The sequence below is a fragment of the Peromyscus maniculatus genome, chromosome 16, assembly GCF_049852395.1.
Source record: "Peromyscus maniculatus bairdii isolate BWxNUB_F1_BW_parent chromosome 16, HU_Pman_BW_mat_3.1, whole genome shotgun sequence".
Taxonomy (NCBI): Eukaryota; Metazoa; Chordata; class Mammalia; order Rodentia; family Cricetidae; genus Peromyscus; species Peromyscus maniculatus.
In genome coordinates, this window is record NC_134867.1 from 38481521 (window position 1) to 38764931 (window position 283411).

General features: G+C 40.6%; 2 protein-coding genes and 2 long non-coding RNA genes across 13 annotated transcripts in view; 2 read left to right on the forward strand and 2 right to left on the reverse strand.

Annotated features, from left to right (window-relative positions):
• Myb (MYB proto-oncogene, transcription factor) overlaps positions 1-30446 on the forward strand; it is a 38882-nt gene extending 8436 nt beyond the window's left edge. Inside the window, exons 5-16 of one of the 2 annotated variants that reach the window (XM_042262215.2) lie at positions 1-201; positions 1975-2209; positions 3610-3690; positions 4059-4163; positions 6083-6340; positions 7235-7600; positions 9566-9702; positions 10455-10569; positions 10660-10785; positions 12204-12314; positions 13537-13644; positions 29140-30446. The exon at positions 1-201 is cut by the window's left edge and continues 20 nt beyond it. In XM_042262215.2, the coding sequence (XP_042118149.2) occupies positions 1-201; positions 1975-2209; positions 3610-3690; positions 4059-4163; positions 6083-6340; positions 7235-7600; positions 9566-9702; positions 10455-10569; positions 10660-10785; positions 12204-12314; positions 13537-13644; positions 29140-29259 (1963 nt within the window). In that variant the 3' untranslated portion in view covers positions 29260-30446. The remainder of the gene's footprint in view (positions 202-1974; positions 2210-3609; positions 3691-4058; positions 4164-6082; positions 6341-7234; positions 7601-9565; positions 9703-10454; positions 10570-10659; positions 10786-12203; positions 12315-13536; positions 13645-29139) is intronic. The other variant, XM_042262217.2, reaches the window with a different exon arrangement.
• A 27770-nt stretch (positions 30447-58216) lies between these two features.
• LOC143268887 (uncharacterized) lies at positions 58217-60575 on the reverse strand. Of its 2 annotated transcripts, XR_013045052.1 has the most exons (3): positions 59953-60575; positions 59709-59824; positions 58217-58899 (listed from the first exon to the last, which is right to left on the reverse strand). It is a non-coding gene; the product is annotated as an uncharacterized LOC143268887 (long non-coding RNA). The 2 variants fall into 2 exon arrangements; XR_013045051.1 differs by lacking the exon at positions 58217-58899 and having other exon boundaries at positions 59699-59824.
• A 24832-nt stretch (positions 60576-85407) lies between these two features.
• On the reverse strand, positions 85408-234391 carry Ahi1 (Abelson helper integration site 1). 4 transcript variants are annotated; one of them, XM_015998668.3, is made up of 24 exons: positions 234098-234343; positions 213725-214213; positions 210735-210916; positions 210236-210455; positions 208803-208995; positions 206826-206921; positions 203459-203644; positions 201728-201880; positions 200464-200596; positions 197487-197610; positions 191238-191467; positions 189903-190009; positions 187180-187298; positions 186579-186709; positions 184928-185068; positions 174699-174895; positions 167469-167495; positions 156386-156506; positions 134646-134704; positions 115736-115898; positions 112637-112734; positions 98554-98612; positions 91311-91413; positions 85408-86771 (listed from the first exon to the last, which is right to left on the reverse strand). In XM_015998668.3, the coding sequence occupies exons 2-24, from the start codon at positions 214063-214065 to the stop codon at positions 86769-86771; spliced, it is 3186 nt and encodes a 1061-aa protein (XP_015854154.1). In that variant the 5' UTR covers positions 214066-214213; positions 234098-234343; the 3' UTR covers positions 85408-86768. The 4 variants fall into 4 exon arrangements, with proteins under 4 accessions (XP_015854154.1, XP_006980169.1, XP_042118152.1 ...); XM_006980107.4 differs by having other exon boundaries at positions 174699-174898; positions 234098-234339; XM_042262218.2 differs by lacking the exon at positions 167469-167495 and having other exon boundaries at positions 174699-174898; positions 234098-234391.
• On the forward strand, positions 141657-189459 carry LOC121823186 (uncharacterized). 5 transcript variants are annotated; one of them, XR_013045055.1, is made up of 7 exons: positions 142507-142686; positions 143283-143465; positions 144083-144227; positions 178712-181119; positions 185246-185330; positions 187397-187498; positions 189320-189459. It is a non-coding gene; the product is annotated as an uncharacterized LOC121823186 (long non-coding RNA). The 5 variants fall into 5 exon arrangements; XR_013045056.1 differs by lacking the exons at positions 142507-142686; positions 185246-185330; positions 187397-187498; positions 189320-189459 and adding an exon at positions 141657-141887 and having other exon boundaries at positions 144083-144266; XR_013045053.1 differs by lacking the exons at positions 142507-142686; positions 178712-181119; positions 185246-185330; positions 187397-187498; positions 189320-189459 and adding exons at positions 141741-141887; positions 159835-160094 and having other exon boundaries at positions 143283-143488.
• Positions 234392-283411: the final 49020 nt, after the last annotated feature.

Genomic DNA, 283411 nt, shown 5'->3' on the forward strand with positions numbered 1-283411 from the left:
ATACGGCCCGAAGCGTTGGTCCGTGATTGCCAAGCACTTAAAAGGGAGGATTGGAAAACAGTGTCGGGAGAGGTGGCACAACCACTTGAACCCAGAAGTTAAGAAAACCTCCTGGACAGAAGAGGAAGACAGGATTATCTACCAGGCACACAAGAGACTGGGGAACAGATGGGCCGAAATCGCAAAGCTACTGCCTGGACGGTAATTCTTGGTCAAAAACATATATTGATTGGGAAGAGCAAGGGGGTGGCCATCGAACATTTGGAGTGTGTGGATGAATTACATTCTATCAATCATAAGCGTGTTGTTAGGTAAACCAGAGTCGTCGGGAGTTTTAGAAGTGGAGGAGATCTTGGAATTAATATTTATGAGCCTCGGGCCAAGCCTTGTATCCTCAACCTCCACATCTCCATTTGCAAAATAACTAATGATCTATCTCATGAGCTAATGTTAGGGTCAAGGAACACGAACGTCAAAGCATTGTGTAAGCGGAAGAACTCCAGGTACCCAGAGGGAAACCCAAAACACAGAAAATTGGTGGTAGTCCGAGTTCATCCAACCAATTGAGTGATCAGCAATCATTTTGGTCATTCCTCTGCTATAGCAATATAGTAATATAACATACAGAATATAGACAATTCTGTATAGAATTACCATACCTGTTTCAGGTTTTTAACTAAATTCGGTGTCATGTCTTCTTTTTACTGAGCAAGACAGGGAAATGACCCCTTTGTGAAGGATAACTGTGAAAGCTCACCTTTGACCCCTTGTCTGTATTTAAATATTATGTATATAATTGATTTTTATCTGTTTTCAAGAAATACTTTCACTATAAATTTTTGAATGAAAAGATTTTAAGTATTTTTATTCTTGAGCGTCTTAACCCTGAAGGGGACAAAAGACCATTTCAGAGGTGGCTTATTTAGGATGTCCCGGGATAGCCAGCACCAAAGCATTCTCCCCCTGCTTCTCCGGGCTTGAGAGCTTCAGGAAGTCATGGATCTGGTCAAAGGAGGTCTTTCCTCCCATGTGGCCTCAGGACATGCTGTCGACTTTTCTAAAAATTAAAGGGGCATCTGAACTTCCTCTTTTGAAACACACATTTCCCCACCCCCATGGAAATAGCAAAAAGGCGTCTTGAATGTTTTTTTTTTCTTCTTCTTTTTTTGAGCTGAGAAACTTTTCCCAAGAGTGGAAAGAGTTTCTAGTAAACACTTGGCAGTTTGAAACTATACGAAGTAGTCAAGGGTGGTAGGCAGCACCTGCCTGTAATCATGCCCAGCGCTCGGGAGGTAGAGGCCAAAAGATCTGGAATTCAAGGCCAGCCTAGACTACTATTTCAGGAAAACAACACCCACCCCTCCCAAAAGGCAGAAACTATGTTGGGGCTAGCATCTTTCATTTGGGATCCTGTTGAGGGTGGTAGAGAATGCCATTACTGCATCACCCTCTTTGTCTAGTTATAAGAATGATGGGGGTGGTTTCCAAAAGGTGATGGAGACTTTTTTATTCAAACTTTGTAGATAGAGTTATAAGTAAAGAGTGGGCACTGGGGCTTTATCACTGTTGTTCTCAAGCTTAGCTAAGTCCCTGTTGTAGTGTCTCAACCCTGCTCAAAGCCACAACACAAGGGCTTTATAACAGCTGGGACTTCAAGTTGTATTAAAGCCCAGTAGCACATGAACAGTCAGAGCCTAGGGAAGGGTTATTATATTGAGCATACGCCTTTATCAAGGCGTCGGAATGCTAAAAAGGAAGCAAAATTTGCAGAAAACTCCATACATCCCAGCTTGCAGTAGTAAGAGAAACCTATGGGTTGTCAACTAGGCAACAGAATAGAAAAGACCAAAACAACTAAAAAGGGAAAATAGCAGTTAGTCAGTGAAACCATGAAGAAGATTTCTTGTAGAAACAGTTTTTTCGTCAATGAATTAAAATTTTGGTGGAGTTTGTATGTGGTATATTTCTGCACAGGACTGATAATGCTATCAAGAATCACTGGAATTCCACCATGCGCCGCAAGGTAGAACAGGAAGGTTACCTGCAGGAGCCTTCCAAAGCCAGCCAGCCGCCGGTGGCCGCCAGCTTCCCGAAGAACAATCATCTGATGGGCTTTGCTCATGCCTCGCCTTCATCTCAGCTCTCTCCAAATGGCCAGCCGTCGGTCAACAGCGACTACCCTTACTACCACATTTCCGAAGCACAAAATGTAAGCCATTCCTGAGGACTGAGAGGGAGGAGGGAGATGACTATGGCGGTTCCAGGTCACAACAATACTCTAGGGTCGTGTGCTTTCATAGAAACTGCATGAGCATGGTCCCAGATGGTCCTCAGCTAGACCCACTGAAGGAGGCAGGGGAGGATACACTTGAGCCTGACTTAAATTTCTGGAAACAAGAGTGGGAAGTAGTTTGTCCTGAATGGAAGCAGTGCTCGAAAGAATCTAAGTCATTTGATTCTAACTTGCTTTTCCAAACCTATTTCAAGTTAGCCTTTGAATGTAAATAGCCTTAAAATATTGCCAAGTCTTCCCAAGGGGTGAATGCAGGTAGATTTATAGTGCAACATTTTTCTTTTCCAAAATGAAAAATGGATGTAATATTACATTTAAATCGCAAAGAAGCGATAGCTAAACTCAGGAATACAAAGGGAGACTATAAATCCGGTTCTGGCAGTGATGTAAAGGAATCGTATTCATTTACACATTCAGTAAGTGTTTGCTTTCTTACTCTGAGTCAAGGGCATTGTGACATCGATTCTGTGCATCTCCCTTTATCCTCACTTGAACTGGTATCCTTCCTTCTAGACATTCATAGCTAGGGAAAGAAATCCTTTGTAATATGTGGGAGAGAAGGCTAAAAAGCAGAATATCAAGAAATGCTTATCGTAGAACTGATGATAAAAAAAAATGACAAAATTTGCCACCAGGTAGTGGTGGCACACACCTTTAATCCCAGAACTTGGGAGGCAGTGGCAGGCAGATAGATCTCTGTGAGTTCGAGGCCATCCTGGTCTACTGAGTGAGTTCCAGGACAGCCAGGGCTACACAGAGAAACCCTGTGTCAAAAAAAAAAAAAAAAAAAAAAAAAAAAAAGGACAAGAATTACAAAGATCATATGCAAATGTTATGTAAAACATATTCATGAATAGTTGTTACTTGGCTCTATCCATTTCTTAGATTTGACTACAGAATTTCCAGAAAGGTCTCCGGTGAATGAATTATCATAAAAGCTTCTGTGCTTTTTATTAAAACTCAACATTATTCTAAGAAAAATATCCCTGGTGACAAACAGCCAGTGGTATGGAGGTCTCTCAAAACTTCTTTCACATATCCATGAATACTTTTTTTCCATTGTTCCTTTCTCTGATTGAGGAATGCTTTCTGTTGGGATAGAAAGACCCTTGGGGCTTCTTTCCCTGTTTCTTGAACTACTCAGCCATTTATAAATGGCTAAATTTCAAGTTAGAGAAGTTTTGTTTGGGTTATTTAATCATTCAGCGACCTTTATCAACCAAGTCCTTTTCCCCCCTCGGTCCCAGAACACATGAGTCCCCCTGAAGCACCTGTAAGTGTGAATGACTTGGTCTTTGTCTTGCTTTTTGGTCTAGGTCTCCAGTCACGTTCCATATCCTGTAGCGTTGCATGTAAATATAGTCAATGTCCCTCAGCCAGCTGCAGCAGCCATACAGGTGAGATTGTCTGACGGGCAAACCCGTTAGCTGAGCAAGACACTGCTTTTAAAGAATATTTTACTTCTTCCACATAAGCACATATTTTACAATCTGTAATAGAAAAGATTGTAAGTAGAAAAGAAAAGCTAATAGCATTGAGGACCTACTTTGGGACAGCCATTTACCAATGGTGGCTTCTGGAATTTTCTGATGCATCTGTGAGCATGTGCTCTGGCCTCTCCTTTCTCCTGGTTGCCTTAAGTCCCATATTACTTTGAGCAAGTGATGGTGAATTGTGTGGGGGGTGGTTCCACATGCAAGCTCTCTGGGCTGTGTAAGGTACCTCACTCAGACCTTGTCTTTCCCTGCTTCGCTTGTAACTCCAGAGACACTATAATGATGAAGACCCCGAGAAAGAAAAGCGAATAAAGGAATTAGAATTGCTCCTGATGTCAACGGAAAATGAGCTCAAAGGACAGCAGACGTTACCAGTAAGAGCATTAGCATGTGATGGGAAGCTTTATCTCAGCAACTCTTCTCTATCCTGTTTCTCCTCTTGCAAAGACTGTGCCAGCCAAGTTCTGTGTATCCACTAACAATGCTCACACCAGAATTTGCGACTAATAAAAGTCCACTAGTCTCAGAATGTGCATGAACCGAATCAGAAGTAGCCTAGCCATTTGTTTTATAACAGGACCACAGTACCCACTTGTGACCATCAGCATCCCATTGTTTCCTTCAAAAGGATGTTCATAAATTTGAAGACTAAGAAAGATAAAATGATCTGAACAATCTTCATTTTATGCATTTTAGCAAAGCTCTATATACATGCAGTGCTCATTTGCTTGAGTCTTTTTCTTTTATTGTTATTTTCTTAGCCCGTATTTACATAGTTTACAATCTCAAAATCAATTTGATGCATATTTCATATATACATGTAAAAAAAGGAATATATACATAAGCCACTTCTTCAAATATCTTTCATTTGCATGTATGAAAGCTGTGAGGCCCATTCCTATTGGTAGTGATAGTGTGTTTCTGTATACACACACATGTTCCCATAGGTGTGTGCACATGTGCATGCAGGTGTATGTGCACACATGTGTCCAGGCCATAGGTTGACATTAAGTGTCTTCCTTGATATACCTCTAGATTTAAATTTTTATTATAATTGTGTCTGTGTGTACACACATGCTCACATGCACTTTTGGAGGTAAGAGGACAACTTTCCAGAATCAATTCTTTCCTTCTACCACGGGCTCTTTTTTTTTTTTTTTTTTTTTTTAAACTGCCTAGCCATCTTGCCGGCCATCCACCTTATATTTTGAGACCCGGTCTCAAAATTTAATTTTTTTCAATTTTTTTTTTCATGTTTTGAAACCTGAGTTTTGCCCATTTGGCTAGGCTTGCTGGCCAATGAGCTCAAGATTCTGCTCATCTCTACCCCCAGCACTGGGGTTACAGACTTGAACTGCTGTGTGTGCTTGTGGATTAGACTCAGATTCTTCTGTTTGCATAGCAATCACCGTTCAGGCTGAGACGTCTCCCCGATACCCCCACCCCTTCCTTTTTTGTACTGACAATTGCACATAGGGCCTCTCACATGCTAGGTAGCACTCTTCCCCTGAGCCACAGCACTAACCCTCATGTGGGCCATGTCTGAATCCGTGATTGGGCAGCAAAATGGAAAAGCAGCTTGCACTTTGGAGCATATGTAGTCTACCCAAAAAGTGGGTTTGGGAGAAGCGATACCCGGCAGGGATTCTTCCGGTGGAATTTCTTTTCTGTTGTTGTTGTTGTTGTTGTTAAATAATAAAATAGCATGCATATGGGAGTTCAACCACTTTTGAACTGTAATTAATATTTTGCAGTTTCTCCTCTTGCATGGTCCTAAGGGGATTTCTGTTAACTTGATCTACTTTCCTAACCACATACACTCTGCAGCCCCACCTTGCGTCAGTGCAACCTGTAGCCTTAAAAAAAAAAAAAAAGAATAGAAGCAACAGGATATGTACAGATAAAAGCAGCTCTCACCATCGAATCCTCTCAATGGCTTTGAATGCAAATAGGATCATTGTTAAGTCACAGCAAACCTGGGCAGTTTGCAAATTAAACTCAAATGGATTTCTCAAACACTCCAAGACTTGTGCATTTTCTAGCAGTCCCCAGGTTTTACATTGGACTAACACCACGGCAGCTGAAGCAATCCTGTAGTTATAAACTAGAGGGCTATTGCAAAGAGGTCAGAAAGGAAACATCTTGACAACTGTCTGGCGGGCCTGAGTTTGGATGAAGCAACTACTTTTTTTTATCTTGCCTCCAACAGCATCTAATACCTTGTGCAACATCGTTGCTAAGTTTCTTCTTCCTTTCTTCTCCCATCCTTATTTCTACACACCCCCTTCCTCAGACACAGAACCACACTTGCAGCTACCCTGGGTGGCACAGCACCTCCATTGTGGACCAGACCAGACCTCATGGAGACAGTGCACCTGTTTCCTGTTTGGGAGACCACCACTCCTCCACTCCTTCTCTGCCTGCAGATCCTGGCTCTCTACCTGAAGAAAGCGCCTCGCCAGCCAGGTGCATGATCGTCCACCAGGGCACCATTCTGGATAATGTTAAGAACCTCTTAGAATTTGCAGAAACACTCCAGTTTATAGATTCTGTAAGTAGAATTTCTAAGGCGCGTTACTGTCTCTGGAAGAGGAATTGAGAACTGATTAACATAAGTCATTGCCATTTTTGAGAGCAAGTATGCTTTGGGCCTACGTTCACGTAAAGTGAAAGGACCGTAGTTTTGATGATCCCATTTCGCTCAGCAGCCTGACGTCCTATGCTATCCACACAAGAGGCAGCTTTCCATATTTTGCCTTCCAAATGTGAATTCCTTTAAAAAAAAAAAATAATGAATTTCTGACTTACCAAGAAGGGCTATTTTTAAACAGAATTTCTTGTATTTTGCTTACTTCTTTGTGATTCTCTAGAAATTTTTCTTTGCTGGTTTTTTTGTTTTTGTTTTGTTTTGCTTTTGTTGTTTTGGTTTGTTTTTTGTTTGTTTGTTTGTTTGTTTTTAGACAGCACATTTGGAATTATGTTTCCCTGGAGCTTAAGACAGCCTTTCAGCTCAAGGGTGGGACATGGCTTTCTCTTTCAGAGTACTGAACGTTGATTAACCATCTCATTGGTTCATGGAAATAAACCATCTTCAATGAAACAACTTTAAGTTCAACCAACAGTTCATTTTCCCGGTCACCTAGTTAGTTAAAAAGCATTTTTTGCCTACACATGGTTAAAAAGATATATTGCCACAATGTGTCATCTCGAAAGGTTTTCTGCTTGCTTTAAATTGCATGCAAAAGAGAGTGGGTGAGCTCCCCACAGGAGATGTGCAAGGTCACCTCCGGACCGCTGTGACCCGTGAGCTGGACATCCAGCAGACAGGCCCAGTGTTTTCTTGCATTGCGGCATCCCCCACTCAGTGCTGTGTTGCGGGTGATGGTGACTCTCCTCGCCCGCACACATCTTGTCTCAAAGCTCTGTGCCTCCCACATTGTTTCAGGAGTCTTCATGGTGTGATCTCAGCAGTTTTGCATTCTCTGAAGAAGAAGCAGCTTTTTCTCGTAGCCAACAGCACACAGGCAAAGCCTTCCAGCTTCAGCAAAGAGAGGGCCGTGGGACTAGACCTTCAGGAGAGCCTGGCCTGAGGGTGAACAGCCCAGGGCTGAGCCAGGAGGCGTCCCCTGGCCCAGCCAAAGCCTTACCTCTTGCGAGGCACAGCATTGTTCCACTGGTCATCCTTCGAAAAAAGCGGGGCCAGGCCAGCCCCTTAGCCACGGGAGACTCTAGCTCCTTCCTCTCTGCTGACATCAGCACCTCAACTCCCAAGCGTTCCCCTGTGAAAGGCTTACCCTTCTCTCCCACTCAGGTAGACCACAGTTTCTGCACAGCTGTTACTAATTTTCAGCGGACACCTGAGCCTTGATAATTAGAGACTAATCTCTTGAACAAATCACTAACGACCGCTGTCCTGGCCGATTTAACTCTGCATCGGATCTAGCTGGGGTGACTGCAGATGGCCTCCCTGAGTTCAGGCTGGCTGCAGGCTGACGGATGGATCTGTCACATCTCTCTCTCTCTCTCTCTCTCTCTCTCTGACTCTTGGTGGTTTGGAAGATAGATAGTTGCATGAGATGTACTTTCATTTCCTTCTCCGCTAGAACGGGACATTTCCGTCCCCTCCTCGTCCCCCATGTTGTCCCTCCCTCCTTAAATTTTAACATGTTTTCTGCCTCTTTGTTCATTTATTACTAAGTGATTTACTGACCCCGGGGAGGAGGGAACCAAATTATGGTTACATAACATTTGGATTACAATGAGAAAACGAAACCATCATAACCTATCTGGAAGTGGAAATATTTAGGGAGACAATAAGAAACAGATGCTTATGCAAAATAATTTAACATTTTCAACATTGGTTCTTTCAAAATTTGCCAGGGCATTTTACTAGGGCATGTTTGCCAAAGAATATTCTTATTTTCATATAGCGCTCTTAAGGTATGAACATTATAATGCTTAGCAGAGCCACGTGTTCCCAAATTATAATTAAGAGACAATTTGGCACTGTAGGACATTTTTCCCCAGTTATATCTGTTGAGGGTTTTGTATTTTGTTTTACTTTATTTTATTTTTTGTGGTTCTCGAAATTGAACCTGGGGCCTTGTGCATATTAGGAAAGTGCTCTACCACTGAGCTATATATACTCCTGGACATGTTTTAAAAAGACTTTAAGTATAGACAAATGATCTTCCCATCCACCAAAATACAGATTTAGGTTTTTTGTTTTGTTTTGTTTTCTCCCATATTTTCCTAAATGGTGCTCTGTGAAATTCGTTCTGCAAGACCTAAAGGATCTCTCAGGGGAGAAAAATCTAAATAGATATAAAAGTTTGGAACGCTAACTCAATGTTTTGAAAGGCTTCTTTACTGGAGTACCCCTCAGACTTTGTTTTTGTTTGGATTTTTTTAATTTTTCAAATTGCAGACAGAGCCTTTATGCTGCCCAGGCTTGCCTCATACCCCTGTGCTCTAGAAACCTTCGTGCCTCTGAGTGACCATGACTACAGGGAGCAGCCACCATGCCTGGCTTCCCTGAGAGTTTTAAGTGTGCTGATGTGTATCGGGTCTTCCCAGGAGTTAAGATCCATTACTCTTCCCAAACCTATTTTTCTTGGGAACATCAGGATTCTGAGAGATATAGGTTCTTACTCTGTGATTTCCCACATAATGCAAACCTTGTGTAATATTACTCTAAGTTACTAGATCATTAAAATGAGAAAACTAAATATGAAGGAGAAGTAAAATAATCATCTTTTTAATGTAGTCAAGAGCACATCCCATTCTCTTTAGTGGCAAGTGTCATTTATGGAGAAGATTTTCTTTGAATCTTGCAAGGTTTTAACTTTGACCCTAGACTTTTGTTGCTTATAAATAACCCTTCGAGAGCCGGGCGGTGGTGGCGCACGCCTTTAATCCCAGCACTCGGGAGGCAGAGCCAGGCGGATCTCTGTGAGTTCAAGGCCAGCCTGGGCTACCAAGTGAGTTCCAGGAAAGGCGCAAAGCTACACAGAGAAACCCTGTCTCGAAAAAAAAAATAAAAAAATAAAAATAAATAAATAAATAAATAAATAAATAACCCTTCGAATTTTGGCTGCTCAGTTGAAGGGAATCAGTATCCTCATCAACACAGCAGGATTCTTAGGGTTGTCAGTGTTTGGGGTCCTGAGTCACTAGAGTATCCTTGCTTGCTCTCTGGGTTTGGCTTCAAGTTGGGGTGAGCACAGACTCGTTATTTCATCTACGTTATTTTTTTCTCTCTTCCTTCCGTATCCAGTTCTTGAACACTTCCAGCAACCACGAAAACTCGGGCTTAGATGGGCCTTCTTTATCCCCCACTCCTCTCAGCGGTCACAAACTAACAACGCCGTGTCACAGAGACCAGACTGTGAAACCCCAGAAGGAAAATTCCATGTAAGTCCTCAGCTCAATAAGAAAAAAAAAAGTGTTTATCTTATTTATTTACATTAATGAAAATACAGTCCCAGAAGTCCGAGCCCCTGGCATACACGTCATTCATTCACTGTGTGTATCCTGTGCATTCCCACAGTGACTATATCCGGGGCACGATACGACTAACTAACCAGGGAAGAAAGAAAGCATTCGGAGTAGAATTGAGAATGCTTCATAGTTTATATTTTTTTAACCTTATTTTTTTCTTTTTTATTTCATATATATATGTATATATGGATCTCTTTAGATAATCACAGGAATGAATGTGTGTGTGTGTGTGTGTGTGTGTATCTTTCAAAGCCTGAGTGATTGAGTAATTGAAACAAAATATATTCTTTGAAAGAAAAGCCTTCTTATTACTTCCAAATAAAAACAAAGTTTTAGACATTGCCATGTTTTCTAGTTTTGGCCTCATTTAAGGGAGTCTGTAAGACTGATTTGCAAGTGATACCAGATATTCCCAGTGCTTTTGGTCATTACACAGATCCAGGGCCATTACCTGTGTCTCCAAGACCATTCTCAAGAGAGGAGAACTCAGTGCTCTTAGTCTTAGGACATAGTATTTTGAAATATTTGCAGATCTGCAATGTAACTTAATGTAGATCCACTATCCCTTAGCGAATGTCACGACCAGCTGTTGGTTATGTGCTCAGGGTGATGTAAGCAAGCAGCGCGTGTCTTTTTGTTGAGCCTTTGACTATTCTCTTCTTTAGCTTTAGAACTCCAGCTATCAAAAGATCAATCCTTGAAAGCTCCCCGAGAACACCCACACCATTCAAACACGCACTCGCCGCTCAAGAAATCAAATACGGTCCCCTGAAGATGCTAGTAAGTTCGAGAGAGGTCCTTGGGTTGGGTGGATGTGTTCGGGTAGACATTAAGTTTCCTCTGATCCAGAAACATGCGCTCTGCCCTCAGCCTCAGACGCCCTCTCACTTAGTGGAAGACCTGCAGGATGTGATCAAGCAGGAATCTGACGAATCGGGAGTCGTTGCTGAGTTTCAAGAGAATGGACCCCCACTACTGAAGAAAATCAAGCAGGAGGTAAGGCTGACATCGGTTCTTAGTGATGAAAAAAAAAAGACGTTCATGAAAAAAAAAAAAAAAAGAAAGAAAAAAGAAAGTTGAAAGGCCCTGCTGTGCTGTGGACTCCAGTCTTCCATTTGGAAATTCACCTCCATTAACTCCTTTAGAGTGAAAAGATGGTAGAGAGGGTCAAGGAAGAAGGGGCAGCAGGTCTATGCTCTACCTTCAGAAATTACTGATGATGGATAGACCGTGTTGATCACATAGATGTAAGTAGAGAGACCACCTGATGGGTATACGGCGCTGGTTACTGGCGGAAAAGTCATGGGCATGACTACCAGAGTTATAAAGAGCTTTATGAGAAAGAAGAGGGGATTGGATGGAGGAGCCAGGCTGGCGGGGGGAGGGAAGCCGGGAGCAGAGCAGAGAGCAGAGAGGAAACAGAAAGAAGGGGGGTAGAGGTCGGCGTCCAGCTTTTTAAGGCGGGGATTGCATGACTGCACTGCAGGTACGTAGTCGCCCGTGCCCGCGATGACATAAGACGCCAGACCCCGAGCTGCGCATGTGCCGGAGTGCAGCCAGAGAGAGCAGGATCCTAACACCACCAACCCAAATCATGGCCAAATTAATTAAAACAAGATTTTTTTCTCCCTGTACATGGGCTGTCTCTCCCTAAGACAGGGCTCAAGAGGTCAACACTGGACAAGGGGAAAATAAGGGTTTTTATAGCTCAGGAGGAGGGGGTTTCCAAGTGGGTGATCTGGCAGGCTGTGTTACAGAAGCGGAACAAAAGCATAGCATAACAAGCGTAAGTCATAACAACCTCCTGAAACAAAGACATATTTGCAAGGTGGTCATAACAACTTTTGAACCAAAGGCATGGTTGTCCTTTCCTGAAACAGAACCATTTGTAGTTAAGGTCACAGGTGGGACAGAGCCCAATCCTTGAGAAACAGAGATGTAAGCATAGCAGGAATGACCTAGTTTGTCTTTACTATAAGCTATCTTTCAAGCCCAAGATGGAGGCAGGCTGGTTTATCAGTAGAGGGGGATGGAAGGGTGGATGGATAGACAGACAGACTGACAGAGATAGACAGACAGGAGATAGATGACGGATTCATTCCTATCGTCCGTTTTAATGACTAAGGAATAGTTTATTCTAAGATAGAATGACCAGGGCCAAAGAATATAGATTCAAGTTGCCTTGAGTGGCATGTGTCCTTAGAGAACAGGAGTTTCCAAGCACAACAGAAAGAAATTTTAACCATCAGGAATCAAAGCGTTAGCTTATGGGGAAGAGCCATTTCCAACACGCCAAATTCCCTTTCCTTCCGTGCCAGGCTTTGTGTGCGGAAGACTGGATAGAAACTTACACCCGAGAGCAAATGTTTCCCGGAAGTCTCTTCCATAACAAAGTATTTCCTGTTTGCTTTCAGGTGGAGTCACCAACTGATAAAGCGGGAAATTTCTTCTGCTCAAACCACTGGGAAGGGAACAGTCTGAGCGCCCAGCTGTTCGCCCAGGCATCTCCTGTGGCAGATACCCCGGTAAGTCTCAGGTTGGGCATTGACTCTTCTGTGATCGTGTGACCCGTGGAGTCCTGTGTGTGGCCTGTGGGACCACAGTGCCTTCAGCACTCACTCGTCAGTGTCACCCGGTTTCTAAATATTCACAGCCACACGATTCTTTGGCATTTGCTTTGTCTTCTCAATGTTGTGTATTTCCTCCTACTTAAGCAATCTGTTTTTGGTTCCATGGGGTATGTAGGGTGGTGTCAGTCATGGTGTGTAGCAAATACTTGGCATTCTAGGCCCTACCATAGGGGTTCTTCCGTAGCCACAGGAGAATGGCCCCATACCAGATGTTCCCGTTCTTTAATTAAAATGGCACGGTATTTGCATGTAGCCCATGCGATCCTCTTATATACTTTAAATCGCTTGTGGATTCACTCCTATCTCATGTGGTGTGCAAATGCTGTGTGAAGAGCACTTTTCTGTCTGAGTGGTTTGGTTGGTGAACCCATGGATGCAAAGCAGAAGCTCGTCACCTTGCTCTGGTTATTATTGCATTCTGACACTGAACCTGTCTCCTACATCTTATGGACAATCAGAGCCAAGGAAAATGGTTCATGTTTACTCAGTGTGTGCTAACCGGTAAGTACAAGTTCAAGGGCTTTAGCTGAATTAATTCCTGTAATCCTCAAAATGTTAGTAACATTTTCCCTTTCATTATACCAACTGTGCCGCTGGGTAACTTAGCGATTTAGTTGCTCAATATTAGAAACTTAACTGGGTGGTGCTTCACGAGGACTGTGAAAGTGTGTTTGTTAAGGCCACACTTTCACCATTGTACTGGACTACTGTGATTTATAGATCTCAAACACTTCTGTGCCAATATCTAACATAAAGAGTTCTCATTAGTACACCTCTTATTTTTAGAAGCATGGATTAATAAGTTCATTTAGTAAATAGGTTTTGTGTACATGCCATATGCCTAGATTTAGGTGGGACCTCCTAAATCTGGGCATATGGCATGTACACAAAACCTCCCGCCTTTTTATTGTTTTGGTGACATTTGCAACAATGGGGTGAGAGGCCAGTGTAGAGTTGGCTCCCTTTAGCTCAGAGGGCAAGGAATTTCTGGCAGACGCTTGCATTTCTTCATGCTGATGTATATCATCTCTTAGTAATCGACTCTCTAGACTTAGGTTTAGTTCGCTCCTGGATTATCCCACCCCATTGAAATTTCAAATGATTCCTTTCCCTTTAGAATATTCTTACAAGCTCTGTTTTAATGACGTCGGTGTCAGAAGATGAAGACAATGTCCTCAAAGCATTCACAGCACCTAAAAACAGGCCCTTGGTGGGTCCCTTGCAGGTAATGACTATTCTAACATTTGGTGTCTTAAAACTCACTGCCCGAAAATCTGTTCCCTAGATTGTTTTTAATGTTTAAGATGTAAAGAAATGATGCTTTAAAACAACTTCTTAGTGTCTGGAAGTCACCCAGTGGTGTTTTTGTTACTGATCATGTGAGACACTGGAAAGTCTTGTCAAATCAGGGCCCCCAAGCATGATGAAGTGAAACGTTCTTTTTTAACTGTAACTGAGACTAAAACCATGTGTTACCCTAGACTGTGCTAGTATCTCCTTCTGCTTTTAAACAATCTTAAAAACATGTATCTCTATAGTTATTTTTTGTCTCAGAATTTTATTATGCATGCTCTGTCGTCAAGCAAGCAAGAACTCAGAGACTAGATTTCTAACGAAATACAAAATTAGTTAGAAAATAATTGCAATGCATTTGACTATGAGAACAAAAAGGCAGCCGTCAGTGTTGCATAGATGATCTGTGGTGGGCCATCTGCCATCAAGTTTTCATATCAAAAGAGATTTCCCTTGTAACTCTGAAGTAGGGTGCATTGATGAAATACAACCAATTCCAAATTAATCCTGAGCCAAGTGTACATAAGAATGCAAATTTGTTCCCTCAGATTATTTAAAGCCGCTCCCACCATTAAAGAGCCTAGCACCCAGCCAGCTGCAGCTCTCCCCCGCTCGATTCCCCCAGTGTTACTTAGAGGGAAACTCTACCTGAGCAAGGAGATAGCCTGGTTAGAAGGAAGAAGTCATATTTGATGCTGTAAGTTCAAAGGCAGTGTAAAAGGATGGTAGACTTTGAGAGCTGATCTCTGTTTATGGGACCTTACCACCATTGTGGCATGCCTGCTCACTCCAAGTCCTGAGAATCTTTCCCCCACTCTGTGTAGCTCTGGCTGTCCTGGAACTCACTCTGTAGACCAGGATGACCTTGAACTCACAGAGTTGTGAGAACCTTCCCCCCCCACACACACACACCAGACAGAGTTTCTCTGTATAGTTTTGGTGCCTGTCCTGGATTTTGCTCTGTAGACCAGGCTGTCCTCGAACTCACAGAGATCTGCCTGCCTCTGCCTCCCGAGTGCTGGGATTAAAGGCATGTGCCACCACCACCCAGCTAAATTGTGAGACTCTTAAAACCCATTTTTTTGGTATTTGTGATATTTGCTATCATCTAAATATATTTTTATTATTTCTTTGAGGATTTTATGCAATATATTTTGATCATTGCCATCCCCAATTCCTCCCCTTAACTCCTCTAAGATCCGCTCCCACCTTCCTGGTTCCCAACTTCCTGTCTTCTTTGTTGTTGTTTTAGTGAACAACCTATTGACTCTCCTTTGTGCTACCCATAATCCTTCTGGGTATGGAACCATCCACTGCAGCATGGCCAACCTGCCAGGAGCCTCACACCCTTAAAGAAAACTGACTCTCCCTCCCCAAGAAGCCCCCAACTGTCCATAGCTCCACAGTTAAGGGTGATGGTTCATGAACCCCTTCCCACTCAGTCCTAGAATGTGGCCTGGCTTGGTCTTGTGCGGTCATCTGCAGCTGATGTGAGTTCTTGAGTGCCATGGGTCTGTCTTTCCCAGAAGATGCCATTTTGCTTCAGATCCCCCCAATCTCTGGCTCTTACAGTCTTTTACCCCCTCATCTGTGGTGGTTCCTGAGTCTTGGAGAGAGTTGTGACACAGGTATTCCATTTGTTGCTGAGCCTTTCTCAGTCAATTACTCTTTATAGTCAATAACCTATTGACTCTGAGTTAACCTCTTATGAGTTTCTGCGTTAACCACCATCCAACACAAAAACTTATCTGATGAGTTCTGAGAGCTTCCCTAATATATTTGTAGAGAGATACGAATTTAGAGGGCAGTTTAATACTATGCCCATTTATCAGAATAATAGTAGTAGATTTAAATGTGGGGCCTGTGAACTTCCCAACCATGGGTTCTTGACCAAATTTGTAGTACCAGGCATATGCTTACTCCTATGAAGCAGGCCTTAAATTTAATAAGAAAACAGTTGATTACCCCCATGACATCTGTACCACTGTTGCGGCCATGGGTATATCCTGTCATGTGGGCCATTATTGTAGTTCACAGTGCTCACAGCTGGGTAAAACTGATGCTAACTCTCTGTCCTCTCGGCAGTCTGCATAGCGTCTTCCAGTACTGTGACAACTAGCCAGTATGCAGGAAGCTTCCTGGTTAGTGCTGACCTGGAAAGACAAACATCTCATGTGGATTTTATTGTTGACTCTTTATAGTTGTGTGTTTAATTTGGATTGCCTGTATAATCTAGGAATCTAGAAATGGTTCACTGGTGGGGATGGGGAAAGAAAGATCTTATGGAGGAGACTAACAGAACAAAAGTGGTATGAAGGGGGAAAGGGGGGATGGTGGGAGGGAGGTTGAAGTGGGGAGAGGGATGGGAGGATACAATAGAGGGTGGGGTTAAGAGAAAGACAACCAACACTAAGGATGTTTGAAAAAGCCATGTGGAATCTTACTAGTTTATATACCATATAATGATTTATATATATACCATATAATTGTGTGTGTGTGTATGTGTGTGTGTGTTATTAAGTTATTAAGGTATTAAGTTACCCTACAAAGAGGATTATGCTCATTTCAGAAGCACAGGTTGCTAAATAAAATGCCCTGTCCTCGGCATGGCATAACTCCCCTCTATATGTTGATCAAAGATAGTATAGAGACCCCAAAACAATACAGGTTATTGCCATTGCTCATGGTTGATGTTAAGACTCAGCTGGTGAAGACACCACACCCTTTGGTCACAAGACATGGAGAAATCAAGTTGGTGCTTTCTATCACTTTTTTAGGTGATACAGACAACTGGATGAGTTATAGATAGGTCCAATTATGTATTCATTCATTTGGATCACTTCCCTATAGCTTTCCTCAGACACTCACTGCTTTGATGAAAGATGGGTGTGGCCAGAAGTATGAGGGAGGGGAAGCCAATACTCATGCAAAGTCAGTTCCTGAGGCAGTCACGCTTGAGTTGGCTCTGTGTAGTACAGACACAGTACCACAGAGGTAGGGGAGAAAAGAAAAGAGATCACTTTTCTCTTTTTGTTTGTTTGTTCACCTTCCATATTGTTTGAGCTTCATCCAGGCCTAGTGGGACACAGGAAAGGGATTAAAAGGATGTCAGAGCAAGGAGCAGCCATTTTATCTAGAGCTGGTCATCGGTGCCGAGGGAAACCCTCGCTTTGTTTCTTGGCCCTTGGTTTCCAAAGCATAGAGCTTAACTAATGCTCTTCGTACTTCAAGCTGCATTAAGTTTCACGGATATTTTATAACCATAGCCCAAGATTCAGCCTGTGTTTACTGAAGTGTAGAAAAATATAACCTGGCATGAGATGGCAGTCCTTAATCTCAGCATTCTGGAAGCAGAGGCAGGCAGAGCTCTCTCTGGGTTTGAGGTCAGCCTGGTCTACGTAGAGCGTTTCATACCAGCAAAGCTACATAGAACATGTCCAAAAAAGAAAAAGAAAGAAGGAAGGAATGAAGGAAGAAAGGAAGGAAGGAAAGAAAGGAAAGAGAGAGAAAGAAAGGAAGAAAGAAGGAAGGAAGGAAGGAAAGAAGGAAAGAGAGAGAGAGAAAGGAAGAAAGAAAGAAAGAAAGAAAGAAAGAAAGAAAGAAGGAAGGAAGGAAGGAAGGAAGGAAGGAAGGAAGGAAGGAAGGAAGGAAGGAAGATTTTGAACTTCAGAGCAAATGTTTGAGAATATTTGGTGACAGTAATTATTTCATATATTGAAAACTCATGATTATGCTCCTAAAATTGAGTCCTATTGGTTTTTGACTTAACCAAACAGTGGTTAGGCCAAACTATTCAGAGCTGAACATGAGGTAGATATAAAACTAATAAAAGCAGGGCAGTGGTGGCGCACGCCTTTAATCTCAGCACTCGGGAAGCAGAGGCAGATGGATCTCTGTGGGCTCGAGGCCAGCTTGGGCTACAGAGTGAGTTCCAGGACAGGTGCCAAAGCTACACAGAAACCCTGTCTCGAAAAACAAACAAACAAAAACTAATAAAAACTAGACTGTGTGACTGAAAGTCAGTCCTTACCCTTCCATATTGTTTGAGGTAGGGACTCTTCACCACTGTGTAAGCCAGGCGATGGCCCATGATCTTCAGGGGGATTCACCAATCTCCACCTTAGTGTCTCCACACAGGGATTATTACATATGCATGCCTCTGACTTTCACACGGGTTCTGGGAATGCAAACCCGGGTCACCAGGCTTCTGCAACGAGTACTTTTACCCCCTGAGCCAGCTCTCCGGCTCCCTCCTACAGAAATTTTAATGCTATTAACATTTTGCGAGCCAGTATGAGTCTGTCAACATGGGCATCTAGCCTCTGAGACTCTAGATACACACATGTGATTTCTAAAATGTTTTAGACTTTCATGATAAATACTGAAGGGTGCATGAAGTGACCCTGAATATCTAAACACATCCCTAATGTTCTTTATTATCTCAATCCAACAATATTTAAGCAATATCATTCCTCACCTTTGAGGGTGTGTTTTTCTCCTCCTCCACCCCAAGAGGTGCCTGAATCATAGCTGATCTTAAACATTACATACACTGTTTGTTTTTTTTTTACATACCTATTGTAAAGTCTAATTTATAAATTAGGCAGTGAGAATAACAGCAACTAACAGTGAAATATAACAGGTATAATGATATACCGTAAATAGATGGTATTTTAAACCCATGAATGTTTATTTCTGTGTTCTCTAATATCATCTGACCGCCGTTGCCCCCAGATAACTGAAACTAAACAAACAAACAAACAAAAACTAAGGATGGGGCATAGGGAGATTCACTGTTTGCTCATCCAATGGTAATTTCATTTGTTTGAACATACTACCATTTCCTGCCTTTCCGCTGGTAATTCGGTTGGATCTCGTGAGGCAGATCTCTCACACGGGGGCCATTGATGAAGATACTGTGCACTTATTAAATGGACTGCCTTAGACACTTTCCTTGTTGCTGTGAAATAAGTAACCAGACACAAGCAGATTAGGGAAGGAGGCGCTTGCGTTGGCTCACAGTTCGAGGGCGCCATCCATCATGGCAGCAGGGGCTGGTCACATCCGGTCCGGAAGCTGAGATCAGTCAACGCTGGCGTTCAGCTTGCTTTCTCCTTTGTATGTAATCCAGGACCCCCGCCCAGGGAACAGTGCTGCCCTTGTTAGTGTGTCTTCCCTGTTCAATGAACCAATCAAGATAATTCCTCACAGAGACTCCCAAAGGCTAACCCTAATTAGATTGCCCCTCCCGGCCACGCCCAAAGGCTTGCCGCTTGACTGATTCTATCCACCATCTCATTGAACAAAGAGCATTGTCTAAAACCTATAACTTTTCTAATGTGTACGCTTAAAAAAATTATTAAATCATTCTTGAGACCAACCGTCTTAATGTTTTTGTCAAAGCAGAGTTTTTCATTGTTTTGCTTTACTTTTATTTTTTTTTTTGAAATGGGGTCTTAATAGATACTGTGTAGCCCAGGCTAACCCCAAATTTGTGCTGATCCTCCCGCCTCAGCCTCCTGAGTGTTGGGACTGCAAGTTGTAATTCACTGTGCCCAGCTTTCAACTGAAACAACAAATTCCTCAAATATTTTCAGTTTAAATGTTTTATAAAATGTAAAACATTTGCCACTTATGCAGTGTAATTAATTATACGATGTAAAATATTTGCCATATATAGTATAATTAATTATAAAATGTAAAATATTTGTAATTATTTGTAAATGTAATTCAACCTAGTTTTAGTAATCCTAGGCTTGATCGTGACAACAAATTTTTAGACAGAGCAGTTATTATCACAGTGGGGTCCACATACTGAGTGCTTTATGCCTTTGTTTCTTATATATACACTATTATTGAATAAACATGCCTAGGTGCAAAACATTTGACATTTCAAAATTAGAAATAACAGGAAGCTGGGATGGGGTATAGCTAATGGTAGAGCACTTACTGAGCATGTGCAAGGCCCCGGGTTCCGTCCCCAGAACCACTGAAGGAGGGAGAGAAAGTGAAATGCAAGAAACTAGAAGTGTTAAATTTTATTAGGATAAATTTCAAACACACATAGATACGGAAACTATAGCGTTCTCAGCAGTTGTTAACAGTGTGCCGCGTTTGTCTATTTTTGAGAAGCATTGAATGCAAGCCCAGCTATAACATCGCATTCGAAAAAGGGACATTTCCCTATATGACACCACACCATCACCATACATTTTTAACAATCATTCCTTACTATTCTGATTGCCAGGGCATAGTTAACTTGATCAGTCAGAAGAAAGCTGTCTATTTTGCTTCTTTGATTCAAACTGAAATAGCCTCACTCACTGAGGTGCATTTTCTCGTCGCCCCAAATCTCCTTGGACAACACCATCCTGAGGACCAGCTGCAGCGGTGGTGATGTCTGCTGGGTTGTCCTGTGGGGTTCCCGGAAAGTTGCGCGGCTCGGAACTGACTTTTCAGTTTTGTTTATTGGTGACTTGCCCTGTTTCCTTATTCTCCTTTGGATCCACTACTTCCCCCGGAGTGCTCCGAATCCTGTGCTGGGAAACGGAATGTAGAGCTGAAAACCCGGGTGCTGGGTGTGCATTTTGTTATGTGGGTTCTTACTGAGACACAGCGGAGTGTAAGCTACACAGTACTTGCCATATGTCTTCTATAGTTTAGGTTGTGAGCTGAGCCTTTAACAGCTGAGCCAGCTCACCAGCCTGACTATTATTTATCTCCTAATCTGTATGTCTAATAAATTTATTTAAGTAAACAGAGGCATAAAAATTTTGTGAGCTGCTGCACACAGCCATGTGATAATTGTTTCTTTTCTTTCTTTCTTTCTTTTTTCCTTTGGAGACAGGGTTTCTCTATATAACATCCTCGGCTGTCCTGGAGCTCTCTTAGTAGACCAAGCTGACCTCAAACTCACAGAGATCCGCCTGCCTCTGCTTTCTGAGTGCTGGGATTAAAGGCGTGCGCCACCATGCCCGGCAGATATTTGTTTCTTAAATATAGTTTCTTACCCTGTTTTCAGAAGGAATTTGTTAAAACTGCATAGGCATAATTGCTGGATTTCTTTCTCTATTAAGACATTTTTCTTTTACTTTAAAACTGTAAAAGTGAACGCACCCTTATAACTAGTTTGAGACATTTTTTGTATCTGTGTCTTTCATGTGGCTCAGTAGGTATGAAACTTTCTCGTTTTCTTTATCAGTACTTAGCCTATCCCCCAAGTTATGGAGGGGAGCCGGCTGGGGTCTAGATGTGTATACAGTGATCACAAGTGGAGAAGCAGAGAGAATATTCATTCATCTTAGAAAACTCGAAGTTTGGAGCAGGAAAGTCAGACTTTCTGTGAGAGGCCACCATGTCCTACCGCTTAGAGTTTAACTGGACAGAGCTGAGGTAGACGCCCAGAGAAGGCTCCTCTGTGGGGGAAGAGTTGCCTGCTTTTCTGTGTGCTTTCAATTTCCTTTACTGGTTGAAAAAAATACCCTGTGCTAATAAACATCGCTGAAGGTAGGCATTCATATCGCCAGACTCAAAACCATACTCAGGCTATAAGCTCCCTGAGCTTCTGGATTTTTCTCTTCAATTATAATTTCCTTTTCTTCCTATTTAAAACTCACGTGTAAAAGCTGTGTTTATATGCTTTTTTACTTACTCACTTTCCTCTTTTTTTTTGTAACCACAAAATGACAGCCTTAAATTTTAATTTCCTGACTTGGTTTGTCAGGGTCTTACTCTTTTTTTTTTTTTTTTTTAACATACAATGAGTTTAAATAAATTTCTCAAGTCTTTATTACTTAAACACATTCTCAGGAGATCATATAATTTTATAGGACTGTTAACTGGTGATTGAGACTCACTTTTCTTTTCTTTTCTTTTTTTTGGTTCTGTGTATTTCAGCTGGTACTCTCTTTGTATGACTTGTTTATGAATCTGTGTATTTTTTAAACAACAAGTCCGGCCCTTTCCTTGTGACAGACACTGCACAGAAGTGTCATGAATTCTCATGTGGCTCACAGCCTGGGCTCTGCTGTGGGCTCCATCACTTCCTATTTGGATGGCTTCATAAATTAAATGAAGTCCATTGTTCTTGTCTATAAATTGAGGGCCATAGTGCACCCTCCACTGATCTCATAAGGTCGCTGTGAACATCAACTGGATATGATGCTGTTTGCAAGATGGCAGCCCCTGGGCCCGTGTGTCCCCATGATATTCATTGTGAGAGAATAACTGCACACAGTCTCTGCCCTTTAAAAGGGACTTAGCTCCGTCTGTAGAGTGCTTGCCTAGCATGTGGGAAGCCCTGGGTTTGATCCAACACCACATAAACCAGATATGGTAATGTCTGTCTGTAATCCCAGCACTCTGGAGGATCAGGAGTTCAAGGTCAACTGTGATTACATCGTAAGTTTCAACATAGCCTTTGCTATATGAGACCTCATCTAAAAAATATATCATAATAAATTAACTAAAAGTCAGGTAAAGAGGTCTCACTCACTCTTGCCAGATTTTCTCAATTACCGCCATGAATTACTTCCTCCTAGCATACTATTCCCTGCCTCACCTTGCAAGAGCCTTGTTAGTGGGTCTCTAAAAGAAAGAGGTTGATGCCGGGCGGTGGTGGCGCACGCCTTTAATCCCAGCACTCGGGAGGCAGAGGCAGGCGGATCTCTGTGAGTTCGAGGCCAGCCTGGGCTACCAAGTGAGCTCCAGGAAAGGCGCAAAGCTACACAGAGAAACCCTGTCTCGAAAAACCAAAAAAAAAAAAAAAGAAAGAAAGAGGCTGATCAACCATTCAGAAACCCAGGGAGTCAGGCCTCTTGGTACTGTGGAGACAAAAGGGATGAGGGACTGGATTTCTTTTCTTTCCTGCTGTTGTGTTGGTAGCAGGAAGACAGATGTGGACAGTGTACACTCAGAGCATTTGTTTGTCTACAGTGCTGTTGTGTTGGTAGCAGGAAGACAGATGTGGACAGTGTACACTCAGAGCATCTGTTTGTCTACAGTGTTGTTGTGTTGGTAGCAGGAAGACAGATGTGGACAGTGTACACTCAGAACATCTGTTTGTCTGCGGTGCTGCTGTGTTCCTCCCCAGGCTGTCTTCACAATCACCGGTACTCCATCTGGTCACTGTCTTTCCCCTTACATTGGCAGAAAGTCATGTCACTGTCCGATGTATTTTGGTGACCTGCTTTCAATCGGTGATATAAATCAAGTGAGCTTTCTGTGTGCATCTCTGGAATGGCACTGAGAGAGGCCAACCAAATGTGACTCTCTGACGAGCCGAGTCGGTCTGCCATGCCCCAGTCATTCCAAGATGCGGACTCTTCATATGCATTGTTTGATGACACCTAGAATAAACATGAGATGGAATCTGCCTTAGGGAGGCCAGGAAAGAGAAATTGCTTTGGAGTAATTTGGTAATTATCTAGATATTAATAATCAGATACTAGGAGGTGTCCAAGAAGAGTCATTCTTCTAAACACTTGGAGTATCCCATGTTACAGGAGGCTATAAGTTATTGGAACATCTATAAAAATGTAGGAATGAAAACCTCTAGAGACATCTAGGTCAAAGAAGCCCATGACTACAAAGGATCCCTCTGCACTGGCACTTGTCAGTCTAGCCTGGGAAGTGGAGGCATGGGTGGATAGGGAGCTTCCAGTCATCAGCTGCATAGTTCATCCCCTCACTTAGGAACTCTCAAGTTGTAAGCACGTAATTGTGCATTGATCGTACCGTAGCAACGTCTTGACTTAAGATACAATTCAGATTTTTCTATGCGATCCTTCATGTATGACATTGTAAACAGATGTCCCTCTGGTAAGGAATTCTGACTTTCAGGATTTCATTCAGGATAAGATAAGTAGTATTTCATTTGGGTGAATCAAACAGAATCAGAGAATTCTTACTTCTGCTTATTAGGTTAAAAATATTAAAGACATAATGTCATCTCACAAGTTGCTTTAATTTGAATATATATATATATATGTATATACACATTAGATGCTTTTAGATGCCTTTATTAACTCTTTACATTATATAACAGTTTCCCAGGCACCTTGACCTCAGCAGATATTGTATGAGATTGCTGTATGAATGTAATAATGCTAGCAGTTGTTCAGCATGATGGGAAAAAAAAACTATCTGGAGTCTAAGTGAAAATGCTAAGATAATCTAATTCTGGCAGAAAACCACCTGTGGATGTGGTCTTGTCTCCTTTCATTTGCTTCTGCAAAGGGTCTGGGTATTTTTTTTTTTTCTCCAAAGTGCCTTAACAGGATATCCCAGTTAAAGTTTTGACAGACTGTTTATAGTTCACTTCTGCCCAGCGGCAATGGAAGATGCATTACAGGATAAGCAAGGTGACTCTCGGGTAGGATTATTAACATTGAAATGAATTCACACAGGCTGACAGCTGCCGAACGCCGTGGCTTAGGCACAGAGCGAGAACCCATGTGCAGAAGTTCGCAGCGCCTAGCAGCTTCCTTAAAATAAATGAAACAAAAATTGAGGGGGTGAAAACCAGAACACGCAGACCTGGACGGCAGTATCGAAAAACAGTCCTTAACACTAAGGCACCTCATCCTTTGTCAGAGCTCTCGTCTGCTGGAGAGGTTGCTGCGGGGCCCTGGGTTCAAGATCATCAGACAAAAGAGAAGCTGTTCTCTCTCTCTCTCTCTCTCTCTCTCTCTCTCTCTCTCTCTCTCTCTCTCTCTCTCTCTCTGTGTGTGTGTGTGTGTGTTTGGGAGAAGCACACGTGTGTATGTGGCAGCTAGAGGACAACCTTAGGTGCCGTTCATCCTATCTAGCCCCACCCCCATCCCCTTTTAAGACCTTGACCTGGAACTCATCAAGTGAGCTAGTCTGGCTGCCAGGGAGCCCCAGGGCTCCACCTGCCTTTGCCTTCTTAGTGCTAGGATTTCAAGTGCACACTACCATGCCCAGCCTCTTCGTTTGTTTGTTTGTTTGAAACACGGTGTCTGGACATCAGACTCTGGTTCGTCCTCATTGCAGAGCAAATACTTCGCACAGGCGGCGATCTCTGCAGCCTGAAGAGTTCTTCTCCTTTCCACCGTGGTGTCCCACTATCTGACCTTGCTTCCCTTCCACACCGTTGCCGCCCGTCTGTCCTCAAAGACAGTGTGTTACGTTCACTGTGGGGTGTGCCTACTGTGTGCTCTCTCCCAGTGCAGAGAGAGCTGCTGCATATGTGCTCCGGGCCTTTCTCTCTGCCGTGATTCTCCCACACAGTAGCTTACTGGACACTGTTGTGTACACACCAGGACCCACGTGACCACCAGCCCCAGGCTCTGAGCCTTACTTAGGACATGTGCTGAAGGATTTGGATTTTTAAATTGAGCTTTATCTTCATAAATTCTCTTTTGTTGTAGGAGAAGCTGGTTATTTGAAAAGTTCCCACAAAGTACTCATGAAAAATACATGGCCCCTTCTTTATGTATTGATTCCATCTCAGCTATCTAGTCCTGGAGGAAGAACAAAGTGTGAATCTAGGGATAATCATGTAGGGGATTTGTCAAAATCACGATCATCTTCAACTCGAGAATCTAAGTCAATAAGAATTCCTGAGCAGACTTGGATAGTCTGAGTCACCCACAGTACCATTCTACGAAGGATCAGACAACAGCCATCACCAGAAAGCATAAATAAAAGCAAACATAACTGATTTCGTGGTGGAATTTTAAGATACTTAACCTGCATGTTTAGAAATTGTGTTCCACGTTAATTGAAGCCCAGTAGAAAAATTCATTTTTTAAATAGAAAATCAGAGAAATAATCTGTTTTTGCTTCTATTTGTTTTCTCCCTTCTTTCCTTTTTCTCCTCCATTTGTTGAAGACACATGTTTCTGTGACTGTGTATCTTAAATCTACGTATATGGCATCATTAGGTTAAGGTACTGCATTAGGCTTCCTCATTGCTCATTTGATTTTCAGGATCCCCTCTCCTTGTTCTCTGAGTACTTGTGTAGTCTTTGATTCTAAGCACTGCATACTGCTTTCTTTCTTTTTTTTTTTTTTTTTTTGTTTGTTTTGTTTTGTTTTTTGAGACAGGGTTTCTCTGTGTAGCTTTGCACCTTTCCTGGAACTCACTTGGTAGCCCAGGCTGGCCTCGAACTCACAGAGATCCGCCTGGCTCTGCCTCCCGAGTGCTGGGATTAAAGGTGTGCGCGACCACCGCCCGGCGCATACTGCTTTCTGTGTAGAGGATTCACCATATTGAATTACTGCTTCTCAACCACTAATTATTGTAGATCGTATTTTGCTACCAGGACTACAAGCACTAACTCAGTAGGTGGACATGGGACAATAAATTTTGTTACTTTAGGTGATTTCATGTGTCCATCTGTATTTCTGGGCTGCACTGGAAGACCAGTTCCAGCAAGTAAACAGTTGCTAAAACTCAAGTAGGGCCTTTGGGTGAACGGAAGCACTGTGCAGAGATGTGTATGTTTGGTCTGCATGTTTGAGTCCAAGGAAACATTCATCTTACAGTGGTTCTCACCCTTCCTAATGCTGTGACCCTTTAATACAGTTCCTCGTGTTGTGGTGACCCTGTCCATAAAATTATTTCAGTGCTACATTAAAACTGTAATTTTGCTACTGTTATGAATCATAATATAAATATTTGTGTTTTCTGTGGTCTTAGGGGACCCCTGTGAAAAGGTTGTTCAATCCCCCAAAGGGATCACGACTCACATGTTGACAACCACTGGTTTAGAACCATTTCAAAGAATGTCGTAACTAAATTGATCGTTTCGGGAAATATTAAATGTGACTTTGTGTTAGAAGCCAACCTGGAATGCAGGCCGTCTTTGTTGCATCCTGTCTGTGATACGCCGTCCTTGAAAGTCTGTAGGATGACCCATTTGCTTTAGGGATGTCAAGTTGAATGTTGCCTCTGTACACACAGAGTACACTTGTGCACCTGACTGCCATTTACGTAATGGGGAGGGAGAGGAGGGGACTGAATGACTGTGGCTCAGGGAAGTCAGAACAGAGCTTGCAGACCTCGATTCACTAGAACCGGGAAACCTCAGCACCAGGCCAGCAGCGTCCATTCAGAGTTGTCGTAGCTATTTGCCAGCAAGCGTTGACACTTCTCACTCCACACCCCCACGGTTCTGTGTGCATTGGAAGGTCCCGGGGATTGAACCCCTGAAATCCCTATCAACTTCCCCACCATGTTCTTGGCAAGAGGTCTGCTGGGAGCAGCATCACACCCGGCTTAGGGCTGTGGGCTATCCTGTTCCACCCCAGTTCAGATCCTTGCTCCTTAGTTTCATGGCGGTGTGATCTGGAACACGTTGCTCAGGTGCTCTCTTCCGTGTGAACTTCCTGGTATGTGAACTAGGTGGGGATACTACAGGGTAGCTACGCCCTGGGTATTTTGTGTGAGGGTTAAAAATGTGACGGGAGCATGGGCAGTACATGGCAAGGGTCTGTGTAACCACTGGATCCTTGGTCTCTCTGTATCGTTTCACACCAACACTGTCCAAATCACTAACACCCCACTGCCATTTCTCTGGATATGGTGTTCTCAGTGCCCCGTGCCCTGTTCGGTTGCTTGCGGCACCACAAACCTCCACTCTACAGACTGTTATTATGTGTTATAAAACCACTCGTGCATTTCATCTCTCCAAAGAAACGCGAGAAGAGAGAACAAAGCCCTGGTTGTTGGAGACGAGGTGTAGCTATGCAGTCCATTGCTGGCCTTGAGCTCACTGTGTAGCTCAGACTGGCCAGGAAATCTTGATGTTCCTACCTCTGCCTCTCAAATGCTGGAGTAACTATGGTTCACTGCTGGGCCTGCAGATGGTCTTTCTTCCTTTTCTTTTGGCCCGTGGGAAACAATTCCCGTTAAATGTCAACACCAGGAATTGTACTTTTCCTACACTCTTGGGCCTTATGTTTGTCTTCCTCTTTGGCTGCCGAGTAGCTCAGAGTCTGAGTGGTAGTTTACCTACGTCTAGGCACTGTGCTGCTGTGGATATCGCTCTGTATAAATAAAATGCTGATTGGCCAGTAGCCAGGCAGGAAGTATAGGCGGGACAAGCAGAGAAGAGAATTCTGGGAACAGGGAGGCTGAGTCAGGAGATGCCAGCCTGCTGTCCAGGGAGCAGCCTGTAAAGGCAACAGGCAAAGCCACAGAACACATGGCGACATATAGATTAGCAGAAATGGGCTGAGTTTAAGTGTAAGAGTTAGCCAGTAGTAGGTCAAGCAGTTTAATTAATATAAGCTTCTGAGTGATTATTTTATCAGCTACACTGTACTGTTGAAGACATATTTTGTGTGCAAACCTTTCCCAGTCTTCATACTGATTGCTTTTCCTGTGATCTTGCTTGTTTTACCTTTTGAAACACTGTTATGTCTATGCTATGAACACTGTAATCTGTCCTGAGAATTAAGTGGGACATAAATTGTACATAAGTCTGAGTCAACATGGGAAAATAGCAGGAGTCAGGAGGTGCAGCGGGGAGACCAGTGCTCAAGCCACTGTATGCACACCATGGCATGGGCTTGGGCAAGCTATCTCCAGACCCCACCGGTTCATTTTCCAGGCCAACTAAAGCTTGTCTGGACCTGCCTCATGCGGTGGCTGTATGATGTACATGTATGACTGTGTATACACAGGCCCCAGTACTGTGTCTGGACCTTGTTTCTTGTTAGTTCTATCCTGTGACTTCCAGTACATCCTTAAAAGTTAAGCCAAAGTAGGGCTGGAGGTGTGGCACAGTAGGTAGACTACTTCTCTGCAGTACATGAAGGCCTGACCCAGAGCTTGGGAGGTTGAGGCAGGAATATTAGAAGTTCATGGTCAGCTCAACTACATAGTGAGTTCAAGACCAGCCTGAGATACATAAGACTCTGCTAAAAAGAAAGGAGAAAATTAAGTTAATCTAGGAGTTGGGGTTGTAGTTCAGTGGTAGAGCATTTGCCTAGCAAGAATGCGAGGCTCTGGGTTTGACCTTCAATACAGGAAGAGAGAAAAAAGCTGTACTGATATAGATATTAAAAAGTTAATTTTTAAATATACACATACATATGAATATGTGTAGGTTTTATCAGTATTTGATGCATTACAGAAATTAAGTAAGGCTTAATTGGCTTAAGTAATTGGCTCAAGCACCCACCAGTTTATGGAGTGAGTAAAGGCCTGGAACTCTGGAGAAGGATGTCCAATCCTGTCTCCCACCTTGTAAAACTGTCTAAGAGGCCGAAAGCATTCCAATAACAAGATGTTGCAGAATATGAAAGTGTTGGTTTTTTGGGTCAGACCTTCCCTGACCGTGGCTTCCCGGCAGGGACAGCGTCCCACCTAGCTGCCCTGCTGGGGTGGGGATGCCCCTGTGGACAGCAGCCTGTGCTTCCTGCTCTGACCCTGCTCTCTCCCTCTCTCTCGCATTAGCCCTGCAGTGGTGGTGCCTGGGAACCAGCATCCTGCGGGAAGACAGAGGATCAGATGACGGTCTCCGGTCAGGCTCGAAAATATGTGAGCACATTCTCGGCTCGGACTCTGGTCATGTGAGACATTTCCAGAAAAGCATTATGGTTTTCAGAACACTCCAAGTTAACTTGTGATATATCATTCCTCAACGTGGAACGCTTCATGATTGAGAGAAGAACCTATTTTTTGTTGTTGTTACAACAGTTGAGAGAAGCACCAAGTGCGTTTTAGTTGCATGAAATCTTATTGGATTTCACCCAACTAAAAAGGATTTTTTTTAAAAAAAAATTAATGAATTGCAGTCTTACCTAAATTATTAGGTAATGAATTGTAACCATTTGTTAATATCGTAATCAGATTTTTAAAAAAAAAAATAAAATGATTTATTTGTATTTTAGAGGATCTAACAGATCAGTATTTTTTGACTGTGGTAAATTTTTAAAAAATTTTTATACAAAGAAATACCCCAGTATCTCACATTTCTCAATCACTAAGCATACCCACAAATATTTTTAAAAACCAGTAAAAGCATTATCATGAATGTTGGCTAAATACCAAGTGATAGTTCATGGAGCCTCTAAGAGCTCATTTGTAGTTAATAATATTGGAAATACGTTTATTGGACTAAACCAACTCATGAGGATTTTTTTGTTAGCTTGCTTTAAAAATTATTACTGTATGAAATAGTTTTATAAAAAAAATTATATTTTTATTCAGTAATTTAATTTTGTAAATGCCAAATAAAAAAAAATGTGTTTCGCTGCTATGGTCTTAGCCTGTAGACAATGCTGCTAGTATCAGAGGTGCAGTAGAGCTTGGATGAAAGAAAAGAAACTCTGTGTTAGATAACAAACTATGCACTAGAACTTAAGACTTTTTTATTTTTATATATATACTTTTTCCTTTTGTAATTGGAAAACTTATTTGGGAGATTTTTGCATTTGTTGTATGTTTTCGTTTATTTTTTTTTAGGAAAGTTTTTTTGTTATTGTTGGTTTATAAAAGCATGCATTGCACTTCTTTTTTTTGGGAAATTTATGTTGTTCATGTCATATGTTTTGTTTTGAGTTGACCGTTCATTTATTCAGGCATTCTGAGTCTGACAGAACTGCCTCATGGTTCTTGTGTTTGTGGAGGACAAACGTAGAGGTCACTAGCCGGTTTCTGCCTTGAGAACACTGGGTGCAAGATGGCCGGTCCTCAACTTCGGAAATGACAGTGTACTTACTGCCTTGTAGCAAAATAAAGCTGTGCCCTTATTTTACATACTTCCTGACTTCTCTTGTTTTTGTGATTTGGGGTAATAATAACACATCTAAGAAAATGAAACAAACTCAAAATACCATTTTCTTTCCAAAACGTGCATGCCATCTAAAATTTGTGTGACACGTCTTTGCCACAGGGAAAGTAACGACAAAGCAAGTTAAGTAGTTCACAGAATAATCGCAATGACAATTGGGAAGACTCTTCCGGAGTGTGTCAAGCAAGGTTCAAAAACTCTTGAACTGCAAACAAAATATACATATAGAAGTACTGACATCTGGCTGGGGAGATGGCTAGCATGTAAAGTACTTATTACATAGCATAAGGACCTGAGTTCCAATTCACAGAACCCACACAAAGCCAGACAAGACATCTATGTGTGCAGTCCCAGATTTCCTATGGCAAGATGGGAGATGGAAGCAGGGGAATCTCAGGAAGTTTGTGTCCAGTAAACAGACGGACCCTGTCTCCACAAAAGGTGGAAGTTGAGAACTGAGAACCAAGGTTGTCGTCCAACCTCCACAGATGTACTGTGGCATGCATGTACCCATGCCCCCATCACACACAGACATATAGGTGTTCATGGATACACAGAGTTTGCTTGTTTGTTTGTTTAAGTGATATTTAAACAGATATAGGCAGGGTGTGGGTATATGGAGGGTCAAGTTTTATAGAAGGAGAGAGTCATGAAAATAATGAGAGACACAGAGATGCAATCAATAACCCCTGGTAAGGTGCAGGCTTTCTTTCTGTTGCTCTCCCATCATAATGGGCTGACATCTCTGAATCTGTGAACCCAAATAAATCTACCTGTCCTCAAGTTGCTTCTAGATTTTATCACAGTGATGAAAAGTAAACACAAACATTCCAGTGTAGTCCCTTCAGCCAAGCTCCCCCGTTTTACAGATGAATCCCCCTTCAATGTTCAGTATCCTTAAACTGACACTACCTTTCATCCACATCACTCAGATCCAAACTCCAGCTTGATGAGTTTTCATATGCATAACATAATCTGTGGCTCAATACGGCAAGGATGTGTTAGACGTAAAGACTAGTCTTTAGGGCCATTTTACAGTCTTTGGTTGTCCTGATGAATAACACATTTCTGAGTGCTGGGAAGCTCTGTAGATCAGGCACCTAGCAGCTGAGGTCAGAAAATGGAGCCTTGATGACTACTTGGTTCTCTCAGTGTTTCAAGTTAACCACTACGGGGGATAAATATGAGGCTAACAATGGGTTTCATCTATGAGAGGGTTAGGGGTGTGGCTCAATAGTAGGGCAAGAGCTGAGCATGTGAAGCCTAGGTTTGACTCTCTATAACCTCTTACCTATATGGAAGCCATAGTTTCTTGGAAGGCAATTGTGAATGGCTGGTCTACTACCCAGATTTTTCTAGTGGCTTCTGGAAGGCAGTGGTCAGAGATTTCCAATCCATTCCTTTCAAGTATATTGTTCTATAGTTCTGGGTCCTAGAAAGCTCCAGACCACTGTCTTGTGAGTGGATTTAGTCTGGCTGGAGCATACTTCCTGTTTCTCAGAAGGCACCATTTTGTTGTGTTTTCTGTTTTCACATGACAGAAGGGCCTGATTTATTTTGTTGGTTGGTCGCTCACTTGGTTGGTTGGTTGATTGGTTGGTTGGTTGGTTGGTTGGTTGGTTGGTTGGTTGGTTTGCTTATTAAAACAGGATCACCTGTAACCCAGGCTGGTCTTGAATTTGTTCCTTAGCTTCAGATGACCTTGAATTCCTGAACTTATTGCCTCCAATTCCCAAGTGATGGGATTACAGGATTGGTTCCTTACACCCAGTTCTGGCTAGCTTGTTTTTGTTGATTGTTTTGTTTCTTGTTTTAGTGAGCCTCTGCTCTGTGACATAAATTCAGGTAGCAAACTACATGGAAGTAGTGTATTTACTAACTAAACAAAAAGCTGCTCTTAAGTGACTGTATAGCTACTGTTAAATGGCATCTGACGAACAGGAAAGATACTGAGAAGACAAATCTGTCCTCTGTCCTCAGATGAGACTGGTAGATGCAAGAGATGTCCAGGAATGAAGGTCCTGGAGGGGCATCAGCATCACTGGGGTCTTCTGTTAGGGCCCCTGCATTGCCTCATTTGTTCTGGAGTCTGAGAAGATTTGGTTGTAGTTCAGACGTTGCCTTTTTGCCATCTTTGTGACTTGACACAGGTTTCCTTTCACCTCTCTAACTCAGTTTTACTTACATCGGGTATCAAAGTCCACCTCAAGGCCGCTGGGCATCGTGAAGATGATGTCAAACAGGAAATCCATCCCTGGATCTCTGTAGGACTGTGTGGTGCCTGTCCTTAAGCTGCATCACTATGACACCTGAGCAGTCAAGAACTATGTTGACTGGCCAGCAATGGGGAAGGAAAGATTTCTGAGGCTCATCCCTGGTTGCAAATTAAATATATTCAAATATAAATATTTTTCCCAAATAGTCTCAGTCATTCTACTGTAGATCAATCCTTCTTCCATAATATATACATATACAAGTGATAGGGCAATTTTCCTTCAACTTCTTGGTTTCTTACTCTACAGTGTATCTTACATGTGCTCATTCTCCTGCATTGCTAGGAATGATACGCGCAATGGTATGGTGTTGGCTGAGTGCTTCTTACATGCTGCCGAGGAGGGCAGGAGGGGAGGTTTCCAGCAATGCAAAGCCTAACAGTGAAAGCTGAGGGGTCAGAGTGTTAAGAAACAGAAAGGGAAATTGGCAAAAAGGGGAAAGATAGGCTGCGAATTAAGGTTTGAACTTCGTCCTTTATGATATGGGGAGTTATTAAAGGCTTCTAGGTAGATAAATACAATGATTAATTTATATCTGACTTATATAAACCATCCTGTTCAAACCCTTTATTCGTCTATAGTAGAAAATTAATCCTCGGGTTAGTAAAAGATGGTCAAAGTCCAAATTCCATGACAGTTAATTTCTTTTTCCCAGCATATTTCCTGCTGCTGAATTTCAAAAGGATGTGTGTGCTTTAATCCTAGAAAACGTAACTATATATAATATAATAATATAACAAAAGTACATTTGATCTGCATTTCATAATTTTATAATCTGTAAAATAATAATTGATTTGGGAAGAAGTGATTGCATGGGGCACTTTTCTCCTCTAGAAGCAGGGTATTTTCAACCAGGAACTTCTCCAAGACCTTCCCTGTCAAGCCTTCCACCAAATCTTTATATGGTTTAAATCCTTGATTATTTTTTGGTATTTTGATGTATTTTTTATTCGTCAATTAGGGAATCCTGCCAACAATTTGTTCTTGAAGAAATTTCATATTGCATTCTGTCCTAAAGTATAGGACACATTCTGATACTCAGTGGTTCTCGAGTTTTATTGGATGTCAGAGACTTAGCACTCTGTTAGAATGGAAATTCTCCATCTCACCCTCAGGAATTTAAGTCAGGGATGAGTGATATGCCGGCTCTAAGTCACCAGTGTTTAACAGTCACTAAATAATTCCAACACAAGTGGAAACCCTGCCTTGTGAACAAATTTACAACCTGTGCTTTCTCTCTGAGCATTCTTCAAGACTTTCAATTTGTAATGAAAATATCCACTAACCTACAGAACATTAGAACACTAGCCCACAGCTCTAGGATTTAGTATGTTACCAGTGTTGGTAATTAGACCTTGGCTTTCAGGTCTGTCTTTGTCTGGGCTTGCAATTGCAGGAAGGATAGTTTTATTCACAGTAATTTTGAATCTCTTTTATCATATGGTTCTATTGCCCATGTTCTCTCAAGAGGGAATCTATATAATGGTGAATTTAACATGGAAACAGCAAAGCTATCATACCCAAGCCCTTGTTTCTAAACGAGGCTGTAATGATCTTATGGTCTACCATGTGTGTCTAAACCTCTGTGCTTTGGGGTTCTGTTTGAATGGAGGAGATATTTAATCCTGTGCACAGTTACAATGCATACAGAAGTCCTCAGATCGGAGATAAACAAAACTCAAAGAATGCTGCAGTAGCCCAAAGACATTGGAACACACAGGGCAGATTGTGAGGTTTTTAGGTCAAGAGCATCCTCAGAGATGAACCTGCAAGCTGAGGAGTCATCCTTAAACTGTTTGGGGAAGCCAAGAACAGAGAGCTTGTTTTCATTTAACTCATCTCTTTAAAAAAAAATAAATTAGTCTATCCACCTACTTTTAAATAGCACTAAATATCTCAGTATAGCCTAAACTAACTTATCCGGCTATTCAGGTTAGAACCTAACACTCTTTCAGCAATTTTTTATTGAACATTTCCAATGCAAGGCACAGTTCAGTTGAGTATATATCTCACATATACACTAAGTACATACAAGTGTATTGTGTATAGCATTTATGATTACAGACAGGAGTATTTTCTTGTATATCCCCAAACATACTAAGCAAAAAATAGACTTATACTTTGGTAACTATATTTCTTTACATTTAAGATGTCCCTTTTCTCAAGGCCCACTCCATGAGACGGAACCCAACCCATTGCTTGGGTGACCAAGAACAAGAGACTAGATAGCCCAGAGACCTAGAATAAATCCAAATACTACTGGTCTTAAAAAATAAAGTAGTGATAATAATGACTCCTAGTGATAATCTGCTATACTCATAGATCAATGCCTTATTCAGCTGTTAGCAGACAAGCCTCCCACACCAGATGGGAACAAAAACACAGACCCACAACCAGATATTATGCAGAGAGAGAGAGTCCTTGGAATACACAGCTTTAAATGGGATGTCTCCATCAAATCCCTCCCCTCGGAGCTCAGGGAACCCCATGGAGAAGGAGGCCGAACAAGTGCAAGAGCCAGAGGGGATGGAGGACACCAGGAGAACAAGGCCCTCTAAATGAATGTGATCAAAGCTCATGAACTCACAGAGACTGAAGCAGCAATCACAGGGCCTGCCTGGAGTCTGCACCAGATTCTCTGTACATATAATAGCTTTCCAGTTTAGTATTTTTATAGGATTCCTGAGTGTGTGAACAAGTGGGTCTCTAATTCTTGTGACTTCTCTTGGGACTCTTTTCCTTCTGTTTGTTTGTCTTGTCCAATTTTGATGTGTTTTATCTTATTATATTGTATTTTGTCATGTTTGGTTGTTATCTCTTAGAAGCCTGTTCTTTACTTTTCTTTTCTTTTTTTTTTTTTTTGTGGAGGAGGAAAGGGTTTATTTCTGCCATAGTTCCATATAACAGTTCATCATCAAAAGCAGTTCAGACAGGAACTCACAAAAGGCAAGAACCTGGAGAGAGGAGCTGATGCAGAGGCCATGGAGGAGTGCTGCTTACTGGCTTGCTCAGACTGCTCTTTTATTTATTTATTTATTTATTTATTTATTTATTTATTTATTTATTTATTTATCCATTTATTTATTTATCCATTTATTTATTTATCCATTTATTTATTTATCCATTTATTTATTTATTATGTACATTGGTGTTTTGCCATGGATGTCAGGTCCCCTTGACTGGAGCTACAGATAGTTGTGAGCTGCCATGTGGGTGCTGGGAATTGAACCCTCCAGTCCTCTGGAAGGGCAGTCAGTGCTCTTAACCACTGAGCCATCTCTCCAGTCCCAAGACTGCTCTCTTATAGAACCCAGAACCATCTGCCCTGGGATGGCCCCACCACAATGGACTGGACCCTCCCACATCAATCACTAATTAAGAAAATACTCTACAGGTTTGACTCCAGTGCAATTTTTTTAAAGTGTCACTGGTTTTTTTCCAACATGCTATTTTTATTGATTATTTGAAAATTTCATGCAATGTACCCCTATTGCACCTGCTTCCCATTCCTCCCACGTCTACCCTCTCACCCTTGTGCCCCCCCCCCAATACACCATGTCCAATTTCTGTTGCCTTTATACTCTTTGGAGTATGATCAAACTCCCAATGGCCAGTCAGCACCTTAAAGATAATCCTTTTCCACCCTCACCCCCACTCCCACCCTCCCATCCCTGCCAGAGGCCATCAACCATGAAGAGCTACACTTTAGCATCTTTATCACAACTTTTAAGGTCTCTCTTCAATAGCTTCCTGTCTGGACTGTTTTCTTTTTTCCCAGGGCGGGGGTTGGCTGTCACAGAAGCCTTCAATGTTTCTTATTCTCAATTATGAGTCTACAGTCATTGGTACCACTGCAAAAGAAGCTTCCTTGCCCCTCACAGCCAGCAGCAGCATGGATCAAGGACTCCCACATGGTTTCTGGCAGGAGTGTGGACCACGGACATCCACACAGCCTCCAGCAGCACCACAGAATTTGGACCTCCATATGTCTCATGAGTGACAAAAAGGAAGTGGGTCCTGATGGGAGGGAAGGTGGGGAGGAACCAGGAGAAGCAGGGGAAAAGGAAACTCTTATCAGTATATCTTGTGTGAGAAAAAAACCTGTTTGCAATAGAAGGGGGGAAAATAAATCTAAAATGTCCCTTTCAACATTCTAAAAGTTGTGGCAGCCGGGCAGTGGTGGTGCACGCCTTTAATCCCAGCACTCGAGAGGCAGAGCCAGGCGGATCTTCGTGAGTTCGAGGCCAGTCTGGTCTACAGAGTAAGATCCAGGGCAGGCACCAAAACTACACAGAGAAACTCTGTCTCAAAACAAACAAACAAACAAACAAACAAAAGTTTTGGCATCAGGCTCTGTCAGTAGCTCAGTCTGGGTTTTCTGCCATTGAAACTCTTATAGACTCATAGTCATGCAATTGATGATACCGTAAAATAATGAAGACCCTGGAATGTTGAGCAGAAACTCTAGATAAAAATCTCCTTTCTCTTCATTCATATTGAAACTAAGAAAAATCCCTAGGAAGACTACCCTGGCATAACTGAGCCACAAGCCTAACTATGACTCATGAGTTAGATGTCAGAAATATTCCAGGTGGGGGACCCACTTATGTCTCCAGTGTTGGACCCAAGCCAAGGTAGGTGCTCAGTAATACTTGAAAAAATCCATAGACAAATGTTGGCTAGCATTCTTACATTTAAAAAAAAAATTGAGCTAGCATCATCTCTGCCTTACTGTGTATCTGTAGACAAGCACCTCATTTCTCGGCATCTATTTTTGCTCATCTATAAATAAGTTTGCCTGAGTGTGCTGGTTAGTTTTTTTGTCAACTTGACACAAGCTAGAGTCATCCAGGAAGAGATAACGTCAACGGAGAAATTGCCTCTGGGAGATTGGACTGCAGACAAGCCTGTGGTGCGTTTTCTCAATTAGTGATTAATGTGGGAGGGGCCAGCCCACTGTGGGCGGTGCCCGCCCTGACCCCAGTGGTCTTGGGTTGTATAAACAGGCAGATTCCGTAAGCCAAGCCGCCAGGAGTAAACTAGCAAGCAGTGTTCCTCCAAGGCCTCGGCTTTACTTCCTGCCTTCAGGCTCCTGTTTGGCGTTCCTGCCCTGACTTCCCCAGGCTCCTGCCCTGATGGAAAGAATACAAGGTGAAATAGACTCCGCAAAGCTGTCTTTAGCTGCAGTGTCTTCACTGTGGCCATAGGAAGCAAAATAAGACAACTAGCTTAGCCACAGTCCTGATTTTTATCGTCTCTAAGTAAACATCATTTGAGAATGGGAAACGACACTGGTTTTAGAATATTTAGCATGTGCATTGCTTATGATGGTAATACCTTTAATAACACTTGCTAAATACCGTGTACATGAAGGAAGAGGGAGTTTCCATACATTGAGGCTCCTCCCTTACTGATTCCCCAGGCTTTGCATGGCTGCTTAAATGGATTCGAAAGGAACCAGCAACATTCGCTGTTCCAACAAGGCTGCTCAGCACATGGAGGTTCTGGGTGTCCAATCACTAGTGGGTATAATAATAATATATTAATAATATTAATAATTAATTAATAATAATGTAATAATAACAATAACTAGTGGGTATCCCTATTCACCCAGCCAGCTTTTTCATCATAGAACAGTTAAAATCAGCTACGTCTGCTTCTTACCATTCACGAAAAATCAGCAACCTAGAATAAGGGTCGGCAAACTACAGCCCCAGGCCAGATCGGGCCGGTGCCTGTTGAAGTAAGTACATTCTACTGGAACATAGCCCTACTCTTTCATTGTCTATGACTGATTTCAACTGCTACAGTGGCCGATTGAGTAGTTGGGGAATAATGTGTCCCGCAAAACTTTAATGATTAAAAATCTAGAAAAGTCTGCAATCCCAGCCCTAAAAGAAAAATAATTAAAAACCAAAATAGCAATTTCAGTGACGATGATGGCTTCGACCTCGATTAAGAGCTCTCCATTTCCCAGGTCTTTTTTATTTATTTTATTTTATTTTATTTTATTTTATTTTTTGTCTATAGATCATGGCTGCCTCTGCTTGGCAGTTGAGAACATCAGGTGTGTTAAATCTATGAAATTTCCTATATTTGATAGATCTGACATACAAACACAGCAACTTTGTATGATTCCACTGAACTTTGGTCTTCTGCAGGGAGTTCAGTTTTGACTCAATAGCCTCTTTGGTTTTTGTCTGTTTGGTTGTATGTGTGAGTATTTTGCCTGCATGTATGTATGTGTACCATATACATGCATGGTGTCCAAAGAAGTCAGAAAAGGGCGTCAGATCCCCTGGACCTGGAGTTACTGATGGTTGTGAGCCACCATGTGAGTGTTGGGGATGAATCTGGGTCCCCTTTAAGTACAGGTAATCTTGACTACCGAGCCGTTTCTCCAGCCCTATTCCAGGCCCTTTATAATCCCTCTATTAGCTCAGCTGTTACCAAGTTTACCTACACATTTCAGTCACCAAAAGCATGTATTTTTTAAAAAAATGAACACCTGAGCCACACCTAGGATCAACTGAAGTAGACTCCCAGGAAGGAACAAGCCCTGAATTTCATTCTTTTGGAAAATCTCTCATGTGATTCTAAGATGTAGTCTATGGGTTGGGACCTCAACATCTCAAAAATCAAAGCAGAGTCAGGCTTGAGAGCCACCTAGCTACTGAGAGGGTGCTGTCTATTATGGATCTGCTATCCTTGAACAAAAGAACACGAACAATGGAAATAGATAACTATGGTGACCAAGGTGGCCCTTAAATGTTACCATGCATCATGTCCCCGCAGAACTGTGAACTCAAAGAGCTTCTGAGCGCCCAGGCCTGAGCTGATTGCTTAAGATGTTCTATTTCTAGCATGTTTCCAGCAGTGCCGATACTGCTGTTCCAGGATCCATGTTGTTCCCAAGTCCTTGGGCACAGGGCCGCGCTCTTAGTAAGTCCTTCATAAATGTTGATCACACAGTAGGAGGATCGTGGCGGGCAGTAAAGTCAGTGAGTATTTTATGTTAGGGATGTAGGCAGGGAAGAGACAAATGGTTTGTGTCCTCATGGAATTTGTTCTCTAAAGAAAGTTGTATCATTTCAACAGTACTGTGAGTACAGTATAAGGGAAGCATGGACTACTATAGCAGACAGAGGAATCACCTGACCCACTGGTTCCAAGTCTTCTGATGCCTGACCTTCAGACAGTCCTTGATATAAGGAAGTGTGGATTGAGAAGTAATAGATATGAAAAATAGAGATGTAGACGTAAAAAAAAAAAAAGACAGAGACGCAGAATAGGTTCGGGAGGGCTCTGAGTCAATATCCCAGTCACCCCAAGTTTATTCCTCATGAGCTTTTTATACACCAGCAAGGGGAGAGGCAAAAGGCCTCCCCGTCTTGAGGACACCGTGGTTCAGAGTACAAAGTACTGGCAAATGTAAACACTTCCTTAATCCTCAAAACATCTAGTACCCACGCCTTATGGCAAAACACCTTGCAATTAGGCCTTGAAGTATAAGACACCTGGTAAGCATGCCTCTGGCCAAAGCATCTTACTATGCAGCCTTTCAGGACAAACCAAGCTCGGACTCTCTGACCTTGAGTCAAGATGGAATAAGGCCACACTATGGAGTCTCTGTGGGCCCCCTCATTCTGAAAACCCTTTTAGAAATGGTGTAACCAGGATTTATCACCAGGCTAACTGGAATCCAAGAAAAGAATGATCTCTTGAGAAATAGAAGGCAGGAGAAGGAGGGGAAGCAGATTTCAAGAAAAGCAAGAAGTATGCCGGGCGGTGGTGGTGCACACCTTTAATCCCAGCACTCGGGAGGCAGAGGCAGGTGGATCTCTGTGAGTTCGAGGCCAGCCTGGTCTCCAAAGTGAGTTCCAGGAAAGGCACAAAGCTACACAGAGAAATCCTGTCTCGAAAAACCAAAAAGAAAAAAAGAAAAGAAAAAAGAAAAAGATAAGCCTGTCAGGACTCGGATCTCGTCTCTTCTGGTTTGTTATTTTAATTATACACGTAGCCCTACTTAGTCAGGTAAAAATTAGATGATCTCTAGCCTCTAGCATGTCTATTAACCTAACAGTTACCAGGAAGAAGGACTTGGAGATATGACGGAAGATTATGTAGCTTCTTCTTTGTCTTTTCTCAGACTTATGGCTTCCATGATGATGCCGATACACACATCTCCATTTCCAGTTACTTGAACCACAGAATGCTAAGAGCCAGGTGTGGTGGTACATGCTTAAAACTCAGTACTCAGAAGGCTGAGGCAGGAGAATCATCAGTTCCAAGCCAGCTTGGCTTCATAGTGAGTTAGAGGCCAGGGCCATAGAGCAAGTCCATTCTTCAAGATTGCTAAGGTCAAAGCCAAGTTCAGACCCTGTCTTAATTAAGGTTTCTATTGCTTTGAAGAGAAACCATGGCCATGGCACCTTCTCTAAAGGAAAACATTTCATTGGGTGGCTTACAGTCTAGAGATTCAGTCCATTATCATCACAGTGTGGCATGGTGATGTGTAGGCGGACATGGTGCTGGAGAGGTAGCTGAGAGTTCTACATCTTGTGCAGGCAACAGGAAGTGAACTGAGACATTGGATGTGGCTTGAACATATATGAGACCTCAAAGCCCACCTTCACAGTGACACACTTCCTCCAATAAGTCCATCCCCACTCCAACAAAGCCAAACTTCCTAATAGTGCCACTTCCTATGAGCTTACAGGTGCCAACCACATTTAAGCTACCACAGATCCACATGCCCTCAGCTGATGGGCATTTTTGTAAAGACACCAAGGGAGGTGTATAAGAAACAAATAAGGCTCCAGCAGCAATCCCCAGGTGTTGTAAGAGCTAGGTTATCTTAGGTATCATGACTCTTCCATTGGTCAAGTAACTACCAGGTATTCTTCTAGTTCCAGGGCTCAACCATAGTTCCTTTCCAGCCACTCCGGCTCTACTGCCTTTCTCACAATGAGCTCTCCCTCCAAGTTCTCATCTATCATTTTGCTATGGTTATTATCTTGACAGTAATTAGGATGCTGTGACTATTTTTACCCTGGGTTTAATGCTTCAATTTTTTTCTCACAATTATCAGAGGCACTAACATTTTGGGCCAAGATTCAAGTAATCATTTTTTTTTTGTTGTTTTTTTTTTTTTTTTTTGGTTTTTCGAGACAGGGTTTCTCTGTGTAGCTTTGTGCCTTTCCTGGAACTCACTCTGTAGCCCAGGCTGGCCTTGAACTCACAAAGATCCACCTGGCTCTGCCTCCCGAGTTCTGAGATTAAAGGTGTGCGCCACCACCACCCAGCTGATTCAAGTAATCTTATCCATAAGAAAATCCATGAAAAATATGCTATGCGAGTAATAGACATTTCTTCCCTAGAGTAAACAACCTACAAGACATTTCCCTGCATAATTTTCTCCTTCCACACCTCTAACCAGCAGTATTCAACCTGTGGGTCATGACACTTGGGGGCCGGTTGTCACATATCAGGTATCCTGAACATCAGTTATTTACACTACGATTCATAACAGTAGTAAAATTAAAGTTATGAAGTAGCAACAAAATAACTTTATGGTTGTGGGTCACCACAGCATGAGGAACTGTATTAAAGAGTCACAGCCTGGCGGTGGTGGTGCACACCTTTAATCCCAGCACTTGGGAGGCAGAGCCAGGCAGATCTCTGTGAGTTCAAGGCCAGCCTGGTCTAAAGAACAAGTTCCAGGACAGGCTCCAAAGCTACACAGAGAAACCCTGTCTTGAAAAAACAAAACAAAACCAAGAGTCACAGCATTAGGAAGGGTGAGAGTTACCGTTCTGTGCACTCTTCTGATGAATGCTAACAACCTCAACACATCTGTCTATCCTCGGGCAGGAGGACAGTCAGTGGACCACAGCTCCTGAAGATGCACTGACAGAGGAAAATGAACAGGAACCTGTCTCACTCTTGTAGCCAGTGTACACTAGAATTTGTGGGATTCCTAAGCCATACATCTCAAACACATTTATAACGCTAGTTATGGATTTCCATTCCCTGGATAGACTGAGGCACAAGGTAACAGGTGCTTGGGACCCATCATCCATTGATTGAAGGACTTGGAGGCCTCTTATTACAGTTTCCAAACAGTAATGGAACATTTCCAAGGCTCTATTTCCAAACCTCTGTAGCCAGCCGCTCCTCCTCCTCCATCTCCCTGGATGGCACTGCCTGCCTTTTCTCAGTTTTCAGTGCTCAGTGTATTTCTCCTCTTATCCTGGACATCTACCCAACTGGGAAAGCCACGGGGCTGGTCTCTGTCATCCTACATCCCGTAAGTCCTTGATCGCTCTCCTTGATTATATCTGATTTTATCACAAGTGAGAAGGAAGTCCCAGAAGGCTTTTTCTCTTCTTCTTCTTCTTCTTCTTCTTAATAAAAAGGGGTGCTCAAACTATGACTCAGAGTTGGACCATCAATAAAGGAACTTTTTCTAGGCCAGCAGGCAGGAGTTGCATTCTTGCCAATCCTTTCTAAGAGCAGGTGGGCAATGCCTCCATTCATCCTGCCTAAGTCATCTTGAAACTGAGGGCAGTCGATGCTTTTATTGACATCCTTCCTTTGAAGTTGACTTTTCAGAGTATCAGTGGTTTTTGTCTGCAGACCCTGGTGATGGGGCAAAGAGGCAAAACTTTGCTCACCGTGCACCGTTCTTAGCCTGCATTTGTTCCTGGTTCATGAGCAAACTGACCACAGATGGATACAAGACAGGTTGATGAACAGATATGGACGGTAGACGGAGGAGATGACAGAGTAATTACAGGCCAGTGTTAATTCTAGAACCCAGACAAGGAGTGTAGTGGTGTCGATTTTTTTTTCTGAGTATTTAAAATACCCAAAGTGTAGAGCTTGGATGTGGTGACCGCTCACTTCTGATCCTAGCACTCAGGAGGCAGAGGTGGGTGGATCACTACTTGAGTTCTAGCCCAGCCTGGTCTACAGAGTGAGTTCCAGGACAGCCAGGACTACACAGACAAACTCTGCCTTGAAAAAAACAAAAACAAAAACAAACAAACAAAAAAAACCCTCAAAGTGTGGAGAGGAAATCCCAATACATCAGTGGTGAAAAGTCAGTAGCAGATTAGAAACACATAAAAGTTGATCATGCAGCCGACTACAAAGGTGATTATTTTAAATTAAGTGACTTATTGTGGTTTTGTCATTCAATGTTTTCCAGATGAAAGACAGATGTTATACAAGAAATGAATAGCATTTTGAAGGCCTTTGATGAAGCATACTATCAAATTCCAAACCGGTGCTCATTTATTCAGATTTGGAAAAAGCATGGTTTTCAATGTTGGGTGACTGAAAATCTGAAGAGTTAGACACTAAGAGACTCAGTGAAATTCCCTCTGGTCTGGAGGCCCTGAAACTCACCATACAATTAAATGTTGTTTGCTTTTCATTTCACACTTAGGTGTGTTCCTATGATCATCCAACATTTAAACTCATGCTTTTACCAAACCCAATAAATCCGTGGTTTGGAATTTGGTGGAAACTGTAATTTTCCTATTATGGTAAGATAATATGCATGTTACTGGATCACATGGATTATGCTACTCTTGTAAAGTTCCTGCGAGAATATTGTCTCAAGTTACTATTTAATGTACTAGAAGTGGGTCAGATTAACCTTTTAAACTCCCATTTAAGAGGACTAGAGAGCTACAGTAACAACAGAGTATCCCACAATTGGGCATCTGTTAGGTCTGAATAAAAATGGCCCCGAAGGCCCATGGGGAGTGGCACTATTAGGAGGTGTGGCCAAGTTGGAGTAGGTGTGGCTTTTCTGGAGGAGGTGTGTAATTAGGGGGTGGGCTTTGAGGCCTCAGAAGCTCAAGCCTGGCCAGGGTGTCACTTCCTGTCTCCATGGATCCAGATAGGGAACTCTCAGCTACCTCTCCAGCACCACGTCTACCTGCATGCCACCATGCTTCCTGCCAAGATGATAATGGACTAAACCTCTGAAACTGTAAGCCAGCCTCAATTAAATGTTTCCTTTATAAGAGTTTCTGTGGTCATGATGTCTCTTCACAGCAAATAAAAACCTAACTAAGACAGCATCTTCCTTTCTTTCTTTCTTTTCTTTCTTTCTTTCTTTCTTTCTTTCTTTCTTTCTTTCTTTCTTTCTTTCTTTCTTTCTTTCTTTCTTTCTTTCTTTCTTTCTTCAGAGACAGAGCCCTGGCTGGCCCTAAACGTGCATGCAGCCACCTTCCAGCCTCAGCCTCCTGAGTATATTTGATTATAGACGTGAGCTACCAGACCCAGCTCAGGTTGTTACAATAACAGCCAATAGTAGTCTCTTGTGAGTCCATAGCCCTGCTGACCTTAGCTGGGCTCTTTCCGCTCTCTGTATCTTGCCCAGTTTCTTCTCCTGGTTGTGGGCTTGGTGAGAGTTATCAGAGCCTCCCCGGGGGCAGGCAGAGCTACAGCCTCTACTGACAGAGCTCAGAGCAGCTCAGCATCGCAAGATAGCTGAGCATCACAGAGAGGGCCCTGGATTCTATCTCCTAATGGCAGGCAGTAGACTCACATTGCAGAGGAACCAGAAAGGCAGCAGCCGATTCTGGACTCTCAATTCAACCACCGCCTCAGCAATTCACCTTTAAAACTATCATTAAAGGGACTGGAGAAATGGTTCAGCTGACGTGGGACGTTAGTTATGGAGGAAGCGTTTGCATTTAACAGACACCCATCACAATGAGAAAGATGTGATACAGTTATCAAATTCAATGCCTCCCTCCTTTCCCGCCTCCCTTGAGATGTATAAATAGACCTTTGCATTTATAAAGATACAATAATCTCCCTTCTTATCTTTGCCTTTGTGAGGCTGAAGGTTACCTGAAGTCAACCCCAGGCCAAAAATATTAAAAGGAAAATTCTAGGAATAAACAATTCATTCATTTTAAATCGCTTTCATTACAGGATATTGTAACAATTACTATATGTTGTTGTTGATATCATTGTATCTAATTTATACCTTAAACTTTACCTAGGTTTGTAGGTACTGCAAAAACATATACATTATATATAGGATTTGCTTCTGTGTGAGCACCCATTGTGGGTCTCAGAACATATCACTTATGGATAAGTAAAGGCTAAAGTTATGAAAAGCACATGTTTTCTGTTATCCATGTAGCAAAAGATAACACATTCGGATGCAGATAAAGCTTCCTTAGAACCCCACAGTTACCCAAAGGGCTATGCAGCTGTTACTACCTATTACTACCCTGTTAGTTAGGGTAAAGATCACCGAGCATGAGAGCCTTGACTCTGCCCGGCCAGCTCGATTCTGATAGAAACCCTGCCTTCCTGCCTGCTCACTGCGGTGAGCGCTACAGGATCCCGCTTCTCCAGAGCATCTGCTCCCGCGGAAGGGAGATGAAGGCAAGTGGGCCTGGGGCTCTTCCCATCCTTGAGCCGACCCTCCCACGGGCTCCTCGATGTTACTGGGAGGTGAGTGATGTGCAGCTAAGCCCTGGGTCAGAACAAATGAAAAAGGTGGGAATCGTGTGTGAGACGCTACCACCATGGCCTTCCGGTGTTCATCCAGCCTGTCCTACACTAAATGCCTGGTGGGGAACAGACCACTAAGAGCACATGATGCCGGGAGGACAGGCACACTCCAATCGCCTGGAGACAAATGGTGCTTCTCCTTTTGGCCATATGAACGACTGGCATATATAAAATCAGGTGGGTGGGACATATGTCATAGTTCTATGAACCTTTTAATGCTGCAAGGAGTTCTTTCCTTGAGAAGGGGAAGCAACAAGCAGCCTGGTGTTGCTTATATAACCGGTGCCCAAGGATGTCAACTCTTTCTCATCTGCCCACATTTCCATGAACTTTCTGTTCATAGACATTTTCCACAGTCGTGTGCATGTTCTCAACTTGGCAGTGAATTTTTTAAAAACTTATTTATTTACCTGACTTGATTTTGGGCAATTGTTTATTTGAAGGGGGATGAGATTCCAAAGTTGGTTTGCTTTTTTTTTTTTTTTGAAAATTTTCTGAGATGACCCAGCTAGGTTAGCTCTTATTGCCAGGAGGAGTAACGAGCCACCCCCAAAAAGTTTAATTCTCATCTAAGCGTCAGTATGCTCCCCAAGAGAGGAAAAGTTCCTTTTTGTGCCTGCTTTCAGAGTTTTCAATCCAGAGTTGGCTGGCTCTGTTGCTTTGGGCCTAGGCCAAGTGGAATACTCTTATGCAGGAGTGTGTGGTGGAGGCCAATCATCTTGTAGGAGCCAGGTGCAAGACCAACAGCCAAGAACAACTGGAAGAAGTGGGGGACAAGGTGTGACTTCCCAGGATATGCCCGCAGGACCTATGTCCTGTGACTAGTACCCCCACACACCCTCCCCCACCCATCCTCCCCCACCCCCACTGTTGCTGCCTTCTAGCATTCTGACATTCACATCATCTCCCAATAGTCTGGTCAAATTATGAACCCATCAGTAGATTGTTCCTTTGATGAGCTCAGCGCCCTCAGGAGCCAACCCACCCAACTGGTAACCAAGCCTTGAACATGTAAGTCTTGAGGGGGCATTTTATATCTAAACCATAACTCGGACTGTGGGTTTGTGTTTTGTTCTATTTTCCCATGAGATGGTCTTCGGCATTTGGGAGCTTTAGTCTTAACTATCTTAGGATTTTCTGGGATGCATCTGACTGAAATCTAACTATCTTTTTTTTTCTTTCATTTTTCTTTATTAAGAAATTTTCTACTCATTTCGCATACTGTCCACAAATCCTCCCTCCTCCCTCCTCCCATCCCCAGCCCTCTTTCCCAAGCCACCCCGCATCCCCACATTCCCCAAATCGAGGTCTCCCATGGGGAGTCAGCAGAGCCCAGCACACTGAGCCTAGGCAGGTCCAAGCCCCTTCCCACTGCACCAAGGCTGTGCAAGGTGTCACACCACAGGCACCAGGTTCCAGAAGCCTGCCCATAGACCAGGGACAGATCCCAATCCCCCCTGCCTGGGTGCCCCCCAAACAGGTCGAGCCAAACAACCATCTTCCATATCCAGAGGGCCTAGTCCAGTCCCATGGGGGCTCCACAGCCACCAGTCCACAGTTCATGGGCTTCCACTAGTGTGGCCGGTCATCTCTGCACGTCCTCCCATCATGATCTTGATGTCCCCCGCCTGCAGTATTTCTCCTCTCTCTCATCAATTGGATTCCCGGAGCTCAGCCTGGTGCCTGACCGTGGATCTCTGTATCCACCTCCATCAGTCACTGGACAAAGGCTCTATGATGACAGCTAGGATGTTTGCTAGGCTGGTCACCAGAGTAGACTGGTCCAGGCACCCTCTGGACCACCGCCAGTAGACCAAGGTGGGGTCAACCTTGTGGATTCCTCAGAGCCTCCCCAGCACCCACCTCTTCCTATTCCCATGATGTCCTCATCTATCATGGTATCTCCGTCCCTGCCCTCCAACTCTGTCCCTGTTCCAGCTTGACCCTCCCATTTCCCTATGTTCTCATCCCCCACTCCTCGCCCTCTGCCACACCCACACCCACATACCCAGTCCACTCATGTAGATCTCATCCACTTCTACTTCACAGGGTCATCCATGTGTCCCTCCTAGGGTCTTTCCCTGTTAGCTAGCCTCTCTGGAGTTGTGGGTTGCGGTCTGACCATCCCTTCCCTCACATCTAGTATCCACTTATGAGTGAGTACATACTATGTTTGTCCTTCTGAGTCTGAGTTACCTCACTCAAGATGATATTTTCTAGTTCCATCCATTTGCCTGCAAATTTCATGATATCATTGTTTTTACTGATGAGTAGTGCTCCATTGTGTCTAGGTGCCACATTTTCTTTATCCATCCTTCAGTTGAGGGACATCTCTAACTATCTTAACTACATCTTCAGAAGAGTAAGAGAGGAGCCAGTCTCAAGAACAGCTGGAGGCAGAGCCATCGATGTTGTCTGTGCTTCTGACTGTAGGTCCATCCACCTTAGGCTTCCAGATTAGCAGCAGCTGCAGACGTCCATCTTGATAAGATTCTATCTCTTAGCTCCAGGCAATCATCTCAGTGGCCCAGGCTGAGCCACTACTGGCTTGGGTCACATTCCCTCGAAACAAAGCCTGTGATGAGTGAGGCTGTGTGTGCAAATGTGATCTATAATGAAAGGTGGACAGGAAGAAGAAAATCGGGGCGGGGGGGGGGGAAGAGGGAAGGGGAATAAGGAAGGGTAGTGCTAAGTAGGGTAGGACTATAGGTAATATCCGTCTTTGGCCTGATTCTGTAAGAAATATCTACAGTGTAAATAGTGTGCTGAATTTCCCCAGACACAAGGCAACCTTGGTGGGCTTCTGAACTCCTAGATCAACCGTTGGCTAAGGATCACACTCAGAAGCAGAGGTAACTGGTGCTTTTGACTCTCTGCACTTGGTTTCAGGTAACCCATGAAGGGAAATGTCTCAAGTAGCCTAAAACAGACTCAGGCAAGTCACGGGTGCGAGCTCTCAGCTGCAGTGAGTGCTCCAAGGCTGAAGACGCAGGTAGGCAGACACAATACCCCTAGAGGATTAAAGAACCGAGAATGTCTCTAGCATCATTTGCAGGATCAAACGCTATAATCAGTATCCACAAAACCTGGGATTCTACGTACCTCTGGTTGATTACTCTTGCCTAGTCGATTGTGGCCAAAGTGGCAGGATTGCTTGTGTAAATGACGGCAGTTACTACCAACTAGATCAGTGACAGAGGGGAAGAGAAGTCCCCACAAAGGGGTGCGATGGGCAGCGGACCTATAATCGTGCATTTTAACTGTTCCCTTCAAAAGCCATGAAGCATTTTCAAAGCATAATTCAGCACGCGGCATTGACATCATCCGAGAAGCCTGGCGTGAAGGGCGAACACTGAGATCCAGGATTAGAAAGGACCCAGTTCTCTACGGTGCTCGTTCTTTTGAATGTTTACTCATGGAGATGTCCTGTATAGAAAGCCTTTATAATGGAAACAAACGCTAGCCATTTTCAGAAAATGTTGACAAAGTGTATTTGAACACCAAGCAATGTTTGAGCACAAGGAACTTGTCTGATGTGTTATTCTGCTCATCTGGAGCTGGATTTCGGAAAAGAGAATACACCTGCATATTTTTGTGGGAAATTCTTGATTCCCCGTGCTTACAGCCAAGAGAGGGGCATGTGCCTTTCTGATTTCTTTTCAAGTTGGAAAAAAAAAACTGGTAATGGCAAGCATTATTATTACTCCACAGTTGGTTCCAAAGGAAGGCATGCTTCCGAACAAAATCTTGCAGAACATTTCTTCTTCAGCTCACTCAAAAACGATGTGCTTGGCCGGGCGGTGGTGGCGCACGCCTTTAATCCCAGCACTTGGGAGGCAGAGCCAGGTGGATCTCTGTGAGTTCGAGGCCAGCCTGGGCTACCAAGTTAGCTCCAGGAAAGGCGCAAAGCTACACAGAGAAACCCTGTCTCGAAAAACCAAAAAAAAATAAATAAATAAATAAAAAAACCATGTGCTGAAGCACCACCAGGACAAGCATCCCTGAGAATTGCTGTGGGGTTCGTACACAACCCGCTGGACACTAGCTGTAGGAGAGATGCTGGGGTTCGAGGATGCAGACCATTTGCACAGAATCATTAAAGCTGGCTGCTTGCAGACAGAATGTGCAGCCAGGCCCACAGCGCTGCAGCCACTACCAGGAGGAAGCAGCGTCTGGGGGTGTCCCCAAGACCACCACAGTCCTTTTCCTGAGTTGTTCTTGGCTTCTGATTTTCCTGACACTTTTCCTACTTTAAAGCGTAACGCATTCCCCTTGGACCTGGATCTTGACATTTCCCTTGGATGTGGAGTGAGTCTTCCCCTTGGCAATAACTTGTGTCAGCCTTGGAGTTCAGGCTCCAGGCTGTTCTGAGCAAAAATCCCTTAGTCCAGCATGACTCAGAGTATCTGGTGCTAATCATTTGCCACCTGTCCCAGGCAACTCAGGAGCCTCTCAAATGAGAGCAATGCCATCAACCCCATTGTTTTCAACCCTGATGATATCCTTTAAATTTTACTTAAAAGAAAGAAGAGGCACCGGGTGGTGGTGATGGTGGTGGCGGCGGCGGCGGCGGCGGCGGCGGCGGCGGCAGCAGCAGCAGCAGCAGCAGCAGCGGCGCATGCCTTTAATCCCAGCACTCAGGAGGCAGAGCCAGGCTGATCTCTGTGAGTTCGAGGCTAGCCTGGTCTATAGCACGAGATCCAGGACAGGCACCAAAACTGCACAGAGAAACCTTGTCGAAAAACCAAACCAAACAAACAAAGAAAGGGGGAGGGGAGGAGAAGAAGAAAGAAGAGGCAAAGATATCAAAGAATCAAATAATATTCTAGAAAAGAAAAAAAACTAAAAAGAAAGCTAGCACTGTGCTGTATTTTAGCGCATTCCAAAGCAACGATACATGATAAATACATATGGAACACTGGGTTGGGACAGGTGATGGCGTTGTCAGCAGAATCTAAAACCAGGTAGGGGAGAGGCCTTTGTGGGAGCCTGTGGTGAATTGTCCAGATTTGTTATTAATCGAGGGGGGCAGACCCACCCCTGGGAGTGGTAGCATTTCCTGCATGGGATCCTGGATTGTGGAAGTGTCAAGTGGGATAAGCAGCAGCCAGCATGCATTCTCTGCTCTGTGCTTCTGGCTTGTGAATGCAGTGGGGCCAGCTGCTCCAAGTCACCTTGTACCCCCTCAATGATGCACTCTTGAACTGTGAGCCAATCCAAACCTCTTCTCCTGCAGGTTGCTCTTGTCAGAGCGTTTTATCCCAGCAACAGGAAAAGAATTTAAGACCGGAGAGTTTTCATGGTTCTAAGAATTTAATATATTATAGAAGAGGCTTCATAAAATGACCAGTTAGTAATGGCACGTGGGAACAGAGAATCTACAGTATATCCCATCACAATAGAGCAAAAAGCAAAATATAATTTTATAAAAAAAATAATTGAAAATTTATCAAATATTTAATACTAGGATACTGTTAATGTTTTAGCAAGACTAATCCAAAATTGCTAGACAGTCAGTATATTTGCTAGAATAGCCTCAAAACCCTTTTCATCTCTTAAAAAGTCTTATTTAACCAAAGCAGAAAATTATACAAAAAGTTATGAAATCTAACCCTAGACAGCAAACTCTTCACTATTCACAGAATATTTACACAAATTGGAAAGAAAAGCAAAGCCCTAGTAGATGAGTACTTTGTATAATAGGGAATATAATTAGTAAATAAAAAGACTTATGATATGAACCACACTAAAAATATGTTCATATGAATGATGAAGATAATTGTTTGGCAATTCAAATTGCGGGAGGCATGTGGAATTTGGGACATGATTTGTCTACTGTATTTGTCTGGGTGTGTGTGTGTGGGGGGGATGTTCAGTAGGATTCTCTGTGGTCCAGGCTAACCTAGAGCCTAGCTGAGGGTGACTCCTGATCCTCCCGCCTCCACCCCTTAAGAATACCACCAAGCCTGACTGCTACAAAAGTTTGGGGAAATTACTTTTAGCAATATAAGTAAAAAACAATAAAGCATTGCATTTGCCTTGACTCCAGTGTCCCACTTCAGGGAAACAGGAAAAGCAGCAGGCAAAATAAAGAAGAAACGTTAGAATTCAATATGGAAAGAAACCAGGGTCAGAAGTTACGGTTCCCAGACAAGCAATGCTCCCCGTTCGACAGCAGCCCCCGAGTGAAATGGTGGCCAGTGCAGCCTTTTGAAATCCTCTGGAGCCCACAGACAACAAGGAGAATGTTTCCACTGGAACTGGAAAAGAGAGCCGGCTACATCCTTACACATGCACTCAGTAAGCTGCAGAAAGTGAGCGTGCCCATTAGCGAACTAACAGGGAGAAGACGCCTCAAGGGAGGGCAGCTGCTGTTCACCCAGTCTGTCTTTCAAACGTGTTTGCCTCTTGCTTTTCTGGTCGTGCTCAGGACAGAGACAATGCCAACATCTGCTCATTTCCAGGTGACCCACAGCCTCTTCCCCGAGATTCACGGAGATAGGAACATCTTTGAACTACCCCTGGATATTGCTTGGGTCGGGATAACAAAGACAATCGTGGGAAGCATAAAAGAAATAAAGGGCTCTGCTTATTTACGTATTTATTTCTTGACGTACATAACCACAGCCACTGTCTACACGCCAGGGAGGTTTACTTGTATGAGTCCGCTGCATTTCCATGTGGGCTGCGAAAAGGCACCTGGTGAAACCCGAATCAACACTGGGCGTTGAGTCGTGAGTCATGATGGGCTCTTTGCTATGGTAATCATCTCCTTCAAGTAATACCCTGCTGCCCCTCAGGTCTACAGGCTGCTGCGCCGTCTGTCCTTCGTCTGGTAGCGATGTTCTCCACCCTCGGTGTAGAGATACTTTTTTTTTCTGAGAAAATAGAGAAATTTGACTTTAGGAAGAGCTTTGTGCTCCCTTTTAGCCCCCATCCACTTGGTCTGACAGCGTAGGTAGGTGGTGGGAGGGAGCCGAAAAGACTGAGCCCCGCCCCGCCCCCACCCGCTCCACGCTGCAAGGAGTTCACCGCTAACACGAGAGAGCATACTTCCCTATTTTCATGATTAATAACTGCACGGTGGGATTTTCCCATTGTTCGGCTGTCATTTCTGAGCTCCGCATCGCTCTCACCCTGGCAGCTGAGATTTCCACTCCCCTCTGACAGCCCCCGGTGTCGCTGCTCTGGCTGGGGACCCATCAGAGAGCAGCCCTGTCGCAAGCTGACAGCCGGCCAGGGAAGAGATGCCAGGAGGAGAGCTGGACCTGCTCTCACCTCCTCATCTGCGGAAAGCTGCGAGGGAGGGCCTGTTTCCCTTCAGGACCTCAGCCCCGGCGGCGTCTACACCCCAAGAAAAGGAGTTTCCACTTCCCGCCTCCTGTTTCTGAAGCGGCTAAATAAACTATCTTTGTGATGGGTTATTAAAGTCTTCAAAGTGAATACAGGGATTTGGCTTTTCTTTTCTCTTTTTAAAAAAGAGCTCATCGGGAGAGTTGCTAAACATTTTTCTTTTAAAACTTGTTTATTTATTGGTTGGTTTGTTTATTTATTGGGGGGGGGCGCAGGCTTTGAGATGAAAACCTCCAGCTACTTCTAGTGCACTCCGTTTGCTTCATGCTTGCTGTTAAAGGTGCGAGGATCTCTCAGCTTCCTGTTCCTGCCACCAAACCTGCGGCTAGCGGCCGTGCCTCCCTCCCGCCGTGGACTCTAATGCCTGTAGAACCGTAAGCCCAAATAGACCTTCCCCTTATGTTGTATCACAGCAGCAGAGAGGAAACCAACCCGCACCGTCATATAGCCAATAGGATTCTGTTCTTAGTAGTGGGTTTACCCTCTGCCCAGCGTGCTGCTGAATCGCTGTAGTTACAGCTACTTGGGAAGCTAAGGTGGGGCGTTCACTTGCGCCCAAGGGTTTGAGAACAGCCTGGGTAGCACTGTGCTACCTTTTCTCAAGAAAACGTACGAACAAAACCAGCAACAAGCAACCAAAAACATGAATCTCTTCCTTCTGAGAAACTGGTATGAACAATCAACTAAAACAGGACAGACTCATGAATACGTATATGTACTGAGGCCATGGATGGGTTAAAATCCATCCACAATGACGGGATTTGGGCCATCGTACCTGATACGGCAATGAGGAAATGGTGGAGGCAGGAGGTCTCCCTGGGATTCTCCTGACTCTTCCCTACAGCATCTTATTAGACTCTACCCCAGGAACGCTTTCCCTCCACCCGGAAGAAAGGGACATCCTTCCAAAAGAAGAGGTCCTGTGGATATGTGAACAAGCTTTGTGCAGTCCTCCAGCTAACTGCATTAGGCCTCACCTCCTTCCTTGTCCACTCAAGCCTCTTCATAACTGCTTACACCAGTGGTTCTCAACCTGTGGGTCATGACCCCTTGGGGGGAAGGTTGAAAAACCCTTTCACAGGGGTCAGCCAAGAGCATTGGAAAACACAGATATTTACAATGTATAACTAGAGAAATTATAGTTATAAAGTAGCAATGAAAATAACTTGATGGTTGGGGTCACCACAACATGAGGGACTGTATTTAAATGGTCACAGCATTAGGAAGGTTGAGAACCACTGAGCTACATCATCAGACTGGACACAGACATAGGAAACCCTAGTTTCTCTGTCTCTTAGGATCAACCTTTCTGAGGAGTCTCCTATTATAAAAACTAAATGAAATAAATTCACAGGACATTTTCTTGTTTACCTGTCTTTTCTTATAGGACCACAGGTTTAAATGAAAGCTGGGAAGAAAAAGTGAATAAGTTTGCCTCCCCTAAAGTTTCTGGTGCCCAGTGTGGGACCTAAGATGCTCCACCTTCTCTGGAGATTGCTGATGTGTCCCTGGGGTGAGTCATACAAAGCCGGGGAAGGTTAGGAATTCTCTCCGGGATCAGTATCTGAAGTGCTTGGTCAAAGGAAAAGTTAAAATTCCTCTTTTAGTCCTTACTGCCTTCCTTTACTAGCTCATTTTTTAAAGGAGTAAATTTTTAATGATCTATTTATTTTATGTGCATTGGTGTTTTGCCTGCATGTATGTCTGTTTGAAGGTGCCAGATCCCCTGGGACTGGAATTGCAGGCAGGTGTGAGCTGCCATGTGGGTGCTGGGAATTGAACCTGGGTCCTCTGGACGAGCAGCAAGCGCTCTTAACTACTGAGCCATCTCTCTCCAGCCCTGTCCATTTTCTTTTAAAAATCACATTGTATTTTTTACCTATGTGTGTAAGTATGTAGAACACCCTGTGCATGTGGGGGTCAGAAGACAACTTGTAGGAACCAGTTTTCTCCTTCTACCACGTGGGTTCTGGGGATGGAACTCAGGCAGTCAAGCTTGGTAGCAAGTGACTTTGACAAGCCAGCTCACTGGCCTCTTCTTAATCCATTGTCTGTTGCTAATAGCACACTTCCACAAACGGGTGAATTACCAAATAATGAGTTTTATTTTGGCTCAAGATTCTGGATCAGGGTCAAGGAATTGCCTTTGGTAGTGCTTTTCTTGTTCATGAAATCCTCAGGCATGGGCCTACTGAACGAGCTAAATCAGCACGTATAGCAAATCTATTGTCAAATGATCCATTCACTCTTCGTAGTGGTTTGAATGAGAATGGCTCCCATAGGCTCATAGGTTTGTATGCTTGGTCCCCATTCGGTGGAATTATCTGGGAAGGATTAGGAGGTGTGGTCTTGCTGAAGGAGGCATGTCACTGGGGGTGGCCTCAAGGTTTCAAAAGCCCATGCCATTCCCAGGTAGCTCTCTGCCTCCTGCTTGTGAACCAAGAGGTGAGCCAGCTCTCAGCTGCTGCTCCAGTGCTACCTGCCGCTATGACAGCCATGAACTCTAACCCTCTGGAACCCCCACATTAAATGCTTTCTTTTATAAGCTGCTTTGCTCAGGGTGTTTTGTCACAGCAACCGAAAAAGCGACTCAGACACCTTTTAGTGCGTTAGTTGGATTAATCTACCCATGGGGCAAATCCCTAGTCACCTCTTAAGACTCCCTCTATTTGTTTTTTAATAACTCAGAGCAAGGGTCACATGTCCACAAGTTTTTGGAAGAGGCATACCTACATGGATCAATAAGTGGCGTTTTCCAAACTCAGGAGCAAACATTCATTTGGAATGTGATTTTAAATCTGTGTGCTTTTATTTTGTTAATCTGTCTGTGGCTACAGTAGAGGTAGATGAGAAAAAAATGATCTTTCTTTTTCTCCCTATACTATCCGTCAAAAGGGTTACAAACTTGTATTTTGTATGTAGATTATCAAATATAATTCCCTACCATCCTCAACCAAGGCACTCTTTCCTTTTTAACTCTTGAAAGTACTTTTTCAATTACTTTAAAATTGCTCTCTTACCCCACAGTGCAAATATTTTAATAAGATACTAGATATTTCTAAGAGATAAAAAAATTGCAAATAGAATCATGTTCCTAAAAAGAAAAGTGGATTTAAGAAATCCAATTACAATTTTAGACCAATGTTCAGGTTCCCAGGCATGACTACAGGACAGGGCCTGTGACTCTTCACATCTTTATCAGGGACCCTGGCAATCCCAGACTTTCCCAGCTCCCTGATCCTGTGTACCGACTCCTTCAGTCTGTCCCTCTAGAGGGGAGGCTCATCGTGGAGGCCAGGAAAGGCTGGTAACAACAGGACTCATGCCACTTTGAGGTGAGAGAGAGCTAGGTCGAGCTTCTTTCTTCTTCCTGGGTGTAGACAGAAGGCTTCAGTTTCACACACACATCATGTGATCTTTTCGAGGAATAAAGTAGCAAGTGTCTGATCCACAAGACACCTAAACCCTCAGGGACGTGTTCTGAGAAAGCAATCTGTACAGCTAAGGGGTTTTTCTTCATTCCTCAATTTGTTTGTTATTTGTTAATTTGTTACAAACTAGGGTCATTTAGGAAGAGGGAACTCAATGGAGAAAACGCTTCCATCAGATTGACCTATACACAAGTCTGTGGGGCCATTTTGTTGATTAATGATTGATGCAGAAGAGCCCAGGTCACAGTGGGTGGTGCCTGGGTTGTATAAGAAAGCAAGTTGAGCAAGCCATGCCAAACAAACCAGCAAGCAGTATTCCTCCAAGGCCCCTGCTTTGTTTGGTTCCTGTCTCCAGGTTTCTGCGTGAATTTCTGCCTTGGTTTCCCTCCACGATGGACTGTGATGTAGAAGTATAAGCCAAATAAACCCTTTCCTCCCCAAGCTGCTTTTGATCCTAGTGTTTATCACAGCAATGGAAAGCAAACTGGGATGGCGTTCGTTAGGTGAGGCCACTGTTGTGCTCACACACAAACCTGGAAGGTGTCGGTCACTCGATCAGCGTGGCTGCTTGACGCCCGAGACACAGTCAGCATGTGATGCAGGAGGCTGCTTGCCAGGGTAGTGAAGCATGCTGTTCTAAAGCATGCTTTTGTTTTCTTAAGCAGTACTGTCTGAGATGATGACCAACATTAGTAACAAAACAAAACAAAAACCAAGTAGCCAAGCCATTTGTTATCATTATCAAATACTATGTACTGTACATAATTGTATATAGCAGGACAGTGGGTGAGATTATACCAGCAGCCCCCAAACACATAAGCAAATGCTCAGGCCTATCATGATAAGACCACTATACCATTAGGCAGCAGCAATTTTTCTGCTCCATTATAATCTTATGGGACCACTTGGCTAACATGTAATAATGTGTGTGGCAGAAGCTTGCATTAAGAACATTGAAAACCCCCAAGGTGGTGCCACATGCTTTGAATCCTAGTACTTGGGAGGCAGAGGCAAGTGGATCTCTGAGTCCGAGGCCAGTCTGGTCGACATAATGAGTTCTAGGACAGCCAGGGCTACACAAAGAAACCCTGTCTCAAAAAACACAACACAACACAACAACCCAAGTCATACACACATGACTCAACAATTTAGAGAAATTTCCTACATGTCATAAGCAACCTTTAACCAATTTTGAATATAGTTGCAGTAGATTATGGTTCATAAATTCATTCTTATTTTGTACATCTATACTTAATGTTCCTTGAACTACTGTGGTAGATTACCCAAAATTTTATCTTGCTGCCAGAACCCACAATCTTTCTTATTACATAAACCCCACCACCACCAGCATGCTTTCCTATTTCTTTGGTTCCATCTCACCAAAGTGACAGTTTTTGTGTGAATAAAGGAACAAGCAAACATCCTCAGGCCCTGAGATTTCAACCTTGGACTAGGCGAGTTCTTGCCCAGTTAGCTTGATGTTTTTCTTCTCTCTCTGCTATCCATGCCCCCTCTGACATGTTAAAAGCACTGTGGCACCTTCTAGATCTAAAACAACCCATCCTTCGAGGATCCGCTTGACGTTAAGGCTGAGTTCTACTTAAATGAATCTGTGATTTGTAGCTTTGTGTTTTGAAAGTTCTTTTGGATATTTTATTTTCATCCAAAAAGTATTATTTGGTTCATTGCCATTATCGTATACTTCCTATTCAACCTTTTCTGGTCATTTAGGCGGTGGCTAGGGAAGAATGAAGTTGACAGAATGCTGAGGGATGGAGGATGATTCATAAGCATCGTTTAGTCCAAATGGGCAGTTCTGTGAAGTAAATAAAGATTAAAGAGTGGCCTTACAGTTACATATTTATTAAGCATTTAGGCAGAGTTCTATTTCAGTGACTCTGGGAAATAACCAAAAATATGGAAAAAATGACCCCAGCACACAGTGACTCATTTAAATCAAAGGAGGTGGGGACTTTCACGAGATTTTTGTCCAGGTTCCTTATTTCTAATTATGTCTATAGTTGTCAATAAATAAGCAGTGTACCTCAGTCTTCCCACGTCTGTGGATGGGGGCCAAAGCAGTCACAGTGGGATAACCACATAGGGTTGTTATGGTATAGGTGAAGAGTAATTCTCTCTTTCTCTCTTTGTCTGTCTGTCTGTCTGTTTCTCTCTCTGTGTGTGTATATATAAAACATGTGATCCTGAATCTACACCACTTTCATAGTCTTCAATAAATGTCAATAAATGTGCCTCATCCATCCCTCTTTGTGTAACACCTGACCCCAGAGACAACTTGTGTCCTGGCCTGCCTTCTGTTAAGGGTAGAGATGCCTTAGGGGATGAAAGGGAATCCGTTTCAGTGCCTGGCATCCAGTGCAGACAGGCCTCCGCTGTGGAGGTCTGTCCATGGAGGTCCTGAGTGGGCCTGATAGGCCTTCCAGGGGCAGGGCCAGCAGCAGGATGGGGGATCAGGTCCGAGAATGTGGGGAGGACACTCCCAGAAAACAAGTGAGACTTGGGTAAGTCCTAATTCGATGTGACAGTGTGCCCAGGGCAGGGCAGCCTGGGGAGAGGGCCAGGAGTGGTTGGTAGTTAGGAGAGGATTTGCATAATTACATTCACCTGAGGGACTCCATTTATTCAACAATGAAGCTCATTGTGGAAAAGCCAGCAGCTGGCCATACTGGTGGAACAATGTGAGCCTTTGGCCTTATTCTTCCAAACCAAATGCTTGGACTCTGGAAAAGAAGAAAGAAAGAAAGACAATTAGCATGTCAAATAGAATAGAGTTAGGGATAGAGGGATAGAACAAATGTTACCATGAGGTGTAGCACCCCATTGTGAGACATGCATTTATATGTAGTACCTCTATGCAAGTCAGCAGGTCAGATGCTATTCATGTGGCTATGCTTGTATGCGCAGTGTGAACACTGCATATTTTCATATCACACACTTGAGATTTCTACAAAAAAAAAGCCAATGAACAAAAGTGATGATGTCTGAAGCACACGTTTTTCCCTTGGGTGTTTGGTGGCCAGTCACCAGTTAAAGGCTTTGTCTGCATAAGCCTCTTGCTGTTTGAAGTTGGAGTAAGTTCTTTGGTTTTCTGTCTGTAGATGATGATGGGCTGGGGCGATGCTGATCAGGGTGAAGAGAGGAGGTGCTTTGCGGAAGAGGCCTGGTGTGCTGTGTCCTGCTCTGAAGCTGGGGATATGTTTACCCAAGACTCTGGAAAGATACGGTGGAAGCTCTCCTGCACACATTGCTCATTTCCTGGTATTGCCCTCATTTACATTAAAAAGGGAGGTTCCGGGAGTGGAGGCTGGGCCGCCTCGGAGCGGATGCCTTTTCCTTGCTCAGAAATTGTTACATCTTGTTTCTCAAAATCAGAACACGGGATGCATTTCCAAGGGAGAAAACCCCTTAGTGTTTGCTTATTTGCAACTTTAATTAAGTACATTTTCTAAATATGACTTTGGTCTGCTAGTGGCACTCCCTCCCTCCCTCCCTCCCTCCCTCCCTCCCTCCCTCCCTCCCTCCCTCCCTCCCTCCCTCCTTCCCTCCCACCCTTCCTTCCTCCCTCCCTTCCCCCTTCCTTTCCTTCCTCCCTCCCTGCTTTCATCTTTCCTCCCTCCCTCCCTCCCTCCCTCCCTCCCTCCCTCCCTCCTTTCTTTCTTTCTTTCTTTCTTTCTCTCTTTCTCTTTTTCTTTCTTCTTCATCTGAGCATTTCAGCTGGGGAAGGTGACTGGGGAGGCCCTTCCTTTGAATCTTTTGCTTCCCTTTAGCCAATGGAACGAGGGGAGGCCATGCACTTTAGCTGCTTCTGGACAGGATGAAAAGCTAGAAGCAAGCAGGTTCCAGGGCTGGATGTCAGGAAGAGGTCTGCATGTCCTTGACTCTGTCGCTGTCTTCCAGAGAGGCCATCCTGATGAAAAACAACCTCAGTTGGTTTCTATTTTCCTCCAAGGAATGACAGGTGAGAGGCACCTCGCTGCCAGGGAGAACACTCTGCCAAAGACAGAGCGAGGTAGTCACACCCCAACCCCTCCCAGGAGGGGTGGCAGGGCCTGCCACACCTGGCACACACACAGGAAGCCTCAGCAGACCCATATCTAAGGCCCCATCAGTTCTCATGACCCAGCCTTCCACTCCAATCTCTGCCCCATCAACCCACCACCCCCTGGCCCGCAAATGAGCTCTTGCAAACAAAAGGAAGTCTTTCCTAGAACTCCTCCTTCTCCTCCCCCTGGTGAATGGCAGTGGTCCCTAAGCCACACAAAACCATCTGCACACAGCCCCATCCTACACTGTGAGAAACAGACATATCAGGAGCAGACAGAGCAGAAGCTGGAAGGCTGCATCACACAGCATCCTTCATCTCCGGGACAGCAGAAGTCCTAAGGTCCCCAAGGGGATACCTGAAACAAAGTAGTGTCAAATTCCTTATACATTTCTTTTTTTCTGTACACACACACACACACACACACACACACACACACACACACACACACACCTGTGATAATATTCAATATTTAGGCACAGTAAGGGACTAGCAACCACCAATAAAATAGAACAATTATAACAATGAAATAAAAGCTGTGTGAATGTAGTCTCGCTCTGAAAGTATCTTGTACTACAGTTCTTGGCATTCTCAGTTTACAGATTCTTCTCATTCTTTACTTAAATGATAACTTATATCTTTTCCTTAAAAAAAAAAAAAAAGCACTTTGAAACACAAGTGATCGTTCTTGCACCTTGGGGCTATTAACAGGTAAAATGAGGGTTACCTGGACGCAAATGTTGTGATCCCCCAATGTGATAACTAAGATGGCTGCTAAGTGAAGAACGGTGTGTGTGTGTGGGGGGGGGGTCGTAGCATATAAAGCATGGATAGATACGCTGGACAATGTGACGATTTGTGTCATGGGCACAACAGAGGATGGTGGTGTGAGAATTCATCACAATGCTCAGGATGGCACACAATTTACAGCAAGATGAGTTATTTCTGGAATTTTCCATTCTGCACTTTGGATGACAGTTGATTGTAGGTCACTGAGGCAGCAGAATTTGGATGATACAGATTACTTTGCAAGTCCTCCAGGGCTCCCCTCCTCCAGAGAAGTAACTCTCGTCACAGGATTCATATTCCCAAAGGAACTTAATTTCCTTCCTAAGTCACCCCAGAGTTCTTAGCTTGTAGGAGAGAAGATACCCTCGGGTTTCCCTTCACTGTTATCCCTTTTCCCTTGCTCCCAGTCTTAATATTACATTTATATTCTCCCCCTGGTCATTGTCACCATCAGGATGACATTGTGTAGTGGTTAATTAAGCTCACCCTGTAACTTGGGGGGCAGACTAAAGGCATCTCGAACAGGAAGTGACATGATATCACCAGACATGATATCATGCTCCTGAAGACTTAGCCTTTCACACAGTTAGACAGCTTAGTGGATAGTCAGTACTGGGGCCGTATCTACCCTCTACTCCAGAACGCCTGCGCTATCGAATCTCCTTATTCTACCCCATTTCGCATTCTTCGTGCCCTCTGTTTTCCTCTCTTACTCTCATCCTCTTTGGGGGCTTCTTTTAGGAACAACCCGGAAGGTGCCCAAGTTGGAGGTATCTCCTCCAGCTTCTAAAAGCAGCCTTACCTTTGACAGAACAACGTTGCCCTATATTCCCCATCAAAATCTCACCCTCCAGCCAAGACTCTCTGGGCTATTTCAAAGACAATAGTAGCCGACATGGGTTCCCAAAAGGAAGATGATGTTCTTCGAGGACAAATTCTGGCGTTTTCCTTATATAGACTGAATTTTAAAATTGTAATCATAAAATGATCCTTGTTGGGATTCCAATAAGCTGTCTTGATTGATTCCTGTGCAGCTGTCCCTGGTCTGGGAACAACACTCCTTTCTAAGTGAAGGCCTTCTAGGGACCTTCTGTGGAGGTATTCCCGCTTACCTTTGCTCACCTCCCGGTGCTGACAGCCTAAGGGTTTCCTTTGTCACGCTCCCCACCCAGCCTCTGCACTTGTGTGGAAGCAGCCACGCTGCTGCTTTCGAAGTTTGTCGTTCTCAGACTTCTCCGGCTCTGAGAGCACTTTGAAGGCAGATCTTGTTCCAGTAGTTAGAAGTGTGTGTCCTTGGCACAGGCTGGACTGAGTGACTCATGACATTTACTGGATGCAGGCAGATGTGGGATGATAACCACCGGATGGATGAGGGACCTAGAGGTCATGAGCGTGGCCGCTCCAGGAGGAGCGTTCACCCGGAACAGTCTTCCTTCAGAGCTGCCTGTGACTGGCTGGGTTAGGAGGTGTTGTTCATAGAGCTTCGTTGATGAGGGGTAGGATAGAATCCTGCCCACCCACCCATTTTCAGCTGCCTGAGCTCCCGGAGGAGGGCATGTATTTACAGTTTCTCAGCCAGCAACAGAGCATTTGAGAAGAGAGTCCCTCCCTGGTTGGGGCCCCTAATGAGTCATTTCATTCCTTTTTCTCTGTCAGTGCAGAGAAGCTCTCATTCAGTTCAAGGAAGGTACTCGAGGCAGACCATCATCACTTCAGAAAATGTTCATGGAGCACAGACTTTATATGAACATGTCCGTCGTGTGTAAAAGAAGTCACCAGTCCTCTTGAGTGGGCCTCCTGCTTCTCCCCTGACAGATATTCCTGGCTGTCCGAGCTAGAAGGCCATGCGAACCACCAATCCTATAACCTGCCCCAACCTCATTCGGCTTGATCACCTCGGAAGGCTAAGTCTGATCATTTTCCCTCCAGTCTCTGCCATCAGCCTCCCACAGCTCATCTCCTTTTTAGACTAGACTATACCAACTGCCTGCCCTTCAGGCGTACTCTTCCTGGACACAGAGTTTAGTCCCCTGTTGGCCTCCTTGCATCTTGCTGCTTTATTCTCACCCTCCTCCCCCCATGAAGCCAGCCTCTACGGCTTGGTGTACAAGTCTGTGTGGTTCGATGCTCATGGGCCACTCTGCCTCCTCAGCTGGCTGACTGCACAGTCATGGTGTGTTAGCTGGGAAATGACAGGCTCCTTGACACTTCCCTGGGTATGTACCTGCGCCCCCCCCCCCACCCTGCCCCTCCAGGCCTATACTTTTCCACCTTGTCTGTGGGACTCACCTGTAGGTGAACGTGAGTCCCTCCCAAGCTTCCCCTCTCCTTCCCTGCACATATGTGCCCACCTCATAGTCAGGCACGTAGTCTTTTATTTCCTCATGACCTTGTTGTTACCAGGGGTATATTTGTCTCTGTTTGTCCTTCCTCCAAGCAGTGAACTTTCTATGAACTGAAAATTTTTCTAAATTGAAGATTGTATCAACAGGGACAGTAGCAGCTGGCTCTGGAATAATGTGCAATTTACTAAGAAAAATGAATTAGATCCGTGCATATTCATTGTAGTTTATGAGTGATATATATGGTGTGGTGGCTGGGGGATGTCGTTCTGTTTGCTGAGAATGTGTGTTGCTCTGACTGGTTGATAAATGAAGCTGTTTGGCCAATGGTAAGGCAGAATAAGTTTAGGCAGGATATTCCAACTAGAGAGAGAGGAGAGAGAGAGAGAGAGAGAGAGAGAGAGAGAGAGAGAGAGAGAGAGAGAGAGAGGAGAAAGACAGAGCAGAGGAGACGCTGCCAGCTGCTGCCAGGAGAAGCAAGATGTAAAGTACTAGTAAGCCACAAGCCATGTGACAAAGTATGGATTTATAGAAATGGGTTAATTTAAGATATAAGAGCTAGCTAGCAAAAAGCCTAAGCCATTAGGCCATATAGTTTAAAAATAATGTAAACCTCTGTGTGTTTATTTGGGTCTAAGCCGCTGCATATCGGGCAGGACACAGGAAAACTTACAGCTACATTTGGCACCCAATGAATGTGGCAAGAATTCATTAGAAAAGCCACTTGTGGACTTACAGGCCCCTGGCTCAGGCCTGGCTGCATGGCTCAGGCTGGCGCACATGGCTGGATTCTCTTTGGCTTTTTTTCCCCTGGTGGGTGGTGGGCTCTTTCTGGATTCCCATCTTGGACTGCCACCACACTAGGTAGCTGCTTTGAAATTCTCTTGGACCTCTACTGTTGTACACAGTCAACAGATTTGGCAAGTCAATTAAGATATCTTAAAGGGTGAAATTAGTTAAAAGAGAATTATTCCCCCACATTAAAAAATAGGAAACATTTTTACAATGGAAGGAATTTGGTCTCTGTGATAATACATTAGGCAGTCTGAAAATGGAACAATTAAATGAAAAGATAATTAATGTTGATGGGCTGTACGTAACATCAATTATGAATATTTTTTCTATAATCATTTTTATTTTAGCATTAAAAAGTTTGGTTAATTTAAGTGCTAAGATAAAAACTTTAGAAAAACCTATTAAAATGAATCAGAGGAAAATTCAGACCCACACAGGACAATTTAAAGGTGAACCTAACTCAGGATTGACTTTAGAAAAACCTGTTAAAATGAATTATAGAGAAATTTAGACCCAGACAGAATAATTTAAAGGTGAAATTATCTCAGGATTGAATTATATGGTTACAGAGAGACAGCCTGTTTTCAAACAACCAAATTCAATCTATCTAGTAACCTTACAGGAACTGCCAAATGCTCGTGTACAAGATAATTTGACTCCAGTGGAAATGCTAGATTTAAGGAGATTTGAAGAAGCTATAGTATTATATGGTATGCATTCTCCATTTGTAAAGCAGATGTTAAACTCATGATCAACTTACAATAGAATTATCCCTCAGGACTAGAAAAAATTAATTACAGCTGTCCTAGAGGCCAATCCACAGTTATAGTGGAGAATGTGGTTTAAAGAGGAGGCTAAAATGATAGGTCAACAGTGTAGTACTAGAGGTGTGGAAATTTCCCAGGAGCAGCTTCTTGGAGAGAGCAAATCAGATGGCAGAACAGCAAGGCATATAGATGTGGGTAGACAGGAAGTAACTCACATTTGGAAGCTGCAGAGTTGGTGAGGTGAAGTTAGCTGTGGCTTTCCCTATTTTCCTGATCTCTCCCAGGCTTTCACTCATATATCTGACTCCATGTTTTTTATTTAATAAGACCATTTAGAAATTTGTCTACATGTCATTTTATAAAAGTCACATACAGTTGTGTGTTTAGATCAATCTGAATACAAAGAAAAGTGTGGATGGGACCTCAGTGTCATCTTTGACTCTTCTACAAGTGAGCTAGGAGGAAGGAGGGAAGGGTGACTTTCTGTGTAAATCCATTGTTTGACTTGTCACAAAGCTTTTACAGCTTATACTGCTTTTGCAAAATCAATTAAGAAAAAGAAATGGTTGCTCAATGAGTAAACAATCTTCCAGGAAGACTTTTCCTAAAAAGAAGAGCACTGCTACTTTGGGCATGGCTAGAACAACCAGAGGATGACATTCTGAGTCCCCAGAAGCTGTCACCCAGGTGTCAATGCTTGCTTTGCAAAGGATTTGTATCTCCCCTAGAGGAAGAATCACCACAGTTTTCTTCTATAAAAGGCAGCTTTATCAAAACTACTATGCACTAGTCCACAGGTCATTAAATCCAGCTCTTGATACAGGGTCAGGGCTGAAAGTTAGAAAAGTAGAGACCAGTTGAAGATAACTCTGAAATGAATATAAACACAACTGATATTATACTGAAACCATAGGGGAAATTGTGGCATTGACCAAAGTCCAAGCTCACCCTGCTTTTCTGGAGAAAAGGAAAGGAAAAATGTAGGAAGGCCTCTGGACAATGACCAAATGGACAGTTGCTGTGTCTACACCCTACATCTTACGGAGGAAGTGTATCTTCTTTATGTGCCTTCCATTTATGAGAGAAGAATGGCAAGAAGTGGTGGCAAAGAACAAAAATTGCTTTTTTGAGATAAGGATTCATGTAACCTAGGATAGCCACAAACTTGCTATGTAGCTGAGGATGCCTTTGAACTTCTGAGCCTCCTGCCTTGACATCTCAAGAGTTTGGATTACAGACTTGTACCACCACGCCCAGATGTGAAGAAACATTTTAAAAGTAAAGGAATAGGAAAGGTAAGATGGTTCAGTGGGTAGAGGTGCTTTCACAGGCCTAACGACTCAAGTTCGATTCCCAGATCTCACAAAATAGAAGAAAACTAACTCCTGACCTCTACACATGTACTATGGCACATGTGTACACATATATACACACATGCACACACACATATACACATGCACACATGCACATGAACACACACACATACACACATGCACACATGAACATACTTGCATACACACATACACACAAGCATGAACACACACAATCATACACATAACATAAACACAAACACACATATGCACACTCTCATACACCATGACACACACACTAAATAAAAAAAAAACCTAAAATTACAAAAGAAATAGAACACTGTATCACTAGAATGAGTGGAGATCTAATGAACTTTCAGTAATGAAAGCTGGAGACCGAGCTACCAACACAATTTTGGTACAACATGGAAGAAAAAAAAAATAACCAGACTTGTCTTACTGACTTGGCAATGTTCTGCCACTAAAAATCATTAAAAAAAAGTTTCCTGACAAAAGAATAAAACCAATCTACAGTACTCTTGGGCTCCTATCTACAATTTTTATGTGAGAAACCAAGTTTTAAAAAGTGTCCATCTGAGGAGAAGAGAAAGAAGTCATGGCATGGCAGACATTGGGCTCATCTTGACAACACAGAACTAGGTTACTCGTTTGTTTTTGTTTTTGTTTTTTTTGGGTAAAAGGCTAAATAGTAAGTATTTCAGATTTGGGGAGCAAACTGACACAATCAGGTAGATATATAACTAGGGCAAAAGTTTGTCCCCTTACAATTTTTTTAAATTAATGAACTTTAAAAAGACGTCATGGCAATTCCATTCAACTTTGTAACATTTTTTCATAAGTCACAAAATACTATTTTTTTTAAAACAAAATTTCATCAATCATTTAAAGTTGTGAAAAGATTTCTTAGCTCACATAAAAACGGGCTATAGCCTGGATCTAGCCTGTGGGCCATGGTTTGCTGACCTGTACCACAGAACATGTCTGGATCATCTTAGGATTCCTGAGTCCTGAAGGACTCAAGACCCGGCTGATCTGGCTTGTTGACTCCTGAACACACGGTAAAATTTGGTCCCCGTGGTTGTCCTGCTGAGAAGTGGTCTGATGTTTAAAAGGTGATGACGTCTTGGTGTACCACTGCCATGAATGAATGAATGCTTTTCTCAAGGGGCAGGGGTCCCATTTTCCAGAGACGAGGCTAGCTACTGTGAGAGTGGGTGGTAAAATGGGGCTACCTCTCGTGTTTCATGTCTCTCACGTGTACCTGCTGTCCTTCCTCGTTCCTGCTGTGCTCTGATGCAGCAGGAGGTCCTAACTGAAAACTAGAATTTTCAATTTACAAATAATAGATTTTTATTGCTAATCATTCTGGGGGCTGAGAAGTTGAACAGCAAGGTGCTTGGCCCCGGGAGATCCTGTCCATATACCAGTTGCTGAATTAGGGTAGTGGTTCTCAGTCTTCCTAATGCCGCCACCCTTTCACACTTTCGGCTGTTGAGTATGTCTCCAGGAGCGGTAAACCACTGACTCTCCTCCTGCCTGAGGATATGTTAAAGTTAAATATGTTAGAGTTGTCAGCACTTATCAGAAGAACCCACAGACAGCTGACCTGAGCTCATGGAAGCAGATGGACTCTGGACCAACAGTTAGGGAGCCTCCATGGGACTGACCCAGGCCCTCTACATGTGTGTGACAGTTGTGTAGCTTGGTCTGTTTGTAAGGGTCCTAGACAGTGAGATCAGGACCTGTCCCTGGAGCTTAGCTGGCTTTTGGGAACCTGTTCCCCATGCTGGATTACCTTACCCAGACTTTATTCAGGGGGAGGAGCTAGGTCCTACCTCAATTTGATATGCCATGCTTTGTTCAAACCCATGGGAGGCCTGTCCCTTTCTGAATGGACATGGAGGAGGAGTGGGTGGATGGGAAGGGGGGTAGATGGGAGGAGTGGGTTGGGGAAAAGGAACAGGAAGAAAGGAGGGAGGGGAAAATGTGGTCAATATGTAAAATAAAGGAAAAATGTTAATAACAAAATCTTAAAATGTAAATGTAGCAAAAAAAAAAAAAAAAAAAGAGCACTTCCTAAGGCTGTGATCCTTTAATATGGTTCCTCACATTGTGGTGATCCCTAACCATACAATTATTTCATTACTACCACATAATGCTGTGGGATGGTCTGTATGTCAAACTGCTCTGATTGGTCAATAAATAAAACACTGATTGGCCAGTGGCTAGGCAGGAAGTGTAGGTGAGACTAACAGAGAGGAGAAAAGAAAGAACAGGAAGGCAGAAGGAGTCACTGCCAGGCGCCACCATGACAAGCAGCATGTGAAGATGCCAGTAAGCCACAAGCCACGTGGCAAGGTATAGATTTATGGAAATGGATTAATTTAAGCTATAAGAACAGTTAGCAAGAAGCCTGCCACAGCCATACAGTTTGTAAGCAATATAAGTCTCCGTGTTTACTTGGTTGGGTCTGAGCGGCTGTGGGACTGGCGGGTGACAGAGATTTGTCCTGACTGTGGGCCAGGCAGGAAAACTCTAGCTACAACATAACTGTAATTTTGCTACTGTTATGAATCCTAATGTGAATATCTGACGTGCAGAATATCTAGTGTGTGACCTCTATGAAAGGGTCGTGACCCGCAGGTGTTGAGAACCACTTGAATTAGGGACTGCTTTGGCTGAAGGGGGGGTTCCCTGGCTGCAGCATCATCTGGAGCATTTGAGTTTATGATAGTTTGGCACATTTGCTCTCCAGAAGAGAAATTCTGGAACTTCCCATCGCAGAAGGGGTAGTTGGTCTCCTTGATTTCAACACTTGCTCTTCCAGACTCTGGCTTCCTTCTAACGCGCTCCCTTTTCATGAGGTTTGTCAGCCTGGCCCAGAAGACAGCCTGGGATCTCTGGAAAGGTCGTTAACTGCACAGGCAGGAGGAGACACCAGCAAGCCAATGGCACGCCAAGTTTGTACTGTGTGATTATCTGGTCTTGCTATAACCTGCTGACTTTGAAACCACATACCACACAGAAGGATCGCTCAGATCCAACCCTGAAAGACGGGGACAGTTTCCCGGGAAACATGACTCAGTTCTCGGCCCAGCTCCATCAACATGGAGCCAACTCTGCTCTCTTTTCCCATTGAAACCGCTGTTTGCCACTCAGATAGTCATTGCCAGGTTTGGCAAATAAAAACTCAGGGCAGCCATTCAAGTTTGAATTTTGTTACAGTTTTTTTTAATTTGTTTTTTTGTTTTTTTGGTTTTTTTTTACAGCCTCTTATTATCTAGCTTTGACTGGCCTGGAATGTGCTATGTAGACCAGGCTGGCCTCAAACTCCCGGAGACTGGCCTACCTTTGACCCCTTTGTCTAGGACCAAAGGCATCCACTACCATTCCCTACCTTATCACAGATTGTTTTTACTGTAGGTGTGTGACAAATATATATTCCCAGGGTTGCATGGGGCGTACTTACGCTGAACACAGTTTTCTGTTTCTGTGAAGTTCAGATTCGATTGGAAATCTTATACTTTAGTTGGCAGTCTTACCAGGAGACCAAGTCTACCACCTCCATAAGGTCTTTCTATGTAATGTTCCTCATCTGGGTTCCAGCCTAAGGTCTGCACGGGAGAGGCTGAAGCTTCTAGACTGGTCTCCACACATGCCTTCATCTCCATTTCTGTACACACAGGCCTCCTTGCCTTTCTGGGTGGAAACATGCTCTCTGAACCATACAGTGAGGGAAGGCACCCACACTGTGTCATAGTTTTATTTGGCTGACATACGAAAGTCTTGTATATATTTTTAGTTGTTTAAGACATGGTCTCTTTGCGCCCAGGCTAGTCTCCAGCCTGTATTCTCCTAGGCTGACTTTACACTTTGCTTCGTCTCCCCGGTGCTGGGATTCCACACCACCACACCTGGCCTCTTGGACATTTCTTGGACAGACAAGGCTCAGTTGCCCCCCAGTGACCATGTTGAAAAATCCCAAGGACAATAAAGGTTCCATGAGAGATGGAAAAGAAAAAGAGACCAGAGCCCTTCAGTGTCTTCTACAGATCAGAGGATTAAGTCGTCAGCCAACATACGACATGCCTAGAAGCTATTCCTAGCTCTGCGTTAACCTGTTGAACTCCACGCAGCAGCCTCTCTATTGTCTCATGTTTCCTTGGAGGCAGTCAGTTTCTAGGGCAGCCAGCTTAAAAAGAAATAGCCAACATCTTTCAAGAAAACAACCCGTGGAGCAAGTATAAAAACACAGCTGTCCTTTGCTTCCCTTGTTAATAAAGCCCACACCTTTTCTGTATGCCTGCACAGGATGTTCATGTATGTAGCATACGGTTCTTTGTCTTTTCACCTTGCAGGTCAGATCTGCTAGATCCCGTCCCTTCTTGGCCACATCGTCAGTTCTGGATTTCCTGTTCTCTCCTGTGAAGGCGAAGTGTCCCACTGTGCAAGCCGCGATAATGGCCACAGTGCTGTGGTGAAACATCCCAAGATGAGCTGGTCTTTGACAGACTCTCACGGTATACGCAAGGTCAAAGGTTACCACTGGTCACCTCTCTTTCTCCTCTGCCCATGTGTGTTGTTTTATCTTCGGCACAGTGGCTGTGCCTTAATCTACTGCTATTTCAGCCCGCTATGGCGGGAATTCTGTTCCCGCAGGCACTGGCTCTGTCGCTTCTGCTAAAGGAGTTTTTTAACGAAATCTCTATTGTTCTACTTTGTTTTGTTTTTTTGTTTTTAAGACAGGGTTTCTCTGTGCAGCTTTGGTTGGCCTGGAACTGGCTTCTGTAGCCCAGGCTGGCCTTGAACTCACAGAGATCCACCTGTCTCTGCCTCCCAAGTGCTGGCATTAAAGGTGTGTGCCACCACTGCCGGGCTGATTTTCAAAGGCTGGGGTGAAAACCTGCTAGTTCAGAGAGGCTGAGTAGCAACTAGCTAACCTTCTCTCTTTTTGGTGTCTCCCCAAGAGAGCGTCCTTCCGTGCCACTCAAAATTCCTCCCTACCACTTCCTGGGTCTCTCTATCTCTCTAGGATGCTCTCTGATGTTCTATGATTACTTTCTGTCAACTCGTTGCTAACTCAGCCTCTTGACCCAAGGTTAATTTTATTTAATTAACATGAATGAAAACTCGGGATTCACAGTGTGATCAAATATCCCAACACAGCACGTGGGCGTGAAATTTTGAGTTCTTCAATAAGCTTCCTATTCCCCCAGCTCCAGGCCCTTGTCTGGCTCACTGCTTATTGGTCTACTTGGGCTGCCACATAAGATACTATGATCTGAGTGCCCTAAGCAGTAGATAAATATTCGTTTTCTTGCTGTCCTGGGAGCTAGAAGTTTAAGAGCAAGGTGTTGGTGGTGTTGTCCTGAGGCCTCTCTAACTGGCTTGCAGGCCTCTGCTGGCTGGCTGCGTCTTCATGTGGCTTTTTCTCTGTGCATGATTGCTTGGTGTGCCAGTATTTCCTCTTCATAAAAGCATACTAGATACAAGGGTTCAGGCCCACTCTCATAGCCCGATTGCTCTCCGCCTCGTAAGTCCTCTCTTAAACACAGTCCCACCATGAAATTCTAGGGGCTAGGGCTTCACCAAATGAACACCAGGGCTCCCCCACTCATCCTGTAATGGCCACTGTATATCCAAGAGCTGATGTAGTACCAGCATATGGTAGACAATACATGTTTGTCGAATTAACACAAGATCTTTGAGAATGTCATTGGCAAGGCACATGCAGGGGGCTACTAGGCTAATTTACCATCCACCTATTGCACTGGCCAGTGATTGCGTGGAAAGTCCTACGGCCAGAGAGAAAAGTCGTGATGCTGCCTCCCAGTGATGCAAGGGCACACTGTGAGCACGCACCTCGTAATGGAAGCCACGGAGCCTATCTCTCTCCTGTTGGAGTGTGGCTGGCAAGGTTCTCCAGGCTGTCATCCTCCAGGCCTCCTGTCAGCAGAACTCTGATCTCTTTCAAGCCATGTGTCACCACTTTCTTTTCTTGGTCATGATTCCCTTCTTTCCTTCAAGCTGGGAACTAAAAAAAAAGAGCACCCACCAAAGGTCATCTGCTTCTTGGGGGTGACGGGAGGGGGGGGGGAGGGGGGAAGGACCATGGAAGACTCAACCACTTACACATTCTTTTTTTTTTTTTTTTCAGAGCTTTGCTCTATCAGTCTTTCAGGAAAGGGAAGAAAAAGAAAGAAAGCCAAAAACTTTGATCCCCCGGGGAGGCGAAGCGGAAGTTGAGCTTCACCATTAAGTTTTTTTATAGACAGCAAAGTCCATGCTTCCACCTGCACCCAGAGCACACAGGCAGCTGGCAGAACAAAGAACCAGGGAAGAGGAGCTGCCCAGAACCTCTTAAATTGCCGGGGTACAGGTGCAGCTTGTTTTTCATCTCGCTGGCAGCCACTGGTGATTGACAATGTTTCACCCGGCAGACTTAACCCTTTCTTTTCCTCCATGCACCACAGCAAAGGCCCGGGCTTCAGAAAGAGTTCCTTCCCTCCATGGATCTCCAAAAGACTCTTTCCAGGTGGAGGGGAGCAGGGCTTCACCCACAGCGCTACCTGACACAGATAAAGATGATGTTGAAGAAGGATTTTAAGGTTTGGAAGGAGAGGTCGAAGGGAAGTACTTCTTTTTAATGAAGAGACACCTAGATGAAGTTGGAATGTGGGCCATGACCCAGTGCTTGATGTGCTTGACACTGCTTGACCTAGAAATCCAATTCCTCTGGCCCACAGCTGCTTCTCATCACCACCAAACACGCTACCGTGCAGACTAAGCCATGACAGAGCAGAGACACAACCATAAAGCCAGGTTTAGAACTGTCCCAGAGCATGCTGGGATTTTGTCCCACTGGCTCTGTTGTTTGCTTGTGATCCCCAAAAGGCTCGAGATAGCCTCAACTGGGATTATGTTTCACAGTTGTGTGCAAAGATATGCGTTATTGGGAGTGTCCTGCATAAGGGCAAATTTGTGAGGAGTCCAGATAGACAGACTGTCTGCAGACTACTGTCCTTGACAGCCTGAAGGGATACCTAAAGTGGTCAGGGTGGGAGTGAACTGAGGGATCAAATAAACTCAAAAGCAAAAGCTGTGAACTCTCCAATGCCTCAACAGTTAACCATTGGAAAGAGGCCAAGTGCATAGGAGGAATTACTTCCTAAACACTGAGCTCTCCTAGTGAGAGAAGTGGTGTGTAGCTGTGGATGCATGCTGACACTCCAGGGGAAGGCCCTGGAGCTTGGCAGGGCTTTGTAGCCATCCCAGACTTTCTGGGCATCCTCAGCAGGGTTGTGAGCTCAGGAAAGTGGCTGGTTAATGAGCTGTTAGTATCGTGGATGTTTTTTCATTTGGGTAGGTACATCATGAATCTTCTTTTAGCACAAAATGAACGCCCTTGATGGTTTTAATTCTTGGAATATATCATAGCCAGCACAGACCATGACCCTGATTGCTCCCTCTCAGGGCCACTCAGTGAGAATCTGGCTTCTGAATGGGAGGCAGGCCACTCTGACCCTTCCTTTGAGTCTTAGTACACTTCCAATGATCACATACGTTGGAGGAGCCACACTCTGTGTCTTTGCTCTTGTCTTTGAAAAGAGTCTTTGTGAGCCAGGTAGAAGATATTTGTCCAGATGTTCAGGTCTCCACCTTCGAAACAGATAGTGTAGAGTAAAACAATCAAGGGAAATTTGTGGCCGAGAAAGCAATCTACGCCATTCATAAATCAAACCTTTGGAAATGAGACTTAATGTAGTTCTGTGGCCCAAAGTTACTGAATTAAAAAAAAAAAAAGGTCTGAATTTTCATTAATCATTTTGATCTTAGACGTAGATAAGAGCTGCTAGGGATGGCGAATGAAATAAAACACCACGATTGTGGGGTGCCACGGTGCTCTAATGAGGCAATGCTTGGTTGTACCACGCGGGGCCCCAGCACAATAGGTGCTGGTTAGCGGTCTGTGGGCAGTGATGCACCCCAGCTCTGTTGGGCAAACCTCCTCCTCTCCATCAGGGCAGCAGACACCCCCAGATGAGGCTTCTGCTTTCACAGACTCTCCAGTGACTTGTGTGAGACCTCACTGGTCAATCCTACACCTATTTTCGTCTATGCTGATGTTGCCTCTGCAGTGTGGAAGCTTCGCCATTGACCGCATAGAGGCCCATGGAGAAAGAGAGAGCTGGTGATTATATATATACATATATATATATATATATATATATATATATATATATATAATATGTATATATATAACACCCCCCCACCCCCCCACCCCCGCTTGACTAGTCCAAGAGGGAGAGACTTTTTAAAATCCCCACCCACATTCTAAGAGATTTGCACACAAAGGGTGATAGCATGCTTTAGACTTTGGATATTCTTGACCTTGGGAAATTTTTTTTTTTAAAGTTTGTAAAGGTAATTACCATTATTTACAGTACCGGAGGCAAAGCCCCACCCTGGGCTTCAGGCCAGGGGATCTTAAAGTAAGAGTGTACTGGGGTGAGCCAAGTCCAAGACAAAAGCACAATTATGCTCACCTCAGAGCTCACTCTGTTGGGGGGGGGTTAACGAAACACCCACACTGGGGGGGATGTGTGCGGGGAGGGGGGCTACCTTTGAAGTTCTGCATGCATCTTGAATGGGGTCCCCCTACGGTGTTGGGAATAAAGACGCATGCTCTCCACCCTGGCTCTCTTATTTGTGTTGTGCCATAAGGAAATGGACTTCTTTCTTAACTTGATTGGCCAATGTAAAAGAACTGAACTTCGGATCAAAGAATTTTGGAAGAATTAAGAAAACGGGAAATGCTTAGGAAAAGTGGTACGAAGTTTTCTTGATTTCCCCACAGAAAGGAATGCCAAGTAAAACCTTCAACTCTCCTTTTATTTTTTTAATGCCCATGTCACTTTGCAATTTCATTTTCTTTTTGATTCAGGCCAGAGAGGTTTGGGGAAAGATCTAAAAGCCGTGCTTGTGGATGGACTCAGCGATGCCATGGTGAATCTAGTTCTACAAGACAAAAATCCATGAGCTAATAATATACGGCTACTTGTATAGAATGTCTTCATGTTTACTCTGCTATCTTTTTGCTTCTTCCTGCCCGCTTAAGGCCAGAGGGAATTTGGGTCAATGTTGTGAATCACTAACAAGCTTGTGAGGTAGTTTCCCATTCCTTCACACTCATGGTACCACAAGGGGACAAATGAGAGTACTCAGTGACGAGGGTAACAGCAACAGCAGCCTTGGGGTGCAGGGACAGGGTGTGGGTTCCCCAAGGGCTATCTCCAGAGATGTTCTTGGGCACTGGCTTCCAAACCACCATAGAAGATGAGGTTCACCCTTTACTTGTGTGATGAAATGCTTAGAAGACAGGATGTAGAAGTCTGAGCTCATGGCAGCCCCAGGAAAGCCGAGGGCTAAACAAGTTTTGGGGTAGTCACCTCATCTGGTTGCTTCTCACCCCAGATGCGGCCGTCTGTCTGAACGCTTGTAAGTTCGGTGCACAGCTTTCAGCTGCCTGCCACATGAGGAAAGGTGAATCGTAGCAGGCTGGACTAGAAAGAGCACTGCCCCCACCTGAATCCCAGGGCCCTGGGGAGTCCTTCCAACCACCCGGAACTGAGGCTGAGTCAAGAGACGGGTCCAGGATTTGTTTGTCTTGCTTCTGTTTGTGCCTCTTACCAGTTGGGGTGCAGGAGAGCCTTGCAAACCATGTTGAGTGTATAGGATGCAGGGGATGTGAGAGTGTAATTGGTGGGCTGCTGCAGCTGAGTTCCAGAGGTGGCGAGCATACAGGTGAAGGACAGCGGAGGCCGGAGAGGGAGGGAAAGAGGGGGAGGTGCAGAGACAGATTTCCATAGGAAACTGAGAACCACACCGACCTTGTTATCTTTGCGTCAGGATGTGAATCTATTGCGTGTTTTCCATGTCTCACGGTCTCGACACACAATGCATCCTCGGACAGTTTGCTCTCATTTAGGAAGCCAGGGACTGGGCCTGAATCTGCCACTCTTCAGTATTTATTAACCATGGCTGCTGTGTGTAGTACAGAGGAAACACTGGGATTAAGGGATGCAAATGTGTCACCACCGAACAGCGAAGCAGCAGGTAAATACAATGAGACTATTTATTGCCCATGGCGGAAGCAGACCTAGGGGGTGACTATAAAGGGGCTGCAGCCTCAGGATCCAGTAATGGGGGTGTGCCAGGGAGGAAGGTTACCCCCAAACCTTGTCTTTCACCTCCATCAACCCCAGCAGACATCAGTTTCCACAGGGCATGGCCTTGTACGACACATCTCTTTGCGCCCAGATACGTTTCCTACAACAGGAGAATTGAGGGATACTCGACTCCCACGTTAAAGGCTGATGTCAATGTCTCCAGAGCAAGATGCAGTTTCAAGATGCGTTTTGATCAGCCTGCTTTGTTTTTGGAGATGGCTGGTTCTGCAGGTGGTATCGGAAATTTGGGAAATATTAAATGTTTTGATTTCTTACTCAGTGTTCAATAGCAGAATGTCATGCCTTGTCAACTGTGATTAGAACGAGCATTTTGTTTGAGGAAAATACAGTATGCAGTCAGTTTGGCAAACGCCTGGGCAGTAATCAAATGGTAAAAAAAAAAAAAAAAAGGGAATTTTTGAATTTGACAAACAGGAAATCCGATCCTGCCACTCTAGCTTAAAAGTCACCCCTTCTCAGACACACTTCTAACCTTGATGAACAGAAGGAGTGTTGCTTTGAAGTGGGAATAATACTTACCTTACAAAGTTATTTTGAAAATTGAGATAATATGTGTAAAGTCCTTGGCAATGAGCTTTTTTTTTAAAACCAACCTGTGCTCAGTGAATGCTAGCTTTTTTTTAAAAAATCAGAATTAGTACATAATTATGGATAATTATAATAATAAATACCTTTCCCTTCCCAGCTCAAATGTGACTGTACAGAAAACGGTGAGCTTGAATAATGGTGATTGTTTTGTGCATTTAATGGTATACCTGCTAAAGTAGTTAATGATGCACCCATACCTGCCCACATATACCAAATACACAAGAATTCAGAAATTGAGGTTATAAAGGGTTCACTGGATGATACGAAAATGAAACATAAACTCACAAAGCCCTGAATTTTTGTAGTGAGATCTCAGATCCAGCGACAGTGGTGCTGTTATGGATCCAGGGTCTTTTCCCTGAGAAAACTACCAAAGCTGCAAAGAAAAGAATAGCCAGGGTGTCAGGTTCACAAGAAGCAATGTACACATTTCAGCAGCTTTAAAAGGCTTTGACCCTGGATGAAAGGGAATGCAAAATGCCATGCAAATTAGACTTAACTTTCTGGCTCATTTGCCTCAATAAAAAAAGCAAAAGACCTAAAAGATTATATCCATATTTGAAGATCATGTTTTTATGTAAATAAGGAGTTGTTCAGAATGCACGAGGTGTGTGAGGAATGACATCCAAGGTCCCTGGGTGGGTCCTCTGAGGTGGAGTCCCAGTTTCAGGGGCATACTGAGATGGCCGACTGTTCACTGTGTTGATGCCACTGGCTGATGCCAGGCAGAAGAGAAGAAGAAAGGGACCTGAAAGCCAGAAAAGGGAAGAGTGTGCAGAACAGAGCAGAGAACAGAAACACCCAACAGGTGCAGTTGAAACATTGACACTGTTCTTTTGGAGTTCTTCTAGCCTGTGAACTGGGCACGGTGGCACACACCTCACAAGGCAGAGGTGGTTGGATCTCTGCAAGTTCAAGGCCAGCCTGGTCTACCCAGTGAGAACCTGTCTAAAAGAAAAAAGAAAGAAAAAATGAAATAAATAAACAATATCCTGCAATACTGGACACATAGGTAGGTATCTAAGGACCATAACAGGTACCTAAGAAATGGGTGCTAATGTAGTTAGAGTCTTGGTTTGGTGTTACATTTCACTTGATTAATTGGCTGGTTAATTGGTGTGCTGGTCTTTGAACCTGGGCCCTCACACATGCTAGGAAAATGCTGTTCCAGTGAGCTACATTGGGATTGGCATCCAGGTTAGTCAGCATATTATTATTTTTTTTTTAACCTCCTCTTATCTTTTGAAATCAGTGGTGAGTTCTGGGCAAACAATGACATTTATGACACCATTCTATTTTCAAGTTCCCCATTAGTGTCAGTATCATGTGTAAGGTGTCCCGATAGGCATAAAACACAGGACACTCAGAAAACAATGAGAGAGAGAAGGCCACTTTCCATGTCTGAATTAGGAATCTTACCACATTCGCTATTAAACTGGAATACCCCTTTCCCCACAGAGGTATTGGGGAGGTCTTCCCCAGACTAGAATAACTCAATGGCTTGAAAAGGTTGTGTCTTTGGAGGCCTTCCTATGGCAAGGACAGTGGGGTTGAGACTGGAGATGCCTTGTTACAGAACACTGAGGTCTTACCTGCTCTGTGGACCTACTCCAGGTAGCCTTTACTTCAGAGACCAACCAATTCTCTTTTCTGCTGTCACCTCCAAGACTGGATTTCATTTCAGTGTCCTGTGATTCCAGAGACTATTAGAGTAGAGCTACAGGAATCTCTAAGTCGGCAGGAAAAGTCCAATGCTATTAGGAATAGTTAATGATCATGGATATGGGTGTGTCTGGGAAGTTTTAAGACAGGATTTCATTTAATGAATGTACCATGGTCCTTCCAAGTTGGTGAGTTGATCTGATGAAATTGTAGGTCAAATGAGAATTGGCTGTCCATGAAGAGATCAACAGAAAGTATAATTTATTTGCATTTGGACAAATCCCCCATGGCTTAAATATATAATGCATGGAAGCATTATATATTTGACTTTTTAAAAATGTTTTTTGTTTATTTTTGAGATTGTAATTGAATTAGGTTTCTTCTTTCCCTTTTCTCCCTCTGGACTCCCACATATACCTTCCCACTCTCCTTCAAAATTCATGGCTGCTTTTTTTCAGTGTTACTGCATGCAAAAGAAAGTTTTGGAAAAGCGACTTGAATTTTCTATGTACCCCCTTCCTGCTTTGTCTAGAAAACATAAATTAAACATTTATCAACACCCTTATTTGACCTCTGTTACAAGTTCATATTTTAAGTTCTTGTATGCTAAAATATATTTGACTTAAAGACTTCAATAAGGCCACAAACACCTTTTCATAACTGATGAGCTAAAGGGACTACCAATTGACTCTAAAGGACACGTGTAAGTGTGTCTTGCTGCCCTTTAAACGGGGGACACCGATCGGCTCTTCTGATAATTTACTTCCATATTTTTCAGATGTCGGTAAAAAGTTTTCCTGTTTGGAAAAAAAAAAATGCAGCGTGTGGGGAGGCCCCCCATTCTGGTTAGTAGTTGTTGAGTAAGTCACAAAACCTATGACTGGCTTGAAAACATTGGGGGGTAAAGACTGTTAAGGGGTTCAAGTTTGGTAATGTAAGGGAAAGTTCTCTAAAAACCACTCTGTGGCGGCAATGGCAGTGAACACATGGGCATTTCAAGATCAATCTCCTGGCTCAACTGCACCTGGCATCCAGGAATCAGTTGTTGAATAAATAAATGCAGAATCGCACACAAGTATGTATGCATATCTAAAAGCAGATAAATATGTGAAAATTATGAAAGGTGCTACTTTCTTTTTTTTTTATGTTTTCAGCTCTGGGGACTGAACCCTAGGCTTTGTGTATGCCAAACAAGCGCTTCATTGATGAACTCCATCCCCAGCCAGAGTGCCCTAAATTAGCAATGTATTTAGCAGATTGAGATCTCCCTCAATCATCTATCCACCTTGTATTTTGAGACGTGCTATCTCACTGCACCTGGAGCTAACCATTTTGGCTACACTAGCTAGCCAGCCCTGGGCTCCACCTGTCTCGGCTTCCATGTACTGGATTGCCGGTGGGTGGGTGCCACCTGTCATGGCTCTTAGATGGGTGCTGGGGATCTACATTCATGTTTGTGCAGCAAGCACTTTACGCTGAGGCACCTCGGCCCTTGGACTCATTCTTAACATCAATAGCGACAGCACCCTGTAGCCACGCAGGCAGCGATCATTCTATAATCCCGGCAGGAAATGGCAAGGATCTCATTGTTAGGATCCACTTTCACAATAACAGAATTATACTTCTCTGTGCTTTTCACATTTCAGAAGAGGATGTTACACAAACAGAGGCGGTTTTATGTGAGCCTTATTCATATGAAAAGGAGTTTTCTAAGGGACTTCCAAAACTGATTCAAATCTCCCATAAGACAATCCCATTCTGTCCGGTGCCAAGCACATCCTGTGGGGAGGGCTGAGCAGGCTCTATCGTTCCCCTGCTAGGTGACTCAGGAAAATGACATGCACAGCGGAGGGCAAACCAGGTTCACTCCTGGAGCCCAGATCATTTCTACATTCAGGAGAGTTTCGGGATTGAAGGAGGACAAATTGCTCCTGGGGACAGGGCACCCTGAAGAGTCATGTTTGGGAAGAAAAACTACCTTCCCTTGGCATGCTTGTGGGTCAGCAACCACTGTAGGCTAACAGTCTGTTGCAAGCTCAGTGAATGTTTCAGTTTGCCAGAGCTGTCACGATAAATTAATTACAGGATGTTGCAGAAATGGCAAGGCTCCAACAGCATCTTGCATGGTTTAATATAGACCCATTTCCCCATTTCAATGTATTTGTGGTTAGATAAATCCTCAGAAATTTACAGCTGCTATAGACTAGTTTATTATGTAGTCTGCCTGCACACACGATAAGTATAGTCAGAATTGTTCTTAAAGTGTGAGATTTGACTGACATTCCTTTACCACCATGGAGGCACTTCCTTATTGAAAGGAGGATCGGCCAAGACCTCTGAACGTTAACTTCTGCGCAGCGCTCAGGGCTGGTTACAAGCATGGCTGCCTAGCCACCTTACACTGACTACTAGTTCAGAAAAATTATGTGAGACATTTATATCTGTTCACATCCCTGTGAACAAATTTAGCTCACAAAAAAGCCAACTGATTCTCTGCTAAAAACACCAAAAACTGAACTGAATCTACCAAACTTTTCTCCAGGGAACCCTTCTTCCTTCACTCTTCTTTTTTTTTAAGCTTCAGTTTTTTTTTTTGCTCTTTCAACAAGTTATCTTCCTAGATGTCTTGCTGTTTACCCTTCCCACTCTTATGTTCATTAAGCAAACCACCTCCATGCCAAGAACATCTAAGACTCATCCTTTGATTGGCAGTTTTGAGTTTAAGTCTTTAAGAACATCGCTCCTAAATTTTCATGTATTATATGCTCTCTCCATTCTGGAGAAAAATTAAATGATGAATTAGGAAATAAGTTAGAGTACACTAACACGAGCTTGTTCAGTACTGTGAGAGTCGACAATGATGTATGCCAGCCGTTAGGCATTTTGACTTAAGCAATGAGAACTGGAAAAGGAATTATGAATTATGACATCTATACCTCCCTTTTTAGATTGGAGAAATACAATTGTAGGTTCTTGTTAGTAACCACCTCAACTTTTTGAGACAAAACTAACCCATGCAAAAACAATGTGAACTTTGAGGTATTGAAGAACAAGATTAGAAAAGGGTGCTCACAGCCTACCCTTAGATGTGAGGGGGATCCAAAGATGGCATCCTTTGCGTTTACAAAACAATTTTTTTTTATGTTATCCAGTTCCCGCCTTAAAGTATTCCCTATTCAGCTTAATAATTAGAGCAGAAGGAGCCGATGAATGAAGTGCCTCATTACCAACTTTACTTCCTGGGTCTCTGCAGAGAGGAGCTGTCTGCCTTTGCCTCCTTAGCCCATTGTTAACCCTAAGTGATGCTGACACACTCAATTCTCCTGCGGATAATTGGATCCATCCATAGACTGAGCTCTTCAGTCAACACAATCTAGTGATTGACAGTCTGCTTGATGTTTTTATTATGTTCTATATGACTGAAAAGGCGCCTCTTCTGTTTCCTGAATAAAATGTTACTGTCCACGTAATTAGTTTGGTTCTACAGAACCTAGTTCCTCAGGAGATGTAAGAACTACGGTACGGTAAGGAGTTACTAAGAATGATTACAGGACACACAAATGACCAGTTTTAGAAATGATTTTCCCTTAGGTATGCACACATTTCTAGACCTGGGTGGAATGTGGTTTTAGTCACTTCCACATGTACAGGAGGCTCCAACTTTATTTTTTTTTTTATTTTTTTTTTTTTTTTGGTTTTTCGAGACAGGGTTTCTCTGCGTAGCTTTGCGCCTTTCCTGGAGCTCACTTGGTAGCCCAGGCTGGCCTCGAACTCACGGAGATCCGCCTGGCTCTGCCTCCCGAGTGCTGGGATTAAAGGCGTGCGCCGCCACCACCGCCCGGCAAGGCTCCAACTTTAAATGCTGACTCCATTTGTCCTGTCCAGCACTTGAGGACCTGCCATGGAGTCTACTCCTTCTATTTACAGCTAGCATGGGCATTTACAGACTCTGCACACATGGGCAAGCGACGTAACTTTCAGGGCCTTGTGTTGCTTATTTGCAGAGTACGGAAGCTTTGTGTACCTCGAAGATCTGATGGAAAGAAAAATGGAGATTATGTGTAATAAAAAAAATGCAGATCTGGGAAATACTTCCTGTAGGTAAGTTCAACTGGGTAAAAACTGATACCATAATGTTGATTTAAAAATGTTTCCACTATTTAATCAACACACAGGGACCTCAGATGGAAATTAGTTGAAATCATAAAGATATCATCACTAATTTTTTTGTTATCGTTTTTATATTGTTCTTACCATCTTAAAAATACTTAATGTGGGACAAAAGCACCATGTCCGACTAAGCTATAGCATGGTGACTTCCTGATCCAGCTGTGCTGAAATTCCTAAAGAGAAAATGTCATGAAGAACCAAATTTTACAAGTTATACGTAAAATTAGAGTCATGAACATGCTTTTATGGGCCATAAACCATACACAGAATCTCGTATGTAGCAAGTGTTAGCCTTTTAAAATATTAATTTCAGTTAAAATGTACATTTTATGCCCAAAATTTGCATTTTTGTTGTGAAGATTCCATGATATAAATTTTTTAAAAACTTGACTTTTTTAGGTGGCTGGGGAGATGGCTTGGGGGAGAAACACTTGCCATGTAAACATAGAGACTAGAGTCTGGATGCCCGGCACCCATGTAGATGTCCCTGGGTGGGTGTGCCAGCCTGTGTACAGGTGCACGGCCACATGTGAAAGCATGTATACATACATGCCTCCCACACACCTATGAGAAACCTATCTTGAGTTTTTATTGTGTTATTAAAGTTTTGCAAATCTTATTCACAGTCGAGTTTTGATACTGCAGACTCTGTGAGACAAAGAATGCGCCAAACTGTCGGTCTGCACAAGCAAGCAGTATGCGAACATCCAATAATTTCATAGTTACAATAAAAAATGATCGCTAAAAAAAAAAGGTGCTATAAATCAAGTGGATGTGGTATCTTAGTTCATGAAGCAGTAGAATCAGAACCTATTACTTGAGGGCACTGTTAGAGTGCATCCCCAGTTCTTAGAGGGTCTGCTGAAGGCACTACTCAGTATCTTCATGAATGTAACCTTAGACTAACAATGGCAACCAGGCAGCCTACGGAAGGACTGGGCTCCATCCGAGTAGAGGCAATGTTTCCTGGCACAGGACCCATGTGTTCCTGTTGTCTTCAGTAGGTACAATGTCAAATAACCCTTCAACTTTTCGTGTGAACACAAAGATCTTAGCAAATGCTCAGCTCCTCCAGTATGTCTTTTCATTAGTCTTGACTTGACTTGTTGAAATGCTTTATGCTGAATTTAAGGCCCAACTCAGAGAACTGACATGCATCTCAAAATCACGAACTGACCCGTATGAATGCTGGATGACCAAAGAGGGTTACCTGGAATTACAGTCTCAGGGGCGGAGATGGGGGATCCTTATTGGTGAGCTGGGTTTATCAAGAGACCCTGCCTTGAAGAGAAGGTAGAAGAAAGATGGAGGAAGATTCCTGACATCAACCCAGGGCCTTGACACTTAGGCACAAATGCACACCTGCATGCCTACACCTATGCACCCCCACATGAACACACACACACACACACACACACACACACACACACACACACACACACGCGCGCGCACACACACACACACACACACACACAGGCGCGCGCACACACACACACACACATGGCACACACACACACACACACACACATGGCACACACTCATAAAAAAAACCCCACGAGCTGAAATAGTAGGGACACATATCTTTATTGTTTTACTGTTTTAAACAACACACTCACAAGACAGAAAGCAAAGCATGTACATACAGAGTGACTCAGCTGCCTGGCCCGGGTGCACCCGGAGCATGGACACACACAGCCAGAACAATGCCAGCCTGGCACCGGCAGAAGAGCCTGGGTGCTGAGGGCTGTGGGCTTTGGCAGTTTTCAGTGCCACTCCATGCTGTGGAAAACGCCTTTTAATAACAACAGCGCTACAGAGAGGCCACAGCAAGCTCGTGTTTACCACTCCTAAGCTTCTACAACAGCATGTGCAGGGGGAGAGCCTCGTCTATTTGTACTAGAAGCTGTTTCACTCTGGTACATCTGGACACGTTTACACCTCAGTGCTCGACACGGTTTTTCTCACTTCTTATTTCAAGGGAATCAATTGTCGACTTTGGTAAATAAGTTTTTCTAACTTTACCACAGGCTTTGACCTTGTTGAGGTTAACTGTTTTACTGACAGACTTCTCACGTGATTGAAGACAGGAAAGAGTCAAGGAAAAACAAAAAAGGATGAATTTCCCTGTTACATCCAACTTCAAATCATATGGCCATATGGTATGGCATTGTTATTCTGGAAATAAAGACATAAATAATGTTGTGTAATAATTTAAAAATAAATATCCAGGCTAAAATAAATACTGAACAATTTAGATCTGTAAATTACTTATATGCTTAAATATGAACTGCCTTTAAAAACGGAAATAAATTTGGTTTACTATATCACTAAATCCAAAATCACTTTAGTTTAAGTGTGTTGAGTTACACATATAATTCACTCAAAAGCAAAGTAAACATTTAGTTCTTATAAGCAAATTGTTTCTCTGACTGCCTTTGTTACTGGGGCAGTGTGAATACACAATATTCAGAAGCTGCTTGTCTTTTACACACAGTTAGCTTCAAAGCAGATGCTCTGCATTCTGAGCAGGGCTTCACACCTACAGCCACGTCACAGACACAGTAACACTGGATGACAACTTAGGGAACAGGTGAACAACGCGCACACTTGTATTCACGTTTGCTGAGTAGCAAGCAGTTCTGTGGTTTCTTTATTGGTTTTTCCAATAGCAGCAAAATGCAGTTACTAATAGCACAGATACAATACTTTGACCAATAACACTCACAATGGTTGATAACAATTAAGCCCAGAGGGCCACATTGATTTTTTTTTTTTTTAACAGCCAAACTTCAGTTCAGGTTTCTCATAAGGTTGGTCAATAAATAGTGGATACTTCTTTTCTTCCAGAATCTAAAGAGAAACCCATTTGGCTTGGCTTTTCATTTCATTTCTGCTCATCGGGTTGCTTCTTGGTTCTTTTCCGACTTTTTACTAGGGAGAAAAGTACACAAAGATAGGAACAGAGTCTTCCGGTTATAACCTGTGCAACATTGCCAGTAAGAAACCCGCCAAGAGCCCCCATGCTAAACCCAAGTTCTATATCAATTTAGCTTTCTTACAGTTTGCCCCTCAAGGGCGCTGTTCCCATCTCTGCACCGTCAGCAACCATATTGACTGTTCCTGCATTGACAAGCTAACAAGAGCGAAAATGAAAACCGTCTCAAGAGCAGATGAGACAGCTCTGAAGAGATCTCGCAGGGTGCTGGGAGTAGGTAGTCTGTGCGGGTAAAGTTCTTCCTTTCATGGGGGAAGATTCTTGTGGGGGACATCTCAGTTTGATGATTAGAAAGAGACAGACCATCTTCACCAGGAGTCTTTCCTTTACTCCACTAGTGTGTCTAATTTTCAAACTGGGCTAACTATAGTTTCCAAACTCCATGAACAGAATGAGACAATGTTCATTTCATCTTTGATTGGCCATGAGAGTGATTGCTAAGCTAACCATGGGCCTAGATACAATTTGGGGATAAAACAAATTAAATTATTACTAAAAATCAAGAGCCGACATACAGATGTTGCTTTCTTAGAGACCACAGCGGGCATCGACAGCTCGTGTGTGATGAACCGTGGGGCTCATCCTGGACTGCTGTCGTGAGTGGACATCCTGTGTCACTCATGACTCATGTAGCACTGCCGAATCTCTGGACTTAAACATGTCTGACTTCCTGCTAACTAGAGAGGCTGCAACACTGGATTGTCCTTAGAAACAAGCTGTAGCCTTGGAACAATGGCGATAGGTTAGGTCAACTCTGCGGATCACCTCTGAGAAAAGTGATGACTGACACACTGTGGCAGGCCGGGGCAGAGGCTAGCGATTCCCTACTGGCTCTCCTGGGAGCCCAGGAGGAAGGCAAACACTTGTGTTTGTGTTCAAAACACAAGTACGTGGTTATGTGGTTACGTTATTTATTTATTTTTTCCAAATAAGAAAAAATTATATACAAGGTTTGGAAAAATCCTGTTATCGGCTCAGGTTTCCTGATTTTCAATTTGTTAAATGCAATTACACAGATAAACTCCTGTTGCATGTAGAAACTCAGGAAGAGAGTCAAGTGCAGCTCATGCAAACACTGGAGTTAAGTGTGAAATGGAACAGCTGCACCATGCCGGGATTCCACAGTAACAGGAAGAGTCAGAGAAGTCATTTCTCTTACCACACGTCATCAAGGGGAGAATGGAAAACTGTCCTCCGATTAGAGGCTGATGAAAATGGGGAGGAGCAGAGCAGAGGTTCAAAGAAAGGCAGGGTCCGAGTCACACAGAGACCCCCCACCCTGCGAAGCGCAGCGAGGAGGAGACTGGTCTCGGAGGACTAAGACAACGGAACAACCCAGAGGAGCGGTTCCTGGAGACAGCAGGACACGAGGAAAGACAGAAGGGGCGGTGACAAGGGGACACACAGCTGGACATCAGCGAGATGGCTTCTGCAGGTGCAGGAGATGTAGGGCAAGCTGGCGGAGTCAGGGGAGGGCACTGTGAGAAGTAAACAGACCCGGGAGAAACCCCAGAGAGGGAACCCTGAGAGAAGTCTAGAAAAAACTGAAGCAGTGGCGAAGAACGTCTTTAAGGGAAGTGATTCAGAGCATGAGGAGGAAGGAACAGGGCAAAATGTGCAGACCGCCCATGCGCGGGACACAGGGTCAGGAGGAAGGGACAGAAGAACAGTCAGGTGTGCACCACCAGCTGCTCAGAGGACAGCAGGGCACTCAGAGGACAGCCGGACACTCGGCTGCTGACAGACAGACCAGGGTCGGCAAAGCTGAGACCCGGTCCAGCTTTGCTGAACGCAGGGAAGAGGTCTCATCCCATCTAAGAACACAAGCCTGAGTCCGAGCCCACTCCTCTGAGGCATCTTCATACACAGTATGCCCACAGCTAACACAGAAAGAGAGGCAAACTGAAGGCTTGAAAGAGCCACTTCAGACAAAAAGAGAAAGGAAAATGTGTACAGCAAGATTATGAAAATGAATATGAAACTGGGCTAACGTTTGTGTAAAACAGTGAGATTCAGCAGCAGGCTGGGCCTCATGGCATTAAGAAACTGAACGTGGTACCCACTTCCCAGGTTTGCCTCTGTGCTGAGACCCATGCTAAGTGGTGGGGAGCAAAAATGCCCTGGAGGCAGAGAACCTGCACTGTAAACAGCCCTCCACTTGAAGGCCGAAAAACACACCCCACTTAGGGATTTCTACTACGAGACCGTGGGCCTTGTGTAGAAAGGAGAGATCATATTAGAAATTTCTGAAATTGTGTTCATTTTGGAAGGAATGTTAAAGGAGTATGAAAGTGTTGAGTAGAAAAAAATCAGAAAATCCATGGATAAAAATGAAAACAATCAGCACAACTTCAACACTTAGATAACGTTTGTTGATATCACTATTCAACACACACGGCAGCTATTTACAGCTGTGTTCTAAATTTATCAATCACTTCCTTCCACTCACAATTTTGTCCTATGAATAATGAGAACCTGACAATCCATAATACAAGCATTTCACAATTTATCAAATTCCCTTTAGAAGAGCAAAGTCTCCTGGAACAACTTTGAATGTTATCTCCTATTGTCCCTGTCCCCAGGTGGGCTCAAACCACCAGCCTCCAAATTGACTGTGCCAGCAAACTGAGCCAGAGATATTTTAACCAACGCTTTGCTCATAAAGATTGAGTTGAATTTTTAAAGCATCTACTTAAAATTCAGCCTTTTAGCTGAATCTCTCCACTGTCTTCAAAACCTTTCCTCCTGTCAGGTCAAAGGACATTAGTATTTTGAGAAGTGGTTTCACTCATTTGTCCAGAATGGCTTTCAACTCCTGGGCTCAAGTGAATCTTCCACCTTAGAACACCAGTCTCTGGGACGACAGACAAACTCCATCACATCTGGCTACATAAGAATTTTACAAACCATACACTTTCACATGTTCCCTGTTACGGAAATAAAAACAAGCTTCCTACTAAAATATCATCCATGAAGAATGAATGGATTGCACACAGGGACATACATTTAAGAGGTTAACCTACTTCCTTCTATTGTCATAAAAATTATAGTTCCTAAATTTTGAGACTGGCTGTCATTTTGTGATGAAAATATTACCTAATTTAGTTGTGTTACTTTTCAATTCAGATCATGAATCTGATCACTACTAAAGTAAACACTCACCATTTTTATTACTGAATACATTTATTGTTTTACTAACATTCCCTATGTCTTTCACCAGTTTTCTTAGTGATATATTTCTTTTTTTGATGATTTCTTGGAGCTTTCTATATGTAGCAGGTACAAATCAGTTAGGTAAAATTCTTCTCCAACCCAGCTATTATTGAAAAACTTCACTGGTCCATATTTCCATTTTCTAAAATAGCAGTGGGCACCACTTTTTTCATTGCTGACATGTGTGATCTTGAAGTTCCCATCACATAAATCGAAACATCTGTTTCAAAATGATTCCTAGCTGGACACAGGGGCAGGTGGCTGGACTCTCAGGTTCTTAGAAGTTAAGGCAGAAGAACAGCTTGAGCCCAAGAGTCTGAGGCCAGTCTAGGAAACAGAAATGTCCTTCCCCTACAACACAAAACACCACCACCACCTCCACCTCCACCTCCTCCTCCACCACCACCACCACCACCACCACCAAACAAAAATCCTCGAGCAAAACCAAAAATGGTTTCTAATTCCCACATCATACTTATATAAAATCCGTTCCCAGGGTTAATTAATTATTCAATCTAGGTTTTCTGTACAAGTAGATTTACTTATTTTTTTTCAAATGAAAAAGTTATGCTAACTCTGAATCTGATTCTAGAAGATAACAAATGTATGCTTGTGGGTGTAGTTAGGGCTGTAACACCGAAACATTTTTATTTCCACAGACAAACTACTTCTGCCTAAGGAGAAAATAACCCCCTGACAGGTTCCCTCCATTTCTTATGTTTACCCACCCACTACCATCTTCCCAAGGGCCTTTCTCTGAGGTAAACGTGGTGCAGTTGTCCAGTTTAAAACATAAGTCGGGCTTGTCTCCTCAGGGCCCCAGCTCCTCCCATGCCTGGAAGGGCTCTCATCTCTCGGTTTGCAGAGATTCTTGTCATCTCCTGTACCAAGACCTCCACAGCCTGAGTTTTCTATCAACTGCTAAACAACTGATTTTTCTGTTTACAGCCCAGAATTTGGGAGAGAAAGAAAGACTACTCTGGTCGTCTCTTCCTTTCAGGCTGAAGACAGTCTAAGCTATGTTTCTCGGACTCCATCAGCACGTCCTCCAAGGCCACTAACAGCCTCTCGGCCACCATTGACACCTGTCAGTGCTCACTCCAGCAGCTCTCTCTTCTCTGGCCTCGGTCACTGCTGACCAGGGCGTCTCAAGTCATGAAGTAACTTTCTCCCGATTTCCCCTCACTTCCGACTTCTCCTGTTTTCCCTCCCCTGACTTCTGTTGTCCCTCACTTCTGACTCTGCGGCGGATTGTCCCTTACCTCTATCAGGGTGACTTTTCGGGCCGTTGGCTCACTTTTCTTCGCCTGCGGATCTGCTTTGTGTCCTCGGTCCTCCCGGGTGTGCTCTTTGCCCTTCTCGGTCCTACAGGAAGGAGAGATTGTAACCGAGATGCCAGTGAGACAGCTGCTCCGGGGTTAGGTAAGGCGGGATGCAGGGGAGGGACAGAGATGATGAGTGGGGAACCTGAGAAAAACCCCTGCGGGAACCACAAGAGGGACATCCAAAGGAGTATGACAGACAGTGTTCTATCTCAGCCACGAAGGGACGAGAACGAAACAAATTCTGTTTCTGAAGAAAATGTAGATGCCTCGGGAAAACTGGAAAATATTATCAACGTAGATGGAAAAACAAACCTATATTTTTGTAGGGTATGTCTTAGTGAGAAAGGAAGGAATGGAAGATGTTCCTGTATGAGTTTAACACACCAAACTGCAGAAGGCCATGAAGAACTTCATGGTAATTGCAAAGCATACACCATGGTTTGCTGCAGCACAGATTATGTTAGGAAAAAGAGTGTACAAAATGAAAGGAGAGATACTGAGGAACTGGGAGACTAGTCTTTTCTCTAAGTATGTACTGTACGGAAGGAAGGTGGGAATATCCTAAACAGAGCTTTAAAAAGAGAGAGGGCCGGGCGGTGGTGGCGCACGCCTTTAATCCCAGCACTCGGGAGGCAGAGGCAGGCGAATCTCTGTGAGTTCGAGGCCAGCCTGGGCTACCAAGTGAGTCCCAGGAAAGGCGCAAAGCTACACAGAGAAACCCTGTCTCGAAAAACCAAAAAAAAAAAAAAAAAAAAAAAGAGAGAGGAATTTAAAAATCGAGTCATTAGCAGGAATGACAGTGTGTGCGCAAAGCTGCATGTACATAGCTCACGGTCAGGCTCTGGCTCTCAATGTGACTGTGTTTGGAGATAAGGAAGGTGAGTAAGTTCACATGGTTTTATCCAGTTAGGACAAGACCAGTGTCTTCAAAGAGAGAGACACTAGAATGTGCTTGCATGTGAGAGGCAGCCATGGGAAAGTCAGGAAGAGAGGCCATATTTAGAAGCTGTGATGCGCTCCTGAAACTTAGTCCTAAGAGGTCTGGAGAGAGCTCAGAGGGTACCACACTCGCTGCCAAGTCTGACAGCCTGAATTTGACTCCCAGAATCCACCTGGAGAGGAAATAACTTACTCCTTCAAGTTAATCTCTGAATTCCACATATACCATGGTATGCAGAGGCCTCCTCCAAAAATAGAGGAATAAGTGTAGAAAAAAAAAAGTTTTTCAAGTATTAGAAAGGTAAAACATTATTTAAATTGATACTTATTTCACCTAAGAAATCATAAACACACACACATACACACACACACACACACACACACACACACACACACACACTCATGCTTGACACCATAAGTCATTAGGGATAAGGATATACAAATTCAAAGCACACGAGATACTTCTTGTATTGGAATGGCTGAAACTACAGCATAACTCTCTTGCATGCAGGTAAGACTATAAATATGAGATGACATAGAAAATGTATGGAAAACAATCCCAGCCACCCAATTCTAGATATTTCACCCAATAAACATGAATGCAAATATCTATACGACGACTTACACAAATACTGGTATTTGCAGTAGCTCCAAACTAGACAACTCAAGGGTATATTAACAGGTAATGAATAAACAAATTATGGTACTTGAAACTCTGGGAGGAGAGAGAGGTCACTGGTTGTCAAGGGATAATAGTTATAGAGAGGAAGAAATGAAAGAATTGTAAAAAGAATGAGAAATTCTTTAATTGTGGTGATGGCTCATGAATGTCTATGTATATCTGAACTGTAAGTAAGTTATTTATTATATATCAAGTACATTTCACTAAAAGTGTTACAAATACATTTGTAAATACAAAGCCAGACCTATAAAAATACATGTGTGAGTGTTTACTTGTATGGGTGTGTGTGTTGACATGTATGTTGCTGTGTTAGCACTCGTGGGCACATATGAAAGTCAGGGTACAACCTTAGGTGGTGTGCTGGTTAGTTTTATGTCAATTTGATACAAGCTAAAATCATCTGGGTGGAGGGAACCTCAATTTAAAAAGAAAAATGCTTCCCTGAGATGGGGCTGAACATAAGCCTATGGACCATTATCTTAATTAGTGACTGATGGACGGCAGCACTGTGGGTGATGCCATCCCTGGGCTGGTGGTCCTGGGTTCTATAGAGAGTAGGTCGAGCAAGCCATGAGGAGCAAACCAGCAAGCGGCACCCCCCAAGTCCTCTGCACCAGCTCCAGCCTCCAGGTTCCTACCCTGTGTGGTGATGAACGGTGCCGTGGAAGTGTAAGCCAAATACACCCTTTTGTTTGTTTGCTTCAGTTTTATCACAGCGACAGTAACCTGGCCTAGGACAGGTGTCATCCTCAGGAACACTGTCCATCTGCGTAGAGACAGTCTTTCATTGACCTGGTGCCCACCAACCAGGCTGGACTGGCTGGCAGCAAGCCCCAAGGACTTTCTCTCTCCACCTCACCAGCGTTGGGATTACAGGCATGTGCTACCATGTCTATCATTCTTTACATGGGTCCTGGGGGTCAATCTCGGGCTTTGGGGTAAGTACTTAACTGACTGAGGTATTGTCCCAGGCCCAGTTCCGACCCTTTCTCACGAACTCTATTGCTACCGCACTTTCTCCAGGTGTGGCCAAATCTCTTCTGGATACTCTCAATATTATCTTAACAGTCTCTCTGGTTTCATCCTTACCTGCTACCACAGGTCTCTCTCTTCACTCCCTCTTTCCTATCTTCTCTTCGTATCTCTATGATAATAAACCATTTCTGTGCGGATGCAGCATCTGGGTTCTGAATGTCCACCTGCCGCCCCGCTGCCATGGAGGTTTCTCCTGTGTCAGGACACTGGGTGGCCCCAAGGGGCAGGTCAGAATATTAACTAACACTAACCTGTGCATAATTCATAACATTGGCGCCCAACTTCGCCAGGCAATCCCACTGCCTTCTCCTGCCCGCTGGCAGTCTGACCGGCTCTGGGACCTTGTACCACCTGCCGTTTTTTCTGCTGGGGCACCGCCGCCGGGGACTCTTCACCCTACTGGGTTGGTAAGATTCCTCCTTTCCTTCTGGCCATTTCCCCACAAGGGAGGATTCGACTTGTTTGCTTGCTGGTACACGTGTCTTTCGGGCTCTAAGCCCCTTGGCCGGTCCCTATGCAACAGCATATGGAGACGGCCTGGGCCCCCTCAACTCCACGGCCCCCAGCCTTGTTATGACGGTCCGCGGGCTATCTTGCACTGGTTATCATTGGCCCTCACTGACCCTCTGGGACGCTGGAGGTCAGTCTGCTGTGAAAAATGTGGAAAAATGTGCCTACCCCATCCCAGCTACAGCCTCATCACCATGCTGCGCATGCCGCAGCCCGGGGAGGGGTGCCCCTCTCCTGCCCGGCTGCACTGTTACTGTTTCCTGTTCCCCTCCACAGCACCGCCTCTGAGCTCCAAAACATTAACCGTAAAACTTTCCCCCAAAAAACTTTCCTCCATCTTTCTTTCACAAAGTCTATTTCCTATGTGCAAATGGAAATGTAGGATTGATATGGCCATCTATATTTCTTTCTGACTGACTTTTAAATACTTCACTTTATATGTTTCTTATCTGTTCAGTTTATTTTGGAAAAAAAAACATGAACATATGGTCAGGCACCATGTTTGAAAGGGGTGATCATGTGGTCAGGTGGCACTGGCATAAATAAGGGCAATCACGTGGTCAAGCTGCCATCTTAAATAAGGTCAAAATGGACAGGTCATATGACCTCACTGCCATCTTTACTAAGGGCACCAGGAAGTCACTTCCTGATTCAAATTATAGGTGGTGCACCTGGCACATCAGTCATCTGGCCAGGGTAGAGGTCCAGTTGTGGCCTGGCATTCATTCCTTCTTGGCCACTCGTGTGGGCGTGGCTGGAGACGTAAGTACTTCCCTTCAGCAGAACCACATGCAGGTGGTATTGTTATATTATGATTTTAAATTTCAGCTTTTAACATTAATTCAATTCTGATACACTTGTGCCCGGTTTCAGCTTGAAGCAGCTATGGAGAACAAAGTTGTCCTGTGCTCCCTGTTCCGAGGACAAGCTAGAGGGCTAGGTTAAGGATGGAAACCCCGCATAGGGGACAAATTGGCAATCTAATGCCCATTGACATACCAGGAAACTAGACCCAATACTGTCAATTGATATTTATTAATTAAAATGGTTCTGCAATAAGATAAGACACTTGACCTTCTTCATGCATAACAGAAGAGGTATTATATAACATTATGAAATTATTATTTTGCTGGGCAGCCTTTAATCCCAGCACTTGGGATGCAAAGATAGGTGGATCTTTGTGTTGGGGCCAGCCTGGTCTACAGAGCGAGATCCAGAACAGGCACCAAAACTACGCAGAGAAACCCTGTCTCAAAAAACCAAAAAAGAAAAAAAAAAGACAAGAAATTATTATTATTTCTACATAAATGACAGGCCCCTTTTCTCCTGTACCCATTCAGCCTTGGAATCTTTCCCCTGTTACTCTTCTTTGCCTTCTCAGGAGACAGCTTAATAAATTATTATTTCTATATAAGTCATTCAGGATTATCATCTGGCTGTACTCAAAGATCAGCCCCCCGCCGCCTCCCCCCCCCCCCCCCCGTTCTTGCTAACTTCATTAATCAGCTGGGAAACCTGTATATTCAGATTTAAGTCATATATATGCTCTCAAAGTTATAAATACATCTAACAAAGTTTGTTCCCTCAGACTTCAAACAGCTGTAGAGATCTGAGAATATGGCATTTAATATAAAAGCTTTTTATGTGGAGAGACCTGTCAGTTCCTGGCAGTATCCTGTATCTCCTTCAAGAAGATGGATGGCTGAAGAAGAACTTCCATCCGGAAGCTCGTGGCAAGGCTGGCCACGCAGCAAGAAGCTGAGATCCTGTCCAGACTGTGAATAAATGGAACAATGGAGGACCGAGTGCCCCATACTGCAAAGTCAAGGTGGGTCAGTCTCCCCAAATTTCTACACCATAGAAAAAATAAAAATCTATCAGATCTTCTGGGCCTATCAGCTGAACAAGGGCTGCCTTGGGGCTTCTGTCCCCCAACGACCATGGAGAGATTTGGGATTGCTGCCTAGGTAACTAGAAAGTTGTCTCATTTCTTCTCAAATTTATCCTTCTCAGATCTGACTGTGTTTGATGACTAGGGTATCAGTTTAACAGCCCCAATCCCAAGAGTATATATATGCTCTCCAATTACAGACAGGTATTGCCTCATTCACAGACTTCATTGTACAGGACAGACTGATTTCAGACATAACTCCAGAGGTTCAAAGTTTTAATACTGATAAATGCAGCTTTGACAAACTGATAGAACATTGACTACAAAGAGTTCCTAAGAGTCCTTAAATGGATTTTTAACCCTTTTGCCATGATGTAAATCCATTCCAGCTGTCTTACATATACCTACAGGATCCTGGGGAAAAAGTTTTGCTACTGCATCAAGAAATCTGGTCTGATGAAAACTAGTCTTCAGAGCCCATTTCTGAGCCCACCTATTTTTCGAGCGTATTTTGCAGATTCAGTTTTCCCACCTGACCTGCAGAGAAACAGCAGATGCCATGGCGTCTACACTCCTGATTTGGTGTGCCATTTCCCCCCAAGCTCCTGGGACACCGCTGCTGCAACCTGCCTCCTCGGCTTCCTGAAGGAACGTTCCTGAGATCTCCCACCGTGAGTGACCCCCAGGTCCTCCCTACCCGCTCCGCCCTTGGTCAGCCTGAAGCAGTCTCGGGAACTCAGTGCCCCTGTTCCCTGACTTGCTTCCATAACTCACCTCTTTTTATAATAATCAAAATGGACCTGCCCCTTGAAATCTTGCCCCTTGGGGGCCACCCTGCATCCTAACATAAAGAAAAAACTCTCTCTCTCTCTCTCTCTCTCTCTCTCTCTCTCTCTCTCTCTCTCTCTCTCTCTCTCTCACCACTTCCAAGAGTTGTGCATCCCTCAACCCCCCGCCCCCATTTCTCTTTCTCTTCTCTCTTTCTTATCTTCTTCGTCTCTCTAGTATAACAAATCATTTCTGCGTAGATGTGTGTCTAGGTTGTGAATGCCCACCTGCCGCTCTGCCCCTGCATGGAGTGGGTTGCCCGCTAGTCTGCTGCTGCATCTGCCCAGCATGCCAGCATGTTTCTATGCACACTCGGGATACCCTTGGGGTTCCCCGTGCATAGTTCATAACACTAAGGACTCCAAGAAGGGACCCTGATTTCTCCTTATCATTTGGTGATCACTAAGAGACAGATGCCCAAATTCCAGTAACGATACCTTCGCATAGCACTAGTTGAGAAAGAGACAAGCCCGGTGGTGAAGGGCTGGAGACTGAGGTCTTAGTTTAGTAGTGACAGCGATGCTTTATAACATTAGCACCTGGCTTTCCCCCTTGGATCTGTCAGCTATTAAAACAGAGGGGATGGGGAAAGAATTATAAGGTATCTTCCAGATTATTATTCCATGACTCTTTTAAAGTCTCCTTAAAAATGACACATCTCTCATCTGCAGAGTTAAAATACTATCTTGTAGCACACTGCATGGTTTTATCTGGTAATTCCTGTCATTTGAATTTTGAAGTGGAAGATGCGAATTATTCTTCAAATTGTGAAAGCATGTAGCACATTCTAACTTGAAATAGTATGTGTCTGAAGGGAGCCCAGCAGGCATGGTCTGTGTGCACATGTGTGCAGGACACGGGGAGGTACCAGCAGATGCTGTGCTGTGCATGGACGCTGTACCCAGGCTTTCCTGCGACACAGAGCACGTTCACACTGATGACATCCTGGGAACTGACCTCAGAGGAGGTATTTCAAAATTTAGTTTACCTAACCATTCACGCGTATTCAGTTAATGTTATTTCAAAACATCACTCAAAGTAAATGAAAAAGAAAAATAAGCCCTCTGCTGTTTAGTGTGTTGCTATTTTATATAGCATGATTTCTCTGGCTCCAAGACATTTTAAAAGTCTTTTAAAAATCAACTATTTGAAATTTAACTTGTGTGATCACTGTGTTATGAAAAGGGGATATGGATAGATGATCCTTAACAACAACAACAACAACAACAACAACAACAACATTATCTCCCACTGCTTTTTCTCACTGCCAACTCTCTGGAAGGAGAAGTACTTACTGTGCCATGGACTGAGAGCCCAGTCTGGAATCCGGGGACCTGTCCTTACTGAGGGACTGCTGTGAAGAAGGAGAGAAAAACAAACAGTAAGTCAACAGGAGAGAACAGCCCGGTCAGCATCCACACCCCGAGTCCTTTCTGCAAGAAGACAGAACAACACGTCTATGCCCGGCTTGAACGTGGAAGTCTAGCCCAGTAACATCCTCATGCCTACCGAAAACCAAGAGCTAGTCTACCACTCAGTTTCAACCTTCTTTACAAGCAAGGTTAGTTTTCAGATGTTGACCCCCCCAAGAAACAAACCAAAACAAACAAAATCAACAACAACAAACCCCACACAGAAGAACAAAAGGGAGAGGTTGTTTATTAGCTTAAGTTAACACAATACTGTGGTATGTTACTTAAGCTTCATACATCTTTCATCACAGCATCTGTCTGTTCTTGTCAGCGTATCCAGATGTTTTACATTGAGGCTCAACCGCACTGAACGCAGAGATTCCGAATTTGAACACTCTCCATCTTTTATAGTTTTCAGTTAATCTTACTTTATTAACGGCACCCTTGAGGAAAAGATTGAATACACACTTTAGAGGTACCAGCTTAAATTCCGAGTGTTAGATACTTCCTCTGGGATTGAAGCTTTAGCTCCAACCCAAGTTCACTGAGGAAACGGTGTTTAACGTCACAGTACTTTATAATCAACCCAGTGCTGCCATGAAACAGACGGAAAGCGGTTTTTAGAGAGAATTAGATGTTACAAAGAAGATCCATCTGACATTCAAAATAAGACAATAGACTGCTGAATCATGTGCGGATGAAAGATATCTACACAATTATTTCTATTAAAGCCATTCTGAAAACAAAACCGAAAACCAGAATGAAAGAAAAGGAGGGCAGCTTTTCTTTCCACCCTGTTTGAGGATGCCTGCCTTCCCACCTTCCCTCACTCCAGCTCACTTCGCCTCTCCACTTCCCCTTCCCCCTTCATAGTCCGATTCTCAGGACTGTGCCTTGGCCAGCTTCGGCACCAAGTATCTTTCAACAAGCGTTACTGTGCATACTAGAATATTGTAAAGATTTTAAGACAATTGCTTTTCTTGACCATGGTCATGTGTTTACTATCAGGTGGCTTTAAATCAAACATTTAAGACGACATTTAAAGAATGACGAGACGGGGTAAAAGGTGGGTGCGGTAGCAAGTGACCCCAACAACACAAGAACTAATGGCATATTGATTTTTCTTGACTGCTAAAATTGATGAGACTCAGTTAAAATGTACTGAGAAAAAATATAAATATATCCACGGTCAATTTCAAAGTCTAGTCCAGATTCCTGAAAACCCTACCTGCTCTCACCCAATAGCACACACCACAAGCAACAACAAAAAGCATCAACACCAAACTCAGAGAACATTAATCCTCACAGAACTTCCTCTGCCTCTTTATGAGCATGTAAGTTCCAAACACATTAATCAAATTAAATGGGAGGTTTAAATTTTTACCATTCTTTACAAGGGCTAAGTATTATTTCTACCTCTTTGCCCAAGGGAAGTCAGCGCTTTACCAAAAACCATTTGTGTGTTTATAAAACTTGGTCAATGACTGGATTTAATGAGAGAACCAAACATACAGCTCTCATCAGGAATGCTCACCAACCTGTACCCAGTTGGAACTGAGGAGAGGAATCAAGTCAAATCTCCATGTTAAGTCAGTGCTACCCTATATGGGTCTTAGTCTCACTTCTAACAGAGTCTGCTCATGTGAAGGGGATGCTGGGATGCCCTCAGAAAGGTGGTCAGAAATACACTGACGAGTGAGAGAGATAGTAATCAGCATGCACTGTGTGTGTGTATGAAAGTCACAAACAAACTTCCTAAAAGATAAACAACAGATTAAATACTGTCCATGCTGTGTTTCCTGTTGTATTCTTACCATTGGTACACCTGATTCTTTTTTTCTGTGACTCAGAGTAGCTTGGGCTATGTTCAAATCCTATAAATCTTAAGTCAGTAGGGAACCCAGATTTCAGCGCTTTTACACTTATTTTTAAAGGACACTTACTTAATTACTTACTTAGGACTATACTTCCCTCTAAACACCTTTACTCACTCATTCCTTGGTCTCGGCAGCAGCACGCCATATGGGTAGTGAGTCATGGAGGCAGTAGGAGGGGGAGAAGGAGTCTCTGTGAGCGGGTTCACTTTATCTTTCAACAGAAAGCCCCCAAGGCTGGAGTGCAATCAGCCCATAAATGCCCCCCACCACAACAAGGCCCAGGAGCATGGCTGCCCTTCTCTCCCTCCTTTCCACACACACCTCAGTTCTTTTGTGACTTCGTTTCCTCTTCATGGGCACCCTTGATTTGGAGAGGAGGGATGAAGAGAGGAAGATGAGCAAAGCGAAGATGAGGGACGGCAGGACCAGAATCTAGAGACTCCTGCTTCCCAAACCCCCAGCTTCTCTGGGATGATTTTCAACTTAGAATGCAATGAGGCTTAAATATGAAAGGAATGATAAATGGAGTGATTTGAAATGATGTCACTGATTATGTGGAGATTTACCAAAAAGTAAACAACGTACAAACAGTTTTAGAAAAGAGAAACGGGCCATGCAAACAACTCACCGGAATGGATACCTCTATACTTGAAGAATGAACGGAAAATCATATGAATGTTCAATCAACGCACATTGTTGCTGGCATACCAGCATCAGAAAAAGGCAGATTTATGATATAGTAGAGCTTTATTTTACATGCTGTTACACACCCACTGATACATTTACCTTTCCAAATGTTTCATCTCTACTTTGTGGGAATTGTTTTTTTTTTTTTTTCCTTCTCTCTTTTAGAACATAGATTCAAGAGAAGAAGGTTGCCAATGAGGGTTTGGAGGTTAAATTCTAGTCTTGGTTCTGTTAGAAACTTTGTGTGGCCCTAGAAAGCCACTTAACCTCTCTTGGGAATTCTCGTCACTGGAAAAGGAAGAGGGACTCAGAATCCAAGTACGGCTCTCACAGCACCACACTCTTTATTTCTACAGATGAGGAAATGGAGGCCCAGAGTTACCAAGGTTACAGAAGCAGATGGAGGGGTACACCAAGCTTTCTAAAACCGAGTTAACAGTAAAACTAATTTTCAGCACAATTTTGTTTGCAGCCTCAAGTGCAAACACGTAGACATAGGAACATTCTGGTAAAAACTAGGTGTGTATGGCTTGGCACACTCTGCCGCTGGAGCAGGAGATTCAGTGCTTTCAACTGTGGGTCACGGCCCTCGAACTAAAGGGAGGGGCTGTATCACGTTCCTCCACCAAGCAGCCTTGGTGCTAAACCCACCACATCCACACTTTGCACTGTGTTTGCCATTATGCCACAAAGTGCCAGCAAGGGCTGCCGGGACACAACCAGGATCCGAAATGGTTTGTTATGAACGTCAGCGTGTTTACTATAGATACACCTCTAGAACCAAAACAATTTCATTATGGAATGAAAAGAAACCAACACAGCATTTTCTTGGTGTCATTCATTAGCATGTGACAAATCAATGTATCTGTGGAGTGTTGTATTAAAATGTTGGATTTTAAAAGTTGCTGCTCTAGTTTCATTTAAAAGATGTTAAATGAAGTTTGTCTGGGATTAGGATAGACTTTCCAACTATGTCTGATATGGCTTCAATGGTTCCTTTGACATACTGTATGAAGCATTTAGGCAAAGCCCCAGTGGAAGGGGATAGAGCCTAAAGGAGAGATACTCCCTCACTCTCCTTTGCTCTCAAACCATCACCCTTTGTACTTGCAAATTAGAATGTCTAACAGGTATGTAGGAGTCAAGTTGGAAGCTAACATCCATACAAAGAGCTCTCACTCCGTATCTATCACATAGACCTAAGAACAAGGAACTCTACTAGGCCAGGGTAGGGCTCTTACACCCTCCTTCCTATTCTTTTCTCGAAAACAAAACAAAATGAACAAAACCAAACAACAAAATCCAGGGGACCTTTAAGATGCTTTTTCTGTCTGTGGACTTGCATCAAAAGCTGTAAACCACAACAGAGACGATGGAGGTAACCTGGGCTAACTTGTCCCACAGCTCCATTTACATACTTTCTGGTCTTTGTTTCTTGGCTTTCTATATATACTGTGAGATGGCCATAGGCATGGCAGAGAGGAATTGAGATGTCTTTCTCCTTTCTGCTTTGGCCAACATTAAATAAACTCATTTTCCTCTACCAATTTCTGTTTGCTGATTTCTTTGGAATATGGTAAGCTGAGGCAGTGGGTTTATGGACCTAAGTACTCTGCACACAGACAGCCCTTTCCAGTCTTATCAGAGATTCTAATGTGAACTGTTGTTGGTAGCGTTTGTTACAGTTAGGTACAAAATGCTTCCCATCGGTGGACTAATATGCTGATCGATGCAAAATTTAATAGCATTACTGGGCTGTGTGTGCTAAGGCCTTGGTGGAGGAAGTAGGTCACAGGGGACACTCCCTGGAAGCGTATATCTTGACTTTAGTTCTTTTCAAGTTCCCTCTTTGCTTCCACGACTGCCATCATGGCTTCCCTGCAAGAATGCTTCACTTCACCACATGCCTGAAAACAAGGGAACCAGCAGACTGCTGGCTAACTTCGGAAACTGTGAGCCAGGATAAACCTTGCATTCTTTTAACTAGTTTCGTGGGGAATGTTGACCCAGCAGCAGAAGCGAACTCCCCATGAGGTTGGGGATATGAACTGATGGCGAAAGGCTGAGTGCTTTTTCTACTACTCCAGTATCTCTCCTCTTTCTTCGAGTGAGATTCCTTTCTTTTTTCTGGTGGTAGTGTTGGCGACCAAACTGGAGTCTCAAGCTAAGCAAATGCTTCCCTACTGAGTTACAACCCCAAAGAATGAGCTTCTGAAATAGAAAGGTGATCACATCACCTCCCTGTTTACACGCTTTGATGGCTCCCAGCACACTTGAGATAAACTCCAACTCCTTAATGTGTCGTGAAGGCTTCCAAGATCCTGTCTATTTATTTGAGGTCAGTCTTTTATCTCAAACTCCTACCACGATGCTACACTGGGTCATCTCAGGTTCTTCGCAGGCTGTTTCTAATGTCCCGGAGGTACTCCCCAGTGATAACTTCCAGTTTCCCGTCACTGTCCTTTACTGTTTATGTTTAATTTTGTGACCTTATGACTAATGTCACTTTCATCCTTTAGGCTCTAATGCAGGGACTATTGCTGATTCATTGACTGTTATTTTTACCAGACTTCGTTTTACCACAGTGTCTGACAACAAAACAGGCATTCTGATGAGGGGTAAACAAAGAGGAAGATGCCCACACAGGTGAAGGAGTGGGAATGGGATCCTGAGGCAAGGGCCGAGGACCAGAAAAATGAACGTAGAAAATGATCCTAGTTTGAGGACGGGTTTTCCACACAAGGAAGTGCTGATCTCTCCAAACAGCTGCAGAAACAGGGTGAGGTTACAGAAATACAGAGAAAACCAGGATGAAAACTTGAGGGATTCATGTTAGGTGGTAACTCCTGTGAGAGGCAGGAGCCAAAGCCGACTTGGAGCACAGAGGAGTGCTTGAGGAATGTGGGTATCGTTTTCTTTGACAGGGTGTCAGGGAGTGTGTCAGGGAGTCAAACAAAGCAAACAGAAAGGTGACAAGACAGTGTGCCTCACTGAGGCAGGTGATCACAGCCAGCATGGTGTGCCTCACTGAGGCAGGTGATCACAGCCAGCATGGTGTGCCTCACTGAGGCAGGTGATCACAGCCAGCATGGTGTGCCTCACTGAGGCAGGTGATCACAGCCAGCATGGTGGTGAGTTTTAAAAAAAGCAACAAATTAACACAGAATACAAGTGGCAGAAAGGGGCAGTGGTTTGCTCTAGGCTTGGAGACGGAGGAGACAAATTCCAGAGTCTCAGAGCTGCTTATGCACCTGGCATCAGACTGCTCAACAATGGTGCTGGAATGAACTGACTTCCTGTGGTCCAAGTGGCCTGGTTTGGGAAGAACAGAAATGGACTGCAGGTAAGCAAGAAGGTAGAAAACACCAGAGTAGACCTCCATTAAAGAAAAAGTGTACCAATTAACTAATTATATGTGCAAGTGTGCATGCATTTGTGAGGCTGTATGAGGTCGGGTGACAAGTTACAGGAGTCAGGTCCTCCCTTCGACTCTGTGGGTCTCCCACTGAGCTCAGGTCATCAGGCTTGGCGGAAACTGCCTCTAACAGCTGAGCCATCTTGCCCAGCTGACACTCCCCCCCGCCTTTATTTTACAATTCCTACAAACAGAAGAATTATTTGGGTCTTCTACTTCCCCTTGAATTATTTTCCAATCTCCATCGTGAGGGAAGAATTCTTCCCAAATCAGGTCATACAGACTACAGGGAAATTCTCTGCATTAAGATACAGTAGCACGTAGGTGACGGCTGCTTAGACACACCCACAGTAACAGGGAGACAGCACGGGTGGAACGGAGAAGGCTCATTCAGTGCTGAAATGTTCAAGTCCAAGAGGGATTAAAGCACATTTGTTCCAATATGTCGAGAAAGATGTTTTATTTCATGGTTCATCTGAATTAAAAAAAAAAAAAAGGACCCCGGAATAAGAAAAGGTCCATTCCCTTTTATGATCCTAAAAAGGAAAACCTTGAAATTAGCACCATCACTGATCACCTCCCTGTGACTGCTAAGTAATAACTAGAACACTGTCATATAGTTAAGTTTCATGGGTTTTGCAAAGACTAGCATCAAGTTCCTCAAACACTGGAAACAAGCAGTATCAGCAGGTACCCACATCTGATTGAGAGACATTTTATAACTCCAGGTCTAGTGGCTTAGGGGTTAGGAGGGTTGTTTGGTTCAAGGTCGGATAGTAAGACTTTTGTTGTTGTTGTTCACAAAATTTAAACAACAAAACCAATCTCCTGATCCCTGACAATGCACAACATATTCCTAAAAACAGTGCATTATTGTCCTGAAATGCCGATAGTGCTGAGGTTGAGAATCTTTTAAGAAGAAGGGCTTCCAAAATGACAGTAGAGTTAGGGTGTCGGAGAACTTCGAAGGAAAGGTCATGCTGCTTGTCAAGTCAGAAGACAGAGTGGCTGATTCTAATCAATCCTGCCACTATCTAAAGCCCAGTTCTGACAGAATGACTGGTGGGGAGTCCTCACAATCACATCTTTCACATTTTAGATCTCTAACAGATTTTCAGAGAAATGTTATTGATGTTTAGATTACCCTTGGAGACATCATCAGGAAAAGCACACTGTGGTACTCTGCCAAACAACCCTTGGTCTTCTCAGAGAGTCCTAGGCCATGTGGGACACTGGGAACAGCAGAGCGGAGTGGAGTGCCATTTTTATACTTCCACAGAGTTATTATTCAAGGCTACTTACCTCAGAGAGCCAATGAAGTTTACAGAAGCAAAAATGGTCCACAGCCCATGATACATTCTGAGAACTGTGTTAAATGTCCTAAAAATACTTATTTGTGTGTCTTAAAAAAAAATCACAGAATTTTCACTGAGAATCTATGTTAGTCTATAAATTGAATTTTAATGAAAGACCAGCATAACAAAATGGAATGTGATAAAGGCTGAGTTCAGGCTCAAATTAGGAGTGAGTTGCTAAATGGGAAAATAGTTCACATGCATGTTGTTGTTGTTGTTGTTGTTTTTCAAATAAATTTATTTAATGGAATTAAGAAGACATCACAGATATTCTCTAAACCCACTACTGGGGTCACACTATGGAGGGACAGCCCCACAGACTCCATATTTCAGAGCTCCTGACAATATTCTAGACCTCACCCTAGGCTAGATAAACAAGCTGCAGTATGTGGGGCCTCATCCTGGGGGGCAGAGGACCCTGGGACTGAGGCAAACAGGCCAATACAATGGTGGGGCACAGGTGCAGGCCTGGAAGGCAAAGCAGCTGCAGATCCAGCCCCAGCTCTTCAGAGACTGAGGACCTCATGGCCCCTTTTGTCGGCTGGGCTGAGTCTGAGGGCTGCGGGTGTTCCTCGTACTGGGGTCTTAATGTGGAGGGCGGACGGGCGGACTTTGATTGGCATGGGGTCTACTCTGGCTTTACTGTCACATCTTTGGGGTTCCATGTATTTGCCCTGCGGAAGTGCTGTTTACAGACTAGCAGGTAATTTTCTAATATGCAAGTGATACGCTTTTGTTACAACAATTGTTTAAATTACTACTACAAGTCACGAGGATGTTAAGAAAAGTTATCAGTCCTGGATGCATTGAAAGTCTTCACGGAATTTACTAACTAGATACTTTATTTCTTACACTATCTATAAAGTAAGGTTTTAGCTCATGGATTCCCTATTATATATTAAGTTAGTTCTTTCCAGATAAAGGATAAAACATTCCTGAAACTTTAAAGCAAATTCTATAAATTAGATACACCACTATGTTTTCTCTCTCAGAATTACAAAAGTTAAAAAAATGATACTATTTTTAGCATTAGGAAGGAGGCAATAATTATAACTGCATTTCCAACAATTTAGTGTTCCTGAATTCTATATATTTGGATACCATATCAAAAATTACCACTGCAAAAATTATCTTTGTTGGGTACTTGACATAAAAATAAAATCATATTATTCTTATGGTTAAGAATACTTCAAATTCACCTCTGGTGTAGAACCATTTTTTTTTTTTTGCTATATAAAGTGATTTTTGAAAATAATGTCATCTAGCACAATTATAAGATTCTCTGAAGACTAAGAGATGCAAATGACAATTGAAGGCATCCTGCTGTTTAAGTACCCAATGTTTTCATGAGAGGCTGACAGGAATCACCAGTGTAAAATTGTGTGTGTGTGTGTGTGTGTGTTGGAAGAGGAACTACCATGGAATTATCTGATGCTTTGGGGTTCTCTGTTCTTACTTTGGAATATACAAAAAAACAAAACAAAAAAACCCAAAAAAACCAAACTAGATGTTACTGATTATAACCAGCTTGCTCTTAACTGACTCTACATGCCAGGAAAACACTGAAAATGATTAAAACACATTCTTTCTACATGAAGATGAGCTACAATGTGTAGTTTTAAAATTATCTTGGAAAAGCAAAACTAATGATTAGTATTTGTCTAATGAATTTTTACAAATACTACCCCAAGCATCACAGTGACTGTGCTGTATTTCCAGGAGTAATCTAGCATTCTTGTGTCTAAGCTTCACTAAATCTGGCAGCCATTGAAATTATACGTGGAAACTATCTATGACACATAGAGCTGTGTCAATGCCCAAGTGCTTACAGAAGATAAATAATGCCTTTCAATTTTAAGCACTGTTTTTAAAATTCCAAAAAGAAAAGAAAACTGAGCGTTTATCAGTAACAACAACAAACGCCTACAGCATTTTATGAATTAAGAATATTCTGGGTGTTTTAGTAATCCAAAATGGTTTAAAAATGGAATTTTCTGTGTCAATTAAAAAATGTGTCCAAGATGTATTAGTAAGAGAAAAAAAGAACATTAAATATAATCCTAATTTTATTAAGATAAATCCACATGACTGAAGTCATGCTTGCTCACATGCAGAGAACAGTTTAGAAGGCCATGAAAAACTTAGAATTGACAGGATTATAAGTGTACAAGACTTGTTTTTAATCCTACATTATTTCTATTCACTAAATTTTATAAAATCAAGGATACATGTTTTATAGTAAAACTAATTAAAATGTCTAAAATACAAATAAAAAAAATAAGACCAAGTTGCTAGAATGACTTTTTTTTTCCCTATTAGATGCAAATTGGCAGCACATCCTGGTACAGAAGTCCTAGAAGAGCCTGGAGGAAAACATCCATTTCCACCCAGGCAACACAGGCAGCTGCCAGCCACCACCTTTTCAGTGTGCCAGGTGATACACACCCGGAGCAACAGAGCAGGTGTGTCCACTGGGGAGAACTTGGAGGAGCTGGCAGCTGCCAAGCCACTGAAGGGCATCATTTTACTTCTTATTGTATAGTTTGAACAGAAGTAAATTTAAAAAGGACAGTTATTGAGGTTTCTTTCCTTTTTCCCCTTAAAAGTTTAGAGACTAAAGCTGAGCATATTGGCACAAGCCTGAAGTCCCGGCCACTTGGGAGGTTGAGGCGGGAGAATCCTTCAACTCAGCAGTTCACGGCCAGTCTGGGCAATAGAGTGAGACCCCCCCCCCCCCATCTCAAAAACAGAAACAAATACATTTGTTTATATATGAGAATATATAGAATATAATTCTCAGAAGTTCCACGGGAAGAAGGCACACTGAAACAAACATGAGACAGGCATGTATAAAGCCAGAGTGACACCAAGTCTGGCTGTGGAGGTTAACGACTGGCTATTACAATAAGATGGAACAGAGGAGAGAGGACATGGCCGAGACTACGGAGGCCACACCCCTTATTAGCGGTGTCATCCGAATGAATAGCTTCTTACTTATGGATCTCAATTGCACAAGGAAGTAGCTGAGCTAGAATCGGAGCTTCAGTGCTGGCACCAGCTCCATTATAATATGAACTCAGACCTCCCACAAACCCCAGTCACTTTTCATGTTCTTTAAAAAACTTATCTATGATAATAAGAAAGGGCTTGCATTCAAAGTTAAATCTCTGATGCACTTTTATGGTGTGCTTATATGACAGAATCTTGATAAAATCAAGCCATACCCATTTTGATAAAGAACTAATTAAGAAATACAACTAACCAGGTGCTAGGGAGGCTCGGTTCACATTTCCCAAGATTGGCTGTTAGCTTCATGACTCAGGGTATTCAAGGCATTTGAGTGCCTGGAGCCACATTCTGTTTATCAGGGACTTCTCTTTACATTAGCTTAGATCTTTCCACACACTCTCTCCCTCCAGGAATGATCACACTGTCTAATACACAGTCAACAAATTCCTCAGAGGATGGATAGATACATATATAATTAGGAACACACACACACACACACACACACACACACACACACACACACACACACACACACACACACGTTCCTACCTGTTTAAAGTGCTGGAGACTGAACCAGTGTCTTGTATTGCTAGACAAGTATCTATCACTGAATTAATACCCACTGCTCTCTTGTATGATTCTAGTCTAATATATGGATTCATATATGACAGATCAAATTATATTCTTCAAGTAAATCAATTCACTCAACTTAACTTTAAACCCTGATCTGAACTTCAACTTTTCTGTGGGGATGTCCTATTTCCTGGCCCAAATGGATTCTTAACCTGTATGACACTTCCTTTAGGCATTAGTGTTGTCAATCATTCTTCCTTCTACAGGGACTCCAGCCAAGGCTCTCTGCATGCTAGGCAAGTGTTCTACAACTGAGCTTCATCTTCGGCCTGTTTCATTTTAAAAACGATTTTAATTTGCATACTGTATATTTTCTTGAGATCTTTTAGAATTAGGGTTTGGACCATAAGTGCCAGGCTTGCCACTTGAAGAACTAGTATGTTGGGAGATGAATGTAAAGGTCTGTTTGCAGCATGGAGATCAAAACTGGAAACTCAACTACAGTCTAAACTAAGACCATGACACAGCAAAAGAGCAGTCCAGGCAGTGAGAGTTCTCTGAAGTAAGTGGTCCTTAGGAGCACTGGCACATCAGGATGAGGGAGGCCAAGACCAATTTCACAGGAGCAGTTAAATACAGAAAACTCCTACTCTCCCCTCTGGCTGACAGACTCAATGGAGAGGAACACACTTAGAGTCAATGGTCTGCATTTCAATGGTCAGCATGGTGCAAGTCGGGGACACCAGTAAGGCTTGATCTTTCATTGCAATTCACACTAAACCAAAAGCCTTGTTCCTGCCCCCATGCTAATGTTATATTTCCATCACACTGATTTATCTAGGTTGTAAATTGAGTATAGAATTGTTACCAGTGGATGATGTGTATCTTCTCAAAATTCCATCAAGCCTCACCATGATGGTTTGGGGGTGATAATGAGGTGGTAAGGATAGAATTTTCACAAGTGGGATTTGTGCTTTTGCAAAACAGGAAACAAGAGAGATCCTTCTCTGTCTATCTGTCCTGTGAGGTTGCAATGGAGCTGCAAACCAGTCTACCTTCAACAGACACCAGATCTTCTAGCACCTCGACCTTGGACTTGCCCGTCTCCATACGGCGGGAATTATCCGTTATGTAAGCCATTACAAACTATTGCATATTTGTCCCAAGAGCCCTGAACTAAGAAAAGCGTCTGCCTCTTTTTTAAATCTGCTGTTGATTAGTAGAATGGACAGCTTCCTGTAATCTAGTGGCAAACCTAGCTTTCTAAGTCCACCAGCCTTCTCTTGCTTCTCTGAATTCTCCAATCTGGTGTAGCATGCAGGAAATATCTCACTCTATTTCTAGACTTTGACTTTACCCAACTTATCTCCCCCTCCATTTGAAAGGGAGGCAGCTCTAAGCTTGACTCTCTTGCCATATTTCCCTAGTCAATTCTCTTTTGAGTTGTAGAAGGATGAGTGATGACCTCTAAATACTGCAGAGATGCCAGTGGTACCCTACCTGCTCCTTATAGCTGACATAACAACAAAAATCTCTGGGCATTGCCAAATGTCTCCTGGGAGGCAAAATCACTACCAGTTGAGAAGCACTGGTCTATGCCAAGACTCATCTATCATTTTGTTCTTCTATAATACAACAAACTCCTGTGTCTTTTACAATCCATCATGTCCTGATTTTGCCTCCATGGCATATCAGTCTGTGCCTCTTCAATACTGGACATCTTATCTTCCTCCAACAACTACTCATGCTCCCCGCCTCACTTCTTCCAAGTGAAACCCTGAGAATGGCTTCCACTGGCTTGCCATGTTGATTCCAGTGCAAAGCTATTAGGGTCCTCTTGACTACTAAATGCTCAGATATTCCAACCACTTGATTGGTAGGTGTGTCCAACCTGCAGCCTGTATCGCACATGTTCAAGGATCATTTCTAGAAGAGGTATCTCATGTAGGCTTTGGAGGAGAATAGAGGACAATTAGGAATTAATGAGGCAAAGTGTGTAGGCATGCACCTCAGCCAGATTTTACAGTATGTTTGTGTTCAGTTAAGAAGAACCCCCAAATAGTTTGTATAACTTCATATAACATTACTTTTAAGTCCTCGAAGCTTTAGACTATAATTTTTTTTCCCTTGGGAGCTCTTCCTGGCCTTCCCAGAACAGAATGGAAGGCTTTCTTCCCATGTGTTCCCAATGAAACATGCATATGATCTTCATTCTAATTCCAAGAGTCTGTTGAAACTACCTGCTTAGGTGGCTTACTAGCAGCCCGTCAAAACCATAAGGTAAGTGCCTTGTCCACTTATACCAGCTTCATTTGGGCTAAAAGAATAGTCAGCATGAAAGAACTAAGTAACTACATGTTGAATGGCTTATACAGGATGGGGTCAATTGCCAAAACCACAAGATACACATATTGGTGTGTGTGTGTGTGTGTGTGTGTGTGTGTGTTCATAATAAAAAACTGACATGGCTTCTCAGCCTAAGGCAAGAACTAATGTCACAAATGGAACAGGTCTAATACATCTTATGAATAGAAATATTATTCACACCAGAAAGACACTGCTCTTTCTGATGGCACAGACCTTAAAAGGCAATGGCATTTCTCTGGCTGATGACAGTTGAAAGTGTCTTCAGTTACTAGCAAGTGACATGAACTGTCTGAAGGGATAGAGCATCTCTAATCTGTGGACTCCTGCGACCTTCACTGTGTGCCTTCTAGGTGAGGGATGCAGGGTTAGTGTGAGAACTGAAGATACAAGTACAGAGTGGAGAGCAGCATGCTGGAAGTCACAAGCTCTACTTCTGGGCTGTGGACCAGCACAGGCTGTGACTTGGGGGTTTAGGACTTTGTCCTCTCTGAGCCTCCTCAGTTTCCTTATCTGGAAAACAGCTATAACATTCACTTCATATAGTTCATGTTGGTGCCCAGATCAAAAGGAGTAACAATGTAAACAATGGAAGATCATAAGCATGAAAAATAAAGGAACATTTTATACAGATTGAAAAACATCAGAGCATCCTAGATACAACACACATTTTGGACAATGCATACCTTTTGAGAAGCTGCGAACTTTTCTGCTCTGATTTTCTCCTTGGGTGTTAAAGGAGGAGACCGCAACTTTACCTCTGGAGGGGATTCTCGATACAGTGCTGGAATTAAAACAAGAATTCATACCATTAAATCCAGAGTACTGTACTGTTCCACCAGAGAGCAACTACGATGGGGGACAGATATCTAAACTGAGAGAAATTGATATTCAATTCTCTGTTGAATAACTAGTAATGTGGGATGTATTTGTTAAGGTAGTGCGCAGTCTGACCCATTAGCTGTGACTGCAAGGCTTCAATCATGAAGATTTAGAAATGCAGAAGGAATCAACTTACTAACTACATGGTCACATAGATGCTTTTTTCATTTTTTCTCAATACACAGTTACCAGGAGCCTGCTGGATGTAAGGTTATCTGCTAGGTAGCAGCATGGTCTCTGCTCTCAAGGAGCTCCTGTGTGCTTGGAGGCCATCAGTCACGTCCACAAATACAGCATCATTTGAAAGGCAGCTAACAACAAAGACAATGTGGTATGGGGGATGGAAAAATCCTGAATGGAGGAAGTGGAAGGTGTGTCTAGCTCTGAAGAGCAGGTGAAACTGTGTCCTGAGGGATAATTTGGGCACAAAGAATGAATAAACACAGATTTAGGATTACGCTTAAGATTTAAACTTAAAACCCCTTTAATTTAAGATCATAATCTACAAAATCTATTGAGTCTACATGAAATATATGCATTTTATTGTCAAAAGCCATATGTGAACTTAAAGGGCTAAAATGAAAATCTATTTCAATTAAGAATAATTCAGAATTGAGAAATTCCAAGGATGTATTTAATTGAAAGTGCACAATTAAGATTATGAGCTATTAGCCGGATGTGAGTATGGACTGGTATTACTCCTGGGTTTCTTTGTAGGTTGAGAAAAGTGTGTTAGATGGATTGGGAGGAACTGCCTGTTTTCTTCCAGTGGCTTCGACACAGAATCAGACTGGTTAATGATGGAGTGTATCTTCTTTCCTCCTGCTGTTCTCAGTGGACAGAGGGTAGAGATTCTGTTCATATGTAAACTCACTTACATGCTCTGCACCTGTGGCTTCAGATAGAGGTCAGGGACAACCCTCCCACTAGCTCTAGAATGGAGAACATTGCTGAGAACCATTCTCCCTGCAACGCTAAGACTGGCGGGTGAGATGATGTTAAATGTAGGCAACAGCTAGGCTAGAAGGGAAGGGAAAGAGCCTGCTGAAGTGTGAGATTCAGTTCTCAGACCTCGTGTATTCGGATTTTTCTCCTGCTCGCACCCACACAAGGCTCTTAAAGACACAGTGACTAGAGGAAGCATCAATTACCCAGGGCACAGTAAGAAATGATGGGTGGCCATGGTGGAGGCAAGGAATCAATTCTGTACAGAGCCATTAACCACCACTGCAGGAGCTTTCCAAGTTACTATGTAAGGAGAATGAAATTTATTAGATTTTAACTAACTGTCGATCACATATCTGTAGCCTGTCAAGAGGCAAGCCTTGGGGCCCATTTCTGCAGAATATGCTGCTGGGAGACACATGATCTCTTTATACTGTCAAGTCAAAACAGTATCTGTAAATGTTTTCAGTGGTGTCCAACAGGAACAGGCTGATGTGTGGTCAGTGTCACAGACACACTCTAGTGAGAATGCTACACAACGGCTCTGGTTAGCAGCAAGTCACTGGCCCTGAAGCTCAGCCGCGACCCTGCTCCAGAGCTGGCCCAGGGAAAGGGTGGGGAGGAGTGTGGATGTTTATGGTGGGAGAGGACATAACACTGTCTTAAGTCTACCTGGGAGCCACTTTGTCCCACGGCAGCTTCCTTCCCTCTCCCCTAAGCTTTCTCCATTGTGCATCATCTTTAAGCCATGGGATGCACCCTGAGGAGAGTTTACATGCTATCAGTCATTCCTTAGAGAATCTAAGAATTATGCTGTAGGAGACAGAAGTGGGTAATTTTTGCAATTCCTGGCACTTTTAGGGAGGAGTTTGTTGAGGCAACGGACAAGCTGAGGAGGAGAGCCGCAGTACTGAACGAGGCTCTGGGAGGATGAGGGGGCAGCAGGGGGCGGGCATTAAAGAGAAGCCACTTCATCTAGATGTAGCCTAGCTCAGTAATCAACTAAGACATTCTTCTTCCTCCTTTAATTTTTTTTTAAAAAATATATGTTTACTTTCATATTTCTCAACTTAAACAGGAATTAGTAGTACTTTTGTTCAGTCATAATTTGGTTTAAATGGGGTTTCGAAGATTAGCATGAAAGTCAACTATTAGGAATAACTAATTCTTGCAGAAACACAAGACAATAACTATTCCAAACAGTGTTTCCTATTGCCCTTTAGATCAGAAGCACACGAGTGTCTGTGCAGGAGAGCTTAGCCGATGGAACTCAACATCTTCCTTTCAAAGGTGGGATCATACAGGTCACCATCAACTGCTGGACATGCGCTCCAAGGTGCCTTTCTTGACTATGATCTGGGCTTTCCCTAGTATTCCACCAGGCCAGCTGCTGTCAGGACACTGTTCTGAAGAAGTTCTACTGCATGCTGCTCTCTCATGACAGTTCACCTCATTGCCAGGCTTCCTCTGGCAGCCCTGTTTTCACCTTTCAAAGCCTCACAGCAACAACTATAGCTTTTAGAAGGCCTCATTAGGAATCTTCTCGTGTTCACTTTTCTTTTCACAGGTGGCTGCTTAATGAACTTGAGAATGAAACAGCCCCCTTCACTCCTGTCTTGGCAGGTACCTGGCCAGAGCTGAGGGATACAACCAGGAAGAGTGAGAGCTGAGGGATTTGGTGTGCTGGTCAACAGAGGAGTCACTGTGGGGAGAGAGGAGCTGATGGAGTAGCTGCTGGAGGCTCCCCAGGGGTGACCTCCATCCCACAGCTTATAACCCTATGGTATACTAGCGCCTCCTCTCTTCAGGTTCTCCATCAGGAGAATGGAAAACGTTTCACACTGGTAAACACATGCAACGATTATGTGGACAATACATTAAAGGGTAGAAAGTGGTCAAATCTTGGGTGCAGTTTTACCATCTTAATATTACCAGGAAGAGAGAGAGCATGCACTTACTTTCACTAGACACATGATTAGCTGGAAAGAAGCCTTCCTGCCCCTTCCCTAAGCTGCCATACCACCAGTCTTCATTATCTTTGAAAAACACTCGGATAATGTCTCCGCGATGGATGGTTAGTTCATCTGATCGGCTCGCTGTGTAGTCATAAAGAGCCACGACCTAGGAGGGAGATAAGACCACCACAGCTTTATCACAACTGTGCCACAGAAAAAGCCCCAACACTCACTTCCTCTTGCAGAAGAGCAGCTGAAACCAAAGCAGGACTTTGGTAAGGCTGAGGCTGCATCAGGGGTTGCTAATAGGACCGGGCCGGTGGGAACACAGCAGGAGAAGAGAGATAAAAAGACTGTGGGATTGAGAAATGGTTAAGAGCATTCAACACACAAAGATTAGCTTCAAAAGACCAGATGTTAAAGTTTTGAAGCCAATTACTTTGAAACAAATTAAAAAAAAAAAAAAAAGACAAACCCATCACACACCATTCTCTTTCTTAGAACTGCTTTATAGTACACCTTGAGGTCCCATTCTCTGTGCTAAGCAGATGCGTCTGAAAGAAAAAAGCTCCAGGTTATCAGTTTTACAAAAAAGGAGAAGCTCAATGGGACAACTTGATTATATAATTCTATTATCATCACTGGGTTACTGCTGAAGTCTCCTTTTGAGGAAAACTTCTCTTGAAAAACAGCTTTTGATATTTTTACACCAACCCCTAATCCCTCTGACTTTCCTTTATCAGCTGATCTTTGTTAGGCACAAGCAAAGCGCAAGGACTTTCTATGAGAATCCTCTTCTTTGTTTGCTAACAGTATTTATTCTATTTGGTATGTTTTTCTCAAAAAAATAAAAAAAAAACACCACACACAAGTCAAAATGATGCTGTAGAGCTGCACAGGGGTTTAAAAGTCCTTGATAGCGTCTGAAAGGAGAGCCCAGTCCATCTCAGATCTGGTGCACCAGGTAAAGTGGGGTAAATAATACGCATGCACATGAACACGCTTACTCTACTGTTTCTTCACTGAGCAGGGCTTCAAAATGTGTGTTACATAACTGTGTAATGAACACACACCATTAGAGCCCTCTGAAACTAGGTTGCTGGCTTCTTTCATCCTAACGTGCCTGATGCTGCACCAGCAGTGGTAAAGCAACCAGAAGTAGGATCATTTCTAGAAGAGGTACCTCAGGTAGGCTTTGGAGGAGAATAGAGGATAATCAGGAATTAGCTAGGCAAAGTGTGTGGGTGTGCATCTTAGTCAGATTTTACAGCGTGTTTGAGTTCAGTTAAGAGAAGCCCCAAATAGTTCAGCATGGTGAATCCTGCATTATGAGTGTCAGTCAAAGGCCGGGGAAGTTAAAGCTTGGGTAGTTAGTGGAGGTCTGATGACCCATGTCAAAGGAATACAGTGGCTGGATGAGGCCAGCATGCTTATCTGTATACTTCCACTTCTTCTGAAGGAGAGCAGGAGGATTCAGCTCAGGTGTACATGACATTTAGGAAGTCTTGCATTGGGTTTATTGTCATTGTGTGGACCAATCATAATTTAGAGTTCATAAAACTGATATATTAGAGTTTCCACTAAATTTTCCACAAGGGTCTATTGATGAAAGAATCTCTTGAGAGAGAGGCTCTACAAGGGCCTCGCATGAGATCGCCCACCATACTTCTATGGTAGTATCCATTGAATTGGATATGTTCTTAAGATCCAAATGTAGCACACCATATTACATGCCACTAGTTGCGATTACCTATGAACTTGTTAAAACACATTTTGTTATGGACCATGCTGTACTCTTTTAAATGTAAAGGTTGAAGTTCCTAGTCCCTAATGTGACTATATCTGGAGATAGAGCCTTTAAGGAGGCAATTAAAATTAAACGATGCCATCCTAAGTCATCCTGATCAATAAGATCACTATGCTTGGAAAAGGAAGAGATACCAGAAACACATATGCACACAGAGAAAAAGGCTGTGAGGACACAGTGCAAAGGTGACCCCCTGCCAGGAAAAAAGGCCTCAGGGGATACCAACATTGCTAATATCTTGATCTTGGACCGCTAGCCTCTGAGACCGTGAGAAAGTAAATTCCTATTGTTTAAACCACACAATCTGTGGTATTCTGGTATGCAGCTCTAGCAGACCACTGCAGTTCCATAACTTGATGGCTTGAGATAAAGCCCTTGTCACTATCCTGTCTTGGAAGCACACATGAGTAATGCTTCCCATGTATCTATTTCCAGCCCTGGGGAGCTTAAGCTTTGTCTCTACACCGTGAGAGTGCTATCTCCTAAGACAGAGGCAATGCCCTTCTCATCAAATTTCACAATGAGCATCCTCTGGAAGCTGATGGTTGATGAAGCATCAGCCTCTAAATCAGTGATTCTCAACCCTTTGAAGGTCAAAGGACCCTTTCACAGGTGTTACCTAAGACTATCTGAAAACAGTTATTTATATTATGATTCATAACAGTAGCAAATTTCAGTTATGAAGTGGCAACAAAAATACTTGTATGGTTGGGGGTCACCACACCATGAGAAACTGTATTAAAGGGCTGCAGCATTAGGAAGGTTGAGAATCACTGCTTTAAAGCAATGGAACAGTCTTTGGAGCATGTCATGATATTATTATGGACATTTGCCACAGATGTCTATGTGCTTTTCAACAAGGACTGGTGTGCCTGTCATGCTGACAGTCTACATTCTGGCAGTAGAGTCTGATCTTTGGCTAGGACTCTTTTCTTATACTGAAAGTCCATGACAGAAACCATGTGGCTCAGGAGGAGCTGGTGGTATGGTTTTCAAGTGTGTGTCCCTATCTAAAATGCTATTACCTTCTCATTTGAAAACACGTATTTCCTTCTGATAATTACAGTGCAATGGTAATCTTCCTTGTTTGAATTTGGAAGCAAATTATGACTAAATCCTGGCCTTTCTATCTACAAGATTTTATTGTTTGAGTGTTCAAGCAAAACTGTAAAAAAGCCAGCAGGCAAAAAGCCAGCAAGAGGTTTGTCTCCAGTGAACAGTATCTGGATCATCCTCTTGTTCCAGCAGGCCTCGTTATTAACAGTCTGTTTGGAAGGTCTCAATGAGTGTCTTCTGTGACATACCCCTTGGTGCCCCACAATGGCCTGCATGTATGTAGCACAGAACTGTTTTCTGCAATATGATCCAATTCTTAAGCTGAAAGAGTAGTTACAAAATCTTTTTATAACAAATGCTAAAAGATATGTGCTAGTGTGCACATATCTTATTATCATGTTGGTAATAAAAGGTCTGGGAAACAAATGGTTCATAAAATCCACTTTGTTTATATACAGATGGTTTTTGACTTTTGATCGTGTTAGTTCATAACAGAACTATAAGCTGAAGTATCATTAATTAGCAAATGCATTTAATATACCTAATCACAGCTTATCCTGGCATACCTTAAATGTGCGCTAAGAATTTATATTAAGCCTACACTTGAAACAAATCAACTAATAGTAGTCAATTCACAAGAAATTGTTGAATATTGTATACAATTAATTGAAAATATATTGAAAAACAGTACAATATTCCTATGCCACCCTGAGTGAGGACCATGAATATTTGAAACAGAATCTTTTTCTCAAAGCCAAGTAGACTGGACAAAATCTTGAGTGAAGTGCCATGAACAAATTTTGTTTCTATTTGTTTGTTTTTTGAGGTCAGGTCTTACTATGTTACCCAGGCTGGTCTCAAATTTTTGGGTTCAAGTGATCCTCCTACCTCAGCCTCTCTAATGGTGAAACTATAGGTACACACAACCACACTGAGTTAGGTGGTCATTTGCTCTAACTCTCTCCTCTTTCCTCTTTCCTTCTTTTTTTGGGAGGAGTGGGTACTGCGAATCAAACATAGGGCCTTATATGTGCTTGGCAAGTGCTCTACCAATAAGCTACATCTCTAGTCATAGGTTTTTTGTTTTTTTGTTTTGAGACAGGGTTTTACTATGTATCTTATGTTGGCCTTAACTCATGATCTCGCAGCCTCAACCCACCCCCCCAACTTGGATTATAGGTGTGTACTACCCAAATGGAGCTTAAACTTTGGTTACCGATGCATACATTTTTCAATCATAATAGAAATACCTACTGGACACTATTTTGCATTTTTAAAAAATTAGCCTGGTTATTAAAAGATGCTAGGCAGACTTTTCTTTGTAATATCTTTCAGGAAATTAAACATTATTAGAACTGTCTCTGAAGGGTTCTCAATGACCCTTGCAGGGACAATGAGCAGTCAATTCAGCAGTCTAGTTGTTCCTTGTACTTTTATCTAGAACAAAATCCAATAGTCAATATTCATAATATCCTCAGGCAATTTACCAAGCCAAATTATGTTGAATAAACGCATACACTTGAGCACATTCTCCTGAAACAGGGCTGCAGCTGGCTTCATGCTCATTGGAGAACTTTGCTCTGCCAGGCTAAAACCAGGGGGACACCTGGACTCTACTACCTTCTCTATGCTTCCTCCTTAATTTAGTTAACCTCAGGCTTTTGGTCTTCAGAACTTCGAGATAATACATTTTGCTTGTCTTAGTTATCAGCTCTGCAGTAGTTTGCTACAACTACCCCAGGGAACTACAAAAGGTGCATTCTGCTTTGCAAATGAGCTGGTTTTTCCTGTATTCCCTTAATATGAGCTGGACCATGTTGTGCCATGCAGCGACCTAAGGTCATCTTTGACCCTTCCCAGGATTACTTTTAAGTTTTGTCAGAATAATTTAAGAGACAACTTTAGGGCTAAATTGGCCTCACTGCCAAGGTGCAACACTGCTAATAATCCCACTCATGCTTTTTTACTCTGGCTATCAAAAATGTGAATTTTCCCAATGAGCAGATGGGTATTCATCTAAATACTTAAGGGTAAGTATAATGGTTACTGGTAGGTTCTCACCAATTAATTAATATAAGATGAAATTTTAAAGTACTTTTAGTATTTATCTTAAAATTATATAAACTTTGAGAAAGTTATTTCTAATACTAATTAAGAAATATTGTCTTTACTATTAAAACAGAAATAAAATAAAATATATTGAAAGCAAATTTAATGATAAATCCTAAATTGTATAGAAACTCATCATTAAATGTTATATGATGCCTTTCCACATAGTGACACTGGATTCTATTTTACTTCATAAGAAGAATAAAGAAAAGCTACCCTATTTCTAGGATAGTATAGCAAAGCCAGCCTTCTACTAATTACTTATATGAATACCACATGAGAGAACCTGAGAGTATTTGTACAAAGTAATCAAGATCCTGTTACTTTTAACTAGTCTTATCTAGATAATAACAGATAAGGAATCAGAGATAAAGAAAGCAAATAATTGCACAAAACATATTGCCTTGTACGAGACAAAAGCTTTGTTGCTATCACGCTTTACAATGCTGGTATATGCAAAATCAGAAACATTTTATCAAAGAAGTATTTGAAAGCATTTGATTTAAATTATGTTCAGATAAAACAAAAACAGCCATGAGTAAATCAAAAGAATATAAAACTAAGACTCAAGAAAGTGAATTTCCAGTCTTTCCCTGTCTCCAAGGTAAAGTACACCACAAAACACCAGGTTTGTATGACTTTAAAATAAGAGGTTTTTGGAAGACAGCATGTGGTACACCCATCTTTTGACCTCAGAATTTTACTACATGTGTTGAAAAAAAATTATTCCTAAAGAACAGCATTCATAGACTTAAAAGTAAATTGAAACTATTAATATACTGGATAATGATGTGCTTTATTTGTGGTCATACATAAATTGTAAAATCTTCTGTCTGATTGCTGCAATTTTACAGCAGAAAGGTCCTTGGTAATAATTAAATAACAATGAGAAAGCCCTCAATAGTTCTCCATTTGGGGAATTCTCTAACAAACAAATGAAAGTGGAAGTTAATAAATTTTACTTTAGGCTTAAAAAATAAAGCACTTTATATGAGAAGGTTTATTTTTATATGATGACTAATGCTATCCTATGAATTTCTGTGTTCCTCTAAATCAATGTTTTGAAACCTAATTACCAATGTGATGGTTATCAGGATGTAGGGTCTGTGGAAGGTAATTAGAGCATGGGGACAAATACATCTTCAATTTGTGATACTACTGGAAGATGCTGGAACTTTTAACAAGTGAGACCCAGTGGAGTTTTTCCTCAAAAGGAATTGTGGAGGACTGGTCTCTTTTTTCATCTCTTTGCTTCCTGGCTACAGTGAGATGAGCTGTACTTCATTTCCTAGATGTCCTTTCTCCATGTTGTATTAGCCTGTCACAGCCCCCAAAAGCAGCAAGGGCAAATATTAAGAGATAAGTTCATGTACATACATGCACATGCATATTTGATGTGCTAGGGAAGCAGATAAAGATATTGTAGCAGAAAAGGGTGGATAAGTTTATAGAATTTTTGCATATAATTCTTACCTTGACACTCAGGGAGATAGACACTACAGAGCAAAGGACTCAAACTGACCAGAAAGCATTCTAAAGGGCATGATAGAAAACAACAAAGAGGATCTGAGACATGGGAGACTCTCATCTCCAGAGTAAAGGAGTAGTGATAGCTTCTGGCATAATGGAATAATAAAAATGAGTCACTCTTGTAAGAAAGCAGGAGCACTGTCCAAACAGTTGACAGTAACTTAACAAAAATTCTGAAAACCAAACAATAGCTTGTAACAATGTGAGGATTATATTTGATAAAAATTGTTAAAGCTTGGTAATAAAAATAACAGGAACCTGCCTAAAGCTTTAACTTGCCTTACTCACACACAACACTTCCTGGCCAGCTCCAAGGGGGCCTCGAAGCCAGCATGCTCAGAGATAGAACGGCTGTGGGAAGTAGCGCTTCAGCAGCCAGCAGAGAGGCAGGGGGGTCGGAGCGTCTAAGAGCTCCTTTCCCACAGAGAAGCACTCTGTGTGCAGCGTCTCCCTGAAAGCATCCGTTCCGAGGGATGCCGGAATTGCTATGACTCAGAGAATGCCATGCATATAAGGTAGTTATAACCCAGGGGATCCCTCAAAAACTACAGTCGATTGCTAGGATGCAGTGCTGTAGGTAGTAATACAAGTGAGGACTATATAGTTTCTAGGTTTGATGCATTACATTGTTTCAGAGGTGTAATTAATAACAAAAGCTATGAAACATGTAAAGAAATAGGAAAACATGACCACAAAGAAAGCAAAATGCAGACACTGCTCCTGAAAATGTCTGGATGTTAAATTTCCTAGACAAAGATTTCCAGTCAGGATTTTAAAATGTTGAAAGGCATAAAGGAAATTTGTTTAAATAATTAAGAGAAAGGATGAGAATAATAGCTCACAGGAATAGAAAACACCAATAAAATAATGTCAAAATCCATAAAATTCTGGCATTGCAGAGAAGACAGCCTAGGCATCTTGGTGAGATCCTGTTTCTAAACAAAGAAAACTCAAGAAGGGCTAGGAATATAGCTCAGTGTTGGAGAACTTTCCTTACATTAAACTGAAGAAGACCTTCAATTTAATGCCCAATAAGGAAAAAACAAACCAAGCCAAACCAAGCAATAACAACAAACTCACATTATTTATAACTTTTTATACCCCCCAAGTTGAAAAAGAAACTCGATATAGGAATAGTTATAAACACATGTTGATAGGCTTACAACAAATAAAGACAGAACATGCATGACAATAACAGCATAGATATTAAAGGTGAGAAAGAGGATATTAAAACTGCTCCTAATCCAAATGAAATTATATTAAGATGTTAACTGAAATTCGAAGGGCAATTACTAGAAAAACAGCTCAATAAAACTACCAAAAGAAAAAAGAAAAAGGGAGAGCAAAAGAGAGACATGAATTTACCTTCTTCCAAAGGAACAGTGGAAGTATTACAGAACAACAAACAAAAACATAAATACCCAAAGGCTAAACCAAATTTAGCTTTTGATTCACTCAGATTTTATCAGTAACTGAGTTAAATGTAAGTCGATTAACATTTCAAAATGAAAAAATTACAGAAATGAATAAAACTCTTGATTCGACAACAAACTGTGCAAGAGGAACACTTCCGATTTTATGGCAGAAGAGTTGGAAGGGACATCAATCAAATGGGTAGAAGTAGCTATGTTTGTATCAGGCAAACATTCAAGACAAAACCCGTCACTATAGGCAAAGAATGATGCTTTATAACAATAAAATGACCAGCTAGTCAGGTAGATAAAAGTAAGGACAGCATGCATGTACCATACACAGCTTCAGAACACTGGAGACAGAACTGTTTGAGTGAAAAAAGATGCAATAGACAGATCACCAGTCATAGTTAGAAGCCTTCACTAGAGTCCATATGGATAGAATCTAGAAGGTCAACTTGGAACCAGAAGACCAAGTCAGCATTACAAACTAACTAAATGTCATGATTTTTATAACATACTCTACCTCATATCAAAGCGGTATACATGTTTCGCAAGTGAACATGGGACACTCTCTAGAATAGACAATATGCTAGACCATCATCGACATAAAATTTAAAAACTCAAATTCACAGAAACTATATTCTACAACTACAATGAAGTGAAAATGGAAACCAGTTACATGGTGAAATTAGGAAAATTCACAAATATGTGGAAATTAAATAAAGCATTCCAAATAACCACTGGACCAAAGAAGAGAACACAAGGATGATAGAAACAAACAAACAAACAATAGCAACAAGTGAGGCTTCAGAGAGACTCAACCCCTATTCATGTCTGGTAGAATTCAACAACAATTACAACACTTTGGAAATCATTTTGGAAGTTTCTGAAAACAATACACATAGATTTGCCATATTATGGTACAGTTAATCTCCTAATTTCACTTTCCTTTTTAGAGGGGGGCGGATACAAATGCATGTGTACACGAAAATTTGTGTATTTTGGACACATGAGTTTCTCTGTGTGAGAGCATGCATGTGTAGGCCAGAGGTTGATGTCACCTGTCTTTCTTGATGGCTCTGTAGCTAATAAATTGAGGCAGGGTCTCTTACTTGAACCATACCTCAAGGATTTGGCTAGGCTAGTTGGCCCGTTTTCTCTGGGGGTCCTGTTTCTGCCTCCTGAGTGCTAGGATTACAGATGGGCCAGCACACTTGTCGGGCATTTACACAGGTGCTGGGGGATTGAACTCGGATCCTCATGATTGCATAGCAAATACTTTACCAACCTACAGAGCCATGTCTCATCTCCTACTCTTAAATTTCCAAAGAATTGAAGACTATGTTTGAATTCACACACCCCTGTATGTGAATGTACAGTATTACTAGTCATAGCTTAAAAACAGTAACTCAATACCAACCAGTGGATTAGTGGATAAAATATAACATACCCAAATAACACAATGCTCTTTGGCCATGGGAAGGAATGCATTGTGATACACTGTACAGGGTTGAATCTTGAAAACATTTAGTAAGCCAGACACAAGGGGCTAAATAATATACACACACAATTGAATGAACGCACGCGCGCGCACACACACACACACACACACACACACACACACACAATAAGAGGCTAAATTTTATGCGATGGGAACCATATTAAAATGAAGTTGTTATGAGAAATTATAGTTACAACTGGAACAACTGTTATGGGAGGTAAAGTTGCTCATAAGCAAAGCAACAGTACAGGTGATAGATAGTACAAATATAAAGACCCAGCTTTCCATGCCAGAGAGGAGACCCTTGACTCTGGCCATGATAGTCAATGTAAGAGCTTAGAGTGTAGAAATACAACAGACAGAGAAAGCAACATGTGGGACACCAGGAAACGACATGAGCCTAACAGGGGTTTACATGGAGGAACCAACAGGCTTGTAGTATTGTCATAGAAAATTAGAGCAAATGGGAAGGCCCTGGAGAAGACAGGAATACTGGGCAATACTTACGTTAGCTTTGTTTTTTTTAGGTTCTCAAATGGCAACACCCTAAATATTGATGATAAAGATTTATTTTCTGGAGTAGAATGGAAAAAATAGGTAAGATTAGAATAACAGCTGGAGAATCATTCACACTTAGGTGTCAGATGCAAGTGTTTCAGTAAGCTTTCAAAATAGGTCTCAAGGAAGAGTGCAAGAAGGCTCATCTCCTCTCATTGGTGACACTCATAACTACCTTCTCAGTCCTCCACTCCTGTCTTTCAAACAGCTGTCTGTGGCATGTGGGTAGCAGAGTTGCAAGGCAGCAGGTGTCTGTCGTTTCCTTTCTCAAGGTCACAGGTGACCCTGCCTATGCACTAGAAAAACCACAGCTTCTGGGCCTCATTCTTCCCACCAACCCCAAGATCCCTTCTCACATCCAGGTTGCCCTGCCTTACATATCTCCCAGCCCTCAGCTACTGAAAAACTTCAGGCCACTTTTCCTCGGAAATCACCTAGATTCTATCCACTAACCTCAAATCATCATCTGCTTGAGGCTTCTTCGTGGGCTAATAGAATGCCTTACAAGAAGTATTTCAGAAAACAGCTCTCTTAGGAAGCTCCCCTGGAAGGCGTTTGTCCTGGGCTATGCCCCAAATCACGGTCTTGCCAACCTCTCTCCTGTGTGGTTCTGGCCAGCCTTTGCAATGGTGCTCAGTGCTCTGCAGGCTGTCACCCAGCTCTCTACCCACCTTCTAAGTGTTGCATGTTACAGTAATGGTAGGCAGAAGCGACAACAGCCACTATGGAGCAGATGTCTACAAATATCAACTATGTTACAGGACTAACTGCTCTTGTTACCTGAACAACTTGTCATGTCCACAAAATCTGCCTCATGCTATGGAGTAACATAGGAATTTAATGATTTATTAATGTAGATTAATTATATATTTAGAAATAATGTTATTGGTCCATCTTCCATAATGGACTAACACATTAAGTATTTTTAGATGATGTTAAAAGATTAATTGCCCCAGTTTCTCCTTTGGCACATAATGACGTTAATGAGTATACCCTTGTCTTACAGAATTATGATAGAAAATGAAATCAGTTATAAGAAACACTTTACACAGTACCAGGTATACAGAAAGTGCCCAGAATGTTGAAGGTAATTATTTTTGTTCAACTTTTCAAAAACTCTTCAAATCATAGAGGAATATTGTTTTCAGTAAAACATTTCTGTAGAACATCTATGGGTGTAAAGATGACCTTATATTCTAGTATAGGTCTGTGAACTCCAACTACATATCTGACAGTAATCATTTTTATTCCCACATTTGATAAAATATGCTCTCAATCTCTAGAGTATCCCTAGTGAAGCCTGCCTAGGTTGTACTAGGCTATCAGTAGTCTGAGGAGACTTGGTGATCAGAAAACTCTTTTTTTTTTGGTTTTGTTTTGGTTTTTTGAGACAGTGTTTCTCTGTGTAGCTTTGGAGCCTTTCCTGGAACTCACTCTGTAGCCCAGGCTGGCCTTGAACTCACAGAAATCCACCTCCCTCTGCCTCCCAAGTGCTGGGATTAAAGGTGTACGCCACCACTGCTCGGCTCAGAAAACTTTCTAACGTTTCAATACAATCACAGAATACGCTTTATTCCTTTTAGGAACTCAGCACGATCTTAACGCATAGAGCTAACCCCTGACTCAATTATGTGGTTATCCCGAGGGGTGTCTGGGTTAAGTTACAGCAGTGTTGCCATCTCTGGCCGAGACACAGCTTGCTGTTGGCTGATGGTGCCAGAATAAACAGCACCCCGAAAGACAGAATTCAGTCAGTTCGTATTTGTCAGAAAGAAACCTACTGTTTGAATATTAGTTGTGGAGACGATGGATGCCCAACTAAGCACTAAGCATGAAAACCAGTACTAGTTTGATAGTCTTTTTCTTCCTTCCTTCCTTCCTTCCTTCCTTCCTTCCTTCCTTCCTTCCTTCCTTCCTTCCTTCCTTCCTTCCTTCCTTCCTTCCTTCCTCCCTCCCTCCCTCCCTCCCTCCCTCCCTCCCTCCCTCCCTCCCTCCCTTTCTTCCTTCCTTCCTTCATGTATGTATGTATGTATGTATGTATGTATGTATGTATGTATGTATGTATTTCAAGGCTAGGGATCAAACTCAGGGTCTTAAGAATGCTAGGTCCTATCATTAAGGCTGGGTCCTTGTCTCTAGCTTGCTACCCTTCGATTAAATTTATCCTAAGATAAGAAATATTTCATGGTAATTGTTTCCTTTTCTGAAAGAAAGTTTTCTTCACTTTAACAACATGATCTACTCATGTTTGGTTTCTTGTGTAGAATATTTTGATACTTCTTTAAAATGATCCAATTTAATTTTGCTTTTTACAGATGGTAAATTTTAAGTAATCACTAAACCCTGTTTTAAAAGATATGCAGTTACGACTTTGTCAAACACAAAATAAAACTGAAGAGACAAATAATAATCCTTAAACAAAACACTGAAAAATTATAAGTTGCCTAAAACTAAAGCAGTATCTGCCATTTAATTGTTTTGTATTTTCCTAATGTTTTGATCAGAGAATTCATAAAGGGACACTGTAAAACGTGACAATTCCATAGAGAATGGAGAAAGCTACTGTGGTGGTTTGAAAGAAAATGGTCCCCATAGAGAGTGGCATTATTAGGGGGTGTGGTCTTGTCAGAGTAGGTGTGGCCTTGGTGGAGGAAGTGTGGGCTTTGAGGTCTCCTTTGCTCAAGCTATGCTCAGTGTGACACAGTTGCTTCTGCGGTCTGTGGATCAAGATGTAGAACTCTCAGCTCCTTCTCCAGTACCATGTCTGCCTGCATGCCACCCAGCATGACAATAATGGACTAAACCTCCGAAACTGTAAACTATCCCCAATTAAATGTTTTCCTTTATATGAGCTGCCAAAGTCAGAGCAATAGAAACCCTAACTAGGGCAGAAGTTGGCACCAGGGACTGGGGTATTGCTGTGATAGACCTGACCACGTTTTTGGGACTCTGTGTTAGTGAAGCACTAGATTGCTTCAAAGGCTGCTTATGGGCCATCCTAGAAGAAGCATGGAAGAGACCTACCTGTGCTGAGGGTGGTCTGCACAGGGGGGCTGGCTCAAGAGGTTTCAGAGGAGAATAATTACAGTACGTTGCCTAGAGATTGTTCTTGTGATATTTTGGTGAAGAATGTGGCTGCTTTTTGCCCTTGTCTGAAGAGTTTGCCTGAGGCTAAAGTGAAGAGATCTGGATTAATTCTGTTGGCAGAAGAAATCTCAAAACAGCCTAGTATAGACTCGGTCGTGTAGTTGTTAGTGTTAACTCTAATGAAGATTTATAATGAAAAGGAACAAGGTGAGAAAGTAAAAATACAAAATGTACAATTTGAGGCAAAAAGGAACAGCAGGAAGTGGAATGGAGCTAAGTCCTGTGTTCAAGAAGATAAACAGATTAAGAAATGGAATAAAGGCATGGTGACCTCAGGGCAAGATCCCACCCAACCAAGTTTCCAATTTGTGAAGAGGAATTAAAGAAAAGCTTAGAGCTAGGTATGGTAATGCACGCCTTTAATCCCAGCACTGAGAAGGCAGAAGCTGGCAGATCTCTGAGATGAGGCAAACCTGGTCTACAGATCTAGATTCAGTAGAGCCAAGCTTAGGCAGTGAAGGAAACCATCAAAAATAGTAGGCTGGTGAAGACATAACTGAACGAGAGGCGGGCACATGGTCCAGCCCTAGCAAGCAGCAGAACTTGTTAGCTTCAGTCACATGGTTCTAGCTTTAGAGTCAAGGAGAGATGAAAGAGATAATGGAATCTTTCTCTGTGACTAAGGACAGCTGCTGAGGCCAGATGTGTGGCAGAGGTGTCTACCAGTCTATAAACCATGTGTAATTTCTCCTATGATCTTTGGTTACACTGCTACTTTGGTCTAGAATGTCCTATTACTTTTAAAATTTTGTCCCCCTTTTAAGATCCAGTTTAGTACATACTTACCCTAACTAGCATTCACAAATGACTCCAGTCCTGGAAATCCTTACAGCATTCAGGCCTATTCTGTATTCCTATACTGTGTACACATTGCCATAGTGACATGAAATCCCTTCCATAATTGCTCTGATCCTAGTTGGTCATTTTATACTTTAGGATTTGGCTGTGTACAGGTTACATTTCTTATGAATGCAAGAACTAGTTAAAGATATGTTTCCTAGTTTATAAAGACATGTATTATATATATATGTTTTTGCTTTTTTGTTTTGGTATTTAATAGTGCCTGCCATACTATTTTCCCATGTACACTGTATATCAGCTGATACTTTAGAATTCAGTTCATGCCACTGTTACTTTATAGTGTGCCAGAGATAGGATTATTTTAGAATAAGTTTGATAAATTAAAAAAATTTAGTAAAGCAAAAACAGAATTGGAAGAAATCTATGAAGAACATAAATGTCAGTGGAGTGGCAATGGGAAAAAATTAACACAGGCTTTATAATTTCCAATGTTCAGAGGAGAAAAGGATGTGAAAATACATAATAAAATATTTATTATGAACAGCCATAAATAGTTTTAAAAGAGCACCTATTTTACATTTGTATCTGAATTTCAATAGAAATTTTAGCAGAACTGCTTTGAATTGCTACTTCATTGATAAATGAAAACAGGCTCTTTTATGACAAGTTGTAAAAGCTTATAGTTTAAGGTTCCCTCTCCACCCTGCAATTAGCTGCAGGAAGAGATCAACCATAGGTTTTGTTTTATGAGTTTTATAGGGGCATAGCCACCTCAGTTTACATGCTGTGAATTCCTGGAAAATGCTCTACATTGGAGAAGATAAAGTGTGCCCTTTGAATCAAGGTATTTCATTTAAATCCACACTTTTATCTACAAGTGTGATATTACAAATAATATAATAAATGTGACATGTTACATAAGTATATGTATAAAAACTATTTCACAGAGTGTAGCAATACAATATATAGGAATCTTGTCAACATCAAGGGCTAAACAAGGGTAACAATATAGCAATAATGACTCAAAATGTTGCAAAATAAGAGATCTCATAAAATTCCAGAGACACAATAAAACTTACTTTGTATGACTCAATCAGTGAATTTATGAACAAATTTAGTGTTGATGCCAAGCAATACTATGGACATCTCAAATATTTTCAAAGTAACAAAATAGCCTAAGACTTTAAGGTTTACTACTAGTAAGTTATGTGACAAAAATCTATCAGTTAACCTTTAAAAAATTCATTGTTAAGCTAAAGAATGAAAGAACAACTATTGAGTTAACATTTAAATTTCAAGTTAAGTTTGGGTATTTTAAATCCTAATGCTGAAAGGGCTACTTTGACAAATAGTAGGCATTTCACAACAGGCATAAACCTAATGAGACAGACTGTGTTTTATCTGAACCTGTTGTGGGTCAGATGTGTAAATATTAACTTCTTACAAAATATTAGCTGGAATTTTATAAACGACTCCAAATCCACTTGTTAAAAGAAAATGTGTGCTCAGTCACAGGATCACTGAACAAACTAAGAGCAATGCATATTGGTAACTGTGACAGAGTTGAAAGGCAGGAACTTTGCAAAACTTCAAGTCATTAATCCGAATAGGTCATACTGATATTGCTTGCATTTTGCTTTATCATTTTATTGAGGAGATTTAGAAACAAAACTAAAATCACCAAGAAACGTGTACATTTTGGCATGGCTTACTATGTTTTGATGTCTTCTGCAAGTATAATAATCTGCCACAAAATATAAAAGAACATGCTATGCCTACGATATATATTAAAAGGCAGGTATGATTTAACTGTGTTCCCGAGGAACATTTACTCACAGTGGTTGGTGTTTTCTTTTTGATTTGCAAATAAGTCCTTCATTTAAAGCAAATAAAGGACTCACACCTATGCTGACTTAACTATTAACTAACTTTTACACCTGCCTTTCAGGGTTCAGACAAGGACCTCGGAAAGCTCTGAGGCTGATAATTTATCCTTAACTTGCCACAGGCTATCAGCAGGTGCAGAGGCTTGTCTTTAAAGGACATAATCTAATTATTTTCGTATAATCTACTAATGTGATCATCTAATTTTCATATAATCTACTAATATGCCTTGTGTGCTTTTTAGTACAGTGTTCAAGTGAATACTGCTCAGCAAAAAAGTCAACAAGAAAGTTACAGTTTTAATAATCAAATCAGAACTGGGTATTAGATACATATAAAATAAAGTCTATAATATACAAGCAAGCTGAACAGGTTAGTTATACAAAAGAATATTAGGCTAATGTCCAATAATTTGCCCAAGACTCTGCCAGAAGGCAGAGATGGTCAACGTCTATCACATTGTGAAAATGAAAATGTTATACTACCAAATCGAAATGGGACTGCACAGAGACAACTGAGAGAGAGTTTAGATAAGTCCTCTTAAGTAATTCATCTCTTTTTTTGTTTCTTGAGAAAATAACTTGGAAATGTACTCAGGTATAGACAAACTCAGGAACTCAGCGTGTGGAGGGCTGGGAGTGTAGCTCAGCACGAGAGCACTTGCCTATCGTGTAGGGCCGCAGATTGAATCCTCACTTCCAAAACAAGAGAAAAACGAAACAGCAGCTCAGCACACAAAATAACAAGGGAGGTTTGGTTCATTTTGATGCAGGACTTCAATCCATCCAGGCACAGCCGTCAACTTGTAAAGGTAGTGCAAAACCAGGGTATTACATATGCCAAAGATAAACAACAAGCCTCCCGCCCCAACTCCCAACAAAGTTCATGTAACAAATGAAAATAAAAAAATCAAACGAGTAAATTGAAGAGAGGGCTAGGCAATGTCGAACAGAGGCACAGAGGTGGTTTTGTTTTCAGGCTAATCTGTATTTACTTACGTGACACAACAGTACTGTGTTTAAGAAGCAAAATCGCCCCATAACCATATATTTACCTGAAAACTTTTCAGAATTCCACCTGGGACTATGAAAAAGCACATCATTCCCTGTTACAGAGGCTTGAGAAATCTGTTACTCACTGACCTCACTTGCTAAATAGTTACACTAAATAGCACTCTACAAGGCATGGGCTGTTTGCAGGGGCACTAGGAGGAAGAGGGAAGACAGAACGGTAATGGGTAGGAATGATGGGCACTGAGGTTTCCAGACAAGACGGCATTGCGGGCCCAGCACCAGCCATCCACAAATCTTGGGCGATTCCCTTTCTATTTGGTTTTTGGGCACAAAAGAGCAGCTTAATGCATGGGCTCTCTTCTGGACAAAGAAATACAAAGTTTGGATTGACAAATGTCTTGATAATTTTTAAGGACTGATTCCCTTCTTTTTTCAATAAACATGTTGGTTTCTTAAACAATTAAAGAGCTCAAGGACAAAAGCTACATAGAACTATATACTTCTGCGAAAATCAGACTTAATCTGTCCTGAAAATCCCGGGGTACCAGATAGTGAACAGACGTGTGATTCTGTGGGGAAGGGCCAAGACTGTCGGCAGGCTAAGGACTGCAGAGGCGGGCAAAGGAACACCAGAGCAGCCAGTCCTACCTCAGAAGAACCTTTAAGAAGAGAGCTGGGTGATAAATACGAGGTTGGTAAAAATGGAATGATCACTTCATGATCCAGCCAGGAGAGCAGACTCCTAAAACAACACTTGAGCACTATCCACCGGAGACTCAGCTCCTAACTCAGGGTTCTTCTGGGGTCATTACCGTGTTCTCAAAGGTAGTAATAACATCCCTGCTCTTGATTCCATGTGGATTAGGTTCCAATACTCTGTCAGTTAATAACAGAGATTCATCTACCACCATTCCAGAAACTAGATAACAAGAAAGCTGATGGGTTGTACTTTTCAGGGTCCTAGAATCTATAAATTAACCAGAACTGTGACTAAGGTGCCATAGGAATGCCTGTAAGATTAAAACAAATTTCAAAAGTACATTACTCAAATACATTAAAAATAAGAAATTTCCTTAATTAAGCTTCTAATTCTGGTAATGAATAAAACTTACAAAATGGTGTGGCTACTCTCTTAGTGTACTTACTAAGGGAAGCTGGACAACCCTACAGCTGAATGTTTTTAGGGTTATGTTGCTGACTAACATGTCACACATGCCATACCTTCAATGATAGAACACATTCAACTAATCAAATAGAAAATGAAGCTCATTTTCTAGGGAGGCAACTATTACAAGAAAATATCCAAATGCACTTCAATATTGTTTTTATTTCATTTAAATTTATGAAATATTTCTCGCAATATAAACTAGTAAGGTATTTGAAGAGCTTGGAAGACTTATATAAAGGATGAGAAGATTATGTTGAAGGGGAAGTAGATGTATTCTAGATTACATCATCTTATGAAAATTTCAGCTGGAAGCTAGTTACTTAGGCATATTTCATACAAGCATGTTCAGAAACTAAAAGAAAATGCCATTCTATGTATATTACTATAATAAATAGTATAATTAAATGCCTTTTTGTCTAGTACTAACAGAAAAGGGATAAAAGGCAAAACTTTACTCCTACAATAGTAAGTAAAATAACTTTTAAGAGAAACGAAGCATTAGGGAATCCTTTTACTATTATAAAACATCCACTCTAAAATCATACTATTCCAGAAAATAATTCATTTAAAATGCAAATATCATATTTATATATTTACATTATTAAAAGTATATATTACTTCAGTTTAAAATATGAACAAGTGGCTGTAAAAGATTGTATCTTATTTTCCTATATTTTGGCAAAAATTAGGTTTTCTTTAATTGGAAACATGAAGTTAATTTTCTTGTAAGGCTATAACTTTGGAAAAGAGGAGTTAAAAGAGTTTTCAGCAATGGAGTCATCAATCAGCACCATTTTGTGATTTCTTACCAGCTTTAACAATTGAGAGAGAGAGAGAGAGAGAGAGAGAGAGAGAGAGAGAGAGAGACAGAGAGAGAGAGAGAGACAGAGAGAGAGACAGAGAGACAGAGAGACACTCCCTTACCGTTGGCGGTGCATCTACTTGTTGGTGGATGCAAGGCCTTCTTTCTATGCTGATGTATGCTGTGGAGAGGAAAGAATCGCATTTGGTTATTTGAAAACATCACGGAGTTTATAAAAAAAAAAAAAGAAGAAAAAGAAAAAAGACATGCTCCTCAGAAGGCAGGATCCGTCCAAGTTGTCACAGATTCTTTGGTCAGGAACAGCTGGGGAGGTTAGCTAACTAAGACACACAATTTAAGGTCAGCTAAGCCATTTTTTCCCATTCAGGTGGCATCTAGCTACAGTTGACGATGTATTCCTATCCTGCTCTAAGCACAAAAATTCCACCATTATCTGTCTCGGCTGCAATTCTTCCGGAAAAGTTTTATTTCTGACTTGAGGTCATGAGATTTATAATGTAACACCATAAAAGCTGTGAAAGAATCAGTGCTTCCTTATTTTCTCAAAAGAATAAATAAATCCATTTGAATTTCTCTTTGATGTGACTTCCTGCCGTGATATATTCTGTTATTTATTAAATCACCATAGGATGTCAGAAAGTTCTGCTTTCTCTCTCTACAATGGTAACAATACCGGCTAATCTTGAGAAATACCCTTTTATCACACGTGGATTGATCTTTTTGTTCTCAGTGTCCTTTGTTACATTTCTTTGTCGTAAGTATCCTGTAAAGCAGATAACATCCTGCATCTGATCCGTGAGACACTAGTCCACAAGTCAGACAGGAGCTAAGATGAACACAGGTGTGGGTCTAATTTACTGTGTAGGATCTGTTCAGCAGCAAACATGTGAGTTAATATTGTAACACTTGACTAGAATAGTTTTGTTCAAATAATGCTAATGGCCACACACAATGTCGCAGGCAAGAACTGTAATGTCTACTAAGAGCAATCAGCAAAATCCCAGCTGAAGCAAAATGTTAAGTTCCTCTCTTTTGAATGTACTTACCTGATTTTTCTTAAAGTAAAAAGGGTGAAGTGATCAAGACAGAACTATAGCTTTATATCACTTTAAAATAATAGCTTTAAAATAAAGCACAATATATTTAAGAATACAGCTTTGCTTCATTTAAATATTTTTTTTTAAGAGCTGAGTATGATGATACTTGTAATCTCAGCACCGAGGAAGCTGCAGGTGTCTGTCACAGCCCTCAGAGACAGGAGAATTACAAATGTGATGCAGTCCTAACAATTCAGTAAATCCTAGTCACAAAACCAAACAAAGCCTTCAAGCAATACAAAAACAATCCCTCCCACATCTTCAGTACCCATTGTTTGCCAATAGCATATGGAGTACTTTTGAGCCTTGGTCCAACCAACTGATATTTACTGAGTGGCTCTCTGGTACTCAGAGATAAAAGATGAAATAGTGTAATTAAACAGAACTGCTCTGTACTGAAAAAAAAATGTAAAGCAAATGAAGCAGGGTTTATCCTTATGCGTAAACTCTTTAAGGTAATTCTGAGGAAAGACTTTTTCATTTACAGATTAATCTTATCTTTGAATTAAAAAAAGGACAAATAAAAATTTGGAAATATTTAAACAATTTTGATTCTTGTCAATTTGGGCAATTTCTGTTGTCTCTGACATCTTCTAACTTTCCTACAGCAATCAGTAAGAGTGTGGTATGGCTCATTTGCTTTCAAATGAGAGTGGTCTTGTTTAGTTAGAAATTAAAAGGATAAGAACAAAATAAAACATTCCCCTTATTTATATTCAATTACAGTTACCAGAAACTTTCTACAATTGATAAACACATCCAACAATGTATCAGAAAACAAAATTAACACAGAAAAATCCGTAGTTTTCATATATACAAATGACAAATACACCAAGAAAGAAGTCAAGGAAACAATATCATTCACAATAGCCTCAACAACAATAAACAAACAAATACAAAAAAAAAACCCAAAGCAAAACAAAACCCAACAACAAAAAACAAAGTGAACAAAAGCTTGAAATAAATTTAACCAAATAAGTGAAAGATATGTATAGTGAGAATTATAAGACACTGAAGAAAGAAACTGAAGAAGATACCAGAAGATGGAAAGACCTCCCATGCCCATGGATTTATAGGATTACTATTGTGAAAATGGCCATCCTACCAAAAGCAATCTACAGATTCAGTGCCATCCTCATCAAAATTCTTCACATAAATTGAAAAAAATCTTTCATATGGAACTACAAAAGACCTAATATTCTGACTCTGATAGAGGAGAAAGAAGGAAATATGCTTAAACTCATTGGCGTAAGAGTTTTCTGAACAGGAAGGGCCCTGATAGCTTAGGCATTACAATCAACAATTAATAAATGGAACCTCAGGAAATTAAAATTTCTATGTGGAAAAGAATACCATAATTCAGGAAGAGAGGCAGATTTCAGAATGGGAAAAAAACTTTATCAGCAACACAGAAGGTTAATATTTAGAATATATACAGAATTGGGGGAAAAAAAAAACAAGAACAAGAAAACAACCCAATTAAAAATAGGGCACAGAGCTAAACAGTTTTCAAAAAATGAAATACAAATGACCAAGAAACAGTTAAAAATGTTCAACATCCTCAGGTATCAAGGAATTGTAAATTCAAACTTCTTTGAGATTTCATCTCACCCTAGTCAGATTGGCGAAGGAGGAGGAGGAGAAGGAGGAGGTGGAGGAAAGAAAAACAATCGGTGGTATGGCTGTTATGGATGACGGATGTGGGAAGGGGAGAATACTGATTTGCTGCTGTTGGGAGTGTAAACTGGCACATTCATGACAGAAATCAGTGTGGAGGGTTCTTAAAAACGCAAAAACAAGTCTACCTTATGGTCTAGTTAGAGCACTCTTGAGAATATACTCCAAGTACTCCATACCCTGCTCTAGAGTTACTGCTCATCCATGTTCATTGCTGCTTTATTCACAAGAACAAGGAATGGAAACAGCCTAATCATGTAGTATACTATGGATTACACATAATTACACACATGTAATACTACTCAGCTATTAAGAAAAATGAAATTTTCAAGTAAGTGGACGGAGCTTGAAACAATCCTTCTGAGTGAGGTGCCACAGAAAGACAAACTTCACATTTTTTCTCATATGTAGATGTTAGCTTTGAAGCATCAGGTAGGTGTGTGCCATTTGGAATACCCATAGAGACCAGAAAATTAAGGAGCCATGAGGGAGGGGCTTTAAAGAAAAAGGAGACAGAACAGACTATTACAAAGAGGTAAAAGAGATGAATGGAACAGGAAGAGTTATACTGGGGTTTGGGAGTACAGGGTAGGGTAGAGGAGGGAGTATGGGAAGGGGCAAACCAATGACTTAAAAAATATACATGGATACCTACACACACACACACACACACACACACACACACACACACACACACGCACGCACACACACTGCAAAGATCACTGTAGAAGAGAGGAGAGGAAAAAGTCTAAAAATTAGAGGTGGTGGATAACTACTACAAGGAAATATTAACTTCTGCACATACCAGGGCAGCTTCACACACAAACTCAAAAGGAAAAAAAAAAGGAACCAATATATTTCATCAAAGAATACAAACCAATGAAGTAGGAGGGAATGGTCACTTTGGAAAAGCAGTATGTTGTATCCCTCACCAGGACAATTAATTGAGAATGGATGCCGAAACTACTAGGAAGTCTATTGGGAAGAGGGCATTCACATGACCTCTAGAACACACAGTAATTGAAACAGGGCCATTTTATTTTCATAATGGAGAGATCTGGTGTCCACCTCCTTAATCAAAGGCTAAACTTAGCAACGCCTGCAGTGGGACATCCTGACAACACATGACACTTGATAAGATGTAAAAAAGTGATTATCATTCATAGTATTGACACAGGTTTTGCCCGAATAAAACCACAATGAAATAGATAAATTTAAAACACTGATATTTCATAAGACAATTAGCCTAGGCAGTTGATTGAAACTGATACTAATATAACTGATGTTCAAATAACATAACCATCAATGAAAATATGAATCTTGATTGAGTGCTGGAGATACAGAGATTGATCAAGGCATTTTGGCATAATTAGAGCTACCTGAATGCGAGCATTTATTAGATGGTTTTATATAACCAGTATTACTTTTCATGTATGATAATGGTCCTGTGGTTACACAGTAAAGTCCTTAGTTTCATCAATAGTTTCCAGAGAGAAGAGCAGATATCATAAATTTATAGTACTATTTTAGTTTTTTTCTCCACATTTATCAACCCCATGCCTACAATGGCAAACATGTCAAATATGCATGAATGAATAGTCATTATACTACATATTATATTTATATGTTGACTGACTTGCTCAAATGTAATATTTGGTGATGAAGATATGGCTCAGGGGTTAAGATCCCTGACTACTCTTCCAGATAACACTGGTTCAATTTCAAGAACCCACAAAAACACTCCAAACTGTCTGTAACTCTAGTTCCAGGAGATTTAATGCCCCCTTCTGGCCTCCATGGGCACTGCACACACATGGTGCACAGACACATATACATGCAGGTAAAATACTCATACACATAAAATACAAAATAAAATGAAAAAATATTCACATTATATTTATTGAAATGTAGTAATTTTCACCAAACCAGAGGGACAAATTATTTATAATCCTCTCATCAGTTTTTGTTGCTTTATAATTAGTGAAAACCATGTTTGTTGGGTCAGTGGTTGAGAACATTGGCTGCTCTTCCAGAGGACCTGAGTTTGATTCTCAGCACCCACATCATGGCTCACAACCATCTGTAACTCCACTTCCAGGGAATCCAACACCCTTCTTTGGTCTCTGAAGGAATTAGCCACACATGTGGTGCAGATATGTACATTCAGGCAGAGCATTCATACACACAAAATAAAACCAAAATGAAGTAAGTTCTATTTTAGGGATAAATTATTCATATTTCAATCAATTAATCCATAACCTGATTTTGGAGATGAACTGTTTCTATCTGAAGACTGATAGGAATTTATAAGACATGTGAACTCAGTAGTTTGTCCACTCACAGCTCTCACAAGAGTCCACAATCGATACCACTCTTAAACAATCTGTTCTACTTTTTCTCAAATACTAGTAAAAAATTAAATTTGTACCAGAGGTGGTCACATATGCTTCTAACCCTAGCACTCAGAAAGTTGAGGCAGAAGGATTGCTGAGTCTAAGGACAGCCTGTTATGCAGCAAGACTGTCTCAAACACACACACATACACACACACACACACACACAGACACACACACACACACACACACACACACACACACACACACAAATGAGAAAGGCAGGCATCCCCCTCAGGACAGGCATTTCCCACTAATCCTATGAATATATAGAATTAGCGGGTATTTAACTGTTTTTTAGAACTACTGCCCAAATAATTTAATTATGCTAACCAATAGTTAATTACACATTGAACTCATTTCTGTGAAGTAAAAGAACAAATAAACACAGGCACTATAACTTCCAACATTGCTAAATCTCCTCCATAGATGAGATTCAAGTTTGCTTATGCTACCACATCCTATGAAAGGCTATAAATATCCATCTAGGGCTGTGAAGTACAAGTTTAATAAATTATGCCACATGTATATTACAAGGCCAAAAACTTTGTGTTAAACTATTAAAATATACTTTAGTACCTTTGTTTAGTACTAGCGCGCGCGCACACACGCGCGCGTGCGCGCGCGCACACACACACACACACACACACACACACACACACACACACACACAATACTCCTGTCTTGGTTCTTGCTCAGAGACACTATTTTCTAGATAACACAATCTTTCTTCTGTACAACTCTGTTCAAATGTCAGCTCTTTTAATGGAGTGTTCTTTGACTAATCTATTTAAATAGCAACTACTGGGCCAGTGAGAACTTACTGGGTAACGGTACTGCATAAACCAAGTGACCTGAATTCAATCGCTGGAGCCCATGTAGAGGTGGAACGAGGGAAGTGACCCTACAAAGCTGTCCTTGGACCCCCACACATGCACCACCCCACAAACCCACATAATAATAAAGTTAAAAATAAATAGTGACCATCCTTACTCTGTGTGTGATTTTATCCCTCCTTCTACAGTCTGGATCTTCCATTTCCCCTACACACCACATACTGAGAGCCTGAGCAATGGATTAGAGGGAGGGTCCAGTGGAAACAAGTCAGGTTGTTAATGCTGTGCCTTGGAAGGAGACAATAGGGTTGACGGTCCTTCTGCTTCCTGCCTACCACCAAGTGAGCAGCTGTGCTCTGTCATCCACTCCCCGCCATGTTACTGTGTTTTGTCACGGGCTCTAAAGGTAATGGGGCCAACGGGTCACAGCCTCTGAAAACTGAGTCAAACTCAATCTTTCCTCTTGATTTGACTATCTAAAGCACTTTGTCATTTTCACAATCAGCTAATACATCTTCTCCACATTATTTGTCATTTCTTCTATGTTTATTTATTTATTTATTTATTCATTGTATTTTTCACTAGAGATACACAGAACATGTATCTATATAGGATTAGCTAGAATATCAATGAAACATTTTTTAATTTAGACTTTTAATAGATCTAATGCCTCAGACAGAAACACTACTGGGGCCTTACTTAATATATGGTTTTGCATTTCAGATTCTGAATGTATAGGAATAAAGTATCTCTATAATTAAAAACAAAATAACTAAAAAAAGCAGTTTAGGCAAGCAAAGAGCTAGTGAAGAAATACTTCATTTACTAGATTGATAAGATACTGACAATGTTGGAAGGTGGGAATACAATTACATTATTTACAAATAATGATAATAATAAAATTCAATTTCTAAAGAGAAATTATAAGTTTTAAGCATAACCATGGTTTAGAAATTTCCTATACCTTTAATTAAAGAGAAGTCAGCTTTAAAAACTATCCTATTCATTTTCCCCATAAAAGATCATTGAGACCTGGCTGGGATTCAGCTCTGTGTCTCACTCAGCCCTCATCAGAGAAGCTGCCTCCCGCAGGAGACAGGAACTAAGACAGAGACCCACAGCTGGACGGTGTGCAGAGAGAACACTCAATTCTAAACGGGCCGTTTCCTCAAGCCCCTCCCCCTTCAGGGATCGGGAAAGTATGGGAAAGAGAGGCAGGAAGACTGTAAGAGCCAGCGGGGATGAGGACACCAAGGAAACGGGGCCTTCCTGACACAACAGTACTGGTGCACATAGGAACTCAGAGACTGTGACCCAGCTCCAAGCCAGATGGACTCCCTGTAAGAATGATAAACCACTGTTTAGAGATGCTGGTTACCAAGCAGAAAGGTCACGGCCATGACAGAACCCAGTATCAGTATCAGGGCTTTATTAGGAGGAAGATGGGGGTGGGGTAGGGGACGGGTAGGGATCAGAAGAACCAAGCCTGGGGAGACACAGAGAGAAAGATGGTGGGGGGAGAGAGAGAACAGAACACAGAGAGAGGGTGGGGTCTGCGTCAGTTTTTTTTTTTTTGTTTTTTGTTTTTTGTTTTTTTTTTTTTTGTTTTTTTGAGACAGGGTTTCTCTGTGTAGCTTTGCACCTTTCCTGGAACTCACTTGGTAGCCCAGGCTGGCCTCGAACTCACAGAGATCCACCTGTCTCTGCCTCCTGAGTGCTGGGATTAAAGGCGTGCGCCACCACCGCCCGGCTCCGTCAGGCTTTTTAAGGGTTCCCGTGGACATGCGCAGGCAGGCTTACAGAGCTATACCATGTGTGCGCTGATTGCGTGACCACAGTCCGTGTACACATGTAGTCACCAGTGCACACTGATGATGTAAGACACAAGAGCCTTTGTTAATTCCTGAACTGCGCATGTGCGATCATGCCGCTAGAGAGCGGCAGAATCCTAACACCCCCACTACTGAGAGGGGAAGTGGACACAACCCCCATCCCTAATACAGAAGCTATCTTCAACTGATCACTGCTTGCTCAAAAAAAATTTATTTTCTCCAATGGAGTCTCACTGGGTATAGGAACCACACTTGAGGGCAGGCCCCCTGCCCAGCAGTAGATGGCCAACACAAAAGGAGCACAATGGTATTTTTGGGATATTTTGCGTCATAATGCTTTATTTGGGATTTTTTAAATAATTTATTTGTCTTTTGCTTTTCTATTACAGTTCTGATTTGATGTTCTTAAGGGTTTTTTTTTTTTTGTGTATGTGTGTGTCTGTGTGTCTCGTATTTCTTTCCTTTCTTTTTTCTCTGTTGGCCTGTTTGTTTTGTTTTATTCTTTTTTTTTTTTTTTAAATTGGCCTGTTTGTTTTCTAAAGAAAAAGAGAAAAAAAAAAACATGGAGCTGGATGGGTGGAAAGGTGGAGAGGACCAGGGAGGAGATGAAGGAGGGGAGACCGGGATCAAAATAGACATTTGAAAAAAATTATTTTCAATAAAAAAGTTCATTTGTAATTCTTAGAACTGCCTTTTCTATTACTTTTTAATTGTTTTACTTTCAAGTCTTAAATACTTCAGAATACCTACGAAAAGACTAAGATGATATTAAACTTCATAATGTTACTACCAAAGGCAGGGGAAGAAAATAAGGTCCCCCCCCCCAAGAGAAATAGGCTCAGGGATTATTAATTAGCAAAAATAAGAAACCCGATGAGTTCCTATTTTTCTCAAATTTAACAGCCATACATATGGAGAACTCATCTCCTCTACAGAGAGGCTAACACACAGAACAAGCACCTGCCCATCTCTCATCTTTACAGCAACATGGAGTGCAAGTATTTACTGGCTCACTCTCAGAAGGCCGCAGCACTGTTAGCAGCTCCACTTTTGAAGAGGACAGCAATTAAAAGCCCCACGGAACTTGTGAGTTGTTAGCTTTGTGAAAGGTCAGTGACAAAATTCAGAGTCTCAGGTCTGAGCTACCATTCAGAAAAATCCCTTGAAAAGACGATATTGCTTTATATTATATACACAACACGGATTTCTAAACAGGATGATGAAGCTAAGAGCATTTATTTTATTTTTTTATTATTAATTTTTTAAAAATTCATTTTACATACCAGCCACAGTTTCCCCTCCCGCCTCTCCTCCTGTTCCCTCCCCCACCTCCTTTCTACCTGCCCCCATTCACTCCTGAGAAAGGGTAAGGCCTCCCATGGGCTAAGCTGAGGCAGGACCGAGCTCCTCCCCTCAGCATTAAGGCTTGAGGGAGGCATCTCACCATAGGGAGTAGGTTCCAAAAAGCCAGCTCATGGGCCAGGGACAGATCCTGGTCCCACTGCTAGGAGCACCACAAACAGGCCAAGCTACATAACTGAAACACAATGCAGAGGGCCTAGGTCGGTCCCGTGTAGGCTCCCTAGCTGTTGGGCTAGCGTTGGTGAGCTCCCTCAAGCTTGGGTCAGCTGTCTCTGTGGGTTTCCTCGCCAGGATAAAGTTATACACTTAATCAGATTCATTCTCTTCTTGTGTCCCCACAGTGTTGAATGCCTGTTCCTGTTAAACTCGCTGCTGTCACAGCACTGTGACTTCTTGGCCTGCTGGATTCTCAGACTGGGAGAACATGAGGACATGCTTTCATGTTCAACTATGTGTCGAGCTGAGGCCCTGCACAGAACAGACCCCGTAAGCACTGCCCGATGAATTGCATGGACTAGTTTTTAGGTATAAGTATTTCTTTTTTTTAGCCAAGGAACAGCTTTCCTTAGAGTCTTTCTGCCAAAAATGCAGTGTTTCTGATTCTACTTTTAAAAAGTACAAGAACTGTGCAAAAGTCATTTTTAAATTGACTCTTTATGAAAATATATTAAGCACTTTTCAGAGAAAAGCTAAGAGAGAAATGCCATCACAATGAGCACACAGTCTCCTTATGAAGCGTCTGTGGCACAAACCTTCCACTTTATTTAAAACACTGACCAGTCACTCGATGTAGTCATTTGTAAGTTTCGCTCTTTCTCACCAGCCTGGCTCTCAGACTGCTAGGCAAGCTGCTGACTAAGAACACCCCGAAGGGCCATTCTTTACATTTCATTCATTTTTTTTTTTCATTCAAGGAAACAGCTTCCTGAAAACGTCTACTTCAAATTCTGGAAAATACAGATCAACATTGCCTTGACCTTGAGGTCTCTATCCTTACCAGAAGGTCTGGCTCCTAACCCAATTTCCATTGTTAGTTGATTACTTTCAATATTGATGGATATTCACTTCCAGAAAACATTACCAGTAACTTTTATGATATCATTGATACTCACTACTCAACCCGAACTGACTAAACCACAAAATGCAAAAGCATGCACTTAAGTTCTTCAGGGAAGCCTTGGGACTATTTTAGTACAGATTTAGTGGATGGTAACCTGAGTAAGAGTAAATGAAACCTTAATGTAGATAGTTCTTTTCCTACCAGAGCTTGTAGCAGATACATCTTCAGATGCTTAAAAATCACACTTTATTCTGCCATAGCTCTAATTAAGAATTACCTTGAGTCATAGTAACTTACAAAAACTATTATTTATGTCATAGATTATATTTTATTTTCTCCCTTGTTAAGGGGGAAGCATGAAGAGCTGTTTACTTGGTTACAGAAATGCCTACTCTAATTAGTAAATAAACTACTATTAAATTGTTATTTAAAAATTGTAGAATCATAGAATGGTTGCAACAAACACCAGTATGAAACGCGTGATGGCACTAGAGGTTTATAACTAGAAGGGGTGAGGTATCCAGGCACTGGTTATAACAGAAGATGAATCACCTAGTGCCGAGCAATTCAAGAGTGGCCGAACAATGATGGTATATTCATTTTCTTTAAAAACATGCATTTTTCTCAGAAAAAAAATTAAAGAAAATTTGCCTGAAAATTTGAGCACTTTGAAATAAATTCAAATATCACTTTATTTGCCTTATGAAATGAAAAATCTTAAAAGTTGTCAATTTCTGTTTAAAACTATAAAAATAGTAAAATGCAATGAGTGGTCGACAGTAACCTATATTAAGACAGTAAATGGTTTTCTTCTCCAGGTATGGAAACAAGGGTGAAATTACACCTGGTCAAAATAATTCGGTCATTTTATAAGCAACCCCCCCCCCCTTTCCTTTAGTCCTCAAGCTGAGTAAACTGATTGATTGCCTACATCTTTCTCTCCCTGCGGGCATTGTGCCAACTTACAAAGATACAGCACTTGGCAATGGCATGAATTATCCAGTCTTCTACTCTGGAATGATAGAACAGAACATGCTTTTGCCGTGAAATGATTCAGTCAGTACTCCTAAAAAAGCTCATTTGGAAATAATACATATGTACCAGAGGAATAAGAATTTTAACAAAGGAGATTCACTAAAGTTTAAGTCTTTGAATATAGTGATTTCCCTTTTGAAAATTTAGTGGTAAGTTAGAAAACTTTAAAAGGAGGTTCACTCATTAGAGTAATTCTGAATGTAGTCATACACCATACTTTTGTAACTTCTACTATACTGGAAGTCACATATATTTTGGTATTTAACTCTTTCTATCTGCAATAAACACTCTAGGTAAACACTAGTTTTTCATAACAAGATGAAGAAGGTCACTCAGGCATAAATAATGGAATATGTATCTGAATCCTCTTGGTTTAGTGCTACTAGAATCTCATGCATTGACTTAGATGAGAAAAGTCAAAAATACATAGAATCTCTATGCAAGTCATTCAGCATGCTTTTTGTTATTTTTGAAACAAGGTCCTGGACACAGACCAGGCTGGCTTCAAACTCTGTATGTATCCAAGGCTAACCCTCAATCTTTTTGTCTCAGCCTCCTGAGGACAGAATTTACAAACACATGTCACCATGCCTGGCAGCAAAATTTCTTTTAAAAAACCTTGTCAAAATCATGTTAATATAGGATTCTAAACCACCAACTAAGGAAGTTTGTTATTAAAAGCATTACTCATATTCAATTGAAAACCAATAATTCTTAAACAAATGATTTAGTTGGGGTCAGAAAATGAAGACTTAATAGAAGTAGATTAATAGAACTGAATTCTGTATGATATCTACAGGTCACATATAGTTTTAAATTAAAGTTTGAGTTCCTAAGTCATGCTACCTACATTTCATGTAAACAGTCACACAAGTCTCAGGGGCTACTATAAAGGACTATGCACATTTGGAGTTTAGGAAAGATGTCTAGGCTGAATATAAAACATTAGACAGTCAGCCGGGCAGCGGTGGCACATGCCTTTAGTCCCAGAACTCAGGAGGCAGAGCCGGGCAGATCTCTGTGAGTTCGAGGCCAGCCTGGTCTATAGAGCAAGATCCAGGACAGGCACCAAAACACAGAGAAATCCTGTCTGGAAAACAAAAACATTAGGCAGTCATTGGTATCCGACTTTGATTTAAAGTCATGCAGCTCCCAAGGATGCCAGCATATTCAGGGAACGAAACAGAGCTGAACTATGGAGGAATGGTCTATTGAGACCTGTCAGGAACCAGGAAGCATCTAGCATAAGGAAATAAAGAGGACAGGCGTACAAGATAAGAGAAAACCAAGAGAGTGTGGTGTCCGGGACACCATGCATTAAGAAGTAACCAAATGTATCAAACGCTGATGATCGGTCAAGTAAGATAAGGGGGTGGAACTGGCCCTGGGAAGAGCAGTGCCAGGGCTGCTGTTGAGCTTGAAAAGAACAGTTAGAAAAACCAAACTTTTAACAATGCAAAATGACTGGAAAGCTCTGCCTACAAACTTTCTGTGTGCTGCAGTTGGTATGAACGCTATCCTGGCTACGATAAAACCAATGAACATGTAACCAGCATATCTGGTGGAAGTCAAACTAAGTAAAACCAGGAACAATAAATACAGATTCAAAGGTCAAATGTTTTTAAGCCAAACAGGCTGCCAGCACCAAATAACAGGGCTGTTGCCCAGCATTAACCACAGGCCAGGAGAGGAATCAGTCTCCCAAAGTAACAGCGAAGGCTTCTAGAGACGAGACCCTGTCCCAGGTGTTCTCATTCGCAGTAATCCTGACATTCTTTCCCTGTTTAGCTTAAATATAAATTGCACATTATTTGTCCTACAAATAGAAAATTTTAATAGATGTGCATGGGCAAACGAACTAGTGAAGTTACAGTTCTTCACACAGTGGAAGAGGTAAGTCATATTTATTACTACTCCCTCATCTGAAGATACAAACAACAAATAAAAGCCAGTGGCAATGAAGTAAAACACAGAACACACAATACACCAATACAGATGAAAACAAGACCAGAACTTTGAAAGACTTAGGGGGATGGAGTGATACCCACAACACATGACGAATGGAGAGGTCATCACAGAGAGAAAAGGGGGCAACCCATCAACTGAGAGAGTTAGAACAAGGCAATGAGAGAACTCTGGGGGAGACTAACTATACAAAGGGTGGAATATGTCAAAGGTGAGCCCCAAGTTTTCACCAGGAAGAATGGCACCATGGGGTGAACCACAGACGCCTCTCTGAACACTCAAGGCGACATGACGCTCTGTCACATTCATGGAAACCAATTAGCATACATATCTTGCTACACATATGTGAGGATGAACATTTTCTGTCAGATTAGATTTTATATTTATTTCAGTCACACACATAATAGCTCTGCTCAACTTTTCCTAATCTTTACAATTTTACACTCGAACTTTCTATAAAAAGATGTTATAGGCAGATAACTTCACAAATCTTCAGAATATAAATAGCACAAATTAAGAAATAATTAACACATCAACTAGAAAGCTTTGGAAAAGGTAAATATCAGAGTATCATTAAAATATGAATTCACACTTTGGTTATGTTAGAGTTACATAGTTTTTATACTCAACAGAAAATTAGACCTTATTTAAAATTTTCCTACAGTTTAAAATTTCCAGGTGCATGATTTTATTTTTCATTGGCAATCAATATACCAACTGGACAAATACTGCAATATACTATGAATGCTTCTGAACAGAAAAAAACGTGTCAGCACAAAGGAAGTGACCGAAAAGTCAGAGCTTAGAGCAAATTTCCTATTTTGAACAGATGGGGGCAAGGTTGAAAGTTGTAAGGCTGAAACCATAGGTACCCCATAAAGATCGAATAAAATGATTTTTCTTAGAACATAGACGGCTAAGAAACAATGGGCAGCTACAAGCTCATCTGAATCTGCTTACTTAATGAGGAAAAGTCGGTAATCATAGTCTCCCTCCTAAGTTAGGAGGGATTTAGTGCTCCATGGTGATAGTCATGATACATGCATATCCCTGTGCATGATAATCATTCATGAGTGTTGACAGAAATGTTCTTAAAAGTAAGAAATTCCATGTAGAATATACTTTATCAACAGGGTTAGAAACAATTCAATTATAATAGCACTTATCACTATTATAAATGGAGGCTGAATCTGAATACTTACCTAGTAGATTAACACCAACCACTGGACACTTAAGAGCAATGCTCTTCGGGGGAGTGCAATAGGAACTCACATCTTTATTGTACAGATCAAGCACAAGTTTCACAGATTCCAAATACAGAGACAAAAAGTTAATAAATGGAGTCTCAGTTTGTGGATGGGAATCTAAATAATGATGTGTTAAAGGACAGATCCAAGCAATTAAGATCTGCTCAGTGATTAGGAAAATCCAAATATAAAATTCATCCCATCCTAGGACATTTTGTGTTGATTGGTGATTAGAGAAAGGATAAAGAATGACATGAACTATTAGCTTTGGAAGTAATTCTTGATCTCTAGTAGATTTGAGGGATAATTAAGAAGTCATGACCAACTGTCTGTCATATTCATATTCATCCTGGCTTTTTAAAATAACTTTAAAAATTATGCTAGTTACTGAATAAGCTACTATGGAATTAATGCTAGAAAATTAAAATGGTATCCTCTACATTTGACTACTTAATCATTTTAAAAGTGATTTCACACTGCATGCTACTATATTAGATTTCTAAAATCTTCATTAAAAACCAAGAAAATTAGGCATGATAACCTCCACTTCATATATGAAAATCTTTACAGGTTGTTCCCACTCCTCAGCTTTGAAGCTCCTCTCTTTTTAATATGTACTAATTTTTTTTTTAAGACTCAGTTCAGAAATCACTGGATATTTAAATTCTTTCTTAACTTGACCTGGGCCTCTGAGTCTGACTTAGACGTCCTTTACTGAACTACACTCATCTGCATTTTTTAAAATGTTTCTAACAACAACAGCAACAAGAAACTGCTGATTCTTTGAAAGCAAGGCCTTAAAAATAATTTATTTTAAGGTGTGGGGAATCAAATCCAGGGCCTCAAGCAGGCTAGCCACATACTGTCAACCACTGGGTTGTCCCAGCTTTTTAAGTTTTACTCTCACCAATCAGCACCAGCATACTGTCTGGCCAACTGCATGCTGTTTAGAAGAAGGTAAAATCCTTACGTGATTTGCTGAGCAACAAAGGCAGAACTGGAAAAGTCGTGGAAGTCCTAATTGGAAACTGGCTGCTCTACACATTACTGCATCCGTTTGCCAGTAAAAGTAACAAAATATTTTCATAGTAACAAACACCTTTCCTTCTGTTTTCATGACACCTACTATAGAAGGACACTTGCTTGAGGGCCATCAAACAGGGTTGTGCACAGCACCTCACATTCTTCATTCTTCCTGATGGTGTTTGGGAAGGCAGTAAACTCAACGCATGTTAGCAGATGGAGTGGTCGGTTTGGTGCTATTTCATCATCTGTGGGGCACAGTGTGGTCTTGCAAACCCATGTACCCTTAACACAGATTATGACATTTTGCTTTGGTTTTTAAGTATTTTATGGTCTTAATGCCACATTCCTAAGATGACCTAAAGCTGGCACTTAGGCAGAAAGCTGAAGTTTTAAAAATTGAGGTCTTGTGGATTAGTCCCCCTGAGGGCCTTGTCTGCAGACTTTCCTCTCTGCCTACCTCACTGCAATGTCCTCTGGAGTGCTTCTAAATATCCTGTATTCATCACTTGCCCTTCAGACACATTTTATCTCCCATAACCATCACTTTAAACAGTTTATCAGGCCAGGTCTTAAATAAGATTTCCTCCATTACTTTAGCCAGAATGCAAATTACATGATTTCAAAATGAGGATGGGGAAACCTTGGATAACCTCTTGTTATTTAATCTCTAAACATTTTGTGTATTTCAAAATCAAAAACATATTTACGACTCTAACAATACTCTGAAGTAGGAAATATAGGTGCATCTAGCTAGAGAGGAATGTACATTGAATTCTGAAAAGTGATTTTTTAAAAAAATAAAGTCTTTCAACAACTACACAGTAAAAAAAACATTTTGACTCTTAAAAACAGTGAAAAACTGTTAAAGATATCTGCTTACAGAAAAAAATCAGTTAATTCTGTAGATTATCTTTAATCTATGAGAATTAATTAATTCTTTCCATTTATCTCACCACTGAATGGAAATTCTGGAATTTTGAAAAGTTTGAAATAAGAATTCAATAGACACTCTTTTTCAATTAACAGTTTAAAGTTCATTAAGTAACACTGACAGAAAGCTCTGCCAACTCTGATGGGCTGAGAAAATTCTTTGAAGCTTAATTTACTTTCCTTAAAATGGAAAGTCCCTTTTAACATCAGCTGTGTTTATTGAGTCATTCTATTTCCTAATTTTTGCCAAAATGTATTTTTTCCTTTGAAATGCAAGAATCATCATGTTTCCAGCTTAGATGTAATCCAAACCCAAGTTCATAATTAAAAAGATAGGAAGATTAAATGAATAAAGTTACTTTATCTTGCTTATCTATTTAATCTGAATTACATTTAATTTAAAGAAATGATATGAAAAATATACTCAATACATAAAATATTCTCTTTGAACAATAACTTGTAGAGATGATACAAACACTGCAGTGCCAGCAACAAAAATGTTTGATGGTTTTTCTCCCCTATCTACTCACAACAGTGACCGAGTCTCTTATTAAATAATCCACACTTAGGATCTTGGTATGTGGTCCAGACTGGTCTTGAAGTTGTAGGCTCGTGTATTCTTCCCTCCTCTGCCTTTTGAGTGAGTGGGACGACAGGGATGGACCCCCCAGGTCTACTGTCATGTTTTAAAACCTAGCTCTACAGTAAAGACTTACCAAAGTGGCTAAATGGGACCTAGGTTTAGACAAAACAACGCAGAATAAAATTCTCTCCAGAGAGCTGCTGATTTCACCAGAGATCAAATACCACATTACACAAAAAACCCTAATAAATGGCAAGCACAATTCTATCTAAAGGTCAAAAATGTGAGTTCATTAATAATCAAGAACTAAGATTTCCTGCTTGACACCTCAGTCTCAAAAACCATACTTTCCCCAAAAGTGAAGTTACTATTTTTCTGGAAAACCTGGCAAAGGAAAGAGACCACACGCTACTGGCAGAGAAGCAGCCAGAAGCACAACCTCCCCCAGGCCCCTGAACAAGGAGACTACTGGACCTCCCACATGTGTGCCCTCCTTAGGGACTGGCAGTCTGCATGGTGCGGGTGATGCACTGAGTTAGAAGATGTACGTGGCTGCCAGTGGCTGCATGACTCATGGCAAACCAGCACCCTGCTTCTCAGATTCACTGTAAGTTCAGGGAATGGTAGCTTTAAGCTCCTGGAAGATTTAAATGATTGTACTCAGCATGATTCATGTTTAACTTCTACAGAATTTTGTTGTGGAGTAAATGAAGACACACATAAACCACTTTACATGCTTATGTAAATACAAGGTACTATTATTTGGTATTTCTTCATTATAGTAAAGAAGTATGGAAGCAATTTTGATTTTCCAACTTAGTGGCATATGGGTTTTATAAGAATGTCCTATGATTCTCTGGATTTCCTCAGTGTCTGGTATGTTCCCCCTTTCAACTCCAATTCTGTTCATTTGGACCATCTCTCTTCATTTTATTTAAGTTGCTAAGGGTTTCTCAATCTTAATGATTTTCTCAAAGACCAATTCTTTATTTCATTGATTATTTATATTATTTTTGATGATTTTGTTGTTGTGCCTATTTTACTGATTCCAGCCCTGAATCTGAGCATTTCTCATCATCTACTTTGGGGCATTATTTCTTCTTTTTGTTCTAGAGCTTTCAGTTGCACTGTTAACTTACTAATTTGAGATCTCTCCAAATCTTGAAAACAATTTTCAAGATATAGTATAGCTTGCTCACTATATCACAAAGCATTTATATAAGCTATAATTTATAATTTCACCTCAAGTATTAAAATTAGAATTCCACTAAAAATTCATTAATAAAAGATATAGTTTAAATTTTAAAAAGGGGATTTGGAGAAATATCTAAATGAGTAATACCTAAACTAAGTATTTCATGGGAGCTCGTTCCCACTTTAGCTTGTCTCTCACATAGATATCAGTAATGCTTTTTAAAAACCTATTTTATCTCAAAACATATGCTATACTTTCCATAGTCAGGCTTTGGTAACTTTATCCTCTATGGACAATTGAAAGTGAATTCCTTGGTTTGGTGTAGTCCCCATCTGTCTTGGGGACAGGCACCTGGGCAGTGGTGGAAGTGCAGGGGCATGCTGCTCAGCAGTGGGCATGGGGCGAGGCAGCAGAGCTCTGTCTGGATGTGCAGCCCGGGAGCCCCTAACTGCTCTGTGCTACTGCTGTCCTGCAGCATTGTCTTGAAACCTGCGCTTCCAGAATTTACGACACTAACTGCATTTTCTACAAACTCAATGTCTCCCTAAGCTCAGCATATGTTTCTTGAAGGCAGGGACTGTAATACTTACTACATGACCTTGACAGGCTACAGCAAAGAGTCATTTACAATGATTTCAGAATAAATAAGGAAATATTTTACAAGGTTTAGGATTATAAACCATGTGAGAAAGAAATGCTTACTTTTCTAGCAGTCCCAATTTCCTAGAACTTGCTTTGAATAACTAAGGTTAACATAAACTCACTTCAGAGTACAGACTCTAGCATGCAAACACTTTTATACATAGTCTAAAATAGAAAGTCTCTCTCCGTGAGTGCTAGTGGGCCTGTCCATTACAGCTCTGGACAAATAGTTTTTCCTTATACTAAAGATTGCAGGGTCTGCATATTTCATCTGAATTTTCAGTTAAGATTTCTATTTGTGTGTATGTGTGTGTAATATGTATATATACATATAAATATATGTTAAGATTTATTATATTTTTAGTCATGTGTGACTGTGTATGTGTATATATGAGTATGTGCACTTTTGAGTACAGGGACATGTGGAGTCCAGAAGAGGGCACTGGAACCCTGGAGTGGATACTGGCTGCCTGGCATGGGTACTGGAAATTGAACTCGGGTCCTTTGCAAAAGTAGTATTCACTTTTAAGCACTAAGTCTTCTCTCCAGCCCCCAAGATGTCTATTTTTAAATATTATATGTATATTATTTGTTTTGGTGTTCCTATATTTCATATCCTAACAGATTTGTATAATTAAGAACACTTATTTATCCACATTAAAACTTATTTGAACATCAGATAAGAAGTACATTTTTTCTAAAATATTTTCATCGATTCTTTAAGAATGACAGACAGTGCATTTGATCCTATTCACTGCAACTCCTCCTCTGTCCCCTCCTACACAAACCCTAGAATTACAGAATTTTCAGACAGAAGCCAAATGCCTCAGCTGTCTCTAGGGTTGAGAAAACTGAAGCCTGAAGACACTGCTCAGGACTCTACAGTCACCCGCAGCTGGGGCTGGCTAGGTCTGACCATCAGGCAACCCGGCTGTGAGAGAGGATTTCCTCCAGGAATCTTGTCTGTTTTTTGAGACAAGGTCTCTCTGTGTGGCCCTGAATGTCCTGGAACTCACTCGATAATCCAGGCTGGCCTTGAATTGAAGAGATCTGTGTGCCACTGCCTCCTGAGTGCTGGGATTAAAGGTGTGTCCCATCAATGCCCAGCTAGTGGTCATTTTATCACTGATCACATATTTTTGTTTTATTATATATAATATGTATTATATAAGAACTTCCTAGGAAGGATATGACTTAAAATGAGGTCAGACATATTAGTGACCAAAACAAAAGTCAGATGTAGCCACGTTACCTATACCCTATGGCTCTCTGGTAATGTCTCTGAGATAGTATGCCTATGAATAGATATTCATGACACAAATATACAAATTCATAGAATCCACTGCTATGAAAGTTTAAGGTAAACAGAACGACCCCCATCTAAGTTTCTAACGTTTGCAAGTGTCACTTTATCAGACCCAGTTGTGTCTCTGTGCTGAGTCTTGATTGTTATCTGTTTCTGTGATAATCACTATTCAACTGCAAGAACCTTCCCACCTATCCTTTCTAGTCTTTCCCTCCACAGAACATGGACGTGTTTATATTAGCTATCCCGCATTGGCTCACAGACATAAAAAGCTTCTCAAATTGATTTAAGATAATATAGTATTGCAACCAGACACTCAACATCTATGCCCTTGAGACAAAGTTTCTTCCCAGAAAAAAAAATTGACCTCAGCAGAAAAACAGTAAGAACTGATGGACAAGAGAGGTCCCTTCCTTTCTCGCCATTAAAAGGATAACCTCTAAACTCAGGCCAAATATTTCTGTGAGGCATAAAGAATAAAAGTCTGATGAGTACTACATGGTACACTTTCCATAATATATAACAGCGATTGATATTACTGCTATAAATTCTAGTGGACATCTGGAACATTAGAAATTTAAAGCTTCTAAGATGTGGGACAACTTAGCTATTACAGTGATTTGAAATTAGGATTTCAAGTGTTTTTAAACTTGGCACACAAGCATGTTTATGATGTAGATGTCAAATTTGTAGAGCACCTTACAGTTACAAAATGTTTTCATGTCACCTCAACGGAAAAGTTACCTCACCAAATACCATTTCCAGTTTGTAAGACAGGCATAATAAAAGCAAGGATTATATGTAAGATTCCTAAATCTAAGTATTTTCCCATTAAGGTATATAATTTATATAGAGATTAACAGAACTTCTATAATGATAAATTCCAAATATTTTCACAGAAAAGTGTTATGGTCCCCAAATTTCTGAGTAAATTATATTCAGCTATTGAAACTAAAAATTTGTGTGTTTGTCTCTTCATCACAGATAAGTACTTTGTGATTTTTTTTCAGTTCTTGATTAAATAACTTGGTAGTAGGTAGAATATTGTAAAAAAGTAGCTAATGAGCAGAAAGTCATCCTTCAATTCAATGATTATCATTTCTCATAGATATTTTTCTTTGATATTCTTTGAAGACCTTACTCATGTGCATTTAAAACAGTCTAAAATTTGCAATTTTACAATTCATTTCAATTCAGTAATTAATGTAGATATTTCAAGTAGATTTTTTTGTATATTCTATTAACTTGAAACTTGAAGGTCTGTGATATCCCACGAAAAGGCACATTATTTTGGCTTTATATAAAATTTACAAACAGTTAAAAATAAAATTATCCATAAGCCATTATTCCCTTTTTCAACTGAAAAGCTCAATCAGATTCAATACTGTACATGTTTAAAACTTCTGGTTTTTCAAGTTTTAAATGATCTCTTTAACAGCATATAAGTTCAAAGTAGTTAATGGTCAAGTTACCAATTCCGAACTTTAAAATCATTTCTATGACTTTAGGAAAAAAAGAGAGAGAACATTTCTTTGTCAAGTGTGAAAACTGACCATTAGATTGCCAGGAGTGTTTTTTCTGAATAGAAATAAGTACATTCATAAAAAATAGCATTGAACACTTAAAAGAATATGCAAAGCAAGAAAGCTGCTCACCGGTCTGCTGGAATCCAAACTGATGGATAATATCATCAGTGGTCAGCACAAATGACTGCTTCACCCTCGGCTTTTTTGGAGGGCCTGGTGGTGGTGAAGTCACTGAGAGATTTTTGTTGACCTGCAACAGGAAAGGCAAATCAGAAAGCACCTTAGATTTCCTGGGTTACTGACGCAAAAACTGGATGAGCAATATTTGCTCAGTATCTGCAATAGGACATGTAACAAATCGAAGGGAGTGGTAGCGACTGGGATGGTTAGGTTTACAGTTGGAAGACAGGACAAGTTTTTAGTAAGGAAGGAAAATGATGGCTATCAAAGTAATTGGCCTTTCTGATCTACTTATTCTGGAATTGACACCAAGCAATAATTTAAAATACAGAGATCCTGACTTGCAAAGAAATGCAAAGATAAAGGTGACTCCTTGATTGCTTTTAAAGAAGAAAGAGTTCAAATGTTTCCTACCCACATTTCCCTACATTTTAGTAAACGAGCAGATAAGTCCTTTTTCGAAATGGAACAGAAAACGCCTGTGCTACCCATGTTTCTATGTATTGTGATGATAGATGCAACACACTACAATCTAACTTGGAGTGAGAGAGTTTCCATGGCATAAAAGAATCTTTTTTCTTAAAGACTAAACACAGAATGACTGATTAAAAATGATTGTCAAGCAAAATTTCTACAAGTAAATATAATATCCTATAACATGAAAAATCTACCATGATTGTTTTGAGTATAATAGTACCAAGAAATTAAAATGTATAACAAGTGAATTTTTATTTGAATAACTCACTAAAACAATTAAAAAGTTTATTAGCAAATTTATCTTGGAAATTATAATTAATTTAAGGAAAATCTAGTCTAGTTCATTATGGATAATTTATTAAATATTTTTCTTTTTTTCATAAAATGTGACCTTTTTTTACAAATTGAGATAGCCTGAATTTAAAAATTCATTGCAAATAATAAACTTTGAATTAACAAAATGAAATGCAAAGGTAACACTATATATAAATATTAGTATATGAAAATGTTTTTATTTTATTTACATTGCTATGTTATCTCATAAAACATTTAAAATAAAATCCTTTTATAGTATGATTATGGGACTTCACACATGCTAGGTAAGTGCCCGACCCGGGAGCTATATTCCCAGCCAAATATTCTTCAAAATAATTAGAAGGAGTCAAAACCACATAAGTGTTAACTTATTACCAAACTGGAAAAATTCTCAGGATCCATTATTAAGCTCTAGCCAAAATTAATACACTTTAACTATATGCTACTAAAATAACAAAGAAAACCTTTGAGCTTCATCAATAGTCTATAAATGGAGATATCAATAAAAGTTCTATTTATGATTTAATATGAATGTGCCAATAAAAGTGATATGGAATTATTTTATTCTACTTACATGTTAATTATCAAGTACTAGACAACACAATAAATAGGTTAAACAGTGCTGGTGGCATTGTTCAATGGCGGGGCTTTTGTCTGTGTTATAAAAAAATCAAATACTTCTATCTGTAAAAATAAACTATAGAGTGTGATACAAATGTCATACTGCGTAAGTATTAGGTATCAGTATCATCCATCAGATGATCAGGCAAATCTAATGTAGATGATGCATTAAGTAATTATTTCAGAGTTCTTTGTTTTTAGTGGAAGTTCTACATATGAAAATACATTCATCACTTAACTAATTAACCTCTTGTTAGAATCACTTGTCAGTTTTACTTTTGTATTATTGGAAATTATTTTCAGACATGTTAAAGAGTGTATCTAAAGTGTGATACAAATGAGCAGGTGTATAGTAGAGTTTTAATTACACAATTCTAAGTCTATAGCTACGCCATGGTTCTGGATATATACATGATGGGTCTTTAATAACCTTCCTTGTTAGGGCTTCATCTGTGCTAAAACAAATATGCATGGTAGAAAGTTAAAACAAGGTGCTTAAATGCCTCTGCTCAAACAAGAAGACTCAACACTCTTTAAAATACATAGATGTGTGTGGCGGGGAGCACAATAATTACATGTTTTCCCTAAGCAATTTTTATGATTCTGATCTTTCTTGACATCTTTTTTTGGATACTATTCAAATGTTAATAAAGTGTTGAGTAGCAACATTATAGAGCAGGTAACTCAATTTATAAGATTTGAGATAGCTATCAATTATTATTGGTGGGGATTTGAAATTAGAAGTCAAAAGATTTTCAAAGTGATCTGACATATATTCAGAATTTCACTTAGAGGAAGGAAAATAATAATAGCCATTAAGTAGAGTGAAGCAACATCTGTTTCTGAAAGAGATGCTGTGGAAAAGATTGCTTAATAACTTCACAACAGCAGTAAGGTTGGCTAAGATAGTCAGTCTGCCCCGACCCATCGACCCTCTTTTCACAACACACTTTTCTGCTTGCTTCATGCAAAAACCACAGTTTGCCAGAGTCAGTTTAATACCTCCACACTGGAGAAAGCTAAAAGCACAATATTTGAATAGAATTTATCATAAGGAAAAGGGAAAAAATGCCCAGATCCTCTGCCAAGTTAGTTACAAAACTGTTTTCCCTGTTCTTTCAGCCTATAAGCAGCTTCATGTAAAACATGCAAGGCTCATTTTCCAGTAGTGGGTTAATCCTTGTTAAAAATCTTATTGCCCCAACATAAAACTTAACGCAAAAGATTAATCACTCTAATAATTATTTCTCTTTTAGTAATTACAATTTAAAACCCCTAGGAAAGATAGAGCACTCACTTCCATGCATATTTACAAGCCTAATCATATCAGCCAATTTTCGATCATATGCTACTTTTACCAGAACTAGAACTTCATGAATTTTCAACCTTCGGTGATTCTTCAAAAACTGGTTTAAAATTAAAACTGAAAATACACTGACGTTATCCTGTTAAAGATTCACGAATTCATGTCTTTCCCAGACAGCTGCCATTCTTCCATCTCAGAACACGCATTCTAAGAGTAACTGTGTTGCTTTGGTTTGCAGGATAGTGAAATGTATAAAATGAGGAGTTTATACTATTTTAAGGAAAAACCTGAACATGCTCTAAGGTCTCAGATGTTTTCTTTAGAAGCCAGGACAGAGAAGAGTGAACTAGTTGTAGTGAACTGAATGGAAAGTTTACCGTAGTAAGTGCAGGAAATCCTTACTCTTTAATCTCTCAAATGAATGCAATATATTAGTACAACAAGGATTCAAATGTGAAGCAGTCACTGAGAAGCTTCCTTTTATAATCAGGGTTGTCTAAGCCTGGAACAGATACCAAGGATTTGTGGTTCATGGATTACTGATGGGATACTCCTACAAGAAGTTCAAAATTAAAATGAGTCTACTCAAACCAGTAATACAGCAATATGCCTCCACTAAAGGCAACCTACCTCAAGGCTTCCTGGTTTTCTCTAAGTCTTTATCTCCTTTCTCTCTTAGCGCTTTGTCCTGCTTCCTAGGAAAACTTTCTCGTGAATGCCCGAACTCCTTACCTCTAAACCTATGAAACACTAGACTTCTTGAATCCGCTCTACTTTCTTGTCTCTCAGCGTAAGAAGAAGGGACGGCTCTGCTCAAGGCTAACACTTCAAGTTCTCACAAGCATCACAGAGGCTTTTCCGCAGTCTACACAGAAACTCTACACAAGCCTGTCTACTTAGGACAAAATAAACAGTAAACCATCAAAAGCTCCCCCTCTACTCAGAACTCCCACAGGCTTCATTGAAAGAAAACTTCTTTGAAGAACAACAGAGAAGTAATACCTCACTCAGCTCACTTCATCTGAGCTCGTCTCCACACAGGTAAACGAAGGACCGAGCCCCACGCACGTTTGGGACTCTGGCGATCCGCCACTCCACTCTTGTTTTTCTTTTTCCTGCCGTGCCTCACACCTACCCAGTCGTCACCCGTTGTCTGTCGGCTGCACCTACCTCTTCTTCCCTCACATCACCTCACCTCAGAGCTCCTTCAGGAAGGAGCATTTATAGAATCACTTCACGTGCTCTCTAATTCTGGGCTCCTTAAATCTATGAAAACATGTCCTGCTCCTAAGGACGGAGGTGAGCGAGTCTCTCCCCAGGAAGCACTGGCGCTCTCTCAGTGGACCAGGCAGGAGTTCCCGCCTCATCCCAGACTGCTCCTCACCTCCACATAGGCACCACCAACTACCACAGCAGGTCCTCCACCCAAGCCGGACTTCCACATATCACCAGATCAATAAAGATTAACTGGTTCTTAGCTAGTTTCCAAATGTCAAGAAGAAATTATATTTTTAAAATTATTTTTAAAACCTTTGCAAATAACTGCAATCAACTCTTGAAATACTATTCTCAAATCAATCTTGTCTTTTTTATGATGAACATATACAAATAGGTGGACACAGTCATTATTTTTACATTTTTTTTAGACATGGTTCCATAGTCCAGGTCTTGAATTTTCTATGTAGGTGAAGCTGGCTTGAACTTCTGATTCTTATGCCTCAACATTTTGAGAGTTATCAGTAAACTCAACACACACACACACACACACACACACACACACACACACACACACTTAAAAAGTTAAGGTCTCTGAAATTTCTATCATTTAGATATTTTAAAAAATATATTTTTGGTAAATAATACATTTCAAGGTAGTTCTGACTAAAATATACATCACCAGTTTACAGCGTTTTCTCTCTCTCTCTCTCTCTCTCTCTCTCTCTCTCTCTCTCTCTCTCTCTCTCTCTCTCTGTGTGTGTGTGTGTGTACATACAGGTTCATGCAGGTGAGCACACATGCATGCACAGGGCTATGTGCAAACGACGGAGAACAAGGGCAGAAATCAGGTGTGTTTCTTAGCTATCGTCCACTTTATGTTTTGAGCCAGGGTTCTTTACCGAGCCAATGAGCTCCTGCTTCCCGACCTGTCCTGGCTTCCTAGTGCCTAGCATTTTCATGGGTGCTGCCCATATTAACTCACTGGTCACCAGACTTCTGTGGCATGCATTTTACTCAATGAGTCACCTCCTCTGTCTTTTAACTTTTTTCTCCATATTCTTGTGTTAACCACAATCTATGGCCACAATACCCTTAACATGCCTAATCTCATCACATATTAACCATAATAATTAAGTTAAACTTGACTATATTTTTATTAATATAGGATAAAAGATGATACTATTTTTGAAGAGATGAAGTTCCCTGGCTTTAAGCTGTTACACAGGAATGTGGAGAGACAGATATGCAAAAACTAGAAGTGAAAACAGTATTATAAAAACTTGATACTTATGTTACTATGATTTATAGGTTAGTAAAAGAAGAGGAGAGAAGTGAAAAGATTCTTTTTTTTTTTTTTGATTTTCGAGACAGGGTTTCTCTGCGTAGCTTTGCGCCTTTCCTGGAGCTCACTTGGTAGCCCAGGCTGGCCTCGAACTCACAGAGATCCGCCTGGCTCTGCCTCCCGAGTGCTGGGATTAAAGGCGTGCGCCACCAACGCCCGGCTGAAAAGATTCTTTTGAAGTAATTGATGATCTAATATTAGAAAAAGACATGCAGAATTAGTTATACATGAGAAGCCTATTTATAAAATGTGCAAGATATGACCTCAGACGTATTTATTTCCACAACATTTCTTTTGTGGAATATTTGTTTATACTGTGTGAATTTATGAGAAATCACAGACACACACACAAAAACTTAATGGAAACAGATCCAGGCAAAAATCACTACTGATATACTTCAACCCAATTCTAAGCAAAGGAAAGCAATTTATAAATTACAAATTCATATGAAGAAGTTCTTGGACTATCTTAATTCAAGAGCCTAGCCCAAACTATCCTAGGGAAGCAATCAGATGAGAAGCTCTCATCTCCCCATCATCAAACCTGCATCTGCGCCTCTACCTAGCTTGTCCCGCCAATCAGGAGAATTCCCTTCTCTTCAAGGCAGTTCTTCTGTGAGATCTTGTGCTCCCATCCCCTCCCACTCCTTACAGAACTTCATTCCATTAATCACCACCTCGGTGGTCCATTATCAATGGCTAAATTACCACCGAGTTATTGACAATAGCAAATACACAGACTTCAATATCCGTCAATTCTTCCCATCCAGTTCTCACCAAGGTCCTCCCCAGTATAATACGACACACACTTTGAGAAGAATGGCCCACCTTTGCAATCTGGCATCTTTTGCTGTTCCATTTTCAACCACTACTAATGTGTTTTTGTGCCCATTTAAGAAAAGTAACCAGAGCCATTATCTTCCAATACAAAGGTCAACTCCATTCTCTCTACCAATTCTCTTCACAGCACACGACAGACAGCTCACAGTATTCACAAAGAGAATACTCCTCTGTGTGAACTGCTCCTCTAGAAAACCCCGTGACTTGTCTTCCAGCTGCCACAGCCTCATCTACGCTGTCTCGGAGGAGCCCTGTCCGACTTCATCAGCTCGTTTAAAAGGACTTTGGCCTTTTTCCCTCCTGAACACAAGACTCGCGTAGCCATTATCTACTTCGGTTATCCCCGTGCACCACACTCTCCTTTCTACCAGCTGCCCCTCCATCCTTCACCTAGTTAAAAACCACCAGCAGCATCTCCACAATTGCTGAAAGCCCCCAAACAGAAGATTCCCCTCATTTCTTTCCTTTAATAACACTGGATATAGTAGAAGACCTATCTCCAAAATATATGACCACAAACAATGAACTAAACATTATCTTCAATCTGTTCACTATTTACAACTTCATGCTGTTAGTATAGGTCTACCCAGCATGGCTTCTTTTTAGGAACTGTTTAAGTATCTGCTGATCACTGTGCTTGCAAGACCTTACCCTGCTAACATCAATTCTTCAATTCACCCTGGATTATTTCTCTAGAACAACACACCAACTCTTTGTGGTGCTGACACAATTCTTTGAAAGGCACACACTCTATTCCTTGTCACCTCTCTGGCCCTGTTACAGCACCCGATTGCCTTTGGCCATTCACTACCCAGTTATGCAAAATACCGTTTTCTGATCCCTAAATAGTCTAGCATCTTCATCCCTAGTTTAGGATTTTAGGTCTTTGTTAAATATTTCCCTCTGGGAAGTCTTCCAGGATCATCCTCTAGAGAACAGGCCTCCCCCGCCCCCCGTCTCTCCAGTCACTCTCCATCCTAAAAGCTTATTTTGTTCTCTATCAGTTATACTAAATTACTTCATTCAGTTTGCCTTTGTATACATAATAAAATGCTTTCATTAATGCTATATCCCAAGCATCTTGAAAAATATTGGTAGGCACTATAATATTTGTATAAAGATCATAGAAAGTGCTGGGTGGTGGTGGTGCATGCCTTAATCCTAGCATTGGGGAGGCAGAAGCACAAGGATCTCTGAAGTCAAGGCTAGCCTGGTCTACTGAGTGAGTTCCAGGACAGCCAGGGGTACTTAGAGAAACCCTGTCTTGCAAAAAAAAAAAAAAAAAAAAAAAAAAAAAAAAAAAAAAAAAAAAAAAAAAAAGAAAGAAAAGAAAAAGAAAACTATCTGAGCCTTCAAAATTGTAATCATCAGGCTGAGGTTTAGAAGAGAAAGAGACACTTATTTTTATCAAGCACTTGGCGAAACTTATATAGGATGAATATGTAAGCGAATGCATAAACACATTATGATGTTGAGATTAATGATCAGCGACAAGGGCGACAAGATACCACACAATGAGGCAGGAACAGTCTTTAAAACAAGTGGTACTAGGACAACTGGACAGTCATATGCAATGGGATGCAACTGAACTTTCAGATCACATAAAAATTAATTAAAAATAACCACATATCTAAATGTAGTAACTAAAACTGTAAAAATTCAAGAAGAAAATAAAGGAGTATCTATATAAGACACAGGGCTAGTCAATGAGAATTTGTATAAGATACAAAAATATGGACAAAAGAAAGAAGATAAACTAAACTTCACAAAAATTAAAACATTTTTTCTTTTCAAAGGGTGGGAAGAATACACAAGTGGCATAAAACATTTGTAGAAATTACATCTGAAGGACAGCTACACATTATATGTATGTGTGCATGTGTGAAGAACTACTAGAAGTAAATAATAAAAAGACAAAAATAAATGGGCAAATAATTTCAACAAACATTTCTTCAAAGCACATTAAAAAAAAAAAAAAACCATACACCCCAAATGCTCAGCATCATTAGCCATCAGGAAAAGGCAAGTCAAACCACAACAACAGTGCCATGCCTCATCCTCTAGGGGGAGGAAAATAAGAAAGAATACAAAGAATTCAAGTACCGGTGAAGATGAGGAGAGACTAGAATTCTCACACCTTGTTGTCGGGTTCTAAAATGACTTACCCATTTTTAGAAAGGAGTTTGAGAATTCCTCAAAATGTTAAAAATAGTGATCATGTAATCCAAAAAGTGACCCACTCCCACACAAATCCTAGAGAAATAAAAACACAGGTCTACACCAAAATTTGTTCATACAACACAAGGTCCTGACAGTGTGAGTCTTAAAGCTAAGAGGTAGAAACAACACAAGTGTGGATAAAGTGATGAACAGGTGGGAAAAGGCAACATTTGCATATTTGGCAAAAAAAAAAATGTCGAGCTGATGCACAGTATAAATGGGGACACCTTGAAACCCTTAAGTAAAGAAGCCTGGCATAAAAGACCACATACTAAAGCCGGGTATGGTGGCTCATGCCTATGATCCAAGCACTCTGGAGACTGGGACAGGAGGATCACAAAGAGTTTGAGCCCAACCTGGGCTACATGGTGAACATCAGGGCATCTTGGATTACAGCGGAGAATGCTGTATAAAAAAAATGAAAACCCCAACTCTTAAACCCAGAGACAACACACTTTATGATTCCATTTAAATGAAGTTTCCAACATGCAAACATCTACAGAAAACACATTTGCCGGGCGTTGGTGGCGCATGCCTTTAATCCTAGCACTTGGGAGGCAGAGCCAGGCGGATCTCTGTGAGTTCGAGGCCAGCCTGGGTTACCAAGTGAGCTCCAGGAAAGGCGCAAAGCTACACAGAGAAACCCTGTCTCGAAAAACCAAAAAAAAAAAAAACAAAAAAAAAACACATTAATAGTTACCATGAGTCTATATGAATACATGTTATGTTTATGAATTGCAAAGGGCTGCTAACAGACATTAGCTTTCTTTGGGGGGGGGCTTACACTCTATTTCAAAATTTATTATGATTTTTGTATTATCATGTATGATGTATGTAGGCACGAATGTAGCACAGTGTGCATGTGGAGGCCAGAAGTCAGCTTTTTAGAGTTAGTTCTTTACAAGGGTTCCACGGATCAAACTCAGGTCATCACACTTTGGTAGCACATGCCTTTACTGACTGAGTCATCTTGTTTATTACATCTTGTTATGTATGCCATGTTCCATTAGTATCCCTGGGAGGTCTGCTCTATTCTGAAGGAAAATATAGGACAAGTGGATGTCTGGGAAAGAGGAGATGGGGGAGGCTGGGAGGAGTGGAGGGGGGAGGTAACTGTGGTTGGAATGTATTTTATGAGAGAAGAATAAATATTCAAAGAGGTATCATGATGTGTGAATTATATCTCAATAAAAAGCAATTTAAAATAGTACAATAAAGGTATTAGAAATGTTCATCTTTCCTAATTTTGATTTCCAATTATGTAATTATATCTTGATGATATTCTACATTTGTTGAATGCTAGGGGTACAAAGATGAAAGATGTTACAATCACCCTCAATGAGTTTCAGATTACTAGAGGACATTCTCCATAAATACTGGTTAGATGTATACAGACTATCAGACTCAACCGACATTCAGACAGCATTAGACAAGAAGGATACGGCACACGTTGAGAGACAGAGAGAGACAGAGACAGAGAGAGACAGAGACAGAGAGAGACAGAGACAGACAGAGAGACAGAGACAGAGAGAGACAGAGACAGACAGAGAGAAAGAGAGACAGAGACAGAGAGAGAGACAGAGAGGAAGGAAAGAAAAGGGAAAAAAAGGAGAGGAGAGGAGAGGAGAGGAGAGGAGAGGAGAGGGGAGGGGAGGGGAGGGGAGGGGAGGGGAGGGGAGGGGAGGGGAGGGGAGGGGAGGGGAGGGGAGGGGAGGGGAGGGGAGAGGAGAGGAGAGGAGAGGAGAGGAGAGGAGAGGAGAGGAAAGGAAAGGAAAGGAAAGGAAAGGAAAGGAAAGGAAAGGAAAGGAAAGGAAAGGAAAGGAAAGGAAAGGAAAAAGGAAAAGGAGAGGCCATGGCTAGTCAGAACACTGCTACAGTTTTATATATACCACACACAAGAAGATTTAGTAATCTTGGAGTGCTAATCACTACAATCATTGCTATCAGGAATAAGTTTCCTGAACATCTGCAGCCAAGTCAGAATATAGCCTGTTCTCTTTCCCCTCCCCTTCTTCCTTCCCCTTGTCTATATTCGATATCCGGTTGACTTGTGATAATTAGGTACAAATGTGATGGGTCCTGACTGATACTGAGCAGCTCAGTGATGGGGTAAGCTTAGTACTTTCTGGCCTATCTTACTCCATGTTCCTGCTATATGGATGCAGATGCCTATTCAACAAAATCCTTTCTCCCTCTGGACTGACACTGTGTCAAGATCTCTTCTAACCATTCTAACTCTGGATGTCTCATCTTTTACTATGTGACACACAACTCTATTTAGTAAATGACAGATTGTCTATTTAGATGAATTTGGAAAGTGGCAGAAGAGGAGGGAAGGATGTAAACAACTGTTGTTCTGATTCCTTAACTGCTTAAAGGTCGTGTGTAAAAACCGGCTTGCTTGTAAAAAGTGGGTGCCTGTTGTGTGCTGGACCTGCACTGAAATTATATCCCAATTGCTAGGAATTCTGGATCTGTAAAACTGTGAGGCTACTTGATAAATACTCTTCTTAATGAATTCTGGGGTCCCAGTATTCTAATTTTGGTAAATTGGAAGTTCAATAAGAAAAGTATACATGGGGTCAATTTTTGTAGAAGCTGTCAAGTCTACAGTGGTGCATTCCAATTCTCTGGTATATTATAAAAGAAACTGTAATTTTAAAGTTGACTTCCTGGTAATAAAAACTACTTACTTTTGCAGCACAGGATCGTATCACCTCCTAAAAGAAATACAGTACAATAAAGAAGTATTCATAATTTTATTTAAGTAAAGTATTGACTCTTTTCAAAACATTCAGATGTCAATCTTCTCATAACCAAAACCAGCATTTGAAAGTTTTTTTTTAATCACCCTGTATTGTCACTCTGCATTCTTTCCAAGGAGCTGCAAACTATGAATTCAAGAGACTTAATGACATTTTATAGTAAGACCAGCTTGCCAATGCCAAAGGCACTGACCAAAACTTCTGAGGGCCCAGTTTTGGTTGTCTCAGGAAAGATTTGTCTCCTTAATAAGCCTGGCATAAATATCAAAATTCTATCCTACCACAGAAATAGACCAAAAAGACAAACTCTGAATTAGTTGAAGTATATAATTATTACTATGAGTGAAATCAATGCCTATAATTTTCAAGTTAGCAATTTTAATCTGATAAAAATCTCATAAATACTAAAGATGGTAAAGAATTTGTGACAAGTAATTTTAAAAAGCAGAAAAGGGACTGCTTATAATTCATGGGATAAGTCCATAATTATCAGTTTTGAGAAAAAAAATCAATGAATAATGGATAAGTAGAAAATTTGCTACTATAGAGACAACAAAAATATTCAACTCCAATTAGAATTAATCGGTGCAGTAAAGCAAAACCAAAAAGCAAACAAACAAAACACCAACAATTCAAGTCTAGAACAAACAAATGAACAAAGAAGCTAAGGAGAAAGAAGAGCCCTAGGTCTTCCTTTCAGACTCTGCGTTTAAAGGATACAGTAAGTCAGTGTCTACAAGGAGAACTGGGGGCCCAGCCTCCTGGCCTGACCTCAGGCTACTCCTCAGTCTCTGTGAATTCCATTGCTCTCTAGGCTTCAAGACCCTCCTAGAAAGGGAGGGTACTAATACCCTCAACTATCCTGAAGTGTTTGAAGATTAACTGTAACAAAGCATGCAAAGCACTTAGAAAAGTCCAGAAATACATTATAACAAGAATTGCTAACAATGACATATATTACTTATCATTAACTCTATAGAATGAATTGCTTATGCAATAGAAACAATTTAACTTTTTCCAAAATGGAAATAAATCATTTTTAAAGTCACTCACTTCTTACTTCTGTGGTTCTACTTGGCAAGCATCTCTGTGACCACAGAGCTGGGCTCAGGTTTATGTGAAAATTGGAGCAGTCTTGAGTGGTCCAGCAGCTAGAGATAGGTCTGCCTGTCATCTGAAGATGTTTTCTCATAGATTCAGGTCTATAGATCAACTACTTGTTGGATGGTTTAATCCTAACAGGTACCCAAGGTTCTGAGCAACTGTGGATGTAGGCATGTAGGCAAATCTCTGAATCAGAACATTCATAATGAGTGTATCCCTGAGAGGCCTCGCCTGGGCTGGAGAATGCCTTTTAGGTACTACTGTGGGAGCAGCTGTCAGGTCTGCAAACTCTGAAACAAATGACTTCTATGATGACTGCATGACAGTGCTCTAAGGACGAGATTACCATCCCCCTCTATTTCCTTTCCTGATGATAAACACCTAGTAAATGCCTGCTGAGACGAATTTAGTATGCAATTTAAGCATATACAAAGAATACCTTGAACCTGAGTTCTATTAGAAAACATCCCTAGTTTAGTAACAGAAGGCTATGTTGTGTTATTTATCTTCTATAACTAGAAGAACCTATAATGAAAATGGTATTTGGAATCTACTAATATATAATTACAAGAAACAGGAGAAAAGACATCGTGACAAAAGGTAGGAAATCCTACCAACCTAAATGCTTATAAAACACAAAAAGAATGAAGCTACTGTAGGGTAAGAATACGTCTTACTTCATTCTTATACATATTACTTTATGTACAGACTGAAAGAAAATGAATCATACATAACATAAAAACAAAAGTTTAGTAATATCACTTTAGGCAGGAAAAAGAATGTGTTTTGTTGTTCTTAAGCCACAGACACTGGATAAAGATTTATTTCCAAAGGCAGCTTTTATATCAACCCAAGGCATTCATATTCTCTAATTTAAAAGGCAACTATGTGCTCAAGGCTGAACAATTAAGAACACAGAAATTTTCTTTCATAAAATTATTATTTCTCCTGTCTTGGATTTAATTTCTTAAAAATACTTTTTGGACATTATTTCTCTTTTACATTTATTTAATTTTCTTTTCCATTATCTGAAGACATAAAATGGTATCAGAAAGCATGCCACAAGAGCTAGGTACTTCAGGAGGTCAGTTTTCCGACTGAGTGAGGAGGGTGTCACTGTGTGTAGTGCTTAGTGGTTCCTGTGTCAACAAGAAACCTTGTCACACATGGTACTAGATAAGGGCTCCTTTTAAAAAATTTTTTCTACTGGAGAGGCATTTTTTCTAGATTTAAAAAAATAACAAATCTATTACAATTCCTTTTAATATGTGGAACACATTTGATTGGCTATATTAAAAACACTAAAATATGTAAGGACCAAAACAATGAAACAAATAAGTTAAAGTCATATGTTCTTAATGTTAATTGAGTAAAATACAACATAAAAAACAAACAAACAGAAAAATCACCCTCTACTCTACTTTCCAACTGAATCTAAGGCCAGCGAAGAGTGTGCCTTACACCCAAAGGAGAAAGGGAAGGGAGAAGGGCACCCAAGACTAAGGCCTGCAACGTCATTCCTGACAGGTCTGGTGTAACAGTGGTCAAGGTGGGCACCAAGGGAGGGGAGGGGAGAATATTAATGTATTAAGAGCCAGGCTCGGTGCCAACTGAAGAGAAAACAAGAGCCAATGAGCAAGGCTGCAGAGCTGGTCGTCAGGGAGCACCAGGCTAACACGATCTAAAGGACCAAGGTCAGAGATGATCCATCCTAACACTTCCTTTTGAAAAAGGGAGCCTGGGGACCTACACTAACAGCGATCACGTGAACAGAGCACCCTCCTCCTCCCCATTTTCACTATTTCCTGGTGACACCCCGTTCTTTGGCACTTAGGGGTAAGAGAGAAACCTCAAAATATGGTTATGGAATATTGATTTCCACTTGGAAGAAACAAGCTTATTTCTTTTACCCATTTCTTTGAGGTTTTAATATTTCCTTTAATGATAAGTGTGTGTGTTATTTTACAAGCTAATGAGACTTTCTTTAATTCATCTTAACATTTTCCCACATATATGTATGTATATATGTATATATGTATCATGTTATATATATATACACATATACATTTATATTTATTAGACAGAAATCTAAATGTATTTATATCTGGGGAAGAATTACTAATTTTAAGACTAGCAAATCTTTCATCCATTTGCGTAAGAGAAATATTTGCCAGTACATATTTCCAGGCTTGGGGTGTGTGTGTGTGGTGAGGTGATGTATGCTAAATCCTGGGCTCTGGGCATAGTAAGCAAGTACTCTGTCACTGAACTTTATGCCCATTTCCCTAGTTAGTAACTGTTTAGTTAACTTCTTATTCAGTAAAGTTTTATTTGCATGTGTGACCTAACATGTAGGTTTTTCAGCTAACTTATACTTACATGTCCTAACATTATAGTTATTTTTCCCTTCTGAGGTATCTAGGTTTATGAATTTACATCACAATATTTATATTATTTCAGCTTTATGATGTAATTACATATCTGGTGAGACAAGAACTGTCTTAAGTACCATCTGTTCTTTTAGCTGGCTCATCTGGAGAGTCTAGAGTAGCTGAAACACCTCTTGGCAGGTTTATATCTACATGGCTTGGTCTCTTAAAACAACTAATCAATGACATATGCAATAATTTCATCCGCACACCTCTGTTCTTATCAACAGTAGCAGTTATCATTATTATACTGTCTTAGCCAACTGAGAAAGATTTACATTTAGGATCTTGTTGAATCTTAAACATCCAGTTAAGGTGAGAAGTGTTAGAATGCTCATTCTAGAGAGGAAAACTGGGCTTACATAATGTGCTCGAGAGTCACAAAGCAGGCATAGGTCAGAACCTGTGCACCTCTGCCAGTGCCTAAGCCCTGGGGCCGAGAGCCACTTGCTACTTTTCACATGTAGTCTTAAGCATGCTGCTGAAATTAGCTCACCATCTTGTCTTATTAATTGGGTATTTTAAGTATCAATTTTTCCTTTTACCATTTGCAATGCAGAGATTTTTAAAATTTGTCTTTGAAATTTTTTTATTTTTATCTTATCCAGGGTATCTTTTTAAATGAAATTCTCAGACCACCTTTTGACTTCATTAATAAAAATTCTGATTTATTCTATTTATTAAAATACAATCTAAATTACGGTTTCTAATGCTTTGCCTATATTGCTCTTTTCTTGTACGTGTATGTGTGCGTGTGCGTGTGTGTCATACGTGTATCTGTAGGCAGATGTGTACACCTCTGTGTGTACATTTGAAGATCAGAGGTCAATGTCAGATTTCTGCCTCTATGTTCTCCACCATATTCTTTGAGACAGGGTCTTCACTGAATCTGGAGCTCAGTGATTGGCTAGGCCAGCTGGCCAGTGAGCTCTATGGATCCTGTGGTCTCCACCTAGTCTGTGCTGGGATTACAGACACACACACCACGCCAGCTTAAATGTGGGTGCTGAGGAACTGAACTTAGGCCCTCATGACAGTGAAGCAAGTACTTTATCCACTGAGTCATCCCCCCCTATCCTGAAAGTCACAGCGTCCGTTTCATGGCACTCTTGTTTTAAATGAGATTATCATTTCTCCATGAATGCCAATCCATTTTTTACACTCTGACTTCAGTCTGCCCAGTAGGTTTTATATAGCTCCACATATGAGTTTCATTTAGAATACCAACAGAGGTTAGGGAGCTAGTAATGGACTGGGGAAGGAAGGGATCTTTCGAGGAAGGGGAAATACAGCGCTATAGTGGGGTAACGTAGAAATCAGAAAAGGGGGGTTAAGTGGGGTGGGAAATGGGAGGACAAGGACGAGGGGGCAACGGGGAGGGGTGGATAACTAACACTAAGGACTTTTAAAAAGCTACATGGAACCCTACTACTATAGAAACTTCCTAATATATACCTATAGATCAATGAAGTTTAGATGAGGTTACCGTAAAATGTGGGGAACAATACAATACCCCAACAGACATCATAACCTTCTAAATAAAACTTTTATTTTTTGAGTCATGACCCAAACTTATTTCTAATAAATCAACATTATGCAGTTCAACTGAACTCAAGTGGAATCTAGTATCCCTCTGCCTAGTTTTGACTATAAGAGCAATTTATCCTGACATACTTAATGTTGTTGGCTAGTCTTCTCCCATTAAAGTCTCTATAAGTTTGGGTAGTACTTTCTTCTGCTTCTGTCTTTAAAGACTTCTTGGTCATTACAATAGTTGACATAAAAATTATACTGCATCATTTAGCATAAGCAGAAACTCACCCATCACACACACAAAAATTAGTTATTATAGCTTTTTATGTAGAAATTCTTTTAAAATAAATAGATTTTGTGCAGTATCTATACTTGCAAGATCTATAAAACCCGTCTTTTAAAAACAAATAGCTAATAGTAGCTTTGTTTATAAAACAAGGATACCAACCACTATAGCGCCAATGTTACACATCTGCTACACTAAGAGTCAATAGGAGCACTTCATAAGTGTATTATTAAGACTAACATTATACAATTGTGTGTGTGTGCGTGTGTGTGTGTGTGTGCGTGTGCGTGTGTGTGTGTGTGTGTGTGTGTGTGTGTGTGTGCACTTACATCACCGCCTAGAAGATTTGATGCAAGCTGAGGTCACGGTTTACCCTTTGTGTTCTGGGGACTACCTTAAACGTAGTAGGTAGTCAATAGTTACTGAGGTAGCTAAGTTTTATTTGTTCTAATATTGAGAGCTACACTTGGTCATCTCTTCCTCCAAAGGCAGCACACAAGTGTAGGAAACAGGGGACTGTCATAGGCAAAGCCCCTAGCAGCACATTATCCTCCATGGTGGCAACAGAGCAGTACCCATCAGAGAACAGGAAGGTAAAGGGTTAGGGGAAAATGTCAAAATGGGGAAATTGAAAAGATAAGGGTATTGATTTATCTCCTAAAAAGGAAGACAGGAAAGAATGGACAGAAACAAAAATATTAAAGATTCTGTATAGAAGGGAATCTATAGGAATCCAAATGTTCCCTAGATCACCCACCTATATTGAACAGTGAAAATTAGCCAAGCCAACCCAGGACATAAATATGCTAAAGCCCATCAGAACTGCCTTCAATGAGATCACAGTGTAGGCGAGGGAACAAAACGTGGGTGCACGACGCTCTTACGTGCTGGGACTGGACCAGACTAGCTGTTCTCAACAGAGAGCTCTGACCAGCACCTGGAAACTTGCCAGAAATGAAAACTCATAGACTAAGGCAGACACAGGAAATTAAACCCTGCAGGAACACAGCCTGGCCATGAGTGCTCTACTAAGCCTGCTAGATGACTCTGATGGACACTGATGCTCGAGAAACACTCAGGCTTAAGCTGTCAGAAAGATTCTACAAGGCTTTGAATGCGTGGACAGAAATACCTTGTTAATTATTATCTGTTCTTTATGAAGTAGTTTCACAGTAGTTCTCAATATGTGAGTCGTGACTCCCTCAACAAACCTCTTTCTCCAAAAATATTTACAATATATTTCATAACAGTAGCAAAATTACAGTTAGAAAATAGCAATAAGAATAATTTTGTGGTTGGGGGTCACCACAGAATGAACTGTGTTAAAGGGTCGCAGCATTAGGAAGGTTTGGAACCATTTCTCTAGAAGTTCTGGTAGTGAGAATTCATAGGACGAGTGTCTAAACCTAACAGCCCTACCCTCCATGATTCTATCGCGAACTGCTGACACCATGGTTTCTCTGCCTTTCCTAGTAATTACACTGTATGCATGTGACACGTGCTAGGTATGATTGTTTGGTTCAGAACCCTTCCTTATTACATCTTGAGCTGGTCTTTAAAGAAATGTCAAGTCCCGATAGCATGAGGAGTTGACCAAAATTTAGTTTGTATCCTGTAAATAACGACTTCAGAACTAGTACTTGGAAAGAACTACATAAGAATAAGAAAACCATGTTTTAAGAAATTAACTACCTTCCTTACATTAATCTTTGTTGGCATGGCAAAGGAAATGGTTTTAAATTTCCAACCACCATAAACAAGCAAACAAACAAACAAACATACATACATACAAATAAATAAACATACTGTGACAGTCTCGAGCCTCTGCTTCACAAGCTGAATCTTCCTTGATGAATTATTTTCAGTGTTGACTAATTCATCAATCTGAAAAGAGCCTTGAGGGGGCAGTTTAGGACAGGTGCATAAGGCATCCTGACTTTGATGTATACCAGGCAATGGGGGTGTCCCATTATAGCGTTTGAACATTTCAGCCTCTTGCTGGGCTACTGAAAAGAAAAAAGAACCAAAAATTAGTTCAAACACTCATAGCAAAAAGACATTCAAATATGTAAGTCATGAAATGGTAACATTTAACAAACGGTCAGAAATGGAACAGTACATTTTAATTGCTAGGTAACATGACTGGCAAGATAAAAAATTACAGACAATATGAAATCAAGGAAAATTTATAATTTCACAATTTCATGCCAAACAGTTTCTTAATTGAGCTTTGAAGGCAATGCAAATTGAGATGGGAGCCCAATACATACTTACATACATACTTATTTCAAATGCCTAATGATGCAAAATGATAAAAATCATCATTCACAAACCCATGTACCTAAACCCATTTTTATACATATAAAATATACATATTCCAATTTCATACATATGTCTATTATATGTAAAATATTACAATGTAAGTATAGTTTAAATTTTTCTCAATTTAAATACAAAAGATTTCAAATTTTTATAACATAATTACCATTTAAAATGTTTTATAATACCTAAGAATTATAATTCTCAAACTTATTCTCCTGTCACTAAATATTTACAATGTTTTGTTTTTTCATGTTGTGGATGTTGCATGAAAAAGTACTTTCATAGTTGGCTTTATTTCTTAATGTAATTTTTGTTTTGGATTTAAATCCCTAGACAGACACAGAGGTGGACGTTTTTTGAGAATAGCTGTAAACTATGGTGGCCGGTGGTGAGACCGGCATCGCCACTGCACATTATGGCTCATAAGATGCACTCAAATACACTCTCTCACTTGACTGGATAAATGAATCTGAAAAAAATTAACCCAAGGAGAAAAATACATAAAGTTACCATTTAAAAACGATTTCCTTAGTTATACAATACTGAAATGGAAGGCTTCCTAAAAATGACATGAAAGGAAGGAAATTGTGTGTGAGGATATTTCAGAAAAACAAATTTATTATATCCCATAGATTATCCACTAGGATTATGTGAGTCAGAAAGGGCCAAGAATTACCAATATTCTTATGGGAAAATAGGATCAACTTTGTTTCATGAACATTTAAATCTTAAGACAAATAAATCCCTACAATGATAGAAATTAAAAAAGCAAATGACAGGCAATGAGTTTTTATCTTTCTAAATAAAAATGGAATAAAAGGAACCAGATTTACTTTCTTGGTTGAATTCACCAAATAATGAAGAAAACACATAAGAGAAAAAAAAAAAGGAACAGATTTCTTTCCAAGAAATATTTTTCTATGTAATATAAGACAGGAGAGAAAACTGAGGCACCTAGGGAACAAAATTTAAGAAGACATTTATTCCTTAATCCTAGGTTTAGATCTCTGTAAAATATCTGAATGAAATAAAAACAAACAAACAAGCAAAAAAAAAAAAAACCCTCATAAGCCACTAGAGCTAGGAAGTGAGTTCCTTTAGGCTGCAGAACATGAAAAGAATACACAAAACTTAACTGGCTGGTTAACAAAATTATCTGTTTGTGTAATGGTAAAGAGATCAACAGAACAGGGAACCCAGCACATATTCAGACGAGGAGTAAAGGTAACCGGGAAGGACAAACTTGTCATCAAATGGATATTCATATGAGAAAAAAAAAAAGAACTTTGATCCATACCTCATACCATGTATTAAAATGAAAATGAAGCTCAGATGCAAATATAAAACATGAAGTTACAAAAGTTCTAGAATGAAACACAGGAAAACAATTCTGGGAGCTTCGAGTAAGTAAAATTTTCTTAGGTACAAAACTAAAATCCATTAGAGAACAAACTGATAATCTGTATTTCAAAATTTCAAACTTCTGTTCTTCAAGGTGCTAAAGTAATTAAAAGACAGGGCAAACCCTGGGAGGGGTGTCTGTAAATCACAGGCCTGAAAGCATTTGCATGCAGAACTCTCAAATCAAAACTGGAAGAAAAAAAGGAAAAGGAAAAGAGATGGCAACTTAAACAAAACAAAACAAAACATGGTCACCAATGTAAACAGATCCTGAAGACGTTCCAAAGACGGCAGCCAGGCACCTGAGAAAGCACTCAGCATCACCAGTTGGCAGGAATGAGCGAACCAGAGAGAGCCAGGGGAAAACAGCAAGCCTGTCTGTGAGAATGGTTAAAATGACAAGACAGTGACCTGCCATGTCAGATCTGCAGAGGACCAAAGAGGTTGGAACGCTTCAAGGGGAAATGCATTTAAAAGAGAAAAAAAAAATTACTTATGTACAGTGTTCTGTCTGCATGGATGCCTGCAGGCCAGAAGAGGGCACTAGAGCTCATTATCGATGGTTGTGAGCCACCATGTGGTTGCTGGGAATTGAACCCAGGACCTCTGGAAGAGCAGCCAGTGCTCTTAACCATTGAGCCATCTTTCCAGCCCCTGGAAATGCAATTTTTGTTTTTCTGTGAGCCAGTCTCCGTATAGTGAAGGCTGGCTTCAAACTCACTATCACCCTGACTCCTTTTTCCTGAGTGTACACTACCGTACGCAACTTGGCTTAAGAAAATACATCTGCAATATGATCCTGACCTTTCATTTTTATGAATTTACATAAGGGAAGTGAAAGTGCTTCCCCAAATACAAACTTGTACAAGAAGATGCAGCAGCTTTATGTGTAAGGGCTAAAAATTGACAGAAGCTGGATGTGCATCTCCCGACAGCAGAAGCACAAAGTGTGGTAGACCTTAGAATGGAGCAATGGCAGGCAGGGAAAAGAACGAACTACTGATAAGTGCTGAAACATACAAGAATGCCAAAGTAATTAGGAATGAAAACATCCAGACATAACAGAATTCGTGGTCTCTACAGTATCTGTTATTATAAACAATTCTGGAACATGGAAACCAGAGTGCTTTCACTCTGAAAAACGGAAGGAGCAATTAAAACGGGACACAGAACAACTGAAGGAAGACAGGTCTGCTCACTGTTTTGATTGGAGGAGGTGAGCTTGCAAGAACATAAATTATCAAAGCATATATTTAAAATTCAGAGAGTTCACTGTATGTAAATGATCCCAATAAAGCTGCATACACACACAAAGCAAATGATAAAGCAATAATGAAAGCAATTCACGGCTCGTGATATGCAGACAGGACCCACAAAAACCCATTTTACATGAATAATCCGAGAGGAAAACAAAGAACTGTGTAGCCAACAGCCAACAAAGAAGAACACGGTATTAAAATGCAAATAAAAATACGATGTTTTTTTTCCTGTCTGACTGACTAATGTATTTCAAGACAATTTTCTCTAAGCAACAAAATGGATAAGATAGGTATGTACTTAAACATATACCACAGTTACTGCATAAAATTATTTAAATAAATTACTGATATATGTGTGTTGGTGTGTGTGTGAGAGAGATAAAACGGAGTATCACCATTGAAATCAAGTGCAGAAATAAAATTATCACCACAAAAATAATACAAAATATTTTAAAAAGTGTGTATGTGTGTGTGTGTGTGTGTATTTGAAAAAGGGTCTCTCTATGTGTGTGTTTGAAAAAGGGTCTCTCTATAGTAGCCTGGGCTGTCCTGGAACTTGGATTGTAGACCAGGTGGGCCTCAAACTCACATAAATTTGCCCACCTCTGCCTCTTGGGTGCTGGGAGTGAGGGACCACACCAGGTGCTAGAATAATGTATATAATATACATTATATATTATATATATTTGATGAGCATAAAATGTTGGGCTTTTTAAAGTAAAAAATCATCTATGAGATACAGCACCTGTAAAAAATACAGATTTTGATATCCACATACAACCTCATCTATGTAAACTGAGGAGAAGAGCCAGCTGATACCTAGCATTCTCTCTGCAGACCATGCTGGATGAGTTCCAGAGGACAGGGCCCTGGAGGAGGCCTGCTGACCACAGCAAATGTCAATGACAGGTATTCCTCAGCACCAATTCTCTGTCCTTAAAGGCAAGAGCTGCCACTCCCTGTAGATTTTTTTGCACATTCTAGGGTTGTTTTTTTTTTTTTTGTATTTTGTACTTATTTTCAGAGTAACAAGAACATTTACTTCACCTTCAATTATCCAAAGATAACTTTAAAAATGAGCAAATGTAAAGCTGTAGAAAAAGACTACAGACAAGTGTTCCACAGGCCAGCATTTGGAAGTCTGCCTCTAGAGTGGATAGGTTTCAGGGCTGGAAGTCAACAAACGGACATCCAATTTGATGATCTCTGTCTTCTTTGCTTTGAAAACTCTGCTGCCTGCTTTTAGTTTTCTTGTTGCAAGTAAAGCTGCATCTAACAACAGTCTAGCATTCTAACTTCCTAGATTTTCTGAGAGTTTGTATTTGCCAACCACAGTTTCATTTAACCCTAGTGAGAAGCAGTCACGAGGATGTCCAAGAAGCACACGTCCTGGCATCTTAATAAGTTAACGGGACTTAACTACCTTTTCACTTATACTTTTCATTAAACTGTATTTCCTAAGTATCATAATATATTAAATATGTATCATCTTTTCTCTTTCAAATAAGATTTTTTTTAAACTGGTAAGAACAGCAAAAGGCACTGACTAAATATGACCTTAACTTTTTCAAAGTATTAAGATAGATTTAACAATGTATTAAAATATTGTAAATGGAGTAAAATGGCAAATCCCCAAATTCCCTATGGGTATTTATTTCAATGGAGCATGGTTAACATTTTATATATAAAAATGGAGCATGGCAGAGGCACGGGCAAGGGGTTAAGATCATGTAGGTGGTAACTGTACTTACTTTAAAGAATGTTCGAGACACTGAATGCTTTAGAGCTTATCCTGCAGGTGTCTGCAATGCCCTGCCAAAGTGGTGCTCGCTCCCTGTTTTCCTCCCGTCCCACACTGTACTGCTCAGCTCAAAGTGGGTGACCTGCTTCACTACAGAAAAGCCCCTAGCGTTTCCTACCAAAGCCTGGTTCATGAACTTTTTTTTGTACCCGGGCTCCATGCCTTACTTTAGAGTTTCACTGTATCCTTTGATAAAATAGAGAGGTAAAATTAAGTGTGTATTAGTTTTATTTCACAGCTTAAAAAGAAGATGCATACGTAAATTGAAATTATTTCCTGAGGGATGAACAAGTGACAGCAGCATTTTGTCGAGTGGCCCAGTCTCACCTCCTGCTGTAGACATCCTGGCCACATGCTCTCAGCTTTGGGTCACGGCATTCCTTTGGGGTGTGCTTTATAAAGCACCCATTTAAGCATAAAAAAGGCCTAGAGGAAGATTTCATAGTTCTTGTTTATGCTTAAGGCCATCATGTTGATAAAACTATGTATATTTCCTTAGTCACTAAATATTATTGGCTTTAAAAGCCAAGAATCTACTATGTGAGAAATAGTAAATACTTCAGAATACAATAAAGCAGCTTCATTAGGCCTTAAAATGTGGCAGCTTTAATTTTTAATTTTTTCGACTAGACTAAAAATCCATATTTAAAATCCCATCCTATAATTAGTACAATCTGTTATGATAAAATTTCATGAAAATATGAGAATTATAATATCTGGGCCTGATTTTGAATCATACATTAAAAACATTAAATGATACATAAGCTGTGGATGTTAAATTCCTATCACCTAGATATTCTCTTAATATGACGACATTGAACAGACAGCCTAGAATAAAATGGTAGATTTACCAAGACCTATGTGACCTTATGAAATTGACTTCATTCTTCTGGTACCTGAGTTTCATTATCTGCAAAATGGTGACAATCTTGTTCAAGGATTTTGGAAGTATTCCATAAGAAAGTACATGATATCAAATCTACTAGCGATGCCTTTCCATATTTTTATAAAATTTAAGAAATAATTTATTGTGTAAGAATTTTAATTCTCTTTTCTCTCTCCTACTGGACTCCAGGAGCTCTGCCTGGCGTTTGGCTGTGGATCTCTACATCTGCTTCCATCAGTCACTGGAGAAAAGCTCTGTGATGACAGTTAGGGTATTCACCAGTCTGATCTCTGGGGCAAGCCAGTTCAGCTCAGGCACCCTCTCCACTATTTCTAGTTGTCCAAGCTGGGGTCATCCTTGGGGATTCCTGGCAGCTTCCCTAGTAACGGGTTTCTCTCTGTCCCCATGATATCTCTCAAGGAGGGATTCTATGAGCAAGTGCATCAGGATCATGATGAGGAAACCTGTAGAGACGACCAAACCACATGAGTGGGAACTTATGAAAGTTGGACCAACAGCTGTGGAGCCTGCATGGGACTGGACTAGGCCCTTTGCATGGTGAGACAATTGTGTAGCTTGATCTGCTTGGGGAGTTCCCTGGTGGTAGGATCAGAATCCATCCCTGGTGCATGAGGGGGCTTTTTGGAGCCCAGTAGCTATGATGGGACACCTCGTGCAACCCTGAGGCAGGGAGAAGGGCTTGGACTTGCCTCTACTGGATGTGCCTCCCCATGGGAGGCCTTGACTTCTTGTGGAGGGTTCAGGGGGGAGGCTGGGGGTGGGTGGGGGGAGGGAAGAGGAGGATCTTTGGTGTGTAAAAAGAATGAAAACATTTTCTTAATTAAAAAAGTTTAAAAAATTAATTCTCAATGCAAACATGTGCTGCATAGGAACTATGTTAAACATAGTACTTTATAAACACTATAGGCAATTATCAACTTGAGAGATGGGGTCTCTTTTAGCATAGGCTAGTCTTGAATGCTCTATGAACCTGAGGATGACCTAGAAGTTTTAACTCTCCTGTCTCTATCTGCCAAGTACTGGAATTTCAGGTGTGTGCCTGTGCTCAGCTGTAACACAATTTTATGAATGTAAAGGTGTGTATATCCTGAACTGTGGCAGAGCCTTCCACAGTGTGACAAATAAAGCTACCACAGTGACAATGCAGCTCACTGATGAATATGAATTCTACTTCTAAAAGCCTATCAATTTTAGAAATGGCCTTTTAGTTTGGCTAAAGTTTTTCCAGTACGTTAATCAACTATGAAAAAAGAATGAAGAGTTAGCAGTGAGCAAGAAAATCTGAGTCTGATGCCTGGTTTTCTCGCTTGTCTCTGCAGCTTGGCACACAATGGGAGTTTCAAAAGGTCCCTATTACCACAGAAAGACAGTATTAATAGTCCTTCAGAGGAGACACTGCCACCTAGTGAGAACTCAGGCTCATTACCTGGGGTTAGCAATATTAAGAGCTTGTCAGAGACTTGACCCTACTTACAAAACTATGTCAGTATCCAGGCTAGGTACTGGTAATACACAAATGAACAAACCTACATTTTTTTGCTTCCTACAAGGTATCAAATACCATAGAAACTACACGTTCCATAGAGAAACTGATATGATATAGAAATGTTTTATTATTCAAAAGCTAACACATGAGGTCATTTGCTTATAAATAAATTTAGTGGGCAAATAAGAGTATAGATTTCAAGACCAGTCTACATTGATTCAACTCCTATACCCTGTAAAAATGTGAAAACAACAGTATTTATGTCATAAAACCTAGTGAAAATTTTAAATACACAAACAAAGTGTTTAAAACATAGTGCTATGTAGGTGCTATAATTATTCTTAAATGTATAGCAACATCATAGATACATAGTAGACAAACACTGTTTAATAACAAAACCTTTATTGCTAAAGTCTGGCTTCATAAAGTTAATTCAGCAGAAACCGTTTCTCTGCCCAGCACTTTGTTATGGGAATCCTCAATGTACATTACTTGTGGTACTCTGTGACTAAACTTTGTATTACTAGATGATTAACCCTTTCAACAACAGGCAAATAAGACTGCCTTCTGAAAGTAAAAATCATATTTCTTACCCCAAAAAAAAGCAAAAAGTCAGTAGAATGAAAGACTCAAAAGACCACAAGCTGAACATATGCTTAAGAGGGAAAGACGCTTGCTGCCACTTCACAGATCCTGCTAGAACTGAAAGATGGATGATACATTTAGCTACCTCTGTGGTCTCATTTGTAGCTTATTTAACTTACAAAAAAATGAACTTGCTTCTTTTTCCTTGAAGATTTCAGAAGCTATTTTAAAGTAACTTAGCTGTCCTCTTTCGTTTGAACCTCATGTCATTGGAACTTAGGAAAACCACATGTGAACTTCATTCTCAGAAAATATATGTTTGAGCAAAATATCTGTGTTGAAAAATAAAGTACAGGCAAAACTGTAATAGGTTAATTAAACCTTAAAAATGTTAATGAACAATGTAGATTATCTGAACTACTGAGTGCAGCCTGCATTCACTAAGTAAAACACGTCAGAGACTGAAGTAACTCATTTCTTTTGTATCTATACCATTCAAAAGAACAGTGCCAAGTTATTTAACTTCTTCCTCAGCTTCCCCTTTTTAAAAATAGGCAACAAAGAGTTTGGAAAATGTGTTGAAACATTTTGAGCTTAATTTTCTTTGTAAAGGTGAATTGTACCAAAAACTGTTTTGAATATGTTGCATAAAGTAAGTAATTTCATGGGCTGTTATTCAGATGTCATCATTTCTGAGATGCTCACCTTTCCAACCCTTCCTCCTGCGCACTCTAAGACAATGCAGACATTACATGCTTTTACCCGTCTGTATTTCATGCTGCAATACAGCTGGCCTGGCATGGCCTGCGGGTTAGAAAAGCTGACTTACGGAGTAAAGGGGAGGAAGACCATCTTTTCCAATTCCATTCCACGAAGATGCTTACTGGCATGCTAAAGCATAAGTTCCTGTCAAGTTACTTAGCTACCGGTAGATGAGCATCAACACTAATATTAATTTTGGTTTCTTCTACTAGAGTGCTTATCATTTTCCAGGGCGCCTTGACAGCCACTGTCTCCTAATGTCCTTAGAGCTCCCTTTGGTAGGGCAGGCGCTGTTCCTAGAAATACCTTTCAAGAGATGAAGGAATGGAGGGTCAGAAAGGCAGGAGGCTGCAGCTAAGGTCACTGAACTGGGCAGAGGAGGAACCTGAGATCCATGTCACTGTCCAGCTAGGCGCCTCCTTCTTTCTGAGCCAAGGAACCTCTAGCAGTGAAGAGAGGGAAGCTACTTGAAGACAAAAGCAGCGGAACTTACCTAACCTTTGCAGTGAAAATGTCACAAGTCTAAAATACAAATTATAAACTGAATAAAGATGGTTGTGAAATCCCCTGAGAGTCTGAGGTAATAACTGTGCCCTCCTCTCCTGGACAGTGGTTCCAATTACACAGGAATTGGGTGGAATTCTTTTTGTCTATGGGACACTGGAACGGGGTAAATAACTATTTCAGGATACTTGTTAGAAGGAGACATCAGCTTTGGACACTGGGTGACCTGAGAAGCCCATCTGCCCTTCTCTGTAATAGGGCAGCAGCGTTTTTGCTAACAGTTGCTAGGAAACCTAAATGGTATTCATTGCCTGACAATTCTATCACTAGGTACAGCAGTTGATAAATTTGAGTATGAATTGAAGAATCATTACTTCTCTATAAGGATCATTAAGATAAACCTTCATTTTCTGCATTCATTTTTAAGATAATTTATTGGGAAATGTATAATATAATCTGCACCATGAACAAATCCTTCAGGTTTATAACAGCTCAATTGTCTAATCACATGTATCATAGCATTAGATAATTCAGCAAGTATTAAGAAAATTATCTTTTGATATTTTTATTAAAGTATGTTTATAGTTTTACATTAATATTACAATACAATTGTATACTTAAATATATATAACTATTGTGTATATATATATATAACTCCAGCTTATCAAAATATTGAATGATGTTATATCACAGTCAAATTTAAGCAAAGAGAATAATAAAAACTTCATTTTTTATAATTAATATATAAAAGTTATAAAATATCTTTGAGGAATATTGTAAAATTAGAAAAGCAAAATCCTAATTTCAGAATAGAAAATAAATATTTAAAAAACAACATAAATCCAAATAATCCTGATAATAACCTATGTCACCTTTTTGCCTCTTTTATATAGTATATTCAAAGAGACTATGCTAATTTCAAGAATTATTAATAAATTTTATAGTACTCAAGATTTGTGGTCCATTATAAATATAAACATTACTTCACTTGCATTAAGCTGGACTTACCATGGAAATCATAAACATAAAGGAGAACTGGCTCACTCTGCCCAAATGCACAAAATGCAACCATATTTTCAAATGGATGGTAGGATATGTCTCGAATAGTTGACTTGAAGGGCAGGTCTGAATACATCGCTACTTGTTCTCCTAATGAAAAAAGAAATGCAACAATTTGTACTATGTCATACATTTCTCATTCTGAGATTATTCTGCACCTTACCTGAAAATACTTATAGCATGAGGCTCACATTATTTACATGAACACCTCAAATACTCCTAAGTGTTTGAGTACCACTGTGATGAACAATTATCTCTATTTTGTAGTTTATGGGCTTCTTTCTGAGTTTTAACCCAACCTCTTCAATATTTTGGGGAACAAAACACACAGGAAGTGTTTTGATGGAAACAGGTATGTATGATGGAGACCTGAGAAAGGTGTAAAAATTGTAAGTAACAAAGACTTTGGCCAAACTGGGGAGGGATTATAACACTCTGTAATTGAAGTGATTCCCTAGTCAGGGCAGAATCGGCAGGGGTTCAATTTTTCTGTTTTAATTTTTCTCCTAGAGGCTGAGGTGCTAACTGCTTAAAAGGTCTATGGTTAGAGCTAGAAGATGCCACAAACAGAAGTTATTGAGACCTAGGAAATTAGCCAGAGTCAAAAGACACCAGAAATATTCTTGTTACTAATCAAACTAAACCATCCATGTTTAACCATGTATCTACCTAGTTACAATTCAACTTACAGAGTTTTGTATTTTGTATTACAGTATTCATAAAATACTTTTCAAGCATCTGCACTATCTGATAGGTACAGAAAGAATAAATCTCAATTTATAATGTGAAATTCTAAATTTACAATGATATTAAAGCAATCACGAACAAATATAATATATATTCAGAATACTGCTGACTTTAACCAGAAGCTATCTGTTGTGGTCTGATATGAATGACCCCAGTGGGCTCATGTGTTTGAATACTTGACTACTTGTCCCCCTGCTGGTACTGTTTCTGAAGGTTCTGAAACCTTTAGGATGTGGAACATTCATGGAGGGGGAAGAGGGGGGGTCACTGAGGGTGGGCCTTGGAGTTTTCTAGTAGCCCTATTTCCTGTTCACTAGTCAGCTTCCGTGTGTGTGTGTGTGTGTGTGTGTGTGTGTGTCCACCTTACACCCTATCTGAGAGAGGGTCTTTTGCTTGCCTCTTCAGAGGCTAGGACTCTGCCTCCCTCCCATTTTGGCCTAGGAATGCCAGGATACAGGTAGGAGTCACTGTTTCTGGGTTTACATGGTTTCTGGGGATTCAACCTCACATGCCCGCACTTCCATGGCAAACACTCATTTTATTTACTGAACTTTCCTCAGCCCCAACCCTGCTTCCAACGTGCCAACGTCAGCAGCAGCCTCCTGCCATCATGTTTTCCTAGCCCTGGAACTGGAAGCTAAAAACACACCACTCCATCCTCCCATTGCTTCTTGTCAGGGATTTGTCACAGTGATGAGAAACCTAACACGCTACCCGATTTTAAAACACCCAAGTCAGATTTAAAACACCAAGTCAGATTTTTCTTGAAAATACCCAAAACCATAGTTTTCACATACTTTGGACTTTCTATCCCCATTCCCTAAAAGATTTTTTAAGATCAATAAATACTTACCTGTCTCTGGGTTCCAAACATACACTATTCCGTCCTCGCTCCCAGAAAAGAGAAAAGTCCCACATGGTGTGAAGGTGCTATGGATCTTCTCCCGATAATTTGCGGCACCGACAAATTTCCTGGCTGCTAGTCTATAAACAAACAAAAAAGTGCAAATATAACCTATCTCAACCAATAAAAGACTAGTGAGAGAGCAATGGTCTTTGTGAATATTGAATTTGCTTAGTAACTAATTTGAGAGGCTATGATATGGTAGGCATTCTGTGACGAAGACTTAATCAACAAAAGTTATTTTCATGTTCCTTTCTAATTTGTGTGACACATTTCTTCTTTCCTCCATTGAATTCTAATAATAATGAGAATACTATCTAGACTTTTTCAGTTAGAGCAAGAGCTGACATTATTCTAGTGCTCACAGTGTGTCAGCACAGACTGCATTATTATTTCACTGGACTTACGTTATTGCCTAAATATATCTTAAGGAATGGTCTATTGTTGGAAAACATTTAATGTAGTTCTTGGTTTCCCCCTCCATGAACGTGGTTTCTTCCCATAAAGGAACCAAATGAAGTACTTATCCTGTTACTACTAAAACACTTACATCCGCAGATCCATGATCCTCAGTGTACTGTCTTTGGTGTGGATTAACAGACGTTTTCCATTGGGATGAACCTCCAAATGACTTATTGGAACTCCCCTAAATTCAGTTTCCTTAATTTCCTAAAATGGTGCCAAAAAGAAAAAAGAAAAGGTCAAACTATTGCTACTCAAGTGTCTGTTTATAAAGGACAGAATTAATTTTAAAATCTCATTTCCAGCTGATAATGGTACCTTACCCATATAATACCAGCACTTGGGAGACTGAAGCAGGAGGACCGCCATGAGTTAGAGGCCTACAACCGGTTGCCATGGGCTACAATGTAAGAGCATTTCTCAACAAAACAAAATAAAATAAAATAAATGAACCAAAATTCACTTCTACTACACTGAATATTTTAAAGTTATTACCAATAAGGATTTTTAGCAACTTCAATTTAGATTTAAAAATAAAAATGACAAACTGTATTATTTGTGTTATATAGTGCCACATTTAATTACATGTTTTGTATATTATCCACTTTCTCAAAATATAGTCAGTCCTAACAAAAGTACTTCACATACATCTTCTCATGTTGTCTTTCCTGTTCATGTCATGTAAGAAACATGTCACTATTTTATAACTTCAAAACTGACTTGGACATTTGTGTTCGATTCAGACTCTTTGCTCATTAACTTCCACTTGCCTTAAGAGGTATGCCGCACACATAATGTTTGCATCACATGACTTAGATTGGAATCATTTTGGGGAAGGCTTTGACTCCACCATCATCTTTCCTCCCTTCCTCCCAGTTACTTGCAGCAGTAAAGATGCCCAACTCACAGTGTCATGTGGGCCACCCAGACTGAAGACCAACCTCCCTGAGCCTTGCATAAGAACTACCCTTACACACAATAAAATCAACGTACAGTGAATGAAACATGCATAGGGAAGACCAGAAACCATAAAGCTGTTAGCAACAGAGGGGAAAGCGTCTGGGCATTGGCCGTGGCCATATTCGGTGGGGGAGGGGTTGGGGGAGGTCAATACGAAACATGGGCCACAAAGGTGTAAGTAAACGGGACTCCACGAAACCAAAAGGCAGGTGTACTGCAGAGTAAGTGACAGCACAATGGACTACAGCACACACACTTGGAAAATAATTTGTAAATCATCTACCTGGGAAGAGATTAATCCTTTAACACAGAAACTCAGTACCAGGAAAACTAATAACTTGGATGAAAAATGGACAACAAAATTAAACAGACATATCTCCACGAAGGACACAAAAATGGCTGAAAATACATGAACAGAAGTTCAACATCACTAAGGATTAAGGAAATCCATCCGTCCATCCATCCATCCATCCCCCATCTATTTTCTCTCCTCTCCAGTATTATTCATCCTCACAAAACAAAAAATATTTTCATTTGCCACAACAATGATGAGCCTGGACGACATGATAAGTAAGTCAGACACCATGTGAAAAATATTGCAAATACTGCAGTCTCAATTATATGGCAAATCTAAAAAAAAAAAAAAGTCAAATACATAAGAAACTGAGTTATGGAGAAGCCGGAAGCTTTAGGTGAGGACACACTGGACGGTGAACAACTCTGGTTATTTAGTATGCACTACGAAGTCTACCTGCAATGATATTGTACTGAACCATGCAAAACATACAGATTTTAGTTTCTCTTGTCACAAAACAACCAAAAGGGCAATGGAACATGATGGTTATGTTAATTTGATTCACTATAGTAACAATTCTGCTAACTATGTGTACTCTCATAACTGTACTACAACCTTCAATGTACAGAACAAAAATTAAAAAAAGTGATTACCAAAGATCTTTCTTGGTATTGCCACAGGAAGAAAAAGAGCTGCAGATGCAAAATAACTTAGGTGTCAGCAGTGCTGGTACCAGGCTGAGCAGAGCTGACTCCCCAGATAACCTTGGTTAAAGTCCGAAGAGGCTAAGGAAAGTCCCTTACCCCGGGGCAGAATTCTGAATCAGCCTTCTTCTCCCTTGAGCTTTGGATTTCTCACCTAGAGGCTTTCCGAGGGCCTAACACCAGCAGGGGCAGACGGGCACACCCAAGATGAGGGGCTGAACCCTGCTATGTCCAGCTCTAACATCTACCAACATTTCTTAATGTTACAGAAAACAGCCAAATACCGACACCACAGATGGGAAATTTAGTGAGTAAACTATAACAAACACAAGATGGAGAAGCTGAAGGAGAGCTGAGCAACCAGAAGAGATGGAAAAGGGCAAAATCCAAACCCTGGGACCAGTGTCGGGTACGAATCTGAGGGGCAGATTGGAGCCATCTAGTGATTTCCTTCCTCTAAGTTTTTCTGTACCGTATCCATGGTCAAACTAAAACACCCTTGTTTTGGAGTCTATGTGAGGCTGGCTGCACACGGCCACTCCATCTTGAGAGGCAGACGAGTGAGTGTCCATCAGCACTTCCCATACTGCTGGCAGAGCACAGCTGAGTCTGGAGTCAATCTCCAGTAGCCATGCGCACTACTGGAAAGACACAGCGGCTCATTTCCTACCTTTTTAGCTGTGACCATTTCAAATAATGCCAACATGTGGATTTTCAAGGGAAATAGCTGTCTGGGTTTAAGATACCTGTTTTAAGGTGTTTAAGTATTGTTACTACCGTTTAAGTCAATCCATGGCTGATTTGCCTCAATTTCCTTCATGGAACCTCAAGGTATGAAATGTGGGTCTGTACCTTATCGATGGTCCAGTGGCGCACTGAGTGTTGCAAATCGTTCACTTTCACGTAAGTGTCCCAAACAACAATCACCCCGATGCAGTCTCCTGAATACATGTGATGACCTATTAACAACAGCAGATTACCCACTTAAGAATATCGCAGACGTTAGAAAACGGTATGAAGTTGGGGGAAGCCAGACCCCAGACCAGTAGTCAAAGCACTGAATTGCCAATGAAAGGCTTTTCAGTTTAAAAGTTAAAAAGTAAAATGCACTATAACCCCAATTATCTAAAGAAAATTTCTCTTTGTCATTTATCTGAATCTAAATACAAAAATAAACAAGCAATGCAATCTACATGTATAGCACTCATGTACTCATATTCTAAATTATTTGAATTGCCCAATGTGTATTCATATTTATCATTATTAGCCTATGTAATCTTTTATATTCCTAGAAAAATACATGTTAACACTAATACACTGTTAACATGATCCTAGTGACCATTACATTTAAAATGATCAGAGAATTAATAAAATCATAAAAATAAGTGTTAACATCAGTCTTTAAAAATGAATGGGACTCAGAAAACAGGTTCAACATCATGGTCATGCAAGAATGCATTCCATCATTGCTAACAAATATGGCTGATTAGCACTGTGAATTTAATACTTTAAAAATAGCTTGAACTGGTGGATACTGCTATGTATTAGAATGTAAGCAAAAATAAAAATTGTCCTTAATTATTAGAATCTCTAAAGTTGAACTGCGTATATTGCAGTATTATTATTTTTCTCTGAACATTGTTTTAGATAATTATAATCTCTAAAATAATATAAAAATGACAATTGAAGGGATGATGGATTTCTTTATTCTTTCCAATAAGTTCAATAAAAACCTCTATGTTGTATTTTTAAAATGTCATTTATATTATTCAAATGCTGAGAACTTTCAATTATTTGTAAATTCCATTCTTTAAAAAAATCCTGTTGATATATTTAACATGTTTACAACATACTTTTGGGATTTCTCCTATCTCTTTTACTTTGTACCACACAACTAAAGGTAATTACTAAAAATAATAATCACCAACACAAATAAATATATTTATGAAATGTGGTACATGAAGGGTTTTTAGAAAAAAAAGATAACTGAATATAAATATTAGGAACTTAATAAGTTTAAAGTTATAAACAGAATATCTTCAATGCCTATCCTGTTACTTAAAACTAAACATAACTGTAAATATTCACAAATGTTAACACAAGTCTCTCTCAAGCATCAATTACTAGTGAAAGAAAATAATCTCTTCAAGTAACTGTCTGTGACTTAGAGCATTTTCTGTGACGAACCTTCATCATCAAAACAGATCGAGTTGACAAAACTCTTGTGGACATCAAGCTGGCGGACTAACACGGGAGCATCTTCTCTCATATCAATTTTCCAGATCCTTATCATGGAATCGTAGCATCCTGTGGCCACCAGCTCTCGTGTAGCTGGATGGAACTTGGCCGTGTAGACGAAAGAAGGATGAGGTAAGACTCGGAATGTACTTGTACTGTTTATTTCATTCTTCCAAACCCTGGAGAAGGATAAACAGCAACAGACTGTCTGAAATTCAAAACTTTCTTTAACTGTCTTTAGAAGAACATAGCCAATAAAACTTAGGTAAGCAAATGCCAAACAATGGTAAGCTAATGTAAATTAATATTTATAACAGAAATATGATAATGATCACATATTGGATTATCTCACTTTTTTTTACAAAGCCATTTCTCATGAAATATATTTTATCTATAACTACAACCTATATTAGAAAATTAAAAATGTATTTGCACTTGGACATAATCTGCTTTTAGAACTAGTTTTGACATTGTGTAAATATACACTGAACAGCTGGTAAAACATTGTTTAACACAATATGCATTATAAAGTAGGGAAGAGGACTGAAGAGATAGCTCAGAGGTTAAGAGTACTGGTTGCAGCTGGGCGGTGGTGGTGCATGCCTTTAATCCCAGCACTCGAGAGGCAGAGACAGGTGGATCTCTGTGAGTTCAAGGCCAGCCTGAGCTACAAAGTGAGTTCCAGGAAAGGTGCAAAGCTACACAGAGAAACCCTGTCTCACCCTCCCCCACCAAAAAAAAGAGTACTGGTTGCTCTTGCAGAAGACCCAAGTTAGGTTCGCGGAGCCCATATGGCGGCTCATAACCATCTGTAATTCCAGTTCCCGGGGATCTAAGACATCCTCTTCTGACCTCTGCAGGCACCTGGCCTGCTGCATGTGGTGCACATACACACTCAGGCAAAACACTCAAACACACAATAATTAAATAAATGCATATATAAATATATGAATAAATAATTTCAAAAGATAGGAAGAAACTTTTAATGATTTTTCCATTAGGTTGTACGTACGTACTGCTTCTGAAAATGATTCCTAGTGGAGGCCAGAGAATTACAGAGCCTAGTAACTTAAATTTGTATTTCAAAGTCTAAATAACATACATATAGATCTTAAACATCATAATTAGTTATTTATTTTTCAATATATATGTGTGCGCGCCCATGTGATACAGGTAGGTCCACAGCTTGACAGAGATGTCTTCTTCAATTGCTTCTCAACTCTACTTTTTTTTTTAAAGAAAGTAAATCACTAAATTTATTAATAAACCATTGTCTGATAGTACCTACTTAATTCCTTTTTTTTCTCTGTAGCTGCTTTATATATATATAAATAATTTTACAATACCATTCAGTTCTACATATCAGCCATGGGTTCCCCTATTCTCCCCCCTTCCACCCCCTCCCCTTACCCCTAGCCTACCCTCCATTCCCACCTCCTCCAGGACAAGTCCTCCCCCAAGGACTGAGATTGACCTGGTAGACTCAGTCCAGGCAGGTCCAGTCCCTTCCTCCCAGACTGAGCCAAGTGTCCCCTGTATAAGCTCCAGGTTTCAAACAGCCAACTCATGCAATGAGCACAGGACCCGGTCCCACTGCCTAGTTGCCTCCCAAACTGATCAAGCCAATCAACTGTCTCACCCATTCAGAGGGCCTGATCCAGCTGGGGGCCCCTCAACCTTAGGTTCATAGTTCATGTGTTTCCATTCATTTTTTTTTCAATAATTGAGTAAAACTGAAATTTATTATAAGCCACAGTCGTCCTAGGGACCTCCATGCTATATATATAGCCTCTATGGTTCTATGGGTTGTGGTCTGATTGTTCTTTATTTTATATGTAGAATCCACTTATGAGTGAGTACATACCATAACTGTCTTTTTGGGTTTGGGTTACCTCACTCAGGATGATTTTTTCTAGTTCCATCCATTTGCCTGCAAATTTCATGCTTTCATTGTTTTTCTCTGCTGAGTAGTACTCCATTGTGTATATGTACCACATTTTTTTCATCCATTCTTCCGTTGATGGGCATCTAGGTTGTTTCCAGGTTCTGGCTATTACATATAGTGCTGCTATGAACATAGTTGAGCATGTATCTTTATGGTATGAATCAGCATTCCTTGGGTATATGCCCAAGAGTGGGATGGCTGGGTCTTGAGGTAGTTCGATTCCTAATTTTCTGAGAAACCGCCATACTGATTTCCACAGTGGTTGTACAAGTTTACATTCCCACCAACAGTGGAGGAGTGTTCCACTCCTGTGAGAACCTTCATCATCAAAACAGATAGAGTTGACAAAACTCTTGTGGACATCAAGCTGGCGGACTAACATGGGAGCATCTTCTCTCATGTCAATTTTCCAGATCCTTATCATAGAATCATAGCATCCTGTGGCCACCAGCTCTCCACATCCTCTCCAACATCAACTCTACTTTTTGAGACAGATGCTTACTGACTGGCTAGACAGGCTGTCCAGACAACTCCAGGGATCCTTCTGTCTTCTATTATCACAGATGTGTGCTTCTGTGCCTGGCTTTGGCGTATGGGTCCTGGGGATGTGAACTCAGGTCCTTGTGGTTGTATGTAAGCAATTTATCAACTGTTCCATGACTTACTCTATTTGATTGAAACAGTTATGGTATTTTGACAGAGAACAAGCTCTCATCCAGTAAGCACTAACTTTATGCTTACCTCTCCATTTCTTTTCCAAATGTGTGTGTGCGTGTGTAAAACAGGTGAAATCTAGTAATGTAGAGAGGTGCTATGAGTTTGAGTCACTGGGTATTTTATATGATGGATTAAGTTATTGGAATAAAAAAGAATATATTTGCATTAGGATTTACAGTTGATTTTTAATTTGCTGCCTAAGACATATGTACAAAATTACAAATAAAGAAAAAACTACAGTCAGCTATTCTATAGAGACATTTTGAGTTTTCTCAGCAGCTGATTAAAATATATGCTAAGTACTAAAAGAACAAACTAATAGTGAAGGGATGAAAGAATGTTCTCAAGTGAAAATAAAGCACACATGTCATTGCCAAAATATTTTTTTGAAAAAAGCAAATTTCAATGAACATATGTTACTCGAGATAGAATTGACACACACAAAAAAATGGCTAATTTGAAGAAAATATTATGACAGCTAACAGGTAAACTCCTCAGCTGATTGCTAATAAAGCTCAGTGTTATATTTTACCTACTATACCTAACAGAATGAAATGAAGACATTCAAAATAACTCAATACTATATATACATTTTTTTTAAAATGAAGCTTTTTTGTGTGAAAAAATTGAACTTGTTAGTCCATTTTTTATGTCAGGGTAGATTCCAACATCAAAAGAAATATATTAATGGTTTGTAAGATGTATTATGTAAATGTATTAATGATTCATAAAGAACAAGGAAATATAAATTATTAAAGAGTAGATTAAAATGCAAAAAGTATCTTTAGACAGGAAAGAAAAAGCACATACTAAAAATAAACTTACAACAGTATGTGTGAAATGGGACGGGACTGGGGACACAGGGACCTAGTACAGAGCTATCACACGTGTGTGAAATGGACATGACTGAGGACACACGGGTCTAGTGCACAGCTCTCACACGTGTGTGAAATGGACGTGACTGGGGACACAGGGACCTAGTGCAGAGCTCTCACACGTGTGTGAAATGGACGTGACTGAGACACACGGGTCTAGTGCACAGCTCTCACACGTGTGTGAAATGGACGTGACTGAGGACACAGGAGTCTAGTGCAGAGCTCTCACACGTGTGTGAAATGGACGTGACTGGGACACAGGAGTCTAGTGCAGAGCTCTCACACGTGTGTGAAATGGACGTGACTGAGGACACAGGAGTCTAGTGCAGAGCTCTCACACATGTGTGAAATGGACGTGACTGGGACACAGGAGTCTAGTGCACAGCTCTCACACGTGTGTGAAATGGACGTGACTGAGGACACAGGGACCTAGTACAGAGCTCTCACACGTGTGTGAAATGGACGTGACTGAGACACACGGGTCTAGTGCACAGCTCTCACACGTGTGTGAAATGGACGTGACTGAGGACACAGGAGTCTAGTGCAGAGCTCTCACACGTGTGTGAAATGGACGTGACTGGCACACAGGAGTCTAGTGCGGAGCTCTCACACGTGTGTGAAATGGACGTGACTGGCATACACGAGTCTAGTGCAGAGCTCTTACACGTGGTTTTGTCTTTCTGTTTGTATCAGAAGCTGCTGACTTGAGAAACACAGATTATTCTGGAAGCGAGTACAGGAGAAAATAAGCCACAGCCACCTGGCAAGGAGTGCGCAGGTCCAAACAGTCCCCTGAGAAGAACCAGTGAGAACACTGAGCGTGATTTCAGGAGAACAGCACAGGAGTCAGAGGCAGCAAATCCACCTCTGCCCCGGGTGAGCACTGCCAACCCGCTAACTTCCTTCGGCTGGCACGTCGTCATTAGTGACGCTTTCCTGCCTCTTTCAAAGGCCCTTTGCCAGTTTAGTCCTGGCTAGAAGGCTTTTCTCTCCACTCCGCTTCCACAAACCTCTTTATGATCTAGAGAGTTCAAACTCATGTCAATTTTAAAGTTGCTTAGAGGAAAACTTAAGGAAGGATCTCTTATATAAGGATACCATGGTGAAATCTTAGTTGGTTTAAAAGTTTTAAAATTACATTGCGTGTGCATGTGTGTGTGTGTGGGGGGGGGGGGCTATGCATGTGCCACTGCACACATGTGGAGGGAAGGGGACAATCTGCACGTGTTGGCGGTGTCCTTCCACTATGCGAGTCCCACATATCTTGGGTTTTCAGCCTGCACCAGCACCCTGGGTTGGATCTTAACGGATTAAGGAGTCCACACCCATACTGCCTCATTAAGAGAGATGGGTCCATTTCCAGACACTATGGAGACAATCCACACATCCAGTGAAATGTCATCAGAAACTGAAGTCGGCAAGGAAAGATGGAAGACAGGGAAACTGATGCGTCTGATGTCTGGACCTGCTGCCGGGGGATGAGAAAAAGGAACCGAAAGCCTGAACGGTGACTCAGCAGGGATGAGGGCTCAGGTGACTTATGACTCAAACCCTCTGTCACGTCTCAGCAAACTCAGACCTTCTCTCTATTATTACCACCTTCAGAGAGAAGGGCTGTGCTAAAAGAGGGAGCCAGCCAATACCTTCAGCACAGTTAAAGGAGTAATAAGTTCCCCAGATTCATAGAGGGAAGCAAATTGTCATTAGTTACCACTCTTCTTTCTTAAATATAAACTAAACAATGGTGACACAATGATCAACAGTCATTTTACACAGAAAGGGAAGGTGATTAAGATCAACAGGAGAAGGAGCCTGGGCACTAGAAATCACGTGGCTTATTAAGCAAGAACAGGAGGCAGAGAAAGTAGAAGAGAATGAAGTTAGCGTGGGTCTCAAAATGATTGCAGTAACAGTTCCCCAGGCTGTGGAGAATGTGTGTCCACCTAACTTAAAGTACACAGATAAAGAATCTTGGAAAACTTGTATTTTCAGATCATGAATAGACAAGGTTAAACAAGCAGCTATAAGATAGAAATAAAGTTTAAAAATTGGCTTTTAAAATATTTTATTGCGTCAGGCATGATAGCCATGCCTGTAATCCCTGCACGGAGGAGGCAGAGAAAGAAAGATTGCCCATTTGAGGTCAGCCTGGGCTACAAGTGAGGCTGCACAAAGAATTTAAAGAACTGACAACAGGTAAAGTGTTGTATTGTGATACATGTTAAATTGAAAGGGGATAACTTAAGACTGACTTCATGAAATGCAAATATTTAACAACCCATAAAGCTGTGAGGTGCTTAACTGAGTCATTTCCTTGGTTTAAGCCTACCTACTGAACACCAATGGATCCAAGCCCCTACTCCTACCCTACAAGGAAGACAGAATCCTCAGTTACAGGATAGGACAAATCTCAAACACTTCTTGCAAGATGTTAATTAGCAGTTTACACATAATCATTTAAAAACAGCAAGGGCCAGACATGATACACATTAAATAAAAGACAGTCGAGAGAACGGCTGTCAGGTTTCCTGCTGTTTAATCGGTTGGTATGCATGATGCTCAGCTATGACGGTCAGAGGCACAGCCGTCTCTTGACATTCTCTTAGCTCTCCTGGATGGCAAACACCACACACAGCAAGTGCTTCTGTCATGTTTACTAACCTGGCCGTGCCATCAGATGACGAAGTGACGAGAAAGCGATCATCTTTCGACCAGTCCAGATCGTAAATGATATTGAGATGGCCACACAGTTCCCTCATGAAACGTCCGGAAGGAATTTCATAGACTAATAAAAATATTTAGAAGTTAAATGTCTAGGAGATCTTTAATTCAACAAAAATATAAATACACAATTTAAGACAATTTAGAAAAAGTTAAGCACTATTTGTAAAATTAAAGTCAAAAATATTTGTAATATTAACACAATCTCAAAATATACTCAAGAACTGTTTTCATATGATCCCAAGAGTTTATATAAAATTTTGTATATGCTAAATTTTGATAACTGCTTTAATCCCAAGAGTTTACAAGAAATTTTATGTAAGTTAAATTTTGACAATATTCTTTAATATGTTATCAATTACTCATATTGCTAGAACCCCCAAAGAACTTTTGATAATCAATGTATTAGTAAAAAGTAAATAACATTTATGTTGCAATTCACTTTAAATACTTTACAACTTAGGGTTTCATGAATAAGGTATTACTTTTCTCAAAAATCAATGAAATTCCAAAAATTTTGGATGTAATGAGAAATGTAAACTACTGAATTGTCAGAAAGAAATTCTAATATTAAAACAATAGAGAGAATAATGGAATTAGCAGCGAATGAGGTGAACAGACAAAGCAAGGCATTTTTTATTAGGGCTGATACTCAAGAAACTGAAACTGAGTGCTTAATACAGAATAGTGTCCAAGCCTCTACTGCCACCTAGTGGTGAAATCAACACCCTTCAGACTACTAACCAGTTCAGAACCGAGGGAGCAAGATCAGGACTTAGGGAAATCTGTAAAAGGGAGAAGACTGGCAAGAGTTCTCAAAAGGTGTTACAGAACTCAGAATTAACCCTGCAAGGCTTGGGAGAGCTGGAGGAGCACTTATCTGAGAAAACGGTTGAACCTCAGTAAGAACACTGAGCTCTGTGTTGTCACAACTATCTAGTTCCTCTTTCCTTTATGCTAAAGCAACCTTAAAAAACAATGAACACCAGAAGCCTAAAAGCCACTCAATAATGCAGAAGAGGTCTGAAGCGCCCTAAAAACTCCAATTCCAAAGCCTTCTTCCTATTTGATGACCTGTCATATCCCAAATAGGATCCAAGGCTTATTTAACATGGCTCTGTCCAGGCTTCCTATAAACACCTGACTCTAGTGTGCACATTGAAACAATCTGTGGCCCCATTAGTGCCATGGTTGTTTAAGAGGGCTACCAGCTGGGGATAAGCAGCAGCTCACTAAAGAACACAAAATCTCAAAACAAGCAGAAGCTGGAATGGGATGGCTATGGAGAACTGTGGACAGCTTCACAATATTGCTGAGAATCTAGGTTCCCCACACATGGATGTAAAGGCTATGTGCATAACCCAGAAAAACCTGGGAGGCTTTATCGTGTGTGGGTGACCGGAAGCAGCTCAGCGCAAACAGGAAGTAAGGCTCAGGGACTTTTCAACTGTGTGCTGAAGCACTGGAAGAATATCCCAGAACTGCGCTCCCTGGCGAAGAGCAGCTCAGACCCATGCCAAGTAGCAGCACCAACTAGCTGACTGGGTACAGTCTGCAAAGGGTTGATGACACAGCAGGGAATAAACTATTTGCAGAATTCATCCAGGAGACTCACTCACTGCACAACCAGAGGCTATAACAAATCTTAGGTGGCTGATGGGAGATTAACGGAAAGAGAGATCTACTGCACTACATTACTCAGATACCCCGTTTTCAACATAACAAAAGGCAAACACACAGGAAAATATAGCTACACATAGGAAGAACACACAGTTAGCAGATCAGATCTGGGCTTAGCAAGATCTTTAAACCTATCATTATCAAATATCACTGAAGTAAAGAATGAGGAGAACGGCTCCACACAGACCTGAACTGACAGAGGAGTCAGGAACTTGATGACAGGTCAACTGAGCCTGTCCAGTTTAAGGACAGAAAGAGGATGAAGAAGAGTGAGTAAGTGTCGGAGATCCGATGGCTAACACTAAGTCTACAGAGACAGGGACAGTGCAGTCCTCGGGGACGAAAGAGAAAGGGGGGAATAATGAATGAATACTTCCAAACTTTATGAAAGACATTAATCTGCATTGAGTAAGCCCGGTGAATTCTCAGTCAGACATACTATAACCAAACAGTGCAAAGCCAGAGACATGATTCTTAGATTTTTGAGATTTAAATAATAAATAGATAAATCTATAATTATTTAAGCACAGAAAAACATTTAACAGAAAAACCTAAAGCATACAAATCATGAGTAATCCTTTCATTATGCAAAAGAGAATAATGACTATTAATATGTTGGAACATGTATCTCATGAATACCACGAACTGTGTGAAACTAGGTTAAGTCCAATGTGGCCTAATAATCAGGACAGATGCCCATGAAGAGCTGGCTTCTTCTAGTCAAGGATAGTTAACGTCATTACTGAGATAAAACATTACTAATCCATAATAGCATAGTCCTGCTTTTCAAATCTCCCAAAGCTACAGAAAAACTGTCATGGCCTTTCTGCTGACTTCCTATCACACGGGAGCTTTCTTTGAGGTACTGCAGGGTGACCAATCCAATTCAGCACATGACAGACAAATAGCTGCATTTTCGTGATTCAGATCATTACAACTATCAACCAAAATCACATTGGACTGAAAGTTTCCCATGAGATTTATTATTCCTTCTTGTACTAAATGTGTATATTTAAAATAGGTAATGTTTACAAAAATCCACCTGTGTGTTAAAAAATAACATCTTTTATTCGATCAGTCTCATTCTGAATAGATATTATACAATAACTACCCCTTTATTTGAAGAAATCTGATTAATTTATTAGGGATTTCTTAAATTAAGATTTTCAGTTAATCTAAAAAGCCAGTATTGACCACACCCAATACAGTCAGGTTAAATAGGTAGCATTATTCTCACGTATGATTGGATATCCATCTCGGCTGGCACAGGCTGTTGCCAATATCCTTCCATTGTGGGAGAAATCAAGACAGAAACACCCTCGTTCTCCAGCATTTAGTGAGAAGAGGTGCTTGTTTGGGATACGACAAGCCTAAAAAGAATATATTAAAACTATATAAATTAGGGAATATTAAAATAAAATGACCTGATAATTTCCATTACCATACTTTCCCCCTAAAATTCTTTTACTAAAACACATAGGAAAAGAAACATGTGTACATAAAATGATGAAAAACTATGAAAAAATATAAATCTTTGAGTACAGAATTGGTTTTCCGTAAAATTAATTTGTCTAATTAGCACTTAATTAATCTAAAACACAAAGAAAAAATAAGTATCTAGTGAACCAGCACTATCATTGCTAAATTATTGCTTCTATGTAGACACAGAAAGAATGTTTTTCACCTTATTCCATGACAGCAGTCACTTTTCCTAAGGTCAGAAACATCTGAAAACTACAAACGCCACAGACATCCTGGCTTAAATACAGGATTTACGGATGGCCCCTCTCGGTCTGCCTCTCCTAGAATACCCTCCACTGCCGCTGCCTCTGACTCACCTGTGCTTCTGCTTTCTGAACCTTCAGGTATTCGTGGTCACTGCGCTCTGAAAATAGTATGTGGGGAACTCCAGAACAAGTGATTTATAAGTTTAAACGTGTCCCATTCAAAACAGTGTGCTGGAATTCTGCCATCCCACACATTACCCTGGATATGAATTCTCTCTTTGCTCATTATATCAGAGTTATATATTTTACTGGCCATTAGGACTTAGCGGTTGACTAGCTGTCAGACTGACTATCATGATATTGTGGGGCTTGTGTTCAAGTGATCATTATGTTCACTAATAGTGGCACCAGGCATTAAAAGCAGTGCTGCCAGCCAATTCCAATACACCAAGCTGTAAAGCGCTTCCTTTGAGTGTAAAGATGAGAAGGCCTAGTTTCTGAGTTACTCAAGAGGATGAAGTCAGTATACACTGTGTCCTTCCTGTCTATCATGAACGCTGTACCTCACTGCAAATGTCCTTAGACAGACCCATCACAATAGCCCCATGAAGAGTTATTATCGGCTGACAGTAAATCTTAACCACATATAGCTGGTAAAGATCATTCAGACAGTCAAGCCAAGCCCAATGGCAGAAGGAAGTTTAAGCCAAGTACACCTTTCCTTCCTTCAGCGGCCTTTCTGAACTCACATGCAAGCATCTTTAAACGGCTCACCTGACCAGGCAGACGCTTCCACTTCACCACTTCCTTTGAGTCCTCTAGTCCAGGTTCTGTGTCCACTGAACTTGTCTCACGGTGCTGCTCACAATACACTGGTGTACCTTTTTCCTCCTGAAGAGCCATCATAGAGCGGTAAGATGGCTTTATCTAAACATGTATGGGAAAATGAGAAAATGGACATCATGTTCACATGTTAAACGTGTACAAACACACACAAGCTATGGTGCCCTTGTGGAGGTCAAGCTTTAGGAATTGGTTCACTCCTTCCTCCATGGAGGATCCTGTGGAGGTCATGAAGACTGTCAACAAGCTGTTTCTTATTCTTAACATATATTGCTTTTAAAGTACTGAGACAGAGCCCAATGTGGTGGCGCACACCTTTAATCTCAGCATTTGGGAGGCAGAGGCAGGTGGATTTCTGTGAGTTTGAGGTCACCCTGGTCTACAGAGTGAGTTCCAGGACAGCCAGGGCTACACAGTGAAACCCTGTCTTGAATAAAAACAAACAAACAAAACTTCATAAAATTAAAATACTGAGAAAATGGTATGGAACCCTTTTTGAAACACAAGCCAGAAAAAAATTTTTTTCATTTGTATATTACTCTAAGTGAAATAAAAGCCATTTGAACTATTCTCCTATAACCACAAAGCTTTGAAAGTCTGTATAAAAATTAGTAGAGTCCCATAGTAAAAATGGCTTCACTTCATTATTCTTATTACAGTATTTGTTTTAGTCTTTCAGATAGAGTCTCATGTAGCTCAGGCTACCTCAAACATGCTATGTATTTGAAGTGGGCTTTGCATTCCATATTCCACCCCCTATGTGCTGGGATTACAGGTTTGTACCACATCCAGATGCATAAAACATCATTTTATAGCCCTGTCCCCTTGTGTCTGCTTCTTCATAAACACCCACCTAATGCCATGCCTCTGATATAACATGATATTGCTGGCTTAAAAGCAATCACAAAACTGATATCATAAAAAAATCTGAAATTAAAAAAAAATCTACCCTCTGATGGATTTTATTTAGACCAATGCAAGTCAATTCTGTGCTCAGAGCATATAAAATCAGCTATAGAACATACAACTCACCTGAAAGATTAATATAAAAAATAGACAACAGCATAAGCTTTTCAATCTTAGGATCGTTTAGAAGGAGAACATTAAAAATGTTCATCTGTAGACAATAGCAGTAGAAATGTTATTTGCTGGTTATTTGAATGTCTCTAGTGTAAAATATGTAAATGAAGATCTGCAAGTAGAGGCCATGTCTGCTTTGGCTTACTACTAGTTAATGTAAATAAAGATGTCCTGGATCTCACTAAGGTGTTCTTTATTGTCTACATGTCGCTACAGTTACTATCATACTACAAGGTTGAGTAGTTGTGATGCCTGGCCGCAAAGCCTAAAACAGTTTATTTACTACCCTTTAGAAGAAAATGTTTCCCAGTACCCACTTTTCATCCATTTATTTTTAACTAAAAATACAAAATTATGCCAAAACAGTTTTAACAGTGAAGTCTACTTCTTAAAACTTAAAGTTCATCTAAGCTTCATTCAGTTGTTATAGACTTAATGCATAGTCTTTCTGCAGGCATCTTTCTGTTACAAAAATCTGTTAAAAATAATTCTGAGAGCTTAGATTTTAAATATGGAAAATACCTTAGTTCAACCTTAATTTTAATAACAGAAGAAATACATTTATATATACTATTAACTTACACAGTCTGGAACTTTCAGTCCCCGTACGGTTACGTACAATGTTGATGGATAACGATTTCTTGGACACTTGGACCACCATTCAAAAATCTCCACAACATTTGTCTGGGATCGAGGCTTAGTAGGTGGGTAGTAGAGCTGAAGACGAAGTTTTGAATTGATGTTTGCGTTTCCATTGGCTCCCAGGAGCTTAAAATAAGAATTTGTGTAAAATGTTATCTTTCCTGAGAACACACACATCCAATAAAGCAATCACAAAGTCAGAGTCAGAAGCTCGGTTTTAAAAGACTAAAACAGACTGGAATTCTTTAGATTTATAAAGGAAAAGATCAAGCTAGCAGGAGGCACTTTTAGGTCACTTTGAAAAATGACTTTGAAGACATTTCCTAACAGCGTTCTTTTCAGTTGTACAACTAGGCAGATGTACTACAGCTGTACTAAAGCATTTACATCACTGAAGCAGATGTCACTTTACAGAAAAGGTCATCAGCAAACATGTGACTGAAACAATTATGATCACATTACTCAACACAAACACTTTCTGCTTCCTGACAGTTATTTTTTCTCTAGCAGTGGTGAAGATGAAGCCTACCGAGGCCTTGCGTGTGCCCCGCAAGCGCTCCACTACTAAGATATGCCCTACCCATCCTTTCCCTTTCCAGTTTGAAAATAAACTAGCCAGGCTGGTCTTGAAATCTGGAACTCAAGCAGGTTTTGAGCTTGAGAATCCCCTGCCTCAGCCTCCCTAGTGTCTAGAACTACAGAACTACATCAATACTTTCAGTGAATAAAATGGTATACACAAAATCATTTTAAGATATGTTAATTCAAACCATCCACTTTATTTTTCAGTATTTTAGTCCACCTTCTTTGAAAGGGCTATTTAGAAAGCCAATTAAACAAAACAAGATAAGCAGATAAATGGAAACCCTTAGAAAAAAACCTTAAAATCTCAGCAGTTAAATTAAGCTTTCTTTTCCTACACATGACTGACTAGGAAATGTCCTTGTTAGCATGGCGTTTGTTGTGAATTTGTGACTTGGGGTAGAAAGTTGGTGTTTGGGTGGCAGTTGACGGAGTCTGCAGGAGACTAGAACCGGAAGTCCAGGCACTGAGTGTGGGGCACTTAGTAACTGCTACTGGCCAATGCAACTTCAACGAAAGGAAAAAGAGCCAAGGAAGACCCAGTGTAGAACTGGCCCGAGGACCTATGATGATGGGGACGCCCGACACTTGTGCTGTCACATGAGACTGTGAAGTCCTTCAGTGTGACTGGTGAGACCATGAGTTTTTAATCATATTTCATCTCAATTAATGTGAGACAAACCTGCTACGTGTTACTTATAGTTATAAACCCATGAGCCTGGGCAGACAATCTGAGGAAAACTAAGAGACTGGAGGAGAGGTAAGAGATTTGGCAGGATACTCCAAGCTGAAATGTCCAGTGAGTAATTGTATTCACAAATACGAAGAACAAAAGTGGGTTTAAGTAGAGTGAATTACAGAAGAAACTGTGGATTGGATTACAGTAAAGAGGTGGGGACCAAAACTGAAGGAACAGGATAAACAAGCACCCAAGGAGGTTGCCAGGAAGGCAGAGGCAGCAGAGATCTCAAGGGAATAATGCATTAAGTGCATATACGTTTGACAAAATAACAAATGAAGAGTGTGATCTATCAGTTGGCAGACAGAAAACATCAGTGTTGGGTTGAAGAAGTTTTAGCGGCAGAGACACAATCTGGACTGAGGCATGTTCAAGATGCATCAACAAGGAAGCACATAGGGCAAAGCGCAGTGTATCTCCCTACAGCTTTGGGAAGGCTGGAGCGGCCATGAGTATACAAGCGTAGGGACGGATGCTGTGCGGAGGGGAAAGAACAGTTTCAAGCTGAGTAAAAACATCCAGGCTTTAGTATTAGTTCTCCACACTCTGCAGAGGCCTTTGATTATCTCCCAAAGCAGTCAGTGACTTTAAGGAGTTCCCCAGCTCCCAAATCACACTTTTAAAAATTCTTTTACTATTCTCTAGACAGTATAGTTTATACTAGCATGTTGCTTAGCCAAGTAAAGAGCTCAGGCTAAGAACTCCATATTGAGCATGTCATTATGATTATGAATTGTATAATGTAGAGCTCTAATACAAAGGCTTCATTTTTATATGGCTCAAAACAGTCACAAAAACATTCTAGAAGAATTGAAAGTACTCGAGACCAAAAGAATAACTGAAAATTAACATATAGTTTAATGGACCATTACAAAAGTTGAATGTTCCTGAATTCACCAGCACAAATAGTGAGGTATTTACATTGTAACTTGTTTTATGCCATTTTCTCAACGTTTAAGTTTATCTCAATCAATTTCCACTCTTTTTAGTAAATCATTCAGTAGATATTTACCCCTTTTGTATGCCTGTATGTGCTGGGAGGTAGTGAGCTTGAGAAAATCCAAGGGAATTATGTAATAAAATTAATATAAACACACACACATATATTATAACATATGCAGCATATACAAAATAAAAACTAAAATTGCTCAAAGAATTAATCCAACAGAAAATACTGGTAACTTTGTGAAGCTTACAGTACAATGAAGGAAAAGACACACAGTCCTACAAACGGGAAACACAAAGACTCCATTACCCTTTATGGGGTCAGGAATAGACTCAAGAGTTCATTTCTTCTAACAATGGTTCAATATGGATGAACCAAAATCCATATGATATTTAAAAGCAAGAAATAAAATGTTGTGACATCTATTGTGTTCTAATTGTAGTTTATGGCTCATATACATAAATTGAACAAAAGACGGCAGGAATGTATGCGTCTTTGAGTACAATATCCTCAGGTTCAAGAAATATAAATGGTACACACTGGGTAATCAATAAGTACTTCAGATTCTTTTTGGTTTTTTGAGACAGGGTTTCTCTCTGTAGCCCTGGCTGTCCTGGAACTCACTCTGTAGACCACACTGGCCTCAAACTCACAGAGATCCGCCTGCCTTTGCCTCCCAAGTGCTGGGATTAAAGGTGTGCGCCACCACCACTCCACTCTTTTTTTAAAGTTTTATCTTATGTACATTGGTGTTTGACCTGCATGCATGTCTGTGTGAGAGTGTTGGATCGTCTGGAACGGAAGTTACAAACAGTTGTGAGCTATCATGCGGGTGTTGAGAATTGAACCCAGCTCCTCTGAAAAAGCAGCCAGTACTCTTAACCACTGAGCCATCTCTCCAATCCTATTTCAGACTCTTAATAAGCCTTACTAAGACTTGAGTTAACAACTCTTTGAGACCAAAATGACTTAGTGAAAAACAACCAATCAAATTTGGAAGAGATTATTTTAAATGTATTTAAAAACATATGAAAACATACCTTAAGAAATGCCCAGGCAATTTTCCGAAAGCCACATTCTTGGTTTTTAACTTCAGTGTTATTTTTAATTTCATCCATGCTTAAAAAGTCGAGAATCTGTAAATATATTTTTAAAAATTATTTCACAGAATACTAGATTGTCTAAGTTTAATATTCTCCATTGACACAATATTATCTAGATATTTAAAATGTCTACCTTATAAGGAATAAAAAATATTTCTCATTTACTTACTTTCAAGTTAACTTACCCAACTACTGGGGGTTCATTTGTGATAGTAATAATCCCTTTATTAGGATTTATTTTAAAGCATTAACTACCTCACATATAATAACTGTACCAGTTTACCCAGTTTTGATTCCTACATATTGTATAAAATACTTAAATGTCACATTTTTATCTCATAAATATACATGGTTGTGCCTTTTTAAAATTACCTCAAATATATTCTAGACACAAATAAACATAGCATAAAATTCTCAAGCTTTGATCATTTCCTAGGTATCAGAAGATGTGGGTATCTTCTTTTTTAATTTAATGCTTATTTAAAAAAAATTGGGATCCTATTTCTGAATCCTTATTTAGCTAGGTTCCTGAAGTTAGGGATTTCCCTTTGGATATGCTATAATTATGCCTCTCAAGGTTTCTTCCCTATCTCCATTCTGCCTGGATATTAAAAATCAAGGACATGTAGGCAATCTACCATAGGCAGTATTCCAGGTACTTACTTGTTTGAGGATATCACTTTGAACTTAATAAATCTGATTTTTTTTTTTAAAAAAAAAAAGCTCAGTTGGGATAACAGGTCTTTCTAGAAGACTGTCTGGGGATCCCCCTGTCTCTCTGCCCTCCATTGCTGTGACTAGAGATACATACCACCGTGCTTCACTTTCGAGTGGATCTTGGGAGCTGAACTGAGGTATTCCTGCTTGTACAGCAGCATTTTACACACTGACCCATCCCCTCACCCCTAACATTTGTTTTATGAAAATGTAACGTTTTTTGTGCATTCTTAAGTACATGTATGCATGGAACTACAAATGCAATACATGCTATTCTGTAAACAATTTTCACAGAGAATGAAATGGATATCTATTTTTATGTCAATATATAAACATGAATGTCTTGAGATACATTGTATCCTTTTAAAATGCATAGCTTTATATAAATTGCACATAACAGAGTCACAGAGGCATCAAAAACAACTCTGTAAAATGAATCATTAGCTCGGGTCACTCCAAGTTTCTTGCTGTTCCCATCTTAAAATTCTCCAGCTTGGTTATACTGAAGGACAAGCTCTCTTTACTTCCCTCTCTTTATGGGAAGAGAACACAAGCTAGAAAAAAGTAATGTGATACTTTTGTGTGATTGTGAGAAACAAATTACCTATACAGACAGCTGGAAAAACTATGGGAATGTCGCTGTACTTTCCTGATATCCTTCTCGGTTAAGAACAAAATTAGAACAAGTCAGCTCGAAGTCTGCCTATTCCACAGAGCTTTCTGATTGCTCTGCCTTTCCACTTCATACCTAAGAAGTTCTTTGCACTTCTATTAAGTGTTACATTGTATTTGCTAACTGATCTGTATATGCTTGTCCTCTTTTCCAGGTTACATGCTTATAATTAGGTAGCCTGATATAGTTAATGACTTTGCTGTTGTGAGATAGATTCACAATGGAGAATTACAGTCAAATGGATACATTTGTGCCTTTAGTTCATAATCATTGGGCTGATGTAAAGATTAAATGACATTCTAGAACAGACCAAATGGCTTAACTCCTAGCACTGGGAAGAGGTTAGCAAATATGCCATTTCTATTTCTATTTCTAAACAGACTCACTGGCACTCACACAGCAGACTGCAACAATAAATTCCAGATATTAAATTCTTACATTATCACATTATTATTAAAATCAATAACTTACATTTGTATGATTAAATATTTACTAAAATTTAATTTTCTTTCTTTAATTCATACCTCAAAGAAGAGGATGACTTTTGGACAATCATCAAAATCTCGAAGCAAATAGGGAAAATTTTCATTAAATATAATTTGTTCTTCCCACTCTGGCAGTCTTGATTTTAACTTTTTAAAGTCATATGGTTGAGTCATGATAGGAAGAATATAGTCCACATTGTCTTTTTCATAATAAGATGAAACAGGACGTTCACTGTTCAAAAACAAAGTTTCCATTACTACAAATCAGCACATTTTTTAGAGGAATACAAAAAAAATACATCCCTGTTGTGGATATCGCTCTGTATAAATAAAACACTGATTGGCCAGTAGCCAGACAGGAAGTATAGGCAGGACTAGGAGAGAGGAGAGAGGAAGAGGAGAGAAAGAGAGATACCAGCTGCCGTTCAGGGAGCATCATGTAGAGGCAACAGTAAAGCCTCGGAACATGTGGCAACATATAGATTAACAGAAATGGGCTTAGTATAAGAGTAAGAGCTAGACATTGGTAGGCCTGAGCTAATGGCCGAGCAGTTTAAATAATATAAGAGTCGGTGTGTTTATTTTATAAGTGGGCTCCAGGACTGGCGCGGCTTGGCGGGAGCTGGAGAGAAATTCTCCAGCTACACATCCCCCATAAAAGCAGAAATAATAGCTACAATGGCACAAAAGAAAAAAAATGTTCTTTAACATCTAAAAATTATAATTTTTATTAAAAAATCAAAAGTAATGGTGTCTTACTATGACTTGCATTACATTTTATTTCTTCGGGTTACATAATTTATTATAAACATAGAAAATAAAAAGTATGAATAACCTTTAATGTACAGAGCTAAAATATAGCAACTACTTCAGAAGTTTGAATGAGTTCATGATAAAATTCATAATAAATGCAAATAAAACTGCAAAAAGAACTCTTTTGCACTGTCCTACCTCTTGTGTATATTAACACAACTAATTAAGTGGATGTGTTCTTTTCTGTAATAATTTTAATGCTTTCCTCCCAATATCCTTTCAAGCAAATACTTATTTTGAATTAGCAAATCCAGTATAATGATTTACTACTGTTTTCTAAACCTAGACTTTCAAACATGCATTCTCTCTAGAAATAACCTTCGGGAAAAATGTACTCAAGACACATTGGCAGCTCCTCAGCTCCACATAACACATTAGTTTCAAAGGAAAAGTGGGAGGCTCAAGATTAGAACACTTACAATATTTACAATGCAAACGTATGACCTAATCAGTAACCTTGATAGACTGTCCACTCAAGATGGATGCGTTTCCCCCATTTCTTCTGTAAAGCCTACTGATCAAGATGAGGAACACCTACAACTATAAGCCTGTTCTCTAACACCTCTATGCCTATTAATGTTCAATCATAAAGGGCAGCAAAGAGGATTTCTACTGCAGACAGTTTCAACTTAAAGGTGGTATAATTTTTAAAAAATTACCTATCATCTTTCTTGACATACTGACCGGTATGTTCATCAACCACATGAATTTTTACCATTGGGTGAGAAATCATGAAATCAGATTTAAGCCGATCAGTTCGGTGAATGTAAACTCCCATGACAAGATCATCATCAAGCAAACATTTGGGATAAATTGGGCTGTCTCGGCTTGTTATTTCATGAACACCATCACCGTTCATCTCTTCATTATCAACTGAAACTAAAGCAGGGAAGAAAAATCAGTATTATAATTCTTCTCAGTGAGGTTTATATAGAATTAATCGTACTTTCAACAGTTAAACTAAGTTAGGAACTATAGACTCATCATATAGACCCACAGTTATTAAAAAATGAACACCTGACTCCACATAAACTAAGATACACCAAGCAGTGTATCTTGACTTATTTTAAATTATATCCCTCAGTTTTCAGAACAAAGTTTCTAGAGTCAAGCCACCCCACAAAGGTGTATAATTTTCATTTAACTTGGGTAACAAACCCGCTTTGGTCTTCTTTTTGGTCTTTTTGGGTTTGGGTTTTTTCTTCTCTGGTGCACTGTTATCTGCATTCTGTTCTGTTGAACATTTTTCCTCATCATGGTGAGATCCTGAAGTAACAGTTTCAAGGGGACATTCTTTCTTCTCTTCGCTTTCAACTGCATTATCACAGGTGTCTGATGTACTGCAAGTACAACCCAAGAAGGAGCCATTAAAATGTATTATTTTCTAATTATTACTCTTGGTATAACAGAGTGAATGGAAAACTGAAGCAAGAATGATGTATTATTTTCCTTTTAAAACTATCACTATTTGATATTTCCTTATATAATGAAATGGCTGTCGAACTGGCAATCACAGATAATGCTTTATACCTGATGAAGAGCTACAAATCTTGGGAGCCAACTTAAACAAAACTATAAACTCCACAGAATACTCTGAGTACTAAGCAGGCTCAGGTATGAGGACCACAATTTAGAGGCAAATTGTGATGCTATCTAAAAACAAGTGAGCAAAGGGAAAATAAAACATTATTTTATTATTATGGACCTGTATTTTACAGAATTTCAAAGCATCCTCACCCTGGTGCAGACTGAAGGATTAATGAATACATTTCTAAATAACTCAAAAGGCAAAAGAAAATTTCAAAGTTTGTTCTTAGGAAACTTCAGCCTTACAACTTTTGATTTCCAGTAAAAGCTCATTGCTTCTGTTTTCTAGGGGCATATGTAGGTATATATAAATAGGTATATGACTCTATTTTTCAGAAGTATTGATTAAAATAAAATTTGCACCCCCATGCAAACATCAAGAGGTAGCAGCCAGGAACAGAAACTGGCCTATTAGAGTTCGTTCATAATTTATGAAGTAAAAAATATGCCTTTAAATAATAAAAAATTAACTTCCAACATACTCAGTTATCTTTTGAAAAAGAGCACTGGGAAATAAAAGGATCAGACAAAACCTCCTAGTAGTTATTCCCGAAAGCTATGCTATTTTTTTTTTTTTTTTTTTTTTTTTTTGGTTTTTCGAGACAGGGTTTCTCTGTGTAGCTTTGCGCCTTTCCTGGAGCTCACTTGGTAGCCCAGGCTGGCCTCGAACTCACAAAGATTCACCTGGCTCTGCCTCCCGAGTGCTGGGATTAAAGGCGTGCGCCACCACTGCCCGGCGCAGCTATGCTATTTTATCAGTCACAAAATACTCCTATTACAGGACAGCTACATTGGTATGCCACCACCATGTACGGCACAGTTTGAATTTGAACTTCATAAACTGGCTCTCTTTTCCAGTGAGAATGTCTTTCCATTTCCACACTGATGTGGTAATGACTTACAGTACACTATGGACAGTAGCCTGTACAATGTTCCTGCTGATCTTTGCTTCTTCGTGGTCAATTCTTTTGAGACTCCTCTTCTCTAGAAGTAGCTGCTGGGCCTCATTACCCAGTTCCCACAGGATATGGGAAAATGGATGCTAATTTTTAAAGGTTCACTTCTGTCTTGCTATTACTGTCGGAACCTTGGTCTGGGGAAGAAGCAGCTGCCTAGGTGAGTTCACAACACATTGATCCACGTGGCAAAGAACTTGTATTTCTGAAAGCCAGCCAGGACCTGAGACCTACGTATAGCCTCACAGTTATGCACAGAACTAGTTCTTCTGGGGCCTACTAAGAAGAGCTGGGCATCACTTGTTACATCTTTCCCTGTCAAGGCATCAGCCTGGCTAGCACCCCAATTGAAGCTTATGAGAGACTGTGAAAGCCAGAGGTGCCCAGTAAGTCACTCTCGGGTCTTCTGAACACAGCAGCTGGGAGACAACAAATGCCCCCAAATGCCTGCTGTCGTAAGGTGCTAAGTTCTGGGTGGTAATTTGTGCCAACAGATAGCTAATTCTTACACTAACATATCCTTGAAGCACTGGTCATCGACATCATGGCATTTCTTTTTAGCTGAGATCTTAAGGGCAAATTACCTAGACTGCCAAAGGCTAGTCACATAAAGACTGATACATAATCAGCCAGATATGAGGATTGCAGGGGAAAATGGATTATGTCACTAGGAAGATGTTTCTAAATCTCACTGTTTCTTATAAAGAGAGAACTCATAAATGTGAATAGTCTCAGAAACACTTACCATATAATATAGGAGTATTTGTACAAGCATCATACATAAAATTAGACTAAAACATTATATAAATATAAATGATTATATAAATATAAATTGCCAATAGTTATTACTTTTGATAATTGTTCTACAATGAACAAATCTTGTTTGGATGATGAGAAAAAATATCTATATTGCAAATCCAACTCCAAAATGGAAATAGGAGAGAGGAGAGAGGAGAGAGGAGAAAGGAGAGGGAGAGAGGGAGAGAGGGAGAGAGGGAGAGAGGGAGAGAGGGAGAGAGGGGGAGAGAGAGGGGAGAGAGAGAGAGAGAGAGAGAGAGAGAGAGAGAGAGAGAGAGAGAGAGAGAGAGAGAGAGAGAGAGAGAATGAGAATGAATATAGGGGCTTTCTGAGACAGGGTTATGGTGCTCCGGTAGGCCTCAAATCCACTATGCAATGCAGACTGGCCTTGATCTCAAGATTCCCCTGCCTTGGTGCCCATGTGCTGGGATTACATGCATGAACCACCATGCTTAGCAGGTCCGTCATTTCAAAAGCAGGCGTAAGCAGGTAAATGTGGACAGTTTGGAGCCAGACTGCTAATGTTCTGGCTCAGCCTTTTACTGGTTCTGGGGCTTACCCTTCTCAGACTCTTAGAAAAATGGGATAACGCCATGACTGTCCCTCACAGGGCCATGGGAAAGATTCAGTGAGTGAATTCTTGTTAAGCTCCTAGCACATGGCCAAGTACTGCCTAATAGTTCACAATTAGCACCTCAGTGGGAATGTTTCCAAACACAGCACTAACTTTCTTCATGAAATGAAAATTTCTTTTCATTCAAAACCGGAAGATACTAGCGTGTGTTTCTATGTGGCAATGTGACGTACCCCGGTTCCGGTTTGGGTGGGCTGGGGACTTTCTTCTTCTTCTTCTTTCTCTTCTCACTGGCCAGTTTGTCGTCATGCAGTAGAGTATCTGAAGGAAAGTAAGTCAGCTGCTCTCTCAGCTTCTTCCGTATCTTCTTCTTAATCTCCTTCGCCATCTCCTCAGCTACCTGGTGCTGATAGGCTTCCATCGGGTCTTCTTTCCCGGAGTTCCCTTCCGGTTCAGGCTTCTCTCTTCCGTCACTTGCATCATCGTCCGCCTGTGACTTGTCTGCATCTTTCTGCTGGACAGAATCCACCTTCTCTGGAGTTTCTTCTTCCATGTTGTGTGTGGTCTGGCTCATTTTATCTGGCTTTTCTCGCTTGCCTTCCTCTACACTACCATAGTCCTCTGAGTCGTCAGCTGCCGGTCACGTGCTCCTCAGCGCTCTAGGGTATCAGTGTTAATGTGAGTTTCTTAGATATCCTGAAGATTGCTCTTAAGATGGCAAGCTAGGAAAAGAATACATAACAAGAAATGTTCCGTTCAGCATAGTTTAAGTGCTTAGAGGTAAAAATAAAGATTGTGACCAACAGTATTGAGACAATTAGGTTTTTTTTGATAGAATGAGACTTCTCTAGAGCATCTGATGAGCACTCTCAATTTCTATTTGTAGATTTAGATTAGAAATCTCTAAAAGTGATTTCAGATTAACTGAGTTAATTAATATTGATAAGAGTACTTAAGGACTTTACAGAAATAAATTAATCGTTGTTGCTATTTCCTTATTGGTAGAGTGATCCAAATTTTAATTTGGCTAAGATATGTTTGAGAAAACTCATCAAACAGCTATGGAGTATAAAACATTTCAAGTTTTCCAAGGAAAAACCACATGGATTATTAATCTTGCTTCATAATTATACTATCAAGCCAAGACTGCATAGAAAGGTCATCCTGCATTTTTTCCAACTACATCACTGACATGCTAAATATTAACCAGCAATCCAAATGGTAAATCAATAAACACATACCTCTTTGTCAAATTTATTTAAAATAATTTTTAATAAAAAACAGCAAAGGGCTAAAATTCATAAAGAAATGTTACCAGTTAGAAAGTGAGAGAGATTCTCTCAAGAATTTAAAAATAAACAAGATTACATTGATATTCAGCCATTAAAAAAAGGAATTTACAGGAAAATGGATGGAAGTGAAAAATATACTGAATGAGCTATCGGGCCCAGAAAGACAGACACTATACATTCTCACACATATGCAGACCCTAGCTTTGAATGATCAGATCTGTGGGTTTAAGCTGGAGTGTCTGCAGAGGCCAGGGAGCAAGGAGGCCACGGCATCGGAAGAGGCAGCAAGGATGTGATGACGTAAGTACAGGAGCAAAGACAGTGGGGGGGGGGGTCCTAGACATGAAAAGGTTTAAATACCGCTGAGAGAAAGATGTGGAGAAGAGAGCGTTAACAAAGACTAGACTAAAAGTCTGTATGAAAAGGCCATGTAGGATTGTATTACTTGGGCCCTAGAGCAGAACTGCCTCTTCCTAAACCAGTATATTTTCTAATTAAATTCTAATACTTATCCTTATACCCACAGATAAGTATACTTCTCACCTCTTATCAATGCTCCTTTTTGCAGCAGATAGAAACCATTATTGAAATCTACCACGGTCAAAACGCTGAGAACAACTGACCATGAGGTATGCAACCTCCACTGACATCGTATAATGCAATTCCTACATCTAAGGCTCATGAACGTCCCAGATGGGATGTAAGAGCCAGGGCACAAGGGCATCTGCTTCGAGATATTCTTCTACATATGACAGGGAAGCTTAAGAAATCTCAAGAACATAATTGGCTAAACAGGATCAGCACAATGCTCCCTCCCCTTCTCCTGCCCCCCTAAACCTGCCCTCACCCCACCCCGTCCCTTCTCATAGAGGGTAAGGCCTCCCTTGGGTAGTCAACACAGGCTGGCATACCAAGTGGAGGGCTGGACCTAGCCCCTCCCCCATGCATCAAGGCTGAGTAAGGCTTCACACCATAGGGAATGAGGTCAAAAAAGCCAGTTTGTGTACCCAGGATAAGTCCTGGACCCATTGCCAGGGGACCCATAAACACATCAAGCCACACAACTTTCACCCACATTCAGAGGGCCTAGTGCAGTCCCATGCAGGTTCCCCAACTGTCAGTCCAGAGTCCATAAGCTCCCATTAGCTTGAGTCAGCTATCTCTGTGATTTTCCCCATCATGATCCTTCCTCCCTCTCTTCAACTGAACTCCAGGATCTTGACCAAGTGCTCGGCTGTGGGTCTCTGCATCTACTTCCATCAGTCACTGGATGTAGGTTCTATGATGACAATTAGGGTAGACACCAATCTGAATGCAGGGGAAGGCTAATTCAAGCACCTTCTCCACCATTGATATGAGTCTTGGCTGGGGAAAATCTTGTGTGTTCCTGAGGTTTTTCCCTAGCTGCAGATTTCTCCCCACAGTGATGTCATTTTTCAATGGGTGATGATGCATGTATAGACTCATACCCAGTCAAAGTGCTGTAAATAACTGCTAAACATCCAGCCCTATCAGGAACATTTCAATAATCCTCTCCAAGACCTAGGGTGCATCTCTGTACTACAAGGGCAAAGAATGTAAGAGCTGGTGGATGGAGAGGTGTGCCATGAACTGCTGCTCCAAAATTTGGTATGACTGCCCCAATTATAAAACACATCTGCACAGGAAAGGGGTCCTTCAGCAGTCCATCATGGATTGGGGAGATGCTCATGGACCCTTACCCTTTTCCCAGGAGCTACTGTCAATTAATGGTTGATATGGGAGGGAGCGTCATTTTCTTCAGTGGTATAACCATTAACTAATCCATGCTTCAGCAAATAACTCATACAAAGAAATCTAATTAACTAATAAAGGGACACATGAAAGTAGGAGATGACTAGTTGGGAATAAAAATGGGTTCAGGAGGAGAAAAGGAAGAATACAAAAATGTAAAGCAGAAGAGAATAAAAACAAAAACTGACAAGAATAGAAAAGGACAAAAGAAAGCTCCAGAGCTGGGTGGTGACACATAATTATAAACTCAGGACTTTGTAGCCAGACAGAAAGCTCATGAGTTAGAAGCTTGGGCCACATAGTGAGACCCTGTCAAAACAAACAAGCAAAACAAAACAAAAACAAACTACCACCACCACAGGAGAAAGCACAGTTCATAGGGAAAGACTTTACAGGGTAGTTTTAGAGAAGCCCTGAGACCCACGGTCTAGAATGCTGAGGTGGGGAATCATCCTGAGAATGAGCACCTGAGGAAATGGACTGGAGTTCCCAGCACCACTGGATTAAGTAGATACCTTTCCCTGAGGACTAAGCAGCTGTAGGAAATGGACTGGAATCCCTACCACCATTTGGATTAAGTAGATACCTTTCCCTGAGGACTAGTAGCTGTAGGAAATGAACTAGAGTTCCCAGCATCATTGGATTAAATAGATACCTTTACCTGAGGACCAAGTAGCTGTAGGAAATGGACTGGAATCCCTACCACCATTTGGATTAAGTAGATACCTTTCCCTGAGGACCATGTAGCTGTGTACTCAGAGAAAGGGTACCACAGTTCAGGTCGATAAAACCCCCACAAACAGAAGCACATGATGCTAAAAACAACCAACAGATGATTCTCATCTAAAGATGGGTAGACTGAAAAGTATGAAACAATACAGAAAAGAGAACAATGAAGGTGAGCTATCAATGTATCGAAACAAGCATGAACATAACAGGAAAATGAATCACATGTGGGTCTCTGTTAATCACCACCTACTAAAAGAAGCTTTTCTGATCAAAGTTGATCAATGCCCTGATACATGCAGAGAGCACTATGTCATGAACTTAAAATAGGATATTGAAGAACTCTAAAAAAGCTGGACAAAAAAGAAGTAAAAATGATGGAAATAAACTTTTGAGTGACAGAAACAAAAGCTTAATAAATGTTAAAAACTCAAAACTGGCCGGGCGGTGGTGGCGCACGCCTTTAATCCCAGCACTCGGGAGGCAGAGCCAGGTGGATCTCTGTGAGTTCGAGGCCAGCCTGGGCTACCAAGTGAGTTCCAGGAAAGGCACCAAAGCTACACAAGAGAAACCCTGTCTCGAAAAACCAAAAAAAAAAAAAAAAAAAAAAAAAAAAAAAAAAAAAAAAAAAAAAAAAAAAAAAAAAAAAAAAAACTCAAAACTGACAAAACTCACAATATTCCAATATGGAGCCAAAATAAAAATGAAGAATCTCCAGAAAAGGAGGACTTATTAATGAATTCTGAGGTTCAGATTTTTTAATCTCCCATGCAGACAGATAATGAGCAGAATATTTGATTTGCAATGGAAAAATACTGAAAGAGCTAGGGTTTCACTATATATCACATATATAATATATACATATATATACATGTATATATATATATCCACTATATATATTTTTACCACATTCAAGTGTCTTTTGCTCACTCAAAGATTGCTAAACTATATATACATATATATATTTTTAAAGATTTATTTTTTATGCATATATGCAGAAGAGGGCATCAGATCTCATTATAGATGGTTGTGGGCCACCATGTGGTTGCTGGAAATTGAACTCAGGACCTCTGGAAGAGCAGTCAATACTCTTAATCTCTGAGCTATCTCCCCAGTCCCTGCTAAACTATATTTTAAGTATAAATTTTAGAACCATGGCCCCTGAAAAATCTTCCATAATCTAATATAATAAATAGCCTTCTTGGGCTGGCGAGATGGCTTAACAGGTAAAGAACTTGCAACGTAAGACTGATGGCCTGAGTCCAACCCTGAGAATCTACACAAAAATGGGAGTTGACTCTACAATTTTCCTCTGGCCTACACACACACACACACACACACACACACACACACACACACACACAAGAAAATAGTACATTTAGCTTTTATATCTTATTTTAAGAGCAACTATGTTTAATTTAAAACAGTAACACGCAAATTTTTAAAAAGCATAAAATTCCAAAGATGAAACAAAAACAAAAAAGCCCCACTCAATTCTAGCTGCCTACGATGAAAATTACTGTTCATTTTTTCAGAAACTGTTTTCTTTAGTTATAGTTCAGTAACTGAATTTCCACTATGCTGAAATTAAGCATAAGCATATTTTCTTTCTACTTGTTCAGTGAATATCAGAAATATAGTATATCAATATGCAGAAATTGTGAGAACACACCAGAAAGAAATAAGATATCTTATCAAATAAGATAGCCAAGATTGCAAAATAGCAGAGATTTATGATCTCAAAGAGAAGAAATTCACAAGGAATAAATAACAACATTTTAAAAGCTTACATATAAGAGCTAAAATAATGATTTATATAATTGGATAAAACCTTTGTAACTCTGTTAGAACAGGGTAAAATAAAAACGAACCCTCCTCTGATTAGCTTTCCCGGTTCCTGCAATGTGCTTTGATCAGATCCTTGTCACCTCCCCCAATCCTCTCAGATTGTCCCTACCCACCTAAGTTCATGTTCTTTCTCCCTTTAAAACAAAACAAGAGCAGCACAAACCCTGAAGACAAATTTGGGTTGGCTAACTATCCCTGAGCACGGAGCCTGTCCTGGAACGTGGTTGCTATACCATGAAGGAAACTGACTTTCCCACTTCCAGAAGCTATCAATTGTGAGTAGTTTTGTGACTAGGGGTGGGACTTCGGACCCACTTCTCCTCCTCTATGCTAGGATTTTGTTGGCTTGAGCTTTTGCAGGTCTTGTGCATGCTGCCACAGTGTCTGTGAATTCATATGTGCATCATATGTGTTTGGAAAACACTGTTTCCTCGAAGATACCTACAACCTCTGGCTCTTACCATCTTTCCACCTCCTCCTCTTCTACATAGAACCTTGAAGGGAGGGGTAGGATATAGACATCTCATTCAGGGTTGAGCATTCTCAAGTCTCCTTCTCTGCACTGACTAGCTGTGGGTCTCTGTGTTAATCACCACCTACTGAAAGAAGCTTCTCTGATCAAAGTTGATCAATGCCTGGTATATGCATATAGCACTATGTCATGAGATATCATTTTATTATTATATTCATTGAGCACAATAGTGGTCTGTTTTTCCTCTAAGGCCCATGACCTATCTTGCTTCAGCTTCTTGGTCTCACTGACAATGTCAGATATGGGTTCCATATCATAGAGTGGACCTTAAATTTGACCAAAAAAGTGGTTGATTACTCCCATAACATGCTAGTCACTATTGCGCCAGTGGGTATTGCAGGTAGGTCATGATTACAGCTCTTAAGGTTCATAGCTGGGTGAGACTGATTACTTTTTTACTCTGGTAAGGTGTACAGCACCTTCCAGCACTATGAAGGCTAGACAGTATGGATGAAATCTCCAATTGAGTACCAGCTCGATCTCTCCATATTATTTAACTCACGTGGTGTCTTCAGCAATAGGGTATTACCGCTAGATGGTGGAGTACAACAAATAGCATTGGCTAAATCCTGTAAAGTTTGTGGGGCTCCAAGGAATCCCACTGATCCATTCCTTTGTTTGTGTTCATGCCTGAAGGTGGTAGACATGCATGTATATGTATGCATGGAGAGGCCAGAGGAAATCAGGTGTCATTTCTCAGGTGCCAATCACAATTTTAAAGACAAGATCCCTTACTACCTTGCAACTTCTTTAGGAAGCTTATCTAACAAGAAAACACTGGGAAAGTACATAGTCTTGCAAACATGTCACAGCTGATTTTTCTTACCATGGCCGTTGGTGATTGCACTAAGATCCTTATGCCTGCAAGGCAAACACTCCACTGAGTCACCTACCCGCCCTCTTTGATCTATTTCTAGTTATTTTCCAAGAATGCTATGGTTATGTTCTGCATGGACATCCAATTGTTCCAGGACCCTTTGTTGAGATTATGCTGTTCTTCATTGATAACTTAGCCAATTATATAATGAATCAACTAATCTGGTCAGGGGTATAATTGAGTGGTAGAGCATGTTCTTAACCATGAGCAAGACCATGGTTTTCAACTCTCAACATAAGAGAAAGAAGAATCAATGAACCAACTCTACAATGGATCTATTTATAGATTTACTCTTCCCCACTAAGATGTATGCATATTTTTAAAAGTTAATAAATTACTTTGAATACTACAGCTTTATAATAGGTCTAATTGTGTAATTTCTTCAATTTTGTTTTTTCATATTGTTTAGGTTCTTTGGCCAACTGCTCATATTTGCAAATAAGTATTCTAATTAGCTTTCGAGATTTTAAAAAGTTGCATTTTGATTTGGATTGAACTAACTCAACACATTATTTATTTATTTATTTATTTATTTATTTATTTATTCAGACAGGTTTTCTCTGTGTAGTTTTAGTGCCTGTCCTGGATCACGCTCTGTAGACCAGGCTGGCCTCAAACTCACAGAGATCTGCTGCCTGGCTTTGCCTCCCGAATGCTGGGATTAAAGGCGTGAGACACCACTGTCTGGCAATGCATAATTTCTTGCAGAACAGACATTTAACAATATTTATTCTCCTAAACCTTAAGAGGTAATTGTGTATTTATTAGGTTTTTATTTTCAGCAACTGAGTTTCGTGTACACAAAATTTTAAAATGTTTACCCTTCACTGACATACATTTTTGTTGTTTCTGTTTGTTTGTTGAAGCAGGGTCTCATATGGAGCCCTGGTTTATTTAAAACTTGCTTTACATACCAAACTAGCCTTGACTTGCAAACCTTCTGCTTCTGCCTCCTAAGTGCTGAGATTATAGATGCATGACACGATGCCCAATCACATTTTTGGTGCTATTATATACACATTTTAAACTTTCAAATTATTCACTACTTGTATAAAATATATTTGATTTTTGTACCATGACTTTACATTGTTAAACAAGTCACCTATAAATAGAAATTATTTTAATTCTTTACAGTCTTCATGTCTTTTTAAATTGATATTGTCACTTTAATCGACATTTCTAATGCACTTGTGAAAACAGAGAGAGATGCTTAGGACATCATCATTCTTTATTTTTACAATTAAGAATGAAATGAACAGAAAATGAAATGATAGTGATTCTTTCTACTTTTGGTCTCTCAGAATTTCAGAAGACAATGATGAGTATTTCCAAGTGTTTTTCCCCCCCCCCCCCCCCCTGATTTGGGATGATTGTATGGTTTTTTCTTGCTTTTTTTTTTTTTTTTTTTTTGGTTTTTTTCGAGACAGGATTTGTTTGTGTAGTTTTGGTGCCTGTCCTGGATCTTGCTCTGTAGACCAGGCTGGCCTTCAACTCACAAAGATCCACCTGGCTCTGCCTCCCAAGTGCTGGGATTAAAGGTGTGTGCCACCATTGCCCAGCATGGTTTTCTTATTTAGTCATGTAAGATGGTGAATTTGAAGTTTTTTCTAACACTGAACTAACAATGGAATTTCTAAGATAAACCCAAGTCAGAATGTCTTAGAATACTAACTTCCTAGTATTTTGTTGAAATTGACTGAAACTGTCTTCAAAAGATATATGGCTTGATAGTTTCTGTTTTGTTAATTGTATCTTTGGTTTTGGTATCAAGGGTGGATTCATGAAAGGGACTGGGTATTTATCTCCTCGTATTAAAATGTAGTTAAGAATTTTACATAATTGGTATTATTTCTTCTGCAAATGTTTGGTGAAATTCACTAACAAAACTACCTGGGAATAGTTTTCTTTCTAGGAAAGCTTTAAGAACACATTCAAATAATTGAAAAGATATACGGTATTTAGGTTATCAACTTTCCAGTTCTTTGGGAGATTTTTTTTTCCTTTTAGGTATTCCAAATCATCTAGTAACTTTATTGTCAGAGATATTTATAATGTTCATTACACTTTCAAAGTCTGTAGACCTACCATGAGACTCTTCTTAGATTCCAAGTACTGGTGATTGTGTTGTCTATCCTTTTTCAAAGTCCGGCTAAAATTCATTAAGAAAAGAGTAATTTCCCAGAGCCAGTGAAATGGCTCATAGGGAAAATGTGCAAACTGTCAAGCCTGACTGTCTCATTTTGCTCTCCAATACCCTCGTGGTGGGAAAAGAACAAACTTCTACCTGTTGTCCCCTGATCTCTACATACACACGTGTGTGCACACACAATAATAAATGAAAAATATTGAATTATAATACACAAATGTAACTTAAAAATCAAGTAAAACAAAAACAGAAGAAAGGCTATGAAAGGCCACATTCTAACCAAGATACAGCCACTGCCATCTCAGCCTTCCAGAAGCTGAAGTTCTAGGCCTGCAGGAGACTTGCCCTGCCAAGAGTCATCCATGGAACCCAACCCCTCACTGCTGGACTATGGGTTATTAACATAATCTGGGAGAAGAGGAGTCATTGCCTTCAGTTATTTGCCCACTGCTGACGCCCCGGGCACCAATGGGTAGGTTCAAGCCCTGGGCCACATAGATGGTCCTGGTTAAATTCCGTGAATCACAAAATAAAACAAATAAATAACTTTGTGGGAAAGAGATCTGCAGAGAAGGGGGCCTCACAGGTGGGAGGGTGGAAGGAAAATAATTAGACTATATCATACCTAACTATAAAATTGTCAAATAACAAATCAATTTAAAATTTATTAATAAAAAGGTTTTTTTTTTCCAAATTGTTTCATGTCTATTTCAAATCCCAAACAAGGTCTAATTTAAGGACTACCCCCTGGCTGGATCTAGAAAGGTAACTCCAAGCCCTTGGGATGTTCTATTACGTTAGAATATTTATGTACGTGAAGCCTTGAGCCATACTGTATCACTATGACCCAAGAATTCTTGTTAACAATATGATTTATAGTGAATATAGTTTGCCTAGGGTTTGGAAATGAGAGCAGCTACCGTCACTCACTCAGGCACTGCATAGCCGTGACTGACATCTCCTCATACACACAAAGCAATGGACACCAAGACTTGAACATCTGGATCGTTGTGGGCTGAGCCCCATGTGCTCTTCCTTCCTTCCTTCCTTCCTTCCTTCCTTCCTTCCTTCCTTCCTTCCTTCCTTCCTTCCTTCCTTCCTTCCTTCCTTCCTTCCTTTCTTTTTTTTCTGAGACAGGGTTTCTATGTAGTTTTGGAGCCTTTCCTGGGTCTCGCTCTATAGACCAGGTGGGCCTCAAACTCACAAAGATCCACCTGGCTCTGCCTCCCGAGTGCTGGAATTAAAGGCGTGCGCCACCACTGCTTGGCTACATGTGCTGTTTCTATCTGCGGATTTTAATCTATGTCCTGAACCAACACAATCCAAGTATGAGTATATTAGCTTTTGAGTACTGTATCTCTAGAAAGTCATCAAGCTTGAAGTTGGGACCCTGAATATATAAAATAACCAATGTTATCACTCCTTTAAAAAGATTTACATTTAGATTTACTCATTATTTTTCTCTTCTGTTTATTCCAGGCTTATTTATCCTATATATATATAGTGAAAGCTTCTATGATGGATTAAGACAACTGTCTCTATTTAACATAGCATTAGTTTTTTTTTTTTTTTTTTTTTTTTTTGCAATGATAAAGTACTATGACCAAAGCAACTTAGAGGAGAAAGGGTTTGCTTAGCTTACAGTTCCAGAGAGGATACAGTCCATTATGGCAGGGAAGGCGTGAAAGCAGGCACTTAAGAGTGGCCTGGCAATCAGGAATCAAAGAGATCACATTTCATCTGCACACAAGCAGCAGGGTGAGCAACCCCAAAGCCTGCCTCAGTGACATACTTCCTCCTGAAAGGTTCACCCCCTAAAGGCTTCATAATATTCCCAAAGGACCAATTGTTCAAACATAAGAATATAAGGGTGACATTTCTCACTCACACCATTATAGGGCCATAAACTTCCTTTTAAATATTGCTTGAGAATTACATGCATTCTGTTATTTCATTTTAAGTCAGTTGAAAAGTATTTTCTAATACATCTTGTGATTTCTTTGATATATTATTTAGAGTTCTGCTTAAATACTAAATTTATACTGAGTATCAGTATACATGTCTATTGGTTATTTCTAATCTGATTCTTGTTGTCTAAGAATGTGCTCTGTATTCTTTAAAATTTTTATAGTGAATTTATATTTTTCTTTGTTATACTTCAAACATACTCATGGCCCTGAAGAGTACTAGGCATAGAGACTAGATCTTACACATTTGAAAACAATGTTTCATGCTGAGAATGTTCTAGAAAACTTAAATTTTCAAATGGTGTTATATTACTCAAGTCTCCTATAGTCTTAATGAGCTCCTTGTTGTTTACTCTGTAAGTTCTAGGACGGTGTGCTGAAATATCTCATTGTAATTACTGCTGGTCTACTTGTCACCTTGTTTCCATCAGTGTGTGGGGTATCTGAACACCTGGTAAGTGTTTATACCCACTGAAAACTGCCATCTTCCTGGAAAATTGCTACATTCATCAAGAAATATTCCTCTAAACTTTAACATTCCTCTTTACTCTTGCTAACTTTTTACCTTTTAAAGGTACTTTCATTAGCATTAATACTTCCAATTTATTTTGGCAAGTGTTAGCATACTATCCTTTCTTCCATTCTTTAAATCTCAACCTGTCTTTAAGTGGGTTTCGTAGTCAATGTATACTTATAATGTTCTCTTTGCCCGTCATTAGTTCTCCACTTCTTAAATTCTTTTGAGTTGACTTTTATCATTGTAAGTCATGTCATTCTTGATATGGCAGAGTTTAAACATCATCTTCTATTTACTTCCATTTGTCCTGTTCCTTTTTCCTTGTTTCATGAATTTTCTGTATTTTTCATTCTTTTCTATATTTCTGTATTGCCTATATTATTGGCTTTTCAGATATTCTTTTAAGCAATTGTTTCATATTTTATAAAACAAAGCTAACTTCTCACCATCTATAGATGTCATGTTACATTTTTAAAAAAATGTCTGTGCATATATACGTTGAGGGCAAATACACATGTGTGTGCAGATACTTGTGTGTATGTATACATGTGAAGGCCAGAGTCAACTGTGGATGTTATCATGAAGAACACCTTTCACTTCTTTTGAGACAGTGTCTCTCACTGGCCTGGAGCTCAATGATAAAGCAAGACTGGCTCTCCAGTGAGGCCTAGAGTTCTTTTCTCCATCTTTCCAGATGTTTTATTCTTTCAATACATATTCATACCATGAGAAAGCTCTGTTTCTTTATGGAGCTTTCATCATCTGCATTTTCCATTTCATTTTTAAACTTTGTGGCTACTTTGTTTGGTTGTGAAATCTGGACATACCTGATCTGTAAAAAACCAAATTTCTTTGTGCATGTGAAAATTAACTTCTTTGTGTGGGTGGGTACAGACATGCACATGCCACAGCATTTCTGAGGGTCAGAGGACAACCTTCTTGTGTCTATCTCTGAGATGGGGGTCTCTTCACTGCTACATAAGCCAGGTTAGTCAGCCCAGGACACTCTGGAGACCCTCCATTTCCCACTTTCCATCTCTCTGTAGGTGCATGCTGGGATTATAGACACTGTGCATGAACATTTAGGATATTGAACTTTTGACTTAAAAGGCTGATATAACCTGACTTCTGGTAGCTTATCAAGCACATCAGGCTATTTCTAAAGTCAAATTTATGTTGCTTAGTTGTTCCAAATTCTAGGATGAAATAAACACTAACTACCCTCCTAGGTAAAAGTCAGTTACATGACATTTTGCTTGATCTTTGAAAACTGTTTGATTAAAGGCAGGCCCAGTGGCAAAGGCCTGAAATCCCAGTTATGTAGATTTTAGAAGCTGAGGGTGTGTGTGTGTGTGTGTGTGTGTGTGTGTGTGTGTGTGTGTGTGTAGAGAGAGAGAGAGACAGAGAGAGACAGGGGAGATTGATCCATGGTAAAAGCAATTGTGTAAAATTTAAGACATTCACAACTCAGCACACATGTGCACACACAGAAAACAACTGAACACTAACATGGCATGTTTTTAAATGACATACAAACAGAAAGAAATAAAACAAAATATGATCTGTAACTGATAACTAAACTTCCAAAGACTATGTACCATTTGCTATGATATAAGATCTTGTGGCTTTTTTTTTTTTTTGTGGTAGTTAGTGTGTGTGTATGTGTATATGTTTGTGTGTTTTATGTGTGTATAAAAACACAAGAGATCATAATAAAAATAGAACTGAAATACTGAAGTAGGCATAAATACTAAACAGTGTACTTACAATGGGTACAATTACAGATTCTTTATAATACTAAAGAAATCTAGCTATAGTTAGTTGCTGATTTATTTATTGCTTTGAGTTCCCCTTAAAATATGCTACCAAAAATTCCTCATTTCAAAGTGTGTCTCCAACTTGAAAGGATAATCACTCCTTAAGAATCATTTCTTCTTGTCCTACAGGGTAGGATATTACAGAAGAAATCCCAATAAAGGCAGTATACTGAATATCTGATATAAAACATTACTCCCTATGTTCCTCAGAGTTCTGAGTAAAAGATATTTTCCTCAAAAATGTACATCGTGCACACTTTAATAGTATGTTATTTTTGTAGACAGCAATAGTTAACATGAACTAAATATTTAAGAATGATGTGGTTCTAATGTAAACTTTTACTATGCTATTTATCATGATAGACTTACTGTTCTCAGCTCCAAACTTTATAACTTTAGTATAAAAGTTATAATTTGATGCAAATATTTACACATAATAACCAAATGAACAATACTTACTTGAGATGTCTTCTCCAGATTTGGCAAGTATTTTTTTTTTTTTAGATTTTTAGGGTGTTTTTTTTTTTCTTTCTTTTTTTGGTTGTTGTTTTCTTTTACCTATTAGATAGTTTGGAGCTTTAAGTAATTATTCAAAGTCAACTTCAGTTTTTAACTTCATTCTCAAGCTCTTTGCAATTTTCCAAACTACTCCATTATGATACAAATGTGCACTATTACTATGTTAAGAATATAGTCCTAGGTTTGAGTTCCCTAGTTTTAGTAAAACAATTGCAGTCCCTCTTTCTTCAAATGATTTTTTGAATGTTTTGCTGACACAGTTCTCATTGGTACTTCTCTTACCTTCTGGAGAGTTCCTCTTAAATCCTTCTTTGCTAAGATAATATTTGAGGCACAATAGCACCTCCCACTGTTAGTCATGTGACTGGAGACACATTATTTACCATTTCTAAACTTCATTCTCCTTATCTCTAAAACCAGTGATTCCTCCAAAGGTCATTCTGCACGAGAAATAACCTGCATTTGCTTAGCCTGTAGTCAGAACTGCACACATTTTATTCCTTTAAAACAGAAATCAAATCACATTATTCCCCTGCTTCAAACACGACAAATTTCTCATTCACCTGGGATAAAACATAAAATAAGTCCCTTACCTGTCCCATAGGGTTCTGGGCATTCTTACTCTGGTTTCAGATCAAGACCAATGTTCCCTTAGATACTGACACCCCAGTTATATTTCCTTTTGTAGGTCTTCAGGTAGAACAAATCCCTCTCATGGGAAAGAAGCTGCTTCTACTGGTACAAGCTTCATCTAATTCTTCACCCAACTTGATGAAGCTTCTTATTTACACACTGTGCCTAAAGACCTCAACTGTGTTTTCTTGTGTCTAACTTATCAGAGGTCCTTTTCTCTCATAGTCAACTGGAAAACAGATAATTATGTGTGTGCCAGGATGAACACACTGTCTCTCCCACTGCACTATGCAGCTTATAACCCTCCATACTAGTATGAAGCATGGTGCAGAGTAAGCAGTTGATTCGTGTCTTTTCTAAAATGTTTTTATTTATGTGTACATGTGTGTCCATGTATGCACATATGCCATATGTGTGTTCTTGGCAGCCAGAAGTTTGAGACAGAGTGACAGGAAGATTTCCACTAATTTAAGGTCAGCAATGTGTATACAGTGAACTCCAGATCAACCAAGGCTCTGGAGACCTTGCCTCAACAAAAAAAAAAACAAAGAAAAAGAAAAAAAGAGGAATAAATGAGGGATAAACAGATTCATTGAAAACAGACGTTCATTCAGCTAAGAATTTTTATGGCTACTTTTATGCTTTATTGATAGGGTTAAATACCTAGAGCAGAAACCAAACTTAAAATAGGTATTACTTTCTCTAAATTTATTTACTAATTACATCTACTTTGTTATTCTGTTAAGAGTTTCTTAAAATAAACCAAACTTAAAAATGAATGTATAAAACATGAATTTTGTAGATAAATTTCATTAATGTCTTACCAGTAGACATCTATCAGCTTTATGTCAAGCACTGATAAATAGGGTTAACCACTGACTCAATCAGAATCCTACGAAAACAGATGACTAATTTGTAATATGGGATGTCCAAATAAAAAAATTATAGAACATCTTGCACTCCAGATTGTGCTATTAAACCGGGCGGTGGTGGCGCACGCCTTTAATCCCAGCACTTGGGAGGCAGAGGCAGGCAGATCTCTGTGAGTTCGAGGCCAGCCTGGTCTATAGACAGAGTTCCAGGACAGCCAAGACTGTTTCATAGATAAATCCTGTCTAGAAAAACAAACAAACAAAACAAAACAATAAAAAGAAAGAAAAAGATTGTGCTATAATGTCATCGCTATATCATCAGGTTCATTCTAAAGTTCTGTTATATTTCAATTAGTTCAGGGTCCTAAAGTTAAGCAAACTGCACTTCATTTGATAAACTCTTTCTATATACAAAAACAAAAAATTGAGAAAAGCAGTAAACATCTCCCTTTGTATGTTAAACTTCTAAAACTATTTTATTTAATAAGGAATGTCTTAATAGGCTTTGAAGAAATCAACCTGTCAAGAGGACACACATATTACACATTAGTAAACATAAGCTAGAGGGAAAATGCCCTACTTGCCATGATAAGTCATTGAACAAATCAAGCTGGAGGAGGGAAGGGTTGATTTGGCTTACACTTGCACATCATAATCCATCATGAAGGGAAGCCAGGGCAGGATATCAAGGCAGGAACTTAAAGGTGGAACTGACACAGAAACCATAGAGGAAGACTGCTTCCTGACTTGCTCAACTTGCTTTCTAATACATCTCAAGACCACCCATAGTGGGCTGGGCCTTCCCATTGTACTCATTAATCAAGAAAATGTCCAATAACCATGCCCACAGGCCAATCCAATGGGAGCAATTCCTGAATTAAGGTTATTTTTGTCCATGTGACTAGTTTGTGTCAAATTGACAAAAGTTAACCAGCAGAGTAGCATACTCATGGATAATGAAGTTAAGTATGTTTGTATATGCCACTGAAAATTATGTGACAAAAGAAAAGGTTAGCACAGCATTTGTACCATTTTTCTCTAATGAATACCTTATATGTTTTGTGTCAAAGCTATTGAAAGCATAGATAAACTGGGCACACATTTCCCCAAGCTGCCAGTTTTATTTAAGGATGGGGACATGCATCTACAATGAAAATATCAATTCTTACCTCAGAATATAACATTACTATTTTCAAGACTAAAACTGGAGATAATATTAGAAAGTGAGAGAAGAAGGGAAGAAAGAAAATGAAAAACAGAAAACGTATTTTGAACTGACTCAGGCTTTATTAGTTAATGTTCCAGGTCTCCCAGGCATCCTCATCCTTGATCCTTTAGGGGAGAAAGAGAATACTAAAAAGAAAAGAATGATTATACAAATGAATCTAATTATATAGCTAGCTACACAAAACAATTCATCCCTTAATTAATACATGCAGTGAAATCTATTATATTTTTACTGATAAAAGACTGTATTTATTCTTCAGGTAGATACAGATCTAATAAACCTGGTCATCTACTTTCTTTTAAAAAAATCTTAGTTTTTGACAGTTTCATATATACAGATAGATAATGAATTTTAGTTGTTTTCACTGCCATTTCCCTTACCTGCCACCCCCCCAAACCCTCTCCCTACTAAGTCCCCCTCCAATTTTCAGGTCCCTGTGTGTGACCCACGAGCTTAAGGTTGACTGTATAAGCATGAGCCACAGTTATTTACTGGAGCTTTGGTAACTTATCAGTGACTACATCATTGAAGAAAATGGCACTTTCTCACCCAGCAACCATATTCTGCCAGTTGTCCCTAAGGCAGGGAAGGAAGGGGCCTGTCCATGAGGAAATGTTGAGGGGCCTAACCTTGTGCAGGTTAACCATAGGTGCAGTGAGTTTATAAATGTAATGACTATCTCATGTCCAGAAGACATCTTTCCTCAGCACATCCCATCCATCCTCCGGCTACTCCATTTTTTTTCCTCATCCACTCTTCTGTGATGCTCCCTGAGCTGGGAGGGCATGATACAGATGTCCTATTTAGAGGTGAGCATTCAACAGTCACTTATCCTCAACATTTTCCTGGGCATCTACTTTGTAATCCACAACAAATTACAAGAGAGAGGCTACAAGGGCCAGTGTAATCAGACCTTTGGTCATACCTTCGCCCTTCAACAGAATTTTTTTGATATTTTAGAAACTTTAAAAAACTAGTAGAGGCAGGAGAATCGAGGATGGTTCCTTCCGTGTCTAGAACTAGAATAATGGGACAATAGTATTAGCTGTGATAGAATGCAATTAGTATTCCAGAGTACCTTTAAACCCAGCTCTTAGCATTAGTTTCCCATGTGTGTGACATTAGACATTCAGTCTCCTCTTTATTTGTAGACTTCGGCTGACAGTGCTTACTCATTGTCCTATGAGCTATTCTAACAGTAAAATGACTTACCACAGTGCATTAAACAAGTACCAATAAATAGTAGGTACACTTATAATAGGTAATTCCTATGGGGTACTTAGCTTAGTGTGAGGCACACTGACTGGGCATCTGAGGAGTACTAAGCAACTGCAAACATAAGATTAGTTATAAGACTTTTGGGTTCAAATCCCAGTTTCATCTGCCAGAAGACTGATATCTGTGGACCTCAATCTCTTAGTTTTTCAAGGGAATAAAAGTGAATCACACAGAAGATTTTATAAAGAGCAAATAAGAATATATAAGCAAAACACTTGGTACAGTATTTGTCACATAGCAAGCCTTCAAATATATATAGCAGTAATAACAGCCATCATAACATTGTTTAATAAAAATAATTGCATAACATTATGTTTAGAGGGAAGTATTAAACCATAGGTAGAGGCTGCAGATTTGGCCATCACCCATATATGTGATGGTTTCAGTAACACAAAATGCCAAAAGGTTTAACTCTAGACTTCACAAGATAAAAAGAATTCAAGGAGATTGGTTTTAAAACAATGAAAAAAGGAACATTACACAGAGAAAATAATGTATATTGTGTGGTGTCAAAAGATGCTGCAAAATTTGAAGGATGCCTACAAGATTTACAATTAGGCAGCCACATGTGCCATAGCTGTTTACAGAAAGCTGACAGCCACAGGTTTAAAGAATGTGTTATGTGGGAGAGGCATGTAGATAAATTCTTTCTAGAATTTTCTTCCACCTTGGAAGGATAAAACATCTTGATTTTTTCTTTTCTTTTCTTTCTTTTTTTTTTTTTTTTTTTTTTTTTTTTTTTTTTTTTTTTTTTTTTTTTTTTTTTTTTTTTTAGGATTTTTCTTTTTTAGGCTGTTGTGGGGAAGGGAAGCTGAGGATGCAGCTCAATAGTAAAATGCCTTCTAGGCATCTGCAAGATCCTGAATTTGATACCAGTACCCCAAGATACTTTGATCTTCATCAATACATTGATCTCAACCCTAAACTTTCATCCTTGTAAAACGATCTGTTCTGTGACCACCCCCCCTCCCCCACGCCCCCCCATCCCCCCATCCCCCCCCCAACTCCAACTCTCTTTCCTTCTCTCCCCTCTCCCCCCCCCTGCCCCCACTGCTAGCCTCTGGAGGGCCAGGTCTGTGCCTCAGTTTTTTAAAAAAGCAGTTAATAATGATTCTAGTACTGATAAATGGCTTTGGGTAAGGTATTAATTTCACTAGGCCTTTTTTTTTTTTAATGCCTGCGATCTTAAAATGGCACCTGCTTGTTGAAAGGAGAAAAAAATTGCAAAAAATAAAATAATCACACATTGCAGGTGCTCAGTAAAATTACTTTATGTCCATTCAACAAATAAATAATTTAAAAAGAAAATACACCATTAATTAAATATATTTATATTATCTACTATTATTTGATATTTTGAGGCACAAGTGAATACACTAATATTTAATGATAACACATTAAATATATTACAGAAATAATCATCTTTTAATGTGAATGTATACTACAGAAAATACATAGGATTAGTAACTCATTTAGTTAACATCACCAAAATTTAAGGTTAGATTTAATAAAACATCTCTGAATTTTGTATATGTCATTTTATAAAACAATTTTTTTGATTTTTAAAATTATCATACATGATATTAGGTATCATTATACCGTTTTTTTAGACTTCCCCATCCAAAGAAGCTTTACAGGAGCTTCTAAGAGAGACTACGCAGAAAAATTAACTGGATTGTGTCCCCCCTCCTCCTCTCTGAAAAACATGGAGTATGCGCCTACACATCAAGGTAAGGAAAAAAAGCATACGCACTTGATGATTCACTGACAAAATTACATAGCAAAGAAAAAAAAGAAACAAAAAATTATGTTTGCATAATTTCAACCAATAAATCAGCGATAGCCCACATAAATAAATAATATTCTAAATATTGTTTAAAAAATTCTTTTGGCATTTGAATGTTTCAAATATTCTTTCAAAAATTCCCCATCTTCCTCATCGCAATCTTCTCCTGCGAGCTCAAGCAACCATTTACGCAACAGGTGAAAAACCTGTTAGCATCTTTTTCTTTTTAAAAACGGAGAGGGATGTGTTTGCGTATGTTTCTTTACAGTAGCAATAAAGGAAAAGCAAGCATTTAGTAGATTTTTAAGTGGCCTCCGTTCTGGGGGGGCCGGGGGGGGGAATGTTACGCATACTGAAACCACCCTAAGGATATAATCTGACTTCTTACAAATAGAACACACTGATCACTCTTCTTAGATGTAATTAAGGGCACGCCATTTAGCCCCCAGCAGGCTGACATCTAAAAGGGAATAGACTTTGGTACGCATCAACTTGAGGACCATTTAAGCCCGAACGGGGAGTAGAAAGGGAAGAGGCTGCATCCCCCTCCACCGGAGCACCATGCTGGGCCAGCCTGGACCAGGCAGGAGAGCGGGAGAGTAGACCGAAGTAGCTCGCAGCCGCATCCCCCGGCCGCGGGGCGAAGGCCGAGCTCGACCCGCGTGGCGCAGGGCTGCCCCGCGCTCCGGGCCTCCAGAAGCCCCCTCGCCGCCGCCCCCTTTCAGACGCCCGGGGCTGGGCTGGCCGAGCGCCCGCACCCCGGCTCCCGCCACAGCGCGCCCGCGGGATACTCACGGAGAGAGAGAGAGGAGCGCGCAGCACGGCCTGTCCCGCCCGAGCGGCCGCCCGGCAGTGCGAAGCGGCTCCCCCGGCGCCCAGGCCCAAGGAGGAAGACGGTGGTGCGGCTCGGCCACCGCGACCCCACCGCTGGCGACGCGCGCTTTGGAGAAGAGCTGGGGGCCCCAGCTGCCGCAGTGCGGGCTGCGCGCCGCCCGCTGACGTCAGGGCCTGCCTGCCTGCCTTGGCCGCTGTTGCCTAGGCAACCCAGCCCTGGGCCCCGAGCGCGCGGCTGGACCGCGGCCCCGCCCCCCTCCCGAGCGGCCGCCGAGCGCCCTCGGCCGCCGGCTCGTGCCCGCGGGCTCGCGGCGGCCGGCGGGCACGCGCGCGCTCCGGGTCCGGGTGCCTGCGCACGCGCGCGCGAGCCGCGAGCCGCGAGTCGCGGGGCGCGGGGCGCGGGGGTGGAGCCGGAAGCGGCTCCCAGGGGCTCGTTCTCACCGCCGCCGACCGGCCCGCCGTGCTGTCGCCGCGCAGGGGCGCGAAAAGCGGGCTGCCTTAGAACTCGAAGGAATGTGGGGAGAAGCACAAGTGGAAGCTGACTGACGGCGACGCGCTCAGCGTGGAAAACGGGAATGAGTGCATGCACGCACGCATGCATGCATGCATGCAGTGCAGCCGAGAAAGACTTGTCACCCCCCCACCCTACGCAGTCGCGCCCACAGAATGAAACATGCATTTTAAGTGTGAATGAGCAGCAGCCCCACTGCACCCCAGTTCTCAGGGAGGACGGATTCGCAGTCCCACGGGCGCTGCTCCCGGTGTTGAGAACCAGAATGAAGAACGTCACGTTTTCCAACGCCCCCCTCCCCCTGCCTTGGCTCATTTCTGCTTCAGGCGCCATCTTGGGCTGTGAGTCACCAGGAGTGGAAAAATACGAGGTGCATCAGTCCCTTCACCAGAGTTAGAGGCCATTTTCTGCAGCTGTCCGCCCACCCAACCTGTGGCGTCCTTTGTATGGCGACGGCATTGCGTGCTTCTGTCTGGAGGCCAGCTTTTCCACTCTTCCTGGTATCCCCATACCTAACAAAACACATCTCCTTTGCTTCTCAAAAATGCAATGAGGAGACCGTGGCAGAAGTCAGCAGTCCAAAGCCTGCTAAGTGGGGCTGCTGGGTTTTCCACTCAAAAGTCTCAAAATCCCCCTTCTACATCTCTGTCTTGATTTAAGCTATCATCATCCCTTCCGTGTGTTGGCAAGATACCCTTAGGGGTTTCTAAGATGCTTTCTTTTTAACCAAACATTTTTAATACCCCCAGTTTATAGTCCATCCATCATTACCATTGCCAAAGGCAAGCTTCCAGTATGTACCAGTATGTCTTATGGGGGGACTGGCCTCATGACCGGTGTCCTGACTCCAGTTTTGATTACTAATTTTCTTTCATTCCACTAACAGACTAACCTTACTAATGTAAAGTTGATAATGTTACCACCCTCTTTTTTCCTTTCTTTCTTTTTTTTTTTTTTTTGTCTTTCAAGACAGGGTTTCTCTGGCTTACCCGCCTCTTTTAAAAATTACTTCAAAGGAGAAAATCTAACCACTTTGCCATGGATACAGATGCTCTGTCTCCCTGGGTTTGCCTTCTCATTACCTCCTTTTTTTGTTTCAATTTTACACAATTTTTAAATTACGTGCATCACAAAATAAGCAATATTAAATTATATGTTGCACATAATTTTATACAATATTGAATTATGTATGCCAGGCTGCACAATTTACACCTTTTCCAGCCCTGATCCTTGATCATATTGTCTTCATCTCCTTGAAAACCTTTCCTTGTAAACTACTCCCAAGTGGTGTCTCTTCTGTGAATCTTAGAAAGTTACCTACTAAATACTCTGAGCATGGCAAATATGTCTACCTCATTAGACTGTGGGGACTGATTCTATGTATTTTCATCCTCAGCAGGTACTGTAGAATCAAATAGTACTTACTGAGCATTTGTTAGATGAATGAGTTCTGTCTACAGCTGTGCATTGTATCTTACATACTTTCTATATTTCCAACATAACTGACATTTAAATTTCCAGTTTGACTTATAATGTTGGTTGCTTATTCTTCATCAGATGTTGTTTGCAGGACACAATTGACTGATATCCACTGATATCCACACCAGTGACCATTCTGGTCTCCTTTTTTTTTTTTCTTTTCTGTGTAGTTTTGGTGCCTGTCCTGGATCTCGCTCTGTAGACCAGGCTGGCCTCGAACTCACAGAGATCCACCTGGCTCTGCCTCCTGAGTGCTGGGATTAAAGGTGTGCGCCACCACCGCCCGGCTTGCTCTCCACCTTTGTAACAGCTTACAGAGGTATATATGGGATGGGTGTTCGCAGAGATGTAGTGTGGCACAAGAGAGTATTTCTAGCAGACGTGACATTTAAAACCTAGTAACACGTACAGTTGTTTGAGTAGCAAAGACTTTCTGGGTAAAATGATCTGTGTCTGCCTATCTATAGTTCCCCCTAGTTTTGCCCATTGAAGACACCTAGGAGCAGTGGAATAGTAGAAGCAAGGAGCACAAGGCACCTATGAGATCTTGGTTTCTAGAGCACCGTTCTGCTGGAAAAGGACCAGTGATTGAAAGAGAAGCCCAACTAGCTTTTCTGACAAATTCGTTTTCTGTCTGTTTCCACGCATTTTAAATTTTGGTCATATTGTCTATAAAATGTATATTTCTGCTCTCTTGAACACAAGTCGTGCTAGAATTTCATTTTCATGCTATTCTATATGTTACTTAGGCCTCATTTAAATTAAATTTCTCACTTTGTTTATATGCATGGTAAAAATTCAAATCATCTAGAGGTTTATAATGTAAATCTAAAAGGCAGTCATATATTAATCACAGGTCATGGTCTTTCACAGTTCCTTCTGAAATTTCTTTCATGCACACACTACTACACTACATTATGAAGGCATCTGTACACTATCCATTTTGTTTTATTATTTTTGTCCTTCATGTGTTATTATCTTAGAAGACATTATGCCAGGAATTCAGCATAATTGCTAAATACGCTATCATTTTTATTACAACAAAAGAATATCACCTCAACTCTAACAAAAATGCCACAAAATGATGTGATGGGCTGTTTTTATATGAGAGCACTTTCTTATGAGACTCATATTACTACTGTTTATTACTCCACACTTTATATATTGTAGCTATTTTGAATGCAGTCACTTCTCATTATCTAATTGCATATTTTCTTGCTTCTCCATCCAAGGCTCTTGGTGGCATGTGGTTATTTACTTAACCTCTCGGTGTTGTGTCCCCAGAGGTAAGTTATTAGACTGTTTACTCGCTAGGTACTTTCTTCCAGTTCTACAGTCTCACTGTCCCTCAGGCCACTCTCCCACCCATACTGAACTTGAAAAGACTTGTAAATCTAACTCTACAATTTAATGCCAGATGTCTCAAGCTTAATTTTCCTAGTGCCGAACTCTGTATTTTCCGCCTCCTTAGATCATACTTGAAGGAAGTTTTCTCCATTATCAGCTAATAGCATCTACATTTTCATCTTTATTCAAGCCAAATACCTATCACCTGGCATAATTTTTGATCTTTCTCCTTGTCTTATACCTCATACTCCTATTCGATTGATCAGATCAGTGTATATTTGAATTCCAATCCACATAAGAAAGAGTATGTTTACAATTTTGGAAGGAAGTTTTTTTTCTTCCTACCCAGCCTTTGGCTCTAACAAGCCTCTCTGCTTCTCTCTGCTGTTACAGAAAGTCTACTGAGAGTTCATACAGGTGTCTTTGTTCCGCCCTGAGCAAGACTATCGATCCTGTGCTCCCGACATCCATTATCTAGAACTTTATTCTTGCAATTAATAAATCCTCCAAGGGTGATACACTTTCAGCCCTTGCTTTCCACTCTTGTTTCCTCTCTGCTTGTGCGTGCCTGTGTGTGTGCGTGTGCGCGCGTGTCTGAGAATTTCCTCTGCCTTTCATCACAGTGATATAATTCTGCCAGTATTCTGAAATGATTTTCAGTTTCTCTTCCAGAGTATCTTTTTGACATACCGAGCAAAATGTAGTTATTTCTCTTTAATTCTGCATATTAATGATAATTGGTTTGCAGTAATAATTTTCATTCTGAGTTAGAAAATGACTTCTTAAAAGAATTTTCTTCCTCATACATGTTATTTGTTGTATAATTCTGAGAAAACAATTTTTACCTGTAGCAACAGACTTGGCTGGGGTCCTCTGGGCTCTCCCTGGTCCATAAAGTTCTCTGTAGATTTGTTGCCTACATATGAATACCACTGTATTAGTAAACATTTTGACTTCCCAGAGTCTTTCATGTAAAATACAAACTTCTGCAGAGGCTACAAGAAAAGAGTAAATAATAATAATAATAATAACAACAACAACAATCATCATCATCACCGTCATCACCGTCATCACCACCACCATCATCCATCCTCTTCACCCATGCTAGCCTGTGCTCATTCTAATGGTCTGAGACAATGACCACTAGAGGGCAGCATAGCAACACGTATCCCTGCCTGTGCTTGGACTAAATTGCTGTGAAGGGTATATTGAGACTTCATTACAATTTCCTATGCACTGTCTTGTTACCAAAATGCATTCACTGATGTTTAATCTATAATCTTGAATTAAACCTTTTAATATTTTATCTTTATTTCTATTTTATGTGGAAGAATGTTGGCCTGCATGTATGTATATGTACCTTGTGTGTACCTGGAGGCCAGAAGAAGGTGTCAGATTCCCTGGAATGGAGTTATAGATCGTTGGGAACTAAACTCGGGTCCTCTTTGACAACAACAAGTGCTCTTCACCACTTAGCCATCTCTTCATTCATTCATTCATTCATTCATTCATTCATTCATTCATTTTGAGACAAGGTCTTAGTAAGCCCAGGCTGGTCTTGAACTTGCTTGCTGCTGGCAATGAACTTGGACTTTTCATCTTCCTGAATCTATCTCCTGAGATCAGGATTATAGGTATGTACCACCATGCCCAGCTGTAAGGTAGCGCTGGGATGACAGTGCAGATTCTGGACTCCCACTTGGGTCATTAATCAGCTGTGGGACCTAGGTACGTTACACTTATAAGCCCCACTTTCCTCATTGGTAAATGGATATGGAAATTCTTAGAGAATTAATTATTGTTGGGATAAACAGCTCAATACCATTAAATTGTTATGGCTTATCTTTGTGTATTTTAATTTGTTATAGTCTTTTCATGTTTAAATAATATTAACCTCTTAATTTTAATCAACTATATATTCCCCTCACCCACCCCATCCTTGGTTTTTTTCAAGACAGGGCTTCTCTGTACAGCCCTAGCTGTCCTGGAACTCACTCTGTGGAGCAGGCTGGTTGGAATTTATTAAACTTCTAACCATCAGATAAATGTTTTATGGTGACTAAAAAACTTTTATAAGAGTTTTATTTGATCTCTAATGTTCAGTTGTGTCGGATTTTAAAGACTCAGTTTCTATTACACCAGGCAAGTTCAGTCAGGAAACATTTGAATGGGGAGAGTAATTGTGAACTTAATAAGCAGAAGATGTATCGATGATTGAAAGGAAAGCCTAGGGTGTGCTGGAGCACTAACTACCGGAAGCAGTACTCCTAGGATAGAAGGAAGAGCGCATTAGGAAGGAACACAGAAAATGACAAAGAGGAAGCGTAGAGGGGGCCCGGTTGCCACAGAAACCCCCGCAGACCGCTGCTATGACAACCAAAGCGACCCTTGCATGTGAAATGAGAGAGAAATAACACCAGAAAGAAAAGCACCTCTTCTCTGCAGTGTATGACCCTCTAAACGAGATATTGAGTTTGGTTTGCTAGTGTTTCGCTAATGATTTTGCATCCATCTTCCCTGGGGATATTAGCCTATAATTTTCTTTCCTCGCGATCTCATTGTTTGGATTTGGTACCAGAGCAACGCTGCCCTTGTAAAATGCCCATAGAAATGTTCCTTCGGCTTCAGTGTTTTGTTGAGGTGGGGGCCGGGGCTGAGGAGATTGGCACGGGTACCAGTGAGGTGATCTGCGACAATCCTTGATCTGGGTTTGGGGTTGATTACTGTTCCAATATTCTCATTCACCATTGGCCTACGCATTTTTTTTTAAATTCTTCATAATTAGTGTTGTCTTAATGAGTTTCTAGGAATGTATTAATTTCTTTGAGGTTATTGAATTTATAATGCTCACAGTAGCCTCTAAAGATTTGTTTTTTGTATTTCTATGATGCCTACTTCAATTCTTTCCTTTTTGGTCTACAGTTTTATTTACTTGAATCTTTTTCTTTATATCTTAGTCTAGCTAAAGGTTTAATCAACTTTATGTTTCAAAATACAAGATAATTTTTGTGATCTTTTCCATTGTTTATTTATTTTTTTCTATAATCTTTGTTAGCTCTTTCCTTCTGCTAATTTTAGGTCACAGTTTACTCTTTTCCTATCAGGTTGGTGCAAAGGGGATTGCATTTTTTTGACCATGAATTTTAAATAGTTGTAACTAGGCTCAAACAACTCTTTATTAATCAAAATAGGAACCATTACAATACACATTTCCTTTTGGCAACGAGAAATAAATGTATTCCTGTAGCATAAAAATCCAGGCCTTGGGATTTGATTTACTTTTGGAAAACATATTCTGCACTCTGCTGGTTGTGGAAGTGGTTTTCCCTGAAAAAGTTGTTGAGATGCTCAACGGAATGCCAGTCTATTGGGGGAGAGGTCAGCTGCCTACACTGGATAAGGCAAATCTTGTAACATAATTACTTCAATTTTTGAAGTACCTGAGTGTGCAACTTGGGGTGAGGCATCACCTTGGAGAAGGGCGTTTTATATTGACTGATACCATCTACAGCTGTTACGGAGTTCAGTCTGTCTCATCAATTTGCTGAGCACACTGCTCAGATGTCTCACCAGGACTCAGACAGCTGAGGCGGATCAGACCAGCAGCCGACGATAACACTGTGACCTGACCTCGGTTGGTGTGAGTTTGAATTTGGGAAGTGCTTGGGAGCTTCTTTTATACCCAGCCACTAAGCTGGCCATTGGTGGTGACTGTACACAGTCTAATCAAGAAATGGTTTGTATTGGGGCCGGAGAGATGGCGGTTCAGCAGTCAGGAGAGCTTGCTGTTCTCCCAGAGGACGCAAGTTTGGTTTCTAGCACCCACGTTAGGTGATTCACAACATCCTGGGACTTCAGCTCCAGAGTATTTGACACTCTGTTCTTGTCTCCAAGGGCACTAGCATCACACACACACACACACACACACACACACACACACACACACACACACACACCTAGGAAAAAAACTTAATAAAAAAAAAAGAAACGATTCATCATTGCCTAGAATAAGAGAACAATAGTTTAAAACACAAAAATTGAAAAAAAAAATCCCTGTTAGCTCATGAAACATCCATTTAATGAGCTTTTTCACATTTCCAATTTGTTTCAAATGACAAAAGACCATTAAAAGGTCTTAGTGACTCTTCTATTTCCATGAAGAGACCCTACAACTAAGGCGACTCATAAAAGAAAGCATTGAATTGAGGGCTTGCTTACAGTTCCCAGGGGTCCGTCCATTATTATCACCGCACAGAGTGTGGCAGCAGGCAGGCATGGTGCTGGAGAAGTCGCCGAGAGCTTGCATCTGATCGTCAAATTGCAGATCAAGAGAGAGAGAGAGACTGGGCCTGGCATGGGCTTTGGAAACCTCAAAGCCTGTCCTCGGTGACACACTCCCTCCCACACACTTCCTAGTCCCTCCCCAGCAGTTCCACCAACTGGGGACCAAGCACTCCAGCATGTGAGCCTGTGGGGGCCATTCTCGTTCAAACCACCACATTCCACTCCCGGGCTGCCATAGTTTGTAGCATCCTCATAATGAAAGCTGCACTTAGTCCAACTTTTAAGTCCCATAGTCTTTCATAGTCTCCAAGCTGCCTAAGAATCCAAAGTCCAAAGTTTCTTCTGAAACTCAAGGCACTCTTTTAGCTGTAATGCCTGGAAAATAAAAATTAAAAAAAAGCAGATTATACATTTCCAACATACACTGGCACAGAATATAACACTACCATTCTAAAATGGAGGAAATGGGGCAGAGTGAGGAAACACTGGAACAGAGCAAAACTGAAAACCTCTGAAACTGTAAGCAAGCCACCCTAATTAAATGTTTCCTTTATAAAAGTTGCCGTGGTCACGGTGTCTCTTCACAGCAATAGAACCTCAATTTAACTCTTCATTCTACTATCTCTTTTAATTGGTGTTTTCTGTATTTTTATGCATTTCTTCAAGGCCATTTTTTTTCCAGTTTCTTGATACTTTGTGTATTAGTTTCTTGTGGCCACCCTAATAACCTCTTACTCATACAGTAGTTTAAAATAACACCACCAACAACAAAAAGTGTATTTTTTCATGAGCCTGGAGGCCAGAAATTGAAAAAGAAAAATGAAGCCATCCTCTACAGGAGCTCAAGAGGAGGGTATGGTCTTGATCATACTGAGCTCCTGGTGACTGCGGACATTCCTCGGCTTGTAGGCATATTACTCCAGTCTGTGCGTCTGTCTTCATAGGGCCACATAACGTGGTATCTGTGTAATTTGCTGACTCTGCCCAATTCTAATAGAGATGGTTATTACTGTATTTAGAGTCTGCCCAGAAAATTCACATGCATATTCAAACTTTCAGCCTTCATTATTTGTGCAAAAATTCTTTCTCTACAAAAGGTAACATTAACAGATTACTTGGGATAAGTAATAGGCTCACCCTTGGACAGCATCCTTCAGTTAACTATGCCACGATCCTTACTTCTTATCTAAAAAATGAGATGGAGTGTGATATGTAAGGGCTTGCTTTCTGATCTCATTGTTATTAATTTTACATATAGGTTTTCATCCTCTCTCAATAATGCTTGCTTGTGTGTGTATATATGTGTTTATGGCCAGTATATGTGTGCTAGCTTCTTTTACGACCATTTACTGGGCTGTTAGGAAACAGATGATAATGTGTGTGGTCAGTCTACAATCTTAACTTGGCATATATTCAAAAGAATTTTTAGAATGTGGTATTTGAATAAATCAAATTAAGCTAAAATTTGCAAAAGTGCAAGATAGGCCAGGTTATGTAAAAGTATTCAACAAACACATTTTCTCTCCTTGTAATATTTTTCTTCCTATTTCAACCATGATCCATTAAATATGCAAGTTCTTTAGGTTTCTATGGTAACAGTAAGCATTTAGCAGTTTATCTGACACCTCTCACTGATGGCAGGAATTACATAATAGACAGGAAATATCATTGACTTATGCAACACTGGTCATTCTGACATTTTGGATATGTAGCTTACCTTTCCAATTTTTTTACTTCTGCATGATTAACACTGGAAACTTCTGGCTGTTGGTAGCAATAAATGGCATATAGACTGACACCATGCTGTTGCCATAACTGCTAATCAGTCATATTATTTCTTCACAATAAGCCAGACTGTGTATTCAGAATTATTTTCAATACAGTACTGCACCCAGGCATCTGTACTAATTTACTGGAGCCATCTCTGTTCCTAATTCTCTTCCTTACAGAGCTCATGACTTCAATATAGCTTCACACTGTATGTCTGTTGTGAGGTTGTGATTGTGACGTCTCTTCTGCTCTGGCTAAGATATTAGAGAGGCCAGCACAGTCTCTTCTGTCCCATGAGGATGTAGCCTGTCCGCTCCTCCATGTAAGAACACACCAACAAGCTGCCATCATGGAAGCAGAGGCTAGATAGACTCCCATCAGACACAGAATTCTCAGGGAGCTTCACCTTAGGACCTTCCAAGCTGCAGCTGGTGAACTAGGAACTAAGGAGAGTCTCTGGTCTAGTTTCAGTCCTAAGGCTGCCTTGCCCAACAATCAATGTTTCAGTTAGAATCCAAAGGCATGGAAAAACCCAATCACGGTTCAAATGGAATGAGATGGGGGGAATTCCCTCTTGTCCAGAAAAAGATCTTTTTGTTGTATTTAGTTCTATGCTGGTTGGTTTTTGTCAGCTTGGTGTAGATCTAGACATATCTGGGGAGAGACAATCTTAATTGAGGAAAAATGCCTCCCAAAGATTACCCTGTAGGCAAATCTCTAGGGCGTTTTCATTGTTAATCACTGATTTGACCAGGTCACTGTGGGGGGTGCCACTCCTAGACAGGTGGTCCTAGATCATATAAGTAGGCAGGCTGAGCAGGCCATGGGGGAGCACTCTAATAAGCAGTGTTCTTCCATGGCCTCTGCATCAATTCCAAACTCCAAGTTCCAGCCTTGAGTACTGGAGTATTCAAGCCTCGGCTTCTCTGATGATACACTATAACCTGTGAGCCAAATAAACCCTCTTCTCCCCAAGTTGCTTTTGGTAATTTATGTTATCACAAGAGTAGAAGCCAAACTATGACAAAGTCTTTGAATGATTTCTTAGGATATACCAATGTTAGCAAGATCAATCTGTTCGTTGTGATCTATTTTTTTCCCCGAAGTTTAACTCATCAAAACTACATCAAAACAGAAACAAACAGCATAATGTTAGACCAAATATCTGGGCCCACATCACTCAGTTGAATGGATACATTTTTGGTATTTTGGCTTTTTTTTTTGTTGTTGTTGTTGTTTGAAACAGGGTTTCTCTGTGTAGCTTTGTGCCTTTCCTAGAACTCACTCTGTAGCCCAGGCTGGCCTCAAACTCAGAGACCCACCTGCCTCTGCCTCCCAAGTGCTGGGATTAAAGACGTGCGCCACCACACCTTTGATACAAGCAAATAAAATATCAAATCTCCCGTTTTTTTTTTTTTTTTTTTTTTTTTTTTTTTTTTGTTTTTTTTTTTTTTTTTTTTTTTTTGGTTTTTCGAGACAGGGTTTCTCTGTGTAGCTTTGCGCCTTTTTCTGGAACTCACTTGGTAGTCCAGGCTGGCCTCGAACTCACAGAGATCCGCCTGCCTCTGCCTCCCGAGTGCTGGGATTAAAGGCGTGCGCCACCACCGCCCGGCCAAATCTCCCGTTTTTAATGGAATAAAGAAACAAGAGTTTTTTAACCCCTCTTCTGCCTATGGTTGATATGACATTGCAGGTGATATGAAATTCACAATGATATGGAAAAAAATGAAGTGCAAATTAGAAAGGGAAGTCATTGCCAAGTTTTGCCAACCTATGTCAAGGTTTGGTGTTTGGTGAGGCCTGTAGAAATCCTAGCTATATGCTAGCTAACTACAGTTACTTACATGGGGGACATAAGATTCATTTTAAAGAGCTGTATCCTATTATAAAAGTGAATGAAGAGTATTAATATAGTTTTATGTTTATTTAAGCTTATTTCAGGGTTTAAAAAAATGCCTAACTCCAGGGGGAGGGCCTTGAACCTGTCTCTCCTGAATGTACCAGGCTCTGCTGACTCCCCATGGGAGGCCTTACCTTCTTGTAGGAGAGAATGGGGGGAGTGTCCTGGGGGGAGAAGGTTGGAGGTGAGGGAGGATGGAAGAGGGGGATCTGTGATTGGTATGTAAAATGAATAAAAAATTTCTTAATAAAAAATTGCCTAACCCAACTTGCCTAGTGACGCCTATGACAGATGTTACAAGATATAAACCTGTAGATACAGTGTTACTCAGATGGCACCCAAGCTTGGCAAGATGATGGGAGTTCCGTTTCCATAAACAGAGTGTGGGATTCATCTGCTGCCCTAGGCCTACTGTTGAGTGAGTCCTGTATAAATATCCACTATGGCCACTAATATGAAACCTGCATTCCTGACCCTAGCCCCACAGTGTACCTAGACTATTGACTCTGTCTTTGTGCACACATTATTCTCTGCTGGAAATGGATTCCAGCCTTGAATCTCAGCCAGATTGTCTGGGTCTGAGAAGCCAACTAGTCTTGCCAACGTCTCCTCTCCAGGGGACTTGGATCTTATCCCAGTGTTCTTCCCTCTACAGCCCACTGATGAAGGTCTTATTCCAGGCCAGACAGCTCCTCCCAGTCCAAGCATAAAGCGATCATCATCAGATACGAGCCCGTTCCTGGTGCTACCCCCCCCCCTCCTGGACCATTTGAGATGATGACTACCAATGGTAGTTAACCGGACTCGGACTCGGGTTTGTGTGTTATGTCTCAGCTGTGAAGCTGGGGAAGTTCTATGGCCATATCCACAAGGCTGCCCCTGCCCCCACAGTTGTTGGCTTGTTTCCCTCCTGCAGAACCACAGCCAGAGGTCTCTCCTGGTTCTCCTGCCAACACCAATCAGATCACAGCGCCCAAGAGTAAGAATTTCCAGCAGCCTGTACAATCTGCTTTTCGGAACAAGTCTTTAGATTATCATGCATCTTATTCATGCTTACAAGTAACATTCTATCCTTTCTGTAGAATATTAATTAGGCCTCCTCCAGCATTGTCATTTTCAAAAATTGCCTTGGATGCAAATATTGCACCCAATGTTTTTGCTTTTTGCTAGCAGTATGGTCCTAGTCCAACATATCCAGCAGAGTTCAGATCAGTGGTGCTTCTAACTTTAACGGTGATAAATATTTGTTAAGCTTCTACTATGTTCAAGGCACTAGACCAGATGCCATTATAACGATTTTTCCTTTCCAGAAAAAAATTCAAATATGGAATAGAAAGTCTAAATTCATGAAACTGGACTGGCTTTGTGTCTTAGAAATTCAACACACTGCAGCTGTGTGCTTAAACCTGATTCAAACAGTATGGTAAAATAAAGCATTATTATGGTGGGGAGTATGTTATTGTTTGAACTAATAGCCACAGTGAAAATTGCTTTCCAAAGCTGTGGCATATGTACTTGCCCACTCCCTGCTACTCTGTGACATGGCCAGCTCAGAGGGCCTTACCATTAATCTTGAGGCTATTTAAGAGGTCCAGTTTTCCAATTCTTTCCCTTTGAAAGTGTATGTCAACTTTATTTGCAATAAAAAAGAAACCCCTAACATTTTATTACTTTTTGATGTGCCATTTCTATTAAATGATGCCAGGAATAAATCAGCATATGTGGGTGTATCCATATACACATATATGGATAGCAAGTGCTGTTTTATAGCAGTAACCATTACAGAATGTATTTGTGTTTTCTAATATTCTTACTATAGAAGATAGAGATGTATGTGTGTGTGACTAGGACAAGAACAAAACTAGCCGAGCCACTTTTAAACTTCTTCCAGAAGCCTTCTGGTGTTGAGTTTTAATTATGCGCTTGAACAGTTCGGAATTATTGCATTTTGTTTTTCAGATATGCAGAACAGAAAACAGATTAAAACGTGGATGTAGTAAATAACCCTTTAAAATAATTGTAAATGTCGACATGATGATGTTTGAATTGGAAATCTCAACATTTAGAGTTTGTGCTGCAAGGGGGATGCCCATGAGTGAAGAAAGCCACATGGCTACAGCTGTCCAGGAAGACACCTTGCTCAAATAATCAAGGACCTAAATTCCAGATTATCCTCACATGATCCCAACATTTTTAGTTTATAGGTGTTTTTCTCTCCAAGGCTTTCTGACCCTGACATTGTAAAGACCATATTTAGTAAGTTAAAAGATGACTTTGTAAAACAAGATATATTTTTTTTTTCTTGGGTAGTGTCCAAAGTGACTGAGAGGTAAGCAGTTTTATATGATAAACATTTCTTCAGATATGGGATCTGATTCTTATAGTGCTTTTCCACAGAGAGTCTTAGTAAGGTTATGGTTTCAAAGATGATTTTTCCATTTTTAATGAAAGTACAGCTTAGTAGAGAGAATTATGTTAATACAATTATGTTCAAATATTGTGAACAACAATTCAATAATCTCTGTCTGTCTGTCTGTCTATCTGTCTCTCTCTCTCTGGCTCCCCCCTCAGTTTCACACATCTAGGAAAGCACTATATCATTGAGTTCATACCCCCAACCTCTTTTTGCTTTGACTTGAGACAGGGTCTTACTGAACTGCCTAAGCCAGCATTGAATTCACTCTGGGGCCCTGGCGGGACAAGTTGGAGTCCTCTTCTCCTCAGCTTCTCCAGTAGCTGGGATTGAGGTATAGGTCATGAAGTTCAGATGTCAGCTACTGCTTATCTAGTAAAATTACTTAATAGGAGTAGGTTGTAATTATCATAAATAATATGAGAAAATATATTTTCAAATTTCTATAAAGTTAAAACGGTGAACTGAATAAAAGAATGCTTTCGTCGGAAATATGTCAGGACAATTGGCATTTAGCAAATTTTTACTATATGCTTGATACCTTACTAAGTACTTTATAGAATTTATTTCATTTAATTTGTAAAAAAAAAAAAATCCCTTTGAAAGATATATACTTGGGTTGGCCATGTCGGTCATCAGGTAAAGGCTCTTCCTGACAAATATGACAACCTGAATTCAGTCTTTGGAACCCACATGATAGAAGGAGAGAACTAACTCCAGTAAGTTGTTCTCTGACCTCCACATACATACCATGGCATATGTACATACACACACACACACACACACACACACACACACACACACACACCACACACACACACACACACACACACACACAAACGCATACCCAAACAAAATAAATTAAAATGTAATAAAATGTTCAAATATGTTTTTAATTAACTTTGTTTTAACGTTGTTGGTGTTCTAAAGAAAGGTCATGTTCCTAAGAGTTTTCAGCATAACTTCCTTTGCTCCAATAGCATTTTTCCTTATTAGTTAAGTTTGTTCTTTGACAATCCACATATGTACGTAATGAACTCTGATCTTCTGTTTTCCTCCTCTCTTAGCTCTGTCCTCTCCTTACCAAACCTAACTCCTCCCTCCCTCCTTCCTCCGTCCCTCTGTCCCTTCCTCCCTTCCTCCCTTCTTTCCTTCCTTCCTTCCTACCTTCCTTTTACTCTCTCTCCCTGGTTCATGACTTCCGGTTTTAGTCGGTGACTCGTTTCACTGAACCAATGTGATCTATGTGATCTTTGAATTGGACCATCTATTGGAGCCTGGGGCAGTCACCAGTGGTCATACAATCAAGGCCACATCTCACCAGTAACAGATTATTTTGGGCAATACAGCCACTGCTCTAGGAGTATTTTGGTCACATCTCTTTTATATGAGTATCTCTTGTCTAGCAAAGTTGTTGAAAGAAAAATTATCTCCTTTTAATCTTGCCTTGCCTTGGGCACAGTAGAAATGGATATTTATTTAATGTTTACACTTCATTAAAATGTAGTAAAAATAGCACTATGTTATATAGGAATATATTTAAATTTTTTTTAAGGATTAAATAAGGACACTTTGTGGTTAAGTCCCCTCATTGTTGCTTACTTAATGTGTTTAGAGGTCTAATATATTAGATGTCTTTTTTATTTTTCTACCAGTTTGAATCAGGCTGTCGTCTGCCATTCTGATATAAAGAAAATGACTCATAAATCCTTTGGAATGGTATGACTGTCCAGGAATGAAAACATTCATTTAACAAATGTTTACTGAGCATTTACTAATTTCCAGGTGTTACTGCAGCTGCTGAAGACACAGAGGTGAATAACAAGAAAACCAAAACCAAAACAGTTTCTCTTATTATGAAGGTAAATTCTAGTGCAAACAAGGAATAGAGGCAATGTAAAATAAAGCTCAGAAGAGAGATCATGATCGCAGGAGGGTCTCTTCCTCCGTGTGGGGAGTTGGGAAAGCCTCCACCATAACAGAAAAGGTCAGTGGAGAGCTGCGAGTGGGAGGGACATGAACTTGGCCAGCTTAGAGGGGAGGAAAAGCGATAATTCAGCTGGAGTACAGTGGAAACAGCATATTTGTTAGCTATCTAAAACAAAGGCAGAAACTGCCTGAGACCCACCATTCCAGACTTGCTAGGTAAGCGTGGAATAAATAATTTCTAGTAAAGTGTTCTAGAATGTGCTTGAATTTGACATCAAAGGTCCTTTCAAAAATAAATTTAAGATCATTTCAAAACCTCCTACTCTTGTCGTTTAAGTGACTAGTTGGAATATAAATTCTTTGGGACATTATTTCATTTTATTCTTATTTGGGGGAGGGGTAGCTGATTGAGCCCAGGGTCTTGCCCGTGCTCACTCATTTTACCATGAAGATATCACTCAGCCTTTTTCCTATGTTCTTTTGAGACAGGGTCTTACTAAGTTGCACAGGTTGGTCTGAGGCTCATCCTGTAGCCAAGGAAGACATAGAAGTTGTGATACTCCTGCTCCAGTCTTCAAAAGAGTTGCGATTACAGACCTGTTCTACTATATAGCCTAGCTTTCTATCCCATTTTTATGTTTCTGAGTCATCTTGATATGCCTTCTGCCATACTAGGTATTTTATCTGTACCCGTAGACACCCACTCATATGCTCTGTATATTTGAGGAGGACTAGTAACCTCCTTCCTAGTCATGACCAATGACTGGCTCTCATAGGAAGACAATTCTAGGTGTCTCCCTTTTTTCAGCCAAGACTTTTACAACTGGGTTATACTCTTGACTGACCTTCATAGACTTCCCCCTCTACAGCTCACAATCATGGATACACTCTGAGCTTTGTTGTCCTTAACGAGCAGTACTTCTTCAGACTTCCAGCTCTTCCCCTATTCATCATTGTTTTCTGGCTGAGCCCTATTACATCTCATGGCTTCATCATATCAGTTTTTCTACCACTTTTTAGCATCCTTTCCTAGCCTAGACCCCAGGATTCATTGTTGGAGTCACTGTTTAGCAACAGCATCCACAAATCTCTTATATCCCTGGACTTCCCTATGCAGATAACTATTGATGACTGCTATCTGTTTGCTGAGGGTCTTTGGAATTGATAATAACTCTTGCCACTGTTTTCAAGAACCTCTCAAAATTTATTTTACCATCTCTGCATTAGTCTACTTTTCATTACTGTAGGGAAATATGGAGTTTTTCTTTCCAGGCCCAGTTTTTTCTCTCTGCTTCCTGCCTTTGGATCAGGATGTAAGCTCTCAGCTACTGCTCCAGGGCCATGCCTACCTGCTTGTCTCCTGCCTGCTACCACATGACCTGCCATAGTACTCATAGATTAACCCCTTGAAACTGTAAGCAAGCCACCAATGAAATACTTTTTAATTGCCTTGGTCATGGTGTCTCTTCACAGCAATAAAACAGTAATGAAGGCAAGTGTTCAGAAAATTTTTATGCAAACAAGAGGATTCTTTACAGTGTTTTGTAAATGGTAAAGACTAGATAGCCATTACATATTTGCATTATGTGGTGCCACTAACATCTGAAAGCTTGATATTTACACAGCAAAAAAGAAACAACATTAACAATATGGTTCATAAATCTTAACTTCCACATCAGAGATATGCCAGCCTAAAAGATAAAGAATCCATGTAAAACACCTTTTTCCACTTGAGTCTTTTCAACAGAGCTTTGCAGTAGCAGAGTCTAAGACAGCAAGCTCTTTATTTATTACTAACAAATCAAGTAGAAGTAGCTTTATAAACTGCATTGATTTCAGTCCCCTTATTTATTATGAATATTATAGATTATTTGAAAATAAAGTTCAAAGACTTTGCACTGAAAAATTTCTTCTCAACCTTTAAACATTCAAGAACAGATCCCTTGCTTTTGAGGTTATTTATATTTTTAAAGTTGTAGATAAAGATTTCTTCCCCTGGTTCCCCAACTACCCTTCCTTTTTAATGGACTTAGTCATTCAAGAAATAAAGGTTGATGTCCTGGCAGCAGAGGAAATTGACAAAACTCTTACTTTCAAGGAGCTGAGTTGTGAGAGAGAAGGAAAATAAATGAAATGATGTCATAAATATACCAAAGGTGAAAGGACAGAGTAAAAGTAAAGCAGAAAAGGAGGCAGAGTGGAGACAAATATTTAAATATTTTAATGTTATTCTACTCAAATTCTTAAATTAATGAAACATACAGTTTTGGGGATAGTATCTCCAATTCCATTCTCCATACAGATTCCTTCTTCCTGCTCCAGGAGGACCATCCCTTGGACTGCAGAACTCAACTGTGACCCTTGGCCCTTCCTTTTTCCATCCCCCTTTGTCCTTTGGGTGTAGACAACTGAGGTCATGGCATGGTCTGGGAAGGCAGAAGAGAGAGAGAGAGAGGTGTAGTGGTGTTTTCCCACCCTTCCCAACTTCACAACAGCATCAGCAATGGTTGTATTCCTCAACAGCAAGCGCTCATCATTGGTCATCCCTTACCAAGAGTGCCTGCTATCAGCAGCGTTTTTGCTGTGCATTTCAGGGTAAATGGATCGGTAGTGGTGTCTCATTTTGCCGGACTCTGTGTACTTCACCTGCCCTGTTGGCAAAGCGAAACTTTTCATTAAACTACCCCAAATAAAATATTGGGGGTTCATTGTTGTTGTTGTTTTCTTTTTTGAGTATGTCATCTCTTAGCTTTGACCCAGACAGTTTTGAAGCTATTTCAAAAGAGATGTATCACAGAGCATTTACTTTAATAAAGCCATTTCAAAGCTTTGATATGAAGATACTCATTGAAGCATCACGGTTAATAGCAAACTGAAAACAACTTATATACAAATGCTGCTACATCAACATAATACAATATTTTTCATGTCCAAAGTGAGACTTAGGAAGAACATAGGAGACATAGAAATAGAAGTTATATTCTCAACAGGAGATGTACCTTCACTGTAGCCATGTACAGTTATGACTATATTTGGATAAGGGCTAGAAAAGATAATAAGCAAATACAGAGATAATTGTGTTTGGGTATAAATTGTCTGATTTTTTTAATTTTAAAATTCAGGTAATTAAGATTTAAATTAATTTAACTGCTTCATGATCATCAGACTTATAATAATGTAGTATTGGATTTAATGTAAATCAAGATAAATGCTCCAAGCAAGGGAGAAACATTACTAAATATTAATATTCCTCTCCTTACATACTTAATTGCAAACCCAGACACAAATGTTTAATATATGTGGCTTCCAAGGTTGAACTGCAAATTTCTTATGCTGAAGATTATTATTATATGTGTAACCTTTGTTTATAACCAAAGCATAATCTCTTAAAATTAACTCTAAAGGGAAACCTATTAGCATGCATACATCTGTATGCACGCTAGATGACTTGGTTCTTAGCTTTGCAATGGGCTCCAGTCGCCTCTAGTTTTATGTGGCTGTTTTTCAAAATGTCCAAGTTTCATATTTCCACCTAATATATTCAAAGTCATAAGACTGATCACATTCTAGCTTTCAAGGAGACAGACACTAAGAGGGATAAATTGTTTAGCAGAACTTTATATTTATTTCTGATTTCTTAGAAAATAAAAAGTAAATGCATCTTATTAGTAGAGGGAGTGCTTTTGTGACATGCATGCCCATTCTATAGAGTTCTGAAAATGATATTCCTTAGCACCCGGAAAACAGCGACATTCACTGAAACACAACTACATGAATCCAAGCGACTATGCCCAAGCTACCACACACAGCCTAGATCTAGTTGCTGGATATTTTCATTCAGTTCACTTTTGATTGTTCTCTTTATCTGGGAGCAAAGTACTTCATTTAGTTGATAATTGTATGCATGTGTAGACAGCCCCAAGCCGTGATGGGGTTTTTGGCTCTTAGTAAACCCATCATTGCACTCCCATATTACAAAGAAAACCTGTCTTAGCTTCTAGTCTAGAACTGCTTATTATGGGCTACTAACAAATTACCCCACAAGAGGTCACCAAAGCTCTAGTGTTTTGCGTGTGATTTTCTGAATTTCGTCCTTCCTTCTAACCAATGGAGACAGAGCATACACTTCCCGGTTCTTATTTTCTTTTTGCTTTTGTGAGCCAGGGTCTTATTTTGTAGCCCAAACTGGCTTCAATCTCAAAGCAGTCTTGCTGTCCCATTCTCCCATTGACTGAGATAGTAGGCATGGGCTATCATGTGCAACTCTGCCAACGCTGGTTTTCTACCTCAGGTGAGCAACTGAGAACCAGTGTTTACTGGAGCTCTCCAGTTCAGGTCTGTAACATGGATTTCAGAGCAGTTCTCATGACAACTCGTTGTTTTGAATTTACCCTTTTTAAATTTTTTTTGAGATTATACTATGATTACATTTTACCCTTCCATTTCTTCCCTGCAAACCTTCCCCTGTATCCTTCATTGCTCCCCTTCAATTCAGTCTCTCTGTTCACTAATTGCTACCACATGAATATAAACATATGCCTACATACATGTATTCCTAAGTACAACCTCAGCCCGTACAATTTTACTTGTATGTATGTTTTCAAGACTGACCACTTGGCACCAATTATCTGCTCTTCCCTGAAGACCACCTCTCCTGCTCTCAACTTTCCTCAGCTGCCTAGAGCTCTTTGTATAGGATTGAGACCTTATATGGTCTTTCCCCATCTACTTAGGCATGTCCACTGGCGTCAACCTTGTTCAGTTCATGTTTGGACAGTCATGTTGGTGAGACTTTATGTGTGTAGCTTGTGATATTACTAGGAGACACAATCTCATGGTGTCTCCCCTATCCTCTGGGTCTTACAATCATCTGTACCCTTTTCCACAATGTTCCCTAAGCCTTAGGTGTGGGAATGTTTTGTAGATGTATCCATTGGGACGGAGCTCCATAGATTTGTATTTTAATTGGCTGTGGTTTTCTGTGTGTATCAGGGTAAATGTTTATAGATTGTTGTTAGGGGTTATAATAATTTAGTAAATTAGTGGTTGTAGATTCTCCTCCAATAAACACAACTTCAGTAGAACTGAGTAGTTAGGGAGGTTTCCAGTACTGGGTGTAGTTTCCCTTTTGTTGAGGGTGTCTGAAGTCCAATTAGAGAACTGATGGTTACTGCCAGGATATGTGTACCACTACTGCACCCTTAGGGATATCGTGCCATGTTGGTTGTTGATGTGTTTTAAAGGCATCAGCGCTGGTAGGACTGCCCTCTCCCCAGAGAGCGCCCTTTTCCTATTAGTCCCATCAGATATTCTGTATCCTGAAATACTTTTAAATTGATGAAAAGTTTACAGCTCAATAGCTTTTTAAAATACTTATTGTACATTTTAAATGGGTGAATGGCTTAGTATGTCAGTCACACACCAACAAGTATTGAAAGGAGGAGAAAGACCTGGCCAGATTCATTAGCTAGTCATAGTTACTGCTGAATCTATTTATAAAATATCTGCTGTACCCTTCTAAACTACGGGCATTTGTGAATGGAAAATGTAATATATGTCCATCTCTATAATAATTTGGGCCCCTGAATAGATCAAAATAAGACATGTTCAATTGTAGAAGTTATATAGACAATAACCATCCAAAAACATTCTCAGATAATCCCATTGGAAAATTGACTGGGAACCTTAGAGTGTTCCTCCCACTGAGTAGTCTTTCTCTTTTAATTCTGCAAAAATAAATGAAGATTTGTGCCTGTGCTCATGGAACACTGTCCGTTGCACTCACTGAGACATGGCTTATACCACCATATACAACAAAACCTAACACCCAAGGAGAGGTCATTTCTGTTAGACAATGAACACAGCAGTCATAATAGCAATGTATTGATGAAATGATTTTCCTAATACTATAAGAAAATTTGAGGCTGCTACCTTCTACTCTTAAAAGAATATTATCCTAAAACAAAATTTGATTTCCTGATTTCTCCATCTTGAGGGTCTTAGAGGAAATCACGTTGCTCTACTATCCTTGGTTAGTGAGATTGCAGGTGCCCATTCTGCTAGAAAGTGTCATTGGCTACATTTCAGTATGGCCTCTTCCATGGGGGACAGAGTCTCTATGCACAGACTTTTCTGATGCTATACTTGCCTTCTCTAAATGAGAATCCTTAATTTAAAATACTGGTGGCAGGGAATGGGAGGGATGGGAACATAAGGGATTGGGTTGGGCGGGTTGGGGGCTTGATGGAGAGGGAGAGTAGTGAAAGAGATGTCTTGATGTTGGTGAGGGCAGATTTGGGGATTAGGGAGAAACGTGGTGTCAGAGAATCTCCCAGGAATCCACAAGGACTACTCCAGTTCAGACTTCAAGCAATAGTGGAGAGGGTGTCTGAACTGGCCTTCTCCTGTACTCAGATTGGTGACTACCCTTATTGTTATCATAGAACCTTCATTCAGTAACTGATGGAAGCAGATGCAGAGATGCACAGCCAAGCACATCACTAAGCCGAGCTTGGGAGTCCTGTTGAAGAGAGAGAGGAGAGATAATACCGGTCAGGGGGTCAAGGTCAAGGGGTTAAGGTCATGGTGGGGAACCCAGAGACAGCTGCCCTGAGCTCGTGGGAGCTCACGGACTATGGACCAATAGCTAGGGAGCCTGCAAGGGACCAACCTAGACCCTCTGCCATGTGTGTGACAGTTGTGTGCCGTGGTCTGTTTGTGGGGCTCCTAGCAGTGAAATCAAAATCTGTCTTTAGTGCTTGAGCTGGCTTTTGGAAACCTATCCCCATCCTGGGTTGCCTTGCTCAGCCTTGATGCAGGGGGAGAAGCTTGGTCCTGCCTCAAATTGATGTGCCATGCTTTGTTGACGCCCATGGGAGGCCTGCCCCTTTCTGAAGAGAGACAGACAACGAGTGGATGGGGAGGGAGAGAGGGAATGGGGAAGGATGGAGGGAATGGGAGAAGAGGAGGGAGGGGAAACTGTGGTCTGTATGTAAAACAAATGAAAAAGTTTAATTAATTAAAAAACTATGATTTAAACATATATACAAAAGGGTTCATTGTTGTGAATCAAATATTCAAACAACCTTATAATCAGTTTTATAGGAGTAGTATTAAAATTTTTAAATATTTGGACTATAAGAATGAAAGATCTATTAAAAACTCCAACACTGTGAATATTGAGGGTATTAAACAACATGATTTCTAAGGTCCTTTCTAGCTGGAAAGTGCAACGACTTTATTTAAATTCTCCTGCTTTTGAGCTCTAGAAGGTTCATTTCTGTTTCGATGCAATCTCTTTAGGTGGAGGTCTTTTCTGTTTTGAATAGCTGCTTATCACAGTGGCATAGTTGGAAGTCAAAAGTTCATCCATTAGAGATTTATTTTCTGTAGCTACCAAGATTTTTGCATTATGTTCTCAATGACGATTATCTATTTTTATCTCTAATATCTGTTTTAATGAACATAGCATTGAGCTGCAAAATGCAACCATAATTCTTTCCCCCATTTCATTCTGAAGAAAGGCGCCGCTTTAAAAGCCATGATCATGAACTAAAAGGCCCAGGTGAATAATAATAATACAGAGATATTGAATTTCTATTTGACTTTAGTCATCCATAAGGGGAACAAAAAAAAAAAGAAAGAAAGAAAGAAAGAAAAAGGAAAAGAAAACAGGCTAGCTGGGAAAGCGGGGCATGAGGTGCACCTCCAGTGGATCAGAAGGCATATCTCAGTATCGAAAATTCTAAGGAACCACACACAAGCCATTTTTAATGCCAATGTAAGCTACTCTACTTACCCTGAGCTAGTGTTATCTGAGAAGTAAACTAGCTATCTGAATTTGACTCATTTTAAGCCCTGGTGGGCACAGCCAGAGGGCATTTCAAGTACCTGTCGGTTATAAATAAGCATAGGTCACTAACTTCTAACCAAAGTCTGGAGGGTCTGAGGACCACATTTCTGTCCCTTACACTTCCCTCTTGCCCGCACTGTATTCTGTCGTGGAGACTGTGGCTTGTCTTGATTTAACACTCAGCTTGCTGAGCACTCGAGAGAAAGAAAGCAACATCTCAGACAGCTACAGAATTGCATAAGCACTCAGGCCTTTTACTTCTTCTTTTTTTTTTCCTTTTGGTGTTTCATAACTCAGAAATCTGATTGTATCTTACAATTGATGGCATCGTCCTGACACTGTGTCTGGTTAGCAGTCCTAAGCATTCTTGATTTGGGGGAGCGCAGGCCTACTCAGAACCCTGGATACCATCATTCATACACTCGTTTTATGCATTGTAGATAGGGTAAAAGTTCTTCATTGTGCCATTTGAAATACATTTAAACATTACACCATAATTCAGAATTAGAATAAAAAGCCATCAGGCTAAAAACAGTGAAGTGGGGGGCATATTTTATGAAAGCAAGACATACTTATTATGTGTTGGGATAGTCTTTTTGTTCACTGCGTAAAGATGCATCTCTGTCATTCCTAATACCCCCTGTTTCTTATTTTCTTGTAAATTACTGAAAAGTTTTACAAATCTTGGGAAAAGAAAATACAAATTGGATAAGTTGGATGAGATGCTGTAGCATGAATCATAAGAAGGTCTTATTAATAGAAATCAAACCCGGAGCCAGGTATTGGGGTGAATGCTGGAAGATCAGAGAAGCAGAACAAGCCACAGCTTCCTCACCTCACCAGTTCCTCAGCTGATCCTGTTTCTTCAGACTGGAAGCCTCTGAGTCCTCATCCAGAATGAATCTCAGCTGAACTGTGCTGCTCAAAAGCCTAAAAGCTTAACCTGCTCTAGTTCCTGGTCCTCATGCCTTATATACCTTTCTGCTTTCTGCCATCACTTCCTGGGGTTAAAGGCATGAGTCACCATGCCTGGATGTTTCCAGTGTGGCTTTGAACTCACAGAGATCCAGATGGATCTCTGCCTCTGGAATGCTAGGATTAAAGGCTTGTGCTACCACTGCCTAACCTCTATGTTTAATATTATGGCTGTTCTGTTCTCTGACTCCCAGATAAGTTTATTGGGGTGCACAATATATCAACCACAAGATGCTTTAAGCGAGATCTATGCAAAAGACCCATTTTTTTTTCACCTTGTCACAACATATGAGGCCTTTGACCAGAGCCATCACTATCATTTAAGAATTTAGTGGAAACTGGATCGCAGGCTGCATACTTGACTTTCAAAACCGGAACCTGTACTTGACTAAGGTCCACTGATGATCCACATGCCCATCACAGTCTAAGACTCTCCGACATCACGTGGCAGGCAATTTGACCAGATGTAGGAGAAATCACCAAAATTTCAAAACAGCAAGTAACTGATGGAATGGATTCATTTCCCGTGAGGTCTGTCATCAAGGTGTCACACTTTCTACTGTGACATGTGACTTGATGGAAGGAAAATTGATACTGCTAGTTGGTGAAGTAAGAAATGTTAACGAAACCTTGGGCTTTTAGATGTGTTGCATAATTACATTAAAATAACTCTTTTGATATGGATAAGACAAAAGTTTTAAGTAATAAGGCTCTATTATAATTTTGTCACCTATTTTGAAAAAAAAAAACCCTCAGTGTTTAGTAAACTACCAGGGTGGTTTGTGAATTCCGGTGTCTCAGACTTGACAGAAAGCAGTACAATGGAGCGTGCCAAGAGTTACAGCATCAAGATGATGATAAAGAGGCGCCTGTCTCTCACAGTTAGGGAAGGCTTGTTATTTTAAGGAAATGTTAGCAGATGAAGATGGGCTGAAGGAAGGTATGCTGCAGCGGGAGAACATTCTAGAAAGAATGAGTCCCCTTTACAAAGACGTCAAGACTGCTTGTCAAGAAGGGGTGGCTGGCAATTTTTTTCTGGGGATGTATGGAGTAGGAAGAGATGGTAGATTGTGTTTTGCTATATTATAGCTATGCTACTATAGCAAAGGAAAATACCTCTGAAACTCTAGGAGAATTTGGTGTTCTAAGTTCTTCATTTCCATTGGGAGGACTGAATTTTTTTTTAAATTAGGTTCTTGAATTTCATGAATGAGGCTGGCTTCCACTTAGAGGAATGAAAGCCTTTTCTGCATATTATTATTGCCCAAAGTTATGCCTGGATCTCACTCACAGAAATTCTAATTTCTGTGGCTGGAGAGATGCCTGAGCACTTACACATACTCTCTCTCTCCATATATATATATATATATATATATATATATATGTGTGTGTGTGTGTGTGTGTGTGTGTGTGTGTGTGTGTGTGTGTGTGTGTCTATTATTTTAAATAAGCTACACAGTCTATGGGGGTATGGTCACCCCAAGGTACTACTGTACATCTCATTCATAGCAATGAGCTTAGGGTGAGAGGAGTTATAGGTGGTAGATGGTCAGTTAAGGACAGGAACTTCAGCACCAAGAACTTCTCAACCCGGACGAAACAAAGCATGGTTGCACATCTTTCCTGCTGAGTGAAGCCAGGAACCCGGTGGGCAGGAGTGATGAGGAGTGGAGGATGAATCTCTACCATTACTTTGTCGACGCTACGACTCGTCGACACCTTTGGTAGCTTGGAACTCTCTCATCCTAGCATAACGAATCTCTTTTCTGGCACCATGTGGCAATAAAAGACAGATTCTCAATGTCTACACTTAGCCACAGGACAGGTACTCCTGAGGGAAGCTGGTAGAGACTGTTGTTGTGTACCTACCCTGTCTGATAACCTAGTTTCTTGCTGATGGTACAGAAAATTAGCAGACCCTTGTATGAGCTGTGCTAGATAACTCAAGTGGTAAATAGTAGCGAGTTAGAAACCTAGGGTGGGATGATCCCTCTCTTTACCTTCAGAACAGTTCAATGAGTTCACCAAACCTTGCATCCCACCTGGAATTATGAAGCGTCATAATAGTGAAGCAGAATGTTTCTGTTTCTTGCTCGGTTCTCATTGTCCTAATTTTGCTTTGAGAAACACAACCCCAGTTTCAAGTCTATATATTTCAAATAAAATGTGTAGTCCAGAGAATGCTGGTGAGCCAAGAATGGTTTTTACACATTTAATTAGTGCCAAAAGATTAGAAGGATTAAAAAAAAAATAAACCCTCATGATTGAAAACTCTATAGAACTTAAATTCCAGTGTGAAATAATAAAGTGTTGTTATAGCATAGCCGTGTTCACTCTACATACACCTGCTTTCACAAACAAGGGCAGAGCAGAATAATAGCAGTGAATGGTCAGTGCATTGCTAGGCTGAAATACCTGAACCTTCTTTGAGCTGTTGGGGAATGATGGTCTCTTCCGCTGGCTCAAGTCAAGTTCCTGATGTCGGTATGTCAGGAACCATGTGTTAGCTCCCAAGGATGAGGGCTCAGTCAAGCTTGTGTCACACCATCCAAACCCTGGAATCTTCAGCTATCAGAACCGATAGCTAAAGTTGGCTTCTGCCGCTTATAGACAAAGACACTAAACAAAACCATTGGGAACAAACTCTACTGTATGTGTGGAGGAGAAGATGAATGAATTCCCAAGATCTTGGCGTATCCTGGAAACAGTAGCTTCCTGGTAAAAGGTAGGAAGAGAGCCCTAGTTGCCATCCTGTCTAGGACCTCAGTTTACGCTATTCTAGGGAGAAAGCCTAAAAGTCAGGAACACAGGGGAGGTAGCCACTGTTCGAGAGCTTTGTTTCTTCATAGCACATCTCACTCTTCAGTCCTAAAGGACTTCAGGACTCAAGCTTTTTATATCTTGTGTCTGGAGAGATTGCTCAGAGGTTAAGAACACTGGCTGCTCTTCTGGAGGTCTTGAGTTCAATCCCGGCAACCACATGGTGGCTCACAACCATCTGTAATGAGATCTGGTGCGCTCTTCTGGGTTGTGTAAACATAATAAATCTTTAAAAAAAAGGTTTTTATATCTTTGTACTAGAATGATTTGTGCAATATCTGATTTATCTCCTATAGACTCTTTAATTCCATGTACATAATTAACAATACTACTGTATCTCTAATTTCAGTGAAATGCATGAAGCTGTTCATAGAGGGAAGAAAAAACTTATTAACAAGAAAGTAATGAATAGGCATGTGTTTTGGGTTTTCAGAATATTAGCCATTATGAAATATAGGCTCATTATAAAGTAATAACAATCATAAATACACTATTTTGACCATTAAAAAGTGTAAGTCCATTTTTTTCTACTAACTAATCCTTCTCCCTGCCATTCAAATAGCAAAGATTCCTTCTGCTCAGTATCTCAGGGGAAAGATACATCGTTACAGTAAACAGAAATGAAACAATAAACAAACAACAAAAAACCCAACAATACCACCCTCCACAAAACCTCAGAACAACCCCTCACCATTAAAATTTCTCACCATTAGAACAGGGAGAATCATTTGGTAGGGATAAAGGCAAAGTATCATGGGTGGCTGCTTTTTACCGTATGGAGAGATTGTCTCCAAGTCATACATACATTAAAGAATGAGAAAAAGAAGGAAGGCAGAGGATGGAATGGTAGTGCAAATGGTGGGTTCAAAGGGGAGAGAGAGACAGAAAGGCAGAGACAGAGAGAGACACACACAGACACACAGATTTTATATATATATATGCCTATATATTTATAGACACAGACACACACACAGAGAAATAGACATACACACAGACAGACAAACCCACAGAGAGACAGAGACAGACAGACAGACAGACAGACACGCACGTGACACACACACACACACAGAGAGAGAGAGAGAGAGAGAGAGAGAGAGAGAGAGAGAGAGAGAGAGAGAGAGAAACCTCTTAGTTCCTGCTGGTTCCTTCCACAAGTGGGAGGCTTCCCTGGGATGCTAATCTCAACCTCAGTATAGTTTCAGCCTTGTGCAGATGTGGGTGGGTCTCCAGAAAGAAGCCCAGGGCACTGTGGCCAGGCTGTAGACCTGCTGCAGGCATACATTACGGTCAGCAGATCGCCATCTGTTTTCCTCTCTCTTTGTTACTGATGGCCTTTCCTTAGCAGAAAGAATCCCAAGGAAGCAGCGAGTTCCTCTAACAGTGCTGGGAAAGTAGAGAGTTCTGAATTTACTAGGTAGAGTTTTCATGACCTCCTTCCCTGTCCCCAGCATCAGAGTTTGACACAGAAATTAACTTCCGTCAGACACAAGTGTTTCTGACACGCATGGATTTATGGATAGAGACCCATGGTGTTCTAAATCAATTGCTGTCTCCATTAATGCAAGTTGACATCACTCCTCACTCACTCTGAATCTGACAGCAACAGCCCACAAGGATCAGAACGGGCCACTTCCTCCATGGCACTGGATCTTACTGTATCACAATGGTGTTCATCTTGGAGAACTGTTTTTTTTCCTCCCCATTTGATTACGAAGTCTATTCTTCACCAAGGAAGGCTGACTCACTGGGTCTCACTGGGGAGCTCTTGAGGGAGATTTTTCATGCCTAGTTCGTTTTCTTTAACACATAACCAGTGGAACAACAGAACAAAAACACATTTATCTTTTATAATTGTTTCCCTCCTTTAATACATAACAGATTTTGTGGAAACGTTAATATAGCAGCTGTATTGAATAGCCCTCCTTCTACCAAACAAAGAGCAATGTGAGTAATCCATTCTTTCTCAAATCTCAATTTCCTGATGCTGTTTTTTTCCCATCAGTCACCTGGGGGAAAAGCCAGGTGAGAAAACAGACACAATGAACTATGGTGAAAGCTTTTCCCTTGCAACACAGAATGAGATTTTGACGCTATTTTGGCCCAAGGAAGGGTGTGAAGACTGAATCGGCAAGTGATTATTGACCTGGAACTGTTCTACATACTACAGGCCAGTGGGCAATTCTGGGGACATTTTCGGTTATGCTTGTGGAGGAGGGAGTGGAAGGTGTGTTTCTGGTATTTATGGGGGGGGGAGGGGAGGAAGGCTTAGGACGAACACAGCCTCACCCCTGACCAAGAATTTCCTGACCCAAAATGTCAATAATGTCAAGACTGAGAGATTCTTCTACAAACAGCAGAGAAGATGGGAGCAACTGAGGAGGATAAACAGGCTTTTATTTATTTATTTATTTATTTATTTATTTATTTATTTATTTATTTATTTTACAGATTCAGAGGAGGTACATGGACAGGAGGGAAGCCATGGTACCTGAAGAATTAGGTCATTTTTTTTTTTTATATTTGTGGCACATTTTAAAGGGAGACAGTTTTAGAGACATGCTGTTACAGACTTTTAAAGGAGTAATTAAAACTATGAATAAATACAATCCTTCTTAAAAACATAATAGAACCATGACTGTGTTTCACAGTTTCACCTTGCTTATTTTGTATCATGTAATATTTATGCACTAAGTGGCAAATGTATACACAAGCACAAATAAAATGTGAGAAACCATGGTCTATTTCCGTTCGGCTCGCTTGCCGATTGTAGATTGTATAGACCAATACGTGTCCTAGAAAAGGTGATCATGTGAGCTTCCTTTGGGGTGTTCTTCCATGGCAGATTATGGAATTTAAATCCAGTCATGAGAAATGTGTGCATGTGGAGTGGTCCTACACACACACACACACAGAGAGAGAGAGAGAGAGAGAGAGAGAGAGAGAGAGAGAGAGAGAGAGAGAGAGAGAGAGAGAGAGAGAGAGATTTCACTTGGGAAAGTCAGAAAGTTCCAAATCTGCTGGAGAGATTCACAAACTGTAGATTAAAGAAGGATTTGATGTTGCAATCTGGGATTGGAAGACTGGAAATGGTTAGAACACCTTTGTTTGGAGGCAGAACTCCTTTTGAGGTTTGTGAGAGATAACGTGCTTTGTACCCATCATCTTGTTTCTTGGGTGTTCGGATTAGCTGATGATCACTAAATTGCTTGCAGAAATTCCACTCCAGTCCCTGCCTTCATCTCACAGAACACTTCCCCAGTGTGCATGTCTGGGAACAAACTTTCCCCTTTCGCTGTGAACCCCAGACCCTTTGGATTAGGGCTGACCGAACAACCACATCATTACAGTTCTTAGACCCCATTTCTATTCTGAGCTATTGGGAATAATGACCTCAGTATATGAATCTGGAGGTGACAGGGACTTAAGTAAGTATATGGCAGTTTCTAAATTGTTCTAAATGGATAGCATTATATAATTTTCTACTTTTCCAAGTACATCAGTTATATGAAAATGTTACGGTAAAGGCAAATGAGACATAATCTTTCGAATATTATTTCTTGAGATATAATATATTCATGTGCAGAATCATTGTTATACTGCTTGGTAGAATTAATTTTGGTAATAAAAGGCATCTGTAATATAAGTTATATAATTCCATCTCCAAATTCCATTAACTTATGACTTTGAGGACCAAGTTTCCAGCATGAATTCTAGCAGATAAACATTCAAATCATAGAAATGCATAAAGTAAATTTAAAAATGCTTTTAACTTTCTTTTGAAGGCCGTTTGCTTTATTTTCAACCTTTTAGTTCTAAAGGAAATGGTACAGTAAATGCCAATGACAAACATCATTTACTTGTACGTATTTTTTTTTCAGATCAATTTCTGGGATTAAAACTGGTGAGTCAAAGGTCATAGCCATAATAATTGTTATAATAATAAAAGACTAGTTGCTGTTTCTCAATTAATTCATACTCATGTGTCCTCCATAGAGCTCTATCAAGAGATCTCAGGAACACTGGTGCCCCTCCCACACAGAGTTTGTTTATGTTGTAGTGCTAATTACATTACTGTCGAAATATTAAACTGCATTTCTTTTAACATTTGCCACCAAAATTACATCCTATATGGCCCACTCTTCCAGTTTTGAATTTCTCAAAAAATGAATTTAAAATGCACATTGAAACTATAATTACTATCTAAAAGGCTGAAAAAATGTGACCTGCAATTTCTAGTGTAAAGGACTAAAAATTTCACAGATTTTTTTTTCCTGGCCTCTTCTCAATTCCCTTATATGTACATCTCAGGTCAAATGTTAACTCCTTCCTATTGCTTTGTTTGTTGAAGCCAAGAGTCACATGACTTTAGTCTTCCTATTGAGGAATATGAATCATGGAGGTGGTCTTTACCAGGACTCGGACTTTGTTTCTTTCATAACTCCCATTTATTTTACTTTTTAGTTCTGTGTTTGACTTCCTGTTTTAGGAACCCTAAATAAAGGTACATCCTGCCCTTCTCTTTTTCTTCTAGAGCCTTTGGTTTTTCCCCTGTCCTGTGTGATCTTTTGGTTTTGCTAAACTGTCTTAAGTTTGGCTTTCACAGCCCTGGTCTTATCTACTCTCTTCTCTGTTACATCCAAAAGGGATTTTCATTTTGGTTCATTTCTATATCTTCCATTTCGGTTCATTTCTATATCTTCCATTTCCTATTGTTCTTCTAGCATTTAGCGGAGACTCTGTTTCATTAAGTTTTGTGATTACAGTAGGGCTGCTCAGTTCTAATCAGCTACACCACAGAACAACCTTCTCCTTTATTCCAGGTAGGAGTGTGTCGGGACTGCCAGTGGCTGCCTAAAACCTCAGCTAGTGCTGATTCTTACAAGTCATAATCTTCTCTCTCTCTCTCTCTTTAATGTTCCTTGGACCATCAAACTGAGGACTTTGCACACCCTACACAAACCCTCTGTCTATGAGATAATTTTCTAGCCCTGAAGTCAGGCATAGGAAGAGATGAACAACAATTAATAACACAATAGAAAAGTCTAACGTATTATTACAGAACAGCTAGCAGTTTTGTCCTTTGGGACCGTTAATAGTAAAAAGTGTCATTGCATAGAAACACTGTAACCCCACCACAGTTCACCTGCTAACAGTGGTAGCTACTAGGTGACTAGTATGTATGTTGAGTAGACATTGTGGAGTGGACAAAAGGATGGGTCACATGCTGGCCCATGTGAAGAGGCAAAGTGTGAGATTTCACCACCGTGAATCCACTGTTTGAGAAGTAGTACAGTGCTCAACATTAAATACATTTCAATAATCAGTAAGTAGTTGTGGTTATAGAAGAATGAAATAAACTGTCTTAATTTATTTATCTTTTAACACTTATGCATTTTGTATGTTTCTGTCCCTGTGTGATGTCTGAGTGTTATGGGGACACACGTGGAGGTCAGAGGACAACTTGCAGAAGTTGATTCTCTTTCCACCATGTGTGTCCTGGGCATCCAACTCAGGTGGGCGGGCTTGAAGGCAAGCACCTTTGCCCATTCTATCATCTCATTGGCCCCACACATATTATTGTTTTTAACAATAAGAAAATCTATGTGTAGCAACACGATCAATTAAATGTATAATAATTTCAGACCTGTAAGATCTTAAAGTATTTTCCTGTGTTGCCCACTTTCTTAGAAACCCAAGAAGAGGGTGTCCTCATTGATCAGAAGGCGAGAAGTCAAGAAAGAGGTTCAGACAACAGAATTAGAACAGAAGTGAACCTAAGGGAACTCCCAATTTGGCTGCAAGTTGCTGCCTTAAATACTTTGCCCATTTCCCTGCTGAGATGGTAGTCTTTTTCTTAATGACTCAAGCCCTTCACTAAGTATGAAGCTCTTTTGTTTATTTGTGCAGATGTAAATGATCTCTCTAGTTGTTTCTGCCTTTTGATTGGCGATGACTTATTTTATTATAGAGAAGCTTAAAATTTTTACACAGTCACATTCACCAACCTAAGATAAATTTTACTTTTAGATCCCATGATCCTGCTGTGTGGGAATGAGTGTAGACGTGGGAGATACAGGATTGAAGGCCACAATCCTGTATGTAACACAGGCTGCACCTGAGCTTGCTTGATTTCTTTGGACTTTAGAATCTAAAATATGATGAAACCTTTATTAGATATTTTCAAGGTTTCTTTGGTGATCTTAATTAAGAAGAATCTTAATTAGTGATCGATGGGGGAGGGCCCAGCCCATTGTGGGTGATGCCATCCTTGGCTGTGTTCCTGGAAAAGGAAAAGGAAAGCAGGCTGAGCAATCCATAGGGAACAATCCAGTAAGCAGCACTCCTCCATGGCCTCTGCATCAGCTCCTGCCTCCAGTTCCTTCCCTGCTTGAGTTCCTGTCCTGACTTCCTTTGATGATGAACTGTGATGTGGAGTGTAAGCCAGATAAACACTGTCCTCCTCAAGTGTCTTTGATCATGGTGTTTCATCACAGCAAAACTAACCGTAACCAAGACAGACATTAAACATTACCATTTTCTTATTTCCAATTAAATATAAGTACTTCTCACCCCATTAGCATGCTTTTCACGTCTTTGTCCAGACCATCACTAGTGGACCTGACTTTCTCCTTTTTTCACTCGACTCCTTTGCTCATATTTTCTGTTGAAAGTTGGAGCTTTGTCTCATGGGCAGATGGTGATGAAGTCCTCACAGCTGAGTAATTTGTGATTTTATTTGGCCTTATTGAAAATTACATAGTTAGAAACATTTCATTAGTATCAGAGAGAAAGTAATATAAACTTCCAACCTCCATCAGAGTGAATGGTTAGGGACTGAATAAGCTTGAGAACTCATTGTAATTTTACACATTCGAGACATTCATTTGGGCAATAGACTATAAAAGAGCTGTTTTGTAGATTAAACAGTATAAGTGTATTGGGTTTTTGGAGCATTAGGAGTCTTGCTAGATAAATTCTGAATGAGAAAAAAATTCACATGCATTCAAAAGAAACTGAAATATATTAGAGATACTCTATTAGAAGACATGTATTCATTATCACTGCAGAGCCATTTTAATAGTGATTTTATATGACTGTATAATGCTAAGCATTTAAGGAGGTTAGATAGCTTTTTAATTATAAAATAATGTGAACAGGTTATGAAATATTGGAATGGAGGAAAGAACACAATACCACTATTCTAATATGCCACTGCTTTCATTATGCTACTCTAGCAAGCCATTGATTTTATTTGCTATTATCCTTACAATTATGATCTTTCCAGGATGATTTGGAAGTCTTTATTTATTTATAAATTATGTGTATTATGTGCTCCTATGTATACTACGTGCATGCACAATCCCATGGAGGCCGAATGAATGTGTTATATATCCTGGAACTGGAGTTAGAAACAGTTGTGAGCCACTGTGTGGGTGCTGGGATTTGAACTTGGGTCCTCTGCAGGCACAGTAAATGCACTTAGCCACTGAGCCATCCCTCCAGCCCCATGTGCAAGCCTTTGTATGGTTGTATTATCTGTATTCAGTAGCGTATTCAGCAGTGTGCTGAGTAAATTTTTAAATTTGTTACATTCTCATAAACCTATTTACAGTGGTAAAGATAATGAAAATAGCTTAAAGGTATATTATAATTTACTTAAACCTTTCTGGTTTCTTGCCATTTTTTCTCATTTCCTATTAAAATGCCACTATCATATACATGCATTATATATTCTTTTTAACCACATTTGGGTGATAATATTGAGAAGCATGGTTAACAAATTAGAACCTGTAACAGTTTTTATAGTTCTTGATACAGATAGAAAATCACTTTAAAAATTATTATATCCATTTAGAATGATGAGCAATATAGAAAACTGACCACCACTGACGTATAATTTAAAGAAACTGTTTCAGTAAACTCAATGATATGCAATTATTTTTATTTTGTTTTCTTCTAAGCTGATAATTTTGGCAGGATGGGTCCATGTAAAATATTGTTATAGTAAGCTAGAATACAGTAAGGTATCCAAGGAGTTTTTGGTGGAATTTAGCAGGAAGGGAGAGAATGAGAAAAGGGATATTTCAGCTGGGTGTGGAATGGGGTACAGAAAGGCTTACGTTTAAAAAAAAAAAGATTTTTTTTTTTTTTTTTTTTTTTTTTTTTTTTTTTTTTTACATTTTCTGGTTTTAAAACCTGGGAGAGTCTTATTCCTTTAAGACGACTTTGTCTGAAATAGCAATCCTTACCACCTGCTATTCCAATAAAACGTTTATTAGTTTTGTCCCGGAGTACACTCGCTTTCTGTGAGCCAGATGAAGACACATGGGAAGCTTAATCCTCACCTACCTGTGCTGTCGCCCTCAGAGCTCTGGAGGCGCCAGAAATCGGTGACCAATTTTGGAGTCCAGCCTGGTGAGGAGAGAACATCCAGAGTCTAACTTTGGAGACAACAGCTGTTTTTTTTTTTTTTTTTTTTTTTTTTCTTTTCATGTACTGAGTTTTACATAACATCCGTGGTCTTTTGTCATTTGGCTATCGGTGAGTTCGAACCGGTGACTCAGCTGCTTTGTGATCAGCCCTAGACACAACAAAAGAACACAGCCCGAGAGGCTCAGTGTAGTGAGAGGGACAGTCTGCAACAGACTTAGGCTGAAAGGTGTGTGTGTGTGTGTGTGTGTGTGTGTGTGTGTGTGTGTGCGCGCGCGCGCGCGTGCGTGTGCGTGTGTGCGCGCGCGCGTGCGTGTGCGTGTGTGCTGGAGGGCCAAAACAGAAACAAAAACAATGGCACTGAGTTACATGATTGTCTAAATAGTGCAGGAGCAAGAAAGACCCTCGAGCTCTGTGTTTTGTAACGGTTCCCTTTGTTAGGATTTGGATCACGAATGTCACCAAAAGCCCCGGGTTAGAGATTTGGTCTCCAGGATGACATTGTTGGGAAGTGTTGGAAATTTTAAGAGGTGGGGGCTTGGCAGGGCTCTAGGTCACCACCTCGGATGTGCCTTTAGGGGCACCGTGGGGCTCCAATTCCTTTCTCTTTCTCTCTTCTGCCTCCTGGCTACAATCTGTGTAGCTCTCTGCTCCCCCCATGATGCCCTGTGCTCCCCACCACGATGTTCTCTGCTTCCCACCATGATGCCCTCTGCTCCCCACCATGATGCCCTCTGCTCCCCACCATGATGCTCTCTGCTCCCCACCATGATGCCCTCTGCTCCTCACCACAGGGCCCAAAGCAATAATGGGCCAATCGGTCAGACCCAGATACCTCCAAAACCATGAAGCAAAAGTGTTAATTCCCCTTATAATTGCTTATCTCAAGTAATGACGGAAAGTTGACTAGCATGGCCTGGAAAACCCATAGTTTTCTTTAAGTAAAAACCAGGACTGTGTATTTGCTTCCTGGTTCTGCTACCTAAAACAAAGCATAAGGTGAATATCGATTAGAGGGAAAAAGAGTTTCTATATGGGCATGTACAGACTAGCATCTGTGTTCAGCAATTAAAATAGGTCTGGTGGCACATTAAATGACATGCAGGTTTGAGCGCTTCTCTTTTCACAGGTAGGTGGAATTATGCCCTACAGATAAGGAGTCAGTAGAAGATCCAGGGAGGAGGAGCTGCAGAGATGACTCAGTAGTTAAGAGTACATCCTGCTCCTGCAGAGGACCTGGCTTCCATTCCCAGCACCCCAGCATCCAGGTTGGGCTGTTCACGGCCACCCTTCACTCCAGTGCCAGGGGGACCCATTGACTCAGGCCTCTGCAGGCACCCACCATCCCTCCCCTGCACACCCACCCACAAACATCCTTTTAAAAATAAATATTAAAACGGATGTCAGAAAGAGAGGGGGTGGCTGATGAGACAGTGCTCCTTGGAGACAGCTTATTCATGAAGATATGGCTAAACGGGCAGTAGAAACTGGGGGAGACAGCTCAAGGATGGATGGGTGATGTTTCTCATTCAAACGACCACAAGTATAAATGTACTTAATGAGAAATTTATGCTTTACAGTGGCTCAAATGACAAATCTTATGCTATGTGTATCCGATCACAGTCACAAACTAGAGGACTTGAAATAAATGGCACATGTCATAAAGTTACAGTCCTCTCTTGACAAACCAGTTTTTTGGAACTTCATCCATGTTTATGGTTTACATTTTATAGAAAAATTTTAAAAAATATAAGATCTTTCATATTTGCAAGATTTAGTTTCATTTCTCATTTTTATCCCTAACTTTGGCCATCAACATTACTTATTAAGCTCTATAAATATTCAAAATAAAAATTTCTGGGCTCTGCCCCAGAACCACTGAAGCATAATCTCCAGGAACAGGAGCCAAAATTTAGTATTTTAACAGGTGCTTTGAGGAGCCTTAGGCAGCAAAAGAATATCAACTCCTCAAATTTCTCCCTCTTCTTTCGGATCTGGTGCAGTTCTGGAAAAGTGTCCTAGTCACTTTTCTCATTGCTGTGACATAATGCTGGCTATAAACAAATGGGAAGGAAAGGGTTTGTTTGTTTTGTGGAATGTAATCTTTTATGATGGAGAAATTGTGGAGAGCACAGCGGCTCTTCATATCATGACAGCTTAGAAAGCAGAGAAACGGGGGGGTGAGGGTCAGAACCAGGCAAGAAATAGCCTGTAAGCACCCTCCCCCTGCCCAGGGAATCTCTGGCATCCAGCTAGGTGCTCCTGCTGCTTTGCACCATCTTTCAATAAGGATATCTTCTTGTAACTCTATAAAGGGATTAATTCATTAGATCAAAGTCCTAAGGTCCAGTTGCCTCTGGAAAGGCCACCCTAGACATACTGTCTTAGTTAGGGTTTCTATTGCTGCGATGACATCATGACCAAACAGCAAACTGGAGAGGAAAGAATTTATTTGGCTTACACTTCCACATTGCTTCCTGTAGGGGACCAGCCCCCCCCCCCCCCCCCCCCGCCACTTATTTACCCCAGGAAATCTTGAGGAATGGGGGATAAGAGACTAAGAGAGTTAAGAAGTGGAGAGAAAACACAAGATAGACTAAAGTGAGCCTGGATCCTTATCCACCGGCCCAGAACTTTATTCCAAAGGGTTATTTATCACAATGCCAAGGGGTGGAGCAAAAGATCTCCCCCTTGCTAGTTAGACCCTTACAAACACCTGGTACCCAAGCCTGTGGTCCAGTCAACCTTCCATGCAGTCCTGCTGGGTACAGCCATTAGAAAACCTAGTGGGCTCCAACAGCTTCCTCAAGGAAAGTCAGGACAGGAACTTAAACAGTGTAGGAACCTAGAAGCAGGAGCTGATATAGAGGCCTTGGAAGGGGGGTGCTTACTGGCTTGTTCTTGACGGCTTGCTAAGTCAGCATGCTTTCTTATAGAACCCAGGACCACCAGTCCAAGGATGGCACTATCCACAATGCGCTGGGACTTCTCCCATCAACCACGAATTAAGAAAATGTCGTAGAGCGAGTTCTTTTGGAAGCATTCTCTCAATTGAGGTTCCCTCCTTTCAAATAACTCTAGCTTGTGTGTCAAGTGGACATATGACTAGCCAGCACACATACCCAGAGAAGTGCAAATGCCCTCACAGACACACCCAGTGATATGCAAATACCCTCATAAAACACCTAAAGCTGTATAAATTCCCTCACAGACACACCCAGTGGTTTGCTTTTCTAATCTCCTAGGTATGTCTCAATCTAGCCATTTGATGTAACTCTCCCTCAGGAGGGAAAAGTGGATTTATTTATTTTTTTTATTCTTTTAGCAAGTGCATGTAAAAACCAGCCTCAGGGAATGTAGTACTTCCTTTAAAAAGATTTATTTTATTTTTAATCATATGCATATGTGTATGTCTGTGCATGAGTATATGTATATGTGAGTGCAAGTACCTGCACATTCCAGAAAAGGGCATCAGATCATGTAGAGCTGGAGTTACAGATGGCCTGATGTGATTATTGTGAACCAAATGTAGGTCCTCTGCAAGAACAGTATGTACTCTTAACTAGTGAGCCATCTCTGCAGCTAATTTTTCATCACACTAATAATTAATAAAAAGATACAGTATTTTGCAAAAAAAAGTCTGAAGGAACACCAATAACACACACTGAATTATTGCCATCCTGGATGGAAGTTTAGTATGAGCTATTGTTTGATTCATAAAAATGAAGATTTGAAATTTCTGATACATCAAGCACTACGGAGCAACTAACACACACGTTACCATTAAATATTATATTAATGCGATGCTAACTTACTTTAAAGCCTCAACATGAATGCTCATATTGACTTGTTACCATAACTACTATACAGACATATCATAATAGTTATTCCTTCAGTGCCTTTTGCAAGATCTGGGTAGTCAGGGCATTTGGGTCTGCACACAGAAAGAGCACAAATGCAGGACACTACATTTTAAGGCAGTAGAAAGGAAAATGGCTCTCAGTCCTTTTGACCAGTTCTGTGAGTTCACGAGGCAGATTTACCTCAACAGACCAGCAAGAGTGACTCTGAAAGTATTCTGGAAGGGGATTTCCTACCAGAACAGATTTCAATGACAGGTATGCTTTCCCGTGATTGAACAAGTCACCTTTCAGATTTTTTTTTACTCCATTTTAATGTCTAGCCATTGCATTTTCCTTCCCACAAACCTTTCATTTTTCATGAAAATGTTCTGCTAGCCATTGCATTTCCCTTCCTGCAAGCCTTTCATTTTCTGTGAAAATGTCCTGCCAACCAAGTGTTCTGCCAATCCCAGGACTCAAGAGTGCAACTTCCCACTGCTAGTGAGGGATTACTATAATCATTTTGGTCATGAACATTAATATTGTGCACTCATTCTTCATTACCTTAAGAAAAATTGGACAAGTAGCTGAAAGTGTGAGATACTAACACTTTCGGGGGGAGCAGTTTCTCCACATCTCCCCCCTCTCTTTCCTAGTGCAACAGTCTTATTGAAAAAGAACAGGGGAAAAAAAAACCCAGGAGCTGACTTCTCTCCCATGGAGGATTGTGATGAGGGTAGACCAGCAGGAGCTGAAACCCGTGGCTCACCTTCTGGGTTCTTATAATTGAGGGGATTTCTTTTCCGTTGAGGGAGCCAGAGACAGAAAGACACCTCTGTAAAAGCTGTTCCACCTGTATTCCTCAGTGACAGGGACAGGTAAACGTAGGCTCAAAGGAGATACAGTAATATGACAACCACAATGGAGTGAGAACCTGGACCCTCCCAATTTTCCCAAGAGGATGCTTTAAAAAGAGCAGGAAGTCACAGGAGGGATACCAAACATGGATGTCTACCAGCTGTTTTTATGTGTACATGGATGAAGATTTGGATCCAGGAATAATTGGATGTAAGAAAAGGAGTTGACCTACAGTAGCATCCTGTACTGTGGAGCAATTCATTATGGTACACATAACCATTTGATGATGATGACGACGACGATGATAATGATGATGGTGGTGGTGGTGGTGGTGGGTGTGTTTGATCATACCCACAGAAAAATGAGTCCCTGAAAACAAAGTGTGAGACAAATAGGGAAAGATGGTGGGCATGTGCTTGTGTAAAAATGTACCTCACGGCAAAGATCAATGCATACTTTAGAACTGGGTGGTTTTCAAGAAAAGACTGATACAAATTCTGTTTTTTAAGGCTGTGTTTGAAACTATGAGAATCTCTATCAATTTGCTTTGTTTTGCATTTCTTATTATGACGGTGAAATCCACTTGCTGTTAAGGGTCTGTGTGAAAATACCAGTGGGAGGGCAGGCCTCTCTTTTAGCTGATTAAAATGTGTGGAGCGGCTGTGATGATCTCCTCCATGTTTCCCTTGGCTGCAGATAATACCACAAAGCTCACTCAATGACGCACATGGGCAGCTGATAACACCTGACATGTGAACTTGGGCCAAGTGTGTATTATCAGAAAACAACCTAAGAGCCCCATGAAACTCTCCACTGCCTGGCTTGAAAACACTCCTTTTGTAATCTTTTAATGACACAGTAAATGATAGTTTTAATTTTGCCCCACTGAAACACCTGTAGTGAAGTCTAACGTGAGAATAAAGGCATTTTCTTTTCTGGCTACAAGCACAATACACCACGGAAGTGTAACACGCCTCATTAGCAGACGGAGTCCTGAGAGCTGTGTGATAGTAGCATCATTCCTTTGGTTTTAGGATTAGGTATTAGACAGTATTTAATTTTTAATTAATATCTTATTTAAAGTTAAACTGGCAGGATTTACAATACAATCAACTATCACTGTAGGGTCTAAAAGCAACACTGTTCTGCTGGTGTGGTTACCGCCATAGATCCCTGCTTTAAAAACTGCACTTTAGTCGTGAAATTATATGGGTTACTTACTGCGTTGTTTTAAACTAGTCTGTGTATATCATTATTTCTTCATCTTTCCCTACCTAGAAATTGCATAAGGACTTCTTACAGTGAATGTGTAAATTTCACTCTCCATTACTCTCCATTTCTCTATCCACATGTTTCTTTTTCCTTTCTTCTGATGTAGGTTTTGATTAAATTGTTTTGGTACCATTTCTTGGTCAAATTCCATGTTTGTTATGATTATTCAAATATAATCCAGCCCTGAGCCTCAGTGAATTAGGATCGTATTTCTTTCATGTATAACTTTTCAATTTTTTTTAATGGATATCCATTATTAATTTACTCCCACCCTTCCCATAGGACAGACGTAGGACAGCCTTTCATTGTAGTGTGCTGAAATATGGGGGGGCATTGCTTGGGTTTCCTTGGAGGGAAACCCTTTACACAGGAAGCAGGGGTTGCTACTGGTTGCTGCTCTTACACATGCTCCAAGCGTAGGTGCCCTGCTGCTGCTTCCAGCCAATGACTGCATTTGGTAGGAGGATTAAGGTCCATTCTTGCCTTAGTATCAACAAGTAGCCTTTGCTATGAAAGTTTCCATTGGCCTGGCCAAAACTTTCTCATAACTGTGTTGTAGTCTGAAGATTTTCTGCTCGCTCCATCCTTTTCTCTTTCCTTCTGTGGGACGGGATTCTCATCTGTTCACAGTCTGAAGGGTCTTCATGAATAATTCCAGACCAGCCTCTTGGTCTTTCAGTTACTCCTCCTGAAACTCTTGTAGAACTAATCCTCTCCAGATAATTACTTCGCAGAAGACAGATGAAGGCATAGAGGTACTGGAAGATATCTGAGAGGACAGGCGGGGAGATAAAATTAAGGAGCCAGATTGTTTTCTGCCCACATGGTAAGGACCAGTGAATTCCATGGAGCTAGGTTAGGTACAGTTGGAGGTCAAATCACTGAGTATTTCAATCATGGTGATTTGAGAACTTGGGCATCCAGAGGGCAGATCACTGATGGTTAACATTCTGTTGATGTCCTAAATGGAAAATAAAACATTGGGGTGGTAAATAAATAGTTAAAAACGCAATATGAGGGGCAGAACTGCTTTTGGTAGCTTGTAAGTAACTGTTGATCTTCTACAGCGGATGGATACAGCTGAGAAACAGATGCAATATTTTGGAGTTAAAGTCACAAAGCATTTGAGACATTTGAATAAGACAAATCATGGAATCTTGCACCACGGGATGGAGACATCTAGGAAAATGTCCTTGAGGAGTGTTGACACTATAGATTTCCTACAGCCTTAGAACCTACAGTGACAGATACTTCCTCGACAACAAAGCATAGTTCTTTCTCGTGGAAGAAGACCCTGCTGGAAACCCTCTCCCACAGGCTGAGTGTCACCCTCAGAATGCCCGCAGCCCGTCTTGGTCACTCAGTTGATAACCAGGGCTAAGAACTAATACAGCCTCAGTGAGCAGGCTTGATAGGAGGACCCGAAAGAACTAGCATGTGTCAATAGGAACCAGGGCACTACATGAGTGTTTAGATTTTAAGGAGACTTGATTGACAGGCCCAGGAATGAGAGTATATGAGCAAAAATGCATTGACTTTTTATCAGCTTCTGGACAAAGGATTAGCATACTGGAAGGGATGCCAGGCAAGGAGACAGACTTGCTGCCAGAGAGAGTCTTTGGCACCCAGTGAAAGCAGTGGTGTGAGTGAGGTGGAAAGGATAAGAGTGGCAGGATCATGAAGGCTACGGCAAGTCAGCAAGGAGGGGAGCTGTGTCTGTCCCCGAAAGAGTACATGATGAAAGAGGCCCTAGGTAGTCAAGTGGACAAACTGATCGGATGTCTGGTGTTATCTAGTCTTCAGGATCAGGAAATAATGAAAGACATGAAGAGACTAGTTATGGTGACAGGGATAGAAGATGTGTGTGTGTGTGTGTGTGTGTGTGTGTGTGTGTGTGTGTGTGTGTGTGTATGCAGTGACTATTCACTTACCAAGGTCAATGTATCTGCTGCCTCTGATCATCTAACTTGTAGGTAACTAAGAGGAATGCTAGACCCCTAATACAGCATCATCACTCTAGAGACCAAATCACCACTTGGTGACAAGTCAAACACAGTGGAATTTTACTTCCTGGAAAAGCCAATGTTTGCCAATGGTACTTTTTGGTGTACTTCTGTCTTCTGTGTCCACAGAGGTTTACACATCACCATGTTCTCAGGGTTTACACAATACCTGATCTATCAGCGTGAAATTCTGTATAGCATGGTATCAGAGGAGAGATACCTTTGGCGGTGATAGGGGTGTGAGGGAGACTATGACCATAGCGTAACTGCCAGTCTTACCAGTTGAGGCACCACCTAGAAACAGCTGCTTCAGACTGTTGGGAGAGCCGTGCAAGGACACAGTAGAAATACCAATCCAGTAGCAGTTCCATTCACATCTGTCTTGGTCAGCCAATGCGTTTGTGGGAGTTACTCACAGAAACATAGTTAAGGAGCTGTTTTCAGGAGTATGAGTAAGTTAGGGTGCCACCCAAGGACAATATTTTCCCCAGCAACTGATCACTGCTTTTATGACCTCAGTGAGGGATGACATACTCTGCCTTGAGTACATCCTCCCTTCCATGAGGAAATGAAGTAGGCCCATTCTTGTGACTGTCTTGTCCAAGTAATCACATCTGCTCCGATTTCAATACGGCAATGGCATGCCTGTCATTCCTGCAGGACTAAATTCCACAACATCTGAGTGCTACAGAGAAATAAACTAATAGGAAACTACTCCTATCCACACACACTTACACATATGAAACAAATATCCTTCTTTGGTTACATATATGTGTGTGTTTGTGTGTGTGTGTGTGTGTGTGTGTGTGTGTGTGTATGTGTGTGTGTATTTGTATATATATATATATAATCAATCTATATAGTTATCTTATATACTTAATTATATCCTTAATATTTAAACCTTTAATGTTTGCCTTGAAAATTAGGTAACATTTCCCCATTGACTGTGAAAAGTGCGCTGTGTTACTTACTCAAAATTCATTCCTTCCTCATATGACATTCATTTAAGGAACTCCAGTTATGTGCCTGATCTTTCTCAGCTTAGTAAAACATGTTCAACTAATGCAAAGGAGGGACTGTCTGATGTATAAATCTAGTCATTTTAGAGTATGGCAATTTGCCATAGGTCAAAAATGAAGTCTCTGCTGGGTCCATCTATTTAATGAGGCAGGGAACTACTACTTTGTACAGCATAGATAAAAGGTTATTCCATCATCATTATTTTATTTCAAGCACATTGAAATGATCAATGTTAAGTTTGGAAGTTGAAATATATAATTTCTTTATTGTAATTAAACAGATGGATTATTATCATGCCTTTTAATGAATAGATCATATAGAGGGTCTCACTTGGGTTGCAAATTATAGTAGCACTGACTTTGAGGAAATAACTTGCTGCAGTAATCATTTATGCAAAGTTAAAAGAACTATCATGAGTTTAGGGAATATTAGTGGCTGGTTTTAATTCATCACCTAAAACAAGCTATGTTGTGGATTGTAGTATGTTTCTTTGTTAATGACCTCAGCAATTTATTGAAGCATAAATAATATTTACTTGTACAGCCTATTAGAGTCATATTCCCAATTTTCTTTGTGTTTATGTCTTTATTGGTTGCAGTTGGAAATGAATGAGTGTTGTTGGACCCTTTGTGTATTGCGAGGCTTTACTGGAGAAAATGAAGTGTTATAGCCTGTCTAAGGCCATACTAAAAACAGCAGCAAAAAAGGCCATTGGGCTAAGTGCTGTCTTGTAGTGGTTACTGTCACGGCCTGAGTTATGGCACTTTGTGGCGAATGGACTTAAATGGCCAAGCACCTCTGAAAGCAGTGTTGACCTTTGGGCAAACGATGATGAACCAGAGACAGACGGCAAATTAATCACCAAAAGTTGAGTAAGGAGGATGAGTTACACTGATCAAATGCTGGTGACTTTATGACTCTCTTTGGGAACATGTAAGCACTTAAGTCTTTAGGGTCTAAATTTGGGTAATTCACAAGTGTGATAGTGCCAGTCTGTTAAGAGAGGCAGAAGTTATGCAGTGCTTTTAGAATGTAATTTTAATAGGAGCCTACTGGAAACCAGACAGGGAATAGCACTATTATGTTAATGACTTTATTTTATTATGGTAGAGCTGTTAATTGATTCCATGAAGATGGAACAAAAGTGCCTTTCTAGAAATCCATTTGTCCTTCTAGGAAGAGCCAGATGAGGTAGGATTTCTCACTTTTAGTCTCTTAGTTGTCATTTTTCATTCACAAAGTGTTTTCCCTAATAAGTGTGTGAAAATATCATGTGATTCAAGTAAAAAAACAAAACAAAACACCAAAACTATGAAATCTCTAATTTCCTTAAATAACCCAAATGAGTCTAAACATCATTCATGACTTGGCTCGATACTGGGACATCTACAGAGAGGGTTTATGCTTCTCAATACATTTCACTTTCATGAATTTGAAATACAATTCCTATTACTATTTCTACATTTCACTATTGCAATAAAATAAATGCAGCAAAGTTGAACATATTCAAGCTCTTTAGAATAAGTGTGTCCCTTCTGTTTCCACACAGGACCCAGTAACAGGGACTTCCCTGTGAAACAAGCAGAAAGCCAGTTCTTTAGCTCTACTATTTCTGTATCTAGCTAAATAGCTCAATGATTTGAGACATTAGACGAAAGGTAACACAGAGCTGTGATCCTCTGAAGAAAGGAAGGAACAAATTTACCATCGTATCTGTGCAGCACGGAGCCCCGCAGACGCATGCTGGAGACGAGAAAGCTGACTGTGTTGAGGAGAAGGAGGTTTCTAGCAGAGCTCTGTGGCAAGGCCTCCATGAGAACTGCAGAAGAGACTGATTCTTGGTTCAGAATGTAACTGGGATGCATTTCCCTCTTCTGCCTCTGTCACCAAGGAAGCTGGTAGGGTCCATTTACAGCTCGTGTTTTAGTTTCCTTTCTGTGGCTGTGATAAAACAGTGGGACAAGAAGCAACTTAGGAGAGAAAAATGTTCGTTCTAGCTTACAATTCCAGGTGGTAGTCCGTGATCACAGAGAAGTCAAGGCAGCAGATACTGGAAGCCACTAGTCACATCACATCCACAGTCAAGAGCAGAAAGAGAATCCATGAGTGCATGCTTAGTGTTCAGCCAGCTTTCCCTATTACAAAGTCCAAGACCCCAAATCAGGGCATGGTGCCATCCACAAGTTTTTAGGCTGTTTTTCACCTCCCCTAATCAACTAAGACAATCATAAAAATTGCCCATAAACTTGTCCATAAGCTGACCTGATCTAGACAGGTTTTGTCAAATTGACAGTTGAAATGAATCATCAGAGCTCAGAAGTATGTGTGAACCCAGAGCCTGAAGGACAAGTCCTGATTGGTTGATGGGGAAAGAAGATGAGAGTTGAGGAGAAAGAGGCTCAAAACCCTTAACTGTTTTATAGTTTACAATTATGTCAAAGTATAGGATCCATTTTTGTTTGTTTGTTTGTTTGGTTGGTTGAGACTAAGTATCCCTCTGTAGTCCAGGTTTGCCTTGAACTCACCACAACTCTCCTGCTTCAGCCTCCCAAGTGCTGGAATTACAGCCACCATGGCTAATCCTCATTCTGACTGACTTTTGTAAAGGGTATAAAAATCAAACTTCATTCTTCCCATATAGATATCTAATCATTTTGCTTTATTATTAAGACTAATTTTTCAAATCTATTTAATTATCTTGAGATGTTTGTTGAAAGTCTTCTTATGTAGATTTCTGGATTCTTAATTTGATTCTGTGGGTCTTTGTATTTATGTTGTTGTCTTGATTGCTATTGCTTTATAGTAAATATTAAGACTAACCAACTAGACTCTATATATTTTTCCCCTGGCTCTCTTAAATTGTCCTATTTTTATGTGGGTTCCAGAAATAGAACTCAAGTTGTCAGGCTTATTGGGCAAGTGCTTTTATTCACTGAGCCATTACACCAGACCCTTCAACAGAATATTTTTGTTTTTATTTCTGGAAATTATGAAGATATAGAACACTTTTAGTTTCTTGTATCTGTGGTTTTTTGGACCACGTCAATAACAAATCTAGAGTCGGGTGCCTTGATGAGGCAAGATAGGTAACTGGTTCAGAATCCTGTCCTAACAAAATTCATTTCCCTGTGGAGACATACATTTCACACCTATGCAGCATAAAATGCTACCACAGAGATTCACAGTAGTCGACAGACACAGATTTCCCAGATCAAAAGGTTGTGCAGGGAGCAGGTTTGTTTTAGAATCAAATAAATGTTATTTAAATTTGGAAATGGATACATTTATAAAGGGCTCTAGGAAAAAAAAACAAATATCTGCAATATGAGAATGCTTTCTTAATTCCATCTGAATGCAATTGCTTAAAAATCAGCAAAATCACATGAAAACCCACTTATTTGGAATTCTAGTAGTTACTTTGCAAGAACCAGAGTATCACATCGCAGTCTTAAGACTGTACTGTCCTCCTGCCTCAGCCGGTGATACTAAAATCACAGCGTTGTGTTTTACTGAGAGGGACCTGCACATTTCTCTCTTCTTATGGGGAGTAGAAGAAAAGAATCAATAAGATTAAACTTGTCCTAATATAAATGCATCTAACATGGGGATTTCAAACCAAGGACCATGTTTGAATTTTATTTTAATTGTTTTGTCTGACAATAGCTTTAAAAATGTACTTTACATATTAGATTTTTAAAAAATTATGTATATGGGAATTTTGCCTGAATGTCTCTGTGTACTGTGTGTGTCTGGTGCCCTCAGAAGCCACAGGAGGATGTTTAGTGTCCTGCAACTAATATTAAAACAGTTGTGAGTCACCATGTGGGTTCTGGGGAACTGAACCTGAGTCCTCCACAAGAACAGCAAGTGCTCTCAACCACTGATCCATCTCTCCAAGCCCAACATATCAGTGTGTGTGTGTGTGTGTGTGTGTGTGTGTGTGTGTGTGTGTGTGTTATAAAATATATATATGTATATATATACACTAATATATAGTATGTAATTTATATATGTAGTAATAGTTGATTCCAGTGGCTATCATTGCTCATTTTTGTATTCAATATTTTTTTATTGAAAGCCCTCACTCTTTCAGACTTCATTATTATTTTAGAACACAGACTGTCATGATGAAAGTTAGGCCGTGCTCAGAACTTGAAAGGAAAATTACCGATACTGATGAAGAAAACAGCCTTGGGATGTATAGGGGCCTGAATACCTAAGTGAAAAGCAGAGTCCACCCTTACAAAACCAATGAACAAACATTCATGACTGAGAAACACGGCTAAGCTCCTGGTGTCTAAAACAACAGGCTGTCAAAGGCAGGCAGAGCACAACTCACAGATGAAATCAAGAGATGACCAGCATTCTCTTTCCATTTGTTAGGGCCTGACTCCAGCCTCACATTCCAAATGGGTTAAGTGCACAACGCTGGTGCAGAATGGTTTTTGTGAACAAAACAGCCACCACTGTATTGTGATCACCTTATCATCATGATGCCATCATGACTGCCATTCTTGCTTAATAAACAGAAGACCACTCTGGATGACTTGGAGGCTTAGAGGTAGATGTT

What these genes read in the sequence shown, in the direction of transcription:
- Ahi1 (XM_006980107.4), bottom strand. Translation starts at nt 214,065, where the DNA reads ATGAGCCAGACCACACACAACATGGAAGAAGAAACTCCAGAGAAGGTG. An exon ending in TTGCCTGGGCATTTCTTAAG is followed by an intron (nt 203,645 to 206,825) that starts GTATGTTTTCAT and finishes TCTTATTTTAAG; the next exon opens with CTCCTGGGAGCCAATGGAAA. An exon ending in GCCACTGGACCATCGATAAG is followed by an intron (nt 187,299 to 189,902) that starts GTACAGACCCAC and finishes GCACCATTTTAG; the next exon opens with GAAATTAAGGAAACTGAATT.